General features: G+C 40.5%; 1 protein-coding gene across 1 annotated transcript; it reads left to right on the top strand.

Moving 5' to 3' along the window:
• Positions 1–108,340: 108,340 nt before the first annotated feature.
• On the top strand, positions 108,341–279,857 carry LOC149152139 (uncharacterized protein At3g49055-like). The gene is made up of 5 exons (XM_089437994.1): positions 108,341–109,581; positions 203,268–203,344; positions 203,633–203,744; positions 203,906–204,022; positions 279,233–279,857. The coding sequence occupies exons 1-5, from the start codon at positions 108,637–108,639 to the stop codon at positions 279,578–279,580; spliced, it is 1,599 nt and encodes a 532-aa protein (XP_089294120.1). The 5' UTR covers positions 108,341–108,636; the 3' UTR covers positions 279,581–279,857.
• Positions 279,858–288,358: the final 8,501 nt, after the last annotated feature.

Genomic DNA, 288,358 nt, shown 5'->3' with positions numbered 1-288,358 from the left:
TTTACGATCAAGCTAATGATAAATTAGGCGCTAGAAAATTCGTTCCTATGTGGCATGGTCCCTATGTTGTCAAGCGAAAGCTAGCAAAAGGGGCCTATGAATTGGTAGACTTTGACGGGGACTCTTTGGGTAAACCCAGAAATGGTCTTTACCTGAAGAGGTATTATGCTTAAAGAATGGGTATGGAGATTTTTAGTTAGGATAGTTTTTCTTTCTAGCTGGTATGTTTTAGTTTAAAAAGTTTGCTTAGCTTAGAGAGTGTTTTTCATCATTATTCCCGCTTATCTTGGTTTTACTCTTGATATTGCAGATGTCGATGCCTCTCCAAACATACATTGGTTTCGCTGATGGTGGTTGTTGTAATACACGGAACATTTCTTCCGCAGCTTGGGTTATCTATTCGCCCTCTGACGAGTTAGTATCCCTTTGTCTCTAGCCTGGCTGTTGTAGAACTCTAGCCGGAGGCTATCGACAGACTGGCCACCTAGCCTAGTCCCGAATAGAGTCAAGTCTTCGCCTCTCTTAGGCAAACCAGTCAAGAAATATATGTCTGCCGGCTCGATTTCGAGCTGGTGACCACCAATGAAGAAGCACTGGTCCTGTATGCTCCATCTGTCAACCAACCACTCTAAGAAATCCACCTCAGCCCTCATAACAGGTATGGCCCAGAATTTGTACAAGCCGCACGCCTTCAAAGCATCAATCGAAGGTTGGTGATTCCATGCGGCAGCATCCACGTCCTCATGCTCTCGTTCACGCCAATCTAGCATGATGTACTCTCTGCATCAAGTAAAAAGATAAATTAGAATGCTAGAAATTAATTTGTTTGGGCCAAATTTGAGAATTTTTGGGTTAAAAACCCTTGCGGCGGGGACCACACCCTCTGGGTTAGACACAGTGCGTGGGTCCGCACCTTGCCTACATGGAAGGTGCGGACCCCTGACTTTTTCCCCATTGAGAAAAAGTCGGGGTCCGCAGGTTGGTAGTGTTACGCCTGCGGGCCCCCGCGCACGGGTTTTAAGCCTAAAAACCCTCCAAAAAATGAAATAAAAGCCTAAAACAAAAAATGAAACGGTTAAAAATGAAGAGTGGGACGATGTGGATTACCTGGAGAAGACGGCGTTCGATTCCGACGGTTGGATTTTCCGCAATCTTCACGGGAAGTTTTCTAAACAAAAGCACTATTTTTTCTCACCCAAAACTCAAACGGTAAAAATGAATTTACGAAGGCCCTTTTTATAAGTTTTTTGAGTAAATAAATTGCAAATTTGTTTATGTTTCACTTTGGAAAGGTGTTTTTGCAACATTTTTATTCATTTCAAACAGGTATGAGTAATGTTTGCGTTTTTGTTCAGGATAACAGATTATTCAGGCGAAATCTATCATTTTCGACGAAAAAACATTTAGAGTCACCTTTAAGCTCTTTTCTAACTCCTAAAACATGAAAAGATCGCCGAGTTTTTCTTTTAAACTCGTTAAAATGAAACTAAAAGACAGTCCACTTACAGCTCTTTTCTGACCGTAAAAAACATGAAAAGATTACCGGATTTTTGTCGTTTCAAATTTGATATTGGTTCTAAAACGACGTGTCGTTGATCGCTTTTTTACTTTTTCGAATCAAGGGAACTAATTACGAAAAGTACTCCTTGGTCGTAAAGATCGATCGGTTCTCTCAAGTATTATTTTATACTTTTTCGTGCTTGGGAGACACAAATTTATGAAAAAGGTCAACCCTGGAGTTTTCTTAAGTTTTTTCAGACTCTTTAAAATTGAAAAACGTTGAGTTTCTCCTATACTGGACTCGTTAAAATTTCACAGTAAAGGACTTGTTCAATTACAAACAGGAACGAACCACTCCTTCTTAGGGTTCGAATTTAAACTAAGTTAGACTCATCCGAAGGATGAGCTTATAATCAAGCAAATGTTATCCTCCTCAAGCTTGTCAAAAATAAAGAGGTACTTACCAGAAATGGTGGGGGAAAGAGAGAAAAATGAGCTTGTTTGTCATACTTTGTAACCACTCTTGAACACGACACTTTTATTCACCTAGGTTGGGAAATCCTTTGCCTAACGGTTGATCAAACCACATTGAAAGTCTTCAGCCGGTTTCTGGGTATTAACTTTGGGTCAATTGTCACCAAGCCATCTGTCGTGTCGTTATGTGTTCAAGAGGTCACTTCCAATAAGCCATTCATCTGCAAAATATCTGTCATCCATCTTGACCATCCCTGAGTTAGTCCTTGCAACTAAATTTCTTCAACTTGATCTATGATTTCGTGTTGTGGGCTTGCCTGCGACGGATCGCTTTCTATCGACTTCAGCTCATTATCTAGAAAGATGATCTAGAAATCGTCAATACCTTGGGATCTGCATGCCTCAATGGCAGGTTTCTCGCCTTTGACGATAGGTTGCATCATTGACCTTCGATCAAAGGATTCCGTGACATGTTCGACATCAACTCATTTATTCACATCTCATGGATTGTACTGGGTACTTTGAGAGCCATTGACATCACTGGTGGTTTCTCTCACACTTGTTAATAGTTTACATCATTGACTGGTAATCAAGTGGTTTCTACCATGTTCGACTCCAACACATTCATTCGCATGGATAAAATCGTACTATTTCGAGAAGTAGAAATGAAGACCCTGGATCTAGTTTCCACAATCCAGGCTGCGAGGAATTTTGTATTCATTATATAATGGACTATTCATAAACAGATGGCTGCACCCATACTGTGTCCACGTGAGTCTATACTTGTGATGTATTACAAGATCATTCCTGGATCAGAGCAGTAGTTAGTTTTCTAAGTCAGTTTTGATCTGAGTATGGGAATGCCTACCTCAGCGATGATATGATCTCATATATATATCTTGCATTGAATGTTTTTACAGGTTCCAACCGGGCTCTCCACAAGATGATCCTCGAAATGATAAAGTACTTCACTCTTCCTAAATGATAAATGAAATCCTCATCTACTACAGACTTCGCACTTTAGGGGGCAATCTGTTACACAAAAATATCGTCGCCATGATTATTTGCAGTCAGTATGGATCTATCATCACTTGTATTGTCCTCCTAAGCAAGTCTCAGACTTCAGCTCTTCAAGTCAAGCTTTGAAATTGAGAGAAAGACATTGAAAATCAATAAAACTCTGGTTCCGCACTTTCTCTCACTGTTACCTGCGGTCCCGCACCTTCTGTTTACAAAAACAACGGAACTGCCCGCTCTGTCCCTAAAGGTGTGGGTGCGAACCCCTGTGAAAGTCAAAGAGGTGCAAGTTTATTCTTAAAAACTCACTTTGGGTTAATTCTAGATGATTCTAGAAGGAATTATGACGTGGATTGGCCGCTCTTAGGTGGTTCATGCATCCCAAAAGAGAAGGAGCTAATCCCTTGATGAGAGGAGCTATCCCTTTGAAGGTGGGCTTTATCCCTTTGAAGGAGGACCTAGTAACTTCCCTCCATTACACTATAAATTCAGGCATTGGGCTGGTTGCTAGGGAGGTTAGAAGCTGAACATTTTTTAGGGTAAATGTTGGTGAAATTAAGACTTCCTAGTTGAGCTTAAGATGAGAGATCACATACCTTTTTGGCTTCATTGGGAAGAGAGTAAAACTTGTCAAAGTAGAGGAGACTTCTTGCTGGACCCTGGGAGGAGCTTGTACAGCATCAAGGCATAGGTTGTAAAGTTCTTCTTGATTTGAATTAATACAATCAAACTCATTTTTCTCAATAAATTGTCTCATGTCATTTGTTTCATGAATTCCTTGACTTTCATGTTAAATATGTTTTATGATATTGGCTTTTCAGGTGCTATTTAATTTGTTTGCTTGTTTGTGTTTGCAGATTCGCGACAAGGGAGCTCATTTGGATCGAAGGAGCGAAGGCTTCCACAAACTTGCGTTGGACCTAAGGTAGGCCTACAACACTTGTTTTCCTTTGTTTATAAAAGCATATTTAGAGAAAGATAGTGTCTGATTGGTTTGCTTGTCATTAGGTCTTCTTTAGATTCTAGGAAGGTCTATCTTGTCCTCAAGATCGACTTATTCCGTGTGACACTTCTGTTTAAAATTTTGCTCGATCTTGAAAGCGTATTGGTACGTTGTGCCAGGTGAGGAGGTGTCCAGGAACTCCATCTCATCTCGGATGTATCTATGTAGGCAGTCGTGGTACTTGAGTACCAAATGTTTCTCAGAATCCTTAATACCAAACTTCGTGCAAAGGGTATGAAAACATTGATAAACTTCATCACATCTTGGTCCCTTCCCTACTGCAGCGTGGTCCACTTTATGTATTTGTCCAGCTCGTAGCTCCCGACAGGGTAGTACTTATCCTTGATGGCATCTCGGAATGAATTCCAAGTGGGAGCGGCTGCACACAGTGAATTCGTACTTTCATCCTTCTGTTCATAATAGGTTTCCCACCAGTCCTTGATGTGGGGGGCGACTTTGAGAAGAGAAAAACTAATCTTTTCTCGGCTGGAAAAATCATGAACAAAAAATTATCCTTCTAGCAGATTCAACCAGTTATCTATGGTGTCTGCATCTATTTGACCTCGAATATGGGGATTTCAAAGTTAACTTGTACCTTAAAGGGTGAGGCGTTTCCAGAGTAGCTGTTGGAAGCAAATGCATCGCCCCTAGGTAGCCGCTAAAGGATCTGGGAAAAGTTTTCCATCATCACGTTCCTTTGTCACTCGAGGGCTTCTTCGAGGAAGATTTTGATCGTATCTCTTGCCCCCTCGTCTTTATTTTCATCTGCCATGGGACGCCATTGGGTTTTGTGAGGTTGGTCTTGCAAATATTCGACCAATTCAAGCCCTAACTCCTTATATCCCAGCCTCGTTGGGGAAATGCAAACAAAAACAGAGAAAGAGAAAGCGCTCTGATACCACTGATCCAAATTTAAACAGGAAAGCAACAAATTAGAGATATAACCATAAATATAGAGATGCAGTAGAAATAACGCTTCCTTTGATTAATATCAAATAACGAAATGTGCTTACAAACAGTATGGAAATGACACTAGCTCATTGATGGTAGCTTATCTCTGAGAAGAGTTGTGGTGGCTACATGCCTCTTAACTACATCGCAATGAGGCTCAAGGGACTTTTTATTATTGAACAATAGGAGAAAACCCTAACCCGAGGAGATGTAACAAGAAGAGTTTATGGGCCCCGTTGGGGTTAGTTGGATAGCCAACTTCCTGGGGTCATGACTTGGTCATATTATCTATGTTTGACGCACATCATATCCCGGTGGAAAGATCTCTCCGAGGGCTACAACAAAAAATAGAAGAAAACAAAGGTTGTTGGCGGTAGATTGCCAAAAAAAATCGTTTAGGGCCTCAAAACGCCTTCGGAAGTTAGGACCCAAAAAATTGCTAAAAATAGTAGATTGTGCTACAATTAAGGAAACTGAAAAAATAGAAGAAACAATGGTGGGGGTCCAAGTGGAATTGGCGGGTGGACACCAACATCCACCTGGATCATTCTTACCCCCTTAGGAAGCAATGGTCCCCATTGCGTTGAGTGCCTCCATGAGATGGGGAAACTTCTGCTAAACTTAGTCCCTCGTGCGTTGTTCTGCAATCTCTGATGTGTCCAGTAATGGTGGCAAGCATGGTTGAGGGCGGTCCGCATTGAACACTCAGTGCAAGCCAAGGAGTGGGGGAATGTTGCACTCCAAAGAATTGTTGCCCACAACCTTGGTAATGGTGTAAGGACCATATCGGAGTGGTCTGAACTTCCGATGGGCTTTTGTAAGGCGTTCTTTCTGCAGATGCAACCAGACTTTGTCGTCCACCTGAAACTTGTGTGGCACCCGATGTTGATCATGTTGCTACTTGTACTTGGCATTTTCCAGAATGGAGCGATGACATATCGACCCATTGGGTAGAGGTGCTCCGGGAGTCAGATCCAATGAACGCTTGACGTGATAGTGCAACGGTACACCATTGGGTGAGGAGAAGATGTTCATGTATTCTTTCATGACTGTATCCACCTACTTCTACTGCTTGGAGGAACCCTTCCCGGGGGCCATGGTTGTGGCTAAGATATTCCCCTTACTTTGAGGGTGAACCAGAAAGAAAATGAATTTCCTAGTCTGTAAGATGATCTCACTGCATTTCTTAACAGAGATCAAAGAGGTGGTGGTAGGTGGGGCTACCTCCGGTATTGTTTATAATGAATTACCCAAAGAAATAATAACAACGTGAGGCCTTGACTCATACACAGCATGTCGCTTCCACAACTATGGTTTCCCTAATAATACATCACAAACATCAAGAGGTGCAACATAACACAATACTTCATCTGTGAAGGGCTTGATGCTGTAGGGAAGGTGCAGTACTAGAGCACTCAGAGATCTCGTCCTTGGTGAAGCCACCCGATGATGTACAGTTGCGGGTGTGGTATGTTCGGTAGTCCCAGCCACTTCACGACCTTTGCTGAAATGAGGTTCTTTTGTCTCCCACTGTCAACAATAAATTGCAGGGGTGAACCCTTCATTCACATTTGTGAGTGGAAAAGATGCTCGCCCTCCTCTGGATCTTCAGGCTCATTCTTCTAGATCTTGGCGATGGAAATAGTGGCGCTAGGCTCCGCATCAATGATCTACTTCTCTTTGTCATTCCTCTTGTTAGGTTCTAACTCAAGGTTAGAACATGCATCTCATTTTGAAGCCTTCAACTCTGCCACTAGCGACTGCTCGGCCTGACACTCACTTGTGTTGTGAGTGGGGCTCTTGTGGACTCACATCACTTTCCTGTGTCCTTATTTGACTTCGTGGTGGTGTTATTTTCTTGCATATTTGATGGGTTTTCTTGAGTCACACCATCTTGGCTTTGTCCTTGGTTCTGCGTTTGGGGAAGCCTTTCCCTTGCTTCCGATTCGTGGATCCAAAGTCTCGTTTCTTCTGTTTAAAAGTTTTCTCGATCTTGACAGCTATCGATACGCTGTGTTTGGTGAGGAGGTGTCCTGGAACTCCATATGGTCCTGGATATATCTATGTAGGCAACCGTGGTACTTGAGTACCAAAGGTTTCTCAGAATCCTTGATACCCAACTACGTGCAAAGGGTATGAAAAACATTTGTAAACTCCAACACATCTTGGTCCCTTTCCTGCCGTAGCGTGGTCCACTTTATGCATTTGTCCTCATATCTCTCGACAAGGTATTACTACTCCTTGATGGCATCCCGAAATGAATTCCAAGTGGGAGCGGCTGAAAACAGTGAGTTCATACTTTCATCCTTTTGTTCACAAAAGGTTTCCCACCAATCCATGACATGGGAGGTGGCTTTGAGAAGAGAAAAACTAATCTTTTCTCGGCTGGAAAAATCATGAATAGAAAAATATACTTCTAGCAGATTCAACCATTTATCTACGGTGTCTGCATTAATTTGACCCTTGAATATGGGGATTTCAAATTTAACTTGTACCTTAAAGGGTGAGGCGTTTCCAGAGTAGATGTTGGAAGCAGATGCGTCGCCCGTTGGTAGCTGCTGAAGGATATGGGAAAAGTTGTCCATCATCATGTTCCTTTGTCGCTTGATGGTTTTGCGAGGCTAGTGATGAGCCCTAGAAATGGGTAATTATATGGGCTCATTTGGCCTCCTAACTCATCTTAATCCACCATTCTCATTAGTTTATTGCATGTTTTTTATTATATTTATGCTAATAGAGTGAATTGGGTTAGTCATTATGCCATGAAGTCTAATGTGTGTTTTATGTTGATTTTTGGTCAATTTTGGGACAAAGTCAAAGGATTAATGAGCATTTGGTAGCCAATATTCGAGGAAAACAAGGGAGAGGATTTGTAGGAGGGTGTCCCCTTCATTTATGACTCCCTACCTCGAATCCTCAATCAGAAACTCGGAGCACAAACAGCCACATCGATGCATCCAAGGGATAGTCGAGCAAGTCAAGAAGAACTATTGTCTATCTCTAGTTCTAGGAAGCCGAGCCCCTTGATTTTAGGAGGGTTGTTGGGGGACTCCATTTGTATAAATAGGGGGGCTTAGAGCCTCAGTAGGTTAGCCAGTTATTAGTAGAATTTTCGCACTTTTGTGCAGCTCTTGTTCAGCTCATTTTCGAGCTTATTTTTGTGAACAGTTTATGTAATGTGACTTTTATTTTGATAATGGAGATGACATATTTTCTGAGCCAACACTGATTTCTTTTAGAGGGCTGAAGCTCTTGGGTTAGGGCCCAACCCAAGCTGCCCAACACCTCTTGCTTTGTACTTATATGTTTTTGCTTCAGTTCATGAGTTAATTTCTGTTACATAGATTCATTTTACCTTATTTAGAATAGGATGCTTTTGATGGTTTGCATAGATACTTTTTGTTTCAGTTGATGAAGTAGGTTAATACAGTGATAGGCTAAGATTCAAATAGGCCAACAATAGGCCCTAATCTCCTTTCTCCCTTCCTGGGACCATGATTTGAGGTCACGACACCATTGTTGCCACCAAAAACATAGTTTTGCTTCTTCCATGCAATTTCTAGTGTGATGATTTGATTTGAAAAGTTAAAGGGTTGCTTCAGATTCATTTTGCTAAGATTATTTCCTATTTCTATAATAAATCTCTTTGCAAGCTTTTCTATTCATAGGGTATTGTTCAGCACTTCATGTTTCTAGGTCAGAAATTAGGTTAACAAGAGATATGGTTCTATTTTCTTGGTGCAGCTAGTCCTTTTCTTGCTCAGTTTCGGTAGTTAGATGTGCAGATCTCTTACAACACACCTCAGCTCACAATACATCACTAAAGCAGCCAGCATCATCTCCTTTTTCACAGGTTTCACAAGTCATTCACAGTTCTTCATGAATCTGCCCTAATTTATGCACTTTTCCATAAGCTTTCCTCTCGTCATTTGAACAAGTCCAACCATAATTTTCTTTCCTGATCCTCCTTGTTAAGCCCCAGACACCTCAAAACATCCCTCTAGTCTTTAGCTACCCTTTCCCACCATTTTTCCACTCTAAAAACAGCTCTCGACATACTCCTGTAGATCCCCTGCAACCTCCTATACAATTTCCTGTGAGTGATTTTTCGAAGTCCGATTGCAGGGGAAGTCTCCAAACCTCCATCGCCACCCAACCTCTGCCACAATCACAAACAGACAAAATCACATGCATAACAATTTCACATAAAACACATAAAAATGCAAAAAGATGTTCTTTTCTCATTTTCTTCTAGGAATAGCTTGATTAGATGTAATTTCCCTTTTCAATAGACAATGGCACTCATTTCATCAGTTTTCATCTCTTTTTCTGCAAAAGTAGGTGTAGTTGGAGAAATTAGGGTTTGCTTTACACTCCAGTCTTCTTTCTCTTTCTGCAAGTAGAATAGTCTTTGTAGAGTTAGCTTTCTTTCATCACAATTAAAAGGTTATTCTGGAAACTCATAGAAGTTGGCTTGAGATCCTAGTGATCTTGCACCAGCTGACCAAGTGACAGCCTGCAGTAAGAGCTAGTACTTGTGCATACAGCACCGTCGCTTCCAAGTTTGTTACGAACTACCGGGTTGATAAAAGTAAATTAGGAAGCCCCAAGAGTTGCAGCATTATTGCTACAATACTGGTTTTCACCACTTTTTGGCACCATTATCGGGGAAGCATCAGAGTATTTTGTGATTACTGCTTTCTTCTATTTCCTACTGCAACATTCTTCTAAGTAGTTTATTTCAACAAAAGTAGAGTAGTTGTTTCTTTCAATTTCTACATTTCCTTGCTTTCATTTCAATTCTGCAATTTCCATTTCAGCAAAGGTGGAGTAGTTGTTTCTTTCAATTTCTGCATTTCCTTGATTTTATTTCAATTCTATAATTTCCTTTCAGCAAGTTCATTTCAGTAGTTGCAATTTGTTTGTTCAATCAATTTCAATTTTGCAGGTACAAGCAGTGAAAAAAAAAAAACAAAAATCACCCAAAAAGAGATTCCCTTTCATTCCTCGTAGGAACAGAGATAATTCAGGGAAATTCCTACCCAACACCCCCACCACATCACAAAGCCACCCTTCTCTCTTCTTCAGTGGCAATGATCTAGAAGATCCTTTAGGAGAACAACCTGAAATATTTGAAGAACCTATAGGAGAAGAAGAGGAAGAAACCATCCCTCCTGAGACAATGGCTGAAAATCGAAATGCTAGGGGAAATGGAGAAAGAGTAGAGGGTACCTTTCCCATCCAAGAGACCAATGGGGACACTAAAATGAAGAATACAAGCCCTTCAACCCTACCTCACTTCCATGGATTAACTATAGAAGATCCTGACACCTTCCTATTTAAGTTTGTTGTTATTTGTCAAACCTATGACTATGCAGAAGACGAGAAGAAGTTGAAATTGTTTCCTTCTACCCTCAAGGATGCAGCATTGCGTTGGTTCATGAGGTTACCTGGCAACAGCATCACAACTTGGGCTCAAATGCAGCAAGCCTTTAATAACAAGTATCGGGACTACTGTAGGTCAAAATATACCAAGGAATAAATCTTCCAAATGACCATGGGAAGTGATGAATACTTGGAGGACTATGAAGAGAGATTCCAGCTGAGTTATAAAAGGGCCAGGTGCACACTTGACCCCAAATCTCTGAAGTTGGTCCTGCTCAGAGGAATTTCGGAAGACCTTCTAGACACCCTCCATTTACTAGCTGGGGGAGACATCTACCAGCTACCTTATGAAGACATCAAGACTATCTTTAGAAACCATTCTAGGGCAGCCAGAAAGAGAGGTAGGGGGAGTCAACCCATGGTCAGTACCTCCTCCTCCAGTTCATCCCTCAAAGGTGAATTTGGAAACATGTTGGAAGATTTCAAGAGTGAGATGTTGCAGACTCTTGCCATGCAAATGGATACCTTACATATCAAAAGGAAACAAGAGGAAGCAGAGAGGGCTTTGGCCATTTTTTGTCCTGGGTGCACCAAAAGGCATCCTAGGAACGAATGTCCATTGAACTCTATAGAGGTGTGTTTAGTCTGCGAAGAAGATCATCCTACAAATAAGTGTCCTTCCTTACCCAAACTTAAAGCTATGTGCCAAGGGGCCGAAGGAGCCACTGAACCACTCTACTTCATAAACCAAAGGAGGCCGCATGGACCTCGACCTTACCAACAATGAATGCAAAGGACATTCCAGGCATACTACAACCCCAATCAAGCCACTACCATGTATTCTTGGGGGCCCCCTGCTCATCCTTCCTGGTCCACACCTCCTCCTTGGTCATATCCATCTCAATATCATGCTCAACCAGTTGCTCATTCATTTCACCCCTATGCTCAGCCACAACCTCAGTGGAATGCACCTCATCAGGGGTGGAGGCCCCAATACAACTCTCCTCCCATGCTTTTTCCTCCACCACCTGCTCAACCACAACCATTGCCTCCTGCTCCACCAAGGCAACCCCAAATGCCTGCCCAACCGAACCCGAACCCGAATAACAGACAGGCTCAACAAGTATATAGTTGGGAACCATCATGCCCAACCTATGTTGTGGAGATTTAGGATATTAACCTACAATCTAGGAAAATTCTCCCAGATAGCCAACCTCCCCGTAAGGAGGATGAGGAAAATAAAGAGGAAAGTGAACCGAAAGCAATTCCACCCTTTCTTGAGAGATTATCCGGAACAACACAGCCTACCCCAGAAGAAACTGAACTTCTGGGAGAATTGAAACAATTATGTGTAAAGATACCACTTCTCCAAGCCATAAAGGATGTGCCTATATACAAAAAGATGATCAAAGAGAAGTGCTTCAGGCATCCAGGCAGGCACAAGAGAGATGCCCCAACCATCAATGTCATAGGACAACTGTCCGACCTGATGTTGGGGTAGGTAATCTATCCGAAGTATCTAGAACCTGGAAACCCAGTAGTCAATGTCCACATCAATGGCACCATGATCCCCCATACCCTGATTGATCTGGGGGCTGCCATTAATGTGATGACCAAGGACACTATGCTCAAGCTCAACCTCTAGGGCTCCCTGAGAAAGACCACAACAGTACTGCAGTTAGCAGACCGCTCCACCATGACCCCTGAAGGGATTGTGGAAGATGTAATGGTCTCTGTTGATTCTTGGGAGTACCCTGTTGATTCTTGGGAGTACCCTGTTGATTTATGGTTCTCCAGCCAAAGGCAAAGCTCACTAGGTATCCTCTCATCTTAGGAAGACCCTAGTTGGCTACTCTAGATGCCTACATCAGTTGTCGAGTTGGGAACATGACAATCAAGAATGGGCATATGTCCAAGCAGCTAGTCCTATACCATCTTGCCCAACCTTTGTTAGAACATGATCTACCTCTCTGGTTGGAGGAGGAAGATGAGGATGAAGTCTATTCTGCACCACTATGTGCAGTAGAAGCTGTCATGGGGGGGAACCACAAAATGAGGATGATCTCATTGAAAACTTGATTCAGAATCCACCCCCTAATATGTTGTCATTAGAAGAGTTAGTGAGAGAAACCCAAGACAATCCTTTAGTTGATTTTTGTGTGGCCGACCTGACCTCTCTCCAAGTTAAGAATATATAGTACGGCCTAGAAAGAACCGTGAAAATCAACTCATCCCTATCCACCTCTCAGGAGAAGGAACTGTGTAGCTTATTGAGAAACCATTTTCATCCCTTCACTTGGAGCTATAAGGAGATGAAGGGAGTGCACCCTTCGGTCTGTACTCATCACATTTACATTAAGGAAGATTGCAAGCCAGTCAGGCAGCCTCAAAGGAGGATGAATCCAGCCCTTAAAGACATTGTCAAGGAAAAATTGCAAAAGTTACTGGATGCAGTATTCATCTACCCCATCTTTGACAATGAATGGGTCTCTCCTTTGGTGCTAGTGCCAAAGAAAAATGGCAAGTGGAGAATCTATGTCGATTATCGGGAACTAAACAAGGCCACCAAGAAGGACCATTTTCCTTTGCCTTTCATAGATCAAGTGTTAGATGGTCTGGAGGGGAAAAAGTTTTTCTCCTTCCTAGATGGGTTTAGCGGGTACAATCAGATCCAAATCAGCCCAGAAGACCAAGATAAGACCACTTTCACTTGTCCAGAGAGCAGTATTGAGTATATTCTCTGAACTGGTTCATAATGCAGTGGAAATATATATGGATGATTTTACTCCTTATGGTTCTAACTTCCAGGAAGCCTTGTCTAACCTGGGAAAAGTTTTGGACAAGTGTATTGAAATGAACCTGTCCCTCAGTCCGGAAAAGTGTGAATTCTTGATGACTGAAGGGACCGTGCTAGGTCACGCAATCTCTCAGCAAGGATTATAGGTGGACCCCAACAAAATTGCCATCATATAAAGGGTCCCACCTCCTCAAAAGGTGAGAGATGTCCGAAGTTTCCTAGGCTTAGCAGGATACTATAGAAGATTCATTAAAGATTTTAGTAAGCTAGCCTCTCCATTTTTGGCCTTTTGGGGAAAGATGTCGAGTTCATATGGACTGAAAATTGTCAAGAAGCCCTAGATACCTTGAAAAGTAAACTTATGGCTGCCCCAATTTTGAGAGGTCCAAATTGGGCCCTACCTTTCCACATTCACACAGATGCCTTGAACAAAGCAATAGGAGTGGCCTTAAGGAAAATTGATGAAAAGTTACCTTATGCCATATACTTTATAAGTAAAAATTTGTCAAAGGCAGAGTTGAACTACACAGTAACCGAGAAGGAACTCCTAGTTGTAGTACATTCCTTAAATAAATTCAGACATTACATCACAGGCTATCAAACCTTTGTACACACTGATCATGTTGCAATTAGGTATTTAATGAACAAACCGGATGTGAATGCTTGCATTATTAGGTGGTTGCTTTTATTGCAGCAGTTTGATCTAACCATTGTTGATAAGCCTGGTAAGGAAAATGTTGTTGCTGACTTTTTGTCTAGAATAAATCTGCCTGCAGGTGAAGAAGGAATGGTGGATGATCAAATGCCAGATGAACACCTATTCGCTATCTCAATAATCTCTCCATGGTTTGTTGATATAGCGAATTACTTGGTTTCAGCACACTTCCCGCCACACCTGTCCTCAAAAGAGAAGAGCAAGATCATGAGGAAAAGTTCCCCTTTGACTTGGATTAGGGGCAATCTCTTCAAACTTGGCCCAGATCAGGTTTTGAAAAGATGTTTCAGGGAGGAGGAATGTTTTGACATTCTCCTGACTTGTCATGATGGGCCTTGTGGAGGCCATTTTGCAGCAAAGAGGACTACCTTCAAAATTCTGCAAGCAGGTTACTATTGGGCCACTCTTCATCAAGATGTGAGGAGATATATTAGCCAATGTGATCAGCGTCAAAGGATGGGGAAACCTACTCCAAAGGATGAGATGCCCTTGCAGCCTCAGGTGACTTTAGAACCATTTGAGAAGTGGGGCATGGACTTTGTGGGTCCTATCAACACTCCTTCAAACCAGAAACAATACATCATTGTGTGCACCGATTATCTGACAAAATGGGCAGAGACAAAGGCAATCAAGGTGGCAACAGAAGAAAAAGTAGCTGAGTTTTTAAGAGAGAACATATTCTATAAGTTCGAGTATCCAAGAGAACTGTTTACAAATCAAGGCAGTCAGTTCACCTCCAATCTGATTGAAGACCTGCTCATCCACCATAAAATCAAGCACAGGACCTCAACCCCCTACCATCCACAAGCCAATGGACAAGTGGAAGTCACCAACAGAGCTTTGGAGGGAATTTTGACCAAGGTAGTGAGCAGCAGCAGGAAAGATTGGGCAGATCGATTGGTTGAGGCCACCTGGGCCTACAACACCACATGGAAGACCACCACAGGGTTCACACCTTGTGAGCTGGTCTATGGAAACAAGGTTTTGTTGTCAATAGAAATTGAATACATTACACTAAGGATGGCACCTCAGCTGGACCTAGATCTCAACCATGCACAAAGGGAAAGGTTACTCCAGCTTAATGGATTGGATGAAAAAAGATTGCAGGCCCTTCTCCACACAGAAATAATCCAGCTGCAGAGGAATATATGGCACGACAAAAGCATCAAGGAGAAACAATTCCAAGAAGTAGATTGGGCGCTGTTGTATGACTCAAGGTACAAAGATTTCAAGGGCAAGCTGCAGACAAGATGGTTGGAACCATACATTATAGAAAAATGTAATGACAATGGCTCAATTCTAATCAGGACTATTGACGAGGAAGCCATCCCCATGCTTGTCAATGGGCATAGGTTGAAAATCTACAAGAAGCCCCTCTCCAAGCAAGAATTCATTGAAGAGCTGAGTAAAACAGTGTTGGTAGTGGAGCAAACCTCTGCCTCCACTTCACCCACTCATTAAATATATATATATATATATATATATATATATATATATATAGATATATAATAAGGACTCTAGTGAAAACCTCCATGAGGTGCTCGAGTCCCATCCTGGGGCTAAAAACCTCTCTTGACGCAGCCCAGAGATGAAAAAAAAACACAAAAAATAAGGAGAATAAAGATCCCTGGGTAAAAACTCCCCTTGGAGGCACCCATGGCAGGCAGGTAGGGTGAGAACCTCCTAGAGGCACCCTAGTTGTCTCTTAAAAAAAAAACAGAACAAGAAAAATTAACTTCTTTTGAGTGCATTACAGGTTGCAGGAGGACCACAGAAGGAAAGGGGACATGCCACAAGCCTATTACATCTCTTCTAGACCCTGTTCCATCGTTTCTGTCTTTTTCCATCCCTTGGTATTGCTTTATCTGAAATCTGTGCATCCTATAGGAGGCATTGTGTATTCTACAGGAGGCTCCTATAGAAATCACAGAGAACTCGAAGTCAAGTCAAAGAAGCGATTGAAGAGCTGGAAACTTTCACAGAAGGCCTATGGTCCATCCTACAGCCATCCGCCATCATAACCCTCCATTCCATACCTACACCACCACATTTCTAATCATTCCTTTCCTCCCTGCAAGCAAAACACAGAAATCTTGTTTAAAAAAAAAAAAAGAGCACCCCTACCACTTACCTACAGCCCACCGACTGCTTCTCCATGACCATCAGAATCTTCAATAGACTCCTCCCAAGTCTTTTCATAAACCTCAGCTAAAAATTTTAGAGGGATAAGCAACTACAGGAACTCCTGTAGGATTCCTGTAGCAGCTGATCCCCTTAAAAAGAAAGCTCCAGAAGCAGAATCGATGCAACCACAGGTATGTAAAACACGTAAGAAGCCAGATCCTATTCGAAGATCACCTGTACAAGGAAATTGAGCTACCTATCCAGAAGCCACGAGCATATGGCAGCAGAAATACATGGATATAGCACCAAAGTTTAGGCATGCAGCAGCGTTGTAGCGCACACATTTCGACTAACGGGTAAGTGTCTAAACCCGTTCCTCTGTTACATCTGTATGATCCAAAACTACATGAACAAATGGGATGGCTGAGATTAAACTAGATTGGTGGCCAGCTAATTGGCCACCCTTGTCCAGTTCAACAACGCTCAACCGGAGTTCACATTGCACGTGTGTCTAGTCAACTCATGGAAAAATCTAAAAGTCAGGTTGTGGCGGCTGTTTTGAACTCAAGCACCAATGATGGAAATGATTGTAGGCAGGCGGCATAAAGTTTCATGATGACACTACAGTGGGTACCAACAGTCCGAAAAAGGGTAATGTACCCTTCCTACCACCTCATCTCATCACCGCAAACCTCTCCCGTAAGCTTAAGTACGCTCTCTCGACCGCACTCACCACCTTTGTTTTCATTTGTATCGTCATGCTCTCAACTACAACAAGCTACCTACCACCTCCAGAGCCTCGAAACAGTTGCTCTCTATCATTTTCAGAACCCTTCTGCCTATCGGATTCTACAGGAACATTATCGGGATCTACAAGAACAAAAATAGATCCTACAGGAGCCCTTTCTATAGGAGGGCCAATGAGCAGTCTCGCAGAGGAAAAATCGGGGTTTTATGGCAAATTCGAGCTCGAAGAGGTAGGCTCTGGTAAACCCACTCTGCATATTCGTATATACAAGGGGTGATGTGATTTCAAGCAAAGGATTGAGTGAAAAGGAAGGAGAATTGAAATCAAAAGTCTTCCTGTTTCTTTAAAAAAAAACACAGTCTTTTTATCTGCTCTTTGTGCTGAAGTGTTGTCTCTTTCTCCACCATGGTATTCTCATATACGAAGGAGTGATGCAATTTTAGAAAAAATTAAGCCTGTAAAGAAGGAAATTGCATTGAAAAGTCTATCTATTTCTTAAGAAAAAACACAGTTTTATCTACTCTCTGTTTCTAAGATATTGTCTCCTTCACCACCTTCATACTCACATATACAAAGGAGTAATGCAAGTTTAGAAAAAATGAGCCTGGAAGGAAGGAAAATTGCATTAAAATCTCTACCTATTTCTTGAAAGAAAACCTCAGTTTTTTCCTCTGTTTTCGGGTTTGAAATTTGTTGTCTCCCTCTTCACCTGAGATATTCCAGAAGACTCTGAACATCATGACAGGGGGATTTATGAGGAAGGAACCTCTGAACTCAACCAGGCTACATGAACACCCAGAGGTGGTAGCCCTTTTTACTAGAGCAAATTGGATTCCCTTCTTTGAAAAGCTTCATGCGTATGATGAAGAAGTAATAGAGGAATTTGCCTTGTCTTTGACACCTCACTCAAAAACTCATGCCACTGTCAGTTTCAAGGGTCTCACTATAGAAATCACCCCAGAATTCATCAACAGGGTTACCAGTATCCCACTTGGAATACCCTGGAGCAAGGAATAAAAACCACTGGGTCAAGTTGCCAAGAAAACCTTTTTCCAACCTAATGAGCATCCTGTGGAGGACAAAACTGGTATTAGGAGAACAAGCATACCTTACCCCTAGGATGAGGTCAGTTATCAGATTATCAAGTACATCTCTTGTGAAGGAAGGTACAACATAGTTTATGGGTACCATTTCAGACTTTTGCATGAATTAAGTTATGGCATGGACCTTCTTGCACCCAAAAAACTCAGTATTCCCTATTTTCTCCTCTAATCCTTAATAGAATCCAGCATAAAATTGAGGCAGGAGGTCCAGATCAGTTGGCTCACCATGGGCTAATTAAATTGCTGGTGGAAGATGCCCTCCACACTTTCACAATCCCCATAGCCCGGGATATTTTCTTAAATATGACCAAGGAGGATGATATAAAAGCCCTCACTTATGACCTCAGTCCATCTGAGAGTGAGGAGGAAGAACAAAAAGGGGAAGCTGAGAAAGAAACCCAAACATAGAAGGAGAGACATGACATCAAGGGAGATAAGTCTAAAACAGAAAAGAAGAAGGAACCAAAAACATAGAAGGATAAGACCACAGTAGAGAAAAAGAAGAACCCTAGAACAAAAAGGAAAAAGACTAAGATAGTCTAGAAAAAGGTTACCACAGAGAAGGCAGAACCAAGCAAAAAGAAGAGAAAACCAAATTAGAGATAGAAGAAACAAAACCAACAGAGACAGGAAAGACAACAGATGAAGAAACAGAGGAACAACAGGGAGAAGTGTCTCCTGAGACACTAGCAAGGGAGGCAGCAGCTGTTCTTGCTGCACTCAGCACTCCAGTCAAGCCCAAGGAAAAAAGGAAAAGGCAACCATCCATGTACTTCAAGGCTTGAAAAAGCACCAGGATAAAGATGGGAAAGCCTCAGCCACCCTCAAAAGAGCCTATCATCATTGAAGATTCCCCTACTACAAAAAGGAGGAATCTCCATCCAAAACCCCCATTACTTATGCCCTAGATCTTCCACTTGGAGGGAAAGGATAAAACTACAAGACTCCAAAACTATCCTACAGGAGGCACAGACCGCTCTACAGGAGACCTTGACAAAGCTACAGGAGACTGAGAAACTTGAGAAAAGGGCAGAAGAGCAGATCAAGGGGAAGGATGAAACAGCAGGGATACCAGAACCTGACCCACAACCTAGTTTAGGCTCTTATTACAACCTTCTGGAAGGAGGGAAAATCATCCCACAGAAGTTTGCAGTCCCTCTTTTCTTTGAGCTGGAAAAAGAAAGAGTAAGGAGCCATAGATGGATGCAAATTGCAAAGTCCAAAGGGGTGGAAGACATTGGCCACATGGAGAGAAAGCTTAGAGAGATGGGTAGAGAGTTGGCCACTATAAAACATGCAGAAGCAATCAAAATATTTTAGTTGGAAGCAGAGAATGAAATGTTAAGAAAACAGCTGCAAGAAAGGGGAACCCCGGTAGAAACTAAAGTGTTGAGAAAACAGCTGCAAGAAAGGGAACCCCAGGCAGAAAATGAAATATTAATATTAAGGAGACAGCTACAGGAAAGAGAAGCCCAATTAGCATGCATGGCCAGCTGGGCTATGGAGGCACTACAGTGCAGGCAGCCAGCCAAATCATATGCAGTATACCTCAAAGATCAGTGGCTCCAGTTCCAGATCAAGACTCTGGCCCAGAGAGGCACCACACCTTTTCAGGATTATGGACAATTCATGGATCTATGTGACCACAGTTCAGCAGAGGACAAGGCGAAGTTGGCAAAGTTTTATTTACATAACATGGCCCTTACTGATATGAACCTATGGGACCCCAATGCTGTGTTAGGAGACTTGCAGCTGATGGCCATGGCATCTTGGATGAGCCATGAGGAGAAAAGGGCAATAGAAATCAAGAAGTTGATGGCAAAAGAGCTAAATGAACCCTTAATGATCCGAGCTGAGCCAGCAGACCCCATGGCTCTCATCAGTGCCCACCAACACCTTGCAGATAATCCTCAAAGTGTCCCTAAGTATATCAATGAGTAGGCCCAGGCTATTGCACATTTTGAGGACATGGAGAGATTGTTTGGAGATGACTGCATTCATGCCTGCATGAGAAGGTGGAACACATTGCCACATAGCCTATAGATCAGGGAGTATCACTCCCAAATAGGATGAGAGAAGCCTTGAGGAGAATGCCACTGTATAAGCACTCTATGCAAAGTTTGAAGGCCAATTGGATTGGCCTCAAATTCAGTCCTCCACTACTGCTAGGACTACTGGAAGGTGTAAAAGAAGAAGAAGAACAAAGACAATGGGAAGAGGTGGATAGAAAGGCAGGATTCCAGGATAAAGAGGAGGATATCACATCATAAGCATGGGATGTCAGGGAATCCATCAGTGCCATCAAGGATGAGGAGATAGACTAGTTGCTCAGAGGATAAGCAACCCATTCAGTAGGGGGTTGATGATGAGCCCCAGAAATGGATAATTATATGGGCTCATTTTTCCTCCTAACTCAGCTTAATCCACCATTCTCATTAGTTCATTGCATGTTTTTTATTATATTTATGCTAATAGAGTGAATTGGGTTAGCCATTATTCCATGAAGTCTAATGTGTGCTTTATGCATATTTTTGGTCATTTTTGGGACAAAGTCAAAGGATTAATGAGCATTTGGCAGCCAATATTCGAGGAAAACAAGGGAGAGGATTTGTAGGAAGGTGTTCCCCTCATTTATGACTCCCTACCTCGAATCCTCCATCAGAAACTCGGAGCACAAATAGCCACTTCGATGCATCCAAGGGGTAGCCGAGCAAGTCAAGAAGAATTGTTGTCTATCTCTAGTTATGGGAAACCAAGCCCCTTGATTTTAGGAGGGCTATTGGGGGACTCCATTTGTATAAATAGGGGGGCTTAGAGCCTCCGTAGGTTAGCCAGTTATTAGTAGAATTTTCGCACTTTTGTGCAGCTCTTGTTCAACTCATTTTCAAGCTTATTTTTGTGAACAGTTTATGTAATGTGACTTTTATTTTGATAATGGAGATGACATATTTTCTGAGCCACCACTGATTTCTTTCATAGGGCTGAAGCTCTTGGGTTAGGGCCCAACCCAAGCTACCCAACACCTCTTGCTTTATACTTATATGTTTTTGCTTCAGTTCATGAGTTAATTTTTGTTACATAGATTCATTTTACCTTGTTTAAAATAGGATGTTTTTGATGGTTTGCATAGCTGCTTTTTGTTTCAGTTGCTGAAGTAGGTTAATACAGTGATAGGATAAGATTCAAAAAGGCCAACAACGGGCCCTGATCTCCTTTCTCCCTTCCTGGGACCATGATTTGAGGTCACAGCACCATTGCTGCCACCAAAAACACAGTTTTGTTTCTTCCATGCAATTTCTAGTGTGATGATTTGATTTGAACAGTTAAAGGGTTGCTTCATATTCATTTTGTCAAGATTATTTCATGTTTCTATAATAAATCTCTTTGCAAGCTTTTCTATTCATAGGGTATTGTTCAACACTTCATGTTTCTAGGTCAGAAATTAGGTTAACAAGAGATATGGTTTTGTTTTCTTGGTGCAGCTAGTCCTTTTCTTGCTCAGTTTCGGTAGTTAGATGTGCAGATCTCTTACAACACACCTCAGCTCACAATACATCAATAAAGCAGCCGGCATCATCTCCTTTCTCACATGTTTCACAAGTCATTCACAGTCCTTCACGAATCTGCCCTAATTTTTGCACTTTTTCCATAAGCTTTCTTCTCGTCATTTGAACAAGTCCAACCATCATTTTCTTTCCTAGTCCTCCTTCTTAAGCCCCAGACACCTCAACACATCCCTCTAGTCTTCAGCTACCCTTTCCCACCATTTTTCCACTCTTAAAACCTCTAAAAACAGCTCTCGGCATCCTCCTGTAGATCCCCTGCAGCCTCCTGTAGAATTTCCTGTGAGTGATTTTTCGAAATCCGATTGCAAGGGAAGTCTTCAGAAGGTTACCAGAGGCTTCTTAGGACCCCTCCACACCTTCTTACACCTCCGTTATCACTGAGAAGTGCAGTTTCATGTATATAAGCTATGTCCAAAATTTCATGGGTAAAAATGAATGTTATTTGGTTGTTCTCCTATGTTTACTATTTAGATGTCATGTTCTTCAATAATGTTGTTGAGAATCATTTTCAAAATCACGAGTCATCCTTCATCATGATTGAGTAAGATATGTCTTGTCTCGTATGTGTCATTTGTCCTTTTCCGCAATTTCGCAGCACTTTTCCGCAGTTTCGCAGCACTGTTTGATTGGCTGATTTTGCAACGTAGTAATGTTTTATCCTTTTCGTAGCGCCAGCCATTTCGCAGCACATGTCACTGAATTATAACCGTCTGCGCTACGAAATTGCGGATTCGGGATTTTGCAGCGCACATTCTCAAAATGTCATGTCCGGGGATGAGTCATTATGTCCGGTCAGATTGTTGTCAGTTTATGTACCTTCCAAACATTTAGAGGCATCATTTCCCCAATAGGTTCAGAGTCATGCACATTAAGTTCATTTTAATATCCTTGTTATGCATGCTTGTGTCATGATGTTCTATTATCATTATTTGAAGCGGCCAGCTTACATGTTAAGCTATTTGAATTGTAATGAGCCCGAATTTCTTCTTCAAAGGAGCTGCATTGCAAGCGAGCCCGTGTTCTAAAGTTCGAAGTTGCCTGTTGAGTTGAAGCTGCCGGTGTTACTGTGTGCAAAAATTTTCAAGGCGTGATGGAGAAGAAAGAGCATCGATCAGGAAGGTGCCAAAGAGCAGAACCCGAAGGATTAGACTTGACATTGAGGGAGGAAGGTGTTAAAAAGGCCTTCAAAGACGCTGGTTGCTGGAGTTTTTGTGAAAAGCTGAAGGGAGGACACACTCAGGTAACAAAAGAATTTGCATTGAATTTTACAGGCTTGAGTTCCAAAGTATCTATGTTAGAGTTCCCAGTGTCTCCAGAAGCTATTGCTAGGGTGACTGAGATTCCTAGAGGAGGCCAGGAGTGGTTCAAAAATTTCAAGTTTGATATGAGCCCCTGTAAAATATTCTTGAAGGAAGCCTATGTGAATGAAGATTTGACCAAGGCTGTACCAAGAAGTTATGTTAAGGAGAGTTATGCTATGCTGCTTACTTGTATTCAAAAATATTTAACTTGTGAGGGCAGGTATAACAAAGTTTATTCATATCATTTCAAGTTGTTGCTGCATTTCACGGGTAAAGCACCTATAGATCTCCCATTCTACTTATTTCGAAGCCTCAGTAAAATGTGTGATAAAATTCAATTGAGGAAAGACGATTGTGAGTCATCATTGTTTCATCATGGCCTAGTTAAACTATTAGTGATGGATGCCTTGCAAAAGATTGGTAAGGATTGGGATTCTTTCATTTATATGGCCGGGTTCCAGAGCAAGACAGGCCTCACCCCACAGCCACTCAGAGAAAGAGAAGAATTGATGAAGGAACCCACTATTGCTGAGCTTAGGAAGGAGGCTAGTGAGAAAAAGAAAGTTAAATCTCAGTTGAACAAACCAGTCAAACCCTTGATTATTAACGAGCCATCTCAGCCACCTCAGTCATCATCTAAGGGAAAAGTCAAGCAAAAGAAGGATGTTCATGGATCAGCTGAGTCTGAAAAAGCATCAAGAGTTAAAACTAGGGGGCAACTAAGCAAGGAGAAAGGTAAATCAGTGGCTGTGGAAGAAAGTCCAATTTCAAAGGCCAGTCTAAGTGACCTACTTGAGGCTATTGAATTTGAACAAGGAGAACCAGTGCATCTTGAACCTATGCATATTGACTTGACCCAATCTTCTCCTGAGAGCACTAAGAAGTCAAAAGCCTCGAAAAGATTAAGGTTTGATGAGCCTAGTGAGGCCTTTATGTTCAAGCCAAGAAGGCCAGTTACGAGGAAGCAAATTAAAGAAGCTGAGAAGGTGAATAAAGAAGAAGAAGCTGTAAAGGAGAAAGTGCATAAGGCAAAGAAGGCTGTAAAGTCACCCAGAACTGAGGTAATTGATGTATTGACAAAAACAGTGGAGGCAGTCAAACATAAAGACAAGGATAAGAAGGTCATCATCACCCAAGGGGGAAATGTGATTGCCATAAAGAGTCAAGTGAGGACAGCCATGAAAGATCAGGTGGGAGCAGCCAAAGAAGAAATTGTCAAAGCCAAAAATGTGACTAAGGAGCGTGCTGTTAGATATGCCAATTATAAAAGAGCTGTGTTGAAGGGCAGCAGAAACTTAATGGGTCAGACAGAATCTGTGGCTGATGTATATACTTGGACTGTCCCAGCTCTAAAACAAGCAAAACTCCTCAGACAAATGAACCTGACTCTGAGAGCTAAAAACAAAGCTTTAAAGAAAGAAGTTTCAAATTTGAAGATGCAGCTAGGTCAGCTAGCTCATTGATTTGAGGAAAAGGTGATATTTTCAGTTTTGGTCAATTTTGTTTGAGTTTCACTATTTTTGAAGTCATCTAAGTGTTTGGCACCTGTAGAGAAGGTTTGAAAAGTTAAAAGTTCAAGTAAAGGAAGCTTTAGTGCAAATGCATTCTGTTTTGGTAAAAACAGCAGTTTCGTAGCGCGCTACGAAACTGCTGTAGGTGTTGTTTTATAAGGAAAATGAGCAGTTAATGGTGAGGTCATCAGATTTTTGAAGGAAACGCCAAAGTAATGAAAGAGATATCACTCAAGGCTATCCTAGCTAGTTAGAGAATGACAGGTGGACCTTTTGGTAAAGGTAAAGTTTTTGTCTCAAGTTAAATCTTTGAAAAGCTACTTTATGACAAGTTAGGGTTTAACAGAATGGCATACGAGGAGTATCTTTTTGGTTCATACACCTGGCTATCCATGAAGCTTCCAACGCATTTGAAGTATGGTGAGGCTCGTAAGTTTTGGGATATTAAAGGAGCTGGGACATGTTGCTTGATTTTCGGAGGATGGTAGGAGACAGGGACCATAAAAACAGGGGTTTTGATCCTAATGATAAATGATCCATCAGCGCCTTCAGGTATCCAAAGTCAGCGTTCCTTGCACCTGTAGCTCAGTCATCTCAGCCTAACCAACAAGAAGACAGTTGTCAAAGATCAAGAAAAGAATCATGCTACGAGGAGATGAAATTAGAATTTTAGTTTGATTAAGACTCTTTGTAATTACAGCTCAACACTTTGTGTATTTAATGAGTCTGTTTAAAGTAGATAAGGATAGTTAATGATAAGTTATCGAGCTCCCCTCATGCTTGAGGAGGAGACTCAAAGTAGTTAAGTATGTTTTCCTATATATAGTGAAAACTCTGATGTAATTAGGGTTGGATGTTATTGAAAACAGAGTTTTACATTTGCTCTTGTAAAAAGACTTGTTGCAGTAATATAATAGATTACTTTTTCTTCTCAAGATTCATATTGTGTTCAAATGCTCAAGATGTATGTGGTTTTGGTCTTATCTTTCATATTTTACAGCTTCATAGATGTGCAATCACTCTGAATTCACCTAGTTGCTCAGATTTCCTGTGCATATTTATGAGTTGAGGTTCCTTTGAGAAATGTTTTGAGTGTTTAGACATTATATGCCTTGACTTCCATGAATGAGTAGTTGAATGGTTTACTGAAACGGTGTTTGACTCCATGAGCCCAATGGAAGAAATCTTATGTTGTCTGTCCAACCAGCATGTTTATTAAGTTCTCATTTCAAGAGTTAGTCCTCTTAGTGTTAATCACAATCAGTAGTTTATTTTGAGAGAGCCCTCTCAGGTTAGGGAGGCTAATCCTTAGCCAAGAGTCTGGTCTGAAGTAGTTACATAAAGTCTAACTGGTAGCAGCCAACAGTACATGATTTTGTGATAACAACCTCTACAAAAACCAAATCCGCCTTCCATCGCCACCAAACCTCTGCCACAGTCACAAATAGACAAAATCACATGCATAACAATTTCACATAAAACACATAAAAACACAAAAAGATGTTCTTTTCTCATTTACTTCTAGGAATAGCTTGATTAGATGTAATTTCCCTTTTCAATAGAAAATGGCACTCATTTCATCAGTTTTCATCTCTTTTTTTGCAAAAGTAGGGGTAGTTGGAGAAATTAGGGTTTGTTAGGGTTTGCTTTACACTCTAGTCTTCTTTCTCTTTCTGCAAGCAGAATAGTCTTTGTAGAGTTAGCTTTCTTTCATCATAGTTAAAAGATTTTTCTGGAAACTCATAGAAGTTGGCTTGAGCTCCTAGTGATCTTGCGACAACTGACCAAGTGACAACCTGCAATAAGAGCTAGTACTTGTGCATACAGCACTGTCACTTCCAAGTTTGTTACGAACTACCGAGTTGATAAAAGTAAAGTAGGAAGCCCCAGGAGTTGCAGCATTATTGCTACAATACTAGTGCTCACCAGTTGGTCTTGCAAAGGTTCGACCAGTTCAAGCCCTAACTCCTTATATCCCAACCTTGTTGGGGAAATGCAAAGAAAAACAGAGAAATAGCAGACCGCTTTAATACCACTAATCTGAATTTAAACAGGAATGCAACAAATTACAGATATAACCATAAATATAGAGATGCAGCAGAAATAACACTTCCTTTGATTAATATCAAATAATGAAATATGCTTACAAACGGTATGGAAATGAGACTAGCTTGGCGATGGTAACTTATCTATGAGAAGAGATGTGGTGGAAATGCCTCTGAACTGCATTACAATGAGGCTCAAGGGCCTTCTTGTTGTTCAACAATAACAGAAAATCTTATACAACCAAAACCCTAACCCAAGGAGATGTGACACCAAGAGTTTATGGGCCCCGTTGGAGTTAGTTCGGCAGCCAATTTCCCGGGGTCATGACTTGGTCACATTATCTCTATTTGATGTGCATGATATCTTGTTGGAATGATATCTGCAAGGACTATGACATAAAATAAGACTTATCAGAGGTCGCTAGTGGATATTGCCAAAAAACCGTCGTTTAGGGCCTCAAAACGGCTCCGGAAGTTTAGGACCCGAAAAAGTGCTAAAAATAGTAAATTGTGCTACAATTAATGAAACTAAAAAACTGAAAGAAACAATGGTGGGCCTCCAAGTGGAATTGGTAGGTCTCCACCAATATCCACCTGGATCATTCCTCCCCCCTTAGGAAGCAATGGTCCCCATTGCGTTGAGTGCCTCCATGAGATGGGGAAACTTCTGTTGAACTTGGTCCCCGGGTAGTTGTTCTGTAATCTCTGATGTGTCAAGCAATGGTGGGAAGCATGGTCGAGGGCAGTCCACACTGAACACTCGGTGCAAGCCAAACAATGGGGGAATGCTATGCTCCAAAGCATTTTTTCTCACAACCTTGGTAATGGTGTAAGGACCATATCAGAGTGGTCTGAACTTCCGATGGCCTTTTGTAAGGTGTTCTTTCTGCAGATGCAACTAGACTTTGTCGTCAACTTGAAACTTGTCTGGCACCCGAAGTTGATCATGTCAGTGCTTATACTTGGCATTTTCCATAATGGAGCTGTGATATATCAGCCTGTTGGGCAGAGGTGCTCCAGGAGTCAGATCGAACGAATGCTTGACCTGACATTGCAACGGTACCCCTGTGGGTGAGGAGAAGATGTTCCCGTATTCTTTCATGATCGTATCCACCTGCTTCTGTTTCTTGGAGGAACCCTTCCCGGGGACCATGGCTGTGACTACGATCTTCCCCTCACATTGAGAGCGAACCAGAAAGAAAATGAATTTCCTAGTTTGGGAGATGATCTTACCACATTTCTTAGCAGAGATCAAAGAGGTGGTCGTAGGTGGGGCTACCTCCAGTATCCTGTATAATGAATTACCCAAAGAAATAATAACAATAGTATGTCAATGAGACTAGCTCGACGATGGTAGATTATCTCTAAGAAGAGATGTGGTGGCTACATGCCTCTGAATTGTATTACAATGAGGCTCAAGGGCCTTTTTATGATTGAACAATAAGAGAAAATCCTAAACAACCAAAACCCTAACTCGAGGAGATGTAACACCAAGAGTTTATGGACCCCGTTGGGGTTAGTTGGGTAGCCAACTTCCTGGGGTCATGACTTGGTCATATTATCTCTGTTTGGTGCGCATGATATCCCATTGGAAAGATGTCTCCAAGGACTACGATTAAAATGTTGATTTATCAAAGATCGTTGGTGGTATATTGCCAAAAAAATGTCGTTTATGCCCTCAAAACGACTTCAGAAGTTTAGGACGCGAAAAACTGCTAGAAATAGTAAATTGTGCTACAATTAAGGAAACTGAAAAATTGAAAGAAACAATGGTGGGGGTCTAAGTGGAATTGGTGGATGGCTACCAATATCCACCTAGATCATTCCTCCCCCCTTAGAAAGTAATGGTCCCCATTGCGTATAGCGCCTCCATGAGATGGGGAAACTTCTGTTGGACTTGGTCCCTGGTGAGCTACTTTGGAATCTCTGATGTGTCCAGTAATGGTGGGAAGCATGGTTGAGGGTGGTCCACATTGAACACTTGGTGCAAGCCAAGGAATTGGGGAATGCTATTCTCCAAATCATTGTTTCCGACAGCGTTGGTAACGGTGTAAGGACCATATCAGAGTGGTTTGAACTTCCGATGGGCTTTTGTAAGGTGTTCTTTCTACAGATGCAAGCAGACTTTGTCATCCACTTGAAACTTGTGTGGCACCCGATGTTGATCATGTTGCTACTTGTACTTGGGATTTTCTAGAATGGAGCAATCATATATCAGCTCATTGGGTAGAGGTGCTCTAGGAGTCAGATTGAATGAATGCTTGACCTGACAGTGCAACGGTACCCCTGTGGGTGAGGAGAAGATGTTCTTGTATTCTTTCATGATTGTACCCACCTGCTTCTACTACTTGGAGGAACCCTTCCCAGGGGCCATGGTTGTGGCTACAATCTTCCACTTACTTTGAGAGTGAACCAGAAAGAAAATGAATTTCCTAATATGGGAGATGATCTTACTACATTTCTTAGCAGAGATCAAAGAGGTGGCGGTAGGTGGGGCTACCTCCGGTATCCTATATAATGAATCACCCAAAGAAATAATAACAGTGCGAAGCCTTGACTCATACACAACATGTCGCTTCCACAAGTATGGTTGGCCTAATAATACATCACAAACATTAAGAGGTACAACATCACACAATACCTCATCTCTGAGGGGCTTGTTGTTGTAGGGAAGGTGGCACTACTGTTGGAGTCAGAGATCTCGTCCTTGGTGAAGCCATCGATGTTGTACGGTTGCGGGTGTGGTATGGTCAATATTCCCAGCCACTTCACGACCTCTGCTAAAATGAGGTTCTTTTGGCTCCCACTGTCAACAATGAATTGCAGCGATGAATCCTTCACCCACATTTATGAGTAGAAAAGATGCTCCCCCTCCTCTAGATCTTCGGGCTCATTCTTCTCAATCTTAGCGGTGGCAACAGTGGCACTGGGCTCCGCATCAATGATATGATTCCCGTTTCCATTCCTCGGGTTCTGACTCAGGGTCAGAACATGCATTGGATTCTGAAGCCTTCAACTAATCCACCAGTGACTGCTTGACCCGACACTCACTTGTGTTCTGAGTGGGGTTCTTGTGGAATTCACACCACTTTCCTGTATCCTTCTTTGACTTTGTGGTGGTGTTCTTTTCTTGTAGCTTCGATGGGTTGTCTTGGGTCACACCATCTTGTCCTTATCCTTAGTTCTGCGGTTTGGGGAAGCCTTTCCCTTGCTTCGGATTCACGGATCCAAAGTCTCGCTTCTTTTGTTTAAACTTATGCTCGACCTTGACAACGTATCAGTACGTCGTGTCAAGCGAGGAGGTTTCCATGGACTCCATCTCGTCCTAGATATATCTATGTAGGCAGTCGCAGTACTTGAGTACCAAATGCTTGTCAAAATCCTTAATACCCAACTTCGTGCAAAGGGTATGAAAAAAATTGGTAAACTCTTACAGGTCTTGGTCCCTTCCCTTCCACAGTGTGGTCCAATTTATGTATTTGTCCTCGTAGCTCCCGACAGCATAGTAATGCTCCTTGATGGCATCCCAGAATGAATTTCAGCTGGGAGTGGATAAAAACAGTGAGTTTGTACTTTCATCCTTCTGTTCACAATAGGTTTCCCACGAGTCCTTGACATGGGGGGTGGCTTTAAGAAGAGAAAAAGTAATCTTTTCTCGGCTGGAAATATCATGAACACAAAAATATCCTTCTAGCAGATTCAACCATTTATCTACAGCGTTTGCATCTATTTTACCCTCGAATATGGGGATTTCAAAGTTAACTTGTACCTTAAAGGGTGAGGTGTTTCCAAAGTAGCTATTGGAAGCAGGTGCGTCACCCCTGGGTAGCCGCTGAAGGATCTGAGCAAAGTTGTCCATCATCGCGTTCCTTGTCGCTCGAGAGCTTCTTTGAGTGATATTTTGATAGGATCTCCTGCCCCCTCGTCTTTCTTTTCATTCGCCATGGGAGGTTGTTGGGTTTTGCGAGGCTGGTCTTGCAAAGGTTTGACCAGTTTAAGCCCTAACTCCTTATATCCCAACCTCGTTGGGGATATGAAAAGAAAAATAGAGAAAGAGCAGACCGCTCTAATACCACTGATCCAAATTTAAACAAGAACGCAAAAAATTATAGATATAACCATAAATACGGACATGCAGCAAAAATAACACTTCCTTTGATTAATATCAAATAATGAAATATGCTTACAAACAATATGGAAATGAGACAAGCTCGACGATGGTAGCTTATCTCTAAGAAGAGATGTGGCGACTACATGCCTCTGAACTGCATTACAATGAGGCTCAAGGGCCTTTTTATTATTGAACAGTAAGAGAAAACCCTAAACCGAGGAGATGTAACACCAAGAGTTTATGGGCCCCATTGGGGTTAGTTGGTCAGCCAACTTCCCTCGGTTGTGACTTTGTCATATTATCTTGGTTTGACACGCATGATATCCCATTGGAAAGATCTGTCTGATGAATACAACAAGATAAATCCCTTTTGAGAGGTCACTGGTGGTAGATTTCCAAAAAAACGTCATTTAGAGCCTCAAAACGACTTCGGAAGTTTAGGACCCGAAAAACTGCTAAAAATAGTAAACTGTGCTACAATTAAGGAAAATGAAAAACTGAAAGAAACAATGGTGGGGGTCCAAGTGGAATTGGTGGGTGTCCACCAATATCCACCTGGATCATTCCTCCCCCTGTAGGAAGCAATTGTCCCCATTGCTTTGAGTGCCTCCATGAGATGGGGAAACTTCTATTGAACTTGGTCCCTAGTGAGCTGTTCTGCAACCTCTGATGTGTCCAGTAATGTTGGGAAGCATGGTCGAGGGTGGTCCACCTTGAACACTGGGTGAAAGCCAAGGAATGGGGGAATTTTGTGATCCAAATCATTGTTTCCCACAACCTTGGTAATGGTGTAAGGACCATATCAGAGTGGTCTCAACTTCTGATGGGCTTTTTTAAGGCGTTCTTTCTGTAGATGCAACTAGACTTTGTCGTCCACCTGAAACTTGTGTGGCACCCGATGTTCATCATGTCGCTGCTTGTACTTGGAATTTTCTATAATGGAGAGGCAATATATCAGCCCGTTGGGTAGAGGAGCTCCGGGAGTCAGATCAAAGGAATGCTTGACCTGACAGTGCAACGGTACCCCTATGAGTGAGGAGAAGATGTTCTTGTATTCTTTCATGATCGTATCCACCTGCTTCTACTGCTTGGAGGAACCCTTCCCAGGGGCCATGCCTGTGGCTATGATCTTCCCCTTACTTTGAGAGTGAACCAGAAAGAAAATGAATTTCCTAGTCTGGGAGACGATCTTACTGCATTTATTAGTAGAGATCAAAGAGGTGGCGGTAGGTGAGGCTACCTCCGCTATCCTGTATAATGAATTACCCAAAGAAATAATAACAGCACAAGGCCTTGACTCATACACAGCATGTCTCTTTCATAAGTATGGTTGGCGTAATAATACATCACAAACATCAAAAGGTGTAACATCACACAATACCTCATCTGTGAAGGGCTTGATGTTGTAGGGAAGGCGACACTACTGGTGGACTCAGAGATCTTGTCCTTTGTGAAGCCACCCGATGTTGTACGATTGCGGGTGTGGTATGGTTGGTAGTCTCGGCTGCTTCACGACCTCTGCTGAAATGAGGTTATTTTGGCTCCCACTACCAATAATGAATTACAGCGGCGAACCCTACCCACATTTGTGAGTGGAAAAGAGGGCTCATTCTTTTGGATCTTGGTGGTGGCAACAGTGGCGTTGGGCTCCGCATCAATGACCTGCTTCCCTTTGCCATTCCTCTTATCAGGTTCTAACTCAAGGTCGTAACATGCATTTGATTCTGAAGCCTTCAACTCGGCCACCAGTGACTTCTTGGCTCGACACTCACTTCTGCTGTGAGTGGGGCTCTTGTGGAACTCACACCACCCTATCTCCTTCTTTGACTCCGTGGTGGTGTTCTTTTCTTACAGCTTCGACGAGTTATCTTGGGTCACACCGTCTTGGCTCTGCAGTTTGGGGAATCCTTTCCCTTGCTTCGGATTCGTGGATCCAAAGTCTTGCCTCTTCTGTTTAAACTTTTGCTCGATCTTGACAGTGTATCGGTACATCTTGCCGAGCGAGGAGGGGTAAATGTATCTATATAGGAAGTCGTGGTACTTGAGTACCAAATGTTTCTCAGAATTTTTGATACCCAACTTCGTGTGAAGGGTATGAAAAACATCGGTAAACTCCGACACATCTTGGTCCCTTCCCTGCCATAGCATGGTCCACTTTATGTATTTTTCCTCATAGCTCCCGACATGATAGTACAGCTCCATGATAGCATTCTGGAATGAATTCCAAGTGGGAGTGTCTAAAAACAGTGAATTTGTACTTTCATCCTTCTGTTCACAATAGGTTTCCCACAAATCCTTGATGTGGGGGGTGGCTTTGAGAAGAGCAAAAGTAATCTTTTCTCGGCTCGAAAAATCATTAACAGAAAATATCCTTTTAGCAGATTCAACCATTTATTTATGATGTCTACATCTATTTGACCCTTGAATATGGGGATTTCAAAGTTAACTTGTACCTTGAAGGGTGAGGCATTTCCAAAGTAGTTGTTGAAAGCAAATGCGTCGCCCCTAGGTAGCCATTGAAGGATCTAGGCAAAGTTGTCCATCATCATGTTCCTTTGTCGCTCGAGGACTTATTCACGCAATATTTTGATAGGATCTCCTACTCCCTCATCTTTCTTTTCATCCGCCATGGGAGGCCGTCGAGTTTTACAAAGCTGGTCTTGCAAAGTTTCGACCAGTTCAAGCCCTAACTCCTTATATCCCAACCTCGTTGGGGACATGAAAATAAAAACAGAGAAAGAGCATACCACTCTGATACCACTGATCCGAATTTAAAATGGAATGCAACAAATTACATATATAACCATAAATACAGAGATGCAGCAGAAATAACACTTCCTTTGATTAATATCAAATAGTGAAATATGCTTACAAACAATATGGAAATGAGACTAGTTCGACGATGGTAGCTTATCTCTAAGAAGATACGTGGTGGATACATTCCTCTAAACTGCGTTCCAATGAGCCTCAATGGACTTTTTATTATTGAACAATAAGAGAAAACCCTAAAAAACCAAAACCCTAACCCGTAGAGATGTAACACCAAGAGTTTATGGTCCCCATTGGGGTTAGTTGGGTAGCCAACTTCCCGGGGTCGTGACTTGGTCATATTATCTCTATTTGATGTGCATGATATCCCGTTGGATAGATCTCTTCGAGGAATACGACAAAAAAGATGACTTATGAAAAGTTGTTGCTATTAGATTGCCAAAAAAACGTCGTTTAGGGCCTCAAAATGGCTTCGAAAGTTTAGGACCCGAAAAACTACTAAAAATAGTAAATTCTGCTACAATTAAGGAAACTGAAAAACTAAAAGAAACAATGGTGGGGATCCAAGTGGAATTGGCAGGTGGCCACCAATATCCACCTAGATCATCCCCCCCCAGGAAGTAATGGTCCCCATTGCGTTGAGTGCCTCCATGAGATGGGGAAACTCCGTTGAACTTGGTCCCTTTTGAGCGGTTTTGCAATCTCTAATGTGTCCAGTAATGGTGGGAAGCATGTTCGAGGGTGTTCCACATTGAACACTCAATGCAAGCCAAGGAATGGGGGAATGTTGTGCTCCAAATCATTGTTTCCCATAGCTTTGGTAATGGTGTAAGGACCATATCAAGTGGTCTGAACTTTCGATGGGCTTTTGTAAGGTGTTCTTTCTACAGATGCAACCAGACTTTGTTGTCCACCTAAAACTTGTGTGGCACCTGAAGTTGATCATGTCGCTTCTTGCACTTGGAATTTTCCAGAATGGAGCGGTGATATATCAGCCTATTGGGTAGAGGTGCTCCGAGAGTCAGATCGGATGAATGCTTGACCTGACAGTGCAATGGTACCCCTGTGGATGAGGAGAAGATGTTCCTGTATTCTTTCATGACCGTATCCACCTGCTTCTGCTGCTTGGAGGAACCCTTCCCGGGGGCCATGCCTGTGGCTATGATCTTCCCCTTACTTTGATAAAGAACCAGAAAGAAAATGAATTTCCTAGTCTGGGAGATTATCTTATTGCATTTATTAGCAGAGATCAAAGAGGTGGCGGTAGGTGGGGCTACCTCCAGTATCCTGTATAATGAATTACCCAAAGAAATAATAACAGCGTGAGGCCTTGACTCATACCCAGCATGTCTCTTTCACAAGTATAGTCGACCTAATAATACATCACAAACATCAAAAGGTGCAACATCACACAATACCTCATCTGTGAAGGGCTTGATGCTGTAGGGAAGTCAACACTACTGGCAAACTCAAAGATCTCATCCTTGGTGAAGCCACTCGATGTTGTACAGTTGCGGGTGTGGTATGGTTGGTAGTCCTGGCTGCTTCATGACCTCTGCTGAAATGAGGTTATTTTGGCTCCCATTATCAATAATGAATTGCAAAGGCGAACCCTACCCACATTCGTGAGTGGAAAATACGTTTCCCTTCCTTTGGATTTCGGGCTCATTCTTCTGGATCTTGGCAGTGGCAATAGTGGCTATGGGCTCCGCATCAATGATCTTCTTCTCTTTGCCATTCCCCTTGTTGGGTTCTAACTCAGGGTCAGAACATGCATCTGATTCTGAAGCCTTCAACTCGGCCACCAGTGACTTCTTGGCCTGACACTCACTTGTGTTGTGAGTCGGGCTCTTGTGGAACTCACACCACTTTCCAGTCTCCTTCTTTGACTTTATGGTGGTGTTATTTTCTTACAGCTTCGACAGGATATCTTGGGTCACACCGTCTTGGCTTTTTCCTTGGTTTTGTGGTTTGGGGAATCCTTTCCCTTGCTTCGGATTCACTGATCCAAAGTATCTCTTCTTCTGTTTAAACTTTTGCTCGATCTTGATAGTATATCGGTACATCGTGCTGAGCAAGGAGGGGTGGATGTATCTATGTAGGAAATTGCGGTACTTGAGTACCAAATGTTTCTCAAAATACTTGATACCCAACTTCGTGTGAAGGGTATAAAAAACATCGATAAACTCCAACACATCTTGGTCCCTTCCCTGCCACAGCATCGTCCACTTTATGTATTTTTCCTCATAGCTCCCGACAGGATAGTCCTGCTCCATGATAGCATTCTGGAATGAATTCCAAGTGGGAGCATCTGAAAATAGTGAGTTTGTACTTTCATCCTTTTGTTCACAATAGGTTTCCCACCAATCCTTGACGTGGGGGGCGGCTTTGAGAAGAGCAAAAGTAATCTTTTCTCGGCTCAAAAAATCATGAACAGAAAAATATCCTTCTAGCAGATTCAACCATTTATTTACGACGTTTGCATCTATTTGACCCTTCAATATGGGGATTTCAAAGTTAACTTGTACCTTAAAGGGTGAGGTGTTTCTAGAGTAGTTGTTGAAAGCAAATGCGTTGCCCCTAACTAGCCATTAAAGGATCTAGGCAAAGTTGTCCATCATCATGTTCATTTGTCGCTCGAGGACTTATTAGAGCAATATTTTGATAGGATCTCCTGCTCCCTCATCTTTCTTTTCATCCGCCATGGGAGGCCGTCGAGTTTTGCAAAGGTTTGACCAGTTCAAGCCCTAACTCCTTATATCCCGACCTCGTTGGGGACATGAAAATAAAAACAGAGAAAGAGCAGACCGCTCTGATACCACTGATCTAAATTTAAACAAGAATGCAACAAATTACAGATATAACCATAAATACAGAGATGCAGCAGAAATAACACTTCCTTTGATTAATATCAAATAGTGAAATATGCTTACAAACAATATGGAAATGGGACAAGTTTGGAAATGGTAGCTTATCTCTAAGAAGAGATGTGGTGGCTACATGCCTCTGAACTACGTTACAATGAGCCTCAATGGCCTTTTTATTATTGAAAAATAAGAGAAAACCCTAAAAAACCAAAACCCTAACCCGTGGAGATGTAACACCAAGAGTTTATGGGCCCCGTTGGGGTTAGTTAGACAACCAATTTTCCGGGGTCGTGACTTGGTCATATTATATCTATTTGATGCGAATGATATCCCATTCGATAGATCTCTCCAAGGACTACGACAAAAAATATGACTTATGAAAAGTTGTTGCTATTAGATTGCCAAAAAAAACGTCGTTTAGGGCCTCAAAATGGCTCTGGAAGTTTAGGACCCGAAAAACTACTAAAAATAGTAAATTGTGCTACAATTAAGGAAACTGAAAAACTAAAAGAAACAATGGTGGGGCTCCAAGTGGAATTGGCAGGTGGCCACCAATATCCACCTGGATCATCCCCCCCCCCCAAGGAAGTAATGGTCCCCATTGCGTTGAGTGCCTCCATGAGATGGGGAAACTTCTGCTGAACATGGTCCCTTTTAAGTTGTTTTTCAATCTATGATGTGTCTAGTAACGGTGGGAAGCATGGTCGAGGGCAGTCCACATTAAACACTCAGTGCAAGCCAAGGAATGGGGGAATGTTGTGCTCCAAATCATTATTTCCCATAGCTTTGGTAATGGTGTAAGGACCATATCGAGTGGTCTGAACTTCAGATGGGATTTTGTAAGGTGTTCTTTCTACAGATGCAACTAGACTTTGTCGTCCACCTAAAACTTGCGTGGCACCCGATGTTGATCATATCACTTCTTGTACTTGGAATTTTCTAGAATGGAGCGGTGATATATCAGCTCGTTGGGTAAAGGTGCTCCGAGAGTCAGATCGAACGAATGTTTGACCTGAGAGTGCAACGGTACCTCTGTGGATGAGGAGAAGATGTTCATGTATTCTTTCATGACCTTATCCACCTACTTCTGCTGCTTGGAGGAACCCTTCCTGGGGGCCATGGCCATGGCTACGATCTTCCCCTTACTTTGAGAGCGAACCAGAAAGAAAATGAAATTCCTACTCTAGGAGATGATCTTACTGCATTTCTTAGTAGAGATCAAAGAGGTGGTGGTAGGTGGGGCTACCTCCGCTATCCTGTATAATGAATTACCCAAAGAAATAGTAACAGCACTATGCCTTAACTCATACACAGCATGTCCTTTCCACAAGTATGGTTAGCCTAATAATATATCACAAACAGCAAGATGTGCAACATCACACAATACCTCATCTATGAAGGGCTTGATGTTGTAGGGAAAGTGGCACTGCTAGCGGACTCGGAGATCTCATCCTTGGTGAAGCCACCCAATGTTGTACAGTTGAAGGTGTGGTATGGTTGGTAGTCTAGGCCACTTCACGACCTCTGCTGAAATGAGGTTCTTTTGGCTCCCACTATCAACAGTGAATTGCAGCGGCGAACCCTTCACCCACATTTGTGAGTGGAAAAGACGCTCTCCCTCCTCTGGATCTTCAGGCTCCTTCTTCTGGATCTTGGTGAAGGCAATAGTGGCGCTGGGCTCTACATCAATGATCTACTTCCCTTTTCCATTCCTCTTGTTGGGTTTTGACTCAGGGTCAAAACATGCATGTGATTCTGAAGCCTTCAACTCAGCCACCAACGACTACTTGGCACGACACTCTCTTGTGCTGTGAGTGGGGCTCTTGTGGAATTCACACCACTTTCCTGTCTCCTTCTTTGACTTCGTGGTTGTGTGCTCTTCTTGAAGCTTAGACGGGTTGTCTTAGTTCACACAGTCTTGGCTTTGTCCTTGGTTCTATGGTTTTGGGAAGTCTTTCCCTTGCTTCGGATTCGCGGATCCCAATTCTCGCTTCTTCGGTTTAAACTTCTGCTCGATCTCGACAGCGTATTGGTACGTCGTGCCGAGCGAGGAGGTGTCTAGGAACTCCATCTCATCCTAGATGTATCTATCTAGGTAGCCACGGTACTTGAGTACCAAATGTTTCTCAGAATCCTTGATGCCCAACTTCATGTGAAGGGTATGAAAAACATTGGTAAACTCTGACACATCTTGGTCCCTTCACTGCCGCAACGTGATCCACTTTATGTATTTGTCCTTGTAGCTCCTGACAGGGTAGTACTTCTCCTTGATGGGGTCCTAAAATGAATTCCAAGTGGGAGTGGCTGAAAACAGTGAGTTCGTACTTTCATCCTTTTGTTCACAATAGGTTTCCCACCAGTCCTTGATGTGGGAGGCGGCTTTGAGAAGAGCAAAAGTAATTTTTGCTCGGCTGGAAAAATCACGAATAGAAAAATATCCTTCTAGCATATTCAACCATTTATCTACGGCATTTGCATCTATTTGACCCTCGAATATGGGGATTTCAATGTTAACTTGTACCCTAAAGGATGAGGCGTTTCCAGAGTAGTTGTTGGAAGCAAATGCGTCGCCCTTGGGTAGCCGTTGAAGGATCTGGGGCAATTTTTGCATCATCACATTCCTTTGTCGCTTGAGGACTTCTTTAAGCAAGATTTTGATAGGATCTCATGCCCCCTTGTCTTTCTTTTCATCCGCCATGGGAGGTTCGACCTTGATGGGGACATGCAAAGAAAAACAGAAGAAGAGGAGACCGTTCTGATACCACTGATCTAAATTTAAACATGAACGCAACAAATTACTGATATAACCATAAATACAAAGATGCATCAGAAATAACACTTCCTTTAATTAATATCAAATTATGAAATATACTTACAAACAATATGGAAATGAGACTAGCTCCGCGATGGTATCTTATCTCTGAGAATTGATGTGGTGGCTACATGCCTCTGAACTGCGTTACAATGACACTCAAGGGCCCTTTTATTATTGAACAATAAGAGCAAACCCTAAAAAACCAAAACCCTAACCCAAGGAGATGTAACACCAAGATTTTATGGGCCCCATTGAGTTTAGTTGGGCATCCAACTTCCCAAGGTCGTGACTTGGTCATATTATCTTTGTTTGACACGCATGATATCCCATTGGAAAGATCTCTTCAAGGACTACGACAAAGAGAATGACCTATCAGTGGTTTCTGGTGGTAGATTTCCAAAAAACCAAGACACTGCCTCTCTTATGGGTATTCGAGCTCATTCTTCTAGACCTTGGCGGTGGAAACAGTGGTGTTGGGCTCTGCATCTATGATATGCTTCCCTTTTCCATTCCTCTTGTTAGGTTCTGACTCAAGGTCAGAACATGGATATGATTCTGAAGCCTTAACCTCATCCACCAGCGACTACTTGGACGAAAACTCACTTGTGTTGTGAGTGGGGCTCTTGTGGGACTCACACCACTTTATTGTGTCCTTCTTTGACTTCATGGTGGTGGGTTGTCTTGGGTCACATCGTCTTGGATTTGTCCTTGGTTCTACATTTTGGGGAATCCTTTCCCTTGCTTCGGATTCATGGATCCAAAGTCTCTCTTCTTTTGTTTAAACTTCTTCTCGATCTTGGCAGTGTATTGGTACGTCGTACCGAGCGAGGAGGTGTCCAGGAACTCCATCTCATCTTGGATGTATCTATGTAGGCATTAGCGGTACTTGAGTACCAAATGTTTCTTAGAATCCTTGATACCCAACTTCGTGCAAAGGTTATGAAAAACATTGTTAAACTCCGACACATCTTGGTCCCTTCCTTACTGCAGCTTGGTCCACTTTATGTATTTGTCCGCGTAGCTCCCAATGGGGTAGTACTGCTCCTTGATGGCATCCCGGAATGAATTCTGAGTGCTTGCGGCTGAAAATAGTGAGTTCATACTTTCATCCTCCTGTTCACAATAGGTTTCCCAACAGTCCTTGACATGGGGGGCAGTTTTGAGAAGAGCAAAAGTAATATTTTCTCGGCTGGAAAAATCATGAATAGAAAAATAACCTTTAGCAGATTCAACCATTTATCTTCGATGTTTTCATCTATTTGACCCTCGAATATTGGGATTGATAAGTTAACTTGTACCTTAAATAGTGAGGCATTTCCAAAGTAGTTGTTGGAAGTAGATGCGTCGCCCCTGGGTAGCCGCTGAAGGATCTGGGAAAAGTTGTCCATCATCGTGTTCCTTTGTCGCTCGAGGGCTTCTTTGAGCAAGATTTTGATAGGATCTCCTACCCCCACGTCTCTCTTTTCATCCACCGTGGGAAGCCGTCGGGTTTTGCGAGGATGGTCTTGCAAAGGTTCGACCAGTTCAAGCCCTAACTCCTTATATTTCGACCTTGTTGGGTACATGTAAAGAAAAACAAATATAGAGCAAACAGCTCTGATACCACTGATCTGAATTTAAACAATAACGCAACAAATTATAGATATAACCATAAATACAGAGATGCATCATAAATAACACTTCCTTTGATTAATATCAAATAATGAAATATGCTTACAAACAGTATGGAAATGAGACTAGCTCGGTGATGGTAGCTTATCTCTAAGGAGAGCTGTGGTGGCTACATGCCTCTGAACTGTGTTACAATGAGGCTGAAGGGCCTTTTTATTATTGAAAAATAAGAGCAAACCCTAAACAACCAAAACCCTAACCCGAGGAGATGTGACACCAAGAGTTTATGGGCCCTATTGGGTTTAGTTGGACAACCAACTTCCTAGGGTCATGACTTGGGCATATTATCTCCGTTTGACACGCATGATATCCCATTGGAAAGATCTCTTCGAGGACTATGACAAAGAGAATGACCTATCATTGGTTTCTGGTGGTAGATTTCCAAAAAAATGTCGTTTAGGGACTCAAAACGGCCACAAAAGTTTAGGACCCGGAAAACTACTAAAAATAGTCAATTGTGTTGCAATTAAGGAAACTGAAAAACTAAAAGAAACAATGATCGGGGTCCAAGTGGAATTCGCGGGTGGCCATTGTTGGCCCTCAGTTTTGGTCTATTTTTGCTTAAGGAAACTTACTTAATCCTTATATTTTCCATCCATTTTCCATCACATCCATCTCATTTTTATGTATTTTATGCATATTCAGGTATTTAAATTTAATTTTGCAATTTCTAGAATTTTTTATGAAAATTGAGTTTCAAGTGCAATTTTGGACAGAATCAGAAATTCCCATAATAGCTATGTGGATGACATATTTGCAAGATAGTTGGGCTCCAACTAGATGCATGAATGGAAAGCTTGGGAACTAGGACTGAACTAATTCCACTTGGTTCGGTCAAAACAAGCTTTATTAGGCCCGGTCAAGGCTGGTCAAACATGACTAGTCACCCAGAAAATCCCTAGGAAATAGGGCAGTTTTTGAGATTTTATGGGATTGACCATATTTCTTGGGATGGATTGGATGAGTTTGACTTAGATAGGTGGATATGAGTAGATATGATTGTTATAAATATTATAGATCAGTTTGTTTCACAAAACCTCTATTTAAAGCCAAGACTTTGATGGCTTATGTATGTAACTTTTGTATAACTTTATGCTGAGACACTTTGGAGTTGGAAGATAATTTGAAGAACCTGTTCCACTGTTATTTTGTTGTTCAATAATGTGGATGTGTGACTGAAGTTTCAGCTTTTGATATCAAGCTTCAAGTGTGCAAAGCAAGGGTGGAGGGCCCCCACTCCAAGCTAAGTACACTTCTTTGTTAGACTAGTTTAATTTTCCATAATTTGGTTATCTTAGAACTTGTTTATGTGCTTTGCTTCAGATTGATTAATGGTTGATGTGTGATGATTTATTTTATTTAATCTTCTTTTGTTCATCACTTTAGTAAGATGGAATAACAAGGTGTTCAAGTTGAAGACTCCTTCTGTTAAATTGGTGGATTGAAACTAGGTTTTTCCTTGATTACATGCAAACAGTTTTTCTTATGTATTTTCAGTCTTCAATTGATAGCATTATGGTGAATGAATTATGATGGGAAATACCAAAGGTCTCTTAAGTTAAGAGCCTCCCTTAATTGATGATTTGTCCATCTTAAGCTATTGAGAGTTCATGGTTTCTAATTTCTATTCATCAAGTAATAATTGAGGAAGAATTGGACCTCTTAATTTAAGATCCATTTCAGCTTTCCTTCATTGCAAGGTGAATTGGAATTGTTAGTATAGGCTATATTTGTAATATGCACTTCTTTAGTTTTTGAAAACTTGTCTTTCAAGTTTGATTATATCTGATGTCCATATACTGTGGATTTGCCTCCAAGTTTTACAACCCTGGATTGATAGTTAAATACTTGTGTTAATTTAGTCATAAATTAGCCCAACAGCCACCAATATCCACCTGGATCATTCCTCTCCCCTTAGGAAGCAACGATCCCCATTGCATTGAGTGCCTCCATGAGATGGGGAAACTTCTACTGAACTTGGTCCCCGGTGAGCTATTCTGCAATCTCTGATGTGTCCAGTAATGGTGGGAAGCATGGTCAAGGGTGGTCCACATTATTTACAGTCTCTGCATCTATTTGACCCCCAAATATGGGGAAAGTTAACTTGTACCTTAAAGGGTGAGGCATTTCCAGAGTAGCTATTGGAAGCATATGTGTCACCCCTCGGTAGCTGTTGAAGGATCTGGGAAAAGTTGTCCATCATCACGTTCCTTTGGCACCCTCGTCCTTCTTTTCCTCCACCATGGGAGGCCGACGGGTTTTGCGAGGCTAGTCTTGCAAAGGTTCGATGAGTTCAAGACCTAACTCGTTATATTCTGACCTCGTTTGGGACATGCAAAGAAAAAAACAGAAAGTGCAGACCACTCTGATGCCACTAATCTGAATTTCAGCAGGAACACAAAAAATTACAGATATAACCATAAATACAGAGATGCAGAAGAAATAACACTTCCTTTGATTAATATCAAATAATGAAATATGATTACAAACAGTTTGGAAATGAGACTAGCCCGGCGATGGTAGCTTATCTCTAAGAAGAGATGTGGTGGCTACATGCCTATGAACTATGTTACAATGAGGCTTAATTGCCTTTTTATTATTGAACAATAAGAGCAAACCCTAAACAACCAAAACCCTAACCCCAGGAGATGTAACACCAAGAGTTTATTGGCCTCGTTGGGGTTATTTAGGCAGCCAACTTCCCGGGGTCAGGTTGTCTTTGGCGGTAGCTTTCAAAAAAATGTCGTTTAGGGCCTCAAAACGGCTCCGGAAGTTCAGGACCCGAAAAATTGCCAAAAAAAAGTAAATTTTGCTACAATTAGGCAAAATGAAAAAATTGAAAGAAACAATTGTGGCGGTCCAAGTGGAATTGGTGGGTGGCCACCAATATCCACCTGGATCATTCCTCCCCCCTTAGGAAGCAATTTTCCCCATTGCATTGAGTGCCTCCATGAGATGGGGAAACTTTTTTTGAACTTGGTCCCTGGTGAGCTATTTTACAATCTCTGATGTGTCCAGTAATGGTGGGAAGAATGGTCGAGGGTGGTCCACATTGAACACTGGGTGAAAGCCAAGGAATGGGGGAATGTTGTGATCTAAAACATTGTTTCCCACAACCTTGGTAATGGTGTAAGGACCATATCAGAGTGGTCTCAACTTCCGATGGGATTTTTTAAGGCATTCTTTCTATAGATGCAACCAGACTTTGTCATCCACCTGAAACTTGTGTGGCACCTGATGTTCATCATGTCGCTGCTTGTACTTGGAGTTTTCCATAATGGATCGACGATATCTTGGTTTGTTGGATAGAGGTGCTCTAGGAGTCAGATCAAATGAGTGCTTGACCTGACAGTGCAACGGTACCCCTGTGGGTGAGGAGAAGATGTTGCCATATTCTTTCATGACCTTATCCATCTGCTTCTACTACTTGGGGGAACCCTTCCCAGGGGCCATGGCTATGGCTACGATCTCCCACTTACTTTGAGATTGAACAAGAAAGAAAATGAATTTCCTAGTCTAGGAGATGATCTTACGTCATTTCTTAGTAGAGATCAAAGAGGTGGTAGTAGGTGGTGCTACCTCCAGTATCTTGTATAATGAATTACACAAAGAAATAATAACAACACGAGGCCTTGACTCATACACAGTATGTCTCTTCCACAAGTATGGTTGGCCTAATAATACATCACAAACATCAAGAGGTGTAACATCACACAATACCTCATCTGTGAAGGGCTTGATGTTGTAGGGAAGGCGGCATTCCTGGCGGACTCGGAGATCTCGTCCTCGGTGAAGCCATATGATGCTCTACTGTTGCGGGTGTGGTAAGGTCGGTAGTCCTAGCCACTTCACGATCTCTTCTAAAATGAGGTTCTTTTGGCTCGCACTATCAACAATGAATTGCAGCGGTGAACCCTTCACCCACATTTGTGAGTGGAAAAGACGCTCCCCCTCCTCTGGATCTTCGGGCTCATTCTTTTGGATCTTGGTTGTGGCAACAGTGGTGTTGGGCTCCACATCAATGATCTGCTTCCCTTTGTCATTCCTCTTGTCGGGTTCTGAATCAAGGTCGGAACATGCATCTAATTTTGAAGCTTTCAACTCGTCCACCAACGACTGCTTGGCCTTACACTCACTTGTGTTGTGAGTGGGGCTCTTTCGGAACTCACACCACTTTCCTGTGTCCTTCTTTGACTTCGTGGTGGTGTTTTTTTCTTGCAGCTTCGACAGGTTGTCTTGGGTCACACGTCTTGGCTTTGTCCTTGGTTCTGCAATTTTAGGAAGCCTTTCCCTTGCTTCGGATCCTTGAATCCAAAGTGGCGCTTCTTCTGTTTAAACTTCTTCTTGATATTGACAGTGTATCAGTATGTTATGCCGAACGAGGAGGTATCCAGGAACTCCATCTCATCTTGGATGTATCTATATAGGTAGCCACGGTACTTGAGTACCAAATGTTTCTCAGAATCCTTGATACCAACTTCGTGCGAAGGGTATGAAAAACATTGGTAAACTTTGATACATCTTATTCCCTTCCCTACCGTGGCTTGGTCAACTTTATGTATCTGTCCTCGTAGCTCCCGACAAGGTAGTACTGCTCCTTGATGGCGTCCCAGAATAAATTCCAAGTGGGAACAGCTGAAAATAGTGAATTCGTACTTTCATCCTTCTGTTCACAATAGGTTTCCCACGAGTCCTTGATGTGGAGGGCGGCTTTGAGAAGAGCAAAAGTAATACTTTCTCAACTGGAAAAATCATGAACAGAAAAATATCCTTCTAGCAAATTTAACCATTTATCTATGGCGTTTGCATCTATTTGACCCTCGAATATGGGGATTTCAAAGTTAACTTGTACCTTAAAGGGTTAGGTGTTTCCATATTATTTGTTGGAAGCAGATGTGTCACCCCTGGGTAGCCGCTGAAGGATCTAGGAAAAGTTATCTATCATCGCATTCCTTTGTCGCTTGAGGGATTCTTCGAGCAATATTTTGATAGGATCTTGTGTCCCCTCATCTTTCTTTTCATCCACCATGGGAGGCCGTGGGGTTTTGTGAGGCTAGTCTTGCAAAGGTTCAACCAATTCAAGCCCTACTCCTTATATGCCTACCTCATTAGGGACATGCAAAGAAAAATATAGAAAGAGCAAACCACTCTGATACCACAGATCTGAATTTAGACAAGAACGCAAATACAGAGATAACCATAAATACAGAGATGCAACAAAAATAACACTTCCTTTCATTTATATCAAATAATGAAATATGCTTACAAACAGTATGGAAATGAGACTAGCTCGGCGATGGTAGGTTAGCTCTGAGAAGAAATGTGGTGGCTACATGCCTCTGAACTGCGTTACAATGAGGCTCAAGGGACTTTTTATTATTGAACAATAAGAGCAAACCCTAAACAACCAAAACCCTAACCCGAGGAGATGTAACACCAAGAGTTTGTGGGCCCCGTTGGGGTTATTTGGGAAACCAACTTCCCGGGGTCGTGACTTGTGTTATGGTCCTATAATTTATAGGATCTCAAGTTGATTGAGTATTTCACAGTTTGCAAATTTCAAATTGTTCATAGATTCCAATATTCGATTGATTTCACAAAAAGAAAAAGAGAAAAGAAATGAAATGAAAAGAGGGTATATAAAAAAGAAGAAAAAGAACAAAAGAGAAAAAAAGAAAAAGAAAACCCCAAATGTTGTTCAAATCATACAGTTTAAGCATGATTGAACAAATTTCAATTTCTGTTGATAGGGTAGAAAATAAAGATCTACCAAACAGTTTAATCTTGGCAAATCAGTAGCTAGGTAGAAATAAAATTGGTTCAACTATTTAATCTGGACCAATGGGAGAAATAAGTGATAGAGTAAGTTAGAAATGAAAGAAAAAGTGAACGGTTCTGCAAGTCCAAATGCACCCTGCAAATAAAAAAATAAAAAGAAAAAATGCTAGATTAGAAAATAAGGGTAGGTAGATTGAGAAAAAATTCAAAAGGAAAAAGGACATGATAAGCTCTTTAAGGTTTGATAATATACCTCAATGTCTTTTTCCTAATGTCAGGAAAAGAAATCAAAAAGGGGGAAAAGGTCTTATATCATTTTCCCTAACCTTATTCTATACCCTATATCCCTATAGTCCGCCCCCCATTTATTTCCCTACCCCACCACTCACTTACCCGTCACATCCAACCTTACCCGCCCCCATCTCTCACCTAATCTTCACTCACTCCATACGATCTGATGGTCAATATGCGTTTCCGGCCCTCCCCTCACCCTCCGAAAGTTAATCTTGGGGGGGTGGTTCTGAAATCAGTGGTTTCAAGCCACTGACATGTCACACTCTCAGTATTTCGCACTCCCCTCCCCCCTCTCATACCACTTACCACTCCCAGGCCACCCCCCCCCCCCCCCCCGAAAAATTGTTTATGACTTTAATTAAACCACTCTCCAGTTTTAACCATTTAACACTCCTACCACCTCACAATGCCATCCCGTCCCATCCACCTATCACCTCCATTCCCGTCGTTGTGCATTCAATTGGCTGGACCGTTAGCCAACGGACCTGCGCCAAGTCAATCCAAGCCAATGGCAAACACCTCAAAAATCTACAAATGCACCATCTCATATCCATTTACAAATTCTTATGTGATCTCGTTGTTTACAGGTACAATTCAATTCCATTCATGCATACGCAGAGAACATAGTAAACATACTGAAACATCATTACAGTCGTAGAAAGCTCCATTTTTATACAATTATAGAGCATTCCCCTTCTCGAATCCCACTTCTAATTCATCCCTTTTCTTTCTCCCTCACTGAATTCCCATTTCTTCTCATCCCCTTTCTATTGCAGGTCTACTTAAAATTCAACACAGTTCCATTTTCAAAGGTTTTTATAGAAGACAGCCATGGCACCTGTTATAGACAATTTTGTGCCTTACAGCAACAGGCATGAATTGTCAATAATCCAAGGGATCCAAAGTCCCTAAACATGATGTTCCTACCCCTAGAGGAACAAGGTCAGCAAACCAACAGCTCTCAGATCAGTTCTCCACCTAAAAACACTCAAAAACAAGCAATCCTGAAATCAAAGCAGGTGCTCCACTAAGCTTCTGCGCTGAAACTCAACTCCTCCATGGTGTACCTGCGTTGCAAAGCAAGTGGAACAAAGGCCACCTGTGCTGAGCGAGATGGGACAAGTGGCACACTGAGTCATTGCTCTGGAATCTTCCAAAAATGACACTTGGATCAGGGATTTCGCCTTGTAATGAGTCAGAGGCTCTGTTTCTCCAAGTGGAAGCAAGGTTCTCCAAGTGGACTCAAGAACTGAAGATCAACTGAAGAGAGAGAGGACACAAGGCAGCTACACATCAGTTGCAAGCTGACTCATCCTTTCTCAATTCATCTATATATTGAGCTCTCTCCTATGAGCTCAGGAGGCTGGAATTTTGTGCAAAGTAATGATATGCTGTTGGTTTCACTATAGAGCTATTGGGTGATTGCTTGAAGGAGGTGAAGAGGAGAAATTCTTTCTGCTGGGAGGTGTTGCTGGATTGGGGCCTTCAATGGTTGTAACCTTCTCAGAACTTTACTTCTTCATTAATAAAAGCTATTGAGGTTCTTCTATATGCACTTGTTTCAATAATGTATTGTGATAATTGTATATTTGATTTATGCTAATCCGTGAATCAGTTATGATTGCATGCTTCTTGTAGTTTCCTTCTTTGTTATTTTGCAGGATCTCATTGTAGCTGGGCCAACAAAAGAGCAAGGAGCTGGGAGCAAGCAGCGAAGAGAAGAATTTGGATTCGACATTAAGCGCAAGGCAACGGTTAGTGCATTTCCTCATTCTCTCTTGCTTTCGTAAAGAAGTAAACCTTAAGTAGTTTTCTTTACAGTTGTTGCTGAGGTACTATCACCCTTAGAGTGGGATAGGATCATTCGAGTCGGATACTTTTCCCTACAACAAACTGGCGACTCCGCTGGGGATCTTATCTGTTTGATTGTTTGTAGTATTTTGCTATTCATATCCTGAACAAAAGAGTACCAAATCGAAAAGCTTTTGACTATATCAAAAGCGAAGTAGAGGGCAGCTACTCTAGCTCATTTCTGAGCATGTTCATGATTTGAAGAGCTGATCTACAAGGATCCTTGTCAGCTCTTAGTGATAGCTTTTCATCTTTCTTGTCATCCCTTAGTGTGTGCTTGACTGATAGCCTCTGATTTGAGCAAAAACCGTGAATTTTTGAGAAAACTGTGACCCGGAAACTGTGAAAACGTAACTTTCGTTTTCCAAAGCAGGTAGTACACAGGCTACCTGCTTTGCAACGCAGGTCCCGAAGGGGCTACCTGCGCTGAGAGCCAGACTGGCTGTGCAGCACCTGCGTTGGCCCAATTTTGCCTTGAGCAGTTGGGGTTTCCTCCCTTTTTCTTGCCTGTTTTCACTATAGGTTTTGCAGCCAGTTACCAGTCTTGTACCTATTCTGAAACCAACCTTACTTGCCATCATTTCGCCTCTGTTATATAACGAAATTGTACTTGTTCTTTTGTATTTCTTACTTCATTTACAATTTCCCATAACGAAGAGTAAACTAGTCTTGCTTTGGCCTCTTAGATCTGAACCTGTGTTAGGCATTTTGCTGGTCTAAAGAGTTAGCTTGTTTGTTGTCCATAGCTGATTAGTCTTTTTACTTTCGTCATTATGGTTTGATTTCATGTATTTCCAGTGATTAAACAAGTAAATCTTAAGGTGTCTTTTGATTTTGGACAAACTTGTTTGTTTTCGCTTTAAATCGAAATCAAAGTCATATAACAACTTTCTTTTTGTAATACATCAACATTAAGAAAGGGAAAAGAAAATACATGCATTGTGCATTTTGCATTTGAAAAAGTTTGCATGATGATTTAGGAGAAAGTGCATTAGTTTGTGCTGCATGAACTGTGTGAAAAGATTTGCCTTTCTTCTCCCTCAGTAGTTAAGATTTTCATCAGTCAAAAAGATTTGAAAAAGCTTGCTTCTCATCTTAGGCTGCATTTAGGAATTTTTCATATACATCTCGTGGTGAACCTTGAAAGGCAAACTTTAAAAAGATCAACTTAAAATATACTGAATGAACCTAACAACGCATTGAAACATAACGCAAACACATAGAGGTCTAAGCTAGAGACGTGTTCCGGCGTCGTTAAACGTAGTGACTGTCGATCTCTACGAAGGTGGGTGATTCCTCCTGAGAGTCGGTGGCACTAATACGGACTTGTGCTCCCACGTACCGTCGCGTATATATTGGAGACCCCTATAGGAACAAAGCCTTTATCCATAGGAAGCCGCGTCGGCCGCCCTACTGATCGCGATGCAGTGAACACAGCATTCACGAAGATCGACCACCCGTACCGTAAAACATATTCTGTGGTTTCGCGAAAGGTTTGGCACACCCTCTGCCTAGATCTCCAGAGCAGTTTCTTTTGGCCCTTTTCAAACTCTATAACTGAAAAGGTCCAACCGAGCATTTGTCACTTCGGGCTCGTTAATACATCGAAGGAGACTAGAGTCATCTTTAGCTTTTTTCTCGACTCTTAAAACATGAAAAAGCAAAGTTATGTTTAAAAGCGTCTAATAAAATTCATTCAAATCGGAAACACAAATTTTCCCCTTTATATTTTAGTTGATCGAGTAATCCGCAATCGTGGAAGAAAGTCAATTGAATATCTGTCGTTCTCGGAGGCTGGCGAGTCAACCGTCTTTGTCTCCGGAATCGAAAACAGTCCGGACAAAGCGAGCTCGTCGAACCAGTTCAAAATCTCCTTTAAAAGTTAGAACAAGTGTTCCAACAACATCTGAGATTCTGGTTACTCCAAACATTTTCGGAAATCCTGCCTCTATAGAAGAAGTTCAACCGCCGCAGAAGGACAGTAATACTGATCCTAGTCTGGGGGCAAATACTTGTATAACTGAACCAGTTCCATCTGTAACTGGTCCAGAGAGTGTTGTTCCTCAAACATCTGCCGCTGTCGATACAACCCCTTCTTCAGCACCGGAAATCTTTTACGGACCTGACGGTCTTCCTCTTCCACCTGGTCTGATTGCGATAGAGGAAATTATAGAGGAACCGCAAGTATCCACTCCAACTCATTTTGGAGTAGGAGTTACTCTATTTCCTACTACAACAGAAGTTTGTCCATCACCAGTGGAAGTTCCTGTAGAATCACTAGGCAATCAATTGGATAGACTCAAAATGTCTGAACAACCGTCGACATCTAGGACTGTGTCAAATGACACGGCGACGGCAGAATTACCTGCTGCAAATCCAACAATGTTCGCCGGCATACCATCTGTCCCAACTAGCTCTCAATCGCTAGAAGGAGTCCACCAAGGGACTATCTCGGCAGTATGGTCTGTTCCTGTTTGTTCCGGAGTAATGTTTGGTAACTCTTATGGTGAGACTCATCAAATTGACCCTTTTGGGAATCAATTTAGGCCATCCAGTCCTCCAGGACAATCAATTGCCTTGAGTTCTGGATTACCACCGTATGGGGGGCAGTATGCCCTTTCATTACCCCCTCCGGGAGGGTACCCATACGGGAGTTCTCAACCTTATTCAAGTTATGGTGGAATTGCAATGAGTAGTTGGGTACCTATGCTATCCCAGCCACCAAGAGTTGTATATTCTATGCAACAGTGTGTACCTGTGACGAACATCCCAACTACACCGGCTATCGTAACCGTGTCGCAAGTTCAAACGATGCCTGTTGTATGTCAACCTCAGATTTCTCAGGTTCTCATGCAACAGCCCCTTGACCCTGCGACCCAACCACAATCGCCTACTGGTGGGGCGACACAAGTACAATCGGGTACAATTACCCCACATCTTGGTCCAATGGTTAGTGTAGCGCAACAACCCATGGTATCGCAACCGTGGATAGTGCAATACCAACAGCCACAATTCCAACAAGTGTACCAAGGTTCTGAACAGCAAATATTTGCGAATACTGGACAACCATATATCCAAAATGGCCAAAATCAACCACTTTATAGTGGTCAAGTCCATCAACCGTATCAATCATACCAACATCAACTCCATTATGCTGGTATGCAAAGACCAACTGTTCAGGCAATTCCATCGTACCCTGGTTACGCTTCCCCTAACTTGAATCAACAGTTACCATTCGTGGCGACTTTAGAGTTGCCTGATTTACATCGGTTAACCAATGACCCAATTGCTTACGCCCCATGGTGGCCAGTGATCCCGCACAAACTTCCGTCCGACATTCCTAAATTCAATGGAAATCCAGGTGAAGACCCGTCGAATCATGTGATGACATTTCATCTGTGGTGTTCGTCGAACACTTTAAATGATGATTCGATAAGGCTTCGCCTCTTTCAGAGGACATTGACAGGTCCAGCGGCGAAATGGTATATAGAATTGCCAAGAGCTTCGTTCGACAATTTTAGCTCCCTTGCCACGACATTCTTAACCCACTTTCAATTACCAATAAGGTATGAAACCGGAACAGAGATATTGACTAACTTCAAACAGACAACCGCAACTCATATATCAGATCATATACATGAGTGGCGACGTCGAAGAAGAATGGTTAAAACATACGTTCCTGATCAGCTTTTAGCTGAGTGGTTTATAAAGTCGTTACTTCCGGCCATAACGGAAGATGTGGCAAAGGGGGGAGTCGTAACAGAAGAGCAGGTTATCGCTCGTGCACAATATTTGGACTTAGTATATACTCAGTCCGGCACGCTCTATGACAAAATACCAGACGCCCCTAGACCAGAGTTTTCAATCCCTCCTCCTCCTAAATCAAATAGTGACTCTCATGCCGGCGATGGCGTGATTGGCACGGCAAACACGAATCCGAAAAGGACCAATCAAAAGAAGGCCCGTAAGGATTCAAATCAAAATGCGCATGAAGAAGTTCTTGCTTCGGAAGTAAATGCCGTATCGACAGATAAAGGCAAAGAAACCAATCAACCAGGAAGCAAGAAGAAGCAAAACAAAGGGAAGAAGAATAAACAAGGTGAGTCATCCCCTAAGAAAAATTCTTCGAACCCTCCTGGGAATAGGAAACCGAATCCATGTCAAATATGCGATGACAAAGATCATAACACTAAGAATTGCCCATTCAAAGCTGAGCTAAAGAGGTTCTTTAAGAGTCCTCATACCTCAACTGTGTCAAATGATCCATTTCCTAACCCAGGTCAAAATCTGGTTGATAGTGGAAACGCTTCCCCATCTCAAGTGCTTATGTTGTCGGTTTCAAAGCAGCAAAATGATGCTTTGATTTCGACAAGGAACAAAGATTACGGGAATCCACAGGTGTCGAACGATAAAGGTAAAGATCAACCTAGCAGTTCGACAACAACTTCGGCAGAAGTTGTACCCCCCATAACGCATGAATTAACGATAAAACCGCCAAAGGGAGTAGTACACAAGTCGACCTTTAATCCTCGTGCTAGAGCGGCACAGCATTATAACATAGTGGAAGATTTGGCGCAATCGCCATCTGCTATGTCGACTCTTTAGGTACTACAACATTGCCCATCCCAAAGGCAGGCATTGTTATCAGCAATTGGTGGGGTGGATCCTAAAGATTCCAATCTGGTATCCTTTGATCACAAAGGGTATGATCCTCAGTTACCAGCTCAACTAGCTTTCCTCGTCCAAGTGAAAGCCCTCAACAAAACAGTTCATAGAACGATTATTGATGACATCAAGAGCATTGTTCAACCATATCTCAACGATCTTCCGGCTCATTCGCGAAAGCGGACTGATCATCCGCAGCATTTAAGAGCGATATTTCTACGTTGCCGACACTACAAGATAAGACTCAACCCACACAAGTGTGTGTTTTGCGTCGGTTCTGGTCGTTTACTTGGCTTTGTAGTCTCTAAAGATGGGATTCGTCTCGACCCTTGTAAGGTTCAGGCAATCATCAATTTGCCTCCACCTTCGAATTTGCTTCAGATTCAGAAACTCCAAGGGAAAGCAAACTTTCTGAGGAGGTTCATTCCAAATTACGCAGAACTTGCTAAAGGTTATACACGTCTTTTGAAAAAAGATGTACCCTTCGATTGGGACCAGGTTGCGCAAGCTTCCTTTGACGCTTTGAAAGAATCTCTAGTAAAAGCATCATTAATGTACGCCCCAGATTATCTTAAGGATTTTAACCTGTATCTAGCTGCAGCAGATACAACCATTGCGATGGTTTTAGTTCAAGAAGTCAATGGAGTTGAACATCCTGTATATTATTTAAGTAAAAACTTAAATGATACAGAAAGTAAATATTCTTATGTTGAAAAGCTAGCGCTTGCTGCTGTTCAAGCGGTACAGAGATTTCGACATTATATCCTCTTTAGGAAAACTACCATTCTGTCAGATTGCAACCCCATGACTTATATACTGTCGCGACAGTTGCTGGGGGGAAAGTATTCCAAATGGATAGCGATTCTTCAAGAGTTTAATCTGGAATTTGTGAAATCGAAGTCAAAGAAAGCTCTGGTATTCGCAGAATTATTATGCGACCTCCCTTCGTCGTCCAACGATGAAACCTCCAAGGAATCAATCGTGGACGAGAATTTGTTTCTGATATCTGCAAGCGATGAATGGTATGGAGATATAATTATCTATCTCCAAACCCAAAAATTTCGGCCAGACACCTCACACTCCGAACAGAAACGTATACGATACCAAGCAAAAGACTACATGATCGTCGGTGATACTCTTTACCGTCGTGGTATCGATACCGTTTTGAGGAGGTGTCTCACCCATGAAGAAGCCGAAAAAGCCCTAAATGAGTGTCATTCAGGCGCGTGTGGGGGGCATCAATCAAGTTTCGCTACAGCCCAAAAGATATTAAGAGCAGGATATTTTTGGCCAACAATGTTCAAAGATTGCATAATCACAGTTCGAAGTTGCCATTCCTGCCAAATCTTTGATAGCAAAACCAAAAGACCGCCCGCACCCCTGCAACCAATAGTTGCAGTTGGGCCTTTCGCAAAATGGGGCATCGATTTCATGCAATGTAACCCCACCTCGACCGGGGGGCATGGGTATATTATAGTCGCAGTAGACTATTTTACCAAGTGGGCTGAGGCGATGCCTACATTGGACAATACCGGTGAAACAGCTGCCCTATTCTTTTTCAATCATGTAGTTGCCAGGTTCGGCGTACCCCAGGCTATAGTTACAGATCATGGATCACATTTCCGCAATCACATGATGGTCGAATTAGCTGCCAAACTAGGGCTATCTCACGACAGCTCTACTCCATATTATCCACAAGCCAACGGACAGGTTGAAGCAATCAACAAAGTCCTGAAGCGTATGTTGCAAAGGATGATCGGGGTTCATAAAAGAAGATGGCACCTAATCCTGTATGTAGCCTTGTGGGCCTACCGAACCTCGGTAAGAAACGCAACCGGATTCACACCTTTCCAATTGGTGTACGGTCTAGAAGCAGTCTTACCGATCCAGTGTGAAATTTCGTCGCTTAAACTCGCAATTGATCTCCTCCCCGGAACTTCGGAAGAAGAGGCTCGTTTCTTAGAATTAATCCACTTGGATGAAACCCGTCGTGATGCCGCTTTGTCTAACGAAGCCCATAAGAAACGAGTCAAGGCTCAGTTCGACAAAAATGTCAAACCCCGTGTCTTCTCAGAAGGTGATTTGGTCTTGCTTTATGACCAAGAATCCGATAAATTAGGAGCAGGTAAATTCAATTCCTTATGGATGGGCCCCTATATTGTTAAAAGAGTGTTAGCAAAAGGAGCCTACGAGTTAATAGATTACGACGGAATTTCACTGGCGCAGCCCCGGAACGGGCTGTACCTCAAGCGTTACTATGCTTAAATAGTAACCTGCATGCTTTTGTTGTATTTTGTTTTCGCCAAAGTTCTTGTTCTGGTGGAGTGATTCCCCTTTTTTTTCATTCGTTGCAGATGTCAAACCTTATGGAGACATGTGTTGGATATGCCGACGGAGCGAGTCATAGTTCGCAGAACCTATCCTCCGCAGCATGGGCCATTTTTTATCCAAGTGGCGAGTTAGTAAGTTTCAGAGGTGTATGTATTGGGCAATCAACGAATAACATCGCTGAGTATAGCGCGTTGATAGAACTACTCTCTGATGCCATCACACGAGACATATGCCGACTAATTGTCAGGCTAGACTCACAGCTCGTAGTACTACAACTCAATGGTATATATTCTGTTCGTAATCCAGCTATTTATCGCATGTTCCTAAGAGTAAAGATCTTGGAAAGACGATTTGATTCAATTCAATATCAACATATTTCGAGAAATCTAAACACATTAACGGACTCATTGGCAAACTATGTGTTAGATAGACATTTGCAACATTTATAAAAAGACACATCATAAAAAGTGTACATATGAATCATCCAAATCAACCAGAATAAGACTCGAAAATCAAAATATATATAAGCTGTTCATAAAGTTCATACATAATGTCCTGTAACCGAGACAAAAATTGGTCACGTGACCTAAAAACTCAAAAATGCTAGGGGGCACCCTAGCCTAGTGATGCTCCTGATAGTAAGCCACAGTCTGTGCTATCATGCGCAGAAGACGGGTCCATCGTCTAGGTACACCGATAGTATGCTGCTGCATCGGTAAAGGTAACTCGTCAATCTGTACATCCGAAAGACCACGGGTAAGGTTCTCAACCTGCCCCTGCACAGCTGTAAGGGTCTCAGTATCGCTAAGATCACGGATAATAACTCTCCGAGCAGGCTCCTCTGCCGAAGCAGCAACAGGTGGTCTCAGACGAACTGCCGGACGAACAGGACTGACATCTGCAAGCACACATGAGTTCAATTAAAGTCTTGATAGAATAAAGCACAAGAACATTATAAATGAAAACAATGAACAGTAATATGGTTGAAGTTCTTACCAGTAGCATCCCACTGAGCACCGTCTGGCAGTACCATATCCGGATCACCCCGGAAATCCATACCAACATATGGATACTCGGAAAAAGCCATCTCCTGGCGATCGAACCACCTGAAGAAAGCGGCATTGAAAGAAATCTGGGATTGACCTGCATGTCTGGAAATGTGATCGACCCATCGCTGCATACGTGGCTCGGTAGGAGAAGGCACTCCGAGATCAATGTACTGAGGTTGCATCAAAGGGATCTTCTCCAAGGCGAAGGCAGTCAGAATCGAACCAAAACCAAAGTTCTTCAGCTTCCCGTCCTTCACCTTGTTCAGTTGACTTTTCATTTAAGTAAGCACTGCATCACTCCGGTTGCAGATCTTCGGTTGGAGACACTCCAAGGCATGCTGCATATGAGACCTGTTGGCAACATGTAAAGATGCGCTCCCGGCCATCCTACCAAGAGTATACAGAATAGACCTGAGAGGCCTGCTAGTAACATCACGGATGACTACCTTGCCGTCTCTGCTCGGCTGGGACCCCTCCCTGCAATACTGGCGGACATAGTCTCTCACGGAATCATTCCCCCGAACTGTACCTGATAAAGAAATGAGGGCACCCCGCATTGACAAGCCAGTCAAGAAGTAAATGTCTGTCACGGTCAATGGAATAGGTTTGTTCATGATCTGGAATACTTGGTTAACAGGATCCCAAGCATCAAGCATATACTGCAGTAGTGAAATCTGTGCTCTCGTGCTTGAGATACGGAAAAACTTCAGCATAGCACAGTCTCGTAGCGCGCCCACCGTATCAGGATCATGAAGGGCAATCATATCTTCTTCTTCATGTTCTCATTCTCGCCATGTGAGGGCCATCTTGATCAAGAATCCCTGCAAAACAAACAAGAGAATGAGTCAGCTCCTGAAATTGATGAAAAACTGGCGAAAATTTCATCAAAATCTGTAAAAAATTGTTGCTTTTATGCCCCAAAGAAGGTGCCCAGTGTACTACCTGCGTTGGGGGACAAGATGCCTTCAAGCAGCTTGGATCCCAACGCAGTTTTCGAATGGGGAACCTGCGTTGATCAGAGGGCGCCCTGGCAAAACCCCAGAGGCTCAATAGAACAGCAAAACAGGCATAAAACAGGAAAATGAAACCATGAAAATGAAGAGCTAAGGTTTAGCTCCTACCTGGTCCAAACGGCGCCGAAAATCGTCCGCAGAATCTCCCGGAATCAGCTGATGAAAATCAGGGGGAAAGAGGCTCCTCCAAAGCTCCAAAAAGCAAATGCAAATGAAATGGTAAAATGAGAGGTAAAAACCCTTTTTATTTGCTTTATTATGTAATTCAAGGTAAATATTAATGTGTTAATCTCATTTTCAAGTAAATATTACTCATTTCTAACTAGTTTGTTGCAGAAATTTGAAAATGCAGTGCTATCAGTGAAAAAGAGAAGCTAGTTATGGTAAAAAATCAAAAGTAAACCATATATTCGAGCAGTTTTAGCACACAGTTCATGCTCGTTAAAAAATAAACGCAAGAACCGAGCAGTTTTAGCACATAGTTCATGCTCGTTAAAAAATAAACATAAGTTGTGAGCAATCTTCCCCTAGAGTTCAAGCTCACCCAGAAAAAATGAACCGGTAAATAACATTGATAAATGTAACCTTTGATAGCCATATTAAAGCCCTTGGTCGTGTTCTTGCAGTCTCACCTCCATCCGTTCATTTGGCCAATCGTTCATCTCCATATGTTTGTTTACCCATTTTGAGGAACAGCTGCGAAGAGTGATTTCACTAAGCCATCCTTGTGACTCTGCCGTGATTGGAATATTCCAACCTGTACCTGGAATCTGCTACTGCCCTGTTCATCACTCGTTCCTCAAAAGACGAGTCTTCTTTGAGCTCTTTTCACTGACTCGTAAAATATGAAAAGTTTGCCGAGTTTTGGCCTTCCAGCTCGTTAAAGCAACCGGAAGAGCTATCCCTCCTCTAGATTTTAATCTTTTTGGACCTGAGGGATTATTGCACAAAAAGATCGAGCGCTTGTTTTGTTCGGCTCGTTAAAGCAATCGAAAATTCATCCCTTCTGTATTGTTTTATACTTTTTCGGACTTAAGGGATTAGATGACGAAAAAGGAATTCTGGAGTTGACTTTATGTACCTTTTCAGACTCTCTAAAAATGAAAAGGACCGAGTTATCCTTGTCGTTAGACTCGTTAAATTCATTAAATAGCGACAAACTTGTCTTTAGACGAGAACGAGTTTCCCTATCGCTAGGCTCGTTAAAACATAGCGATGGGCTTGCCCGAAGGGCAGGTTATAGAACAAGCATATGTTATCCTCCTCAAGCTTGATAAAAATAAAGAGGTACTGGTCAGCAATGACTGGGGAAAAATTGGGAGAACCTCACAGCTTTAATGGTAGCAAGTCGCTCTTGAACATGACACTTTGTCCTCCGTATCACATCGGGTTGGGTTGTTTCATTCACCGGTCTCATCACCATGGTCCTCGCCACACCATCCACATTTGGGGTAATGCTACCAATCCATCACATCAGTGTCGTTATATGTTCAAGAGATGTTGTTCTGCAAAGAGTCAACCGTGTCCCATCCACTGCCATACATTGTCCTTCATCCATTTCATGACCGCCACCCTGAATCATACATCACAGTTTGTTTTCACCTCATCACAATCACTAGCTCCGTTCCGTGTCACTGATGTGGGATTCATTAAAGCCCTCCTTTGACGGATCGCTCCTTGTCGACATCAGCTCATTATCCAAGGAGTCGATCTAGGAACAACCCCTTCGGTACTTTGAAGCTTGCATGCCTCAATGGCAAGTTTCTCACTTCCGGCGACAGGTATACATCAATGACCTTCGACCAGAAGATTTTGCATGGTGGTCGACGCCAAGTCCTTTATTCCCACCATGTGAATTGTACTGCCGTACCTTGAGGGTCATCATCCTTATCGGTGATTCCTCTCGCGCTTGTTAACGGTTTACATCATTGACCGGTAATCAAGCGATGTCTTTCCATGTTCGACTTCAAGAAATTCTGATCCAGGTGGATGTTGGTGGCCACCCACCAACCCATTTGGACCCCCACAACTGTCTCTTTCAGTCTTTTCAGTTTCCTAAATTACAGCACAACTTACTATTTTTAGCAGTTTTTCGGGTCCTGAACTTCTGGAGCCGTTTTGAGGCCCTAAACGACGTTTTTTGGGAAATCTAGGGGCAACATGGGTCCATGGACCGATGTTGCCCTTCCCAAAGTGGTAGTGCTCGGATAGATCTTTCTAACGAGCTATTGTACGCGTCAAACGGAGATCGTATGCCAAAGTTACGACCCCGGGAAATTGATGTACCAATTTACCCAAACGGGGCCCACAATTTGGCGTTTCATCTTCTAGGGTTAGGTTTCGGTATGTGAAGGGTTTTCCATTGTTTCTCAACAATAAATAGGCCTTCGAGCCTCATTGTAATTGAGTTCGGAACAGTTCAGAGGCATGTAGTCGCACATCTCTTCTCAGAGATAAGCTACCATCACCCTAGCTGGTTTCTTTCCATTTCTGTTTGTAAACATATTTTAGTATTTTACAGTAATGAAATGAAGTATTATTTCCGCTGCATCTTTGTGTATATGGTTATCGCATCTCTGTATTTATGGTTATCTCTGTAATATATTGCATTCCTGTCTAAATCCGGATCAGTGGTATCAGAGCGGTCTGCTTTTTCTCTGTTTTTCTTTGCATGTCCCCAACGAGGTCGGGATATAAGGACTTAGGGCTTGAACTGGTCGAACCTTTGCAAGACCAGCCTCGCAAATCCCGACGGCCTCCCATGGCGGATGAGAAGAAAGACGAGGGGGCAGGAGATCCTATCAAAATCTTGCTCGAAGAAGCGCTCGAGCGACAAAGGAACGCGATGATGGATAGCTTTGCGCAGATCCTTCAGCGGCTACCCAGAGGCGACGCATCGGCTTCCAACAGCGACTCTGGAAACGCCACACCATTCAAGGTACAAGTTAATTTTGAAATCCCCATCTTCGAGGGTCAAATAGACGCAGATGCCGTAGATAAATGGTTAAATCTGCTAGATGGGTATTTTTCTGTTCACGAATTTTCAAATCGGGAAAAGATTGTTTTTTCCCTTCTCAAAGCAGCCCCCCACGTCAAGGACTGGTGGGAAACCTACTGCGAGCAGAAGGATGAAAATACAGGTTCACTATTTTCAGCCGCACCCACTTGGAATGACTTCCGGGATGCCATCAAAGAGCAGTACTACCCTGTCGGAAGCTATGAGGACAAATACATCAAATGGACCACACTGCGGCAGGGACGAGACCAAGATGTGCCGGAGTTCACAAATATTTTTCATACCCTTCGCACACAGTTGGGTATCAAAGATTCTGAGCTGCATCTGGTACTCAAATATCGTGGCTGCCTGCACGAGTACATCCAGGAAGAGATGGTGTTCTTGAACATCTCCTCACTTGGCACAGCATACCGATACGCTGTCAAAATTGAGCAAAAGTTCAAACAGAAGAAGCGAGACTTTGGATCTGCAAATCCGAAAACCAAAGGACAAAGCCAAGGCGGGGTGACCCAAGATAACCCGTCGAAGCCACAAGAAAAGAACAACACCATGAAGCCGAAGAAGGACACAGGGAAGTGGTGTGAGTTCCACAAGAGTCCCACTCATAACACAAGTGAGTGTCGGACCAAGCAGTCGCTGGTGGCTGAGTTGAAGGCTTCCGAATCAGATGCATGTTCCGACCCTGAGCCAGAACCCGACAAGGGTAATGGAAAAGGGAAGCAGATCATTGATGCAGATCCCAGCGCCACTGTTGCCACCGCCAAGATCCAGAAAGATGAGCCCGAAAATCCAGAAGAGGGGGAGCGTCTTTTCCACTCACAGATGTGGGTGAAGGGTTCGCCGCTACAATTCATTGTCGACAGTGGCAGCCAAAAGAACCTCATTTCAGCAGAGGTCGTGAAGCGGTTGGGCCTACCGACTACACCACACCCACAGCCGTACAGTATCGGGTGGCTTCACGAAGGACGAGATCTGAAAGTTCGCCAGCAGTGCCGCCTTTCCTATAGCATCAAACCGTTCACAGACGAGGTATTGTGTGATGTTACACCTCTGGATGTTTGTGATGTATTACTAGGCCAACCATACTTGTGGAGGCGACATGCTGTGTATGAGTCAAGACCTCGTGCTGTCATTATTTCTTTGAATAATTCATTATACAGGATACCAGAGGTAGCCCCACCTACTGCCACATCCTTGATCACTACCAAGAAAGGCAGCAAGCTCATATCACAGACCAGGAAATTCATCTGTATGGGGAAGATCGTTGCTACATCCATGACCCCTGCAAAGGGTTCCTCCATGCAACAGCAGCAGCAAAGGGATACGGTCATGACAAAACACAGGAACAACTTCTCCTCACCCACATGGGTACCACACAAGTTTCAGGTGGGCAACAAAGTCTGGTTGCATCGACAGAAAGAACGCCTTACCAGAACCCATCAGAAGCTCAGACCACTCCGACATGGTCCTCACAACAGTACCAAGGCTATGGGCAACAATGCTTTGAAGCACAGCATTCCTCCACTCCTTCGCTTGCACCGAGTATTCAATGTGGACCATCATCGACCATGCTTCCCACCATCACTGGACATATCAGAGATTGCAGGACAAGTTCAGCAGATGGAGGAACTCAACGCAATGGGGACCATTGCTTCCTAAGGGGGGAGGAATGATCCAGGTGGATGTTGGTGGCCACCCACCAACCCATTTGGACCCCCACAACTGTCTCTTTCAGTCTTTTCAGTTTCCTAAATTACAGCACAACTTACTATCTTTAGCAGTTTTTCGGGTCCTGAACTTCTGGAGCCGTTTTGAGGCCCTAAACGACGTTTTTTGGGAAATCTGGGGGCAACATGGGTCCATGGGCCGATGTTGCCCTTCCCAAAGTGGTAGTGCTCGGATAGATCTTTCTAACGAGCTATTGTACGCGTCAAACGGAGATCGTATGCCAAAGTTACGACCCCGGGAAATTGATGTACCAATTTACCCAAACGGGGCCCACAATTTGGCGTTTCATCTTCTAGGGTTAGGTTTCGGGATGTGAAGGGTTTTCCATTGTTTCTCAACAATAAATAGGCCTTCGAGCCTCATTGTAATTGAGTTCGGAACAGTTCAGAGGCATGTAGTCGCACATCTCTTCTCAGAGATAAGCTACCATCGCCCTAGCTGGTTTCTTTCCATTTCTGTTTGTAAACATATTTCAGTATTTTACAGTAATGAAATGAAGTATTATTTCCGCTGCATCTTTGTGTATATGGTTATCGCATCTCTGTATTTATGGTTATCTCTGTAATATATTGCATTCCTGTCTAAATCCGGATCAAATTCTCACATGGATCGACTTGTGCATCGAGTGAAGATCGGAAGAGATTGAAGACCCCGGATCTAGTTTCATCCATCCGGGCTGCGATATATATTCAGGATATAAAGACATTTGATATGTACATCATTGCAGCAGATGATCATCCTTCTCAAAGGATGATAATTTCAGCAGAGAATTATCAGTCTATCACCAGACGATCGTCTGTTCTATGTACCAAAATGTATTTATAAAGCTGAGCATGGGAATGCCCGCCTCAGCTAGATCATGAAAAAGTATGAAAAATAATGTATTGTATTGTATCTTATTACAGGACACTTCTCAGCAGATTGAATGAACTTCGGATCCTCCTAATAAAACATTTCACCCGATAAACGACCTCATACTTTAGGGGGCATCTGTTATAGACAATTTTGTGCCTTACAGCAACAGGCATGAATTGTCAATAATCCAAGGGATCCAAAGTCCCTAAACATGATGTTCCTACCCCTAGAGGAACAAGGTCAGCAAACCAACAACTCTCAGATCAGTTCTCCACCTGAAAACACTCAAAAACAAGCAATCCTGAAATCAAAGCAGGTGCTCCACTAAGCTTCTGCGCTGAAACTCAACTCCTCCATGGTGTACCTGCGTTGCAAAGCAAGTGGAACAAAGGCCACCTGCGCTGAGCGAGATGGGACAAGTGGCACACTGAGTCATTGCTCTGGAATCTTCCAAAAATGACACTTGGATCAGGGATTTCGCCTTGTAATGAGTCAGAGGCTCTGTTTCTCCAAGTGGAAGCAAGGTTCTCCAAGTGGACTCAAGAACTGAAGATCAACTGAAGAGAGAGAGGACACAAGGCAGCTACACATCAGTTGCAAGCTGACTCATCCTTTCTCAATTCATCTATATATTGAGCTCTCTCCTATGAGCTCAGGAGGCTGGAATTTTGTGCAAAGTAATGATATGCTGTTGGTTTCACTATAGAGCTATTGGGTGATTGCTTGAAGGAGGTGAAGAGGAGAAATTCTTTCTGCTGGGAGGTGTTGCTGGATTGGGGCCTTCAATGGTTGTAACCTTCTCAGAACTTTACTTCTTCATTAATAAAAGCTATTGAGGTTCTTCTATATGCACTTGTTTCAATAATGTATTGTGATAATTGTATATTTGATTTATGCTAATCCGTGAATCAGTTATGATTGCATGCTTCTTGTAGTTTCCTTCTTTGTTATTTTGCAGGATCTCATTGTAGCTGGGCCAGCAAAATAGCAAGGAGCTGGGAGCAAGCAGCGAAGAGAAGAATTTGGATTCGACATTAAGCGCAAGGCAACGGTTAGTGCATTTCCTCATTCTCTCTTGCTTTCGTAAAGAAGTAAACCTTAAGTAGTTTTCTTTACAGTTGTTGCTGAGGTACTATCACCCTTAGAGTGGGATAGGGTCATCCGAGTCGGATACTTTTCCCTACAACAGCACCCAAGAAGAAAGAACATGAGGTATTTAACCCAATGGTTCATCCACCATTGGAGTTGGATCACAAACCACTAGCAGACAGGGATTTTAAGATACATGAAACACTCTCAGATTTTGATTTATTTGACATATACAGCTAGTGGGAGGATAAATTTGTGGATGAAGTAGATGACATAGGCCTTTGGGACACTAATTTACCTTTCTATATCTTCCCTAAAACCCACAGTTGCCCAGAATTGATCAGGAAATGCCACTCATGCTACAATCCACAGCAAAGGGCAGTGATGGCCCCAACAGGACATATATTGTTTACCATTGATTCCAAGTCTATTATGCAAATGATGCAGGCTCATGTTATTGAAGGAACTACTCCCTTTTCTCATGAGATTCTCACTTAAATGTATCAGAAACTAGATTTTTCTACGCGAGCTAAAACCTTAGAACTCTTCATGACTAAGCAAACACCTCTACCAAAAAAAAATCCTCCTTATTCCTCCTCTATTTTCTTTGATAAAACCAAACACATTGTCACTATTCTTTCTTATTTACTTGGCTATTATTCAAATCAGTTGCTTGATGAAGCTATCATAGGTTTTCTATCTATTTTATCAATAGAATCTGAGCTCTCTATCCTTTTCAATTTCAGTCAATTTCTAGCCAATGCCATCCATGAGCAGTTTTTCAATTTCTTCACAAAGGAAGTCTTCCAATACTCCTCGGTTTTGGTATATATGTTTGTTTATTTTCAGGTAGACAGGTTCTAGTTTTCAATAAGCAAGTTGAATGAGGAAGGTGAACCTCAATTTGTTATTTTCTGGACAATATTAGTGATTAAGGACCCAAAGGACTTCAACGACAAAACATTTGTAGAAATGTTTCTTCACCCAACAATGAGCCTCCTCAGTGGGACTGCAGAACCCAGAACCAATGAAGAAATTAGAAGGAATATGCAGTTGACAGACCAAGCAAGAACATGTGATTGGTACTTGTACCAAAATTACACTAAATTAAGGGTATATGGCTACGAGTCGGCTCCTTATAAGCCGCTGAAGTTCCTCCCCATGAGGATAATTTCACTTGAGTACATCAGACAAATGATCAAAGAAAATGAAGTGAATTTTCTAGCCGCCAAGAAAAAGTCACAATTTAGGATCAAATCCCAGATTGGTCCTTTCATTTGTAATAGCAGCGCAACAGGGGAGGAGGCAGATAAGAGATTGAAGGAAATGAAATTCACCCATAGTTTTACATGGTCCTATGACCCATGGGGCATCATCTCCAAAAAAATGGTGGAGAACAACTCAATAACAGCCTATATTCACACTCAAAGGCCTGAAATTGAAAAATACATGAACCAGATTGAGTGGATGCCTAACACATTACAAGAGGTTGAGGAACAAGTGATTTCTTCTTCCAGTGCACAGACTCCAAGACAATAGGAAAGGCAGACTACTGAAGATAGAACAGAAAAGGGAAAAGAACAAGAACATGGAATAACAGGGAAAAGGCCCAGAGAATATCAGTCACCAGGGACTGGTACTTCTATGAAGGAATTCAAACTGAAATACAGGAAAAATCCCAAAAAGCACATGGACATAGGCAAGGAATCACCGCAACAAACAATCATCAATCTCATTGATATTCTAGACTCATCCCCAACTGGAGGGCAATCTTTTCCTGCCACTCCAATTTCAGAAAGGCAGCAGTCTCTTCAAGTTTCCTCATCTACAAATGTGACTAGAGAAAAGGAGGAGACAGTCTTTGATACCTTCAGGGAGATTAAAATCAGGAATGAGATATTGAAAAAGAACACTTATGCTCAATTTTGGAAACAGAGTGCAACTTCTCAAGGCATACTTCTCTCAGCCTTTGATTTAGAAAAGGGCAAGATGCACATGGAATTTTTGGAAGCACAGACAACAGAGCCCAAAACTCCAGCAGATTACAAGCAAAATTATTTTGAGTTTGATGCCAGAAGTGTTCATCCAATTGATCAGCTAGAAATGCACAAGAAAATAGGTGAAATGATTTCATCTACTCTAACCAGCACTTCTATGAACTTGTTTAAAATGCAGGTAGCTTTGTCAAATGCTCAATCATAGTTAAAGATGGAAAGGATTTCATCACAGTCAAAGGACAATAGAATTAAGTCTTTGGAAGACTTAGTAGTGAGGATTGGGTATGATCCTTCAGATGTAAAAGCAGCAGAAGAAGTAATCAAGAAAAAGGAGTTGGATATAGCAGCTTTGAAGAAGCAGCTCAAGATGCCTGCAACACATGATCCCTTGACCAAGGAGATAGAGGAAACAGAGAGCCAAAAGGCTGATATGATGAAGTTAATAATAGAACAATCCCTCCAAATTAAAAAAATGGAAGCAGAGATGGAGAAAATGATACAAGAAAAATATAAGGTAGCATAGATGGCCAACACTACTATGGAAGCTCTTCCTCTCTCAGCTCTTCCTATAGCCACACCAGCAACTGTTGCTACAGCGAAAGGAAGGAGTACAGAATAGCTAGTCAGACCTGTGGAGGGCATGAATCTTCAGACTGAGGAGATTAAAAGATTAGAAACCCAAATCAGTGTTCTGCAAGACCAAATCAAAAGAGTTGAAAGTGACCACTCAATAGAGATGCAGAGGGAAAGGACCTTAATTGAAAGGTTGCAAAAATCAGAGAAAGAATCATCTATTGGGAACACTCTAGGAAGAGTTAAGGATATTATTTGGGATAACATAATCAATGGTATGAATTAAATTTGACCCAGCATCCAAATTATCTTTGAACATAAAGAATTAGTTGAAAAGGCTAGAGAAGCTATTTCAACTACTAATGAAGAGCTGGGAGACATGCCAACAACAACTAACAGGATAATAAAATTTTTAAATTCAAGAAACAGGGATGAGCTGGAAGAGTTGGGAATAGCAGACAGGACAGAGACTATAGTTCAAGTGAAGAAGGTGCTGACTAGGACGAGCTTGAATGTGAAGCTAGAAGAAAAATGTCAAAATATGGAGCTAACAGTGAACAGGTTCTTTAACAAGATTGAGCCTTTAAACCAGAAAGGTCTCCCTTCTTTATTTGTTATCAACGACAAACTCATGGCCAGAGAGGACTATGTCAAGAAACTCTAGGGCATAGCCACGGATGCAGCAAATATTTCCAATATCAAAGGCATCATAACAGGAAAGGCATTGCTGGAAGCTATCAACAATCAAATCTACATTGAGCATGAGTTGAAACATGTTTTTGTGGTTAAACCCACTTTTGCAAAATACACTGAAGCTGATGAAATATACAGGAGGTTAATTAAGATCAAGGTTCTAGATGAAGAAGCATGGAGTGACCTGTGTGATTATCAAGAGGAACGAGACAAAGATGATTGAAGTGACAACGTAAATCTGAGTCAGCACCAGCCATGTCAGCAGAGCCACTACAGCAAAATTAATTTCTCAGCAACAACATCCCTGAAAAAGAGGACCAAGTGTCCCAGTTTTCTCAGCGTGGCCACTTCGTGGTTACACTAGTCAATTTTCTTTTGTTGTAATTAATAACATATTGCCAAGTGTATAAGGAAATCATTGTAGGTTTCGAGTTAAATACTTCATGCATTGGAAGTATTATGCATTGGACCCAAGTCATTTGAACTATCTTTTCTCATTGGAGCATTGTAATTTTGAGCTGGAGCGTCAATAAAAAAGGGCCGTTTGCAAGATACTTGATTTGTTTTGACCTGGTGATGTCTTCCCTTCTGTGTTGAATGTATCTTTGTTTTATTCATTTATGCATCATTAAGTCTTATTGTAAAGCAGAAATTATAGATTAAGATATGTTGTTGGAGCACCTTATTTCTATCTATGTTTGCAATCTAAATGTTTTCCTCTGATGTAGGATTGAGAAATAATTAACTGTTTTTTAATCATTACTAATATCACTTTTTTGTCATCTCATTTCTCATTCTGCTTTTAGATCCAGTATAAACAGTTAGCTTGCCGTGTAAATGCTCTCGAAAATTGATGTTACCACCTAGCCTTTGACTCCATAGCCCAATGGTAATGATTCAAATATGATCTACCCCAACCAAACAAGCAAACAACCAGCAATCAAGTAATATATCTCTTTCATTTTTATGTCTAGCCTAACACATTAGAACACTGAAAATAATATCAAATCCTAAAAATACAGAGAGAGCCCTCTTTGAGTCTAGGAGGGCTAGATCCTAGACTCCTAAGCGGTTTGATGTATCTTTTGTGACTTTTGTCTTGCCAATCTTCAAAATCACAGAACGATAACATAGTGGTGACCATACTGGGGACTATTGAAAATTTATCCTTTCATTCAAATTCAGAGTATCCAGTTTAAAGATTTGTATCATAAGTTTATTCCTAAGATTGGTTTCTTTTCTATTTTTGTATATTTAATCAGTCTGTGTTTTAGATCTGAACACTATCTACCAAAAGAATCTCTACTAGATCCCATCCAGATCCAAATCCTCCTACCATAGTGGACAATCCTGAAAAGATCTTAAGGAAAACTCCTAGAACTGAGAGTCAAACAAGCAGTAGATTTCTTCATAGAGCCAACTCACTTCCTGAAAACTTTGTTACCTTTCAAGATATCCAGTTTGATTTACACTTTGAACAAGGCTTATTCAAGACTAAATCAGAGAATTGGAAAGATCATATTATCTTTGATCCATCAATCTTACCAAAGAACCCATTGAGGAACTTTCTTCACAAACTGAATCAAATCTTCAACTTTTAGAACATTTTGATACTCTACAAGATCTAGTGACATATCTCACCTCCAAAATCGATGATTCTTATCTCCAACATTCAGTAGAATTTAATGCCTTAAACATAGCAGCTTCTTCCTTCACATCTCAACCTACACATATTAGGTCACCAATTCCTACTGCCTCCATAATTCCTACCCCTTCTTTCATCCTTCAACATAAGGTTGCTCAAATTCCTTTACTTTCATTTCCGCCTAGTACTAGTCCAACCTCATCCATTGTTCAACTTCCTTCAAGTGGTCATCCGCCACCACCACCAATCATGGCTCCTAGGTATGCTCCTTTGGTGTTACCAACGCCATTGGCTAATATGCCACAAGAATATCTGTCCAAGATCACACTATTTGATGGGACAGATCCTTTAACAGCCCAACAATATGTGGATAAAATGAATGATTGTTTTGACCTGCAAGAGGTAGATGATGAAAGTATTAAGCTTGGAATGTTTGCTCAAAGTTTAGGATGAGAAGTCAGAAAATGGTTTAAGTCTTTGCCTACAAATAGTATAAATGATCTCCTTGCATTCCACCAAACCTTTCTTAATAGATGGGAATTCAAGAAGAAACCTTTACAGATTCTATCAGAATATGAAAATATTAAAAGGGAGGTAGGTGAAAGTGTACAGGACTATTGTGCCAGATTCAACAATACCTATAATGCAATACTTGCAAATATTAAACCACCCTAGGATTTAGCCTTCATAAATTTCCCAGATGGTTTTGATACAGATATGTCTTACCATCTTAGGGAAAGGAATTCTCCGACATTAGAAGCGATATAAAGAGTTGTTGTGAGTGTAGAAGCAAATTTACAAGCAAAAAGAGCTAGGATGAAAATTGAAAGAAGGGTTACTATAAAGGAAGAAGCTTCAACTTCTGCAGCAGAAGCCAAAATTGATTCCTTAGTAAGGACTATGGAAAGAATGATGGAGAGGATAAGTTTGAATGAAAGAAATGTCCCTAGGGAGAACCCACATGTCCAACAAAACCGATCCAGACACAACTTCATTAATAAGATCAGAGCAGCGTGGGGCCCTACTATTATGAATTCCGTGGCTGGAGAGCGGGAAGAGGACCTAGTAGTAAGCCCCGGTCCTACCCACCCGCACCTAGTGGGACCTAGTGGGATATTCAACAACGGTCACTACTGTTGGTGGTGTAACTGGGTATGGAACTGCTCGTGCAGCTTACCAATTGAACAAAACCAATGGGAGCCATGGGAAGAACAATTGATTCACCAGTGGCGAGACCTTGGTCAGCACAAGCAATTGACCCTAAGAAGTTTCACCCGTTAAATCCAAACCCTAGGAGAAACACTCCACAAATCAGACAAAGAGATCAAAGAGGCCCAGATCAACAAATTAGGCCACCATTTCAAGAAAATTATGTTGATGAAGATGTAAATGTAGTTGAAGAAGTTGAGGAAAATCAAATTAATTGGAAGGGAACAAATGAAGATAGTTTTGTTTTTCTTACACAACAAGAACATGAATTGTTTTTATTAACTCAAACAGAACTAGAATCTGAAGAATCTGATGACTATAAACATGGATTTGAGAATTCTATCTTAGAATTCCATAGACAATATAATCTCAGGAGCGAGAAAAACAATGATAACTCAAATAAAAAGGATTCTAATAACTCTGCCAAGAAAACTTTAGAGCATGATCCCAAAAAGACTGTTGAAAGCTCTAAGAAAAATGAAAACAATCCAGAAAGGAGAAACACATAAAATGTTACTAAGAAAATGATTGATGTCTCTGTTAGCGCTTGAAATTTCACCTCAGGCTGAGAAAGGTAAACCTCAAGGCTACATCAAACCATTTAGCCTCATAGCTAGCCCTACGGGGCAGGAGAAGGCTCTCTCCGGTCAATCTCGGCAGATCTTCAATGGGATGAGATGACCAACAAGGTAACACTGATATTAGGCTAGTAAACTGATTAAAAAGGTTGATTTGGGGTTTTTTTTGGGTTTTTGGTGGCAAATTGAGGAATTGCAATTTTGGGTGCGGGGATTTGACACAATTTCTGCAGGGGGTTCTTTGGGGCGAGGTAGGAGACCGTATTGATGCCTTTGATTGAGGTGAGTGGATGGAAAAGACCGGTGAGGAGCTAAGGAGAGAAAATAATACTTTGAATTCTCCTTAAACAGTAGAAAACATAGAAATTAAACAAATTTAAAAGCAGAGCATGGCAAGCATGAATTCTTACTTTAACACTTCATTTGTTTAATGTGCAGCAGTAAAGGAAAGGAAATGATTCACATAAACACACTTACAAGAACATTGAGAAACACACCATCAACACATGAGTCCACAAGAATCCCAAAGAGGACTGCAAAACCCTGGTCTTCCTTAGCCAAAAATTGCAGAGATACAGTGAAATAATACAATGATAGCTTCTCCCTCAAGAGTCCAACCATGAAAATGAGCAAGAAAGTACATAATATAGATTATCTAACCTCTTTCCCTACCTCCATGGGTCGAGCTCACTATCCTAGGAGTTGTTTCAACCACTTCTAAACTAAGCACTACAAACTAGGCAGTCAAAACAACTTGCCTCTATAAACTTGGAAACCAATTCATACATTACATATTTACCCATTACATGAATGAATCTTCTAGAAGTGTTAAACAAGAGTAAAAGTGTCTTATAGTTACAAAAATTACATCAAAGATAATCATCTTCAACCCCGAAAAGTCAAACTGAGTCAAATCTGCGTTTTCTGGGCTGTACAGTGGAATCTGGCAAAAAACTGCCTAACGGGTCGCGCCCCTTTGGAGCTCTGTTTGGGGTACTTGCAGGTGGCCAAATTGAGCAAAAGTGGGCTTGTTGGAAAGGTATGTGAGTCTACTTTCCAACCCAACTGGAATTTTTGAATGTGGAGTTCATTTGCCCTATCAAAAACCAATTCTCCCAAGACAGCTTTCTGCAGTTCAAAAAAGTGACAGAAAGTCAAATTTTGCATGTATTTTGACCTTCTGGAGGCCCAAAACTCCATAAAAACTCAAGTCCATCCATGGGCATATGTAACTTTGCATAAAAAATCAGGAAATGCTGAGTTTTTGTGAAAAGGAGTTGCCATGACAAAGGGTCTCACGGGGGGTGAGACCCGTTAAAGAGCCAAAACCTGTAAATTACCAATAAATGCCAAAATTACCCAAAATTCTCAAAAAAATTTGGGATTTGAGCTGTGGCTAGGCTATTGAGTGCCATGATCTTTGAGGGAAGCCTCAGCCAAGATACGGAGTGGATTGGTCTTCTTCTTCCCTTTTAGGGCCTCGGACAACCGCCTTTGAAACATCTTCATTTTGGCCTTGCACACATGCATTCTTGCCCAGTAATGGTTTTTCATGTTCCTCAGCAACTTTTTATCTTGGTTGGCCTTAGCCAACAGCCTCTCCAAGTGTGCGTTCTCCTGGATAAGCATAGACTCTCGGTCAGCAGGCAATGGGTCACCGGGTCTTCTACGGTTTAAGGTTCGGTCACTACGAATCCTCCATAGCTCATCAAGTGCTTTCTCCTCCTCCAACTGTTTGTTGCGTTGCTCCAGGTAAGTGATGGTCCATTGGGCACCCTCAAATCTCCTCTGCAAAGCATCATTTTCAGCTCTGAGATGCTGAATGATCTCCTTTGCCCCCTGGCTAGGAGAACTGGTCTCAAGATCAACAAACTCAACATCGGGAACTCCTGATGGACCCTCATCAAGCATGGGCTCTTTGCCCCTCTCTGGTACCTGTGCTGGTGAAGAAAGTGAGGTCCCTTCCACCTGATGTGGAGATAACACTCGCTGAGCTGAAGATGAAGGCGAGACCCCTTCCACCTGCTGTGGAGATAATACTCGCCGAGCTGCTGCAAACAAGGCCCTCTGGCCTCTCTGATAAGTGAGCTGAGATGAGGAACTAACATGTCTAGTGACAGGGATGTGATGCCAGTGTGATGGTCCTCCCTCCTCATGAACAACCTCAGGATGTGGCTGTGATGGCGCTGTGAAAAACTCACGAGAGATGAACTCCTCCCATGAGATGCCCTGCTGAGTCAACTGATGCAATACTACTAGCTGAATCAAACCATAATGATGAAGGCTCCTGTACTGCTATGCCGGGGTCTTCCTCTGCAACATGGGCACCATCCTCTGAATGTTCCGAAAGAAGAAAACAGGGATGTTCATCATCCTCACTCGGGTGAAGTGCATCAAAAGGCGAATGTGATATGAGTACACCTGTGAAAATCTGCTCTCACAGGTAAAATAGTGCATAATAAGCCTCATGATGGGAGCATACTCGCTCCAGAGAAACCTGAATGGAAAAACACCCGCCAAATGTCTTATGAATGGTGGCCGGACATAAGGCTCAAAGTGAACAATATCTAGCATCTTGCGCTTATTCCACACCTCACCAACATTAGGTATCCCTGTAGCATGTGAGATCACCTCGGGTGTCAATGTAAAGTTCACCCCTGCAAGATTGACATGTCCATCATGGAGGTGTAAAACAAAAAGGCGGGCCAACTCTCTGTGGTGCTAAATCCAAGAAATCCTCTCACAGAACTCATAACAAGACATGTACTGAAAACAAGTGACTGCCATAGGACAGGCCTGTAACTCTGCTAAAGAAGTGGGCTCCTCTCGCTTATGATGTCCACCCTTACCACCCTTACGAGGCCTCCTCTGTACCTCAACCTCTGCAGATGATGAATGGTCATCACTTTGCTCGTAAGTTTCGGTTTCTGACATAGTTTAGGAGCAAAGTGGACAAACTGTACTGTTGTCTCTGCCTGTAAAAAGTGTTGAATTCTATGTTGTTTCAAGGGGAAAAAGACACGATGGAAATGTTAGGGGAGGGACCTTTTTACAAGGAATTGGGAATATATAAATATGACAGGGAATTTTTAAGGAAAATGTTGCAAACCATTATGCATATAGGAGTACATATTTAAAATCAGGGATATTAGGAAATCATTTGCAAAAATCACTGCATATGGGAAAAATATGTATGAAAGTGAACATATGGGGATATGAAAACATGCAACATTAATAGGGGAAGATAGGGAAACATATGCACAAAACTGTTGACATATACACCAACATTTTCCATTGTTTACACATGCATATGGTAGAGGGAGATTAGGGTTTTGAATGCTTTGGGAGAGGGGTAGGGTTTACACTTTTAGTTATTAGGGAGAAGGGAGGGTTTGCATTTAATTTATAAATAGCATGGGAGAAAAATAGGCATACATACAATGTGAGTGGAAAGGGGAAGGAGGGAAACAATTACAAAGGGAAAACACCTTGAAACAACACAAACCCTAGCACATTTTACCCATTAACATTGCAGTCATATGAAGAGGTTTCACTTGTACAATTTCAATCATTAAAACATGTTTTATGATATCCACCAATCATAACCACACCCATTTCAAGTTTAGAACACCTACCTCAAACAAATTTGTGGCTTGGAGAGCGTTTGAGCAAATTTAAAATCATTTTGCAGGGAGACAGCTCGACGGGTCGCGCACCACGCCCAATGGGTCGCGCACCTCTGACGGGTCGCGCCCGTTGTATTTTCACATTGTGGAAGACCCTCTGACGGGTCGCGCGCACCTGACGGGTCGCGCACCTAGCCTGACGGGTCGCGCACCAGTCCAATGCCCGAACTCGCTCTCTATTCGCTCCTTTCTCTCAATCACTCTCTCAAACCTCTCTTGCAAGCGTCTAGGATGCACAATGAGAGTGATAGGAGGGAACTTGGGGTTTTATAAGTTTCATTTGAAAAAATTTCATTTACAAACCCACTTTCTAATGTTTTCTCTTTGACACTTTATAACACTAACTTTTTGGTTTCTTTTGTCCTGAATTTGACTCATTAAGTGCTTTGACTTGAATCTTTTTGCAGGTAGATCATCTGAGGGATCTTGGCAAGGGGACCAGGGTTGCATTTTGTTCGCTGAAGACTTTTGAAATTTCATCACTTATTTACAAACTTGGAAAATGACCTTGGCTTTAAAAACAGACTTTTTAAATCCAAGGTGAAGATTAACTGTACCAGATAAGAAATCTTGAAGAAACACTTTTACAATCATCCCTCTGGCTTACTGAATACTCATTGACTTTTCAGACACATGACCCTGTAAACATATTTGACCAAAACCCTAGACCTAGGAAATTGACCTCAAGACAAGATAAGACAAGCTTGAAAGAGCTTAATGATTGAAATGACCTGAACCAGCAATGCCAAGAGGGGTACAACACACCAGCTCCTCCATCAGGGTTATGGCATGCCTAACGGGATGCACAAATTGACACTGATGAGACACCTACATATGCAAATGCAAAGAGTTTTGATCGCTGATGGAGGGCTTAAGACCGACTCTAACAGTCTCAACAAAAGCTATCCAATTTGGAATACCTACTACAATTCAGCAAACATAACTCATAACAAAGGTTGTGGCCGAAAGGACTGATTTCTCAAATTTGCTTAAAAATCAAGCACCCTTCAGTATTGAGAACAAAATTGCTAAACTCAAGATCTCTATTCCTCTTACTGAACTGGTAAACAAAAATATGTATAGGTCCCAGGTTCTAAAGGTACTCAACATAGGAGAAAACACTGATACAGTGAACTTGAATGATGACCAGCTTGAACTTTTTTTTGGACCAGAAGTTGATGGCAAGCCTCAAGAAGGGGGTGTTCCTCCATTTTATGTCAGCCTTAATATTCATGACAAGATCCTTCATAATGCCATGTTGGATTCAGGTGCATCACATAATCTCATGCCAAATATTGTTATGGAAAAACTTGGACTTGAAATCACTAGACCATACAAAGATCTATATTCATTTGATTCCAGCAAGGTTAGATGTCTAGGTCTCATTAAAGATCTTTGTGTCACGCTAGCCCAGATACCAGCAAAAAGTTTAGTGATGGATATAGTAGTAGCAGACATTCCTCCTAAGTATGGTATGCTATTATCAAGATCTTGGGGAGCTAAGTTACAAGGGACACTTCAAATGGATATGACATATGCCACAATACCAGTATTTGGCCAACCAAGGAGACTGTATAGAGAAACCTTAATGAAATATATGGTGAGTAGCCAAGAAAGGCCAAACAACTATCCCCTCTACTCTGTCCATACTGATCTTGATTCTTTCATACTGTACAATGATGGAAACATAGATACACAGGTCAATCAGGTAGAAAATGATCTTAGTGAAGGACTTGACACTCAAACACCCATTATCCAACAGGACCCTGAAACAGAACCTCTCTGGAATATGACTTTTGATGGCTCATGTGGTAAAACAGGGGCAGGAGTAGGAGTTTGGTTGTACAATTCAAAAACTAATCAGGCTGAAGGTCATTCTTACAAATTGAATTTTCTATGTACAAACAACATAGCAGAATATGAGGCATTACTCTTAGGCTTGAAATTGCTTAAAAGGGTAGGTGCTAAAATAATTTATGTCCAGGGAGACTCTGAACTCATCATCAAACAAATTAAAGGTCAATACTCTGCAAAACATCCTAGATTGAGAGAATACCGAAATGTTGTGATTGATTTTCTCAAAACATTTGAAGAGTATGACCTTGTTGTGATCCCTAGGCTCCAAAATGCCCTGGCAAATGGATTAGATTTTTCAGCCAACACTTGCAAATTACCTCATCCAAATAAACAATACACAGTTGAAGTGAAGCACCATCCTGCAGTGCCTGATAACATGAGATACTGACAAGTTTTTGGAAGTGATAAACAGATTGAGAGTTTTCTGCAATCAAAGGATGAATTTGAGGATAGCAGCATAGATCTGGAAGATGAACTAGATAGTCAAACTGATGTACATATTAGTATAAATCAACTTGTTGTTTTTTATGAAAAAAATTGTAAATAAGACTATACATAAAACTAAAATACATAAAGATCCAGAAAAATAATAATTCAAAGTACTACAACTCAAATATAATGTTTTACCTAGAGGGCTTTCCCCTTTGGAAGAGTTTTTGACTTTAATGATGTTGCTAGAAAGCCAAAAATGGAACCAACAGGAACAAACATTGAGGAATGCAACATAGGGATCATAAAATTGTCAAAATCACTACCTCTCATGGCTAAACAAAAGTATATAGCTATGTTCAAATAATTTGTAGATGTGTTTGCCTGGAGCTATGAGGATTTAAAAGCTTATGATACTAGCATTATACAACATAAAATTCCAATCAGAGAAGACCAAAAACCATTCAAACAGAAATTGCGTAGGATAAACCTTGTCCTAATGCCTTTGGTGGAAAAGGAAATCAAGAAAATGTATGAGGCTAAGATCATAGTCCCAATTAGATATTCTAAATGGGTATCCAATATTGTGCCTACAAGGAAGAAAATTGGTGAAATAAGATTGTGCATTGACTTTAGGAATTTAAACAAGGTTTCCCTTAAAGACAACTATCCCTTACCAAAGATGGATCACATACTGCAAAGGGTAGTGGGTTCTAGTAGGATTTCCTTGTTAGATGGTTTTTTCAGGGTATAATCAAGTTTTGGTACATCCTGATGATCAAGATAAAACTGCTTTTACTACTCCTTGGGGAACTTTCATGTATGTGAAAATGACTTTTGGATTAATGAATGCAGGTGCTACTTTTCACAGAGCAATGGACATTGCTTTTTCCGATGAAATTGGACATTTCATTGTGATTTATCTTGATGACATCACTATATTTTCAAAGACTGATGAAGAACACCTAGCACATCTAAGAAAAGTATTTGAAAAATGCAGAAATTTTGGTATCTCCCTTAATCCCAAGAAAACATTGTTTGGTCTTGAAGAAGGAAAACTTTTAGGCCATATCATCTCCAAAGATGGAATCAGAATTGACCCCAGTAGGATTGAAGGTATCCTTAAAATCAGTCATCCAAGAAACATGAAATAACTTCAATCTTTTATGGGAAAAATAATTTTTTTGGGAATATTTATATCAAATCTCACTGAAATACTCATAAATATAACAAACATGCTCAAGAAAGACACAGAAATTAAATGGAATGTTGAAGCCAAACAATCCTTTAATCTAGTCAAGCATGCATTAACAAAAGCTCCAGTTTTAATCAACCCAGATTTCACTAAAGATTTTATTATCTTTCTTTTGAATCTGAACATACTATTGTTGCTATGCTATTACAGAAAAACAACAAAGGACATGAACAACCAATAGAATTATTTAGCAAAGCTCTGAGAGATGCTTCTTTAAAATACAATATCATGGAAAAACAAGAATTTTCTCTAGTCAAAGCAATAAAAGATTTCAGGGTTTACATTTTACATTCTCATATCATTGCTTATGTGCCTAATGTAATTGTCAAAGACATTCTCACACAAAATGGACCTGATGGGAAGAGAGGCAAATGGATAGCTATGGTTTTGGAATATGATATAGAAATTAAGCCCACCAAGTTGATCAAAGGATAGGGATTAGTCAAATTGATGGTTAAATCAAATTTCAATGCATTAGATATCAACATGGTGTTTTCTCTGGATGATCTTGAGGAACTGGCGACTCCACCAATAGACAAGGCATATCTAAATTCCCCCTGGTATGCAGACCTTTTATATGTTCTGTTCAATTTAAATGCTCCTCCTGGATTATCCAAAAAAAAGTTTAGATTTCTTAAATTAAAAGCAGTCAAATTTTTCATTGTTGATAATACATTGTATTGGAAAGATGCTTAAGGTGTCTTACTCAGATTTTTGTTAAAAGATGATGCTGACAAAGTTATGCAGGAATTTCATGAAGGTGACTGTGGAGGCCATCTTTATTGGAAGACAACTACTAATAAAATCCTTAGAGCAGGTTACTACTGGCCTATGCTTTTCTCATACATCCATAAGATGGTGATTGCTTGCCATAAATGCCAAATTTTTGAAGAGAAGAGAAAATTACTACCTTTTCCCCTAAAACCCATCTCTGTTGAAAGCCCTTTCCAACAATGGGGATTGGATTTCATTGGTGAAATTCATCCTCCATCCTCTTCCCAACACAAATGGATCCTAACAGCCATAGACTACTTCACCAAATGGATAGAAGCCATCCCTTCCAAAGCTGCTACTGATTTTGTTATTATAAAATTCCTTGAAACCAATATCCTTTCTAGATTTGGTTGTCCTAGGAAACTGATCACTGATAATGCTGCAACTTTCAAATAAAAAAAGATGGTGGATTTCTATCATAAGTACCATATTTCTTTGGGTCATTCAACAGCTTATTACCCTCAAGGTAATGGGTTGTTGAATCTTCCAACAAGAGTTTGGTAAACATCATTAAGAAGATTCTAGAGGACAATAAAAAGTCATGGCACAAAAAATTGATCTATGCATTATGGGCCGATAGATTGACTACAAAGAAATCCATTGGCATGTCCCCATTTCAACTAGTTTATGGAATAGATGCAGTTTTCCCTTCTTCCATGGGAGTGCCAGTCATGAAGATCATTCAGGAGGTACAAAGTGAACCAAATGATATACAAAGAAGGATATATCAGAAAATTCAATTGCAGCAGTCCAGAGAAGAGGTATACAATAGAACTCAAGTTGTCCAGGAAAATATAAAGAAGATTTTTGATAAAAGAACCAAAGCTGATGATTTCAACCTGGGAGACAAAGTGCTAAAATGGGACTCAAGAAGAGAAGACAAAGGGAAACATGGTAAATTTGAAAATCTTTGGAAAGGCCCATATATTATTTCTGCTTTCAGAGGGAATAATGCATTTTTCCTCAAGGAGTTAGATGGAACAGAATTGTCAGGAGGTCCTGTCAATGGCAGGATGTTGAAGCATTACTTTTCTTGAGCACACAGATTTCCTCACTCCATTGTAAATATCATAGTATTTTAGGTTTTTAGTTGGATTATTCATTTGAAAAAAAGAAATCAGATTGAAGATAATACAGATTTGAAGGATTCAAGGCTACTGGTCATGTGTTCTTGACACTTCAAGATGAGAAGTGCCATCCCCAACTGGAGCCATTGTTAGGGTCCTATAATTTATAGGATCTCAAGGTGATTGAGTATTTCACAGTTTGCATATTTCAAACTATTCATAGATTCCAATATTCAATTGATTTCACAAAAGAAAAGGAGAAAAGAAAGGAAATGAAAAGACGGTATATAAAAAAGAAGAAAAAGATCAAAAGAGAAAAATAAGAAGAAAAATAAAACCCCAAATGTTGTTCAAATCATATTGTTTAAGCATGATTGAACAAATTTCAATTTCTGCTGATAGGGTAGAAAATAAAGATTTGCCAAACAATTTAATCTTGGCAAATCAATAGCTAGGTAGAAATAAAATTGGTTCAACTGTTTAATCGGGACCAATGGGAGAAATAAGTGATAGAGTAAGTTAGAAATGAAAGAAAAAGTGAACAGGTCTACAAGTCCAAGTCCAAATGCACCCTGCAAATAAAAAAAAAAAAGAAATAATGCTAGATTCGAAAATAAGGGTAGGTAGATTGAGAAAAATTTCAAAAGGAAAAGGGACATGATAAGATCTTTAAGGTTTGATAATATACCTCAATGTCTTTTTCCTAATGTCAAGAAAAAAGGGGGGGGGGGGGGGGGGGGGGGGGGGGGGGGGGGGGGGGTGGTGGTGGGGTTGGGGAGGGGAAGGTCTTATATCATTTTCCCTAACCTTATTCGATACCCTATATCCCTATAATCTGCCCCCCAATTATTTGCCTACCCCACCACTCATTTACCCGTCACATCCAACCTTACATGCCCCCGTCTCTCACCTAATCTCTTCTCACTCCATACGATCTGACGGTCAATATGCGTTTCCGGCCCCCCCTCACCCTTCGAAAGTTAATCCTGGGGGGGTCCGAAATCAGTGGTTTCAAGCCACTGACGTATTGTGCTCTCAGGATTTTGCACCGCCCCCCTCTTATATCACTTACCACTCCCAGGACCCCCCCGAAAAATGGTTTATGCCTTTAACTAAACCACTCTCCTGTTTTAACAATTTAACACTCCTGCCACCTCATGACGACATCCCGTCCCATCCGCCTATCACCTCCATTCCCGCCGTTGTTAGATAACTTGGTGATTATGTTATATGATATGTTGTTGATGAGTATGTTATAGGTTAACTTGTTGTTGCTATATGATAGTTAGCTTGACGATTAGGTTTTATGTTGTTGATGAGCATGATATATAGCTTATTGTTGTTATATGTTATTAACTTGATGATTAGGGTTATTTCAATGAGATCTTGATGTTGTAATTTGGATTGGTCATATGCGTGATGATTATGTTCATTGCATTGAAGATCTTGATGTTATATGTATTGTGTTAACTTGGTTTGACCTATGCAGATGGTTATGGTTATGACATTCAGGTATGCGTCGACTTATTGTGTTGCATTGTGTGTTACTAATCTAGATTGATCGTACATGTGTGATTGCTATGCATAAATGATAAATACTTATGAGTTTGTGATGTGAACATGTTAGTTAGTTAGTGTTATGGATATCATGATCTTATTTAGGTTTGAGTTGATATGTTGTGAAGTTGTATCATGCTAACCTAGATTGATTGTGTATACAAGATAGCCTCCCCTGAAATACACTAAGGTATGAGTTTTCTTATGTCGTATATTTGGTGCTTGATTGTTTGATTATGTCATCTATTTGGTGTTCGAATGTTTGGTGTCTATTATGTCATCTGGTTGATTCATTTAACATGGTATGTTTGCAAGTTGGTTGAATGTTTGATGAATTGCATAATATGAGTATGTGTTCCAATGATCTTGTTTTAAGATGATTGTACTAATACATATGTGTTGAGATAGTTGATAGGTACTTGAGTGTAGTAGGTGATAGTTGTAGCATTATGTCTAATGACTATGAGTTGACTATGGATTATGACATGTTTGTTAGTCTTGGTAAAGGTTGATTTCAATTGATAGATATGATTGTCTTGATATTTGGAACATGTGGTTGACATGTGTGAGCAGTTGCAGGAAGCATGTTGGTATTAGCCTGACAAGGTAATAGTTGATGTGTTTATATCACTAACAGTTGGGTGACATGACAATATATAGTAAGATTCATTTGTAGCAGGATAAAGGTAAAAGAAAGGAATCGGGTAAGAAATCCTTTGGCTATGTTTGGAAACCCTAATTCCAAATGAACGAGTGCTTTGCATACAGGGAGTCTTCTTAACCTTGATTTTGTTTGACATTATGTGGATATGTGCTAGATTCATGAAAATGTACTTGATAGGTATATTAGCTAGTCTTTAGTTACAGGTGGATCTGTCAAAGGATTAGAGTCCCTTGAGAGATGGCGTGGATGTGTTCAGTTGCAAGCAACGTGCTTGGCACAACAAGATAAGGTAACTGATGTATTGTTATGTTTATTTATACATTGACAGTTATGTGTTTATGGCAGTATGATGCAAGGGATTACATAGCAAAGAGAGGTTGCCATGAAATCTTGAAGAAGGCTCTGGTTGAGTTTCCTTGGGAACCATGGGGATTGAGTCACAGTGTTTGTTGCTAGTCTTGTGCTTTTGGTATCTTATGATTTGTTGAGATTTATTTGTTGCTTTGTTTATTTTTGGTTCAAGGCCTTCCCACTTTGGTTGTGGTGTTGTATCATTTTCATGGTTTTCATGATCTTCTTCTTGTTTGTTTCTTGACTTGCCTTTTGTGTTTTGAGTCTTGGGGATTTGTTGGGAAAAAGGAAAGTTGATGGAGCTCGGGGAGAGTTGTGTGTCACCCAACAGGTAGTGTAAGATTCAAATGAAGCTCTATACATGAGTAAGCGCAGTAGAAGGTAAGACTATGATAGTCGGTTGGATTGGTTGGGTCCATTGTGGTAAATAGATGATGACAAAATAGTCATGGGAAAGGTAATCAAGAAAAGTTAAAGTAAATGGATCTGAGGTGTCGAATGCCTTGGCTACGTTGGGGCTGTTGTTCTCAATATTGTACATGCGTTGCATGAATAAAGGAAGTTCTCTTAACCTTGATATTATAATATTTGGTAATTTTGTTGTGATCATGATTATGTTGATGTTTATACATGTAGGTGTGTATGTATGTCGTTGTCTGATAGGATGATGATTATTTTATTCTAATGATTATATATCTATGTATCTATGTATCTATGTCACTGTTTGACAGGGTCATCAGGAATCATTCTTGCGGAAGAATGATTTCTTACGCAGGAAAATGACATGAAGAGGTTCTTGGTCTATGAGGAATCAAGTGGGAAGAGAAATCATGACAAACATATGAGGTCAATATCCTGTGAATATGAATTTATATTGTATGCTTGTATTATGCATATGCTTATGTTTTGGACATGTTATACCGAGGTATACATCAGCGAAGTGAACGCAGTGTGGTCTATGGCATGCTGGAACAAGCATGGATAAGACACTAGAAGCAAGGTTGCTTGGTAAAGAGTCAGTTTTGTTTTGGATGTGTGGTACGACTGTTGTGAATATGCCGTATATGTTGTACTTGTTGCACCTATGATGTTGTGTGCATGTGGTGTGGTGTACATTTAGTGTGTGTACATGTTGATTATGTAATATTATGTACATGGTGTAGTATAGATAGTGTTGTATGAATGTTGCATATTCAGTGTTGGGTATAGATGGTGCTATGTACATGTTGGATATGCAGTATTGTGTACATATTGTACTATGTGCATGATGGATATGTGGTGATGTGTGCATATGTTGTTGTGCACATGTTGGATATGTAGTGTTGTGTACAAATGGTGTTATGTACATGTTGGAAATGTAGTGCTATGTACAAGTGGTGTTGCATGCATGTTGTACATGTGGTGCTATGTACATATGGTGTGTTGTGCATGATTATACGAGTGGTGTTATGTGCATGTGGTGCTATGTACATATGGTTTGGTGTGCATGATTGTACAAGTGGTGTTGTGTGCGTGTGGTGTTGTGTACATGTTGCACAAGTGGCTTTGTGTGTAGGTGGTGCCGTGTACATGTCTTGCATGTGGCGTTGTGTACATGTGGTGTCGCGTACATGTCGTGCGTGCGGTACGGATTACATGTGGTATCGTGTACACATTGTAGAGTGGTGCAATGTACATATGGTGTTGTGTACATGTTGTGCAGGTGGTGTCATGTACATGTGATGTTGTGCACACGTTGTGCAGGTGGTTCTTGGTACATGTGATATTGGTGTACATGTGGGATTGAGTGCATGTCGTACATGTTGCGTTGTGGGCATGTGGCACTATGTATGTGCATTGTGTAGTCATGGCATTCATTGTGTTGCACTCTAGACACGTATTTGTGTTATGTTGTACATCAGGTGTAGGTTTATGTATTGCATTATAGGTGTATGTATTGTATTGTATACACTGGGTGTAGGTGTATGTGTTGTATGTCAGGTGTAGGTGCATGTATTGCATGGATTTGTATGTCGTGTGTGGTTTTATATGTGTGATGCACACTATGTATATGAGCACCTGGTTGAGGAGAAGGCACTAGGTGTTTGTTGGGTGTGGCAATCGATCTGGTATGCGTATGAAATAAGAATAAAAGTAGAAGTAAGATCGATTAAAGGATAAGTATCAGTATATTATTTCAGTTTTATTATGCATGTGATTTATGATTCTGGTTTATGATCTATGGTTCTGGTTTATGATGGTTACATGTGATTTATGATTTTGATCCATGATGATTATGTTTTGAGCTAACATGATGAGATATTTTATACATGTTGGTATGGTCAATTATGCTAGGTTGACTTGTTGTGGCAGGAAGTGAACATGATTACAAATGTCCCTTATTGATGAGCTACCAATGAGGTATGATGTGAATTTGTTTCAATTTATTTTGAAACTAATGGAAGTTATGTGCTTGGTATAGGAAGCACATAAATGCCTGGTTGGGTAGTTAAAATCAACTGCAAGAATTAGCAGCAACAATGAAAAGAATTGGAATATGCAGCAATATGCTAGTAAAGCATTTCAGGAGCAGGGCCATTATGGGACACTGGTACTCAATAGTGTCCATTGATTTCCATGAGCATGTTATGACCGGTATGATGGTTTTGAGGCAGGGATATGCCTTGGTTTTTGTATATTCCAATGCGAGGAAAACTTGCCAAGGGATGGATTGCCCGAGATGGGGGTACCAGCGGGACTTGGAAGGTGAGTGACTGCACGAAAGGGGTGACCGATTTACCGAGGGACTGCGTAGCAGAGAAGGGAAGGTCATAGATGGATTTGTTTCGGTCATTAGCATTGCCATATGGAATCAGATGCACATTGGGAGTGTGCCCTGGAACAATGGGCCGGTAACTATTTACTGAGAGGACGAGTGGCACGCAATTGCAATGCTAGACATTGGATGCAACTTTGACTATGGCAGTAGTTTCTGGACTTCTTAGGAAGGAGGTGAATCCTGGTACTACTTTGAGGGTGGAGGTGTGAGCCTCTAGATTCCCTTGTTGATTGATACAGGAATCGTATCATTTATTTGTTTGTTTAGCAGATGTGTATATGTGATTATTGTAAATACCGTAATGAGTTGTGTTATAAAGCTCCACTATGCGATATGTTTTCATGTTGTCATGATGTTTTTTTTGTTAGCAGATGGTCATTGTAAATATTGCAACAAGTTATGTTATAAAGCTTCATGGGTAGTATGTTTTGTTTTCAGCAGTCTTTTTGGTTATAGGTGTCATTGAACAACGAGGACAGTGTTCCCCCAAGGGGGAGGGTTCTCCAATAGCCCTGGTGAAAATTCCATGTAAAAATATATAAATACCACAGTCGATGGGACACATATTCCAAGCTAAATGGTGGGAAGGACATCCTAGTGGGTGTTCATTTGGTTGTTTATGGCTAAGGAAATTGGCAAAGGCAATGGCTAAGGCATTAACGAGGCAAAAAGGTATTTTGGCACATTTATTTATGAAAATAATGGAAATTAGGAGAAAAGGAAAGTGAAAGGTCATAGGTTGCAAGTGAGGAGGAAAATGAAGGAAAATAATGGAAAATGAAGAAAATAGAGGCCTCATTAATAAAAAGGCTTTTGAGAATCATTGGGCAAGACTTGGTTAGTTAAGTTTTGGAGCTCTCTCATTATTCTCTCTCTCTCTCATATTCTTGGAGACTTAAAGTTTTCTTGGAGCACTCTTGGAGGGTGTGGCATACTTGGATTTTTGGAGCAAGAAGGCAGAGGAAGAGCAGGAAAGCGCAAGAGAGCATCGAGATCAACAACTACAATAATGTTGCTTGCAAGTATCGGGTTGTATGTATGTTTTCCTCACTAATTTTGGCATGAATGGCAGATGCATGTGGTTTCTTGGTTGTGATCTATCATTAGTATGGAGGATTGCCTGGATTGATAGTGGATTTCCTAGCCTTGCCATTTCCTGGATAGCCATGGTGTTGTGGGTTTATTTCCTTTGTTTTCTGGTTGGTTCTCATGTTTCCTTAGCTTGGGTTGAGTTATTAGTCCTGGAGCCTTGGTTGGAAAAATGCTCTGGAGCCCTGTAACAACTTGGGTTGAGTTACTAGTCCTGTAGCCTTGGTTGGACAAATGCTCTAGAGCCCTTGGTGGGTTGACTTACTAGTCTTGGAGCATTGGTTGGACAAGCGTTCTAGAGCCTAGCAGCAGTTGTGGGTTGAGTTACTAGTCCTGGAAGCCGGGTTGGAACAAACACTCTGGAGCCCTGGAAGGCTGGGATAAAGACCAATCTGATGTTGGTTTTGTGATGTCCAACCGTGAGGTGGAATCACTGTTTGATGCATTGAGGTGGATGATCTATGGAAGCCTTGGATGAGTTTTGATTCATGTGTTCTATGATATTCCACATTCATGCTTGGAATATGGCACGAGGGTGAATGGTTGGAGAGCGATTTGGCTCAACCATTCTATGGTCGGGTGGAACGTGGAAGTCCCATTTCGAGTTTGGATTTTGCGTCACTGATGAAAGGTCATTTCTCCTTATATCTCTATGAGCATTATGCTGGATTATATGTGGTTTATGCGGTTGTGATTTCATTGGTATTTTTGTCCCAGTTATGCTGGTTATTTACATGTTTTATGACAACAGGCATGAGTGGCTCTCATCGTGTTTTTAATTATAATTGAATGATCAATGCATCTATGACCTAATGGATGAAATGACAGTTAATGTGATAAGGATACAATGCTTCATAGCGAATCTCAGATAAGTATGAGATCCCTACACTTAACTCTATTATTTACACCTGTATATTACATGTCGATGATATGTTTGACGAAATGTTTGTCATGGCTAGTAGGGGTCCAGTTAAGTTCTTGAACAAGTATTTTCTTTAGTACTATCATTTCCATGTTACTTTACTGATTTAAAGAGATGGATCAGTTCTGGGCAGTGACCTGGGCTTTGGTTCTGAAAAAGTGGCTCAAATCCCAGAGTCGTTGGCACAACACTGACAATTTTGTTCCACAATCGTTGGTAGGCAGGCTTGTGAGAGCGACTTTAGGTTTTTGGTCGTTCCTTTCCCATAGCATGAGGGCGACTATGGCCTAAGATACCTAAAACAATAGTAGGACCCAGGGAAAGACTGTTTGAGTGGATGACTTGTCTTCTAAGGGTTCTGTTGGTGATGTTGGATGACTGTGTGTGATGTTCCATCAATTCCATTTCCTTAAGGTTACTTAGGAGGTTGAATCATATCATATTGGCCTCTTGTCGCATGTTTAACCCAGTTGGCTGGTTGCTTGAGTAGATGTGGGAGGAGGGTGTCACAATTTGCCGCTCCTTGGAAGGATAATTCCACATCTGTTCGAAGGGGAGTTTCAACCACTTCCAATGGACGTGTCTATTTTTCTTGGAGACCATTAAACCCATAACCCTTCTTTTCCACCAAAGGGTTTTTATTCCCATCACCGCTTCAGAAAATTTCGTTGTTTAATGGTTGTACCTGCGAGTTATTCAACCTTTCGCCCACAACATTTTGTAGGGAGTTCCATGGAAACCCTTTCTCTCGATTCCTAATAGGGATTTATCTCAGCCCTCTAGAATAATCTTTCGTTGTTGATGGTGTTGGACCCAACAACATGTAAGGGGATCTCCTTGATAAGAATTCCCAATTAGGACTCAGACCGTTTGGTGTAGGAGTCCCAACAGTGGGTCGTACGGTAATGCCTTGACCGTGATTTCACAAAGAGGCAAGTAAGATAACTCTATTGCTAGCAAGCGTGTGACAGTTGCAGCGAGCCAAGGAATGTGCATGAGAGGTTCTAACACACGAGGGTTGAGATGAGTGCGCCCCTTGGAAACCTGTGATAACATGCGGTTAAGAAGGGAACACATGAGAAAAGATGCATCACAACATGGTAGGCAAGTTAGCTAGCAATCCAAACTGATGGTTAAGTCAACAACATGTTTCAGAAAGATTCATACATACATACACAGAAAATTCCATACATGCATGTGTAAGCAAACAAGTACATATATCATTTAGAGTAAACCCGATAGCATAGAATATAATACAACATATGCATGAAACGTGTTGGCTCTGTTATATTAAGAAGTGTAACTTCCAGTCATACAATACATTCATGTCTAACCGCTAGTTTCGACAACGGAACATTACAGCCACAACCGCCTCCTCCTCTAAAGAGATATACTAGCTCTGCGCAGTGGAGAAGCCAAGGCTCGTTACAATATTGTCCAAGCTCTCTCCAAGATAGTCTTATCGAAAGATTGGCTGACCAAAAGCCTTTACAATGAGTTATGAGGTTCTATTTATACCAAAGGGTGGTGTTGGGTTGTGTTATATTCTTTCCACAACTAGCCTACGTAGTTAACCGGGGGGTTAGAGGGGGGCGGGGCCCCCCCTTCATTGTGTCGATTGCCCAGTGGGGGGGTCATAGGGGGGCGACAGCCCCCCTCTACGGGGTCCAGGGCAACGGCCCGGGGAAATTTTTTTGGGACCCTATATTAGGTGGGACAAACCTACCTATGGTTTTGTGCATGGTTTTAGCACATGGTTTTAGACGCGATGGTTTTTCGGTCCATGGTTTTGGGCGCAATGGTTTTCGGTCCATGGTATTGGATGCTTCGGCATGTATATATATGTATTGTAACATTGAAAGGAACATAATGAAAAATCAATCTAGTAGTCCCGTTTTGGGATCCAGGGGAAAATCTTTGTGTATATGTGTTTTATGTGTTATGCTGTTTATTTTCTGTGTTTTAGAATTCGTATGCAGGTAATTTCTGTACAGGGTTAAAACCGACAGGTGGGGTGACCCTTGACATTCCCCTTTGTGATAGTTCATCTACACTCATGACTCTTCATCTACTCTATGAATGTTACATCCAACTATCGACACTTGAACTCCCACTTGACACGATGTTACATTACAATGCACATGTGCTCATATGAGACAAAATGGCTTGAGCAAGCCATGCAAGACATCACTGAAACTTGGTTCGTTGTGGTGAGACCAACTCTTTGACATGTTTGTGATGGTGAAGGTGGTGAGTTGATGCCAATCTTGGTCGTCCGTGATGGTGTGCATGCTCTCCATGGTGACATCTTGTTGAAGCGAACTCTTGCCTCCATTGCATCCAGGTGTAATGGTATGGCTCCTCCATCCAACTCATCTACTAACACGTGCATGGTCTTCTTGGGTGCGGCAGAACCGACAACACACTTATGCATAGTGTCCGTTCTGATCTTCCATTGTGTGGTGGTGGTCATGTGCATCAACTGTCAACTACATGTTTAGCTCCAGTCAGACTTGCTTCTTGTCTTTGCCTCAATGAGTGTGTTGAATGGGTTGATCGCATGCGTGCACACAATGACATGCATGTTGCTAAATTCCCTTGCATGCGATCAACAACACTTCTCACCATGTTTTTTCAATGCCAGCTGCTGGGATGGATCTTTAAATTGTACAGGGCGTAGTTTCATCCGTGAGTGCATGTTGTGCCCACTGTTGTACCTATTACTGCTATAACTCATTCTCTTGTCTATGCAACTCATGTTCTTCCTTGAGTTGTTGCTTCAGCACATGTAACTCCTTCTTTGTTCCATTTTATGTCTTCGCGCAATTTCATGTCACGTCGTCGCCTCATAGCCTGAGTCTCCAAAGTTGCTTTCATCTTAAGTGGATCTGCTTGAGCTCACAACTTTGTTCCGCCTTTGTGTTGTCAACAACCTTCCTCTTGCGTTCGTTGCATCTGGTATGTTGCCTTCAGTTGTTGTTCATGGTGATGCTATTGTCGTCATATATTGATGTCCTTGTCTACGAACAACTTGATGTCTTCGTGGGTATGCAAGTCCATAGACACTTGATCAACTACATCCCCAAGTGTGCTTCGAACAATGTCTTCGACTCTACTCTCCTGGAAACCATTGTACCTGTACTGCTGAGAGGCAAATGAACACCTGTTATACCTGGAGACATGGCAAAACTCATGGCAAGAAATCTGTCATTCGAAAACCAAAATGAACTTGAGAACTGACTTGCAACATACCTGTGTGACTAATCATGAAGGTTGCGTAATTTCTGTTGGGAGGTCGGGAGATTAACTGCCAAGATTGCGTGAGGCATAGTTCGGGCTGTGAGGAGGTTGACTAACTGTTGAAACTGAGCAATGCATAGTCCAGCCTGGCTGTTGACTGCTGGAATTACGCAATGCGTAATCTCAGCTGGAAATGGTTGCAGGCTTAGTGACTGTATTCACAATTTTCCGAGCCAGTAGTCACCGTCCCTTAGAATTGCACAATGAAAGACTAGAGGATAGTCACTGGGTAGAAATGCGCATTTCCTAAGAGGAAGGCAGAGCCTTCCCTCTCAGGATTGCGTACTGTTGCCTTGGTGAGATAGAGTCCGGGCCAAGGCTGCCCAGACCTGACGACAAACAACTGAAAGCAAATGTGAATGTGAATGCATGGCGATACTGAGTGTAAGCATAAATGAATGAGTGTGCATGCAAACAGCGAATGAAAGATTCAGAGAATGGAACAACATGCATGTGGGTGAGGCAAGTCGTCGAATCGACGATCATTCGTGAAAAATAGTTTCATGCATGCTATAGCAGTGAGATGTTAATGAAAACTAAAATGGTGCTAGTACAAGATAGTGTGTATCAAAATGGCAACAAGCGCTCACTGAAATCAAGCAGACAACATTCATATGAAGCGAAACACAAAAAGTGCCAGTAATGCAACACAAGACATGAGAAGCGGGCTTACCCAATAACAATTGAGTTGAATGTGCCGACAACTCTTAGATGCAATGTGGAATGTTAGAGCTGCAAGGTCGATGTGAGGAATGAGCTCTGCAGCTTCCAGTCCATGAGATTTGATAAAATTGAAGATGTGACGCGCATGCCACAAATCTAGGAAGAGTGACACTTGGTGGGAGGATTCTTAAATGATCCTTGCATGCAACCTCTAGCTATTACAAGTAGATCCCTGAATCAAGGGTTGCCTTTGCATGCTACCTTGGGAGAAGCAACCCATGCATGCAAATCAGTTTTGCTTGGTTCCGAAGGGAATCAATCAACTCAACTGCACATGCAATAGTCTACTCAGTTGGGAGGAAAAAATGCACATTTATGGGAGGGAGATGGGCTAGCTGCCCAGAGGGATTGCGCAATTTCTTGGCAGAGCAGCCGACTGTTGCCCATAATTGCGCAATTTCTGGGCTAAGCAACCCTGCTTGGAGGAATTGCGCAATTTTCTCAGTGAACAGTGATAGGAAGAATTGCACAATTCTGGAGCCCAGCAAGTTGCCAAACATAATTACGCAATTTATGGAGGGAAGGCTGGTTTCCCTCAAGAATTGCGCAATTTCTTGAGTGAGCTCCTCAGCCTGCAGCTGGACCAAGTCTGGAGGAACAGCCTGTGAGGGAAATGCAACAAGCTCTGATGGACAAGCTGCCATTCTGCAAGAACATCACTGATGCTTGAGTACTTGACGAAGCAAGACATGCTGCTGTGAAAGGTTGGTAGGGAGGCCCCAAAATGAAGCTACTGAAAAATTTTGGAGGGTGGTTGTAGCCTCTACAACACTTGGCAACACACTGGTAGAACTCCAACTCTCTGAATGGACCTTGTTTGTGAAAAACAATTCTAACACCTCTGAAAGTATTGTTCAGTTCTTAGTTTGTCTTGGTTTCCACACTCGCTTGATTGTAAGATGTAGCATCTACCAAGATCTTGGTCGATTGACACACATTCCAAGCCAAGTCAACACAGTTGTTTCGATTGGGGTTGAGGGGTATATTGGTGCACAAGTAGTATAGTCGTCATAGTCTTAGTTTCATCTCTGGTGTTGCTCCACTGCCAATAGGCCTGGACAGTACCCCAATGGAGTCACATAGGAACACAATCATGGCTTTGTTGCTAACAAGCCTAGTCAGTGCCTCGACGAACTTACTTGCATCACCTCTCTGCAGAAGAAGCCTTTCTCTTCTTTCGACTTAGTCATTTTCATTTATTTATTTTTTCAAACCTTTTTCACTTTTTCATCTTTTCATTTTTTATCTTCGTAACTGTGCATAACACTTATTCATTTCAGAGGTGGAAGAGGAATCCCAACTTATTGAGAGCAAAAGAGGTTGTTCCTGCAGAGAAGTAGTTTATTATACCTCTGACGTGCTTGTTAGGGTTTTCCCCCTCACCTTACTCTACTTGACTGAGATGACAAGGATTAACCCAAAAACAACCGACTAGAGTAGGTGATACTAGTTAGCGCGCAAGCGTTCTGTTTTCACCAAGGTTCACTTCGAATAGTACGTATTTTCCATTGATGTATCATGGATTGAAGACAACAAGTTCTTACATAGGAGAGCAGACAACAGATGACCAAATGTTGATAGTTGTACAAGTCCTCTTATACTTTACCCGACTTGTTTCAAGAGTCACACGCAGTCCAGGCAAAAATAACCTACGAACAAAAACAAGCAAACTAACCAAAAAGAAAAGCAAGAAGCAGAAGCAAATGCCGAAGCCAAGCAAATAAGCAAACAAACACACAAAGAAAGAAGCAAACATGCATGCAAGCAAACAACTCAAAAGCAAACAGTACTCCTACTCCTAAGCTAACAATGCATGGGCCTGATAACGTGAAGTGATACTTCCAATGTAGCCACCAGCGCATTGGTTGACCCATGTTGGTGAAGGCATAGTTTTCGAGCAACATGGTCGTGCGGACTAGTAGCTATGAAAGATATAACAATGAAGACAGACAGACTCTGAGCTTACAAGCGTCCACAGAACAAAAATGAGTGAAAGCACATGACATGTATTCTATGGACATACCATGATGCTGTGTGACACTACATGTAGATTTTAAGTGTACGTGCACTCTTAACTGTAATTATGCAAGCATATGTGAGGAAAGTAGACCACTTATGTTGCGCAAGTGTGCTTGCTGAGTAAGATTCCTCTAATGCATGAGCAATGGGATTGTGTAGTTCGATTGGAGGGAGTAAAATCTGAGTGTTAGATTGATCTTCAATGCATACAAATGAGTGATGAGGAGCCTTGCATGTTTGAATAATTTCCTGAACAGAAGTGAAACCAACCTCAAGACAGCAAGGGCCTGACATAACCATCAGCTCGGGCTAAAGTGCCTCGACAGTCTACGGGGTTTCGACTTTGTTGATAGATAGATCATCGTAGACCAGTGTCTTAGATAGATTAACAACGATTGAATCAACATCGTGATCAGATGAAGAAGTAGAGAGATCATGACAACCAACATCATAAAATTCAGGATGTTGGTTGACATCCACATGATCCGATGAATCACACAGATGGGTAGATGAGAAGCAAGAATGTTCATCCTCTGCGTTTCCAGAAAAGATAGATGAAAAATCAAGTGGATGTTCAAAGAATGATCGGTCCTCTCCATTGTCAAATGATGGACTGACATCCAATGTATCCTGCGAATGATCAACGATGGGTGCTTCCATGGACAAAGATACACATGAAAAATCAGGGATGTCAGGATCACCAAGGAGGTCAGGAAAAAATGGAGGAGGTACGAACATACAGGGATGGTCCTCTGTTGTCGGTGGATGTTCAAGCTCCTAGTCATGCTCTTCATGAATGTCAGTGCATGTTGGTTGTGAAACACCAACTCCATCGATAGATCGATCCTCGTTCAAAACAAGTGTAGCGTCCGAAACGTAAGAACGCAAGATAGTGTCATCCGAAGGATTATCCCAGTTTGAAGACAAAGGTTGAGGTACAAAATAAACGTGATGGGGTATGGGACTCACAACCAAGTCTGCGCAAAAATCGGAAGGAGTGATGTCGAGAGGATGTGATGGTTGAACATATGTGTGTGCATGCTCTTCCACATCACTCTGCGATGGTGGAGCTGTTTGATGAGAGGATGATGGACAGTCACTTGTGACAGTGACCGTGTCCGTCTGTGATTGTGCAGCTCCATCACCGAAGTATGCTGAGTGGGGTTTAAGCTTGAACTTCTTCTTGGGATTGACAGATTGGACAAGGTAGTATTTGAATCTGTCCATGAGATACTAAAATTTCATCTGACTTTTCGGGGCTTCAAACATGAATAGACAGAAGCACTCCGAAAACTCCATAGGTGATTCGTGTGGGGCCTTTCATTTTTTTAACAATTTTTTATCAAACACTTCAGGATCAAAGTGGTGGAAAACAGATTCGAATAGATCGCTGAACTGCTTGAATGAGTGCACGGATTTATGAGGTAGTGTGTCACACCATTGTGATGGGTGGTCACGAAGTGTGTGTGCAAGCAGCGAACAGACCTATATTTCATTAAAATCTTCCATGCCGTGCATGATCGCATGGAATTCATCTAAGTGCTCAGGCCAGGCCACTTCGCCTTCACCATCTTAGGCGAGTTGTGACAAGTGATCCTATAATTCCCTCTCAACGTGAAATATATGTCCGTTGGACAGACATTTTGGAGGTCGAATTATAACAAAGTCCATGTTAGATGTGCGAAGATTCAAAATAGATGATGAGGGCTCAACTTGTCATCTAGCCCTCCTTCTAGCGCCAAAATGTTGACGATGTTGGACCTGCCAACATGTAAGGGGATCTCCCCAATAAGAAGTCCCAATTAGACCTTAGATCGTTTGGTGTAGGAGTCCCAACAGTGGGTCGTATGGTTATGCCTTGATCGTGATTTTGTAGAGAGGAAAGTAAGATAACTCTGTTGGTAGTAAGGGTGTGACAGTTGCAGCGATCCAAGGAAGGTGCATGAGAGGTTCTAACACACTAGGGTTGAGATGAGTGTGCCCCTTGGAAACCTATGATAGCACGCAGTTAAGAAGGGAACACACGAGCAAAGATGCATCACAACATGGAAGACAAGTTGACTAGCAATCCAAAATGATGGTTAAGCCAACAACATGTTTCAAAAATATTCAGACATACATACACAGAAAATTCCATACATGCATGCGTAAGCAAACAAGTACATATATCATGTAGAGTAAACCAGATAGCATAGAATACAATACAACATATGCATGAAACATGTTGGCTCTGTTATATTAAGAAGTGTATGTTCCGGTCATACAATACATCCATGTCTAACCTTTAGTTCCGACAGCGGAACGTTACATCCACAACCACCTACTACTCCAAAGAGATATACTAGCTTTGTGCAGTGGAGAAGCCAAGGCTTGTTACAATACTGTCCAATCTCTCTCCAAGATAGTCTTATCAGAAGCTTGGCTGATCAAAAGCCTTTACAATGAGTTATTAGGTTCTATTTATAGCAAAGGGTGGGGTGACCCTTGACATTCCCCTTTGTGACAGTTCATCTACCCTCATGACTCTTCATCTACTCTATGATTGTTACATCCAACTATCGACACTTGAACTTCCACTTGAAACGACGTTACATTACAATGCACATGTGCTCATGTGAGACAAAATAGCTTGAGCAAGCCATGCAAGACATCATTGACACTCAGTCCGTTGTGGTGAGACCAACTCTTTGACATGCTTGTTATGGTGAAGGTGGTGAGGTGATGCCAAGCTTGGTCATCCCTGATGGAGTGCATGCTCTCCATGGTGAAATCTTGCTTAAGCGAACTCTTGCCTCTGTTGCATCCGGGTGCATTGGTATGGCTCCTCCATACAACTCATCTGCTAACATTCGCATGGTCTTCTTGGGTGCGGCCGAACCGGCAACACACTTATGCATAGTGTCTGTGTTGATCTTCCAGTGTGTGTTGTTGGTCATGCGCATCAATTGTCAACTGCATGTTTAGCTCCAGTTGGACTTGCTTCTTGTCTTTGCCTCGGTGAGTGTGTTGAATGGGTTGATCACATGCATGCACACAATGACATGCATGTTGTTGAATTCCCTTGCATGCGATCAACAACACTGCTCACCATGTATGCTCTGTGCTAATTGCTGGGATGGATCTTTAACTTGTACGAGCGCAGTTTCATCCATGAGCGAATGTTGCACCCGGTGTTGTACCCGTTCCTATTGCAACTCATTATCTCGTCTATGCAGCTCCTATTCTTCCTTGAGTTGTTGCTTCAACACATGCAACTCCTTCTTTGTTCCATTCTCTGCCTTCACGCAATATTCATGTCGCGTCGTCACCTCATAGTCCGAGTCTCTAAAGTTGCTTTCATCTCAAGTGGATATGCTTGAGCTTACAATTTTGTTCTGCCTTTGTGTTGTCAACAACCTTCCTCTTGTGTTTGTTGCATCCGGTATGCTACCTTCCCCTGCTATTCATGGTGATGCTCGCTGTGATGATGCTGCTGTCATATCTTGATGTCCTTGTTTACGAACAACTTTATGTGTTCGTGGGTAGGTAAGTCCATAGATATTTGATCAACTGCATCCCCAAGTATGCTCTGAACGGTGTCTTCGACTCTGCTCTTCTAGAAACCATTGTACCTGTATTACTGAGAGGTAGATGAAACCCTGCTATACCTGGAGACATGGAAACACTCATGACAAGCAATCTGTCAGTCGAAAACCAAAATGAACTTGAGAACTGACTTGCAACATACCTGTGTGACTGATCATGAAGGTTGCGCAATTTTTGCCGGGAGGTCGGGAGACTGACTGCCAAGACTGCGCGAGGCACAGTCCAAGCTGTGAGGAGACTGACTGACTGCTGGAACTGAGCAATGCACAGCCCAGCCTGGCTGTTGACTGCTGGAATTGCGCAATGCATAATCTCAGCTGGCAATGGTTGTAGGCTGAGTGACTACATTGCACAATTTTCTGGGCCAACAATCACTGTCCCTCAGAATTGCACAATACAAGACTAGAGGAAAATCACTGGGCATAAATGTGCATTTCCTGATAGGAAGACAGAGCCTTCCCTCTCAAGTTTGCGTAATGCTGTGTTGGTGAGGTAGAGTCCGGGCCAAGGCTGCCGAGATCCTCCGACGCACAACTGAAAGTGAATGTGAATGCAGGGAGATACTGAGTGTAAGCATAAATGAATGATTGGGCATGCAAATAGTGAATGAAAGATTTAGAGAATGGAACAACATGCATGTGGGTGAGGCGAGTCATCGAATCAACGACTGTTCGTGAAAAACAATTTCATGCATGCGACAACTGTGAGATGTTAACGAAAAATGAAACGGTTCTAGTACAAGCTAGTATGTATCAAAATGGCAGCAAGTGCCCACTGAAATCAAGCAGACAACATTCATATGAAGCGAAACACAAAAAACGCTAGTAATGTAACATAATACATGAGAAGCGGGCTTACCCCAAAACAACTGAGCTGAATGTGTCGACGACTCCTATAAGAAATGTGGGATGTCAGAGCTGTAATGTCGATGTGAGGAATGAGCTCTGCAGCGTCCGGTTCATGAGGTTTGATAAAATTGAAGATGTGGCACACATGCCACAAATCTAGGAAGAGCGACACTTGGTGGGAGGTTTTTGAAATTATCCTTGCATGCAACCTCCAACTGCTATAAGTAGATCCCTGAATCAAGGGATGCCTTTGCATGCTTCCTTGGGAGAAGCAACCCGTGCATGTAAATCAGTTTTGCTCGGGTCCCAGAGGGAACCAGTCAACTCAATTGCACATGCAACAGTCTGCTCAGCTAGGAGGAAAAAGTGCACATTTCTGCGAGGGAGCTGGGATGGCTGCCCAGAGGAATTGCGCAATTTCTGGGCAGAGCAACTGATTGCTGCCCATAATTGTGTAATTTATGGGCTGAGCAGCCCTGCTGGGAGGAATTACACAATTTTCTCAATGAACGGTGGCAGGAAAAATTGCGCAATTCTGGAGCCCAGTATGCTACTAGACATAATTGCGCAATTTCTAGAGGGAAGGCTGGCTACCCTCTAGAATTGTGCAATTTCTTGAGGGAGCTTCTTAGCCTGCAGCTAGACCAAGTATGGAGGAACAACTTGTGAGGGGAATGCAACAAGCTCTGATGGACAGGTTTTCATTCTACAAGAAAATCACTTAAGCTTGAGTACTTGACGAAGCAAGACATGCTTCTATGAAAGGTTGGTAGGGAGGCTCCAAAATGAAGCTACGAAAAAATTTTGGAGGGTGGTTGTAGCCGCTACAACACTCACATTAACGACTTCTACTATAGAACTCAAATCCAACCATTTCCCTAGGGTTCGTGACAGACCCTGAGAGACAACAACCTTTCTCTATGAATTAGGATCTTTATTAAGAATCCTTACATCCCTTCCTTCCTCAAACCCCTTATTGTGTGGCTTCATAGTGCCACTACTTGTCCACAATCCACAACCCTTTACAATATCCTCCAAGTCCCCAGTGAAAACAACATCAAGATTTTGAGAAAGAATAGAGGTTGTGGAGAGGGGTTTGCTTACCAGATCTGTTGCCAAGTATTTTTGTTGGAGAGTTTCTAAGTTTGGATGAAAACTGCCTATTCCAGTAGCCCTGCCTTCTTGAAATTGTGTTGGTCTTTCATTTGAGCCTTTTCCAGTTGCATTACCAACAATAACCCTTCCCGAATTTAAGGAACCATTATTTTCCTCCATGTGAACAATATTAGGCTTACTTGAAGGAGAAAACTTAGCTAGATTCCTTTGATTGGGCTCCATATCCCAAACTACTAAGATGTCCAACGGATCTGGCTCCAACTCAACTTCCCCTTCTTCTTTTACCATCCTTCACCATAGTAAAAATCTCCATTTTTTTTTACCTGAGCAAACCCTGTTGAAACCACATCATTTTCCACTCCGCCGCCTGAAAGCCCAAGAGCGTCATTCTAAGCTTATAGTGAGAGGGTTAGCGACGATAAAGTGAGGGAAGGGGCTCAACCACCAAAGCCCTTCATGCCCATCAACACGTTAAATTGACATCCTAACACAGACTCTGACATTCACCCCTGCTCGACCAACCCTAGTTTTAGAGAAATCTCCATTCGCCTCCCCCAGTATTATATGACCCTTTGATATATAATATAAGTGTAACCTCCATTGTTCTATGTTGTTACAATCACTTTAGCCCAATTTTTTTCTTTAATTAACAATCTCAACACAATTTAATCTTCCAATGATCAATAATGATTGTATATAGAAAAGTAAATGCAATAGACAATAGAAGACAATTACGAGCAATAAGAGACAGGCCTGGAATTTCAAATTTTTTTTTGCCCGTCAAATGAAAATTTGATGACGGTTTTGCAATTTTCATGCCTTTCATTTTACGTTTTATCTAAATTTGTGAGTGTAAATTTTTCTTTATAGAAATTCTCTTTGTAACTACTCTTATATCTCAACTTTCATTAATCTCTTTCTAAAAAAATTCATTTTGGCATTTTTTAATAAAAAATTATTTAATATACACTTGTTAATAAAATACATTTTTTATAATCATTAATCTTTAAAAAGTTAAATGAATTTCCAAATGAAATGACCAGCACTTCAACTTTGAAAGTTGCTCACCACACTTTCTAAGGAATCTTAAGACACTCAATATTTTTAAAATTTTTACAACTGAAAATTACAATTTCAAGAAATCCCTACCCAATTTAAAACAAAATTAATAAAAATAAATAAATATGACCAGGAAAAAAAAGCTCTTACTACTCATTTAAACTGCTAAATTAACCTACTTAAAAAATCATGAATAAATAAAAAATCAACATCAAACTTTTTATATTAAATCTCATCGCATCACAGTAAAATAAATATATTTTGTGTATATAATCATTTGATAACGATCTTGGAACGGGGCATGGAAAAAAAGCTTTTGTCGAGTTTATTTTATTTGCCCTATTTTATGAGAAATATAAAGGCATGTTCACAACAAAATTAACTTAACTTTTGAAATTTAAATGACCATTTATTTTTAGATTTTATTTTATTGGCCCCTATTTTATACCATTTATTTTTAGATTTTATTTTATTGGCCCTCATTTTATAATTTATTTTTAGATTTTATTTTATTCGCCCCCATTTTATAATAAATATAAACCCATGTACATAATAAATTTAAGTTAACATTCAAAATTGAAATGACCATTTATCTAAACATTTATTCAGTCAACCGTGTCTCTTTTATATTTGTATTATACAAGTTCCGCATCGTACATTTATTTAGGGAACCATTTATTTCCGCAAACGATGATAAATATAAAAAGTTTTCTTCTTCTTAGATTCAAGATCCAAGATTAAGAAGAAGAAAGTGTGGTTCAAATTAGTTAGATAATTTATACTATGAATGGTGCAGAATTCAGATAATGTTGGAACAAAACACACATCCTAATAAAGACATCAGAGAAACTCATGAAATTATAACAAAAAATAACCAATGACAATTGCTCTGAGATTGGAAGCATTGATTCCTTGAGTAATTTCTTCAATAGTGGAGGCCGATCCAAACCAACCTTTCCCCTTACAAGAGAAAGAAGTCCCATCATTGAATTAAACCCTACATTGAACAACAACCAATCCTTTGTGAAAATATGATTTTATTAAGAAATTGCAGCTATAATACGATCTTTGTATATATCAATCTCAAATTCGCATCAAAGCCCTCCCAACGAACGAAACAAAATATGGTCATGAAATATATGGTCTGGCAAAACCGAGATGAAGGATACACCAAATGAATGAATATGCTACACGCCCAACATGGATGAAATTCACAAAACAACAATCTTTACTTTCCCAACAAAGTCTCCTCTTCTTCAATATTCAAAGTTTACTGAAATGGATGGTCCACACTCTTTAAACTTCCTCTGCAAACACTTACGGATTTCTATATATAAAAAATCCAGACCACAACCACCAACACCTTTTCTTTGCCAGCCCGCTGGCCTTGTATCCATTTAGGCTTTTGTAGAATTTAATGTAAAAACACTAATTTACTTTGGGAGCTAAATACCCTGCTAATATCTCCGTTAAGGGCATATAAATTCATTCAATGTGCAGCGTGCTATAACTGCACTTTTATTACCAAGGTCTAATCTCACCATTTTCAAAGACTTTCCTATCATATTATGAAACTGCGGATTCAAAATTTAGAAATGAGAACTTAGCACCATCACGCTTGGAGGGTAGGCGAGAAAATAAATTATTAGCATAATGATATTCTATGGTGTTATTTAATTAATTAGTACCTACTACACGCTTAAACAGGTACCATAAATTATGACCAGTTGAATTTGAATTTGAACGTCAGATTGATAGGTTATTCATCTATAAGCCCCGTCAAACTTGACGTTGAAAAATATTTATCACCGATCAAATACGTTTTGAAACATGAAATACGTCCTGTAGGACGTCAAATTCCAGGCCCGATAAGAGACACAAATATTTGGTCAAAGACCAGGAAAAACCCACAACGGGGAAAACCCTTTCAAATTCTTCTTCTTATTAGATTGTCATAACACGTTCAACAAATAGAGTACAATGTTCCAATTCATCAATCAAGAGTCAAAGTCAATCCCATAGCCAACGAAACAATCCAATAGATGAGCCCCGTAGACAAATCTGATCAAAGTCAAAATCTCTGAAGTTTGCAGTCAATGTTCAACAAAATTTAGGTCAAGATCACAGTCGCACATGCTCAATGATTGTGAGTGCGACTAAAGCTCACCATCCATAGGGAATACCCTATCATGTAAGCAGTTGTAGTTGATATTTCCACATACCAACCCTGCGGCTCCAAAATAATATCTTCTTTTCGCACATGTGAGCTTAGACCCTGCAATTTTGGACCTATATGAACCAATTTCATGAACCAATCTCAAACCTGTACAAACCAATCCAAAGAAGAGAGAGAAGAAGATGTTTGATAATGATGCCCAAATGATGTTCACTTGACTTGTATTTATATGCTTCCAAGGCTGCTCAATTTATCGTTAAAGTCGACCTATGCTTTTATGCACATGTGGCTTTCTTCTTCAAAAATACATTTTTCCTTAACTAAATTAAATTCTTCCAAGGGCTAGGAGGGGTCTTTCTTGATGAGGAAGACTGCCCAAAGGATGGAATTTTTCCAGGAGAAAGTATTGGTTGATTTGCAAAAAGTTTCCTATCAACAATATTGTGCAAACAAATAAACTATTATTGATTTATCGTCCAGTATGGAGAGCCATGGCATATTTACAATAAACCATCAAGACATGGAAAAGTAAATCTTGGAACATTCATTTTCCTATTTACTAGTGTTTAATTATTCAGGCTTCTTGGATACATAAAACAATGCTCATAGAGATGTGAAATGTGGAAATGCAAATACAGCTTCAGTGAAAGGGAGGCTTTCATTGTGTAGAGTTTGAATCTATAGAGGAAGCTTTCATTGCGCCAATACAGAAAAAACGTTTGTTGTGCATAATGCAAATATGTAGATGAAACTTTCATTGTGCATAAGAAGACCAATAAATCCAAGAAACTGATATATAATATTGCACTTCAATATAACCACATATCCAAAATTTGGCTTCATTAAGTTGACAATAGAGATGCAAAGGTAACTATTATTGTAGGTATGAAGTTTTCATCATGTGTAATGCAGACACGTGCTTTCATTATATGGAGAAGAATGTCATTGCGGGTACAAAATTTTCATTGTGCGGAATGTGGATATACGGGAGAAACTGATATATAATATTGCTTAGTATTTGTTTGATATGAATCTTGACACTTCACACAAGGAAAATTGTGTAGAGGAAGATTTCATTGTCAGCACGAAATTTCTTGGGCTCAATATAAGCTCAATATGAATTTCTAGTCTTCGCACATTGAACGAACCCGCACCTCCACACACATTCCCCTCTACACAAATAAACTGATATGTAATATTGCTTAGTATGAATTTCCAGCCTCATACAATCTATCAATCCACACCTCTGCACTTTGCACAATGTATCAAAAAATCTTAATATTATGTTATAATTATAAGACATATTTTTAGGCAGCCATATATGTGGAATGCAAAGATGCATAGAAAACTGTGCGGAGTTGCCTTTCAATGTGCGCAATGCGGAGGTGCGAAAACGACAATAACAACAGATAGTCGAAATGAAGAATACTAGAATAATGACAAAACATGTACCTCACATTGCCTTAATCAATTAATTAGTGGTAGAGGCAGGGACTATGTTGTGTTGCAACTATTAGTCTTGTTTATAATTCTAACATGATGATGAACATTATTGAATATGCACAACCAAACTTTGTGAGAGTCTTTATGGATCTATCAATTTGGTTGTATGGCAAAACTTTTACCACCATGCATGAAGAAATGGACAATCCATAGGTGTCTTACTAACGATATACATAGTAAATACATATGATAATGAAAGGTTGACTTTAGAGCATAAGACAATAATTTTTGAGATTTATTGAATAGTAAAAACATGAAAATATAATAATTACAATTTAAGGGGTTATTGTTTTGATAGATAAATAGACAAATTTGTTTATTTTATTATTTATATGAGATATTTTTTTAATACATACGTACATAAATTTGTGTATATATATAATTCATGATAAAAAGGCAAAATCAAATGAGTATATATATATTTAACTAACTATGTTATAAGGGAAGCATTATTTCTATGAGTTTTCCATGTAATTTTTATCAACATGAGAATCACAACATGTTTGAGATTTATGTGTTGCCAAATGCGACATATAAAATGGTTGATTATTCACACTCACACATGTATATAATATTCTATATAGAGGAGGAGGGAGAAGTTGAGAAGGCACACATATTCATCTCACACCCAAACAACCATTATGTTAAGAGGGGGAGACACTACCTTTGTGGACATCTCCATTAATAATCATGGCATGAAGTTAAGACTTGTATGCTACTATAAGCTAAATCTCACAACTAACATGGGGCAATACACAAAAGGAGAGGAGAATTGAAAATTCAAAAAACTACTCCAAGGTGCTAAGCATGTCATATATGATTGTTTATTACCATATTTATTAATCATTGTTTATCATTCACATGGACTCACACACCCACACAAAACATCATGTATATGAGGAGGGAGAGAGTGAGCAAGCACACATATTCATTTTACAACTAATTAACCATTACATTAGTATGAGGGACAATTTCTCTTTAGACATATTATTGACATAAATCTCATGTTAGATTGAGGCATCTTATTAACATAAAGATCATGTAGACTTATCACTTCTTTAAAATTTCCAAAAGTTCACTTATATATCGAGATAATAGTTATTAATATTATGAATTTAGAAAATCATATGATAAAGGGACATTGCAAATCCAACAATAACACATTTAACGACTGTACATAGTTACATTTAACTATATTTCATATTGTTCAATATATATATATTTTTGTAAGTTTAGTAGGACCTTCTCATTTTTGAGTTTTTACATGTCCGTTATTCACCCCATTTCCGGGGAGGGTAGCACAAGAATCGAACCCAAGATCTCCAGTTCGGTGAGACTTTATTCCACGACCATCGCCACTTGAGCTACCCCATGCGGACCATATTGTTCAATATATTATTGAAAGAGAAAAATTTGAATTTTTACTAATGTAACATATTATACAAACTATTTTTAATATATGACTATGCCATTAATATTTTTCATATTTAAAATCTTTTAAATAATAAAATTAATTATTGTTTTAGTAATTCATATTTAAATTTTTTTTTTTTGTTTTTGTTTTTGTTTTTGTTTTTTTTTTTTTTTTTCGTTAAAACTATTCTATTATATACATAAACAGATAACAGTTACATCATTTCAAGACAGAAAGAACCAGTTGCTTGTAATGGCAGCTTGGAACAACTGAGACTGCAATGTCCGAGGACTTAACCAGACCAAAAATAAACCAGCCCTCGCAGGGGCGCTAGCAGAGCAACAGATTAATCCCGTGCAGGAGAAACAAACACTTCCCAACCACAGAAAAAGATTCCAGAACCCAAGACCCAAACATAGACAATTTGCCATCAGAACATAAACATAAAAACCAAAACATAATCAAAACATCGAGAGAGGCTGAAAGTCCTAACAGATGTGCCGCAGAGACCTGGAATGAAGATGCCGCTATTCTTCAGGTTCCTCCTCAACCACCCGGCACCACCCGTATTCCTCCACCTCCGCTGTAGTTGGAGCGGTTTCCATGTTGACATCTTCTCTTTGGCTGATCATCGCCTCCTGAGCCAGAGGGCGTTTTGAGACATTCCCTGGATCTGCAGTGGGCGTCTTCATGACTTTCTCTGAGCCATCAGCTGGCTGCTTCCCCTGACTGTCTTGAGTATCGCTGCCATCCGGGGATTCTTCGATGAAGAGAACCGACACATGGGCGCTGATCCGGGGGCAGTTCAAAGAACTGTTGAAATTGAAAATGGCAGAGCCGAAGGCGGGCGAGGAAGCAGAATCAGGAGCGCTTGAATCCAGGAATTGACTGGACTGAAGGGGGTTGGCTTCAAGGGTACGATGGCAATGGCAATGGCAGCAATGGGGAGAAGTATCATCTACAGGAGGGCGCGAAGACCCTCCACGGGAGGTGCCTCGACGGCTGAGCATTCGCTGTCGAGGCCTAACCATGATTGCAGGGCCCGAATGTATAGAGCGCAGAGCGAAATTGAGAATCAAACCAGTCCCGGGGAGACCACAAACAAGCGGAGGGTTGGCCCAGACGGAAAGGCAGCCGCTTGGAGCTGCTCGCAGCTCCAGAGGTTGCATAAACATACCCTGAGGTTGAACAATGAACAGACCATAAACAGGCGCAGTGAAGCCCAACCCACCACTGCATTTATCATACCTGCCTGCTCCTCGAAACCCGTCCGCCATTACTGCAACCTTCATGCGAGCCGAGGAGCCGGACCCTGGCTTGCGTACAAGGGTGGACGGAGCATTTAAGCTCCTCTGGTAAATATCAAACAGACCACTCCCGCGCGGCTGAAAACAGGCCTGCGCCCATGTGTGTTCCTTGCGACTGCGCATGGCTGGCATGTGGCCGCATTTAAACGCGCGTCCCATCCGTTCTATCACCCGCATCCGGGGAATTCATATTTAAAATCTTTCAAATAATAAAAATAATTATTGTTAATAATTATTTTTAAATATTGTTAATAATTATTGTTTTAGTAATTCATATGATTGAATTAATAAAAATTTAAATATATTTTTACTTAATTTAATTTTAATTAGTACAAAAATAAATAAATAAATAATTATTTTAATTAGTATATATATAATTTAATTTTAATTAGTATAAAAAAACTATATATGAGGAGAAATTAGTAAATATAGAATGATAATAATTAATTTAATATAATTGGATCCTAATAATTAATGCTATAAATTAAATAATATTATTCATAGATTAGCCATTTATTATAGTTGCTATATAAACTAATGGTCTTTACATGGATCTCTATTTAAGCTCGTGCCATGATTTGCTTATTCATCTTGTCCTGATGATGAACCACACTGAATGGTTTTGCTTATTCATCTTATCTTGTCATGACAATGAACCACAGTGGATGGTTTCAAACGAGTTATTGAAAATTCTCCAATGTGATTTCTAGGTAAATCTTTTTCTTAAATATAGAATGATAATTTTTTTTTAGTTTGTTAATACTTATAATTTGTGGGATTAATTTAAGTTGTTAAATGTACTGGTAAGATCACATTTGACATGGATCACAGTAATCTTTAACATGTTTTGGTTTTTTTTTATGTCTTTTTTTAATATTACAAATTTCAAATTTTGATTAAATTTTTTCGTTTTATTTTTATTTTTTATCTTTTCATAGGAAAAAATCTATAACTTTCATTATATTACATAATAAAAGATACAACATTCTTTTGATGGAGCAACAACCCTCGTAAATAAAAATATTTTCTTATGTGAATTCTTTTTATGGAGCCAACAACCCCTCATAAATAAAAATATTTTCTTATATGAATTACTATATTCATCAACATGTTGACATAAAAACAACTCTTAGGGTTGATATGTTTAAACAAAAAAACAACAAATTTAAACTATTATACCTCCTACAAATCCACAATATTGTTGTCCCTATACTGCCATCACTCTTAAATGTCAATTACACTAGTAAAAATAGTAAATAATAAACAAGTATCATCTCCATAAATTACAAAAAAGTATGTTGTGAAACCATTTAAAACTAGTGAGATTTAAAACTAGTCAGACTTAAAACTAGGGTAAAAAGGAAAACACTCTTTATTTTCAAAAACTTTGCATATTCTTTGGTCTAAATCCAATCCAAATCTTGATTAAGTTATAAAGCCAAATCTTTAATATCTAATTCCCTTATCAAATTTTACATCAACAATAATAATTAACTCAAATACATAAAATAATATTAAAATTTTAAAAAATTTAAAAATATTAATTTTTAAATAATTTAAGAGTTTAAAAAAACTATATCAAAATTATTTTTCATAAAATTATTATTATTATTATTTATCAATCAAATATAAAAATAAAAGGTAACACAGAAGGATATGAAAATAAAAGGTAACATAAAAGGGAGAGCAGCTAGCTTATCAGAGAGATTAAAAATGAGATACAAAATTGCTTCAAAAAAAGTATATAGAACGAGGAGAAAGGTTGAAGGCATAGATTCGGATTAAGGAAGCTTATGAAAATTCATGCGTTCATCGCGGTTGCTAAGGAGATAAACCACGACTTTAATTAAAATGTGATGAAAAGTTTTAAACGAAATGACAATTTAATTTTTTGTACAATATTCTCCAGTGAGCAACAGAGGTTCGTTGGCAGTTTGTCAAATCACACATATATAAATATGTGCACCCTCTCTGGATGGCAGCTTTTAAAAGCGGGAGTTTACTTGCCATGAATGTTGGGCTGAATGATCATTCAATTGCTTTAACCGGCATGATATTCTTTTGACTTGTGCTGCATTTGACTGGTAGATGGCAATTAGAAAGACCCTTATAATAGTTATGGCGATAAATCACAAATGTAAATGTTTCCCTGCCGGAAATCAAATCAACCCTCGTTATAATTCCACGCAATTCACAGAACATGACCTTCCCGGGCACTCATTTGGATGGATGATGGATAAATTATATTGCAGGTGGTGTCTGGTGAAATGAATTGATATAATGGAAAGTGATGCAATCCAGCAAAGGGATGAAGCTCTCAAAGAAAAGGAAGAGCTTGCCCACAGGTTAGATCAAATTTCAAAGCAGAAGGACGAGCAAAGGGATGAAGCTTTAAAAGAAAAGGAAGAGCTTGCCCACAGGTTAGATCAAATTTCAAAGCAGAAGGACGAGCAAAGGGATGAAGCTCTTAAAGAAAAGGAAGAGCTTGCCCACAGGTTAGATCAAATTTCAAAGCAGAAGGACGAGCTTGAGAGAGAAATTGAATATTTAAGGGAATTTGCACGAGAAACTTCAGGCAAGTTAAACGGTTTGGAACTAAGATTATCCGATGAATTTGAGAAACGCAAATTTTCTCAGCAAGAGATTTACATTTCTAAAGCTCATGAATCGCTTGAGAGATTAATGAAGATGCTTAATGATCAAAACCCACAGAATCCTCAAACAACAGAATCTGTTTCAGAAGAACCTAAATCATCTTGTGAAGATCGAAATGATTTTTCCGACAATCCACATGAAGATTTGGAGATTAATGGACATCTGCAGGTCTCCTTAGCTGGGGCAAGGGTCGTGTCAGAGCTTGCTGAGTCAGCAGAGGCGATTTTTAGGCATTACGATCAAAAGAACAAGAAGGAAAAGAAAGAGTTAGAGAATAGTGTCGTAAGTTTAACAGAAGAGAATAGGGATATTAGTAAATTACTTAGGAGCGCTTTAGCAGAGAAGGAGGCAGCTGAGAAGGCCTTCTCTAAATCAAAAGGAGGCAGTGACCAGAGGAAAGCTGCAATTTTCCAGATAGCGGAAAGAGGGTTGCAGAAAGTTGGATTTGGATTTAGGGTTGGACCCTTTTTCCAAGGGGATCCTGAAAGTGTGGCATTCAATGGAGGAGGGACACCAGAGAGTGGAGGAGGGACACCAGAGAATGAAGGAGAAGAGGAGGTTTTCAGCCTGGTATGAAGAATTCTTCACGTAACTACTTAGTTATCGGGTTTGTGGAACTTTTGTACAAATTTGGGATTTGCTATCCAACATTGCATGTTTTTGCATTTCTTGTTGGTTCTTGCAAACCAAACTTTTGCCAGAATGAAATAAGCATTGCATGTTTCTGCATTTCTTGTTGGCTCCTGCAAACCAAATTTTTGCCAGAATGAAATAAACATTGCATGTTTCTGCATTTCTTGTTGGCTCTTGCAAACCAAACTTTTGCCTGAATGAAATAAACATGCAATTTTTTGTGCAGTACTGTATGAGCTCTCAGTGGGTCTAATTTATGATTGATCATTCTCTTTTCAAGTTATGCTGCCTTGAACTCAGCCTTGGTTCAGTCTATGCTTGGTGACAATTGGCTAATAGCGTGTTTCTGCATCATGCTATAGTTTATCGATTTATGTAGGGTTTTCGGCATGCCAATTGACATTGTGTGGCATTAAAATGTGTTTGCCTCATGCACTCAACATATTGTTCTTGATCACAGTGTAGCAGTCCCATTGACCATTTTGTTCTTTTCTGGATAGTTACTTTTTATTTTGAGCTACTGGTAAAGAAGAAACTTTGTATTATATACAGAGATTACAATGGTATACAATACTTTTGACGGGAGGGATACCCTCCCCACCGATCACAAAAATTGGCCTTTGAAGTAAAACCTGGCTCTCCTGGTCTATCTTCCGTAGATTTATGTAATTTTTAAAATGCAAAATCTTGTATTGATGTGAAATATGGCACAACATTTACAACAATGTTCCACCAAGTTTTGGGGATGGGGGTGACGCGGGAACAGGGAGATGCAGAGGGGGGACATGTGGGAGCACCCCTAAATTTTAGGGAAATTCAGGGGGATCAGGGGACGTCAGGTGTGTGTGTATTAAACATGATTTATATTCAATAATGAAATACATTGATTCATACACGATAAATGATTCAATGAAATAGAAATAGTAAAATATTATATACATTGATTTAATTTTATCATTTATTATTCTAGAATTTGATTAGTACTAAGCAAAATAGTAGATTTTAAAGTTGAAGACCGGAATAGTAAATCAAAATCGCTCAAACTCAAAAATAGTAAAAAGTGACAAGTCAAAGACTTGGTCTAAGGTCATCAATATGTGGAGTCAAGACTCAAAAGTTAAAACGAAAAAACGAACAATGGACAATGAACCAATATTGTCAGAACCACCCTGGTGATCGAATTGGTTGACCCCAAAACTGAGAGTTGGGAAAAAGATTGGACCAAAAAACTGATCAACCAAAAAATACATAAGTATTCAAATTTTGAAAGAAGAAATAGGTAAATATTTGGGAGGGGTTACCTATGGCCTTGGTGAAAAAAAAGTCTTAGTACTCGTGGGGTTTGGGTAAGATGACGAATAATCAGGCAGAAGCCTATGGCTTGCTACAAGGCATCCTCTAAGCCAAAGAAAATTAGGTTTCCTCTCTCATTGTGTTGGGGGAATTTTTTATTGTCATTCAACACATGGTTAAAGATTCATCTCCAAGAGATAAGTTTTTGGATAATCTCTTAAAACTTTTCAAGAACGCAACGAAAGATATCCCAATTATGAGTTATAAGCACATACTATGGGATAATAATAAGGAAGCGGATGGATGTGCCAATTTGGGATGCAATCTAAAATTTGGTGAATTGATGGTTAATGGCCAATTAAGACCATCTTTCATTCCTTAGTAATAGTTCCAATAATAAGTCATACAACATCAAGTTACATCAGAAGCTAGGAGTGTATTTACTGTAAATTTTGTTGAAATTTCACCTACAATGTGGTTATCTCATGTTGGAATTTCGTCAAACACTTGGTCAACACTCAGATTTCGGACTCTATTAAAACCTTCAGCAATAATGTATTTTAACCCAAACACATGCAATCTGATTTTTATGAGCAGAAACACTGAAGACTAAATCTGAACTTTAAATGCTAAAGATAACAGTAAAAACCCACAAAAATTGACACATGAGATTTTTGGGCAAAGCCCCTGGAAAAACCCCAAAGGGAAAACCGGTAGAGAAGAGGCAATTTTATTAAATGCTCACAGAGAAATTTCTGAGTTTACAACAATTAATTTCCAGCAAAATCCAATTGTACTTATCCAAAAATTGTGCCCAATACTCTCTCGAAAAAGGTGCCACATGCTGTCTAGAATTCTGTGCCTCTGCTGTACTGACTGTACAGACTGTGTGGACAACACTAAATGCACCAGAAAACAGTCTAGAAAACAACATCCTTGCTGTCTCAAATTTTGTGCCAATTTTTCCTGTACAAAACAACAATATTTCTCCTTGAAATTCATGCCCTCTCAGCTGAAATTTCGTGCCAAGATTTGTTGCTGTACAACTTGCATTAATAGCTGAAAATCTCCTAGAAAAGCGTGCCCTTTCCCTACTGCAAGCTTCTTTGAGAAATGTGTCCTTCTCTTGCAACTATGTGTCCTTCTCTTGCAACTAGCTGCGTTGGAATTTATCCTTTCCTTGTTGCTCCTTCTCTTTTTCTCCTTAACCCTCTTTTCCTCTCTTTCTCTCTTGAAAAGTGTGCCTCTTCACTTCCCCAATTGCCTTTTATAAACTCATCACACTTACTAAAACCATTAAATCTTGCCATCTCAAGATCAACAGTTATGACTTAATCTCTCATTGAGACGACTTAAGTCATTTTTAGAAAAAACACTTTCTAAAATCACTTAAGTCACTTTTAGTAATTAAATATAAAAAGCCACTTTATAAATAAAGTGTCTAGGAAGTGACACGTGCTCAGTCACTTCTACAGGCTAGGTACTGCCATTGCAGAAGTACCCCTGAACTACAATTTCTAACACTCCCTCTTAGAGAGAGAGGTACTTCTGGCACCTCTACCACCTCCGGGATTTGACTTCGAGTCCATCACACTGTTTACTGTGGCAACTCCCTTTGAACTAGAAGCTCCCTTTGACTCATAAGCTCCCTTTGACTCAACAACCTCTCTTGCTACCTGTCCTTGAACTGAAGACCTATGCCAGTAACTCATGCTCCTAGGAGACTCCTCTCTCCCACCCTGAGCATCCTTCTCCGTCATCTCGAACCATGATGGTCTCTTGACCGAGCTAGAAGAATCCTCTCCTCCAGCTACCTCTGGGACTACCATTGAACATGAGATCCATCTGGACTCACCATCCACAAGATGACCTGCCAGTGTGTACATCTTGCCCACATGTATGACAATAACTCGTGCTGCATCCACATTCTCTCCCATCAGATAAATCACCACCTATCCATTACAAAATAGAGCAACATATCCGTCATCCTCCAAAGCTGCAACAGAGAGGAGATTTGCTCGCAATGCTGGTACCCAAAGCACATGGTCACCCTCCAGATATCTTCTTGACTCCAACTAGAATCCCACATATCTAGTCCCCCACACTTCATGTGTGGTGTGCACCCAATTGTCAACACACATGTCTGAGTCGATACTTGTCATACTCAAGAACATAGCTCTAGTCCCTGTCATGTGGCGCGATGCCCCACTGTCGACAAACCAAACTCCAGTGTTCTCGCACTCAGTGACATTACTCCTCGAAAGATGAGATACCAAGGAGAACTCCTTGAACTTCTCTGCAAACTTAGCAACCTCAGCTGAACCAACTACATGTTTTTCATTTTCCTTACCTTTCTTCTTGTTTGGACATTGGCCTGCATAGTGACCAAACTTGTGACATGCAAAACAGTTGACTTTGCTCATGTCCTTCTCGGAAGTAGATCCCCCACTGCCCTTTACATTTCCCTTGCCTTTACCCTTTACTGCAAGGGCCACATTCTCTTTGTCACCACCATTTGTCTTCACCTGATCTCTACTCATAGATCACTCTCGAATCTCTTCTTGACTAAAGTCATCCCACAACCTTTCCAATCTGGAAGATGCTCTCTACCCACCACACACTTCATGAAAACATCCCACTCGTTGGTGAAGCCCTTCAAAGCTATATGAACCAACTTTGAGTCTAAATTGACCTCTCCAACTGCTGCCAACTCATCTTTCACCTGAGCAACTCTAGTGAGATAGGAGGCCACACTCTCTCCTTTGACCATCCTAGTATTAAGGAGGAGCTTGTCCTTAAGGGCCATTTTCCTATTCCTGTTCTTTGCCTCGTGCAAATTTTTAAGTGCATCCCACATTTCCTTGGCTGTTTGTTTCTCAACCAAATGTGGAATGAGGTGGTCTCTCAATCAATCCAAGATCATCCTCTATGCCCTTTCTTCCTTCACTTCATGAACATCTAGAGCAACAGGATTTGATGTGGGTATCGGCACAACAATGCTAATAAAGTTCCACAACTTGTTCTCCTTGAGAACAACAACCATTCTCACTTTCCATTGCAAGTAGACTCGTAGTTAAAGACCCCTTCCAACCTGTCCTCATATCTGATACCGGAAGAACTAACTAACCGTCACTTTTCCCTTCACAATCCCCTTTTGCAATCCCTACAATAAACCTGTGTCAACACTTGTCCACTGTACTTTAACAACCTTGCTTTGATACCATGTTGAAATTTCACCTATAATGTGATTATCTCATGTAGGAATTTTGTCAAACACTTAACACTCAGATTTCCGACTCCAATAAAAATTCGAGCAATAATATATTTTAACCCAAACACATGCAATCTAATTTTTATGAGCAGAAACACTGAAGACAGTGCCCTTGCTATCTTGATTTTTGTGCCAATTTTTCTTGTACAAAACAACAATATTTCTCCTTGAAATTCGTGCCCTCTCAGCCGAAATTTCGTGCCAAGATTTACTACTGTACGACATGCATTAATGGCTAAAAATCTCCTAGAAAAACATGCCCTTTCCCTGATGCAAGCTTTCTTGAGAAATGTGCCCTTCTCTTGCAGCTAGCCGCTGCACGCCGCTGTGCCACGGGCAGGCGCCCCTGTCCACAGGCTGCCTTGGAATTTGTGCCCTTCCTTGCTGCTCCTCTTCTTCTCCTCAACCCTCTTTTCCGCTCTCTCTCTTGAAACTTGTGCCTCTTCATTTCCCCCATCTCCTTTATAAACTCATTAATTACTAAAACCATTAAATCTTGCCATCTCAAGATCAACAGTTGTGACTTACTCTCTCATTGAGATGATTCAAGTCACTTTTAGAAAAAAATACTTTTTAAAATCACTTAAGTCACTCAAACTTTATAAAATCACTTTAAAAAAAAGCTACTTTCTAAAATCACTTAAGTCACTTTCAGTAATTAAATATAAAAAGCCACTTTATAAATAAAGTGCCTAGGAAGTGACACTTGTTTAGTCACTTCTGCAGGTTAGGCACTGCCACTGCATAAGTACCCCCGAGCTACAATTTCTAACAGACTCTGGTTTATTTTGGGGCTCTATGGGAAGGTATTCACCTCCAAAAAACCCCCCTTTGTTTGTGTGAGTAATGTGCCTCTCGGGAGGACACTTTTGATTTTGAATAGGGAAAATTAGTTTGAAAGACTTAGACTTATGATGATTTATTTTCTGTAAACCAGGCGTCCATTTTGATCTAATAAAAAATTCTCATTATTGTGGGGAAAAAACACATTAATATTTATGCACATCCATATGAATCCAAACCATTATACGCAAATATGCAAAGCTTCTCATATATATAGCAAGGGTGCATATAACCATAATAGCACCAAGTGCAATGCATATTTGAACCGAAAATACATCAACAAAGAGACTCTAAATGGCCTCTATAGTAAAAAAAATTCATGCTACAACAAATACGTACATATCATTAAAATCATTGCGTATATTGGGATCCTCATCATCAATATCATCCTCTAAGCATTAAATAAGATAGAAGAAACTTAACATGTCAAGTCAAGATTTTGTTTGAGTGATATGTACAATTTTACTAGGGTCATGACATAGGAGTTTAATAATCAATGCCACCAACATCGAGGTACATAGAGGGCTTGGTACTCTTGATTAATGCTAGTTCTATACCCCCATACATGATAGAATCCAATGAAAACATTGCAATCCCCCAAATCCTGAAATCTTGAAAATTGTTAAGTCAGCTGGATTTTGAGTGGGATCTAAAATTCTACTTTCTCCATATAAAATCCAGTGAGGTTAGAACCAATCTCAAACATCTAGAGTAAATTAATGGTAATGTTAAAAAAATTAATTACATCATTTTACTTTAAGTATTTAACATTACCATTAATTACATAGCATTAGTAGGGCCCTAGGGTTGAATATTAGGCTTACCCACTTATACATTATTGTTTTCAAGCAAAATTTAGGGGGGCCTCCCACAAGCACCCTTTTTGGAGAAATGCATCCCCCACATTGGGAAATGTTCACCTTGTGTTTCCTTGAGTTTCCCCAAAAGGGGGATGTGGGGAAACATTTCCCGAGGCATCCTCCTGTCCTTGGTGCGCGTGAAACATGAGGAGGGTGCACTGCACCTTGGGGGACGCGTTGTCGTGGAACACTGATTTACAAAGCATTTTATTACGAAAAAATGGGCTGCTAAAGCGGGTTACTACTATTGCTAGTATGAGGATGTAAGAGCCTCATTAACCGCCTATCTGATGTTCAAAGTTCTCAAATAAAAGCGTCACTTGGTGCATTACAGGACTAAACATGTCCAAAATTTTAATGTGATATCCTAGTGGACATAGTTAAAAAAAAGAAAGAAAATAAAACATGATCAAAATCATGAAGATGAGAAATCATGTAGCTGCGCCTGTGGGGATTAGTCTGGTGGCAGGAGGATCATCCCTGTCATTGTTTAGCAACCCTCCCCAATGCTGGATTGATGGCACTCAGCTGTATGGGCTTCATTATGCTCCCTCACTGTCTGGCTTGCTCTATGGTGAGCTAGCCTACACTTCTCTTAGATTGCTAGGATGGGACAGAGGGAGTTGGAGACTCTGTTGGAGGCTCGTGGTTCATTGTGCAAGTGGCTCTTCTTGATTAGTCTAGAAGTTGGTAGGGATAAGCAACATCCAACTTAACCTTCTGGACTTGAACAATGATTTGTAGAGAGAAATCAACACATATTGTGACTATCAACAGTTAGAACATATAAATTGCTTATTCAAAAGAACTTGAATCTGATGTATTCGAACGGTACCAAGAACCGCCAAAAGCTAGCTGTTCCAAATCAAGCAATCGAAGTAAGTAATGTAATTCATTTTCGCAGAAGAAATTGACCTCTGGACAACATCATTGTGGGAAAGGTCGTAATGGAAGAGGAATTATTACCGCAAGACACAGGGGAGGGAAAGGGGAAATCCTCCTATTTTCGTGAGGGAGGGAGGTCACCTAGCTTAGAGGGTTGTTAGCAAGTGAGGCGACAAGACAAGGTGCTTATATTCGTTCCCAGGCCATCCACTCACTTTATTGGATTTCCATTTAGCTCTAGTCGAGTTGAATCGATGGAAATGGGACACAAAAGCTAAGAGGTCTAAGAATAAGGTTGTTTCATGCCATCAAAGCCATCCATGCTATTCCGCCCCATAGAGCAAAGGCGATTATGTGTCTGTCCTCCCAAAGAACAAATAAGAACTCTATATAGTTTCCTCTCCAAAATCAAATACCCTACTCTAGTTAGTCTCTCCCCTTCTCGGGTTCAAAATCTAATCCAGGCTCCCCTACCCCAACTACTATGGTGGGTTTTTCGCGCCCAGTGCAGCACGAGGGGGGCTAGGTGTCCATGTTTTCCAAATAAGATAGAGTCATTATCTTTAGAAGTTGCTATATAGATTGGAACTCAATAGACCATTGGTGTTTGTCCTACAGAAGGGTAGTTTTCTAGGAGATAGAACTAGAGGAGAGATGACTATAGAAGGTCATGTTACCACAAAATATAGCAGGCCTTGAGGGGAACCTCACAAGACAAAGAGCTAGACTAAGTGCTAACAATGGGACAATGGCCCTGTCACCACAACCAAGGTCCCCTGCTCTTTATGTACTTTCATTGATGGGAGGAGGCCCGGTAAGATAATAATGACCTTTAATAGATGTTCTAGGGTTTGAGGTGCAAGGTGATGGATTAGGACCTCTCAAGAAATGCTCAAGGTTATGATATAATGCTTTAAAAGGTGCTTCGCTACCTGTGAGAGGCCTAGAAATGGATTGCACAAGACCTAGGATTTTGTGAATTATCGTGGATGAGGCTACTCCCAAGATTAAGGCAATGAGGAGAAAGGCTTCTTATGATATACTTCACCAAGTACCCAGCTCATACAACTCTCAAGGAAATCGCCAAGTTGAGGAGAGCTAGCTAGGGTTCCCCTCTTAGGGAAATGCCTAGAGCAAGAGATTTTATGGACGAAATCTAAGTGGATGCCCACCAAACTTTGAGGTCTAGTAGTCAAGACCCTAGGCTTGATGTTTAGGCTCTTGGAATCCTACGAAACCTCCTCCTATGCAATTCGCTCTAAGCCCTAGCCTAGCTGTGCTATCTTACGAGGACCAAAATTGAGAGAGGGAAATTTATGGAGAAGAATTGAATTTGACCACCTAGGACTTGGATTAGTGTCTTGTCCTTTGGGCATATGGAATCTTAGGAAGTTCAAGATGAGCTAAATCGTCTCTAAGGAAGCTTAGAATTGATGCCCTAGGTACCAATTCCAAACATTTACCCACTTCAAGAGATAATGGAGTTTTATGGAGAGTTTAAGGCTTTCTCCACTAGGAACATTCATTACATGTCATACAATGAATAATATATCCAATACTCAACTAGAGAACCTTTTCAAAAATTATTTTTCAACGATTAGGGCACAATTAACACATTCTAGAAGTAGCAATTCCATGTGTTAAACAATTTCAAGAGAAAAATTCTATCAACATAAAGCACTTACAAGATGACATGCACTATATCCATCCAATATCCAAGAAATAGCTCCGAAGACAAAATTGAATTAGCTCCCATACATTGAAATGCATCCAGAGATCTCCAATAGCCCAAAAGAAACACGTGTGAGTTTTTCTTTAGAAGTCGAATTCCAAGTGTGATGATGATGAGAGACTAAATGAGGTCTCTCATATTTATACATGTCCAATCAAGTCCTATTTTAACCTAAAGCCCCTTTTAGTTGTCAAATGGAGGGCAAAACTAATTGTGGTTACAAGCCAACCACATAGCCAATGTGACGTTGTAAAAATTAACCCACAAGAGGGCCAAAATGTTGATGTCATCACTGTGTGGGCCTCTTGGAGCTATGTGTTGAGCTCCCTTGGTGTCAAACTGAGTCAAGAGGGCTCCAAAAATCATCCTCTAGGGGTTGGCTCCTAGATATCCATGCAAATCCTCATGTGGACCTCGGTTTTGTGTTTGAGGCACAAAATGGGTCTCATGGGTCTTGTGGTGATCAAATAGCCTAGATTTGCTCCATCGATAAGGGCTTGGAGAATGGTGCTAGCCCTACCATGTCTCAAAGGGTGAGACAAACCTCATTTGGGCCTCAAATCAGCTGCCAAACCATGTGTACACTGCTAAGCTGACTGGGTCATGCTGGTCCAAGTGCATCATCTCTTGAATAATACGGGGCAAAGCACAGACTGCTGTGGTGCTGTAGGTGCCCATGGAGTACAATGATGATGCTGAACAAGTAACAAGAGTCCCATGGCTCTCAACACTTCACCTGAAGGGTGTCATATGTTGCTCTAGTGGACTTAGGACCTAGTTAAGTTGCCCAACCCATGATGAAACCACTTGCCAATCACACATAATGTCCAGTGTTGCATCTTCACCATCAGGTACAATAATTCATTAGTGCATCTAAGTGAACCAAGCTTGTTAGTCAAAGGCACATTGAGACTTCATATGGGGCTTCTCTTTCAAATTTGGGGCTTTGATCTCACAATAATGGTACCTCCCTAGGTAGGAGTGGCTAATAGACGATCCTATTAGGTGTTCCCAGCCCCTAAGGGGAAAGACATGTCCTTGGTACATCCTTCAATTAATATGTGGCATGTGAATAATGATGAAATGGATGGGGACATAGGGGTCTCAAGGCCAAAAGCCACGAGTACAAGGATAACAATGATGAGGGGTGTCCACATATTGGGCATATGGATGTGAGGAGGGAGCAATCATGGTTACATGAGTCACTGTTAAATTTTGGTATGCCCTATGCTTAAGAGCAATTTACTTCAATTTTCTTGTTAGCCCAATATCAATGTCCAGTGTAGCAATCACATTAGCATGATAGTAAAATGCATATAGAACATAAACATAAATAGTAGAAGACAAGCCAAGACGAGAGGACACAAGATGTGGCACCAGCCAGGGACAAACCTCAATGTGGGGAAACCCTTGATCAATTCTTCTTATATTCTTCAATAGTTCAACAGAGAGAGAGATAGTACAAATATACAAGACTGATATTTATGACAGCAGTAGAAAAGACTTGACCAGAGTAGACAGTGCTGGTCACACAGGACAAAATCTTCCTCTGAAGATCATACATCTGGTATCAACAGGATGTTCGGCAAACTGAGCCAATCATGGTCAAACCTTGACCCAAAACATCTCCCAGAACTTTGATGTCTTCTTGCTACACTAGCTGTCACTGCTTCACGAAATGGGACACAATCAATAATAGATTTGCTGCTGTCATCATGATGACTGGTTAGGGCACCAAGCACTATTGTAACAGTCCTCCAACAGTCATCGAAACAGCCTAGGACATCTCCTTGAATATGCTGTTGATCTGGGCATATAAATAAGCACTCAAACACTCATAAACAAACCTTGACTGTGCTGTTATGGCCTGCGGCCTATAACACAGTCTTCCTATAGCTTTTAGGCAGCAAAAACATTATCCTTGTTCCTTCAGTGATACCCCAACAGATCTGATCTAGAGCTCCTCTAACTCGACCCTTCTACAAGAAGAAAATGCAGTCACAAAACGATGCCTAAACAGTCCCGTAACCCATGCCTAGCGACAACCCTCTTTCATGCTGTCAATAGAATTATTCTTGCTGCGTTAGGGCTCCTTTCGCTGCTGCTTAGGGTTAGTCAATGGTTGCGTATTATGGCTCCTCAAATCTGTTGCTGAGTCTTCTTCCTTAGCTGTGTATTAGGCCTCTTTATCACTGTGGATTTAGGGCTCTCTTGATAGCGAATGAGGGCTCCTTTATGACTGTGGATTAGGGCTTCTTTAGGCTGCATATAGGAGCTTCTTCAGGCAGCGTATTAGGGCCTTCATTGACAGCGTATTAAGGCTCCTCCTTGACTATGTATAAGGGCCTCTTGGACAACGGATTAGGGCCTCCCTTTAAGTGTAGATTAGAGCTCTTCTTGACAGCATATAGAGCCTACCTTAACTACATATGGAGCCTTCCCTTTGATGCGCATTAGAGCCTCTTCCGCTGCGTATAAGAGCTCCTTTGATCTGCGGCCAGATCTCCTTCAAGACTGCGGCTAGGGCTTCTCCCTTAGTCTCCTCTTCCCCTGTGGCTAGGGCTTCTTCATGAGGACTGCGGCTAGGGCTACTCCCTCTTGACCTCTCTTGCCACCAAACCCAAACGAGTGGAGAGAGATCATGAGAGAAGTGTGTGTAACAAATGACTTGAGGCCTCCTCTATTTATAATGCCACATTGAGGTTGAGCTGGGGGTAATTTGGTTGCGGGACGACCTTGACAAATTGTCAATAGTATAAATAAATTCATATCTTTAAAATTACATGTCGGAATCGGATGATCTTTAGATCAATCCGACACCTCTCGTAGAGAGGAATCCAAGAAAAATATCTGCTGCCATAAATAAGATGACCCACATGGAATTTGGCCCTAGTTTCCAATTTTAACACTTCCTCTCAACTAGGGAGAACTTCATCTGCTAATCCATCTCTGCCAGTCTGTACTATCTCTGCCATCAATGCATTGCCCTGCACTGCTCTGTTGGACTATGAAGAAGAAGAAGTGATCGAGAATGTATCATACCATTCTCTACTGACCCGAAGTCAGTCCCATATAAAGAGAGTGTCTCATACCACTCTTACTGATCCGAAATCAGTTCCAAGTAAAGAGAGTGTCTCATACCACTCTTACTGAACCGAAATATGTTCCAAATAAAGAGAGTGTCTCATACCACTCTTATTGACCCGAAGTCAGTTCCAATTGATCCCAGATCAATATCATCCTAGCATAGGGAGTATGGTAGTACACGATGCGGCCATTGGTAGTACTATGGTCCCTATCCTCATTTCCCTACTCATTAGCTAGATGAGAGGTACTTCTCATGAGTCCCAGACTGCAGGGGTAGGATGTCTCAGCAGGAGAAGGATGAACCACTCATCTTGCCTACATGTCGCCATGGGGTATCCCAGGGGAGGGCTGAACCACTCACCCTGTACACAACAAATCACTAGGGGAAGGATGAACCACTCACCCTATGATTGTGTCTCAGCAGGAGAAGGATGAACCACTCATTCTGACTACATAGCAGACCACTAGGGGAAGGCTGAACCACTCACCCTATGGTTGCTCATCGCTCCAAGAAGTACCCCAAGCCTCTTGGAGCTCCCAGAGCTCAATATCCATATCATACAGGACCCTTAGGAGAGGGTCTCTCCACGACTCCTAGACGTTCTCGAAAATTCAAGAATTTGACCTTTCCATGGGGCTTCGTCAGAATATCGATGACCTGCTCATCAGTCCCAATGTGATGGAGCTTTATTGCTCCTCATTGTACCATATCCTGGATAAAGTGGTACCTGATGTCTATGTGCTGGGAGCGATCATGAAATACAAGATTCTCCGATAAACGGATCCCACTTTGGTTGTCACAGAGGATCACGGTGGTATCCAACACGTGTCCAAACAACTCACTGAAGAGCTTCCCCAACTAGACAACTTCACACGAGGCCATACTTGCAGCTATGTATCTGGCCTCAGAGGTGCTCAAAGCAATCGACTTCTGCTTCCTGCTCATCCAAGATATCAAAGCAAAACCTAAAGAGAAACAACACTCAGAGATGCTTTTACGATCCACCATACTGCCTGACCAATTAGTATCAGAATAACTATGCAGCCTCACAACTCCGACAATGTATCTCAGTCCATGAGAGATTGTGCCCCGAAGATATCTCAAAAGATTCTTGGCACCAATCCAATGTGAGTGATGAGGCTTAGACATATGTTGGCTCAACATGCTAACTGCAAAACATATATCCGGATGGGAGTTCACCAAGAACATCAATGTTACTATGAGTTGACGAAACTCAGAGGCATTTCCCAATTCAGGTCCGACAACACTACCGCATAACTTCTTGAAGTTAAGCTCCATCGGGGTAGTCACAGGCTTGCAGTTTACCATTCCAAATTCGGAATCCAACTCCCTCTTTGGTTTGTAAATGAGAGGGTCTGCACCTGTTAGAGAGAGGTCATCCATATAAAGCATTAGTATGAGAGATCTATCATCTTCAACCTTAAAGTAAAGGTTCGGATCGACTTCACTTTTAGTGAAATCCAATTTCATCAGATAGTCATCGATCCTCTCATGCCAAGCCTGGGGTGCTTGCTTCAAACCATTGAGAGCTTTCTTTAACCTGGATATATGAGATTCCTGGTCATGAACCTCAAGCCCCTCGGGTTGTTCCACATCTATGATCTTGCTATTACTTGTAATATTTCCCTTGGTACATCCCGAACATATACCTTCATGCTCTTCTTTGAACTTAGGCATCCCTGTCACCATTTGTCTCACATCGGTTAGGGCCTTACAATGAAGATGGGCAGACCTCCGGTGCCATTGAAGAGATGTGTCACACGACATAGTCTCCAATGGACTTCTTGCAACTTGATACAAAGTGCCAACCCTGAACCCAAGAGCAACAACATCTTTAAAATTCCTTTTCCAAGCACGTACCTTTCCATTGATGAATTCCACCTTGTAACCTTTGTCTTCCATTGCCGAAATGGACACCAAGTTCTTCTTGAGATCAGGTAATTAAAGAACTTCTTGTAAATGAATCATGTTACCCTGATTCAATTGAAGGGTAACATTCCCTACACCCTTTATGGGATAGGTGTCATCGTCTCCAAGAATAATCTCCAAGTTTGTTTCCTTCTCTATCAAATTAGAGAGAGCTTCCTTGTATCCGGTGAAGTGCCTTGAAGCACCACTATCAATAAGTCAATTTCCCAAAGTGTTTGGAGGAGAGGTAGTGGAGAGGGCTGATATAAGATAATACTCCTTTTCTTATCAGAAACAACAGTTGGTTCTTCATACCTGGAGTTCCTTGCTTTCTTGGAGGGTCGACCACTTCCTTGATGTCCTGCATTCTTTTTTCCTTTTCCATTGTAACTGTCATTCCTTCGATCATTGTTGTTGAAGTAGCCCCTGGAATGATTGTGATAATCATCATGTGATGTGTCCCTTCTATTTGGACACTCCCTTGTATAGTGGCCAAACTTATTGCAAGCAAAGCATCTGCCTTTCCTTCCACCCTTAGATCTGGGCTTTCCATTGAAGTGACATTTAGACGCTGCATTGTTTCTCCTTTTGGCATGAGCGGAGAAAGCAATGGGGTTGCCTCTATTAGAAGGCATCTTTTGCTCCACCATCCTGGTTTCTTCTTGAATGCATCTCGACATCAATTCTTCAAACCCCCGAATTTGATCATTATTGAGAATAGTGGTTCTAAATATATACCACTTGGGTGGGAGTCCTCCAAGGGTAGTGATAGTAAATTCCATGTCAGGAATGACTTCTCCAATCGATAGAAGATCATTCTTGATCCTAGTGATCTTTAAGAAGTAGGATTGAATGTCCTCGTCCTTGCGCTTTTTAATATCCTTCAATTTATTTTTGAGGAACAAAATTTGATTTGCATCACTAACCTTGAACATGGTTACCAATCTGTCGTAGATTTCCTTCGAGGTGTTCAAATTGATGATGTAGGCCACCAGACGCTTGTCAATGGAATATTTGATAATCTTCTTTGCCTTGACATCCCCCTTGGTGTACTTGTTCTTTGTAGTAGCTGGTGCATTTGATGGAGGCTCAAGTCTTTTACCCTTCACATAATCCAACACTTCTTGTTCTTCCAATGTCAGATCAAGAGACATCTTCCATCCGTGATAGTCAGACTTTTCACGGAGCTTATCTTCAGCGGGAAGTGGGATGAGGAACCCATTGAGCCTTTGACCTTGTCCAACTGTCTTCAGTGATTGCTCTTTCACTCTTGCTTGGGCTTTGTCTTCACCTCACCTCTGATACCATGTTAAATTTTGGTATGTTCTATGCTTAAGAGCAATTTACTTCAATTTTCTTGTTAGCCCAATATCAATGTCCAATTTAGCAATCACATTAGTATGATAGTAAAATGCAGATAGAACATAAACATAAACAGTAGAAGACAAGCCAAGACAAGAGGACACAAGATGTGGCACTAGCCATGGACAAACCCTAATGTGGGGAAACCCTTGATCAATTCTTCTTATATTCTTCAATAGTTCAGCAGAGAGAGAGATAGTACAAATATACAAGACTGATATTTATGACAACAGTAGAAAAGACTTGACCAGAGAAGACAATGCTGGTCACACAAGACAGAATCTTCCTCTGAAGATCATACATTTGGTATCAACAGGATGTTTAGCAAACTGAGCCAGTCATGGTCAAACCTTGACCCAAAACATCTCCCAGAACTCTAATGTCTTCTTGTTGCACTAGCTGTCATTGCTTCATGAAATGGGACACAATCAATAATAGATTTGCTGCTATCGTCATGATGACTGGTTAGGGCACCAAGCACTATTGTAACAGTCCTCCAACAGTCATCAAAATAGCCTAGGATATATCCTTGTATATGCTGTTGATCTCGGTATATAAATAAGCCCTCAAACACTCATAAACAAACCTTGATTGTGGTGTTATGGCCTGTGGCCTAACACACAATCTTCTTGTAGCTTCTAGGCAACAAAAACATTATCCTTGTTCCTTCAACGATACCCCAACAGAGATGATCTAGAGCTCCTCTAACTCGACCCTTCTACAAGAAGAAAACACAGTCACAAAACGATGCCTAAACAGTCCCTTAACCCATGCCTAGGGACAACCCTCTTTCATGCTGTCAACATAATTATTCTTGCTGCGTTAGGCTCCTTTCGTTGCTACTTAGGGTCAGTCGATGGTTGCGTATTATGGCTCCGCAGATTTGTTGCCAAGTCTTCTTCCTTAGCTGCGTATTAGGCCTCCATAGACTGCGGCTTTAGGCCTCTTTATCACTGCGGATTTAGGGCTCTCTTGACAGCGAATGAGGGCTCCTTTATGACTGCGGATTAGGGCTTCTTTAGGCTGCATATAGGAGCTTCTTCAGGCAACATATTAGGGCCTTCGTTGACAGCATATTAAGGCTCCTCCTTGATTGTGTATAAGGGCCTCTTCGACAACGGATTAGGGCCTCCCTTCAAGTGTAGATTAGAGCTCTTCATGATAGCATATAGAGCCTACCTTAACTGCCTATGGAGCCTTCCCTTTGATGATGATTAGAGCCTCCTCTGTTGCGTATAAGAGCTCCTTTGATCTGCGGCCAGATCTCCTTCAAGACTGCGGCTAGGGCTTTTCCCTTAGTCTCCTCTTCACCTGCGACTAGGGCTTCTTCACGAGGACTGCAGCTAGGGCTACTCCCTCTTGACCTCTCTTGCCACCAAACCCAAACGAGTGGAGAGAGATCATGAGAGAAGTGTGTGTAACAAATGACTTGAGGCCTCCTCTATTTATAATGCCACGTTGAGGTTGAGCTGGGGGTAATTTGGTTGCTGGCCGACCTTGACAAATTGTCAATAATACAAATAAATTCATATCTTTAAAAATACATGTCGGAATCGGATGATCTTTAGATCAATCCTACATTTCTCGAAGAGAGGAATCCAAGAAAAATATCATCTGCTATAAATAAGATGACCCACATGGAGTTTGGCCCTAGTTGCCAATTTTAACAGTTACCCCAACCTTTGTTTTTCCACCCCTCTTTATTTGCCTTTTTCCTTTTCTTTGTATTACTACTCGAAGCTCCAGGAAATGAGGGCATGCTATGTTGGGAATCACGATTGTCGTTAGACCAAAACTTGCAGGTGTTAGTCAATGATCACATCGCTAGAGATAAGGATCCATGAGAGGCGGTTAGTCCATGTCGCGAAATACACGGGGAGCATTGGTTTATCCAATGCCCAACAATCTCCCCCCCAACGCGAGCCGGGTGTGTATCGAACCTGTGACCTACGCTTTGATACCACTTGTCAGGAATCATGGTTGTCGTTAGACCGAAACCCGCAGGTGTTAGTCAACGATCACATCGCTAGAGATAAGGATCCATGAGAGGCGTTAGTTCATGTCACGAAACACACAGGGAGCATTGGTTTATCCAATGCCCAACATGTTATGAATGATCTAAAACAATTATTACCCCCTTAAGGTGGGGCAGTTCATCGCTCACCCGGGGTTGGGATGTGCATGGATTCCTTAATGATGCGAGGGGGCACTCCTGGGCCCTAGGAACTAGGGTGATGGCCATAATGATAAGGGGTAGAGCTCATGCTTGGATTTTGCCCACATGCTATAATAATGTCCTAGCCATCTTTTGCGTTTTGTGATTTTCTTTTTCTTTAGTTTCTTGCTTTTGACCATGATATGATTTTAAGTTTATTTTCACTACATCAACCTTCAGGTCAATGTTTCTAGGCCCAACCCAAATATGTGGACAAGTGGAGGGGGAGTGCCTTGTGGATCCAGAGCAAAAAAATAATGAAATAGGGCTTGTAATATGCGGAGGGGAGTGAAAAATGTGGAATGGGAAAACAAGACCATGCTCCCAAAATCGGGGTTTCCCAAGTAGTGCCCTTCCAAAAGCCATAGGCCAATAGGGGAGATCCCACAGGACTAGGATTGAGGATTAACCTCCCATTTAAGGTGACGGAACAAAAACCATGGTCAAAGCCCTTTATTCTTCCAAGTCACCCAATAATCCATGCCCAAAATACCCAAATGAAAAACAAGTATAAGCATTGGATTGCGCAATGAAAAACATACCTTTTGGGTCGGATTGCCCACCTTCTAACATATGCTCTCGATAGATTTGCAAGGAAACATAAAACTGATGCAGGGAGCAAAGATAAAGTGGCACATCACATTGGCTACAAGGTGGCTGTCTGGGGCTGCTGGCTGGAAGATGATGAATAAAAGAAAAACTCTCCTAAGGGTACCCACTTTTGGTGGGCAACGGGTCAAAACCCAGTCCCACATTAATTTGGCAAAGGGCAAAATAAAAAAAGGTGTTTGAGAGATTCAACCCTGTTACAGAAAGGGCATACGAGGTTAGGGATACTTCGGTAAATAAGGCATCGACTGTCAGCCAAGTCACCTAACATGAGAGGCCAAGCAAAAAAGGGTTTTTCAGTCTTAATAAATTTTTTTCAGACAATCCTCAGAAGTTTATTACCTACTGATGGATATCATGGCTTGTTGGTGTTGTTTTTCTAGGGCACAGCTAGAACAAAAATTTTCTCCAACAGGTAACTACTTCTAATGTTTAAATTTACAATATTTGTTCATTATACATAGCATCGTCAAGTAGTTACATAGAAGAAAATTACAATTATCAAACATGAAATAAGCTGTAAAATCCACAGTGAAACAATGAACACGAGACACAAAGAATTAGGCCCGAGGCCAGGGCAAAACCCACAAAGGGGAAAACCCAAAAATTGCTTTCCTTATGAGAGAGAATCCAATGTCCATCAAAATATCCAGAAACAAAATAATAATCATGATAATTGACCAGAACAATATCAAGAACCAAGTCTCCACATCAGGGTTGTGGGGAGCAGCCCCCCCTTCGAATTGCTCTCAGAGCGTGCTCTCGCAAAAAAAATCACTTCTTGGTTTTTTTCACAAAATTTTTGTCACAAAGATGTTCCAAACGCAATTTTTTTCAAAGAAACAAGATTTTTTGAGTAGAGTAGCCTAATATTCAAGCTTATGGTCCTAGTGTTGATATGCAATTCGTGGTACTTTTACTTAAATTTTTAACATTACCATGAAATGACTCAGTATGTTTGAGAGTGGTTCCAGCCTCATTGGATTTCATATGGAGAAAGTAGATTTTTTGTTAAAATTGTCAACTAGCGCCAAACTCCATGTGGGTCATCTTATTTATGGTAGCTGATATTTTTCTTGGACTCCTCTCATCGAGAGGTGTAGGTTTGATCTAAAGATCATCTAATTCCGATAAGCATTCATGGAGATATGAATTTATTTGTGTTATGGGACGATTCGTCAAGGTTGGCCAGCAACTAAACTGCCCCCACTTGTGCTTCATGTTTTGGTATAAATACAAGTGCCTTGCAAGTCATTTGTACACACAACTCTCTCGAGATTTCTTCTTCTCCACTTGTTTTGGGTTTTAGTGGAAAGAAGAATCTCTAAGGGATAAACACTGTCCTAGAGGATGCTCTAAACGCAGTCCTAGATGAAGCCCTAGCAGCTCTACGCATGACCTAAATCAAGGAAGACGTGGTCAACCCTAATTCTATACGCTGTCAAGGAGGACGTTGTCATATTGTGAAGAAGACAACCCTAATCCTATAGTGCAATGCAAGAGCTCCTTGGAGGATTATAGAAACTCGGTCTAGGGAGCAAGGGCATTTTGTTTTGGGTTGCAGGACTAGGGCAACTTCATCTTGGAAGAGGAGGCAGTGTGGAGCCTTCTAGCCATTAGTTGAAGGGAAAAATACTCTTGCATGGAGGCCGAGTGAGAGAGGGCTAGGCACATGTTTGTTTGGCAGCAATAAGAGGAAAGGAAACTTTGTTTTGGTTGGATGTAGGTGACAACAAGTCACTGTGGTAAGCCGCAGGCCTTAACACCCCAAATTAGGGCATCGTAGGAATGTTTGAGGGTATTAAAGTGCTGAAATCAGCAGCGTGGAGGCAGAGGATACTTGTGGAGGAAGCCGTAGTTGTTTAAGGGACTGTGTGGGTATGTTTTAGGACTGACATGGGCCACAGTGATGCGCTAACCAGAACACAGTCATAATAACAGTTGTACTCTTACAGTGCAACATAGTGCACATTGGAGCAACAATGACTACATGTTGTACAGTGCAACATAGTGCACATAGGAGCAGCGATGCATAGCATGATGTACAATGCAGCGTAGTGCACACAATAGTAGTGATAGTGCAGCATGGTGTAGATTAGTGTTGTTGGACATTGGTGCAACAATGGGACAACATGGTAATGATGGACATACAGCAGTAGCAAGAATGTATTGCATCACCAGGATGATGAGGTATTGCAACATGCATTTGGGTGCAACATAGTGCAATGAAGAGCTCAACATAGTGCAGCATGAGGAGATGCAGTACAGTGATGGGTACAATCATGATTAGTGAAGCATGATGAAATGCAACATAGTGATGATGGGTGCAGCATGGTGCAACACCATGAGGTGCAACATGATGATGAGGTGCAACACAATGATAGGTGCAATATGGTGATGGAGTCACCTTGGAGAATCAATTGAAGCAACATGTCTTCAACTGAGTTCAGCTACCTCGTGTATCATCTTCTTAGAGATGATCTATGCTCCTATTTAGATAAGTCAAAGTGTTGACTTCTGTTGTATATGTATTATCTCTCTCTGTCTCGGTTGAACTATTGAAGAACATATAAGAAGAATTGATCAAGGGTTTCCCCACATTGGGGTTTGTCCCTGGCTAGCGCCACATCTTGTGTCGTCTTGTCTTGGCTTGTCTTTTGTGATTTATGTTTATGTTCTATCTGCAATGTACTATTATGCTAACGTGATTGGTAATCTGGAAAAGATATTGAGCTAACTGTGAAAATTGAAATAAATTGCTCTAAGCATAGAACATACCTAAACTTAACATGGTATTAGAGCTAAGGTGAAGACAAAGCCCAAGCAAGAGTGAAAGAGCAATCACCGAAGACAGTTGGGAAAGGAAAAAAGGCTCAATGGGTTCCTCATCCCTCTTCAAATTCACCAAGGGTGAAGTCGAAGCAGAGAATATTATCAGAATGGCGCAGCGGAAGCTTCTGATGGCCTACCTAAAGATCACTTCAATGGGAAGTCCGGATCTAAGGGTGGAAGGAAAGGCAAATGCCTTGTTTGTAATAAGTTTGGCCATTATGCGAAGGAGTGTCCGAATGGTAGGGACACATCACTTGATGATGATAACAATCATTCCAAGGACATCTTCAATGATCGGAGGAATGACAGGTAATGCAGGTCATCAAGGAAATAGCCGACTCTTCAAAGAAACCCCAGGTATGAAGAATCAAATGTTGTTTCTAATAAGATAAAGAAGCATTATCTTATATTGGCCCTCTCCTCCAGACTCTTTGGGAATCTGGCTTATTGATTTTGGTGCTTCAAGGCACTTCATTAGATAGAAGGGAGCTCTCTCTAAATTGGTAGAGATGGAAAAAATCGTGGAATTATACTAGGAGTCAATGCCACCTATCCCGGAAAGGGTGTAGGGAATGTTACCCCTCAATTGAATAAGGGTAACTCGATTCATTTACAAGAATCTCTTTTATGTACCTGATCGCAAGAAGAACCTGGTGTCCATTTCGGCAATGGAAATCAAAGGTTTCAGGGTGGCATTCATCGATGGAAAGGTACGTGTTTGAAAATAGAATTTTCAAGGATGCTTTTACTCATGGGTTCAGGGTTGGCAATTTGTATCAAGTTGCAGACAATCCATTGGGGACCATGTCAGTTGACACATCTCGTCTATAGCATTGGAGGTCTGCTTATTATGGGGCCCCACCCGATGTGAGTCAGATGATGACAGGATGCCTGAATTCAAGAAGAGCATGAAGGTACATGTCCGAGATGTACCGAAGGAAAATCTTACAAGGGGACCATTCCCCTCATGTAATAGGTCCATAGGTTTGGAACAACTCGAGGGGTTTGAGATTCATGATCAGGAATCTCATCTATGCAGGTGGAAGAAAGCCTTCTATGGCTTGAAGCAAAACACCCTGGGCTTGATATGAGAGGATTGCTAGTTGTCTAATAAAGCTAAGATTCACTAGGAGTGAAGCTGATCCAAAACCATTGCTTGAACGTTGTGGATGATAGACCTCTCATACTGGAACCTTCTGAGGACGACCTCTTTCTGACAGGTGCAGACCCTCTCATTTGCAAAAGTAAGAGGGAGTTGGATTCTGGATTTGGAATGGTGAGCTGCAAGCCCGTAACTACCTTGATGGAGCTTAACTTTCAGAAGTTATGTGTTAGGGATGCCAGACCTGATTTGGGAAATGCCTCTAAGTTTCATAAACTCATTCTAGCATTGATGTTCTTGGTGAACTTCCATCCGGATATATGTTTTGTAGTTAGCATGTTGAACTCATATGTGGTTGAGCCTCACTGGATTGGTGCCAAGAATCTTCTGAGATATCTTCGGGGCACAATGGATTGAGATACACTGCCGGAAATGTGAAGCTGCATGATCATTCAAATGTTGACTGGGCACGCAGTGTGGAGGATCGTAAGAACACTTCTAAGTGCTGGTTCTCTTTAGGTTCTGCTTCGATATCCTGGATGAGCAGGAAGCAGAAGTCGATTGCTTTAAGCACCACTGAGACCAAATACATAGCTACGAGTATGACCTCGTGTGAAGTTGCCTGGTTGAGGAAGCTCTTCAGTGAGCTGTTTGACACATGATGGATACCATCGTGATCTTCTGTGACAACCAGAGGGGGATTTGACTGTTGAGGAATCCCATGTGTTATGATCGCTCCAAGCATATAGACATCAGGTACCACTTTATCTGGGATATGGTACATCGATGAGCAAGAAGGCTTCATTGCATTGGGATTGATGTGCAAGTCGCAAACATTCTGTTGAAGCCACGAGGAAAGGTCAAATTTGTGACTTTCCAGAACGACTTGGAGTCGTTGAGAGACCCTCTTATGAGGGTCCTGTATGATGCATGCATTGAGCTCTAGGAGCTCCGGGGGGCTTGGGGTACTTCTTGGAGCAACAAGCGACCATAGGGCGACTCACCCTCCCCTAGTGGTGCGTTGTGTACAGGGTGAATGGTTCAGCCTTCCCCTGTGATACCCCGTGGTTCTCTTGCTTAGGCATCCTACCCATGCAGTCTAGGACTCATGGGAAGTACCTCTCATTTGGCCAATGAGCAGGGAAATGAGGATATGGACCATAATAGTATCAATGGATGCATCATGTATCTACCGTACTCCCTATGCTAGGATGACTGACATTGATCTGGGATTAAATGGAACTGACTTCGGGTCAGTAAGAGTGATATAGCTCACTCTCTCTTGGAACTGATCTGGGATCAGTATGAGTGGTTTGAGACACTCTCTCTCGATATTGATCCGGGATCAATGAAACTGACTTTGGGTCAGTATGAGTGGTTTGAGATACTCTCTCTTGATATTGATCTGGGATCAATGAAACTGACTTCGTGTTAGTATGAGTGGTTTGAAACACTCTCTTTTGATATTGATCTGGGATCAATGAAACTGACTTCGGGTCACTAATAGTGATATAACTCACTCTCTTTTGGAATTGATCTAGGATCAATAAGAGTGATATGACACACTCTCTTCATATGGGGCTGACTTCGGGTCAGTAGAGAATGGTATGAGACATTCTCGATCAATTCTTCTTCTTCATAGTTCAGCAGAGCAGAGTAGTGCAGGGCACTGATGGCAGAGATAGTACGATCTGGCAGAGGGATCAGCGGATGGAGTTCTCCCTAGTTGAGAGGGAGTGTTAAAATTGGAAACTAGGGCCAAACTCCATGTGGGTCATCTTATTTATGGTAGCCGATATTTTTCTTGGACTCCTCTCATCGAGAGGTGTAGGTTTGATCTAAAGATCATCTGATTTTGATAAGTATTCATGGAGATATGAATTTATTTGTGTTATGGAACAATTCGTCAAGGTTGGCCAGCAACTAAACTGCCCCCATTTGTGCTCCACGTTTTGGTATAAATACAAGTGCCTTGCAAGTCATTTGTACACACAACTCTCTTGAGATTTCTTCTTCTCCACTTGTTTTGGGTTTAGTGGAAAGAAGAATCTCTAAGGGATAAATGCTATCCTAGAGGATGCTCTAAACACAGTCCTAAATGAAGCCCTAGTATCTCTACGCATGACCTAAATCAAGGAAGACACAGTCAGCCCTAATTCTATACGCTGTCAAGGAGGACATTGTCACATTGTGAAGAAGACAGCCCTAATCCTATAGTGCAACACAAGAGCTCCTTGGAGGATTATAGAAACTCGGTCTAGGGAGCAAGGGCATTCTGTTTTGGGTCGCAGGACTAGGGCAACTTCAGCTTGGAAGAGGAGGCAGCGTGGAGCCTTCTAGGCATTGGTTGAAGGGCAAAATACTCTTGCATGGAGGCCGAGTGAGAGAGGGCTAGACACATGTCTGTTGGGCAGCAATAGGAGGCAAGGAAACTTTGTTTTGGTTGGCTGTAGGTGACAGCAAGTCACTGTGGTAAGCCGCAGGCCTTAACACCCCAAATCAGGGCATGCGTAGGACTGTTTGAGGGTATTAAAGTGCTCAGATCAGCAGCGTGGAGGTAGAGGATACTTGTGGAGGAAGCCGCAGTTGTTTAAGGGACTGTGTGGGTATGTTTTAGGACTGACGTGGGCCACAGTGATGCCCTAACCAGAACACAGTCATAACAACAGTTGTACTCTTACAGTGCAGCATAGTGCACATAGGAGCAACAATGAGTACATGTTGTACAATGCAACATAGTGCACATAGGAGCAGCAATGCATAGCATGATGTACAGTGCAACATAGTGCACACAATAGTAGTGATAGTGCAACATGGTGTAGATCAGTGTTGCTGGACATTGGTGCAACAATGGGACAACATGGTAATGATGGACATATAGCAGCAGCAAGAATGTATTGCATCACCAGGATGATGAGGTATTGCAACGTGCATTTGGGTGCAACATAGTGCAATGAAGAACTCAACATAGTGCAACATGAGGAGATGCAGTATATTGATGGGTACAGTCATGATTAGTGAAGCATGATGAAATGCAACATAGTGATGATAGGTGCAGCATGGTGCAACACAGTGAGGTGCAACATGATGATGAGGTGCAGCACAATGATAGGTGCAGCATGGTGATGGAGTCACCTTGGAGAATCGGTTGAAGCAGCATGTCTTCAACTGAGTTCAGCTACCTTATTTATCATCTTCTTAGAGATGATCTATGCTCCTATTTAGATAAGTCAAAGTGTTGACTTCTGTTGTATATGTATTATCTCTCTCTCTCTGCTGAACTATTGAAGAACATATAAGAAGAATTGATCAAGGGTTTCCCCACATTGGGGTTTGTTCCTGGCTAGCGCCACATCTTGTGTCCTCTTGTCTTGGCTTGTCTTCTGTGATTTATGTTTATGTTCTATCTGCAATTTACTATTATGCTAATGTGATTGCTAATCTAGAAAAGATATTGAGCTAACTGTGAAAATTGAAATAAATCGCTCTAAGCATAGAACATACCTAAACTTAACAATTTTAGATCTTACTCAAAATCCAATAGACTTATCAGCTTTTCAGGATTTCAGGATGAGGGGATTGCAATGTTTCCATTGGATTTTTTCATGTATTGGGGTATGGGATTCGTGTATAATCAAGAGCACCAAGCCCTCTATGTACCTTCATGTTAGTGACATTGGTTTTTGAATTCCTCTATCATGACCCTACTAAAAATGTACCCATCACTCAAACAAAATCTTGACTTGACATGCTACATTTTTTCTATCTTATGTTAATTGCTTAGAGGGTGATATTAATGACAAAGATCCCAAGATAGGCAATGATTTTGATGATATGTAGCTATTTGTTGTAGCATAATTTTTTTGGATGCTAGAGGCCATCTAGAGCCTATTTGTTGATGTATTTTCAGTTCAGAGATGGATTACATTCGATGCTATTTTTGTTATATGTACCCTTATATGCTATATAAATGAGAACTTGTAACTCGTGGATATGGTTGATGAAGATTATAACTTCTAGATGATTGATGTTATATGGTGTAATCCATGTTTTTATGCTTTTTATATCGAATTCATCATTCTACATGCTTTTGTTGACATATATGCATCAAAATATATAAACATATATATATTATATAAAAGTTCGCTCCCAAACCGGGAGCTTTTGAAAATGTCGCTCCCCGCTTCCGCTTCCAAGTAACCTTGCTCCACATTTTCCACAAAATTCGTCCTCTTTTATCTTCCAGGTCACTGAAAAATAGAGATAATTATCCAAAAATGAATTGCCAAAATGAGGAGCAATTGTCACACACACACACACACACACATATATAGTCATCATAGGGGGTCGAATAGGTGCCTCAAAGGGGCGCAACCGACCTGACATTTAGTGGAGCTGACTTGTCATATTTAAGGAGGCATAAATATATTTTAAATTTCCATTTTTTTCATAATGAAAATATCGACCATGGCTACCATATTTTTCAACACTTCCTCTTAGCCAGGGAGGTACTTTTTATTCTCTCTCTCTCAAGATCAATCTCCTCGACCAATCCATAGGTCTCGTGGCCCACAACCTAAGGGAGAGATCAATAATTTCAACATAAAGAAAACCTATAGCATCAAACCAAACAACATTGCTCATGAGGCTATGACACAATCCAATCTCTCACAGAGATGACTCATCCTTCCCGACCAAATCATAGGTCTCACGGAACATCCAAGGAAGGGATCACACCATCAATCTCCTAATCATACCATAGGTATCACAACGGGAGAGATGAAAATACCATCAATCTCCTCACCAAGGGAGCGATGAAAGCAATACACCATCAATCTCCTCTCAGGAGAGATGAAAACAATATACCATCAATCTCCTCTTAGGAGAGATGAAAATAATACACCATCAATCTCCTCTCAGGAGAGTAGAAAATAGTACACCATCAATCTCCTCTCAGGAGAGATGAAAAAAATATACCATCAATCTCCTCTCAAGAGAGATGAAATCCAAGCCTTAGAACCAAACTTTCCGACCACATAGGTCTTGATGATACTATCAAACCAATGCTCCCTCTCAAAGGGATCCTCAACCGTTCTAGGCTTCTTACATAATCATAAATCTACTCAAAAGCAGGAGAGTAGCCATGGTGGATATCTACACTTGTTTCAGTAATAACATCTAGCTATATATCCAACTTTAACCAAAGCTTTTTACAGATGCAAACATCAACAACTTATCATTGCTTTTTCTTTGTTTTAACGGGCCAAATCAACACATCAACAACGAAGTCTTGCAACTTCTTCTTCATTAAGAAAGTATCCATGGGCCCATAGTCCATCATGGCACATTCTCAACAAGTATTTCATCATTCTCATGCAACACTTTCAATCAACTCCCTCTTACACTGAAGAGGTTCACAACCTTTGTTAGAAACATATCGTCAACACCAATGTGGAAAAAGTCGAAGTCGGGATTAATTCGGCAAGGGTCCAAAAGTTGAAAAACTCGTCAAAGTCGGGAGTTTTTTGAAAAAGTCGGCAAAAAGTCGGCAAAATTAAAAAAAACACAAAATTATTCATTTTTATTTTATTTTTTTTAACATCTAGAGTATCCACAACATCAAATAAATGCATTTCCACATAAACATGTAAAGAAAGCTAATATATAATATGTATATGAAGTCTAATGCTACATCACATATCAAAATAGTGAATCAACTCCTGAATTTTGGGTCCTGTCTTAGTCTCAACTCTCAAGAGTCAAAATCTCAACAAAAAATATAACAAATGTATATCATGAGTCATCTAAAAGTCATCAAGTAATCTGTCACTGAGATCCTCTTCCCCTTTTAATTTTTGTTTCCGCTAATTGTATTAAGAAAAAAGTCATGCATTTATTCAGTAGATTGTAATCTGCTTGGGTAATAAGGTGTCAGGTGGTAGGTCCAATGAAAATTAACAGTGAGTGTCACAGTAGATGTGAAAATTAACGCTTGTTGACTCCAAGCTGCTTATTTTCTGAGAAAACAGTAGATGTCAGATTACTAACCTAGCCTTAGCATCTATTATTCAAAAACTCTTGGAGGTAAAATCCACTTCTAATACATAACCTTTGCCCACATTTACAGGGAGTTCACCACTAAAGAAGATTCCCTTTCAAAACATGCTCTCATTGCAGGAAGGATCTTTGTTGTCACAAGATTTCACAGGTACTTTGTTCCTGTCTGAAAAATGGGTTCTTTTTTGAGGCACTGGTTTTGTTTTTTTTGGACAGGCTGTTGCTATTTGATCTTCATGACCTCCTCTTTGTTGTTTCTTCTGGAAGCATTCAACAACTGTAACAATGTTTTTGATGGTGTGGGGTTCTTTCTACGGAAGACTGTTCTATGCCTGTCCTTTTGGTACTTTTGTAATCTTTTGAAGGGGCAGTGGCTGTTAGAGTCTGGATCACTGAAAGCCTGGAGGCTTAGCCAATGTATACTTTGCTTTCTAACTAGAAATATGAAGTATAAAGATTTGTTTTTCCTTGGAAAACAAAAACATATCTTAACCTCAAAACTAACAGATTACAAATGAGACTGCTATGCTCGCAAGAAGTATGACAAACAATACAACGCAATAACTTGAAAATGCATAGATGGAAGCTTCAATTTACAGTTTTTTCACCTTTGCGGCCTCTTTATCCGCGACCTGGGAAGGGAGGAAGACTTTTTGGGTCGACTCCCGATTAAATCGGGAGTATAAGGAAAATATCGGGATTTTTTCCTTTGTGAAAAAGTCGCCAAAAAGTCGGGGGATTAAATCATTTAGTTCAAAAAATCGCGTTTTTAGGATTAAATCGGGATTTTTTCCAGACTTTTTCCACACTGGTCAACACATGGCATAAGGGTTCATCAACTCATCTTCAATAGATCAACATCTTCCTTTAGGACTTCAAACCATCCTCATGGGTCATGTTACTGCTCAAACTAGCAGGGGTCCTAGGAGGGGATCCTATAGAGCAACTACTAGGTCAAAGGGCAACAATGGAGCGATAGCCCAATGTCACCTCAGCTAAGGCTCCCTGCTCTTTACGGACTTTCATCGATGGGAGGAGACCCGGTATAAGAGGAATCACAATGATGAATGGATCAATGATCGAATGAGTGATTTTGAAAGCCTATTCATGAGAGAGACTCAATTAAATAGCTTACTTGCTTGAGAAGCAAGGTGATGGGCTCTCTAAGAAGGGCTATGAGGATACCTTGGCCTAGGGATGGAGGATATGCCTTGACAAGGGGCTTACTAGACTTAAGGATCCTTATAGAGAAATGGATTCTATGTAGTCCTTGTAGAATTTGAGTTATAAAGTTGCGGGACCATAGAGAACCTAGGTGGACCCAAACTAGGTCAAGGATATGGAGTTGATCGATCAAAGAGGGGCTTGACATAAATAGGAAAGAGAATAGGATCAAAGAACTAATTTTCCTTTGAAATTTGAATGCAATGATCCAATTGAGTGTCGAAAAGTGTAACTAGGTTCGGTCTTCATAATGACATGTAATTATGATTTTATGTAATGTGATGTAAAGAAGAAAAATAAATCTATTGTATTGCTTGCTTCATGGGTTTCATGAGCAAGAGATTTTATTTTGAGTCAAGACACCCATTGAGAGTCTTTAGGATTTATTTGTCATCTAGTCATAAAATGATAGTCATTGTCATGTAATGAAGTCATGTTACACTTTGTATAGAGTCAAACTTATCTATGTAAAGTAACCTCCAAGACCTTGTCACTTATCCTCTTCAAGTGCCTACAATGATGGAAGAACATGCTAGAAGAAGTCGGCCTAACTCTTGAAATAATGTTGGCCTAAAGGACATGAGAGGAAGTGTATATATAGCAACACTCGGCCTCACCTAGAGGCAAGCAACTCGTCAAGCATTCGGTGAAGAAGTGCGAAGAAGAAGGCTACGAAGAGAAGTGCGAAGAAGTGAGAAAGAGTATTCTTCTGGGCAAGGAAGAAGGTTTCTTCTGGGGTAGTGAAGGAGGATTCTTCTGGGGCAACGAAGAAGGCTTCTTCTGGGGCAGCGAAGGAGGTTTCCTCTGGGTAAGCGAGATAGATATCTAGAGATCGAGATTCTCTAGAGGAAGCCAGTGAGATCATAGAGACCGAGTATCTCTAAAGGAAGTCGAGAAGAAGCAGCGTGAAGGATAGAGACTGAGTTTCTCTAGAAGACGCCGAGGAGAGCAGTTCGAGATCAAGAAGAAAGTCGACAAAGGGAAGAGGCAAAGCATCAAGGTTAGTGACAAGGTTCTTCGGAGGATACTAGAGTCAAGGGTCTTCATGGTCTTGGTACTCATCAATTGAAGATCTAGAAGAAGACTTTTGATTGGGTTTTTCTCTCAAGAGGTGACAGGTTTTGGCCCTGGCTGACAAGCCTACATACTGTGTCACTTGTCTTTTATTGTGCATATTGGTAATTGTCTTGATGAAAAGAACACAATAATAACATAATGAAAAAATGACTATAAGCTAAGAAGTAAAAGTCTATCACAAGCAATTATCAAGCAGAGAAATTTTTTAACTATTCATGCCCTAGATTTCTCAACATGGTATCAGAGCATAGGTGCTGAAGTCAAGAAGGGGCATTCAAAGCAAGTAGACACACGGGAATCGAGCTTCAAATAAGGATCAAAGAAAGTGAAAGAACACCAAGCAAGAAATCAAGAGCTACCAAAACCATAGATCGAAGAAATCTACACTAGCAAGAGTCTTAAAATCATCTTCAAGAAATAAGACTAAATTATTCAAGAAGGATCGTGAATCAAGCTCTCTCTTATCAATCTCTTAAGAAGCAAATCCGATAACAATGTCAAGATTAAGGAGGAAGCAAATATCAATCTCTCAAGTAAGTCTATGACTATATCTGATAATAACAAAATGTCTTTTTGCAAGAAAAGCAATAAATTAGTTGGGGCTGCAAATTTCCTTGCATGGAAGAAAAGAACAGACCTAAATCTTATTGAGAATGAGGTCATGAATCACATCAAGGGATCGATGACCTAGCCTCCAAAAGGAAGATATTCAAGCACATGCTAGATTCATGAAGGGAGAAGCGAGAGCCCAAAGGATTCTTATAGAATCTATAAAAGACTCTCTAATCCCATATGTATCAAAGTTGGAGACTGCAAAAGCTATATATGACAAATTGGTAGAATTGTTTTCCGTAAGTACTGCAGGAGAAGTAATCTCATTAAGGCAAGAACTCTACAAACTAAAGATATCTAAGGAAGATTCAATAGCCTCATACTTTATGAGGATATTAGAAATTCAAGATCAACTACAAGAGTTGGGAGAAGTCATGTCTGATAGAGAGATGACCACAGTGGTACTGAATGCACTACTAGAAGAATGGGGTAACTTCACTTCAAGTTTATATGGGAAGAAAGAGACTACTCCATTTCAAGATCTATGGTCACTCTGTAAGATCAAAGAAACCAGACTGAAGGCAAAGGTTGATGTTGGACCAAATGAGCAGAATCAAGCATATGCTGCTATGGCAAGAAGAAAAGGGAAATTTGGAAAGTTTGGTCCTCAAAAGAAAAGGAAGAACATGGCTAAGGTAAGATGCTATGGATGTCAAGGACTTGGGCACTATAGAAGAGATTGTCCTAAACGTAATAAGGATAAGAGGGATAGGGAAGAAGCCCACATTACTGAAGAAGTGAAAGAGCTCGAGACAAAGAAGCTTAAGAATGAAGAAGTAAAAGATCTCTACTATGACTGAGATGATCTTCTTCACTAGAAGGTACTTTTCACTTGTAATTTATAGATAGGAAGCAATGTAAATAAGATAGGATGCATCAGATTAGAAAATAACATCGTGATAGAAGTATTAGAAGTAAGAGCTCTTGACATAAAGGATGTTTGGAATAAATTCTATTGATTACAAAGAATAAGGGCTCTTGGAAACCTTATTGAAATCTCAAGTGAAAGAAGTAGAGGTCATCGTCGACTGGGATCGTCATACAATAGTCAAGGAAACATATGTTGGGTGAGGATATGAAAGGTCTTCTAGTTTCTTTGATGGAATCCTTAGCAGAGGATTCACCGATCTACAAAGAAAGCAAGTATTTCATCAACTCAGGGGATTCAAGCGTGATGGTATGATGACATAACAGGAAAGCGGGTCTAAAGAATAAAATTCTTTCGTTCAAATGAAGCTGCTTCAAGAAGTCTGGATGACCAAAAGGAAAGATGAGGTATGTATGCTTACATAGGATATTATGAAATTCATGTCATATGGTTGCAGATAATATGGATCACTATTCCATCTTAGGAAATATGATCAAAAGAAGAAAGGATCTCCTCCTCTGAAAGATTGCAGAAAAGCATAAGTCACACTAGATGAAATCAACATAATATGTTCTCATATGAATCATGAGGAAGCTAACTACAATTAAGGAACTTTGATTAGAAGCTCCTAGGAATGAAGTGTGTGAAAAGAAAGGAAGAGATCGTAAAATATCTTTGAAGGAATTCAACATCCGAAGTCCAAGAAGATTTGACTAGAATATCTCCCAGAAAGATATGAAGACTCTAATGAAAGTCGGAAAAAGATGAAGACCCTTAACAATGAATATCTTTGGGAGATGTGTCAACCTGTATGCAGGATGCTGATACCTACAAGAAGATGTCATGATGAAAGACCATCACAAAGGTAATGTTTGATTTAAGTGTTCATTTATTATTTTTGAACTAATATCTGGATGGGCTTATGTAGGATTTCCAAAGGGAAGATCTGTGGATGACTTCCAAGAAAACCATATTGAAGGATGTAAGATCCTTCCAGAAAATATGGCATGAAAGAAAGCAGAATGACATGAAGCAAAGCCAGATGGAAAACTGATGGATCACTTTCTGATGAAATGAGGACATGACTAACTCATGGATGAAAGTGATGGATGGTCTGTGCCCTATGAAGAAGTCCCCGAAAGATGAAGACTCCATGACAAAAGAAATTTATGACATCGAAGAAGAGAGGAGTTCTTCAAGCAGTTGGTTGTTCCATGATCTCCACATGAGGAGTTGCTATAGGCCCCTAGTTGAGAGGGAGCCTGAAAAGATGCTTCTTACTTGGAAGAAACTTGGAAATTCCTAAGCCAAGAGGGAGCTTAGGTACATTCCTTTTGTAGGAATGATTACATTCCGTTATTGGAATATGTCCTCCCTATTTGAGAGGGAGAGATAGACATGCCATTTTGGTATTCACCTGGGAAGACAAAATGGAGGATTGGGTAATCATTTGGCATCTGATACTCTTTGAGGATGAGATAGGGCATCCAATAGAAGAGTAGTCGTGGAGGACTGATATTCTTTGAGGGCTGGGGAGTCCAAGATAAGAATAGTCCTCATGGAACACACCCTGAGTACCTGGGTAGGGGATGTTCCGAGAGAGACAATGATGAGAGTGTCTATAAATCATTGGTCTCGCCAGCATTGAGCTCAAATCTTGTGGAGATATGGAGCTGTTAGTCAAGGCCTTGCTATGTAACAATGCTGGTTGATATGATGCTATACAAATGAGTTACCAATCCGAATTCTTCTTATGAGAAATTCTTCAAATTGAGAAAGTCCAAGTACTATTATGAATACCTCTCTAGTTAAGAGGAAGTGTTGAAAAGTGTAACTAGGTTCGGTCTTCATAATGACACGTAATTTATGATTTTATGTAATGTGATGTAAAGAAGAAAAATAAATTTATTATATTGCTTGCTTCATGGGTTTCATGAGCAAGAGATTTTATTTTGAGTCAAGACTCCCATTGAGAGTCTTTAGGAATTATTCGTCATCTAGTCATAAAATGATAGTGTCATTGTCATGTAATGAAGTCATGTTACACTTTGTATAGAGTCAAACTTGTATATGTAAAGTATCATCTAAGACCTTGTCACTTATCCTCTTCAAGTCGGCCTACAACGATGGAAGAACATGCTAGAAGAAGTCGGCCTAACTCTTGAGATCATGTTGGCTTAAAGGACATGAGAGGAAGTGTATATATAGCCACACTCGACATCACTTGGAGGCAAGCAACTTGTCAAGCATTCGGTGAAGGAGTGCAAAGAAGAAGGCTACAAAGAGAAGTGCGAAGAAGTGAGAAGGAGGGTTGTTTTGGGCAGCGAAGAAGGTTTCTTCTGGGCAACGAAGGAGGGTTCTTCTGGGAAACGAAGAAGGTTTCTTCTGGGGCAGCAAAGGAGCTTTCTTCTAGGGCAGCGAAGGAGGTTTCTTTTGGGTAACCGAGATAGAGATCTAGAGATCGAGATTCTCTAGAAAAAGCTAGCGAGATCATAGAGACCGAGTTTCTCTAAAGGAAGTCAAGAAGAAACAGTGTGAAGGATAGAGACCGAGTTTCTCTAGAAGGAGTCGAGGAAAGCAGTTTGAGCTCAAGAAAAAAGTCGAGAAAGGGAAGAGGCAGAGCATCAAGGTTAGTGACAAGGTTTTTGGGAGGATACTAGAGTCAAGGGTCTTTGTCATGGTCTTGGTTCTCATCAATTGAAGATCTAGAAGAAGAATTTTGATCGGGTTTTCCTCTAAAGAGGTGAGAGGTTTTGGCCGTGGCTGACAAGCCTACATACTGTGTCACTTGTCTTTTATTGTGCATATTGGTAATTGTCTTGATGAAAAGAACACAATAATAACATGACGAAGAAAGGACTATAAGCTAAGAAGTAAAAGTATATCACAAGCAATTATCAAGCAAAGAAATCTTTTAACTATTCATGCCCTAGATTTCTCAACAATGAGGACACTAACCCAAAATTAGCCTAGGGAGAGAAATGATCCTCGAGCTAGGGCTTGCGATATCTCGTGATTCCACCATCGGATTGTGCTCAAATTTGGAGGACCCCTTGAGAAGACCCCAACGCAGTTGTGGACCAATTTTCAAGGTGTTTGGATGGCTACAAAAGGTTTTGTGTGTTTCCCTAGGAGACCTTCTGGGGTGAGGCCTAGAATTGGGAGAAGTGAAGAAAAGAGGGAAATTTGACCACCAAAGGGATACGAGGATCAATGCCTTATTGCTTGGGCTTAATGGAGTCAAGATACACGCAGATCGAGATTTTTCATCTGCTAAGGAGTCCTAATTGATCTTTGCTAGCCTCTCCAAGGGCAACAACTGGCCAAATAGATGAAGTTTACAAGTCTTTCGACCTAAGAGGGCCTCTAGGAACATTCACCCACTCTCTTCAAGCACAACACATACATTAAATCACTTATTCAAGGTTCCTAGAAGAATTTCACATTTACTTTAACCCATACAAGAATAATGATAATCATAACATGCAGTAAACCAGTAAAATAACAAGAATAACATTAAAATTCGACTTACAAGAGAGAGAGAGAGAGTATATCCATTCATCAACTTCACATTAGAAAGAAGCTCCAAAGACAATAATGAAAATCCAAACATCATACTGCATCAAGAAAGCTCCAAAAAGCCTACCCAACAAAAAGTGCGAAAATCTCTCAAGAGATATTAATCCAATCCAAATGACGATGAGAGAAATGAATCATCCTCTCATCTATTTATACAATCCAATAGGGGTTTCAAATAGCCTAATTTTCCTTATTTAGCCCCAAATAATAAAATAATGTGCAATAATAACATCCCTTGGTGACAAGCCCACCAAGATAGCTCAATAACATAATAATAAGCCTCTCAAGAGGGTAGAATGATCAATAAAGTGAGTCGTTGGGCCTTTGAGGAGGCCTAATGAAGTCTAGAGTGTGCCATGATGTGAGAATGGACCTCAAACATAGTGGACAAGGGGTTGGCCCCTTGTTTCCAAGCAAATCCCTGTGGTGCCCCCAAGTGGGTGTGAGGGGCACAAGGACATCCTCATGGGTCTCCAAGTGGATCGAAAATGCCTGTAAACCATCTGTAAGGGCTAGGATGATGTCATAAGCCCTCATCTGGACCCCAGATCATCTACCAAGTGTATGGTGCAAGTGTGGAGCCGACTGGGCATGGTGAACCAGGTGCATCATCCTCATCCAAAAGGTGGAACACAAGTAATCAATGAGTGGTGTTGGGGATCCATGAAGTACTCTCTGCTATGGTGGAGGCCCATGGCTCTCAACGCTCACCCTACAAGTGCCAATGTGGCCCTCTGGAGGGCTAGGACCCCGTATAGGGAGACCAAGCCCCAAATGGAGACCCACCTGCAATCCTGCATAAGATCCAATGCATTCCCTTTCCCTCCAATACAATAAATCATTAGAACAATCAAGTAAAGGAGCTTACAAGTCATTGAATCAATGCGACATTTCATGGTGGCATGCCCTTCCATAGTGGGCTTTGGCATGTACAAGTGTCTCCAAGCTCAACAAGGAGGATAATCAAGGACCCTATTAGGTGGTTTCAACCTTTAAAGGGGGTGGCATGTCCCTGGATGATGGTACATCCTTCAAGTAGTAGGTGGCTAATGATATAGTAATGGAACAAAGTGGGGATCGGGGGAATCATCCAGACCACATGTCATGGTACCAAGGTAGCTACAATAAGGGAAGCCCACGTCTGGGTATATGAGTGCAGGAGGGAGCAAATCGTGGTACATGAGTTACCTCGACTTTGTTTTTCCACCCTTCTTCATATGCCTTTTGCCTTTGCTTCATAATTGCTCGGGGTTCCGGGGAATGAGAACATGTTGTGTAATACATAGCAGTGGATACCCCTTTAAGGTAGGGTAGTTCATCGCCCACCAGGGGTTGGAACAATCATGGGTTCCTTAATGATGGAGGGGGCTCATCTAGGGCCCAGAAGAACTAGGGTGATGGCCATGGATAAGGGGTAGAGCTCTGTTTGGCTTTTACCCACGTGCTAAATGTGTATGTCCTCACCATCTTTTGCATTTTGTGGTACATTTCTTGTTGAGGGTGGCCAAATTATGCTTTTTCTTTTCTTTTTAGCTGCATCAACCTCCAGACATCATTCCAAGCTCGACCCAAGGTGTGGATGAGGGGAGGGGGAGGCTAACCCAGTGGACAGACGTGGACTCGGATGGGAAAAGAGATGAATAGAGCTAAGATGAGTGGAAGGGAGTGATGTTTATGGGGTCAGGAAGTGGGACCACACAACCAAAATTGGGATTTCCCATGTAGTGCCAACCCTAAAGCCAATGGCTAGTAAAGGAGATCCCATGAGACTCGGATACAAGGCTAACCACGAAAACGAGCAGTGGAGACGAGTACAAACTTAGCCCACTCTTTCCGCCGAATCCCCCACCAATCCATGCCCAAAAATGCCCATGACAAGTAAGGAAAATTACTCAACTATACCATTGAAAAGCCACACCTTCGGGGTTGGGAGGCCCACCTTCAAACATATAATCATAACAAGTGGGCGAGGGACCACATCGCTGGCTTAGGTGGCGAAGTGGTGGTTGCCGGTTGAGGACCATCTAGGAGAAAATTTTTCTCTTATATACACTACCCACAGGTGGTGGGTAACAGGTCACATCACAAAAGAGTTCACGAACTCATCATCAGTAGATCAACATCTTCCTTCAGGACTTCAAACCATCTTCACTAGTCAAAACATGCTTTAATTAGACTGATCTTGCGTGCTCCCTCTGAATCCAGAGCTCATCTATCATGAGTCCTCTTGTCACTTCGTTCTTCCATTCATTTTCAACAGTTGCCACACCTTGGGAATCTTCAATATGTACTTGCAATCCTCACTAGGAGGCACTGGAAGAATAAGTACGACCAAACAAGATATACAAAGACGAGACTTATAATGAAACAATAAAGGACTTGGTCGCCAAAAGGGCTTGGCTAGGTCATAAAGGACTTTGACCAAAAATTGAATGACCCAAGGCATTTATCGAGGCAATTATATGATACATTGACCTTTGAAGCTAGAAGGACTTGGCTAGGTCGACTAAGGCGAATGTCCGAGGGAAATTATAGGATTGGACAAATCTTCTCCTTAGAAACCAAAAGGACTTTGCTGCTAGAAGGAATTGGCTATGTCGACCAAAGGAGATAGATGTAATTCACCTTTAAAGCTAGAAGGACTTGGCTAGGTCATAAAGGACTTTGACTAGAAAGGTGAATGGTCCAAAGGCAAATTCTCTTCCAAGAATCTAGAAAAAATTGGATACCTAGCCTAGGTCATGACCGAAAGAGATTAATACATTTGCCTAAGGAGCCATAAAGGACTTTGGCCAACCTTGGATATATGAGGAGTTACATTGCCCACTCCAGGATGGAGTTATTTTATAGACATGCATCAACATGACAAGCTCATGAACTTTTCTTAAGGAAGGAGAAATTTCAGCAAGGGAAATTTGTTGCAGAGAATACCTCCCTCGCTAAGAGGGAGTGTTGATTTTTGTGTAGCATCAGGAGGTATTCCCGCATGCCAAGAGGCCTCATAAGTCGGGCAAAGAAAAATATACAAAATGAAAAATTTATTTTATTTTTGGGCTTTATGTAGGCCCTAAGTGTCAAGTCGGCCCCACAAGTGAAGGGGTGCGACCTTGAGTCAAAATTCACCCCAATCCAACTAATATAAATAGAAGATGACCTCCTCCACTTTGAGCAATTCGTGCAATGTCATCTTGTGAAGAATTTGTAACCCAAGTGAACCACAAATCTCCAAGAGAGGCCAAGTTGAAGCTAATTTATCTCTGAAAGAAGGATGAGTAAATCTCTAGAGGAGGGTCGAGTATTTTGTCTGTTGCTTGAATGGCTGCAGAGTTTATGTCTTAGTGCAGGAAGAGGGTTGGCCATTGAACTTTGAAGTCCTAGTTGTAGGCCGAAAGGCCTTAGATTGTGGGAGGACTAAAAGGCCTCAGTCAAATTGCAGAAGGGGCAAAAGGCCTCAGTTAGATTGCAAGAGGGCTAAGAGGCCTGAGGTGGTGGGCAATAGAGGTCGACAAGCCTCAAATTCGTGGGCAGAAGGGGCTGAGGTTCCTCAGGGTTGCAGGAAGGTCAGTGAATTAGTTTGGAGCTTGCTAATTTGGTGTAGATGAATTATTGAGCATATATTGTGAAGTTTGTTTAGTAAAGGAGGTTTGAACAAAGTGTTTTTATGCTGATAAGTATAGTTGACTGAAGGGAGGTGTCCATTGTGAGCAACTAAGTGTGTAGGGTAATTAAAGGAGCTATTCCCTGTATGTTAAGGAGGCTAATATTTGACTGGTATCTTTGACCTGATTTTGGCACAAATTCCTAGAATAGTTTGAATTGTAAATATTTTTTGAAGAACAAATTTCTCCTAAGAAGGAAAGTTTGCTAGGTTTTTCCCAAGTTTAAGTTTTCTTAGGGTAAATTTGTTGTCTTTTTTGCTTGGTTGTCTCTTTATGATCCTACTATTATCATTGTATTGCTGTTGAAATTTTCTGTGTATAATTGCTTAATGATACATGTGACATAAGTTAACTTGATCAAACAATCATTGGAAAGTAATTATTAGATTAGAAGATCAATGTTTGTATAGAATTTCAACACTAAGGACCCCAAGCAAATCAATGGATGAGATCTCGATGGTTTCAAAGGATCCAAGGGGTGGGCATGCTACTTTACAGCTCACGTGAATCACGACAGGTCACATCCCCTCCCCTCCTCTTCTTCTTTGGTTTGTAATGTTAAGTGGTAGGCTGCAGGCAAGTCTAGTGTAGATTAAACCTGTACACTTGATCTCCCCAACTCCTTGGAAGAATAAAAGGACAGGATTATCGTGGGGGGTAAAAGTACCGAAGGATATGTGGGCTATTTTAAAAATTGCATAAATCAGAAGGAGACAATTGCCCCCACCATGAGTAGGTCTAAAGGGTTAGGTGGCGTGCAGTTAGAGGGTGGGTGCAATGTATGGTATAGATCTGTGGAGGACCCTAATCAATTCAACAACCATGATTACCCCTAGTTTCATTTGGGCAAGGATGGTGGGGTGTTATAACCCATCCTAATTGGGTTGCACCATGTTGTGGCACTGTGCAACAAGGATACATGTTAAAGGACCATTGGTTTTGTGGTGGGTGTAATGCACATTGTTGATCCTAAAGTTGATCAATGGTTAGGATCATTGTGGGTGCAAAGGAGGTACATGCTTGGGTTTGCAAGTTTATAATCCACACCAGTTGGGTGAGGACATTTGGAAAGGAGTAGAACTATATTTATGCCGAAGTTTCAATTGGGCATCATTGATCATGTTTCAAATCAAGAGTTGGGTCTATGCGGAGTCTAAAGGCTCACCTGGTACGTTGGTTGATTCACCTATGCCAATTCAAGGTTGTCTCTTGGCCTCGTTCAAAGACTCAAAAGGGGGCCTCCACTAAAGGTTATGACACTTACAATAGAGTGAGGGGCTTGTCATGGCATAGTTTCAATTGTCAAATGGTTGAGGTTGTGGAATTAAGGTTGGATCCACTGTTGGTTTCAAAGGGTCACCAATAACTTTTCATATCACCAACCATTTTGCCCCCTTCATCATTTCATTGTCATTTTCACTATTTGTTCTATGTAAATTGGTTGGGCTAAAGGGAAGAAGTTTAGGCGGCCTGCTAGCGTGGAAATACATTGCCACTCTGCCATTAAATTGGGAAGCTGACTAAAAGAGCCAATTGGTATTCAAATCTATAGCCTTAGAGCCCTAATTCTTTATGGATCTTTTGATTGTGCTATGTGGTTTCCATTGCAAGATGGCCAACGAAGAAAATCCATGGCCCCATTCCATCATGGTCAACCAATTGCCAGTCTCAATAGACATTAGGATGATGAGGACCACTAGCTTAATTCTCAAGGGAGTGATCTTAAAACCTAAAAGCAGAGAAGTGGATAGACAACCTTTTTTCGGCTAACTCCTAGTATGGATTCTTTGACTTTAACAACATGAAATAAAGGATTTGCCTAATAATCCAACCACCTTGTTGAAAATTTGGGATTTAGCTTTTGTGCCATTCTGGGGAGGCAGAGTTTATAAGAGAAGAATTCGATAGCATAACCAAGTGGGAATCCTTGGGAGTTTTGCACCTTTACATTGTTGAGATCTTGAGCAGTTAGTTTCTCATAGGGATCTGCAACATTTGTGCCACCCTTCTTTTACTCTCTCATTCTCCTTTCTTTGTGTAAACATTGTCTAAGTAATAGATTATGTAAAGGAAGTCAATCACATCTAGGAGTGTAATTTTCTAGTCCCCACCTTGGGACCTTTTGTTGTAATTAATTATTAAATGAAAATTTGAGTTTCTTATTGAAAATGAGGATTGAGGAAATTCTGCAATTGATTTATGAATAAAGCTTAGGTATATTATGAGGTTTTCTTTTCCATTTTTTGTCTCTCATGATGTTGAATTCAAAGTTGTTAGAATCGATCTTGACAAAGACTTGGCTGGTTTGGGACTTGTCAATACTTGGTGACTTGACAAAACTCGATTCAAGATCTGACAAGACTCAAGATATAGAAAATCACTCAAAATATGGTAATTTTTTGTTCAATTGAGTTTGGCCAGTGTAAGTCGAGTTCGAGTTAAGACCAAATTGAGTCTAGCCAAGTTTGATGCTTTTGGTAGACTCCATAGTCTTAGGTCAAGTATGAGTTGAGTAGTCAACTATGACTCTAGAGGATTTGTGGGGACTCGTGAGTCTCCCATGAGTCAAACTTCACTGATTGAATGAATTAATGTATCTATTCTAACATTGCCCATTTGGTATTTGTCTAATGAATGTGTGTGTTAGGAAAGTAGTGTTTGACCTCTTACTAAGCTCATATTTGTTCCTTTGTCATTTATCTTCTAAGGTTGTAGCTATGATTAGGAAACCCTTCTAAGGTGGGCCAGTTGAAGTTGCGCTTGAGAGAGTTTGATCACTCTCACAAACAAATGAAGCAACTACTTTGTAAATAAAATCTCTAGCTCATCCTCTTACAATAAAATAATATTAGTGGATTCTAGATCCACTTTTATCTTCAAAAGGAAATAAAAAATATGTAACACTTACTAGATACATATTTTTCTCCTAGGAATAATGACAAAAATACTATATTCCCCAAACTCAACAAATTTTCCATAAACTAATAATTAATGGATTTAGATCCACTTTTTCCTTTGGTTTCCCTTCAAAGATAACCTCAAGACAATGTTATAAACATAATAATAAGTTCATTAATTAATGAAAGTCAAGGGGCTCATACCTCTTCATCTCGTGACCAGTCAATGCTATAAGTAAATTGCCATGAGGGTTATTTTATCATCATCTTCTTATCAATCATTTTATCAATATATATCTTATATTACAGCAATTTGAGTACAACAAGAACTGTCATAGCATTGGTATTAGAGCCATTGATTTGGTCAACTCTGGGTTAGTTCCACATAATCATTTTTAATTGTTGGCTCATACAGTTTCAATTGTTGTCGTACAACCTACAATCATTGCCTCGACAGCCAATTTTGTGAAATCCATATGACTATACCACTAACAAACACCATCAAGTTGTTGTACTTTGCTGACATTATCAATTTGCTGTACAATCGTGCATTACTGTACCTTGTTGTTGCCACCAATTTGCCGTACATCCATGTCGCTGTTATACCCTTACTGCCACTGTACATCATATCCCCCAATCTCTGTGCCATACGATCCACCACATGCTGCAATAATATCCGTCACCGTACATCATATCGCACTGCTGTCACACCAATTCACAGGCTTTCCACTGCACTAGTATTTGCCATCCTTATTCACTGCCTGTCATACTCATTTGCCATCTTAGCCACTATACAAATTTGAACCGCTTTTTACCGCATTTTCTGCCCAAATCAATTTGTACAACATTTCATTGTGACTATCTATACTTTTGCATGTGTAAGAGTCATATAGTTTTAGTTTTTGTTATAAATTAAGATATTAGAAAAAAAACCTTTTTATATATTTAAAAAAATTACTTTTTCAAAAATTAGTTTCATAACTTTTTATATTTATATACAAAAAATCAAATAAATTAAAAAAAGAAGTGGACTATACGAAGAAAAAAGCCAAACCCAAGATGGTTAGCAATGATGAATTACATGTGGAGATCAATCAATATAAAGACGAGGTTTAATAGCATAAGACATCGTCTCGATAATGTTTAGAAGGTACAAGGTGTAGAAAGGATTCAGAGAAGGAAAAAAAGAGTTAATAGATAAAATTAATAAACTAATAGAAAAAGAAGACAAGATTGATAATTTGATAGTGGAATTCGAGAATCATTGGCAAACTACATTAAGAATGAGAAATAATGACAAGGATGAATGACAAGGAATTTAACTACCAAGGTGAAAGACTTGGCCAACTAATCAAGAGGGTGGATGTATTAATTTCTACCAGGAACCAACATCAAGTCAAGAATCACAAAATACAAGTGAACAGGGACATCAAAAAGCACCTGTAGTAATTTTTCAAGCTGTAAATATCACACAAAATTTCCAGATAGAGATTATCAAAGCATTAAAAGGGAATTTTTGAAATATGTGGTAAGGACCATAGAGGAGCAGTCATCTAGATCAACAAAACAAAAGGAATTTTTTGAATTAAACCCCCCATTGGTTGAAGGAGAGAAAATAATGACGACCTCCAATAACTTAGACTGGGAAGCTTACGATTGGTTTTTATGGTGGAGTAGAAAATGTGATGCTCGTCTTTTCATTGGCAAAGTTTCACAACTGCCCTTATTAAAAAGGTTCCATGACAAGGAAGACGATGACTTGTACAAAAAATTCGTTCATCTTAAACAGAAGGGAAACATGAATGATTACAGGCATGAATGGGAAGTTTTGGCCACAAGGCAAAACAGATTCACAGGGGAAAAAGTGCTAAAAATGTACATCTGTGGGTTGAAGAATTATATCCATGGTGAATGACCCTAAAAGTATTGAGGATGCTAGATATGCAGCAAAACTAATTGAACAAGAAAACAAAGTCAATAGGTCATCATTCACTAGAGAAGATGAAAATTGGCATTAGGGCTCATATAAGAAAGGGGTAAATAAATGTAGATATTGTGGTGACAAATGGTCACCAATCCAATGTGCAATAATATTTAAATTATAAAACTGCGGTCAAATTCCACTTTGGATAGCTCACCTAATGGAGACAATGATTGCATTGAATTCCTCTTTTCGAGAGGACCAAAATTGACCTAAAGATCACTCAAAATGGAAAAGGAAAAGTGTACTTATGAAGAAAAGCCCACATGTGCACATTTGACAAGGTCGGCCCTAAAGCAAAGTGGACACCCTTGGAAGGCTATAAATACAAGTGACTTCTACCTCATTTGTACACCATCATGAGACACTCTTTTATCTTGGTTTTTGGCTCGCATAGATTTGAGGCTTGTCCGCGAAGGAACAGGTTCGCTCTGAGGTGAAATTGCAAGGTCTGAAGCCCACATCTTAGTTTTAGGGTCGCACAGAAGCACATCCATGCGACTGGAGCCTTCCAGTCGCACGGACAACTCTCCATCCATGCGACTGGGAGTTAGGGTTTTAGAATCATAGTCGCTCGCTTCTCTTAGACCAGATCTGACCCCAGTCGCTTGCATGCCAGGCTTAAGGGTGCGACTGGGATGCTATAATCGCTCGCATGCCAGGCTTAAGGGTGCAAATGGGCTGCTATAGTCGCTCGCATGACTTCTCCTTCGCGCGATTGGGACCTAAATGATGGAATCTTAGTTGTTTGAAGATTTCGCTCAGTGACCGTAGGGTTCGACAGTTGACTACAGATAGTGACAGTTCATTACAAACTTCAGAATCAGATTTTTGAGTATAAGCTTTGTTGGGTTCATTTATGGATGTTGTATTTGTTTTTGCTGGTTAGTTACATAGATGAATATATGGATCATTGTACTCTCTTTTGTTGAATCATTTGATGACAATCTAAGAAGAAGAAGAATTTGAAAGGGTTTTCCCCATGGTTTTGCCCTGGTCTTCGACCAATCCTGGTGTCTCTATGTGTGAATACTTTTCTTCTATTGTTCCTTTATGTTCCGTTGCATTGATGATGATGATATTGTTCTTTCTATATAGTTGCATATGTTGCTGTATAATGATGTAAATCTGAATAATATTATGATGATACGGGGTGAACTTAATGTGTTAATGAAGAAATGCAATTATCAAAGTAAAGAACAATATAGCCCTATGAAAAATTAACATGGTATTAGAGCTGGGTTGAAGAAAAGTCATGGAGATCACCCCTATGATGACACCATTGATGGAAGCAAGAAGAGGATGGTGGAGACCTAAAAGAATTCTAGGGTTTGAAGAAAACTTAGGCAATTTGTGTATTAGGGTTTGATGGATATTATGAGGTTAGGGTTTGAGAGAAACCCTGGTTTATGGCAAAGATTTGAGATATGAAACCTAGCATGGTCAATGTGAAGATGCTCAAGCACTTGTGACAAATTTGATGAAGCCCTAGATGGGATAGTCTCTAGTAGGCCTGGTTGTTGATAAAGTTGATTGAAATAGTGAAGGCAACATTGTCATATAGACAATAGACAATGATGGCTCTTGAAGGTTGGTTCAAGAGGGAGAGGATCACCTCTCATTGAAGATAAGTTCTTTTTTATTTATGATGCTTCTCTATATCCTTACTTTTGTTTAGACTTATTGATCTGATTATTGTTTTGATCATTACTTATACTTCCTGCATGTATATTTGAGTATTTGGATGTTTCTAACCTCCTTGATGAGATGTAATAAGAGGATCCTTCTTGAGGATCATTTGAGATGCAGGAAAGAAAAGTTAGAGCTGGAAAAGGTAAAGAGGCACCTGATGAAAAGATGACAAAGTGCTACAAGCTGCCTATGTCAAATGAAAAGATGCACAAGTGTTTGAATATTACAATGTATGCATGGTATATTGTTTCAATGTTATGTTTCAACTGTAATATTGGATGGCAAGGTAAGCCCTAAGGTATGATGAGAATGTCTCCTTCTCAAATGGTTCATGCATGCATATGAAAGTGATTTGGATTCATGATTCTTATGATGAAATGGTGCACTTGATATTGAACAAGTATCTTACATAATGAATTTCTTGATTCTATGAAGCTACTTGGAAATATTGATTTTTGATATATTGGTATACTTTATGTTTGGTTAACATCTATCATTTTTGATATCTTGATCCCATGAAGAAGGCTAACAACTTAATTCTAAAAGATGGTAACTTGATACTATTGATATTGAGCATGGTAGCCATGATGATAGAAGTGTAACAATGAGATTGATATTCAGGATCTTTTGTTGACCATGGTTATGCTTTGATGTGCTTAGTAATTATGGCATATGGTAAAATTGAATGCCCTGACTTGATGGATTGAGTTACGTGACAAAGAAGTAATGTTGTGATCATGATTCTTGAAGTATGCTCCTATTAGCTATTTGACACTAACCCTTGATGAAAGATTGATGTCATCATTTCATGGTGAAGTAGCTGATGCTAACATATATGACCATGATGAATATATGGATATAGTCTGACTTTATGATCTAACAGATCTACTAATGCATGACAATATTATAGTCAGGTTGATGACTTGAATGAAGATGACTGAAGTGGCTTCCCATTCAGAGGGAGAATCTCTCCATAAGATCCTTACTCCTATTACCATTGGCATTATATGTATATTCTTTACTGTTGAAGTATGATTTATGGGCATGAATAGACAAATATTTGACATTGTTGATCTGCAACAAAGTTCTGATCTGAGAAGAGAGAGTTTTCCCTTACTCTAAGCCTCAGTCGCACGGAAGCAGGGTTACAGGTGCGACTGTAGCCTTTCAGCCGCACGGAAGTAAGGTCAAGGGTGCGACTGTAGCGTCCCAACTACTTGCAGGGAAGGCCTATGGGTGCGACTATGCTTGCTGGACACAAGAATGAAGTTATGTGTATAAAATTAGAAGTACACCTGCTGAAAGATGTCAGTCCTACAGACATGAGGCAGACAACATAAAATTCTACGAGCAGGGAAGTTTGAATGTTTACTATAATATGAATATGTAGACTGAACTTGTGTTTGCAGGTGACCGAGATATGATGTGTCATTATGATTGAAGCTTTTGCTACAAGAGTTTGAATTGATTTCGCTGATTGATATAGATAAGCAATGTTTGGAGTTTTGACATGATGCTTGATAATGACTTATATCTTTGACTTGATGTTGAGATATGTTATGGACTATAAATATCACTATGATAGCGAATTTGGGATTTTGACCTGATGACTAATGATTTGATTTGACGACTGATGATTCCCCTTGATGAGAATATGATATATGATCTTAGTAACTTCGAATGACCAATATTGGTATTCAATAATGGTTTTGTATTGGCCTCCTCGTTCTTAGCACATTGGTTGAAGTATTGACATTTGTGATTCAGTATGAAGCTATCTCTCAATGAATGGATGGAACCTGCATGACTTATCCTTGGTGTATGCATTTACATCTAGTGACAAAAATGACTTATATTATGATCATGAGAATGACTTGATGAAGTTTGGATTGATATTGCGAGGTAGATGACAACCTGTTGGCATGATAATAGATGAAGTCATGACTTGATGAGAATTCTATCTGTCACCTGGTCTAAAGAATTTGATACAAATGATATTGATGAGTTTGATATTAGTTTTGATCTGACAACAATGATTTGTGTAAGGCTAAGCATATTGTTTTGGTAAAGTGTTATGTTTACAGAAAGCTTTGTGTAAAGCAAGCTCGCCGATTCCAGATATGTTCGCATTGATAGTTATTTGGTGAAGCCAAGAAGATGTGTTTATCCAAACCTCTACTTCAAAAGTGTTCCAAGGTATGACTTTGATTTTGAATTTGGTTTTATACGCTGTTGGTCTACTCTTGATAGGAAATGAGCCCCTGATAATCAAAGTAAGAGGGAGATGGTCTCTGAAGTGAAAAATGAAGAATCATGGCCCAATGAATCGATTTCTGGAGTTTGGAAAAGAAAAATCTATATTGCGAAGCTATTGAAGAGATATTGTTGAACTTGACTTAAGCATTGATGTTCTGTTTTGAACATCTGTCCGTATATATATATATATATATATATATATATATATATATGATGTGCATAGAACCTGGATGAATTCATGATTGAACCACTTCATATACATTGAGTTGCTACCTAGCATCCTTCAAAATACTTGCATGGGACGATCAATTTTTGATCTGAGATATTCATTTTACGATATGTGACTACTTGGATGTATTGATGATGATTAGGATCATTATTGATGAGATGAGCACATTTGGATGCTGCCTTAGTATGAGATCTGCCATGATATCTTGGATGAGAGGTCCGTAGCACGACCGAGGTTGAGTACGATGTTGCTAGCATGGCTAGCTGTGAGGCAGGATGAAGAAGCTCCTTAGAGATACGTTTGAACATGATCTAGATATGACATGGATACATTATGATGACAAAGAGTGGGAACCGATTGGCAGAGAATCCCGCATATAGCTAGGACTGAGTTACCTTCATATATTGAGACAATGTTGTTGTACGAGATAAGCTCAGGATTGTGGTTGGCACCTCCTTGAGAGGGAGGATGAATATGGTATCCTTTTTGTGATATATATGATTGTTTATGTTCTAATATGATATTTGATTTGATGTCCTGTATGAACATGAGGCAACTACTATTGAGACATGATGATTACCATATATGAGTACGATGATATGTTGTTGATCTATAGAAAGCATTGTTGATCGAGGACACTGAGCCAGCTCTTCCTCCCCTGTTTGAGCTCCGAGGGTGTGGAATTGAGATGGAGGGCTCCTGGCGTTGAGGGAACTCTGGACAATAGGGTATCATCCCTATCTATTACCCACAGGGTTGAAGATGCTGCTCCCCTATCTTTGGTCGTTGCAGAGTATACCCTAGTTGGCATCATACCCACAAGCTGTGCTTGTTAGAAATACCGCTCCCCGTCTGGCCAACGGGTTGAGAGTGTACTTGGGGTGTACAACACAAGTCGATTATGATGCAGGCGTTCTACCACATGACTAGTTAGAGTCATCGATGGGAAGATTGACAAGCAATAGGATTGGGTTGAGATTTGCTCCCCTACGCGATTCCGAGTTGAGAATGAGCTCCCCGATGTGATTCTAGGGTTGAGATGTGCTCCCCTGTGTGTTTGGATGTCCTATTGATTTATGGGTTCGTAGTAGTAGCTCCCCCATGAGATTCTGGGTTGAGATATGTTCCTTGATGTGGTTCTAGGTAGTGTTTTAAAAATTGGTCGGTTTGAATCGGTAACTGGTGAAATCGGCGGGTTCATTAGCTGACCGGGTCAAACTGGCAGAAAAATTGAGTTTAACCCACCTCTTGGCCAAAAAATCACATAAACCGATGTTAACTGGCCAATTTAGGACATAACCGACCAGTTTATCGTCAAACCGACCGGTTCACTACCAAGGCCGCAGAGGACCCACACAACGCAGTATAGGAAGGTTCCATGGTGTTTTGGAGGGAAAATAAGGGTTGTTTACCTCCAAAAACACCCTCCAAGCCTTTAAAAGGGGCTCACCCCCCTCATTTGCCTCACACATCTCATTTGGGATTTTTGAGAGTTTTGATTGGGAGCTTGGAGAGTGTTGAGTTTTTGATGGAGTAGTGGAACAACAGAGAGTTTGAGCTAAGTAGTAGTCATCATGCCTCCAAAAGCCAAGGATACTGCATGGGTTCATTGTGATATGATTGATGGCAATATGATCTGCAAATATTGCCAAAAATCTATTGGAGGAGGTATTAACAAGTTCAAGCAACACTTGGCTGGGATAGGAGGCCATGTAAAGGCATGTGAAGCACCAAATGAAATAATAGGGCATATTAGGGCAAAATACCTTCAGAAGTTTGACACTCAAGTCACTGAACCAATAGAGAAGTTTGTGACTCAAGCAGTTGCAAAGTTTGGGAGTCGAGATTCAACCCACTGAGTTTGATCATGATGACTCATGAGAAGTTTCAAGTGATAATGTTGATCACTATTATCATATATGTAGACTTGTAGTAGGCCAGTGGCCCCATAGTTTGTAGGCTTTGCTTTTGCACTCTAGAGGCCATTTAGAGCTTCATTGATTATATATTTTGTTGCTGATATGTATTGCAGTCGGTGCCATTTTGCTATATTCACCTTTACATGGTATATATATGAGCAAACTTTGCATATTTTGTGTCTATTGGTTTGGAATCATGGTTTTAAATCTTAAAAATAGTTTTTTTCATTAAAAATTAATTATTTAATGTATTTTTTTAAACATTGGTTCATTTAGACTTGACCAGTGTTTTGAAACCCGATTTATTAGGTGGACCGATCTGGTCACCGATTCCAGTTTTTAAAACTGTGGTTCTAGGTTGAGATGTGCTCCCTGATGATATGCTTTCCGATGATGATGCGGGTTGTAGATTTAGCTCCCCGCCGATATCCCCAGGTAGTAGCTCGCTGACAGAGATTCGAGTAGTAACTCGATGGATAAAGGGTGGTAGATTGAGATCCCTTCTGATCAAAATTCTTCTTCTTTTAGATTCAAGAATATTCAGCATATGAGTAGGGACAATCAATAGATAAGTAGGAATGAGCAAGAGATGAATTAAGATGATCAGTGATGATACAAAATGATGAAATACTTGAGATTGGATATGATTTGATGATAGGATACTCACGACATGATGCAGGTGGAATTCTCCCTAGTTGACAGGGAGTGTTAAAATATGCAACTGCAGTCAAATTCCACTTTGGACAACTTGCTTGATAGAGATAATGATTGCATTGAATTCCTTTTTTCGAGAGGACCAAAATTGACCTAAAGATCACTCAAAACGGATAAGGGAAAGTGTAATTATGAAGAAAGGCCCACATGTGCACATTTGACAAGGTCGATCCTAAAGCAAAGTGGACACCCTTGGAAGGGTATAAATACAAGTGACCTCTACCTCATTTGTACACCATCATGAGACACTCTTCTATCTTGGTTTTTGGCTCGCACAAGTTTGAGGCTTGTCCGCGGAGGAACATGTTCGCTTTGAGGTGAAATTGCAGGGTCTGAAGCTCGCATCTCAGTTTTAGGGTTTTTGGCCATAGTCGCAGGCACAACACAAGAAGAAATCGACCACAGTCGCTCGCACAGAAGCTCATCCGTGCGACTGGAGCCTTCCACCGCACGAACAACTCTCTATCTATGCGACTGGAAGTTAGGGTTTCAGAATTGCAGTCGCTCGCTTCTCTTAGACTAGATCTGATCCCAGTTGCTCACATGCCAGGCTTAAGGGTGCGACTGTGTTAATTTTAGGCAACAATGGTATGTTCTATGCTTTAGAGCAATTTTACTTCAATTTCTTTATTAGCCGAGTATCAATATTCAGATTCGCAATCACATCAACATGATAGTAAACTGCAGACAGAACATAAACATAAACAGTGGAAGACAAGCCAAGACAAAAGGACACAAGATGTGGCACCAGCCAGTGACAAACCCCAATGTGGTGAAACCCTTGATCAGATCTTCTTTTAGTGTTCAATAGTTTAGCAGAGAGAGATAGTACAATTTACAAATCTAATAATTTATAACAGCAGCAAATGAGCCCTAACCAGAAAAGTCAACGCTGGTCAACAATCAACGTTTAGCCTTGATTTCTGTGCCCAGAAATGCAGCCTGCCCAAACAGAGATAGCCCTCACAAAAACACAGTCAAAGGAGGTCAACACATGCTGGTCAACGCTTGGTCAAACTGTCCAGAAATTCGGTCTCTTGAAATTACGGCCTCTTGAAATTTCGTCCTCATGAAATTTTGTTCTCCTAAAATTTCGTATGTGTGGAGAGAGAGAGAAGCCCAGAAATCTGTACCTAATCAATGAGGAGAGAGAGAGAAGTGTGAAGATGAGTGTGTCCAAATGAGGCTAAGGTATCATGTATTTATAGCAAACGTTGACGATGAATAGACGTGATTGTTAGGCTTCTGAGCCTACATAAGTTTGCTGGCCGACCTTGACAATTTGTCCATAATCAAAATAAATTCATAACTTCATTTGTACATGTCGGAATCAGATGATCTTTAGATCACTCTTACACCTCTCGGAGAGAGGAATCCAAGAAAAATATCAGTTGTCATAAATAAGATGACCCATGTGGAGTTTGGCCCTAGTTGCCAATTTTAACACTCCCTCTCAACTAGGGAGAACTCCATCTGCTAATCCATCTGCCAATCTGTACTATCTCTGCGATCAATGCACTGTTCTGCACTCCTCTGCTCTGCTGAACTATGAAAAAGAAGAATTGATCCAGAATGTATCATACCATTCTCTACTAACCTGAAGTCAGTCCCAATCAAAGGAGAGTGTGCCATACCACTCTTACTGACCCAAAGTCAGTTCTAATCAAAAGAGAGTGTCTCATACCACTCTTACTTACCCAAACTCAGTTCCCATTGATCCTAGATCAATATCGGTCATCCTAGCATAGGGAGTGCGGTAGTACACGATGCGTCCATCGATAGTACTATGGTCCCTATCCTCATTCCCCTACTCATTGGCCAAATGAGAGGTACTTCCCATGAGTCCCAGACTGCATGGGTATGATGTCTCAGTAGGAGAAGGATGAACCACTCATCCTGCCAATATGTCGCCAAGGGGTATCACAGGGGAAGGCTGAAGTTCCGATGTTGCACGAAGCGGGGATGTTTTTTGGAAGAAGGGACGCGGAAGCGTCATTTTCCAAAAATCTAGGAAGCGAAGCGTCTGCTATATATATATATATATATTTATATTTTTTTGCATTTATACTCAAAACAAACATCCCAAATACCAAATTAGTTGTAGAAGACATGAAAACATGCATATTTTTGCATAAATCAAGATAGATATGGCATCCATGATTCCATTGTAGTTACTAGTATGTACATCAACCATCTATATTCTAGTGATTACAAACATACATCAAATTTTTAAGCATATTATAAAACATAAAACATTTAAGCATATTATAAAACATAAAACATAGAGCATATTATGATTTATCTAGCAAGTGAGCAACTGTCAACGTTTGTCATGTCCAAAATTCAAATAATAATGTTTACAAAATATGTCACTTGGTCACCGCCAAGACAAAAAAGGTTCAAAATTCAAATTCACAGCCTACAAGTCTAATGAGTAATCTATGACAAAAATAGTAAATTGTGAATATATCTACTAATCTCTCCTCCTTCCACCACAAAGAGAACATGGCGGCGGGCCTCCACGTCACGTGGCGGCGGGCCTCCACGTGGTGGCAATGAAGAAGATGGTACCTGTGGAAGTTGTGGCAGTGGCACTGAAACTGATAAAGAACCCCCTGCTGTTGGTGTTGAACCATTAACAAGGGTGTTAATGCAGCTTTCCCCTCTAGTGTTTCAGTTTCCCCTTCAGGTTCATCCCCTTCCTCTTCAAACCCTTCCTCCTCATCATACATTGGGTCACTCATATTGGGACCACTGTCCTCTTGTGCTTCTTCCCTTTTATTCCTACTCCCTCTTGCCATCATTAAAACCAAGAGTGGAATGATACATAGAAGCCAAAAGAACACCATCTTGGAATATGGATATAGGTGGTGGACAACCTGCAAGTAAAGGTGCAAGTAGAAACAATGGGAAAGAGTAGGAGAGGGAGGGGAAAAATACAAAAAAAATGTCAAAAAAATAAGGGAGTTTGGGGTTTGAACTTACCTCTTTAGTTCTTGTAGATGAAGTCCTCCAAGCTCTTGCTCCAAGCTCCTCCTCCTTCACTCCTCCAAGCTTTCCTCTCTTCTCCTCTATTCCTCCCCCTTGCCATCATTAAAACCAAGAGTGGAATGATACATAGAAGCCAAAAGAACACCATCTTGGAATATGGATATAGGTGGTGGAAAGCCTACAAGTAAAGGAGCAAGTAGAAACAATGGGAAAGAGTAGGAGAGGGAGGAGAAAAATAAAAAAATAATTTCAAAAAATAAGGGAGTTTGGGGTTTGAACTTACCTCTTTAGCTCTTGTAGATGGAGTCCTCCAATCTCTTGTTCCAAGCTCCTCCTCTTTCACTCCTCCAAGCTCTCCTCTCTTCTCCTCTCCTTTCCTCTCTTCTCTTCTCCTCTCCTCTCTTCTCTTCTCCAACTCTCATAAACTCAAAGTGAACAAATGAGGAACGAATGGGGGCTTTATTCCCTTCATTCCTCACCCTAACCTCACCCTAACCCCAGGTGGACCCACCCCCTTTATGCCAAGTCAGCGAAAATGAAAAAAATTGCATTTCTTCCCTTCGCGTGGCGCTTTTCCAGAATCGTACGGAACCGTGCGCTTCGCCCTTCGAAGCGCCACGCTTCGTACAGCCGAAGCGCCGTACAAAGCGCGCTTCGGAAATTTCTAGGAAGTGTCCAAAATAGGCAGAACCGCGCTTCCGAATTTTGGAGTCGCGCTTCCGGGGACGCTTCCTGTACGAATCCGTACGGGATGCGCTTCGGGCCTTGGAACCGTGGGGGGGGGGGACGCTTCCTGCAACATTGGGCTGAACCACTCACCTTGTACACAACAAATCTCTAGGGGAAGGCTGAATCACTCACCCTATGGTTGCTTATCGCTCCAAGAAGTACCCCAAGCCCTCCGGAACTCCTAGAGCTCAATGTCCATCTCATACAGGACTCTCATAAGAGGGTCTCTCCACAACTCCAAGTCGTTCTCGAAAGGCTAAGAACTTGACCTTCCTGAGGGGCTTTGTCAGAATATCGACGACTTGCTCATTAGTCCCAATGTGATGGAGCGTTATTGCTCCTCGTTGTACGATGTCCCGGATAAAGTGGTACCTGATATCTATATGCTTGGAGCGATCATGAAACATGAGATTCTCTGATAATCAGATCCCACTCTGGTTGTCGCAGAGGATCACCGTGGTATCCAGCACATGTCCAAACAACTCACTGAAGAGTTTCCTCAACTAGACAACGTCACAGGAGGCCATACTAGCAGCTATGTATTCGGCCTCGACGGTGCTCAAGGCAACCGATTTCTGCTTCCTGTTCATCCAGGATTTCGAAGCAGAACCCAAAGAAAAACAACATCCAGAAGTGCTCTTGCGATCCACCACACTGCCAACCCAATCAACATTAGAATAACCATGCAGCCTCACATTTTCGACAGTGTATCTCAGTCCATGAGTGATTGTGCCTCGAAGATATCTCAGAAGATTCTTGGCAACAATCCAATGTATATGATGAGGCTCAACCATGCATTGGCTCAATGTGTTAATTGCAAAACATATGTTCAGATAGGAGTTCACCAAGAACATCAGTGCTCCTATGAGTTGACGATACTCAGAAGCATTTCCCATTTCAGGTCCAGCAACACAACCACATAACTTCTTAAAGTTAAGTTCCATTGGAGTAGTCACAGGCTTGCAGTGCACCATCTTAAATCTTTCCAATATCTTCACAACATATTTTCCTTGAGGGAGGAAAATTTCACCTGGTTTTTGCTAGACCTCCAACCCTAGGAAATAGTGCATCGGTCCTAGGTCCGTCATCTCAAATTCAGTCGCCAACTCCCTCCTACATTTGTGAATGAGAGGGTTTGCACCTGTCAGAAAGAGGTCGTCCACATAAAGTACCAAAATGATAGGTTTATCATTTTCAACCTTAAAGTAAAGGTTCGGATTGGCTTCACTTCTAGTGAATCCCATCTTCATCAGATAGCTATCAATCCTCTCATACCAAGCCAGGGGTGCTTACTTCAACCTAGAGAGAGCTTTCTTCAACCTAAGATTCCCGGTCATGAACCTTAAACCCCTCGGGTTGTTCCACATAGACTTCCTCTTTGATCGAACCATGCAAGAAAGCAGTGTTGACATCCATCTAATGTAGGTTCCATCCTTCCGAGGCAGCAAGGGCTATGATCGAGCGAATGGTGGTGCATCGGGCACCAGGTGCAAATATCTCATCGTAATATACACCTTCCTTTTGAGAGAAGCCTCGAGCAATAAAGCGAGCCTTGAACTTTTTTGTACTACCATTAGCTCCATGCTTGATTTTTAAGAGCCACTTGGCGATGACAACCGATTTGTCCTGGGGTCTAGGGATCACATCCTAGACATCATTCCTCATAATTGACTCGTACTCTTCATTCATAGCATCCTTCCATACTTGTTGCTTCACGTCTTCTTCGAATGATGAAGACTCATTTTGAATGATAGTGCTCATGATGGTCAAGTATCCTTGATACCTGTTTGGCTTCTTGCTTTCACGGAAAGTCCCCCTTGGTGCAATGTGTCTCTTGGCATCTTCGAGACTCTCCCTAAGCCATGAGGGTCTCCTTTTGGAGGAGGGGGGCTCATGAGGAGGAGGATCTATAGGATCCATAGGTTCATCAACATCAGGGATCGTTTCGTCCTCTTTTTCACCCTGATTTCTGGTGTCAGCTTCTTTGTCCTTCCTTAGGATAAGAAGTTTGTTGATCTTCCTGAGGGCCATGTCTTCGTCGAAGGTGACATCATGACTTATCTCAACTTCCTTTTGACCAGCCACATAAATTCTATATCCCTTAGAATTTTCACTATAGCCCACAAAAATTCCTTTTTTCCAAGATGCACCCAATTTTTTTCTTTTCTCTTTCGGCGCATGAAAATATACAAGACTTCCAAAAATTCTAAAATGAGAGACTTACTTGAGGAAAATGGTCCCCTTGTAAGTTTTCCTTCTGCACATCTTGGACATACACCTCCATGCTCTACTTTGAACTCGGGCATACTTGTCACCATATGTCTCACATTGGGTAGGACCTTATAATGAAGATGGGCAAACCTTCGGTGCCATAGTTTAGATTGTAGAGATGTGTCGCAAGACATGGCTCCCAATGGACTTCCTCCAACTTGATACAAAGTGTCAACCCTGAACCCAAGAGTCAAGGCATCTTTAAAATTTCTTTTCCAAATACGTACCTTTCCATCGATGAATGCCACCTTGAATCCTTTGTCCTCCATGGCTAAAATGGACACCAGGTTCTTCTTGAGATCAGGTACATGTAGTACTTCTTGCAAATGAATAGTGTTACCTTGATTCAATTGAAGGGTAACATTCCCTACTCCCTTCACGGGATAGGTGGCATCATCTCCAAAGATGATCTCCAAGTTTGTCTCCTTTTCTATCAGATTAGAGAGGGCTTCCTTGTATCGGTGAAGTGCTTTGAGGCACCACTGTCAATCAACCAATTTCCCAAATTGTTCGGATGAGAGGCAGTGGAGAGGGCTGATATAAGATAGTACTCTTTTTGCTTATTGTTAACAACATTTGATTCTTCATACCTGGAGTTCCTTGATTTCTTGGAGGGTCGACTATTTCCTTGATGTCCCACATTCCTTTTTCCTTTGCCATTGGATGTGCCATTCTTTTGATCATTGTTGTTGAAGTTGCCCCTAGAATGATTGTGATCATCATCATGCGATGTGTCCCTTCTATTTGGAAACTCCCTTGCATAGTGGCCAAACTTATTGCAAACAAAGCACTTGCCCTTCCTCCCTCCCTTAGATCCAGACTTTCCATGGAAATGACCTTTAGACCCTGCATTATTTCTCCTTTTGGCATGAGCGGATAATGCAGTGGGGTTGCTTCTATTAGAAGGCATTTCTTGCTCCACCATTCTTGTTTCTTCTTGAATGCACTTGACACCAATACTTCAAATCCTGGAATTTGATCATTGTTGAGGACGATGGTTCTAAATATATACCACTCAAGTGGGAGTCCTCCAAGGGTGGTGAGAGTAAGTTCCTTGTCAGGAATGACTTCTCCAATCGAGAGTAGATCATTCTTGATCTCAGTAATCCTCAAGAAATAGGATTGAATATCCTCGTCCTTGCCCTTCTTAATATCCTTCAACTTATTCTTGAGAAATAGAATTTGATTAGCATTACTAACCTTGAACATGCCGACCAACCTGTCGTAGATCTCCTTGGAGGTCTTCAATTCGGAGATGTAGGCCACCAGATGCTTGTCAATGGAATCCCTGATAATCTTCTTTGCTTTGACTTCAACCCTATTGTACTTGGTCTTCGTAGCAGCCGGTGCATTTGAAGGAGGTTCAGGGATTTTACCCTGCACATAGTCCATCACTTCTTTTTCTTCCAAGGTCAAATCAAGAGACATCTTCCATCCATGATAGTCAGATTTATCATGGAGCTTGTCTTCAACTAGGAAGTAGGATGAGGAACCCATTGAAACTTTTGTCCTTATCCAACTATCTTTGGTGATTGCTCTTTCACTCTTGCTTGGGCTTTGTCTTCACCTCAACTTTGATACCATGTTAATTTTAGGCAACAATGGTATGTTCTATGCTTTAGAGCAATTTTAATTCAATTTCTTTATTAGCGTAGTATTAATATTCAGATTACCAATCACATCAACATGATAGTAAAATGCAGATAGAACATAAACATAAACAGTAGAAGACAAGCCAAGACAAGAGGACACAAGATGTGGCACCAGCCAGGGACAAACCCCAATGTGGGGAAACCCTTGATCAAATCTTCTTTTAGTCTTCAATAGTTCAGCAGAGAGAGATAGTACAATTTACAAATCTGATAATTTATAACAGCAACAAAAGAGCCCTAACCAGAAAAGTCAATGCTGGTAAACAATCAACGTCTAGCCTCGATTTCTGTGCCCAAAAATGCGGCCTTCCCAAACAGAGATAGCCCTCACAAAAACACAGTCAAAGGAGGTCAACACATGCTGGTCAACGCTTGGTCAAACTGTCCAGAAATTCAGTCTCTTGACATTTCGGCCTCTTGAAATTTCGCTCTCTTGAAATTTCAACCTCTTGAAATACCACTCTCCTGAAATTTTGGACGTGTGGAGAGAGAGAGAGAGAGGCCCAGAAATCCGTACCCAATCAATGAGGAGAGAGAGAGAGAAGTGTGAAGATGATTGTGTCCAAATGAGGCTAAGGTATCATGTATTTATAGCAAACGTTGATGATGAATAGATGTGACTGTTGGGCTTCTGAGCCTACATAAGTTTGTTTGCCGACCTTGACAATTTGTCCATAATCAAAATAAATTCATAACTTCATTTGTACAAGTCAGAATCAGATGATCTCTAGATCAATCCTACACCTCTTTCAGAGAGGAATCCAAGTAAAATATCAACTGTCATAAATAAGATAACCCATGTGGAGTTTGGCTCTAGTTGCGAATTTTAACAGATTGGGTTGCTATAGTCGCTCACTTGACTTCTCCTCCGTGTGACCGGGACCTAAATGATGAATCTTAGTTGTCTGAAGATTTCGCTCAGTGACTACAGGGTTCGGCAGTTGACTGCAGACGGTGATAGTTCATTACAGACTTAAGAATAAGATTTTTGAGTATAAGCTTTGTTGGGTTCATTTATGGATGTTGTAGTTGTTTTTGCTGGTTAGTTACATAGATGAACATATGGATCATTGTACTCCCTTTTGCTGAATCATTTGATGACAATCTAAGAAGAAGAAGAATTTGAAATGGTTTTCCCATAGTGGGCTTTTCCTCGGTCTCCGACCAATCCCGGTGTCTCTATGTGTGAATGCTTTTCTTCTGTTGTTCCTTTATGTTCCATTGCATTGATGTTGATGATATTGTTCTTTCTATATAGTTGCATATGCTGCTAAATAATGATGTAAATCTGAATAATGCTATGATGTTATGGGGTGAACTTAATGTGCTAATGAAGAAACGCAATTATCAAAGAAAAGAACAATATATCCCTATAAAAAATTAACAATAATAAGAAATTATATACTTGCAAAGCAAAAACAACCTCATACACATCTAGTAGTGAATTAGAGAGAAGGAAAAAAAAGAAAAACAATTGTCGTAAGTGTGAAAAAAATTGAACACCATCACATAGATGTGAAGACATGTCATTACGCTACTATAAAATTGTGGATGGAAAGCAAGTAGAAGTATAGAAGCCAGATGATAAAATTGTTGTACCATACAATGTAGATTCAAACCATGACACCACGTTGTAAAAAGCATAACTAGCTTCAATCTCATGTGCCTAGTTAAATGGAAACGGAGACAACAAACTTCATAAAAAGATAATTACTCCAAAATACCAATTACAACCATCGATTGCAAAATACGTTCCACAACATCTTAGAAAGGAGAGGATCCAACCTTTAAGAAACAAAGAAAGCAACCCTACAGTTTCATCAACAATCATGATAAGGAAACTGTAACATAAGACCCTGAATCTTAAAGGAGTCACAATTCTCATAGATTTTGGTAGTATTCACATTTGTATAGACATTGTTGTTGTTAAACAACTAAACCTTTTTGAGTACCCCACCAAGGAACTCATCATGATGGTCACTAATGGACAAAAGGTCAAAGATGTAGCAAAATGTTAGAAAGTTTTTTTAATTCTTGAAAACCCAGCTACAAATTTGATGTTCAACAAATATTCATATAACATAAATGAAATGCTTTCTAAACTGATTTGTAACAACAAATACTATGGGTCCTTAACTAGCATAAATAGTAGAAGCAAAACTCACAAAGCCAAACACACATAAAAGAATGACATAGATATACCCTGCAAACGCTAGTGTGGGGAAAACTAGCAAACGATGGGATTCGATTCAGTGTCCAAAATTTAGTTTACAACAAATCCTTACAACATAAAATTGCTACAGCAGTTTGTCCCAACAAATCTAAGGGAAATCAACCTTTGCGTAGCACTGTACGACCTAACAAATTAGCCTCTGTGCGAAACAAATTTCGATCTGTACGACCCCCTTTGCTTGACCTGCTCACTAATCTGATCTTGTTCGGTACGTTGCCCTAGTGTCTCGACTTGCTCTTTGCTGCTTTGAATGTCAAAACATTCTTTCCAGCGAAATGCCCAAGTGTGCCAATTGAATGATCTCCTCAACAGCTCTAACTCCCCTCATAAAGTGTTTAACCCTAATCTCCAAAGAGATCGTTGGCTAGTATTTCATCTCATCTCCCAAGATCAAGGGCTACGACTTAATTTGTCGTTGACCCTTTTACCTTTTCCAAAAAGGTGGCCAACAAGTCAAATAATTAAATTAAACTATTGTCTAAAGTCCTGACTTAGGGAATTAATTAAATAATCATTGTAGGAGTTATTTGAGGTGGTTGGTTGCATGTCATGGCACATGACCTATGCAGAACCACCTTCCAAGCTACAAATTCAACACTCCTTAGTGAGGAAGGTGTTTTGCACAACACCCAACTTATCCTTGAAGAATACAAATTTTCCCTTCATCAAGGCCTTGGTCAAGATGTTTGCTATTGCTCGTTTGTAGGGATGTATTGCAACTTCATTGCCCCCTTCTGCACAATCTCTAATGAAGTGGTACTTGTTCTAAATGTGCTTCAACTTGTCATGAAACATTGTATTCTCTGAGAGCTTGATGCAACTTTGATTGTCACAGTGAATGATAGTTGGCTCCAATTCCCAATCGAAAAGCCCAACAAGAAGTTTCTGAAGCCAAATGGCCTCCCAGGTTTCCAAACTAGCAACCATGTACTCAACTTAAACAAAACTTAGCGCAACTTACTTCTATTTCTTGTTGAACCAAGAGAATGCTCTTGATCCTAGACTTAAACTGCACCGAAAGTGCTCTTTCTGCCCGCTGTATTGCCTACCCAATTTGCATTGGCATACTCTTCTAGCTTCACTCCATTCTGTTGAATGTACCTCAACCCATACTCAACTGTGCCTCAGAGATATCTCATCATATGTTTCACGACTACGTAGTGAGTTCGCTTAGGCTCCACCATAAATTGATTGAGTTTGTTCATTGCAAAACAAATATCAGACCTAGTGTTGACCGGATACATGAGAGAGCCAATCAACTGTTTGTACAAAGTAGGGTCCACTGCCTCTGATCTGGAAGTATCAATCTTCTTCTAGTTGGTCACTAGTGGCATGGACGTGGGCTTGCAGTGCTGCATCATTGTTAAATTGGCAACTAGGGCCAAACTTCATGTGGGTCATATTATTCATGGCTAATAATATTTTTATTAGATTCCTCTCGTCGAGAGGTGTAGGATTGATCTAAAGATCATCCGATTCTGATAAGTATTTATGGAGATATGAATTTATTTTGATTATGGAATTATTATCAAGCCGACCTACAACTCATGTAGGCTCAGAAGCCCAACAGTTGCATCTATTCAAACATCTTCAGTTGTGTATAAATACAAGAGGATTTTTCCTCATTTGCACTCACTCATCTCATCACATCTCTCTCTCTCTCTCCTGCGCAGAAAAGAAGGTCTTCTCTATTGCGCAGAAAAAAGTCTCTCTCTCACACATGTGGAAGGAAGTTGCTGAAACTGAAGCTGCAACTGCAGATCCAAAGTTTGACCAGTGTGGACCATCAAACCTCCTCTTCTGATTTGCGCTGTAGGTTCATCTAAACCTCCTCTGAGGGCTGCAACTTTTGGTGGTGGAATCAAGTCGATTCGACGGTCGGTTTGCGAGATATCGATTGCCCTAGTTTAAAGGAAGCTGCGGAAATTGAAGCTGCAACTGCAGATCCAAAGTTTGACCAGCGTGGACCATCAAACCTCCTCTTTTGAATTGCACTATAGGTTCATCTGAACCTCCTCTGAAGGTTGCAACTTTTGGTGGTGGAATCAAGTCGATCCGACGGTCGGTTTGCGAGATATCGATTGCCCTAGTTTGAAGGAAGCTGCCGAAATTGAAACTGCAACTGCAGATCCAAAGTTTGACCAATGTGGACCATCAAACCTCATCTTTTGAACTGCGCTGTAGGTTCATCTGAACCTCCTCTGAAGGCTGCAACTTTTGGTGGTGGAATCAAGCCGATCCGACGGTCGGTTTGTGAGATATACACTGCCCTAGTTTTGATGATGAAGCCGCTAATGTTGATGTTGCTGATCTAGGGTTTGCTACTGTTGATATAAATCAGATTTATTGTACTATTTCTCTCTGCTGAATTATTGAAGATAAAAGAAGATTTGATCAAAGGGTTTCCCCACACATTGTGGGGTTTGTCCCTGGCTAGCCTCCACATTTTGTGTCTCTTGTCTTGGCTTGTTTTTTGTCGATCGTTTAATGTTCTATCTGCACTTTACTTTATGTACATGTGATTGCTAATTTGTGGAATATAATAAGAAAAAGAAGTAAACTGTTATAAGCATAGAACATACCATAACTTAACATGGTATCAGAGGTGAGGTGAAGACAAAGCCCGAGCAAGAGCAAGAGCAATCACCGAAGAGAAGATAGGCAAGGCTATCCTAGAAGAACAAGGAGTGTTGGACCATGTGAGAGGCAATATTGTTGAGCCTCCATCAAATGCATCTGCTGCTGCCAGGTACAAATGGAAAACTGAAGAAGTCAAAACAAAGAAGATCATCCGGGACTCTATCGACAAGCACTTGGTGGCCTACATCTCTGACTTGAACACCTCCAAGGAAATCTACGATAGACTGGTGAGTTTATTTAAAGTTAATGATGCAAATCAAGTTTTGTTTCTTAGAAATAAGCTGAGGGAAATCAAGAAGGGTAAAGATGAGAGTATGCAAGCATACTTCTTAAGAATCACCGAGATCAAGAACGATCTCCTATCTATTGGGGAGACTATTACTGATAGGGAAATGGCACTCACGACTCTTGGAGGATTACCATTCGAATGGTACGTGTTCATGACTACTCTTCTGAACAATAATGTAATTCCTGGTTTCGAGGAGTTAATGGCTAGACGCATTCAAGAAGAAACAAGGGTAGAAGAGCAAGAAATGACCTTGCCTAAAGGTCCTCCTGCTGCCTTTTCTTCTCATGCTAAGAAAAGAAATAATTCCGAGTCTAAATCGAAAAGAAAGGCTGGACCTAAGAGTGGAAGAAAAGGACGATGTTACATTTACAATAAAGCAGGTCACTATGCAAGGGAATGCCCTGATAGAAAGGACTCTCATCGTAACGATGATCAAAATCCCTCTCATGGTAATCGAAGGGATGGAAAATTCAATAGCAAAGGTAAAAGGAATGCTGGAAATCAAGGAAGAGGACAACCATTCAAGAAGACTAGAAATTCCCGGATGTATAAAATGCACTTGACCTTCGAAAGAACCTGGTGTCCATCTCGGCAATGGAAGACAAAGGCTACAAGGTAACCTTCAACGATGGCAAGGTACGTGTATCGAAAATAATGTTAAATATGCCTTTACTCTTGGGTTTTGTGTTGATTCATTATGTCAGGTCGATGAAAGTCAGGTAGGTGTCATGTCTTATGACACATCTCTTCAGTCCAAACTTTGGCATTGGAGGTTTGCCCACCTTCATTACAAAGATCTACTCGATGTAAGACGTATGGTAACAGGGATGCTCGAATTCCGAGTAGAAAAAGAAGGTGTATGTTCGGGATGTGTCGAAGGAAAGCTCAAAAGGGGACCGTTCCCCTCAAGCCTAAGCAAGACCTCCGATATATTACAGTTGGTTCACTCAGGCATACTTGAGGTTGGCATTAAGAGGGAGACTATTACACCACATACTCCAGAGCAGAATGGTGTGGCATCGTACGGTTGTGGAAGTTGTCTCTATGGGTAGTGTTGTCGCACAAAGTGTCTAAGAACCGCGACAATGCTAAGACCGGGGGCTGTCACCCTGATCCCCGATCTCTCCTTTTAAGCCGTCTCCCTAGGCTAAGGGGGGTAGACCCTATGGGATAAAGGAATACCAACTGAAAGTAGCTGGCTGGGGAGACACAACAAGGTAGATTAGCACCTGATTGATTTTAGAAATTGATGTACCAGTGCCTTATGGTGTTAATGATTAAATAATTGTTTATCAAATGCTGCAGAAATGTGAACTTTGTAATTCCACCATTAACAATCATTTATCATCAAATAACCCGAGCAATGCAAGATATTCAATAAACGTACAACGCTTTAACAATGCTCCAACAATTAAACTTAAAAAAAATCAAATGCTTTAAATGACCATAAAATTTAAACGCTGACCAGTTCACAAAAAGATTCACCACTTTTAGATAGCTAATATTCAGATGTAAAAAATTTAAGCACATTTAGCTATGTCAAATACCACGAAAAAAAAAAATCTTTCAAGATTTTCTAATTTTTTTTTTTTTTTAAACATTTTTTTTAATGATTTTCATGAAATAAAAAAACTAAATTCTAAACTAACACAAGATTAACTAAAGAACTAATAATTAAGAAAAATTATTATTATTTTTTAATTTTTAATTTTTCCTTTTTATTTTTTTGTGATTTTTTGATTTATTTTAATAATCAAAACAAAACCAAACTAAAAATTTCTAATTGTTAAAACTAAAGCCTAACTTAAGAAAAACAAAACAAATAAATCTAATCGAACAAAAATTAATCCAAACTAGGACAAAACTTTAATTCTAAAATCTAAATATATTAATCCTAAGCTAAACTATGAAACCTAACTCAAAAAAAATAAATAAATCGGAATGATCAATTTCAAAATGAAACTTTAAACAATACTCTACCCTAACTATGAAATGAGAAGACCTGTGCGTATTTTGTTTGTTGTTTGTAATGTAGATGTGCAGGTACGCGGATAAGCAAGGAGGGTGACTAGGCAGCTCGCGTGGGAGAGGGATCCGTAGGTGCAGGGATGCGTAGGTAGGTATGGACGGAGGGTTGGACGATGGGTGCAACAGATGCGATGGAGGCTTTGAGTTGTGGGAAAACGAGTGGCAGCATGAGGAAGGAGCGTGGAGTTGGAGAAGGGAAGTTTAGATGTATAGGTGAATGGAAACCACAGAGGTGACTGCCCGCAAATGTGATGAGTGAGGAAACATGGACGCCGTGTGAGGGTTTGAGAGAGAAGGGAACGCAGGTGGCTGAGGGATATGCGTGGAGCAGAGGTTTGATGCAGATTGGAGGGCGTTCGACGGCGGAAAACACAGGAGCAGAAGTGGCTGATAGATGAGAAGCGTAGGGAAAAAGAAAATCAAATGGCAGCTGCGGATGGCTGAAGGTAGAGGTGGACGTGGGCAGGACGACGGCAAATCGAGGAAGGAGACGCAGAGGAAGGAGGTATGTGAGGGCAATGAGCTGCGTGTGAGGAATAGGCAACGATGGAAGAAGGGTTGGAGTTAGGCTGCGTAGGGTACGCGGAAGGAAAAAACACGCTGAGAGAGAGTTGCGTGGAATGAGGACTCAAGAGTAGCCAGCGAGTGGGCAGCTGCAGGAAAGGTTTGCGGATGATAACATGCAAGCAGAAGCCTGTGCGTGGATGGGCTTGACAGAAATAAGGGAGAGAGCTAAAAGATGGCAGCAATCCAGGAGCTTCACATAGCCTCCCTAAAAAATTTCGAAAATTTTCCTGGAAATGAAACCCAGCAAACAGATAGCTTGGACAGACCCTCGACCTTCTTTAGAAAAATTGAAAACCCTTTGAAGATTATCCCTGCAAAAATGATGCTGAGGCCAGATCTTACCCTCTAGGGCCTAGATCTGGCTTCAGAACAAGATTATATCTTTAGATCTGAAACCTGTAACAACAAAAGCAAAACACCCAGAAATAATATATGCAAGGATTAAAACTAAAACCCTACAAACCAGTCAAACAATTACAATATTCACAGATTAACGACTCTAAGCAACCAGATTTGTCAATAATCCACAGAAATATTTTCAGAATTTTAGATTTACTATGAGATGCTTCAAAAAACCCTCATGCATTCAGAAGAAGAACTCGAATGATAAGCTCGGGATCAAAACTGGCTGGGCTCTTCAAAAAAATGCTTCTCGGGAGTTGGCTGGTTCAGCCGAGAACTTCCCCAAACGCCCGTTGATCTTCACAATCTAGATTTTCCTGCACAACTTACTTCAACCATCAACAAAGAGGGAGAAAACAATACTAAAATCCAAATCTAATGGAGATACCTGCCATCATTTTCAGAAATTCTATTACCATTCAAACCCTAGTGACTAAACAAGATCCCTGTGTTCAACATCACTCTTCATCAAGCTATCATCAATGGATGAAATTCAATTTATGCAGAAAAATGAAACATCTTACAGCATTTCAGAAGAGTAACACCAACGAGATTTCAACCCCAAAGTTTTTCTTTATTGCATATGAAAAATGACTACAAGAGAGCTTTCTTTAGCACAAGACTCAGATCGAATGATCTCAAATGACCTCTGACACCCTATTTAAAGGAAAATTTCCCAACGGCTAGTTCGAGTGATCCATGTCAAAATGATCTTGACTGTCGATGAGGATCAAAATCTCTTTAATTTCATCTGTAAAAAATTTAAATGCATTTTAATATATTAAAAAATTAAAATCTTGCATTTATTTCCTCAAAACTTTGACTTATTATTATTTTATTTTATTTTTCAAATTTTTATTTATTTTTTAATATTATTTATATTTTTTATTATTTATAATTATTTATTTATTCATTTTTTATTTATTTTTGTTGGACCCTCGAACTTAACCTTTGGAAAAAATCACCTAGGACCTATGAGGGGACAAAACATTTTCTAACCCTCAAGACACTTTACATCATGACCTTTACAATTTTACATCTCAAGGGGGAAAACCCATTTGACATATACCCTCATAGACTATCCAGTTCTGCAACACAAACATAATCTAGCAGATCAAGCAATTTGTAATAACCTAACCAAATAATTAAGATTATTTCCAAATTACTTTTACATAGACTCGAAGCACACTAGGATTCCCCTAAGATTCTAATGACAAAATCCATTCCGGCTTTGGGATTAGGTTGAAGGAGAACTTTGCCGATCATGGATCGGTGAGACAAAAAACCTTCTGGAATGTAGATCATCACTAGAAAATTAGGTTTACCTAGGCAAATACATACATGACACAGATCTGCTAAGATTATTTACAATTTACACATGCAGACTGGGTTTACAACATAACATGATCGGGCTGATGATGATAGTCGAATGGCACGGACATATCGATCAAGCGCTATCCCTTTTGCGAAAATGGGGGTGTACTGTTATGGGTAGTTGGCACGTAGTGGTCAACAGGTAGATGATGTAACAATGCCCGATGTGGAAGAACCGATGGATCCTATTTATCCACTTGAGCCTTCCTCTTCCAGTAAGAGGCCTTCATGGCTTAGGGGGATACTTGATAATGCTGAAAGATACCCTGCACCCCGAGGAACCTTCCGTGAAAGTAAGAAACCCAACAGGTATCAGGGATACCTGACTAGTATGAGCACAATCATACAAAATGAGCCTTCATCATTCTCAGATGCTGTCAAGCATCAAGTATGGAAGGATGCTATGACCATTAAGGAGAATGATGTCTGGGAAGTAGTTCCCAGACCCCATGACAAGACAATTGTTACTTCAAAATGGCTTTACAAGATAAAGCTGCAGCAGATGGAAGTACGGAATAGTATAAGGCTCGTTTTGTTGCTCGTGGTTTCTCCTAGAAGGAAGGTATAGACTATGATGTGATATTTGCACCTGTTGCCAAATATACGACCATCCGCTTGATCATAGCCCTTGTGGCTTCACAAGGATGGAACCTACATCAGATGGATGTCAAGACTGCGTTCTTGCACAGTTCGATCAAAGAAGAGGTCTATGTGGAGCAACCCGAAGGATTTGAGATTTATGATTGAAAATCTCATGTATGTAGGTTGAAGAAGGCTCTCTATGGGCTGAAGCAAGCACCCCGAGCATGGTATGAGAGGATCGATAGCTACTTGATGAAGCTGGTATTCACTAGGAGTGAAGCCGATCCTAACCTTTACTTTAAGGTTGAAGATGACAAGCCTCTCATACTGGTGTTTTATGTGGATGACCTCTTTCTAACAGGTGCATACCCTCTCATTCACAAATGTAAGAGGGAGTTGGCTTCTGAATTTGAGATGAAGAACCAAGGACTTGAATTGTGGCAGAAGCCAAGGGAAATTTTCCTATCTCAAGGAAAATATGTGGTGAAGATTCTGAAAAGATTTGGTATGGTGGACTGCAAGCTTGTGACTACCTAGAGGATCTTAACTTTCAGAAATTATATGGTAGTGATGTTGGACCAGATTTGGGAAATGCTTCTGAGTTTCAAAAACTCATTCGCGTTGATGTTCTTGGTGAACCTTCGTCCGAACATATGTTTTGCTTAGCATTGTGAGCTCATATTTGGTTGAGCCTCACTAGATTGGTGCAAGAATCTTCTGAGATGTCTTCAGGTCACAATCTCTCATGGATTGAGATACACTGCCGGAAATATGAAACTGCATGATTATTCAAATGTTGATTAGGCAGGTAGTGTGGAGAATCACTGGAGCGCTTTTTAGTGTTGTTTCTCTTTGGATTCTGCTTCGATATAATGGATGAGCAGGAAGCAAAAGTCGGTTGCCATAAGCACCGCCGAGACCAGATGCATATCTACGAGTATGATCTCGTATGAAGCTGCCTGGTTGGGGAAGCTCTTTAGTGAGCTGTTTGAACACATACCATTGTGATTCTCTGTAACAACAAGAGGTGGGATTCGATTATTGAGGAATCCCATATTCGTCGATTGCTCCAGCAGATAGACATCATTTGGGATATGTTAAGTCGATGAGCAAGGAGGCTCCATCGCATTAAGATGATGTACAGGTCGATACACCTTGTCAAAGCCCCGAGGAAAGATCTAATCTGTGATTTTCCCAAACGACTTGGAGTCGTCAAGAAACCCTTGTACAAGGGTCCTGCATGTTGCATACATTAAGCTCTGGGAGCTCTAAGGGCTTGCAGTTCTTACTGGAGCAACATACGACCACAGGGTGACTCACCCTCCCCTGGTGGTGCGCATTGGAACAAGATGATTCGCTCTCTTGTGGGACAAGATGATTCGCTCTCTTGTGGAACAGGATGATTCGCTCTCCTGTGTAACAGGATGATTAGTTCTCCTGTGAGCCCTGGATTGATGTGTTCTCCATGGCGATTGTAGCAGGATTGATGTGCTCTCTTGTCAGGCCTGGATTGATGTGTTCTCCACGGCGATTGTAGCAGGATTGATGTGTTCTCCTATGAGGATGGGATTGATTAAGTTCTCCTGTCGAGGCATCCTACCCATGCAGTGTGGGACTCATGGGAAGTACCTCTCATCTGATCAATGAGCAGGGAAATGAAGTTAGGGACCATAGTAGTACCGATGGACGCATCGCTGTATCTACCGTACTCCCTATGCTAGGATGACCTCCATTGATCTGGGATCAATGATACTGGTCTGGGACCAGTGGTAGTTGTACCATACTATGACGCTGACTTTGGGTCGGTTGAGACTGGTCTGGGACCAGTGGTATGCACTCTGACACTGATTTTGAGTCAGTGGAGGATGATACTGGTTTAGGACCAGTGGAGTTGTACTCACTATGACACTAACTTCGGGTTGGTTGAGACTGGTCTGGGACCAGTGGTACATACTCTGAGACTGACTTTGAGTCAGTATGATACATCCTCGATCATTTCTTCTTCTTCATAATTCAGACAAAAGCAGAACAATACAGATCAGTATAGCGCAGAACAAGACAAAGTAGAACAAGCAGAATAGAGCAGAGCAGGGCAAGGGTCAGGCTCTACAGGGCAGTGCATTTGATGGATGAATAGTAGCGACCGACAGACAGATTACAGATGAAGTTCTCCCTAGTTGAGAGGGAGTGTTAAATTGGCAACTAGGGCCAAACTTCATGTGGGTCATCTTATTCATGGCTAATAATATTTTTATTAGATTCCTCTCGTCGAGAGGTGTAGGATTGATCTAAAGATCATTCGATTCCTATAAGCATTTATGGAGATATGAATTTATTTTGATTATGGAATTATTATCAAGCCGACCTACAACTCATGTAGGCTCAGAAGCCCAACAGTCGCATCTATTCAAACATCATCAGTTGTGTATAAATACAAGAGGACTTTTCCTCATTTGCACTCACTCATCTCATCACATCTCTCTCTCTCTTGTCCTGCGCAGAAAAGAGGGTTGTCTTTACTGCATAGAAAAGAGTCTCTCTCTCACACGTGGAAGGAAGCTGTTGAAACTGAAGCTGCAACTGCAGATCCAAAGTTTGACCAATGTGGACAATCAAACCTCCTCTTTTGAACTGCGCTATAGGTTCATCTGAACCTCCTCTGAAGGCTGCAACTTTTGGTGGTGGAATCAAGTCGATCCGACGGTCGGTTTGCGAGATATCGACTGCCCTAGTTTGAAGGAAGCTGCTGAAACTGAAGCTGCAACTGTAGATCCAAAGTTTGACCAGCGTGGACCATCAAACCTCTTCTTTTGAACTGCACTATAGGTTCATCTGAACCTCCTTTGAAGGCTACAACTTTTGGTGGTGGAATCAAGTTGATCTGACGGTCGGTTTGCGAGATATCGACTGCCCTAGTTTGAAGGAAGCTGCTGAAACTGAAGATCCAAAGTTTGACCAGCGTGGACCATCAAACCTCCTCTTCTGAACTGCGCTGTAGGTTCATATGAACCTCCTTTGAAGGCTGCAATTTTTGGTGGTGGAATCAAGCCGATCCAACGGTCGGTTTGTGAGATATACACTGCCCTAGTTTTGATGATGAAGCCGCTAATGTTGATGCTGCTGATCTAGGGTTTGCTACTGTTGATATAAATCAGATTTATTGTACTATTTCTCTCTGCTGAATTATTGAAGATAAAAGAAGATTTGATCAAAGGGTTTCCCCACACATTGTGGGGTTTGTCCCTGGCTAGCCTCCACATTTTGTGTCTCTTGTCTTGGCTTGTTTTCTGTCGATCGTTTAATGTTCTATCTGCACTTTATGTACATGTGATTGCTAATTTGTGGAATATAATAAGAAAAAGAAATAAACTGTTATAAGCATAGAACATACCATAACTTAACAATCATGAATTCTTTAAGATCTCAATTGTGTACTTCCCTTGCCCAAGGAAGATCTCTCCCTCTTTCTGCCACACCTCCAAACCTAGAAAGTAGTGCATCAAACCCAAATCCTTCATCTTGAACTCTGTTGCTAGGTCCCTTTTGCAGTCTGCTATGAGCTTCTCAAATCTTGTGAAAAACAGGTCATCAACATATAACACCAATATGAGAGGTTCCCTTTTTACCTGAATGTAATACAAGTTTGGGTTTGCCTCGCTCTTGGTGAAGCCCACGCTCTGCTAGTAGCTTTCAATCCTAGCATACCATGCCCTAAGAGTTTGCTTGAGCCCATATAATGCTCTCCTCAATATGCACATGTGGGAATCCCTCCCATGCACCACAAAACTCTTCGGCTACTCAATCTAGATTTCTTCCTCAATAACACCATTGGGGAAGGCTGTCTTCATGTCCATCTAGTGAATTCTCCAAACCATCTGCACTACTATAGAGGCAATAGCCTTGATGGATGAGTGCCTGGCTATAGCCACAAAACGAGCTTTGAATTTCTCCGCGCTGCAACTTGCAACATGCTTGATCTTGTACACCCATCTCGAGCCAACCACCAACTTGCCTTTTGGTCATGGCACTACGTCCTAAACACTGTTCTTCTTGATGGAAGCGTTGATGTTTTTGCAGCATCGGGCAGACATTCTCCCACGGGTCATGCTGATTTGACTAGTTGGGGAATGATACATTCACCCATATGGCCATGTTGATTTGGCTAGGGGTGAATGACCCAGGTGTAGACTTTCCCCCATGGGGTCATGTTGATTTGACTATGGGAGATTGATACATTTACCCATGGGGCCATGCTGATTTGGCTAAGGGGAAATGGCCCACGATGTTCACATTGTGCCATGGGATGGAGTGATCTGTTTTTTATAGAGCAAGTTTGAATTGTTTATTGATTGAGATTTCACCCAACAGAGGGGTAAACAATTATAGTCTCCATTATTGAAGGGGTTTCTTATGACGAGAAGCCACCTTGATGGGTCTCTACTCCACATTAGAGATCTATATAAATAGACAACATGTGAGAGACAAATTATCAACATAGGAAGCTCATTGAATCTTTTCTAGTGGAGGAGAAATTCGTCCAATGAGAAATTTGTTGCTGGAGATCATCTTTACCATTTCTATCTCTCTTGTTTTGGTCACACGTGTGAGAGAAGGATGAGTTTGACCAACAACTTGACTAGCTGCACGTGTGAGAGAAGGACGGGTTTTGACTAGCCATATGTGTGAAAAAGAAGGCAAGTTTGATCGAGCTACTGACTGAACTGTTTTAATGGTTTTTGGAGGCCGCATGTGTGGATTTGACCACAGACCACACATGTGGATTTGACCACACTCTGCATTTTGACCGGTGTTGACTTTTGACTGGTTTGACCACTGTTGACTTACAACTGTTTGACTAGGTTTCGCTGGCATTTGATTTGGATTATTGGAACATATTTCTAGACAATTTTTGATTTGTAACCTTGCTGAAAAGATAATTTTTCCTCAAGAAAAATTTGTTTCGTTTTCTCCCAAGATTGAGTTTCCTCGGTGAATTTTTTTTGTCTATTGTGCATGACTATCTTTCTATGATATTAACTATTTCCACCGCATTTATTGTTGAGATTTTCTAAGTATAATTATTCAATGATAACAGTGGCATAAAAACATTGTTTGAAAATCATTAAGAAGTAATTATTAGACAAAAAATTGTATTCTACTGCACTTGCCATAGAATTTCAACATGGTATCAGAGCTTTGTTGAAAGATCAACCATTGACCATCCTTAGATTTCAGTGCTTAAGCAACTTGATCAGACTTCATATCTCTTGAGAAGATGGTGCCCAGTCTTAGAGTAGAGTACATGTTGGATGGTACTACAAATTTGAGGTCTTGGAAGACCATGATACTCCTTGTCATGGAAGAAAATGACATTCAAAATTATGTGAAGGAAATTGTCTCAAAACTAACAAATGTTGAGGAGAAAGCCAAGGATAAGAAGAATGATCAAAGACTAAGAGGATCTTGATATATTCCATCAAGGACCACTTGATTCCCCATGTTGTTGAGTTGAAACTACTAAAGAGATGTATGATGCCTTAGTGGGATTGTTCAAGGATAAGAACACTAGCAAAAAATTAGCCTTAAGACATCAACTTCGTTGTATCATGATGTATAGATCAGATTCAGTTGCCACATATCTCGTGAGAGTCTCCCAGTTGAGAGATCAACATAAGGCCTTTGGAATATCATTGATGATGCAGAGCTTGTTACAATGACTCTTGATGGATTTCCTTCTTCATGGGATCCATTTGTACAAGGTGTTTGTGCATGGGCTGAGCTGCCCAAGTTTGATTAGCTTTGGGCTGATTGTGTCCAATAAGAGGCCATATTATTGTCCAAGAACAAAGCTTTCAAAGACCTCAGGATGAAGAAACTCAAGCCCTTGCAGCTCATGCAAGGAAAGGAAGAGGGAGAAGAAACTCTGAAAAGAACAATACAAGTGGAAGATCAACTTTAGTTCTAGATCAGAAGAAGAAGGATTTTTCAAAGATCAAGTGCTTCAAATGTCATACATTTGGTCACTATGCTTCACAGTGTCCTCAAAAGAAAAGGAAGGGGAAGTGGCATGCATCAACAATTGATGTTGATGATGATGATGGGTATCAACCATAGAAGAAGATAAAGGAATTTAAGCTTTGATGAGATTGCAGATGAACTTCGAAAGGAATATTTCTGTCTCCGCTCTCACAAGCACTATTACCAACAATAGTGATATTTGGTTTGTGGACAATGGTGCTTCTAGGCACATGATACGTTCATGAGATTCTCTCATGGATTTGACAGAGAGGGATTCATCATTGCATGTGGAACTTGGAGATAATGCCAAGTATGCAGTGAGAAGAGTTAGGATAACATTGCCTCAATTGGAATCCAGAGATTATTTACACATGAGAGATGTATAGCTTGTACCAGGATTGAAGAAGAACTTGCTCTCTATTTCAATGTTGGAGGATAGAGGTTACAGAGTTGCATTTGTGGATGGTCAGGTTCTTGTATGGCCTAACGGCTCGTGCATAGACTCATTAAGAGTGGTTGGTGTTCGAGAGGGAGGACTGTATAGATTGCTAGGACGTCTAGCCTAGGCATTAGTACATGACAATATTAGTTAATGTGAGTTATGGCATCAAATATTTGTTCACCTGCATTATAGGGCTTTGCCAACATCGAGGAGGATGGTTACAACTTACAAGTCTTCCAAAGCTCCGGGTAGAGTGAGAGGGTGTTTGCAGGGGTTTTGCACTTGGCAAGAATGCCATGGGATATTTTTCGATCAGTGATAGTAGATCTAAGGGGATCTTGGATTTAGTGCACTGAGATGCTTGCGAACCGATGACTGTACCATCTTTGGGTGACTTCTTGTACAATGTGACATTCATTGATGATTTCCCCTGGAAGACATGGATCTACTTCATGAAGACCAAGGATGAGGTCTGTTGCACCCATTTTTTCAACATTCCAAGGAAGCAGGATCCGAAGGCTTGAAGGAATTTTTTCGAAGTCAAAATCATCAGCCAACAACTTATTGATTCATTGTAAACCCATTCTGCAAGTTTGTAATGTAAATGATGCTAGTAATACTACGTATTTATGTAACAATCTAGTTAAGCTTATTATTTTAGTGATGAATTTCATCCTAGGATGTTTTTCGTCTCATTGATCATCTCTGTTTCTAAACATAGATGATCGACAAAGTTTCTCTCTCTAGTCGCACCCCAAAGCTGAAGTGGAATTTATCGTCGAAGTTTTAGGTGAGTCCTAGTGTTTTGGTCAAGTCTATTGTAAAAGTGATTTGGTAATAATTTAAATTAATTGGCTAAATTATTTTATTACAAATCACTTGGTCTACTAGATCATATTGTGTCGCAGAATTGGGTAAGTTTTGTGAGGGCCTTCAACGAATAGGTATTCTCCCTTCGAGGGTTGAATTTGTAAAATCTTATGTAAAAAAATAATTTAGTGCATGGTCCCTCATACTTAGACACCATGGCTAAAATATTTGAGGGTGGAAAAATAATTAATCCCCTCATGAGTCAATTAATTAATTTTTCTGGAAAAAATAAAATAAAATACTAAGCCAATATTAATGAATTTAGAGTCAAAATTAAAATGTTAAAGAAATTAATTTCTCCACGTGGAAAAATTCGTGGATATAAAGGAAGTTACTTTTTGGAGGTCCTCCACCAAGGGAATATTGGAAATTTCAAGAAAATTTGGACCCTTGGACCTTGGTGGTTAAGTCAAAGTCAAATTTTTGAGGAAATTAGTTCAAAATAAATATTTTTGAACTAATATAAAATGGTTTTAATGAGAAATTCGCAAAATTCCCCAAAACTAAGTATTTTCGATGATCGAGATTAAAAGTTGATCAAGGATTTATCAATGATCGAGATTATTTTGACGGGGATCAAGTCAACTAGCCGTTATTTTCCACGTGGAGGATTTTCTCTATAAATAGAAGGCATTTTGCTTTTATTTGGCCTTTGGAGACATCATTGATGATGCAAAGCTTGTTACAATGACTCTGAATGGATTTCCTTCTTCATGGGATCCATTTATACAAGGTGTTTGTGCATGGGCTGGGCTGCCCAAGTTTGATCAGCTTTGGACTGATTGTGTCCAATAAGAGGCCATATTATTGTCCAAGAACAAAGCTTGCAAAGACCTTAGGATGAAGAAACTTAAGCCCTTGTAGCTCATGCAAGGAAAGGAAAAGGGATAAGAAACTCTGAAAAGAACAATACAAGTGGAAGATTAGCTTTAGTTCTAGATCAAAAGAAGAAGGATTTTTCAAAGATCAAGTGCTTCAAATATCATACATTTGGTCACTATGCTTCACAGTGTCCTTAGAAGAAAAGGATGGGGAAGTGGCATGCATCAACAATTGATGTTGATGATGATGATGGGCATCGACCATAGAAGAAGACAAAGGAATTTAAGCTTTGATGAGATTGCAGATGAACTTCAAAAGGAATATTTCTTTGTCTCTTCGAAAGGAATATTTCTTTGTCTCCGCTCTTACAAGAACTATTGCCAACAATAGTGATATTTGATTTGTGGACAATGGTGCTTCTAGGCACATGATAGGTTCATGAGATTCTCTCATGGATTTGACAGAGAGGGATTCATCATTGCAGGTAGAACTTGGAGATAATGTCAAGTATGCAGTGAGAGGAGTTAGGATAGCATTGCTTCAATTGGAATCCAAAGATTCTTTACACATGAGAGATGTATAGTTTGTACCAGGATTGAAGAAGAACTTGCTCTCTATTTCAATGTTGGAGGATAGAGGTTACAGAGTTGCATTTGTGGATGGTCAGGTTCTTGTATGGCCTAAGGGCTCGTGCATAGACTCATTAAGAGTGGTTGGTGTTCGAGAGGGAGGACTGTATAGATTGCTAGGACGTCTAGCCTAGGCATTAGTACATGACAATATTAGTTAAGTGAGTTATGGCATCGAATATTTGTTCACCTGTATTACAGGGCTTTGCCAACATCGAGGAGGATGGTTACAGGTCTTCCAAAGCTCCGGGTAGAGCGAGAGGATGTTTGCAGGGCTTTCGCACTTGGCAAGAATGCCATGGGATATTTTCCAATCAGTGACAGTAGATCTAAGGGGATCTTGGATTTAGTGCATTGAAATGTTTGAGAACCGATGACTGTAGCATCTTTGGGTGGCTTCTTGTACAATGTGACATTCATTGATGATTTCTCCCGTAAGACATGGATCTACTTCATGAAGACCAAGGATGAGGTCTGTTGCACCCATTTTTTCAACATTTCAAGGAAGCAGGATCCAAAGACTTGAAGGATTTTTTTCAAAGTCAAAATCATCAGCCAACAACTTATTGAGTCATTGTAAATCCATTCTACAAGTTTGTAATGTAAATGATGCTACTAAGACTGCGTATTTATGTAACAACCTACTTAAGCTTATTCTTTTGGCGATGAATTTCATCCTAGGATGTTTTTCGTCTCATTGATTATCTGTGTTTCTAAACATAGATGATCGACAAAGTTTTTCTCTCTAGCCTCACCCCAAAGCTAGGGTGGAATTTATCGTCGAAGTTTTAGGTGAGTCCTAGTGTTTTAGTCAAGTCTATTGTAAAAGTGATTTGGTAATAATTTAAGCTAATTGGCTAAATTATTTTAGTACAAATCACTTGGTCTACTAGATCATATTGTGTCGCAGAATTGGGTAAGTTTTGTGAGCTTCTACAACGAACAGGTATTCCCCCTTCGAGGGTTGAATTTGTAAAATCTTATGTTAAATTTTTTTTTCAGTGCATGGTCTCTCATACTTAGACACCATAGCTAAAATATTTGAGGCTAGAAAAATAATTAATCCCCTCATGAGTCAATTAATTAATTTTTCTGGCAAAATATAAAATAAATTACTAAGCCAATATTAATTAATTTAGAGTCAAAATTAAAATGTTAGAGATATTAATTTCTCCACATGGAAAATTTCGTGGGTATAAAAGAAGTTACTTTTTGGAGGTCCCACACCAAGGGTATACTGGAAATTTCAAGAGAATTTGGACCCTTGGACCTTGGTGGTTAAGTCAAAGTCAAATTTTTGAGGAAATTAGTTCAAAATAATTATTTTTGAACTAATATAAAATATTTCTAATGAGAAATTCGCAAAATTCCTCAAAAATAAGTATTTTTGATGACCTAGATTAAAAGTTGATCAAGGATTTATCAATGATCGTGATTATTTTGATGGGGATCAAGTCAACTAGCTGTTATCTTCCACGTGGAGGATTTTCTCTATAAATAGAAGGCATTTTGCTTTTATTTGGATCACGATAATAGTGACTCTGGTTGAAATGTAATTTTGTAATGTTGGTGTGAAGCCACTGTTCCGCTGGGAATGTTTGAAATTCATTAATAAAAGACTTTGGGGTACAGTTCATGGTGTCTTTGTCTCATTGATCTGTGGTACGTGCTAGGTATGTGCTGTCCTATCTTGTGCTTCAATACTATATGTATTGTTATTTCATTTGTAGATGATAGGAACATTCTATTGGTAAGTTTTGGGCTTTATCTTAGGTGATCCGATTCATTGTATGATTTAACAACCTTTTCTTAAGAAATATATAGAGTTTGCAGGTTCCCCGAACCTTGGGGTTCAAGTTCACAGACTGTGGGCACAAACTGACCTTGTTTGGACTTCAGATATTTTATGTGATTTTCCTACTTCACTAAGGCTGTCGTTAACATCTATATTTTGAAATAAATCAAGCTCTTGTCATTATCGTAAAAATTTATTCTCCAAAAAATATTTCAAGCATTGTATATATATATATATATATATTTGTAAATTAATTGTGTAAATAACTTTTTGTAGAATAATTTTTTCTAACCCTTGTTTTGCAGTTGGGGTTTTGAATTTTTTGTTGTTGTATATATTAGGGTTTTGGGCACTTGTATTTTCATTTGTGCAGGTCAGATCCAAGTGATTCAAAGAGATTTGTTAGGGTTTTGAGCTAGATCTAGGCCCTTGAGGGTAAGATCTAGTCTCTAAATTTTTTGCAAGGCCAACAACTAAAGAATTTTGCAGTGAAATATAAGATCTGAAGCAAATTCAAATTTTGGCGAGGGTTTGAGATTTTTTAGGGCCTCTAGGCCCAACGTTTCCTTCTACCCTTGCCGTCTACCCTTCCTATCCTCTGCGTTAGCCTTTTCTAGCCTCCCAAGGCTAGCCGCGAGCCTCTAAAGGTCTCGACTTGCCCTTGTGATCCCTGCCGTGGCATTTTTTGGCCTTTTTAGGCCTGGACATAAGGCCTAAGGCCCTCGACTCTCCTCTTCTCCTCTATGGTAGGTTTGAAAAGGCCTTTCCTCCCCTCCGCTCAACCCTTCTCCCCCTGCGTCCTCCTCCGTATCCCTCCGTTTGCCCTTGACTCCCTCTTCCTTCTCCTCCCGCTCCCCTTTTCTCCCTAGCCGCAACCCTTAAGGGCTTGCGGCAGCCTCTAAGACCTTTTTCCTTAGGCTGTAGCCCTTGTTGGGCCTACAAAACATCTTCTGGGCCTTCCCTTGCCTAATGACAGGCCTATTAGGCCTGTTGCGTTTGGCCGTGACCCCTCTTGGCCTTGGAAGCCCTAGCGTCTAGCCTTTTAGGGCTTATCTTCCTTCCATCTTCCCTATTTTCCCCTCATTTCATCTTTTTGTGGTAAAATTTTGATTTCTGGATTGAATATTGGTGTGTTTTGCAGAAGTATTTGGCATAAATTTGGGTGCTTGCAGATGTTCCTGTCATCGACAAAATTTGGGCAAGTTGGCAAGTGAACTTCAAGGCCTAAGGCCTAAGGGTTTGATCTCCTAACCCTTGTTTCCTCACTGTTTTTCTTCAGCAAGTAAACTAATTCATAATAGTGGTAAGATCTCATTTGAATTAGCCTAAAATCAATACATAAGTTGTTTGACACATTAAGGAATTAATTACATAAGTTGGGCATCCATCATTGGGCTTGTTTTATGTCTTATTGCTGACTGTCATAAGAGTAATCAGATCTGATATAACACTGAAAATTGCATCATAAGAGAGCTAAGGTACTTAAGATATTGTGTTGATAAATTTAATTTGGCATTTGGGTTCCTATTACTTGCATTGGACATCTCACTTTGCACCTAATAGTGCTCTAATACTAATTAACTCAATGCTGTCATAGATCTATCTTAACATTGGAATACAAGTTACATAAGTGCTTTCATTGTTTTACACTCTAATTGTTAATTGTTTCATGGTTTTAAGTGCTATTGTGAAGAAGGTTGCTAGCATTGGTTATTTGGAATCTAACATTTGCTTGTCTCTTGTAAGATCGTTCATAATCTCCAGAGATCACTAACTTTGCACCAATTCACTCACACAAGTACTAAATAAAAAATTGAATAACATTGAATGTCTCTCTAGAATTTGGCTAATCGAAGATCTAATAATCATTGTATGTCTTAGCTTGAAGGCTTCTAATCTAATTGAGCATCTCTTGATAATTGGCATTAAGCAATATTAGTATAAGATCATTGCTAATCTCAAAAGGAATCATTGGATAATAGCTCTTGTTCTCTTTTGCCATAATTGGTTTGTGGTTGTTTTGAATCCTTGGCATATTGGCATTTACCTTGTCTAAATATCTTGAAAGGTTTCTATTTGTTTCAAGGAATCATCATTGGAACATCTTAAGTAATTGTCACTGGCATCTTGTATTGAAAATCATTTGTTAATATCTTGTGGAGGATAATTTTGTCTTGAGTACTTGAAAGTATCTCTTGTTCATGCTTGATACTTCATAACTTGGCACATTTTCTTGTGGTCGAATTTGTATTTTATTAATAAGTACTTGTTGATATAACTTAAGATCAAATCATAACCAAGTACTTAAAGAACATTAAACAATCTTAATACAAGTGGCACTCCTAATCCTTGCACATCATCCTAAGCTAGTCTTGCACCTAACAATTTACCTCCAAGTATAAGTTTGGTTGATAGACTTTTAAGGCCACCCTTTCTCAAATTTAGCTTGAGGGATTTAGCACCTCTTTAGCGGTTAACACGGTGACTTTGTAGTCGTCAGAGCCATAGTCTCTACAGCGCTGAAGGCATCGGGTTGTTGGAACACAAGGGGATGTATCGTTAATCATGCCTTTTCTTGCTTCCTGTTGGCTTCCATCCCACAACCTACTCTAGAGACTAGTTCCAAAATAGTTAAGAGGAAGGTTACATCTAGAAGGTGAGATCTTCCTTGGACAAGGGGAGCACATATTTCAGATATTGAGGAGATTTGGTATGATGGATTGCAAGTCCACGGCTACACCTATGGTGACTAATCTGAAGAAGCTGAATGATTCTGCTTTAGATTCAGATTTGGTGGATCCCACGATGTACATAGTATAGGCAATCAATTGGATCCTTGATGTACCTGGTTAACACCAAGCTAGATATTTGTTTTGCAGTGAGCACCCTGAGCTAGTTCATGGTTGAGCTGAGGCATGTACATTGGGTTGCAACGAAGCATGTGTTGAGGTACCCGCGTGGTACTGTTGGAGATGGTTTGAGATATGCCTCAGGTGGTGAGGTGAGGCTGCAAGTGCAGTGGACAAAAAGAGTAGCTCGGGGTGCTACTTCAACTTAGGGTCGACTATGATTTCCTGGTTTAGTAGGAAACAAACTTCTGTCACACTCGGTACAATAGAGTGTTAATTTTTCATAGGGCTATATTGTTCTTTGCTGTAGATAATTGCATTTTAAACTTTTCATTATTTACATTCAGCCCATAGCATGTTAACATCATTAGCAATTATGAAGAACAACAATAACAACATTGCAACGGAACATAAAGGAACAACAGGAGAAAAACATGCACAACTGGGATACCGAGATTTTTGGTCAGAGACCAGAGCAAAACCCCACAAGGGGGAAAACCCATCCAAAATTCTTCTTCTATTAGATATTCATCAATTGTTCAGCTGAGATACAAAGTGCAATAATCACGAGACATTATAATCAAACACATCAGGCCTTGTAGGGCCAACTAGAGTCAGTTCACCACTTCGTTTGTGAATTGAATGAAGCTAATCCAAGAGAGCTGCTATTATATTTGCCATATCTGTCATAGAGGCACTGCCATCATCGTTAGAGCAACACTATCATCGCTGAATCATAAACAAGGTAATTGTCATCATGGAGCTAGGGCACTGTAGCATATGAATATAAGAACAAGATTATTGTCACATTAGGCCACTGTTAAGTCATAATGTCATAATATCCAGATCATGTATATAGATCATTGTCCTATATCAAAGTCCCTATTATAAGATCATTGTTATAATAAATGTCCCTGTCTTGCCACATCGAAGGTTGTCACTATCATTAAAAGTAAGTTATCATCAAGATCACGGATGCACATCATTCATGGTCATTGTCATATAAAGGTTCCTGTCATGTCATACATGTATACATAAATGTATGTCCAGGTCAAGATCAAGTCTCCTCACGGACATATGGATTAAGATCAAGTCACAATTCACGTCTATGTCAATGTCATATGTATATTTTAGTCACAGTTCAAGTATATTTTGATCATTATACAAGATAAAACATCTTCTAGGGCATTGTAATACTGTGAATCGCTGTCTTATGATGAACATAGATTACTGTATTAAAGTCGCTGTCCAAACAACACTTGCAAGCAATAGAGTATATAATGCATGCTAGTTGGTTCTCAGATTTGATGCAAATAATATAAACAACAAAGCGGACCATAAGCCACAAAGATACCATAGATAATGTCAACAATATAGGAAAGCATAAAAAGTTTAGCACAATATAGGAAAGCACATAACTAGCACGTACCACAGATCAATGGAAGAAAAACACCATGAATTGAACCCCAAAGTCTTTCTATTATGATATAGAAATGTTCCCAGCAGAGCAATAGCTCAATACTAGCTTTACAAAATTTTACATCATCCAAAGATATCACATAGAAGCAAAATGACTTCTATTTATAGAGAAATCCCTCCAAGTGGAAAATAACGGCTAGTTGGCTTGATCCTCGTCAAAATAATCTCGACCGTTGAAAATAACTTGATCATTTTTTAATCTCCATCGTCGAATTTTTAATTTTGAGGAAAAATTCGATTTTTTCTTAAAACCCACTTTTAATTACCCCAAAAATAAATATTTTGGATTGATTTCCTCAAAAATTTGACTTTGAATTAACCACCAAGGTCCAAGGGCTTAAATTTTCTTAAAATATCCATTTTTCCTTTGGTGGGGGACCTCCAAAATTTGACTTTCCTTTGACCCACGAATTTTTGATTATTTTCCACTTGGAGAGAAATTAATTTCTCTATAATTATTTTTGACTCAAAATTAATTAATTGTACGACTTAGGATTTTTATTTAATTTAGCTAGAAAAATTAATTAATTGACACTAGAGGGGATTAATAATTTTTCCACCCTCAAATATTTTAGCCATGGTGTCTAAGTATGAGGGACCATGCACTAAAATATGTATCTTTTTCACATCAAATGTTTTTATTAATTCAACCCTCAAAGGGGGAATACATATTTACATATAGACCTTCTTGAAATTACCCAATTTTGCGACTCAATATGATCCAGTATAGACCATGTGTATTTGTAACTAAGTTGCACAAAACGGGGAAACGGGTATGAGTTTCTGAAACGGCACGGGTACGAAATGCGACCTCCCCAAATTTTGGAAACAGGGAAATGCGAATATCTTTATATATATATATATATATTAGAATTTAGGACATTTAAGAAATGTTATGTCCAATCATAAAGCATACATGATACATTATAGTTTATTACATTTAAACATTATGATTAAATTTAGAAGCCACTTTAGTTGCCCAATAAAAAAATAGAAAACAAAATAATAAAAAAAAACATAAGAAAAAGTCAATTTGCATGAGGAAACTCTACCATACGGCTCGGAAATTCGTTTCCGGCCGTACTAGCCACGTTTCCTTCTCGAGAAATGGGCCAGTATGGTCGGAAACGAGTTTCCGGGCCATATGGTTCGGGTTTCCCCGTTTCCGTTTTGTTTCCGTACGGAAACAGACCCTAGACCCATGTTTCCTGCAACTTAAATTTGTAATAAAATAATTTAGCCAAATATGCTTAAATTATTCGCAAACACACTTTTACAAAGACTCGATATAATACTAGGACTCACCTAAGACTTTGTCAAGAGATTCCACCCTAGCTTTGGGCTTTAAGCTGGAAGGAAAAGTTTGCCGATTATCCGTGTTTAAAAACACACATAATTCGGGGAGGTTAAGAAACTTCCTAGGATGAAATCTGTTGCCAAAATCAGAGGCTTACCTAGCTGTTGTTACATAAATAAATGGTCATACTAGCATCATTTACAGTATAACCTGTAGAAATTGGGTTTACAATGATAAAATTGTGCTGGTCGATGACTTTGAATTCTGAAAAAATATCTTCATGTCTTTGCACTCTGCTTCCTCGGATTGTTGACAAAGTGTGGTCAACGGGCTCTAGAGTCTAGATTAAGCAGAGCATGACTTGAGCCAATGTTAGTACAAGTGTTGAAAACAAAAATGAGTTTTTGCCTTTAGCTCTTGCATATGGACTTTAGATTGAAGTGAGATTTGAAATGATTTGCAGTGCTGTTATCTACAAATTGTTCTAGTGTATAATTTTGTAGTTCAACTTCAATTTTGAATTAATTATTTGATACTGTTGGAATTCATTTAGAGCAAACTTACATTTGTTAGAAATTTCTTTCAGAATGGAACAAGTTTGAATATTCAGTTTTCTGGAAACCATGTCTGGTTTTTCAAAATTTTTGGCCAAACATAGCCTCCAAGATGGGTAAACAATTTTGTCAAAGGCTATTGTTAAGCAATTTTATTTACCATGAGCTTCTATTCCTTGGGTTGATGCTGTTGGAAAATAAGAAAGACAGTAAAGATTTTCTCGATCTTGATAATTACTTGTGATGTTACTTGTTGTTACGATTCTTTATATCTTCTTTCTTTAGTTCATCAAGCAATTTCACAAAGCAGCAACACATAAAAAATGAACACAAGATGTAGGCACATGCCAAGGCAAAACCCTCCTCGAGTGGAAAACCCAGTCAAAGTAATTCTTCCTTTCAATAGTATTCTTTGAGACTCTTCACCCTAGACCTTGACCAAACCTTCCCTCCACACCAATTCATCCTCCAGAAGATTGATCTCTTTCCAGCAATTTCGACTATGCAACAACTTGCGACAGCTCACGTCTTTCGCCAACATTCCAACTTGGGAGACTTCCTTCTCCCAATCTAGAGCATGAAACAGAGAGAGACCACCACCAAAATTTCGATTTTCCTTGATTGCTTATAGTGCCTCAAACTCGCATTCACTTCGGCTTCCCGGTAGTAGACTTTCCTAGCCTCCTACTTCGCACTTCTGCTCGAAAAACAGATTTTCGCACTTTTGCCCAGAAGAGAGAGAATGAGAAGTGATGCACCAAATGAATTCATTGTCCTTCCTTTAATAGGCTTCTTGTGGGGTCGAATGGGTCCTTAGGCTGACTTGATTTTCTTTAGGCCAGCATGGTGTGGAGGTTACATAATTTATATTTGACTCAATACTTAACCGATTTACATGATTCAGAAGCCCAAGAAGGGTCTCTTTAAATGTACAATAATTCTATAGACTCAGAATAAAGCCTAGAAGTTCTCAATGGGGACTTTGACCTAAAACATAGTGACCCAAATGTGAAACCCATGCTTTAATAAGTCACAATAATAATAATAAAATTTCTTTTCTTTATTCTTTTGACAAGTATATTACATAATGACTCAAGTATATTGTTGAAGACTGAACATAGTTACTTTTTCCAACACTCCGTCTTAACTAAGGAGGTATTCATAATGTACATATACAATGGAAGATCTCAAACTATATGAACCATGAAGAACTTTAGGCACCGCAATGCCATGGACTAGATTGCTGACTAGAGAAATCTATCCAACCAGTTCCTCAACAATTTAGGCACCGCAATGCCATGGACTAGATTCCTGACCAGGGAAATCTATCCAACTAGTCACTCAAAAATTTAGGCATCGCAATGCCATGGACTAGATTCCTGACTAGGGCAATCTATCCAAGTGGGACTAAGATCGACTCAAGCTTTCAACCCCTCTAGGTACCATCAGGCTTACTTGCTAACCACCAACCCAAAATCTAGGTGCGTGTCAGAGCTCAATGACCAACACCACCTTTCCAACTTCGAGGACTCAGACATCAACACAAAGTGTTAGCCAGATGTCTCCCCAGGCAATGCTTCACTCACAAAGCCTCAACACCCCTTGATCCAGCAGATCAAGAATAACCAATCTCTCCCAATCAAACTGATTGGTAACCAACATGCTTTCCTTCGAGAGATTCATCTGTACAAACACAACCCCAATCAATAACATACTTTCACATGTACATAATCAAATACAAACCTCCGGGGTCTTACAGACAACAGATGTTGCTTCTCATCTTTTCATAGTAGGACTATCAACCGAATCTTTGATAGAAGATTCCTTGATCATATGTTTTCCTTCCTACTTCAAATGCAACAACATATTCTTCAATCGGATCCTGCTTTCCTTCTTTCAGCAACACTACAAAATGCATTCTCCAATTTCCTTTTCCTGTTCATGGCCTTCACTCAGACTTACATTTGTTAGTCCTGGTCTAGTGCATGACATATGAAGCAGAGAACCATATCTATCACTCCCTTTCAACCATGAAGCACCTCTTTATCTGGACTCCCTCTTAATCTTAGGGAGATCAACTTCTTCTTTTCGACATCGGAGAATCTTTCGTGGCTTCCAACTATTTCATCAGAGTTATCATAAACCCATCACGCTCATCACATCTTCACCAAGTTGAAGATTGTGTACCAACACAACTTGCTTGTTACATCGAGCATCTTCACCAAGTTGAAGATTGTGTACTTGCACAACTTGCTTGTCACATCGAGCATCTTCACCAAGTTGAAGATTGTGTACCTGCACAACTTAAATAGCAAGTACAACCAAAACTATAGAAGCATGATGTTAGCCATATTAGAATCACAGAAGCATTTCAACTTTATTCATATCAAATACCTAGACTTAATTATAAACAAGAGACATATGCTCTTCAACATCTTGCTAGGGACTTTATACACCCTAGAATCCTTCATAAGATAATTCATTCCATCTAGGGTTTCAATGTGTCTTCAAAGGTATAACATACCTTACTACAACATATAGCAAACCTAGACACAAGTCAAAACAAATATAGATCTTCAAAGCATCTAACAACCTTTCAAAATACATATGTTAGATTTCTCACTAGGGATTCATACAAAATCCTAGATTTCATACAAACAAATCAATAAAAGTCAATCACAGCTTAGTGATCAACTTGACCAACTTCAACTAGGGTTGGTTCCAAGCCCCTAGATTTTCAATCAACCAACAACCAGTCATTAACATGACCAACTACTACTAAGATTATTTGCAAACCCTAGATTTCTGAGCAACTGTCATACTCAACCAAAAATTCAAATTTCAACAATTTCTTCACAAATATAAAATTATCATATAGTCAACATTCATCAGAGATTTCTACTTTGACTAAGGTTTAATTCCAAAACCTTAGATTTCCAATCTCAATAATCATTACATGCATAAATCTCAGATTGTTATATTTCACACCAGACAATGTCACTACTAGTGTTTAACTGCCAAACCCTAGATTTTCATTTTCCAACAATCATCTAAAGATTTCAGATTGTTACATACTAAACAACTTTTAACTTCACTAGGGTTTAGCTATAACACCCTAGATTTCCAAGCATCAACATCCTAGAATTTCAGACAAGGACTTCATTAAATCCTAAGACTCATGACCATCATTGACTAGGTCACCACACATATCTAGGAATTCATAACCATACATAAGCATATCATATGTGCAATAACATTAATACATTTGACCTAGACCAAGCTAGGGATTCAACCAAAAGGACATATCTCTATATGCCTAGATTTCATCATCATGAAACATACATTTCATATCATGTGTTAGTCAAACCCAACTTCACAACAATATCAAATAAGAGTTAGACACATAATCATTTTGATTACACTAGGTTTTGATTAGACAACACACACATACCAAATAAATCAATTCTAAGACAATATAAGGGTTTGCTCACACATTCCACCAAACCCTAATGAGCTAGGGTTCCAATGTAGAACACACATTCCACCAAACCCCAATGAGCTAGGGTTCCAATGTGGAAACATAACAAACCCTATATTACCAAAACTTCAAAGTTCCAGGATTTTAGATCATATCATTCCATCCTACTAAGTTAGGATTTCCTGATCATCCCAAAATCCCAAACACGAAATCATCAATAAATACTCCAACTAGCATTTCACAATATCCCTAATTAGTTTAGGGTTTCAGACATTCACAACAGCATACCCTTCGGTTAGGGTTTTCCAGAACCTATCCAGGATTCTATAAAATCAGATAAGTGTGGGGTGGGTAGATTTATCAAGAGATGAATCACCCAAACAAGAATCACTAGGATTCAATACTTCTAGTCATAACAAGGTTAGTCATAGATCATTAAAAGAATAATCTTTTCAATCAATGAATTCCATGCATACCTTTGTTTCTTGACTAACCTTGTCTTGAGAGATCCTCTTTCTTACGGATGTTTTCCCTAATTAAGACAACATAGGGAGAAAGGTGATTAGTATTTAATATAATCAAAACTAAATGAGTACATGAACCCAAAACTCAGAAGACATGAGATACTTATCTTTTCTGGAACAATCTCATTAATGGCCAAGAGATCATCCCCGAGTCTAGCTATCTTCACAAAAAAGGTTTCCATCGTATCTTCTTTAGTCATCTTCGTAGTCCTCAGCTCATTCTTCAAACTTGCTATTTGACCAATGTTCTTAATAGTGAACAACTTTGACAAGGATTGATACATCTCCTAAGCATGATCTATGTTAGCTATGAATGGGACAATATTGTCTTTTATCCCTTCTACCATTAGAGTCATAGCCACCAATTCTAGATCCCTGAATTTCACTTTGTCGGCATCACTGGCTTCTTCTGTAGGCTTCTTTACATTTCCTTTTACCAAATCCAATACCTTGTTCTTCTCGAGGATTAGGTCAATCCTCTTCTTCTAGGATCTGAAGTTAGATGCTCCTTCAAGCTTGTTCTCACCCTTGATAGAGTTGGACATCCTCCTTAAATATGATAGATTCCTTTCCTGAGATAGTGCCTCTGAATAGATTTGCCTTTTTCTTCTTTCTTCACCAAAGCTCTGAAACCATGTTGGAAAATCAGAAAGACAGTAGAGATTTCCTCGATCTTGATAATTACTTGTCATGTTACTTGTTATTACGATTCTTTATATCTTCTTTTTTTATTTAATCAAGCAATTGCACAAAGCAGCAACAAATAAAATAATGAACACAAGATGTAGGCACATGCCAGGGCAAAACCCCCCTCGAGGGGAAAACCCAGTCAAAGTAATTTTTCCTTTCAATAGTATTCTTTGAGACTCTTCACCCTAGACCTTGACCAGGCCTTCCCTCCACGCCAAGTCAGCCTCCAGAAGATTGATCTTTTTCCAGCGATTTCGACTATGCAGCAACTTGCGGCAGCTCACGGTTTCCGGCAGCAGTCCAACTTGGGAGACTTAGTTCTCCCAATCTAGAGCACAAAACAGAGAGATACCACCACCAAAATTTCGATTTTCCTTCACTGTTTTGACTCCCCTAAACTCGCATTCACTTTGGCTTCCCTGTAGCAGACTTTCCCAGCCTCCTACTTCGCACTTCTGCCCAGCAAACAGATTTTCGCACTTCTGCCTAGAAGAGAGAGAATGAGAAGTGATGCACCAAATGAATTCGTTGTCCTTCCTTTTATAGGCTTCTTGTGGGGTCGAATGGGTCCTTAGGCCGACTTGATCTTCTCTTAGGCTGACATGGTGTGGAGGTTACATAATTCATATTTGACGCCCAAGAAGGGTCTCTTTAAATGTACAATAATTCTAGACTCAAAAAAAATCTTGGAAGTCCTCAATGGGGACTTTGTCTTAAAACATAGTGACCCAAGCATGAAACCCATGCTTTAATAAGTCACGATAATAATAATAAAATTTCTTTTCTTTATTCTTTTGACAAGTACATTACATAATGACTCAAGTACATTATTGAAGACTGAACATAGTTACTTTTTCCAACAGCTGCAATGTTAGTTTCTTCTCTGTTAGGGCTCCCTTCCTCATTTTTTCTTGGGGTTTGGGTACTGTCTCAGTTTGGTTTTTTCTTTTGCTGTCCTTCCTACAATTGTAACTCTGAAGCCCTCGAGGTTTGTCCTGATTCCAAGTGGGGTTATCCTTGTTCACTTCTTTTGTTTCCATATCTATTGCTTCTTTTTGCTGGTTTAGGATTTCAAATTTGTTTTGTATTTGTTAAAATTTTTTGTTTATTCTTTTTCCATTCTCTTTATATGTTGGCTTGGCTGCTTTTTTTGAATTTTGGAATTCTTCATCTTTCTTGACCTTTTTTTCTTAGAGGGAAATTCATCGTCTCCAAAGGGATTCGGGATGATCTTTGTTGACATTTTTCAGATACTCTGATCAGTGTTGCCTTGCCTTCTATTAGGGAAGCCTTTTCTCTAAGACAGCATCTACTTCAAAGCTCTTCTGTGACAACTGCCCATATTAACTCCCTCTTTCGTCTAGTCTTGTGCACTGGGGGTGCGCACTGTCCTGCAGCCACTTAGCTTAGCTGGGTGACATTAGGAGCACTCAACACTATCCCTTGCCTTGCACCTCCCAGGCTGAAGGTAGTACTACTTCGAGGGCGTATAGGATGATTAGAGCTACTTTGGTAGGACATCTACTCAGAGATGCAATACCAGTTTCTTTCCTTCTGCAGTATGTTGTTCAACTTTGGATATTGGGAGTGGTCCTATCACTTCTTAAGCCCTGCCCACCACCAGGAGTAGGCTGATGCTGCCCAGGATCATCCCCCAAGGCCCCATTAATCCAGGCCACTCTCTAGAGGACATTGTCAAGCAGGCACTTGATGTTAACATTCATAATGTTGATTTGGATGATGAATAAGGCTAACCTCCTCCTTGTGGCAACTGCATCTCTGTCCAGACAATGTTTCTTTACTGGCTTTCCTTCACTATATAGGGTTTTCCAATAACCCGCTTGTATGCATATGCTTATGCCATATTATTTCTTCTTGCTTTTGTACTTGTTTTCTTTTCATTTTTAATCTTCTCATTTTAATGGGGTCTTTTGCACCCGTCTGTTTTTGTTTGGCTATTCTTGCTGGTAGAAATCACTTTATTTTGAATACAAATTTTCAATTTCAATTTCAATTTCAATTTCAATTTCTATAGCCTATAGACATGGAACAGTTTTGTTTAAGATGCCCATAGTTGTGGTAGTGTTTCCATTTAAAGGAACATTCACATAATCTATAGGCTGTTCCCGTTTGTAGTTCCCTGCAAATTAATTGATTCAGGAAGAGTGCCTTTGCAAGGTCCAACGTTTTCACAGAAACGTGCATAAGAGGTTACTTGTCTCTGACTGGTTGCTCTGAAGATTTGATTTGTCACCCAAGTTAATTTCGTTTCTCCTTTAGAGTTCATCCAAAAATTCTAATGGAAGTGAGTACAGTCTTACCCAAATGGGGGCTTTAGAGAAGTCATCTAGCTATGGCTCGAGGGTGATGTTTCAGTACCTCATGTAGAGTCCAGCAGTGTACATGAAATACTGGCCTCCTTGGAATTTTTTGGTCTTTCTTTACAAGTAAGAACCCTAGGAGGAAGCCTTTGGCACATAGAATCAGTTCCAATTCTACCTTAGCCAGCCATGTTTAAATTATTCAGTTTTTAAGTTGTGCTTTTGAAAGCCAAAGCCTTAGAAATCTACATATTAGGGCATGTTTGCTTAAATAACTGACTTTGTCAATGAATCTCTCTGCACTAATGTTTCGGTTTGGGCAGGCAACCATGCTGTTCTCTTGGCAGGATTGGGTATGGCCTTTTATAGTTTGATTTCTGTCCTTTTTGAGCAGTTTCCTAAGTTTATGCAACAGCTGTGGCCCAGAGCATTGTGTGACAGCCTGGCTGAAAGTCAGGGGCAGTCTCCCCGGGTGGGTTCATGTTCAAAGGGGATCAGGCAATGCTGGAGGGCTCAGAATTGCACAAAGCTCTGCCAACTTGTTATCAAGAACCAACTAATCTAACCAGCCATCATAAGTCTTTCTGGGAATTGATTGGCTATTGATGTAATTTCTTTAATTCCTTAATTTAATAATCCGTTTAGACTGTCTAATTTGCTTTACTTCATCTCTTTTGTAAACGAAACCAAACATATTGTGAAATGAATGTAGTTTATAACACCGCTGTCACCAATTCTGCTATCTTTTTTACTAAAAAGCAAATTATCTGTGAAATGCGTGCATTGTGTAATGCTGCTGCCTTCATTATTTCACTTTTTCCAAACAAAAGCCAGAAAATTGTTGAAATATATGCATTTCGTAGCAATGATTTAACCACTTATGTGGAAAAGCTTGTTTCCTTTTCTTCCAAACTTGATTAGCTGTGTTATAAAATGATAAAGGGAAAACAAGTCCAGAAAATGAGCATGTTGAGTACGACTTCAAGCTCCAAACTTCAAATATTTGATATACATCTTTTTTATGCTGTTCCAGAATCTTTGTAGCTTATAAAGTTCGAGAGTATGATTTTTTTTACTTGAAAACAATTTTTTTCCTTGGGAATGGCTATTTTACTAAGTTTGAGTTGCAGAATATAAATTTGCTAAGGTCAGACATGTTGACAACTTTTGTTATCTGATACTTTTTCCTTCCATACAAATATTCACACAAGTAAAATCCATATACCAAGCATTCTGAAGCTCATTGGTAGAGAGTTATGCCCCTAGTACTTTACTATTTTGTGTTGACAATTGTGTTGTATTGTTAACACAGGCCTTTGCTATGGAAAGTATAATAAAATCAACACGGCTTGAAATAACAGAATTGCGGCACTCCTTGGAAGCATCACGGTATGTGCTTTAGCTTTTGTAACACATGAAGACACCTCCTAAAGGTGTTCACCTTTAACAAAATTCAGAATATCTATTTTAATGACATGTTTTTATGGCTTGAATTCTATGGTTTACATTAGTTGATCTTATTAATCTCCACATCTTGATCAGTTCCAAAGATAGTCTATGCAACATCATTGTATGTCCTTGGTTGGGTTCAAGCAGCCAGTCATATACTTTTATTTATATACTATTCTCAGGTTCCCAAACATGTCACTCCAGCTTCATTTTTCTGTCATGTTTCAGAGCAGAAGCTAACCACCTCAGAGAACTTTCAGAGAGTCAAAACCAGGATATTGCTAAAAATAAGTTACGCATCAAAGAGCTTGAAGAAAGGGAGATCGAACTAATTGAAAATGTAATACGCCTCTTTAGATTTGTTTTAAAATCAGTCATAAAACATTATAGTGCTGTTCCGAGTTTTAAAATCAAGTACTTGCTAGATGTTTATTCATGTAATTGTTCGATGGTTTTTATCAAGAATATATAATTTGGTTGACATTGCCTGTGTCTTGGAAGGTTGAAGCTCTCATGAAAGATATTGCAGTGTCAGAAGAAGACATAGCCAGATGGAGGGAGGCTTGTGAGCTGGAAGCAGAAGCTGGAAAAGCTATTATGAAAGAATGCCAAAAAGAGGTATGAAGGTTTTGTTTCTTAGTATGCTTGTTTGAATCTAAGGTACACATCTATAATCCTGGCTGATTTTTGACCTACATATCTAGACCATTGTTTATAGTGCAGGTTTCCTGTCTTAATATGGATGTGTGCATAAACAAAACATTTTTATTTATGCAAGTAAATCTAGGTTTAAGAGCTATTTTATATGCAAGCTCGTAGTTTTGTAATAATGTTTTAATTTTTCCATATTTTGTGTAAATCTATTTATCTTAAATAAGTCTTTAAATAGATGAGTAGCATGTTTAGGATTAACTAGATAAATAAAAGCCTAATTACCCCATAAAGATATCTTGTGCAACAAGTTAGGGCTTTAGTCCCTCTTTTGTATAAATAGTGGTTTCTCTCCTCTCTTGCAATAAAATTATAAATCCTATCCATCTGTGAATCAAATGATATCACTCTTTGGCTTGCATTTCTGGAGAAGTCTTTCTCCTTTATTTGGATTTTTAGGTGCAATCCATCCTTGAGTGTGCAAGTGCCCTCACTCGCTTGTTTGTTGTCTCTTTGTTTTGTAATTTGAGGTTCACTCCTATCATAATTGCTTTTGTTATTGCAGTAGCATGTTGATTTGCATCTAGGCACATTGCGTGGGGTATCGAGGTTTGTTTGATTTATAGGGCAGGAAAAATCTATGTGTTGCACGGTGCATACCTTCCGATTGGAGAGTTGGTAATGAGAATCTCTACCATTCTTACCATTTCCTTGAGATTTCTCTAGTGTTTGTTAGACTTGGGCATTATACATTTGTATGTGATTATACTTATTAAAGAATAGAGTAATGTGATGAATAGATAATTGGGTTTAAGTAGTCATATCAGTTGACCAAATCAATCGGTTGATTGATGGCTGCATTGGCAGTTAAGAAGTTGTAACTTGTTAATGTTTGTAGCTCGGATAGGAACTTTGGTATAGGTTTTGTGTCAAACATGCGGGAAGTCATTTGAGTCCTTTCTATTTTGTAATTCACTTTATTAAAGTGAATAGCCTTTTAGTTTTAATTTTTAAGTTATGAAAAGTCTAAAGTGTAATTTAATTACACTAGTGGTTTAGATAAATCTCCATCATTGATCTCTAGTTAGATTGGGATTAAATCTCAGCTGTTGTTCTCAATGAGAGATTAGGTTTGTGGAAACTTAGTCACTGTTACTGCAAAATCTAGCTGTGGGAAATATTGAGAGGGGGGTGAATCTATATTTCATTCAATTGTTATTTTGTGCCAGTTCAGATTTTTATTGCAAAATAAACCAGAACACAAGAGATAGAACAAAAATAATTTTATTGATGAAAATAGTGAGGATCCAAATTCTCTTTTACAACAAATCAGGCTCTACCCTGTACAACACAATCTCTGACCTTTTCAAGGCTCCAACCTTGAACAAATCCTCTCAACAATTCCAAGCTCCAACTTGGTAAGAAATGAGAACTCCAATCCTCTCAACAACTCCAAGCTCCAACTTGGTTAAACCAAAAGTTTACAAGAAATACTTCAAAAATGCTCCAAAATGTCTTCAATAATGCTCCAAGTATAGACAAGGATGTCTGCTCCAACAAGAGACCTATATCAGCTCAACAATTCTTCAATATAGCTGCTTCAACAAGGGTCAACAAGTCTGCTCCAACTTTGTCTTCAAGTCTGCACAAAAAGCTCTTCAACATCTACTCTAATTATGGCTCCAAGGTCTTCAACATTGTTCCAAAAAATAAAAGAGGGGCTGCTCCAAAAATATGAGTGTAAGTCTGGCTTCAAGATCTCCACAATAGGTCCTCTACAATCTGCTCCAACAAGACTTCAAAAGTGTCTTCAACAGTGGTCTTCAACTCAACTTCAAGGATGGTTTTCAAAGAAGTGTTACCAAGTCTGCAAAATGAGATCTGCTCCTAGAGGTTGGAATTCTGAAGCTTTCCACAGGTCTGTATGCCAAGTCTGTCACAGGTTCAAAGCTTCTTTCTAGGCCCAAAGTTCGTGTTGACAGATTTGAAGCACTTTTAAAGTTTTATAATTTATTAAAATATTTATGACCAATAGTAGATTCGTATGGTCGTGTTCGTATAGCGAAATTGACTGTGGTTGCAGTTGAGATGCCTCAGCGCCCAATTCAAAATCGTCATAGAAAATTGGACGAGTGGAAGTAATGCTGTTATTGTTATTCACATGTTTCTCCGAAATCGATATGGTGCGTGACCGCTGGACAATGGCTCTGTCTGCTGCCGGAACTGGTGTGTATTCCAATCCTCTGTCCATCTCGATCTTTTGTTGATAAACATTAGGAGGTGAACTACATTGCTTTGTATCCACATCATTTCTCTGTTGATAGACATCATATTGTGGATTACTGGAACTGTATTGTAAATTACCTATCAAATCATTTCTTGGTAGCGACTATTCCATTGGTGCTAATGATTGCCTCCGATGGACTGTCCCATAGGATTTGATTGGTTGATTAACAAGTCGGTCACTAGATAAAAGAGGAACACGATTTCTTTCAACACCATACTGTAGCGTTTCTCTCCCAGACATTGCTGCTGGGACTAGTAGGTCATAAAAGGAGGGTGGGGGATCACGAATGTGCCCTTCACATGGTGGAGGAGCTCGAGAAAGATGCCGTTCAACACCGTAATTTGGCATTTCTCTTTCAAACACAAGTGGACGAGGGTTATGTGTCTGCAAGGAGAGGAACTATGGTTTATATGGAATATGCCCAAAATCAACATTACCTACATATTCACTTCGCAATCTTTCTTACCTATTTCTAATAGCTTCTTCCCTTAATAAGTTGAAGCCTTCCTCTCTATTTCTTGCAGTATAAGCTGTACAGACCGTTGTTTGTTTGGGGTTACACTTGCTGGGATCTCCTCTGAATGGAGAAAAATACCAATTGTTTATGAATGCTATGGCTATGTTGCAAATGCGGTTGATATCCCTTTTGTCATTGTTCTTTATTCTAGCCTGAAGAAAAAAGTTCTGATTGAGAGCCGAATCCAAATGCTCTCCCGCGTGCGCGGGATTGTCTCTGCTCTAAAATATCAATTGTAATACTTTGCCAATAAAATGGACACGATGATTCAACGAGCTTCAATATAGACTCTTTTGTGCCTTCTTCCAAACATCTGCGAATTAGTGATGGCACATTATTGGAGGACATGATCACCACAGGAATGTCCTTGAGCTTTGAGGATTCCTTTATTCTCTTGAGCAAATTATAGCTAGACATTCTTGGCATATTGTAGTTCGTGATTATCATACTCACTTGAATATCTTCATTTACTGCGTCAGAATTCTCTCCTAATCCCAGAAATTCCAACACTCTTCTCCCACTATCCACAAATGTTACCTTGTGACAAGAGCTCTTCAACAATTGTTCGATAATTTTTCGATCTGTACTTACTACTACTGTCATCCACGGCCAACACATGAATTTGGGAAGTACTCGATTCCATTTGGGTCAATTGATGAGAAGTAGAACACAGTCTTTCCCTGTTTTGTACAAATTTGAATCTCCTAACACTTTCCTCTTTATATGTTTTGAAGTAGATTTTGCAGCAGAATATTTGTCCAATGTCTTTGTGATAGTATTTTCTCAATCTCATGTTGTTCAAAGTCGGACCGAATTCGTAAATATCGTGGATGCCATTGACAGACAATTTGTTTCCAAGGGTAAATACATAAGTTCCCATGTATTTCACGAGTTTCTTAGGTTATTTTTCTAACCAATTCTTTCCTTTGGATGAACCATATTTTTTTGAGGGACTTACAAATGGCTGTCTAACATTTGCAGTGGCTAGAGTTTGAGCATTTGTCTGTGCATCTATGTCGAGAATTTCTGCCAGAGAAGATTGGATTTGTGGGGATTCAATACTTGACATCGTATACAACTCACCAACTTCGAAATAGTTATCATAATCACTATTATTATAATCCGATCATTTTCATCTTTAAGATCATCTTCATTCTCATTATAATCTGTAATTGACATAAACTCTTCATGATTTTCTACGGAATGTAGTTATTCTTTATCAATAATTTTTGTAGATTCATTTCTTCCTCTCTGATTTCATCCTCAGTGTAATATCCCTTATCAGAGATATCCCTCAAACACAAGCAAACTCCAACTAGAGGAATAACAGTAATGCAACATACAATAATGTATACATGGAATATAAGCAGAAACTCGAGAAATGCAGAGAGAAATGCTAAGCCATTTTATTATACTGAGTAATGGAAAGAGTACAAGAGGTGATCAGAAAGATAGCACCTCGACTTGCACAAGGCAAGTGAAGAAACACACTCAGAATGGTAAGGAAATGGCCTCTCTCTGAACTGCGTCCAAACTGCTGGAGAACTGCTATGTTGCTGCTACTGCTGGAATCAAATGAGGATTTGGGGTTGTTCCCCTCAGAAAATGCTGGAACTTTGGAATCAGCCTCTACTCAATAAACCCAGAAAAGCCCAGAAAGCTTTTCTAAAATAGCTGACCCCTGAAAATCACCCCCTTGAGGATCTACGCTATCCCTCAAGGCTCTGCGCTGCCCCTGAAGAGAATCCTCCAAAACTCTACCCGAGACTCTGCCAAAATCCTCCAATATGCAAGGGCTGATCCCTTGCTCAATCTCCAAGCTCAAATCCTCCACATAAACCCGATCCAGAGTTCCTACCAAAAGAGACCGTGTCCTCCCCTCTCAAGGCTGCGCAGTCATCAAAATGCTCAGCTCCTCTTCAACTCCAGAAATCGCTCCTCCTGCAAAATACTGATGAAACTACCTTGCCCGAGCAGGCACTCGAAGCCCCCTAGGGCTAAGGGTGAGATCTCCGAACGAAGACACTCGATGCACTAAACAGTGCTGCAGACAGGCTAAACAGCCAGCTTGCTCTAAGTCGAAGTGACTAGCTCAAATGCAACATAATCGAATGATCAAAATGAGGAGGCTCCACTCTCCTTTATAGCATTGGCTTCTCTCAAAACCCTAAGGCCCACCTCCTCCAACGTAGCCTCTCTCTTGCCACGTGTTCCTTCTCCATCTGCGTAGTCCCTCCAAGTGTCTACGTGGGCCCCTTCTCTATGTGGTCCTTGGGCCCCTTTGGCTCCCCTTTTAAGTTACAACGTTGTGCTACTAAGGAGTGACTTTATTCATAAAGTGAGTTATGTCCCCCTTTCTTCACCTTTTTATTTATAAATAACTATAGAAGGCAAAATTGAGCAAAATCGAATATTCCAATTAGTCATGGCTAATTAGGAATATTACAGTCTCCCCCGGCAAAATTTTGCTTGTCCTCAAGCAACTGAAGTGATGGATGCTGCAAAATTTTCTCACTCTCCTAAGTGGCATCCTCATCTTGTAAATTCTTCCACCTCACCAAGAATTCCCGGACTGTCCTGCTCCGTAGCTGCCTCTCCTTGGTATCAATAATAGCCTCTGGCTGCAACACCAAATGCCCCTCATCATCCGTGGGTGGTAGCTCATCTGTCACTGTCACCTGCTGCCCTAATGCTTTCTTCAGGCATGATACATGAAAAACGTTATGAATCTTGTTGCCTTTGGGCAGCTCTAATTCATACGCAACTTGTCAAACCCTGCGTATCACCCTGTATGGCCCATAAAAGCGGGGATTGAGCTTATCAGTTCCCTTCTGTTTCAGTGACGACTGTCGGTATGGCTGTAATCGTAGGTAGACCAAGTCCCCTACCTCAAACTATCTCTCCACCCAACCCTTGTCAGCATACAGCTTCTGCTGGTTCTGCACTATAGCCATATTATCCTTGAGAGCTCGGAGGATATCCTGACTCTCTTGGATCCAAATCTTGGCTCTCGGAGCCTTGCTAGCACCAAACATCACGTCAGCAAAAAAAATAAAGGATGATATCCATACAAAGCATAGAATGGTGACATACCAATGGGCATGTGATGTGTAGTGTTGTAGTAGTACTCCCCCAGATGCAGCCACTTTAGCCATGCTCGCTGTTGCCCACTGACATAGTTACGCAAGTCGCCCTCCAGCCACTTGTTAACTATCTTCGTTTGCCCGTCTGTCTGTGGGTGATAACTGGTACTCGGTGTCAACACCGTCCCCGCCAACCGGAAAAGCTCCTGCCAAAACCCGCCCATGAAACGACTGTCCTTGTCACTGATGATGGTCTTAGGAAGACCATGCAGCCTGAAGACCTCTCTGAAGAACAGCTCGGCCACCTGCGCTGCTGTGTAGTGTGCGGATATGGCGAAAAAATGTGCGTACTTTGTCAATCGATCAACGACGACAAAGATACAATCCTTGCCCTGCACCATGGGCAACCCTGTGATGAAGTCCATTGAAATACTCTCCCATTTCCCCTCCGGAATGGGAAGAGGATGCAATAATCCTATGGGATGGCTCATCTCCCCCTTGTTCCTCTAGCAAATATCACACTCCCGGATATGCTGGAGTACGTCCTCCTTGAGGCCCTTCCTTGAGAACTTCTCTCTAATGGCCCTGTAGGTTTTGGTAAACCCTTGATGGCTGGCCAATGGTGAATCATGTGATGCATGAAGTATTTTCTTCTTGAGCTGAGATCCCTCAGTCAAGAAGATTCGGTCCCTATAGTAGATCATCTCATCGATTACCCTGTACCTGTCATCCGCCACCTGCCCATCCAGAACCTCACATGCAAATCTGTCCTTGGAGTACTCTACTAAGAGTCGAGCCCTCTAGTCTGTGTCCAAGCTCATAAGAGACAATGTGGCTGGTCTACGTGAAAGGGCATCTGCTACCACATTGTTCTTCCCCTTGACATACTCAATGTCAAAGTCATATGCTTGGATCTTATTGATCCACTTCTGCTGCCTCTGCTGTAGCTGTTTCTGCTCCAAAAAGAACCTGAGGCTGTTGTGATCAGTCCTCACCCTGAACCTGTTACCCACTAAATACTGCCGAAATTTGGCCAATGCATGCATAATGGCTAGCATCTCCTTGTCATATATAGAGTACAACCTCTCATGCGGAAGGAGCTTCTAGCTCTCAAAGGCTATAGGGTGACCTCCCTGCATCAACACTGCGTCGATCCTCTCCCCTGACGCATCACACTCCAAAACTAATGGCTGCGAAAAATCTGGCAATGCAAGCACTGGGCAGCTTCTCATAACCTCCTTGAGCCTGTTAAAGGCTCGTTGCACTGTATCCGACCAACTGAATGCCCCCTTCCTCGTCAGATCTGTTAGGGGTGCAGCAAGCTGTGAGAAACTCTTGACGAACTTCCAGTAGTAAGTACAAATGCCAATGAATCCCCGAAGTTTTGTCACGTTCCTTGGCTCTGGCCAATCTCTGATGGCCCTGATCTTCTCCTCGTGGACTCTCACTCCATCCACTCCTATGATGTGTCCCAAGTACAACATCTCCGTCAACCCAAACTCACACTTGGAGAGCTTGGCATAGAACTGCTGCTCCTCCAGAATGCGCAACACTGTTTCATTGTGTTGGAGAAGCTCCTCCCAAGTCCTGCTGTAAATGAGAATATCATCAAAGAACACCAACACAAACTTCCTTAAGTGACTGTGGAAGATGTGATTCATGCAGGACTGGAATGTAGCTGGGGTATTGGTTAGCCTGAAGGGCATCACCAAAAACTCAAAGTGCCCATAGTGACACCTGAAGGCGGTCTTGGGAATGTCTCGCTCCCTCACGCGAATCTGATGGTACCCAGATCTCAAATCAATCTTTGAGAAGAACCGTGCTCCTCTCAACTCATCCATCAACTCATTGATCCTGGGTATGGGGTACCTGTTCTTCAGGGTCTTCTTGTTCAGGGCCCTGTAGTCAATGCACATCCTCAATGTGCTGTCCTTCTTCTTCACCAACACCACGGAAGAAGAAAAAGGACTCGTGCTCGGCCAAATGTGCCCAAGAGCTAGCAACTCCTGAAGGGCCCGCTCAATCTCATCCCGATAGGCCTTGGGATGCCTATAGGGGGTAGTAATCACTGCCTGTATGCCCTGCTCAAGCTCAATGGTGTGCTCAAACCCTCGGTCAGGTGGCTGTCCTGGCAGAATCTCCCCAAACACTGGCATACTGGTCAAGGATGGACTGTATCTCTGGGTGCACCGTCTGCGCTGTGGTCCCTGCCTCTGATGCACACAGCTCCACTGCCCACTCTACGTCTCCCTTCCGGAAGACTGCCTCCATCCGATGAGCTGAAACAGTCTAAGGCGGATATGTGTGTTGTCCTCGTATCTTCTCATGCCTCCCTGTCTTCTCATCATCCCATTCCATCTCTAGGGCCTTCCAATGTGTCGTGACCTTCCCTAGAGTGATAAGCCATTGAACACCCAGTATCAGGTTGGTGTCCGGAATATCTACCACGAAAAAGTGGTCAGTCAGTGTGTAGGTGCCCATTGTCACTGATAACTCTAGAACATAACGAGCACACACCATGGTCTGATCTCCTGGGACCAAAACTGAAAAGCCATTGAAGCTCTCTGTCTGTATACCTCTTCGCTCAACCATCTGTGCATCGATGAAATTGTGGGTTGCCCCACTGTTAACCAAAATTGATACTTGCTGGCCACGTACTGTCCCCCGTACGTGCAACGTCAAATACTTGGGAACTCCTCGCAATGCTGCAAGGGCCCCTCCGGTAGGTGCAAAAGCTGCACCACCTGCTGTTAGTGGTGGAGGTGGCAAACGATCTTGTGCGGCATGACTGTCTCCTGCCTCCATAACATCCTCCTTATCCTCTTCCCCACTACTCTCGGAGAAGACCTCAATAAAATGTGCTTTGCCAGCAGCACATCTATGTCCTGGTGCCCACAGCCCCTGACAGGTAAAGCACAACTGCTTCTTCTTTAGCTCCCTCCTGGCATCATCATCAATCTGTGCTCATCCTGGATTTCCCTTTGGAGGCGGAATCCTCACATCCTTCCCCTTATGCTGGAAAGCCTGTCTCTGGGGATAAGGTGTCCGAGTCCTGGGTAAGGCATCCTGTAAGTCTCGAGTCCTGCTACTAGCATCCTGGAGTGTGGCTGGTCTAGTGGATCTGACTAGACCCTGAAGTGGCTCTGCTAACCCCTTAACAACCATGTCGATCCTTCGTGTCGCGGATAGATCTGGTCATCATTGAAATCCTCAAGAAGTCTGCAATGTAGGTCTCTGGGTTCCCGGGCTGTTTGAGCCTCGTCAGCTCAACAAAGCATTGTTTTGGATCCCTCCGGTCAAACCTCTCTATCAGTCTCCTGGTGAACTCGGCATATGTCGTCACTGTGGAGTGTTCGAGTGTAACCAACCCATGGAACCACCAGTCCTGGGCCTCACCATCCAAATGTAATGTCGCCACCTTGATGGCCTCTGTCTCCGACATCTGGTTAAGCTGGAAATAGATGTCCAGCTTCTCCACCCAAGACTTTGCCAAACTGTTTGATGAGCCATCAAACGTAGGCAAGTGGAATCTACTAGCTGTGCGGTGGGTGTCTCCATCATGATAATGCCGGTACCCTCTGTGATGGTCGCGGGGTCTACTATCCCGCTGGAGCTGAACAAAGTCTCTGAATGAGAGAGCATCCCTAAACTCCTGCCCATAGGCCTGGTACTCTGCAAAATAATCGCCCATATGATCGGGCTCTGCCTCCTGCTGGGCTCCGGCCCCCGTGTCTGCTCCTAGGAAAGTGGGCATGGTAGAGCGTGTAGGGGCATGTGAGGCCATCTGCTGAGTAGTATCATGCTGAGTGGCACCCTACTCTGGCAAATGGTGGGATGTACCCGATCCCTCACCAACCTGGAAAACCCATGGGTTCTCAAGCTGTCTAGCCTCCACCGCTGTGAATCTCTTCCCCATCACCTCGATCTGCCTCGACAGATCCTGCACTGATTTGAGGAGCATGTCCGCAAATCTCTTCCCGTCCTCATTTGCCATCAGATCCTCCTGCTTTGTGTCCACCACAGGCTCCTCCTATTCTGTGTCCACCACCCGAACACAGTCTCCCTCTCCACAGGTGTTCTCCAACCTACGCTCAATATCTCTGTATTTCCTACCTCTGTAACAGATGTAGGGTTTCTCCCTTGGTGTCATAGACTGCTAGCTCCACAGGTTGAGCCAGATCTATGCTCTGATACCACTGTAATATCCCTTATCAGAGATATCCCTCAAACACAAGCAAACTCCAACCAGAGAAATAACAGTAATGCAACATACAATAATGTATACATGGAATATAAGCAGAAACTCGAGAAATGCAGAGAGAAATGCTAAGCCATTTTATTATACTGAGTAATGGAAAGAGTACAAGAGGTGATTAGAAAGATAGCACCTCGACTTGCACAAGGCAAGTGAAGAAACACACTCAGAATGGTAAGGAAATGGCCTCTCTCTGAACTGCGTCCAAACTGCTGGAGAACTGCTATGTTGCTGCTACTGCTGGAATCAAATGAGGATTTGGGGTTGTTCCCCTCCTCAGAAAATGCTGAAACTCTGGAATCAACCTCTGCTCAATAAACCCATAAAGGCCCATAAAGATTTTCTAAAATAGCTGACCCCCGAAAATGACCCCCTTGAGGATCTACGCTATCCCTCAAGGCTCTGCGCTGCCCCTGAAGAGAATCCTCCAAAACTCTACCCGAGACTCTGCCAAAATCCTCCAATATGCAAGGGCTGATCCCTTGCTCAATCTCCGAGCTCAAATCGTCCACATAAACCCGATCCGGAGTTCCTACCAAAAGAGACTGTGTCCTCCCCTCTCAAGACTGCGCAGTCATCAAAATGCTCAGCTCCTCTTCAACTCCAGAAATCGCTCCTCCCGCAAAATACTGATGAAACTACCTTGCCTGAGCAGGCACTCGAAGTCCCCCAGGGCTAAGGGTGAGATCTCCGAACAGAGACACTCGATGCACTAAACAGCGCTGCAGACAGGCTAAACAGCTAGCGTGCTCTAAGTCGAAGTAACTAGCTCAAATGCAACATAATCAGATGATCAAAATGAGGAGGCTCCTCTCTCCTTTATAGCGTTGGCCTCTCTCAAAACCCTAAGGCCCACCTCCTCCAACGTAGCCTCTCTCTTGCCACGTGTTCCTTCTCCATCTGCGCAGTGCCTCCAAGTGTCTACGTGGGCCCCTTCTCTACGTGTTCCTTGGGCTCCCTTGGCTCCCCTTTTAAGTTACAACGTTGTGCTACTAGGGAGTGACTTTATTCATAAAGTGAGTTATGTCCCCCTTTCTTCACCTTTTTATTTATAAATAACTATAGAAGGCAAAATGGAGCAAAATCGAATATTCCAATTAGCCATGGCTAATTACGAATATTACACTTAGCCTTCATATACCCACTTTCATTAGCAGTCTTATTTTCCATTGCAGTGAGCTTGTGCTGTTCCTCAAAATCTTCCTGCTTAACTTCATTATCATAATCTTATGCTAAAAGCAGTAATTCTTCTCTAGTATTTTGCATAAATCCATTCCTTTCTTCCATGATTTCATCCTCTTTGACATTAAGGTCAATTTCTATTGTTGGTGTTGAATCCAGTGTTCTAATATTCTCCATTGATTTTACAATTGTTTTTCTAATTCCTTGTAGCGATTCTAGAATCTCACTTAATTCTTTGAAATATGTGTCCATGATTCAGGACATAAGAATATAGTGGGACAGACTGTGTAGTGGTTGAACGACCAAAAGGCTGAATATCTCTGATACCATTGTAGTAAATAAACATTGGTATGTTTGTACTTTAAATGTGTTATATATATATGATAGTAATGATTGAAATTGTAGAATGTTACAATGAGGGCCCTGCTTATATACTAGGCAAGGTTCCCCTTCAGAAATAGTCATGTCCTTTTGGGGCATCTCTTCAATAACTAATTGAATATATATTTATGTTTGTTACATCGTAGTAAACAAACACTCGCCTGTTTGTTCTTTAAACGTGTCATACACAAATGTATTGTAAATATATATATATACATATTGATAGAATGATAGAATTGATTGAAATTGTAGAATGTTACAATGAGGGCTCTGCTTATATACTAGGCAAGGTGCCACTTCACAAATACTCTTGTCCTTTGGGACATTTCTCTTCAATAAGTAATTATTATTTAATATGTATTTATGTTTGTTACATTGTCGCCCTCTTAAGGAATGTTTTGTCCTCAAAGCATCATAAGTGAAATTTTCTTTGGCTATGTACATCACTTGTCTATTTTTATAGGTATGACTTTGGCATGTTGATGTTGATATCATTCTTTGTGAATCCATCTCTTCATTTTTTTTAAATAAATAAATAAATAAATAAATATCTATATATATATATATTAATTTCTACTTTATTCTAATTCTTATTTTTATTCTAATAAATTTTATTTTTATTTTTATAATATAGTATTTTAATCTCTTTATTAACCTAAGTTTTCTTATACCTAAGTATTATATTTTTAACTTGTATTCTTTTTAACTTTATAACCACTCGTTGCGTCCATTTGTATACCGGGGGTTATGGGTGGTTCACATGGCTCGTGCTCTGCAAGACTCAATAAATTTACTGCAATCAGATGCTCATCCACCTCGTGCCATCCACAATCTTCGTCGTGAGCAACTGCCATGGACAGTCGTCATCGTTGTTGTGCCTCTGTGTCCACCAGAGAAGATGTATCATCTCCCAGTAGTCCTTGAAGTTCCATCTTCATCTCTGTTAATTTCATTTTATCAGCAGGACCTTTGGGCACCACCGAATCTATAACAAAAATTCCTGTCTTGGTGGGAAAGGTGTGTCTCACAAGCTGTTCAGTTTTACGTTGAAGCCCTTATCGACACGCTTCATCAAATTCTTTATGTACAAGGGTCATCCGAAGTGTGGCTCAAGGAATATGTACTGCATTGTTGCATTCGTCTTGACACTTCTGTATAATTCTCAGTGCCCTTACCACTCTATCCAATGGACAAGAGCTCTCTTGTTTGCCGCCAGCTTCAAAGCCATAGCCTGCAGATTTATTGAAGTATTTTGACATATAAACACTGCCCCTCGAGGTAGACTGTTCCTTAGAATGGAATACCAGTTCTCTGCATTGCTTCCATGAAATGAGAATCTGGAATATTATGGCTTGCTTCTCAAGGATTTATGCCTCTTGAGAATATTGGAATACCAGGGTTCATGCCTCTTAAGAATATTGGGATACCATGAACAACTTCCATGAGTACCTGCAGGCAGTTTAGTTGTCCTCAAGGATTCAAGGTGTGCCTCCCTTTTAGAAGAATCTTGCACCACTGCGAATTGATAACACTTCCAATGCAAACCGGTATCAAGTTCAACATCTTTTAAAAGTTTATCATTGTCATTGGATATGAATACCAGTGATAGTCTGTTGGTGCACAAGATGAGTTGGAGAACGTTACAGGGAAGATGCCAGAGTTCCTTCCCAAAATATTTATCGGCCCATTCCTGAACGGATTTTGCCTCGGCACTTGACAACAATGAGATGGCCAACTTTGCCTTAAGCCCAACTTCGTCTGCACACAATCTCATCTCTGAAACTGGAGGAAACGAGTTTATTATACTCCTCGAAACTTCCATGTTCTTGTTCTGTTTGTTGATGCTGAGTATTTCAATGGTTTCTCCCCATCCCATTCATTCATTGTATACTGTTTTGCTACCTCATCATATGCAAAAACAATTTCGCTGATCCCGATCTCCTTTGGATTTCCATAAATTTTTTCATAACGAGGTTTTGGTTTTCTAATATATTTGCATGAATACTGTAGAAATCTCTGTTTTCCCACCCCGGTTTTCAGTTTCTCCTTATTTCTCCCATGTAGTTAAATGCCCATTACCATAACCATACATTTAACAGACTGAAAAAAATAAATATTGCTGAAAACACAAATTCTGGAAATTTTTCAGAATGCTGGAAATTAAATAATTAAAAATCAGCAATCAAAAACAGCCATTAAAACACATTAAAACACTGTTATTTTTGGTCAACTTGACCCTGGAAAAACCCCCTACTACTCTTGGGGAAAACCAGTTTGAGAGCTCTTCTTTATTTCTGAAAATTGCCTTTTTACAGTGAGAATTATTCAGCAAAAAATCAGCAAGCAAATTTACAACTTATCTCCTTTCCCGTGCCTCACAACAATCTGGAAATTACAGTAAATAGGACAGCAATAAATGCTGTACGGCCTCCGTTTTGTGTGCATAAAAATCAGCAAACTGCTCCTCGATTTTTGTGCAAAAATCTGCCTTTCACTATGTGCTGAATCAGCTGTACAAATCTGCTCAACTGCTGCCTTGGAATGTGTGCCAAGCTGCTGTCTCCTTCTCCTCCCTGCTCAGAAATCTCTCTTGCTCTCTTGCTCTCCTTCTCCCAATCTGCTCATGAAAGAATGAATGACCTTTTCCTCCTTTAATATAACTCCAAGTGACTTTTGGGTGATCCAAGTGACTTTTGGGTGATCTCTAAATTCAATGGCTGAAATAGATTTAGATCAATGGCTGAGATTAAATGCTCATTTAAATCTCACTTTCTATTTTTTAATTCACCCCACTTTAATAAAGACCCACTTAGTCATTTATTTCCAAAGTCACTTTTCCTTTCTAATTTTTCATTTACTTTATAAAAGTTACTTTAAAATTAGACTTAGTAACTTTATCACTTAAAGTCACTTTTAAATTAGATTTAACTTTATAAAATTATAAAGTCACTTTAGGAGAAAAATTAAATTCTTTTGGACACTTTTCCCTAGGCAAAAGATCAAAGTCTAAGGGAACCACCTGTCCTCCGGTACCAAATTTCAACACTCCCTCTTACCGAGGAAGGTGTTCCTCACCACACCCATCTTGTCTCTGAAGTAGACATGCTTGCCCCGTGGTAAGGCTTTGGTAAGAATATCTGCAACCTGCTCATCAGTGGAAATATACTCAAGTTTCACAACTCCCTTCTGAACATAGTCTCTGATGAAATGATATCTGATCCCGATATGCTTTGACCTGTCATGAAATACTGGATTCTCCGTGAGTTTAATGCAACTCTGATTATCACAGTAAATCACTGAAGGTCTCAACGGCTGACCAAATAAGCCAAACAACATCTTGCGAAGCCAGATAGCCTCACAACTAGCTAGACTGGCTGCCATATACTCTGCTTCTGCTGAACTCAGTGCTACTGACTGCTGCTTCCGGCTGAACCATGACACTACTGCTGAACCCAACCCAAAACAGCACCTTGAAGTGCTCTTCATATCAGAAGCACAACCTGCCCAATCAGAATCAGTGTATCCTGCCAATCTCACTCCATCTCCCTGCCTGTAGTCCAGACCATAATCCACTGTCCCCTGCAAGTACCGCAAAATGTGTTTTGCAGCCACCCAGTGAACCTTCCTAGGCTCACACATAAACTGACTCATCGTGTTGACTGCAAAACAGATATCTGGTCTAGTGTTGACCAAATACATCAAGGAACCAATCAGCTGCCTGTACAATGTGGGATCCACCAACTCGGAATCCGAAGCATGAAGCTTCTTCCAGTTGGTGATCATCGGTGTCGACATGGGTCTACAATCCTTCATGTGGAATTTGCTAAGGATGTCCACAATATACTTCCCCTGCCCCAGAAAGAAATGCCCCTCCTCCTGCCACACCTCCAAACCCAAAAAGTAATGCATCAAGCCGATGTCCTTCATCTCAAACTCCGCCGCAAGATCTCTCTTGCAGTGCTCTATGAGTCTCTCTGCACCTGTAATGATCAAGTCATCCACATACAACACCAGAATGAGAGGCTCCTCACCAATCACAATAAAGTAAAGGTTCGGATTTGCCTCACTCTTTGTGAAACCCATCCCCTGCAAGTATGTATCTATCCTGGAGTACCAAGCTCTTGGAGCTTGCTTCAGGCCATAAAGGGCCTTCTTCAGTCTGCACACATGGGACTCCTTCCCATGCACCTCAAAGCCCTGTGGCTGCTCAATGTACACCTCCTCCTGTATGAAGCCATTGAGAAATGCGGTCTTCACATCCATCTGGTGGATCTTCCAACCCATCTCTGCTGCTATCGATATAATGGAGCGGATCGAAGTATATCGAGCCACGGGAGCGAAGGTCTCCTCATAATCAACTCCCTCTACCTGGGAGAACCCTCTAGCCACAAACCTCGCTTTGAATTTCTCAATGCTGCCATCTGCAGCATGCTTTACCTTGTAAAGCCATCTGGAAGTAACCACGGATTTGCCCTCAGGCCTCGGCACCACCTCCCAAACATCATTCTTCATGATAGAAGAATACTCCTCCTGCATGGCCTCTCTCCAGACCTGCTGGCTAGCTGCCTCATAGCTAGAAGGCTTAGAGTCAAGGATGCTGGTAACCATCGCCATATAGCTACAAAACCTCTTAGGTGGTCTACTCTCTCTGACCGGCCTCTTCGGCTCAGCAACAGATGTGGCATCTCTCAAGGTGTCCTGAAGCCACTTGGGCTTCCTCTTCCCTGAGCGCACTTCTCCCACTGGAGAATGAAACTCCTCCTCCTCATCATCATCAGTAGCCTGAACTCCTGATTGTCTGTCTGCTATCCTCCTGCCTGCACCTGAACCTGTAGAAGCTGAGGTACCGTGTGAACTGTCCATCAGTGGACTCCCTAGTGAACTGCTCTGCATGCTGCCCGGAGCACCACCCCTTTGGCTCGGCGAGCCACTGCTCACTGATGGACCTGACATCCTCATAGATGTACCTCCGGATCCTCCTGATCCCTGCCCACTGGATCCCTGCGACTGACTCAACTGCTGCTGAGGGTCTGGCTGATCCAGATACTCTAACTCCCGTGACCTCCTAAAGGCCCTGTCCTCCTCGAACTTCACATCCCGTCTGACAACAACTCTCATCTGTGCAGGAATGTAAATCCGAAAGGCCTTTGAGGTCTCACTGTAGCCCACAAAGATACCCTTCTCTGCGGTGGGCTCTAGTTTGGTCCTCTTCTCCTTGGGTATATAGGAGTATGCAATGCATCCAAAGATATGAAGATGACCAAGATCAGGATTCTTCCCAGAGAAAGCCTCCTCTGGAGTCATGTGCCCCAAGGCACGATGCAGACTCCTGTTCTGCAAGTAAACAGCTGTGTTGCAGGCCTCTGCCCACAAGAACAATGGCAACCCCAGATCATGTAACATGGCTTTGGCAGCCCCTATGATGGATCTGTTCTTCCTCTCTGCAACCCCGTTCTGCTGGGGGTTGTAAGGAACAGTGAACTCCCTCCTAATGCCTGCCTCTGCACAATAGTCAACAAACTCTCCAAGGGTGTACTCTCCTCCATTGTCCGACCTCAAGGACTTGATCTTTCGACCTGTCTGAGTCTCCACAAGAGCTCTGAACTCCTGAAACCGCTTGAAGACCTCACTCTTGGTCTTCAAAAAATAAATCCAGGTCCTCCTGAAGTGATCATCAATGAATAACACATAGTACTCATATCCACTCAAGGAAACATGAGACATCCGACCGCTCACATCGGAATGAATCAAATCAAGTATCCCCGTCGCTCTGCTGTCACTGCTGGGAAAAGGGGATTTGGCAAACTTGCCCATTGCACAACCTCTGCAAGTATCAAAGTGATCAGTACTGAAATCTGGCACACTTGTAGTGATCTCCCGCAATGTCCTCAAGGCTCCATGATACATATGTCCCATCCTGCGGTGCCAAATCTCACACAGCTCAGAACTGCTAGCTCTGCTGTCGGTACTACTGCTCAATGCCAAAAGGGGTTGGAATGCAAACTTGTACACCTTTGCATGGCGTACACCTATCACTCTAGCTGAATCAGCTGGAGTGCCCCTGGGATACATCAACACCTGTCCTCCCCTGAACAGTACCTCATATCCTCTGTCCTCCAAAGCTGAGACGGATATGAGGTTCTTCCTCATCCCTGGCACATAAAGAACCTCTGACACCCTCAAGGGAGGTTTGGACTCCCTCTGAAATGTCACTGTCCCCACCCCGACTGCTCTAACAACTCTGTCATCACCGAGTACTACCTCAATATCAGTGCCACTCTCTGAAAGCTCTGAGAAGTACTCACGGACTCCTGTCATGTGACGTGAAGCCCCATTGTCCACATACCAGATACCTGTAGATGCTCCGCTAATCGAGCGAAAAGCATGCTCCCTCTGAACCTGTGTGGCAGGTGATCCTGCACTAGAGGACTCACACGTAGTGAACGCAAACTCCCGGTCAAAACGACCTGCAAAGTCCTCAATCTCTGCTGAAGTTGCCACGTCCTGGTTCTTCCCCTTCGTCTTCTTCTTCTTCTCCGGACACACAACTGCATAGTGTCCCATCTTTTGACAATTCCAACACTTCACCTTGGAATAGTCCTTCTGTGTGTTCCCCTGTTTACCTTTACCTTTGCCTTTGCCCCCACCACTGCTTGTGGAAGCCTGCTTCTTCCCTTTGCCTTTCTTGCCTCCTGCCACCAGTGCTACATCCTCGTCCTGCTCAATGCAATCATCCCAAAACCTCTCCCATGTGGGAAGGGTCTCACGTGCACAAACCCCATCAGTGAAGTTCAACCATGAACGGGGGAGGCCATTCACTGCAATCCGCACCAACTCAGTGGGTGGAATGGCCTCTCCAATCGCTGCCAACTCATCTCTCACATTGGTAATCTTTGTGAGATATCCAACTGCACTATCATTCCCCATCTTAATGTTCTTCAGCTTCTCCTTCAGGACCATCTTCCGGTTCTCATTGGTACTCTGGTAGAGATTGGACAATGCTGTCCACATCTCATGGGCATTGCTCTTTCCTCTCACATGAGGAATGCAATGGTCTTTGATTCCGTCTAGAATCAGCTTCTTACCCTTATTGTTCTTCTTTTTATACTCAGCCAACTAAGTAACATCAGTGGGCACAACAACAGGGTTTTGTGCGGTATGTACCATGATATCCCAGACTTCTGCCTCCTCAAAGATACTCTGCATTCTCTCCTTCCAAACGCTGTAATTTATATGCCCATCCAGCCTATCCTCCACCCTCAATCCCAATGACATCCTGCTGTCCTAAAACTGAAAAAATAGCACTGCTGTAGTAAAGATAAAACTGCTGTTTATGAAAAAATCAGCTTGCTGGAATTTTCTGAGTGAAAAATCAGCAACTGTAATTTTTCCTTTTGCTGTCCCAAACTGCCCTTCAGCACTCAAGCTCTGATACCATGTAAAAATTTCTGTTTTCCCACCCCGGTTTTCAGTTTCTCCTTATTTCTCCCATGTAGTTAAATGCCCATTCCCATAACCATACATTTAACAGACTGAAAAAAATAAATATTGCTGAAAACACAAATTCTGGAAATTTTTCAGAATGCTGGAAATTGCAGAATTAAAAATCAGCAATCAAAAACAGCCATTAAAACACATTAAAACACTGATATTTTTGGTCAACTTGACCCTGGAAAAACCCCCTACTACTCTTGGGGAAAAGCAGTTTGAGAGCTCTTCTTTATTTCTTAAAATTGCCTTTTTACAGTGAGAATTATTCAGCAAAAAGTCAGCAAGCAAATTTACAACTTATCTCCTTTCCCGTGCCTCACAGCAATCTGGAAATTACAGCAAACATAACAACAATAAATGCTGTACGGCCTCCGTTTTGTGTGCAGAAAAATCAGCAAACTGCTCCTCGATTTTTGTGCAAAAATCTGCCTTTCACTATGTGCTGAATCAGCGGTACAAATCTGCTCAACTGCTGCCTTGGAATGTGTGCCAAGTTGCTGTCTCCTTCTCCTCCCTGCTCAGAAATCTCTCTTGCTCTCTTGCTCTCCTTCTCCCAATCTGCTCATGAAAGAATGAATGACCTTTTCCTCCTTTTCCTCCTTTAATATAACTCCAAGTGACTTTTGGGTGATCCAAGTGACTTTTGGGTGATCTCTAAATCCAATGGCTGAAATAGATTTAGATCAATGGCTGAGATTAAATGCTCATTTAAATCTCTCACTTTCTATTTTTTAATTCACCCCACTTTAATAAAGACCCACTTAGTCATTTATTTCCAAAGTCACTTTTCCTTTCTAATTTTTCATTTACTTTATAAAAGTTACTTTAAAATTAGACTTAGTAACTTTATCACTTAAAGTCACTTTTAAATTAGATTTAACTTTATAAAATTATAAAGTCACTTTAGGAGAAAAATTAAATTCTTTTGGACACTTTTCCCTAGGCCAAAGATCAAAGCCTAAGGGAACCACCTGTCCTCCGGTACCAAATTTCAACAAATACCTTTCATTGTCACCAGAGGACCATTCAACATGCCCGTTATCAGAGCCTTTGTGCATGGATATTCCATCTTTGCAACTGCTTTGCGGACTGCTTGTTTTATTATCTTTAATGGGGATTGGTATTTCAAGTTTACAAGCCTTGTGGCTGCCTTGATATTCTCTGTGTTTCGGTTTTTCATCTCTCAATTGTTTATGACTAAATTTAGAGTATCTGCTTGTGGGTGTTCCATTACTGTTGAATTCTTCTCTGCAGTCTGTATAAATTGTTTGGTTGTTGTTCATTTGATTAGTCTCAGGAGTCTCATCTATATCACCCTAAAGAGTTCCTAAATCAACATGTTCAACATCATTTTCTAGGTTAGAACATTCTGCACTGTTAGTCTGTTTCATGTCAGTGTCAACTTCTATTGTAGGTGCTGAATTCAGTGTTTCCATATTCTCCAATGATTTTATAATTGTTTTTCTAATTTCTTGCAACGATTCTAGAATCTTACTTAATTCTTTGAAATATGTGTCCATGATTTCAAGATCTAAAGCATGTAATAGTAGCCTACGTGGCTCTGGTGCAGAGGTTGAACGGCCAGAGGGTCGAATGCTCTGATACCACTGTAGTAAACAAACAATGATCTGTTTGTACTTAAAATGTATTTGTATACAATATATATATATATATATATATATAGAGAGAGAGAGAGAGAGAGAGAGCTGAACTTTCATATTTTCGATTAAGCAACTTTTATACAACAATACAAAAATTGCTTTATGTATAAAGCATGGCAAAATTTATTCATCTGCTTTATTTCATGGTTACAAAGATTTTGTAATTTCTTGCTGACTTTGGCAAAGTTGGGTTGAATTAACTTGGATATCTTTAAAATTTTTGATGTGCACTACTTGTGGAAACAAGTTTTCCTTATTGTTGACTGCAGGGCCATTTAGTTCTTTTTTATCTATCATTCATTGGAACTTGGTTCTATGGTTATCACTTATCAGTGATCAGGCATATAGTCATGGTTCAAATGTTTTTCAATGTTAAAAATTGGCAATTAGGGCCAAACTCCATGTGTTTCTACTTATTCATGGCCGCTGATATTTTTCTTGGATTCCTCTCGTCGAGAGTTGTAGGATTGATCTAAAGATCATCCAATTACGACATGTATTCATGGAGATATGAATTTATTTGTGTTATGGGACAATTCGTCAAGGTCGGCCAGCAACCAAATTGCCCCCACTTGTGCTCAACGTTTTAGTATAAAAAGAGGTGGCTTGCAAGTCATTTGAGACATACATTCATCTCTCTTGTGATCTCTTCCTCTCCACTCGTTTGGGTTTTAGTGGAAGGAAGAGTCCCTAAGAGAATACACTGCCCTAAGTAGTAAGAAGAGATGCCCTAGATGCAGTCATGGGAGACAAGGCTCTATGCTGCCCTAATGTGGTAGAAGCGTAACACTGTCATCAAGAAGCTTAACGCTGTCTTGGAGGACAGCCCTTATCTCAGCCACAAAGAAGCCCTAACGCTGCCCTATGAAGAAGCCCTAACGTAGCCTATGAAGAAGTCTAATACGCAGTCATGAAGGGTAACCTGAATGCTGTCATGAAGGACAACTCTTAGCCCTAAATGCAGGATTAGCAAGTGACACTAATCCGCTGTTCTAAGCCGCAGTTCTAAAGGGAATTTTAGACTCAGTCAAGGCACTTTGAGAAGCCTATATACGTTGCCCTAGCTGTAGCTCACACAGTTAGACGCAGTCCAAAAGAAAGGATATACCCTAGCCGCAGATAAGAATGAGGGCTCTTTGCTGTCAAGGAAGGAGCCCTATAAACGCTGTCCTAATGAAGGATGATCATCACATTGACAAGGAGACCTTCCTACGCAGTCATAGGAGAAGCCTTATCACATGTATGGAGATGCACTAAGAACAGATCGATGACTAGGTGCAGTCATAAAAGGAAGCCTAGCAGCAGTAGTAAAGACTGCTGTTCTAAGGCATGATTTAGGCATGTTTGGGAGCAGCTGTCTCTATATTAGAGGACTGAGGGCAAAGCTGTTTGCATGGACCTGTTGAAGGAGTTTGCAACTATAGCCTAGCTGCTCTGCTAGGCTGTAAGCCATAGCAAGCAGCTAAGGCTGGTTTGCATTGAGTGTAAATAGTTGCAGTATATTGGGTGCAGCATAATATATTGAAGTGCAGCACAGTGACAGTGGTGCAGCATAATGATGATGAATGGTGCAGCATAGTGCACAGTGACAGTGGTGCAACATAATATATTGAAGTGCAGCACAGTGACAGTGGTGCAACATAATGATGATGAATGGTGCAGCATAGTGCACAGTGACAGTGGTGCAACATAATGATGATGAATGGTGCAGCATAGTGCAACAGAGTGATTATGGGTGCAGCATGGTGCAACACAGTGATGATTAGTGCAACATGTTGAGATGCAACATAGTGATGATAAAGTGCAGCATGATGGATGCAACACAGTAATGATTAGTGCAGCATAGCAGTGATAGGTGCAGCTCAGTGATGGGAGCAACACAGTGATGAGAACAACTCTGTGATGGGTGCAGCATGGTGATGGAATCACCTTGGAGAATCAGTTGAAGTAGTATGCCTTCACCTGAGTTCAGATCAACGACCTCATGTGTTATCTTCTTAGTGAAGATTTATGCTCTTATTTTGTCAAGTCAAAATGTTGACTTCTGATGTTTATGTATTATCTCTCTCTCTGCTGAACTATTGAAGAACATAAGAAGAATTGATCAAGGGTTTCCCCACATTGGGGTTTGTCCCTGGCTGACGCGACCAATGTTTTAAAACTCCGACTCTGACTCGGAAATGGCCGAGGGTCGACTCTGACTCCGACTCGGATTCGGTATCGACTCGGCCGGTTTGATTTCAATGACTCGGTCGTTGTAAAAATATACATTAAATATTTATTTTTTATAAAAAAACATAATTTTAAACATTTTCATTCATGTTTCCAAACACAAATCTTTAGAATATAGAGAGAAGACAACATATGATCAAAGTAGGCTCATGAATATATCCATTATATCCAAATGGCACCTAGTGCACTGTCCAATACAAAGTTTGTACTTAGCCACCAATGCCAGGATTCTTTTCTACCTTAGGCTAAGGATAATCGCTAGACTACAACAACAATAATACCAATTCTCTGCCCCTAATGAAGTCTCAAAACCCTTGATTTAATTCTGGTCAAGCTCCAAAACAATCAGAGGTAAATATGTATTTATTAGTCCATTGCTAGAACGTTTGCCTTTTTCAAAACATTGTATGGCTCAATGCATTGTTTCAGTTTTCTAATTCATGCCACTAGGATAACCATGCTTCGGCCTTGTAATTTTCAAAACTTTCTCACAGTGATAGATTACTTTATGTTGAAGTTTCTAAGTTCACTTAGTTAGAAACCCTCCATGCACTTTATCTGATTTATTCCTACCTACTTGTTATTTTACTTAACAAGTTATTTACAATGTAAATACTAAAAATAAACACTAATGCATGCTCAACATATTACAGATCAACAACTAAAAGAAACAGAAACAAACACACCATATGACACCATTGTTTTTGGACTAATGTTCCCGGGAAAACCTAATGTGGGAAAACCGATGCATCTATTTGAGGGTTTTCTTATTAAGCAATATCAGAGTACAATTTGGGTGCCGAAACTGGCCTACCCAACAGAGAAATTTCTTGGCAGTAATATCTCTTAGTTTCTGACAAATTTTTTGGCTGAAACCTCGGATAATCCTTTCGGCAGCTACTTAGCACAAATCTGCCCCAGAAACCCCAGCATCAACCTCTCTCTGGACTGCGTCAGCCCCTCTCTGCCTCACGCTAGCCCTGCGTCACCCCGGATGGGTCTGCGTCAGCCTTGGGAAGCCCTGCGTCAGTCCTTTGGCCCTCTGTGGCAGCAACGCTGGCCTCTCTGAGGCTCTGCGCAGCTCCCGACTGCCTCTGCGTGGCCCTGAGTGAGCCCTGGCTAGCTCTGTGTCACCCTCCTTGGCTATTGCGCTGCTCTCCTGGCACTATCTCTGCCTCTTTGTCTTTCTGTACTCAAATGCCCCTTAGCTGCATCTTCCGATCACTAATTCTATCTCTCTTAGCAAACCCCGCTCTAGAGAATAGAATCACTGATCACTCTAGTGTATTTTCCAGGTGACCCTCAAGCCTCCTCTTATACTTTTCCTGTTGACATATCAATGATCGAGATTAAGTCCCTAATCAACGACTAAGATTAGATCTAGCTTGATCCATGTTTTTTGGACCATTCTAACACAATTTCATATTAATTCCCATTAATATTTTATTTTCCCCAAGTTTAGACTTAGGGACTCCATTAAAAATATTAATTATTTTAATATCTCCTGAACTATTTAGAATCTTCCCAAACCCTTTCTGGGTATTGGAGATCTTATGTGCCCCAATCTCTCCACCAAATTTCGTGGCTAGAGCACATCCGATGCTACCCCAAATCAACACTCCCTCTTAGCAAGGACTGTGCTCTAGCAATACTCCTCACTAAGTATTACTTTGATCATTCAGCATCAATACCTGTGCTGATGCTAGGCCTTCTTACCCAACATCCTCTGCACTGCTACATCTGTACGACAACTCCTCTGCATCTGTGCTGCTGTTGGTGCTTTCTCCTAACACTGCATCTGCACTGCACCTCCTCTCATCATGCTGCATCGTGCTGCCCACTGTTGCACTGCAACCAGTGACTGAGAAGTAAGTAATTGATCTCCCAATCTGACCTCCATGTTGGGCTAGAGACACCCATTGATGCTGAAGCTCCCTTTTTGACCTCTACGCTGCTACAACAACTCCCTGCATCTCACACCGTTGCACACCTCTTTGTGCCATCTTGCACTGGTGCAACACTCCTGTGCCTCTTGCATTGCTGCAACCTGCTAGCGTCGCGCTGTCCTAGGACTCCTGCACTGTAGCTCTCTTTGCCGCTCCATCCGCATCCGTCTCTACTCGACTCAACTAGTCTTGCTACTCCGCTTCGGGGCTTCCGTACCAAGGTCTAATCCAAGAGGTTGGGTACCTCGAGGATCCTGCCCCTCATCACTTGTAGTCCACCTGACTACAGCTCGATGTCTCCCCACTTCTGCTCAAGTGGTGCGTGTGCACTCATGGCACAATCATCGTCTGTCAAAACTTCCTTCTCTGCCCGTGCTGGCGCTGCCTTAGTCTCGGAAGACTCTCCCTTACTCTTCTTCCTTGGACACTGGGTCGCATAATGACCCAGCTCCCCACAGTGGAAGCACTTGATCTTGGAGAGATCTTTCTTCTTCCACTTTTCCTGCTTTCCCTCAGATGCTAGGGCCACATCTTCCTCCTCCTGCTTGACTTTGATCCCCTTGCTATTGCTACCCGTCTTCGACTGTCGTCTGATCTCTTCCTGGCGAAGAGCTGCCCACATCTTGTCCCAAGGTGGGAGAGTCCCTTTGCCCAGGATACTCTGGATAAATACTTCCCAGCCTTCTGAGACAACATTCAGGGCTGTCCTCACCATGAGCTCCTGATCCGGTGTCTCTTCTATAGCACTCAACTGATCTCGGATCTCATTCAGTCCTCCGAGGAAGGTGTCAATCGGTTCTCCATTCTTCATCTGATACGACCTCAACTGATTCTCAAGCAGCATTCTTCTCTGCACAAAAGTATGCTGGTACATCTTCTCGAGAGCCTCCCACATCTCAAATGCCATTTCCTTCTCGGCTTTATGTGGTACTACATGATCCTTGACCCCGTCAAGGATAATGCTCTTGGCCCTAGCGATCGCCTCCTCGTACTTGTCATTATCGGTGGTGTCGACTGTAATAGCTATTACCTTCAAGGCGAAGTTCTTGACACGATTCTTGTCAAGTACGGATAAGATCCTGGCCTTCCAGACTGCGAAGTTCGATGCTTTGTTCAGTCTATCCTGGTCTCTTACTCCGTGTAGTGCCATGATGCTCCTCTACTTCCCTCCTGGAATTTTTCTGTTCGACTCCTCTGAGTCTCTACTTCTCGTCTGGAAGTTCTCTTCTACACTCCCTCTGAGTCCTGATTTCTCTCCTGGAAGTCCTTCTGCCTTTGTCGAGATGCCCCCTACTCTGATCGACTTGTGCAACCCCAACACTGATCTGGGTTCCTCGGCTAGAAACCCTCGGTAGCAACTCCTTTGGCCTTGCTCTATCAGGTACTGTTCTGACTACAGTGCCTCACCAGCTCCACTCTGCAATATTCCCGCAGCCTTCTAAACCTCAACAATCTGAAGGTGAGAGCTCCTAGGCTCTGCACAATCTCGACACCAGCAACCTGACCTCCTCAGCCAACTGCGTTAGCCCTCCCAGCTACTGCGTGGCTCTGCGTGAAGCTTCTTTTGCCTTCCCTAGCCTCTGCGCTGCCTCTTGCCGGCTCACCCTTGATGACGCAGGCACTGTGTCACCCTTCCTTGTTGCTGCTCTGCTAGAAACAACTTCTATCACCTCGGGACAACTGTTTTCTGCTGCTATTGCTCCGCTCAGCTCAGCTGATGTCCTTTAGTCTTCCTGTGATCTGCAATCATGCTCTGATACCATGTTGAAGTTTCTAACTTCACTTAGTTAGAAACCCTCCATGCACTTTGTCTGATTTATTCCTACCTACTTGTTATTTTACTTAACAAGTTATTTACAATGTAAATACTGAAAATAAACACTAGTGCATGCTCAACGTATTACAGATCAACAACTAAAAGAAACAGAACCAAACACACCATATGACACCATTATTTTTGGACTAATGTTCCCGGAAAAACCCAATGTGGGAAAACCAGTGCAGCTATCCAAGGGTTTTCTTATTAAGCAATATCAGAGTACAATTTGGGTGCCGAAACTGGCCTACCCAACAGAGAATTTCCTTGGCAGTAATACCCTTCAGTGTCTAACAAATCTTCTGGCTGAAACCAAAATAATCCTTCCGACAGCTACTCAGCACAAATTTGCCCAGAAACCTCAGCTTCAGCCTCTCTTTGGATTGTGTCAGCCCCTCTCTGCCTCACGCTGGCCTTGCGTCACCTCGGGTGGGTCTGCGTCAGCCCTCTGGCCCTTTGCGTCAACAACGCTGGCCTCTCTGAGGCTCTGCGCAACTCCCGGCTACCTCTACGTGGCCCTGAGTGAGCCTTGGCTGGCTTTGCGTCACCCTCCTTGGCTACTGCGTTGCTCTCCCAACACTATTTCTGCTTCTCTGTCTTTCTGTACTAAAATGCCCCTCAGCTGCATCTCCCGATCACTAATTCTATTTCTCTTAGCAAACCTCGCTCTAGAGAATAGAATCACTGATCACTCTGGTGTATTCTCCAAGTGACCCTCAAGCCTCCTCTTATACTTTCCCTGTTGACATATCAACGGCCGAGATTAAGTCCCTAATCAACGGCTGAGATTGGATCTGGCTTGATCCATGTCTTTTGGACCATTCTAACATAGTTTCATATTAATTCCCATTAATATTTTATTTTCCCTAAGTTTAGACTTAGGGACTCCTTTAAAAATATTAATTATTTTAATATCTCTTGAACTGTTTAGAATCTGCCCAAACCCTTTCTGGGTATTGGAGATCTTATGTGCCCCAACCTCTCCACCAAATTTCATGGCTATAGCACATCCGATGCTACCCCAAATCAACACTTTAGGCTATAAATATGCAATAAACAACAATCCAACCATTGATGTATAGGAGGAGGAACAACTTTTGACAAATGTGCTTCAGGATTTTTGTCAAAGAGCCCAGCTGACCAAGTCATTACCGAGCCGATCGAGTTGTTATTGAGTTGATCGAGTTAATGACTGGCTCAGTAACAACTTAGCCAACCGTTCTGTTTTTGCCACTGAGCCGACCCGGCTAGTTATTGGCTCGGTCTGATTTTTTCGAGTTAGAGTCAACTCGACCGCTTTTTAAAACAATGCCGAAGCCACATCTTGTGTCCTCTTGTTTTGGCTTGTCTTTTGTGATTTATTTTTATGTTCTATCTGCCTTTTACTAGCATGCTAATTGTGATTGCTAATCTGGAATTGATATTAAGCTAATATGGAAAATTGAAGTAAATTTGTTATCAGCATAGAACATACCTAAAATTAACATGGTAGCAGAGCTGAGGCGAAGACAAAGCACAAGCAAGAGTGAAAGAGCAATCACTGAAGACAATTGGACAAGGTCAAAAGACTCAATGGGTTCCTCATCCCACTTCAAATTCACCAAGAGTGAAGTCGAAGCAAAGAAGATTATTAGAGTGGCACAACGGAAGCATCTAGTGGCCTACCTAAAGGTGACTTCAATGGGAAGTACAGATCTAAGGATGGAAGGAAAGGCAAAGGAGTGTCCAAATAGAAGGGACACATCACTTGATGATGATAACAATCATTCTAGGGGCATCTTCAATGATCAAAGGAATGACAGGTACAATGGCAAAGGAAAAAGGAATGCAGGTCATCAAGGAAATGGCCGACTCTTCAAAGAAAGCAAGGAACTCCAGGTATGAAGAATCAAATGTTGTTTCTGATAAGCTAAAGGAGTATTATCTTATATTGGCCCTCTCCACTACTTCTCCTCCAGACTCTTTGGGAATCTGGCTTATTGATAGTAGTGCTTCAAGGCACTTCATCGAATAGAAGGAAGCTCTCTCTAATTTGATAAAGAAGGAAACAATCGTGTGGATTATTCTGGGAGACGATGCCACCTATCCCGGAAAGGGTGTAGGGAATGCTATCCTTCAATTGAATGAGGGTAGCACGATTCATTTACAAGAAGTTCTTTATGTTCCTGATCTAAAAAAGTACTTGATGTCCATTTCGGCAATGGAAGTCAAAGGTTCCAAGGTGGCATTCATTGATGGAAAGGTACATGTTTGAAAAAGGAATTTTCCAAGATGCTTTTACTCTTGGGTTCAGGGTTGGCAATTTGTATCAAGTTGCAGGAAGTCCATTGGGGACCATGTCGGTTGACACATCTCTTCTATAGCATCGGAGGTCTACTCATTGTGGGGCCCTACCCGATGTAAGACAGATGGTGACAGGGATGCCTAAATTCAAGAAGAGCATGAAGGTACATGCCCGAGATGTACCAAAGGAAAACTTATAAGGGGACCATTCCCCTCATGTAGCAAGTCCACAGATTTGGAACAACCCGAGGGGTTTGAGATTCATGATCGAGAATATCATGTATGCAGGTGGAAGAAAAGCTCTCTATGGCTTGAAGCAAGCACCCCGAGCTTGGTGTGAGAGGATTGACAGTGGTCTGATGAAGCTGAGATTCACTAGAAGTGAAGCCAATCCAAACCATTGCTTTAAAGTTGTGGATGATAGACCTCTCATACTGGTACCTTATGTGGACGATTTCTTTCTAGCAGGTATAGACCCTCTCATTTACAAAAGTAAGAGGGAGTTGGATTTCGGATTTGGAATGATGAACTGCAAGCCCGTGACTACCTCGATGAAGCCTAACTTTAAGAAGTTATGCGATAGTGATGCCGGACCTGATTTGGGAAATGCCTCTGAGTTTCATAAACTCATTCTAGCATTGATGTTCTTGGTGAACTCCCGTCCGGAAATATGTTTTGCAGTTAGCATGTTGAGCTCATATATGGTTGAGCCTCACTGGATTAGTGCCAAGAATATTTTGAGATATCTTCAGGGCACAATCTCTCATGGATTGAGATACACTGCCGAAAATGTGAAGCTGCATGATTATTCTGATGCTGATTAGGCAGGCAGTGTGGAGGATCGTAAGAGCACTTTTTGGTGCTGGTTCTCTTTGGGTTCTACTTGGATATCCTGGATGAGTAGGAAGCAGAAGTTGGTTACTTTGAGCACCGTTGAGGCCGAATACATAGCTATGAGTATGACCTCGTGGGACGCTACCTGGTTGAGAAAGCTCTTCAGTAAGCTGTTTGGACATGTTATGGATACCACTGTGATCTTCTGTGACAACCAATGTGGGATTCGATTGTTGAGGAAATTTGTGTTCTATGATCGCTCCAAGCATATAGACATCAGGGACTACTTTATCTGGGATATGGTACAACGGGGAGCAAGAAGGCTCCAACACTCTGGGACTGATGTGGAGGTCGCCGATATTCTGTCAAAGCCCCTGGGAAAGGTCAAATTCTTGACTTTTCGAGAACGATTAGGAGTCGTGGAGAGACTCTCTCCTAAGGGTCCTGTATGGTATGGACATTGAGCTCTAGGAGCTCCGGGGGGCTTGGAGGTACATCTTGGAGCGATGAGCAACCATAGGGTGAGTGGTTCATCCTTCTCTTGCTGAGACACAATCATAGGGTGAGTGGTTCAGCCTTCCCCTAGTGATTTGTTGTGTACAGGGTGAGTGGTTCAGCCTTCCCCTGGGATACCCCTGGCGACATGTAGGCAGGATGAGTGATTCATCCTTCTCCTGCTGAGACGCAGTCATAGGGTGAGTGGTTCAACCTTCCCTTAGTGATTTGTTGTGTACAGGGTGAGTGGTTCAGCCTTCCCCGAGGATACCCTTGGCGACATGTAGGTAGGATGAGTGGTTCATCCTTCTCTTACTGAGACATCCTACCCATGCAATCTGGGACTCATGGGAAGTATCTCTCATCTGGCCAATGAGTAGGGAAATGAGGATAGGGACCATAGTAGTGCTGATGGACGCATCGTGTTACCACTATATTCCCTATGCTAGGATGATATTGATCTGGGATCAATTGGAACTGACTTTGGGTCAGTAAGAATGATATAACTCACTCTCTTTTGGAACTGATTTCAGATCAGTAAGAGTGGTATGATACACTCTCTTTATTTGGAACTGATTTCGGATTAGTAAGAGTGGTATGATACACTGTCTTTATTTGGAAATGATTTCGGGTCGATAAGAGTGGTATGAGACACTCCCTTTTATATGGGATTGACTTCGGGTCAGTAGAGGATGGTATGATACATTCTTGATCACTTCTTCTTCTTCATAGTTTTGTAGAGCAGAGCAGTGCAGGGCACTGATGGTAGAGATAGTACGGATTGGCAGATGGATTAGCATATGGATTTCTCCCTAATTGAGAGGGAGTGTTAAAATTGGCAACTAGGGCCAAACTCTATGTGGGTCTACTTATTCATGGCAGTTGATATCTTTCTTGGATTCCTCTCGTCGAGAAGTGTAGGATTGATCTAAAGATCATCCGATTCCGACATGTATTCATGGAGATATAAATTTATTTGTGTTATGGGACAATTCGTCAAGGTCGGCAAGCAACCAAATTGCCCCCACTTGTGCTCAACGTTTTAGTATAAAAAGAGGTGGCTTGCAAGTCATTTGAGACATACATTCATCTCTCTTGTGATCTCTTCCTCTCCACTTGTTTGGGTTTTACTGGAAGGAAGAGTCCCTAAGAGAATACACTGCCCTAAGAAGAGATGCCCTAGATGCAGTCACGGGAGAGAAGGCTCTACGTTGCCCTAATGTGGTAGAAGCCTAACACTGTGATCAAGAAGCTTAACGCTGTCATGGAGGACAACCCTTATCTCAACCACAAAGAAGCCCTAACGTTGCCCTCTGAAGAAGCCCTAATGTAGCCGATGAAGAAGTCTAATACGCAGTCATGAAGGGTAACCTGAATGCTGTCATGAAGGACAACTCTTAGCCCTAAACGCAGGATTAGCAAGTGACAGTAATCTGCAGTTCTAAAGGGAATTTTAGACTCAGTCAAGGCACTTTGAGAAGCCTATATACGTTGCCCTAGTTGTAGCTCACATAGTTAGATGCAGTCCAAAAGAAAGGATATACCCTAGCAGCAGATAAGAATGAGGGCTCTTCGCTGTCAAGGAAGGACCATAAACACTGTCCTAATGAAGGATGATCATCACATTGACAAGGAGACCTTCCTACGCAGTCATAGGAGAAGCCTTATCACATGTATGGAGATGCACTATGAACAGATCGGTGACTGGGTGCAATCATAAAAGGAAGCCTAGCAGCAGTAGTAAAGACTGTTGTTCTAAGGTATGATTTAGGCATGTTTGGGAGCAACTGTCTCTATATTAGAGGACCGAGGGCAAAGCTATTTACATGGACCTGTTGAAGGAGTCTGCAACTATAGCCTAGTTGCTCTGCTAGGCTGTAAGCCATAACAAGCATCTAACGCTGGTTTGCATTGAGTGTAAATAGTTGCAGCATATTAGATGCAGTATATTAGGTGCATCATAATATAATGAAGTGCAACACAGTGACAGTGGTGCAACATAATGATGATGAATGGTGCAGCATAGTGCACAATCATAGTGGTGCAACATGACAGTGGTGCAACATAGTGATAATGGGTGCAACATGGTGCAACACAATGATGATTTGTGCAGCATGTTGAGATGCAACGTAGTGATGATGAAGTGCAACATGATGGGTGTAGCACAGTGATGATTAGTGCAACATGTTGAGATGCAACATAGTGATGATGAAGTGCAGCATGATGGGTGCAACACAATGATGATTAGTGCAACATGATGAGATGCAAGATAACAGTGATGGGTGCAGCTCAGTGATGGGAGCAACACAGTGATGAGAACAACTTTGTGATGGGTGCAACATGGTGATGGAATCACCTTGGAGAATCAGTTGAAGAAGTATGCCTTCACTTGAGTTAAGATCAACTACCTCATGTGTTACCTTCTTAGTGAAGATTTCTGCTCTTATTTTGTCAGGTCAAAATGTTGACTTCTAATGTTTATGTACTATCTCTCTCTCTGCTGAACTATTGAAGAACATAAGCAGAATTAATCAAGGGTTTCCCCACATTGGGGTTTGTCCTTGGCTGGCGCCACATCTTGTGTCCTCTTTTCTTGGCTTGTCTTCTGCGACTTATGTTTATGTTCTATCTGCATTTTACTATCATGCTAAATGTGATTGCTAATCTGGAATTGATATTAAGCTAATATGGAAAATTGAAGTAAATTTGCTCTCAGCGTAGAACATATCTAAAATTAAAATTCAACCATATTTGTTAGCATATTTACATCCTGCTTTGCGTCATGGATGTTTCTTCACCATGCCTTGGTGGATTTGCTACAGGTGTTTTATCCATTTGGGCTTTCCTGTTTATTTGTGAGAGGTATATTTGATTGTTAGTTCAAATATAACATATTTATAATGAACTTTATTTAAGAGATAATTTGGGGAGATTACTATAATGCAAGAAATATGTTTTCTTTTTGAAACCAATACGTCTTATATCTAAAGAAAAATATTTAAAAAATCACAACAAAAGTGTAAGGGTATATATGATAGATCTTGTATCCTCTTCCATATAACTACTAATGCTGGAATAAAGTCTGAATAAGCTACATAATTTAAGATTTGAGCGTCCTTAATCTGCAAAGCATGCTTGGACAACCACTGGTGATGTAACTCATCACACGGTACACCACATGGCACAAAAAGCAGATAGAGAGCTAACCTCAGCCTCAAAAACAAATATACACCAAATCTTCCAAGGGGTGAAAAACACACAAACTCTTGACCATTGCCAAATCCCAATGAGAGAGGTGTGAAGTAGATAGCTGGAGTCACCAAACAATGCTGCTTGCCAGTGAGTCCGAACTTGAAAGAGAATTGAGTAGTAGCTCTGAATGAATGCCCAACAACTCCTAGCAAACTAGCACCCCTAAAAAATATGCTTCACCATCTTAGAGTGGTGACAAACAGGCAAAGTCCATCTGAAGACCCACTCCTTGCCAATTTGGCCTTAGAAGGGATCCTCTTTTAAATAACAAGCCAAACAAAAACTCGTAGTGCATAAGACAACTGAATGGTCCTTACATTGTGAAGCCACTGCACTCAACTTCTCTTTGGATCAATGGACACCCATCTCGTATTGAGGACTGGGGATAAGGAATGCCTCTTATGCAACAAGTTGATGAAGGTCATACTACTGCAAGGGCTTACCAAAACTTCAACTCTAATCCTTCCAAAGAGGCCCTAGCATCCCAATGTTTATTTTAAGCATATCTTTTTAGGAATTGAGCCCTACAACTCCATAAATGAACGCTGATTGGGGGTGAGGAGGCCATAGTTGTTAAAATTGGCAACCAGGGCAAAACTTCATGTGGGTCATCTTATTCATGGCTGATAATATTTTTATTAGATTCCTCTCGTCGAGAGGTGTAGGATTGATATCAAGATCATCCGATTCCGATAAGTATTCATGGAGATATGAATTATTTTGATTATGGAATTATTATCAAGCCGACCTACAACTCATGTAGGCTCAGAAGCCCAACAGTCGCATCTATTCACCCACCAACGTTGTGTATAAATATAAGAGGACTTGTCCTCATTTGGACTCACTCATCTCATCACATCTCTCTCTCTCTCTACTGCGCAGAAATGAGTCTCTTCTCTACTGCGCTGAAATGGGTGTCTCTCTCACACATGTGAAGCCGGAAGCTGTTGAATTTGAAGCTGCAACTGCAGAAGTAAAGATTGACTTGCGTGGCCTAGAAGATCTCCTCTTTGGAACTGCGCTGTAGGTTCATCTGAACCTCCTCTGAAAGCCACAACTTTTGGTGGTGGAATGAAGTCAATCCGATGAACGGTTTGCAAGATATCGATTGCCCTAGTTTGAAGCCGGAAACTGCTGAAACTCAAGCTGCAACTGCAGAAGTAAAGATTGACCTGCGCGGCCTAGAAGATCTCCTCTTTGGAACTACACTATAGGTTCATCTGAACCTCCTCTGAAAGCCGCAACTTTTGGTGGTGGAATGAAGTCAATCCGACGAACGGTTTGCAAGATATCGTCTGCCCTAGTTTGATAATGAAGCCGCTAATGCTGATGCTATTGATCTAGGGCTTGCTATTGCTGATATGAATCAGATTTATTGTACTATTTCTCTCTGCTGAATTATTGAAGATAAAAGAAGATTTGATCAAAGGGTTTCCCCACACATTGTGGGGTTTGTCCCTGGCTAGCCGCCACATCTTGTGTCTCTTGTCTTGGCTTGTTTTCTGTCGATCGTTTAATGTTCTATCTGTACTTTACTTTATGTACATGTGATTGCTAATCTTTGGAATATAATAAGGAAAAGAAGTAAACTGTTATAAGCATAGAACATACCATAACTTAACAATATTCCTGAGTTGAAGATTGCTAGTTATTTCGGGATAGATTAATGGCATCCCATAAGTCTCTTCATAAGAAAATGCCTTTTCTTCTCAACAGATGAGTCTGAAGGTGAGGTACATTAGCAAGAAAAGTGCCTTGAGATTTCCAACTTCAAATAGGGCAATCTGCCAAATTTCAACTTGCCCTACTGCCTGCCATGTTCCACTGAACCAATCTTGCTACTGCTTTTCATGCTAACCAAATACTACTAAAATTAAGTGAGCTTGAAATATGGAAGAAATGGGGGGAAGAAATTATATGACACAAAGAAAAGTACTCCACACCTTCCCACATGTCGTGCTAACAACAATCTATGCCAAAATAGGACCTGCCACAAAGCATCACCCTCTGAACACCTCACCACCCACTTGGCAGTAAAGATGGAGAATTGAGTGGCAATTTCAATCAACCCGAGCTCCCCAATATCCTTAGGCATAGTGCATGTTACACACCAATAGTGGGTAACCCATAGGAGAACATTTTTCTCCTCATTTGGTAACTAGCCAGCCAACAACTCTATGATGGTCAATAGATAGCATTATGCTGGAGTTCACCTATTGCTCTAGTCAAATCTCTCTCCTATTTGACACTCTTCTTGAAGGAAGGCGGGTCATCTATTTGCTGGTATTCTAAGCATTCTAGCAATTATGTGCTTCCATTTAATGTTAATATGGATCACGGGACGAATTGGATGATTGATTGATCTCAATTGTATCCTTGTTCTCACACTTCACTTGGGAGGTTAGTCTTTAACTCTAGTCCAATGGGATCTCTTCTGAGGCCTTGGGGTTTAGGAAGGGCACTATTGGGGAGACACTTATTGATATAGCGTGTCCAAGGTAATCCATACCTGGCAAAAAATCCAAATGCACAAAAGTTAGGGAGCGAGGGCGCCTGTTGGTCTTTGGGGAAGGAATTAAAATGGCACAAGTTTTGGATACCGCAAGCACTGTTTGGTTGGTAGGGTGCGGGGGCGAAACTACACCACATCGCGGCTCAAACGATGGGTTGTGGAGATATGGGGACAATTCCTCAAACAACTACCTTCTGTTATAACCATGACAAGGGGATGGTTTGCTCTGAATTTTGCCCATCCTGAACATGCCAATTGGGTTAAGTCAAATTTCTGGCACATAGAGATGGCACCAGTATTACTGAAGTGGTGGACGCCACTTTTCGATCCGGATAAGGAGAAGATTGGTGCTGGGCCTATAGGGGTGCAGATTGTTGAAGAAAGTGTAACTAGGTTCGGTCTTCATAAATGTAATTTTGATCTTTGTACTTGTAAAAGAAAAGAATTATTTCTATCATTATCAAGAATGGGTTTCTTGCCCATTTGGTAGGTCAAGCACATGTTTAAGTGCTTCTATGAAAGTAAAAGAGTCAATGTAATTGGTGAAGACCCATGTGGGCATGTTACACTATGTAAATCTATGTATTAGAGTCAAAGAAATATGTCAAAAGAGATCCTCCAAAGCAAAGACAAGTCTTCTCTTCAAGTTGGCTAAAGAAATGAATTTTTGGTGCACTTAAGGACATGTCAACCTCACTAGCTCAAGTTGGCCCAAATAGGAGGGGCAGTCTCCTATATATAGGTCTGTTCGACCTCACCAATAGACGATCAAACTATCTCTGAAATTAGCGAGGAAGAAAGTCAAGAAGGAGGTGCGAAGAAGAGCAAAAGGTTGCTTCTAGGCTAGCGAAAGAAGAGAAGAAAGAAATCCTAATTGTTGGGATTGTTTTTAGGGCTCTTTTCTGTCACATGTGCAAAGGAGAAAGGGCTCATTTTGCTGCCACACCAGATATGCAATTGCAGTCATAAGAAGTAGCTCTGTTGGGCTATAAGAGATCACTAATCAAAGTCTCTTCATCAAGTGAAGAAGGGGACACCTAAAGCGAAGGAAAGAAGCAAGTAAAAAGGTCAATTCCAAGTCCTAGATCAGCCACACGTGTGAAGAAATCAGATCTGCAGTAGGGTTAAGAAGGCCAACCTGTAACTCAAAAATATACTGGAAGAAGAGCCTCTCTCTCCAATCTAAGTATCAAGGAGAAGGAAGATTGCCAAGTGAGGTAGAGAAGGAAAGGAAGGCACCAAAGAAGAGGTCTCTAAGGAGACCTAGGGTTTCTGCAGTTGTCGGAAAAAGAGCGAAGGAAAGTGCCATCAATTGCTGGAAGAAGTGCAAAGGAAGAGATCAAGGTGCAGTGCAGAAGAAGGCTTTGATTGAAGAACATAAGGGAAGGTACAAAAGAGAGATTGTGTCTTGTGCTTGGAGGATCTACTGGTCAAGGGTCTAGGGTTTGGCATTTGTCAATTGAAGCTTCAATAAGAGAAATTTGTAGAAGGGTTTTCCTCTCTAGGAGAGAGAGGTTTTTCCCTAGCTGAGAGCCAACATCTTGTGTTCTTGTCTCTTTTGTTTTGGTAACTGTTTGATGAAGTAAGAGAACACACTCATAATAATAAGAGAAGACAATGCTAACAAGAATCTAATCCTAATCTAGATGCCCCAGATTCTTCAACATGAATTCGGGGTCTACCACTTCATTTCTGGTCTAAGGACGTATTTCGTTGCATTGGAGATGTTTGGGCGTTTATCTGGACCATGGCAAATCATTTATAAAGACGGAGAATATGGTTATCGCCCGAATTCTTATACATTTGGACACCAGGGATGGACTAGTGGAAAGCTTGAGATTACAGTATCGTGGTCTCACTAGGCTGCAGATCTTGGACTATGAAGGGGTCCCATTTAGATGTAGAAGGTGCCATGAGGTTGTTCATCTCTTTAAAGATTGTTTGCTGATTTCTAATGAAAGCAAAGATGTGAGCCTGTTGGAGGAGTCGACAGGGGCACACACACAAATAGGAGGATCGGAGGAGCCCGCCCAAAATGCACAAAACAGATCTCAGGCACTTCAAAAGGACACTGTCAAAAGCCCTCAGCAACCGGCATCTCGACCACCTTCAGCAAGGGTTACTTGCTCACACTCTTCTGGATCTGGTCCGCTTCTGGGTACTGTTCTCTCTCCCTCATCCTTGGATATATCTTGTCAATTACCTTCTGATCATGTCTCTGCATATCTTCCTTTGTCTGGGGTTGCTTTTTCTTCTTGTAATTTGAATGCCATCTCCTGTCCCCTGGTAACGACCCCTCGTTGTTGTCCGCCCCCGTCCTCGTTCACTCTTGTAGGGATTTTTGTCCCAGTCCAGTTGATGGTGAGGCCTCATCGGATAACAACACTTGCCATAGGTACAACTTATGATCCCTAGTACATGCCAATCCCTCCCAGTCAGCCGGTTATGGCATCGGTGGTGCCTCCCCACCAAAGGGACCCAAGCCATCGAGAGGCAAACACTCCAACATATCTAAGGCCATTCACAAAGCTAGGATTGAGGTGGCATCTAGTAAATAAATTTCTATTGATCGAGTTCTTAGAGCAAAAGGCAACCCAAAATCGGTGCCCAGATGAAGTGGTTATCCTTCAACTGCAGGGATTTGGCCAACCCTAACAAAAAAATGGCCCTTAGGAGGTTGTTTGAACTTGAGAAGCTGGATGTAATTTTCCTACAGGAAACCCTGGGTGATGGTGATATCATTATTAACATATTAAAAACCCTTCTCGGATGGACCTTTCACGCTCTAGATGCGCAAGGCAGGTCTGGTGGTTGTGCCATGGGCATCAACAACAAAACTATGAAGATAGATAATGTCTGGGGATGGGAAGGGGTATTGGCAGCAGATGTGCTCTCAGAAGAATTAGGAAGTACCTTGAGATTGGTTAATATATATGGACCTTGTCACAATAGAGAAGAATTCTGGGAGGATTTAATGCGGGCGCCTTTCATGGTGAGAGATAATATCATTATAGGTGGAGACTTAAACTTCTCATTAGGCCATGCAGAGTCATGGGGAAACCATGCTCAGATTGACTCTCTCTCTGATTTTTTTGAGTAGATCTTGGATCATTACAGTTTTCTCAACATTGACGTGGCTCGGATCCAACCCACCTGGCGAAATCATAGGATAGGTGATGCTATGCTTGCTAGAAGGCTAGATCGATTCCTCACATCATTAATGTACAAGTTCGACAGGATCAGGCAATGGGTTGGCTGTCGAACTTGTACATTGAATGGGCCAAGGAGAAGAAGAAAAGGGATGAAGCAAAACTTCAGGAAATTGAAGCTGAACTAGCCAGATTGGAGGGCTGTGGCAACAATGGATTCATAACCATGGAAAACAAACTTCATCTAACGCAACTAGAAGGAGAAAAACTCAAAATCTTACGACAGAAGGAAGAATCCTGGAGACTTAAGAGCAGAGCCATATGGCTCCAAGTGGGTGACGATAACACAAAATTCTTTCAGCAATGTGCCAAAGGTAGGAAGACCACAAATACCATTTGGTCGCTAAAAGATGAGGGTAGAGGGGCACAATCCTTTAACCAACTGGCTGATATGGGCATCAGACACTTTGGTCGTCTCTTTAGAGGCCCTTGCGAAGCAACAATATCAGAGATATTCAGGGTGGTCGAACAATTTCCTTGGTTTGTGGACGAAGATGAGATCGAAAATCTGAATAAGCCTGTCACATTGGGAGAGATAAAAGCAATATTGAAATGGTTCAAGAAGGACAAGAGTCCGGGTCTGGATGGATGGCCTGTTGAATTTTACCTGACCTTTTTTGAATTAATTGGACATCATCTCCTATTGGCTATTGAAGAATGCAGAGTGAATGGCAGAATGTACGAAGCTTTCAACACAACATTCATTGCTCTAATCCCCAAATCTGATAAGCCCCTCTCATTTGATGATTTCAGGCCCGTCTCCTTGTGCAATTGTATCTACAAGATTATCTCCAAAATCATTGTCAACCGCGTTAAACCCATTTTATACCAGCACATCTCAAAGGAGCAATTTGCATTCCTGAATCATCGACAGATTCATGAAGCCATTGGTACGGCTGAGGAAGGACTACACTCCATTCAAGTCAGGAATCTGAAAAGTATTATTCTCAAGATCGACCTCTCCAAAGATTTCGATAGAGCCAACTGGATTTATATCCGCCTCATTCTAACTCAGATAGGTTTCCCTCATACCTCTATCAATTGGGTCATGTGCTGTATCTCTTCGGTTTCTTATACCATTCTAATTAATGGTGCAACATCCAATTTCTTTCATGTTGAGAGAGGCCTTAGACAGGGATGCCCTCTTTCGCCTCTACTTTTCCTCCTAATTATGGAAGGTTTAAGTAGACTAATATTGGAAGCCAGATCTTCTGGGGACCTCCTTGGGGTTAAATTGACCGATGTCACTATTCTCACTCATCTTTTGTTTGTTGACGATGTGCTCATATTTCTTGATGGTTCCATAAGAGACTCCTCAAGGTTTTTGCAGATCTTATCCACTTTTTGCAGAGCTACAGGCATGGAGTCCAATCATATCAAATCCACTATTTCGACAGTGAACTGCTCTTAGTGTGAACGGATATATGCACAACAACGATTTCCTTACAGACATCTGGCCCTTGAAGATGGTCTTAAATACTTGGGTTACAGACCCAAACCATTGAAACCGGATTCGTTCTAACAGGCCGTTGTGTCCCGAATTTGGCGAATCGAACACGATTCGTGCCAATTCGTGTCCGGAAATCAGGACACGTCGTGTGCAATTGGGACACGATCGAATCGGATCATGTCCCGATCGGACACATCGTGTCCCGATTTCCGGACACAAATCCGGAAAAAAGGGACCCACGCGGCCATAAAAAGGCGAAAATCCCTCTTCTTTGCATCATTTTCACTCATCTCTTTTGCAATAGGTGGGTTGTGGGTTTGTTGTGAGGAGTTTGGAGCAAGGAGCAAAGGGTGTGGAGTGTTTTCAAGGATATTCAAGCAACAGGTAAGTGCATTTCCTCTCTATTTTTTTTCATTTGTATTACTACAGTGTGCATATGCATTTCTTTTACAAATTTGTGCATGTTTTGTTTATTTTTGCAGTATTCATGGCTCAATCAAGGGCAACAGGTAGGGGCAAAGGAAGGGGAAGAATGTCCCCATTGGAGATGCCCTTCCTCCCCCAATTTCATCAGAGTCTGGTACAAGTATTCCCTCTATTGCAAGTAATGTTGAGGGAAGACTTCCTCCTAAAGCTAACATTGAGAAATATCCCTTATGGAAATATGTCACAAGAGAGGATGGGCCAAGCATCAAGGTGAAGGGAGGAGGCAATGTGAATTGGAGATGCAACTTTTTCCACAGTACTTTCACAAGCACATATTTCCGTGTGAAAGGCCATTTGTTGGCTTTACTAGGTTGTGGAGTTGGAGCTTGTACAAAAGTTCCTTTACACAAGAGGAAAGAAATGGAAAGAGAGTTCAATGTTGGTATGGCAAATGTGGTTAAAATTAAAAAAAACCAAGAATGATGACCCCCTTCCATTTTTGAGAAAAGGCAACAACAAGTTCCCATTTGAGAGTTCTAGTGGGGGACGAGCAACAAAAATAAAGGCAATTTCACTTGGTCCAATTGACAAGATTTTTCAAAAGGAGAAATGGGAAGAGCTTGATCTCACCATTGCCTTTTTTTTCCTATCAAAACTTCATATCCTTTAATGTTTCACGCTCACCTCTATTTATTGAGATGTGCCGAGCTCTAACTCAAGGGGCTCCATCATTGTATGTGCTTCCTGGTTCAGAGAAGCTTAGAACCACATTGTTGACGAAGGAAAAAAAAAGAGGTGCAAAAAATGCTTGATCCTGTTAAAGAATCATGGCCAACATCTGGGGTTAGCATTGTTTCTGATGGATGAATAGATCCAGCATGACACCCACTCATCAACTTCATGGTGTCTTCCTTGAATGGTATAGTTTTCTTGAAAGCAGTGGATACACTTGGAGAATACAAGGATGCACAATATATGGGTGAGTTGTTTATTAAAGTTATTGAAGATGTAGGTGTTGATTGTTGTGTGCAAAATCAAAACAGATAATGCACTTGTTTGCAAGGATGCTGGCATGATTGTGGAAGCTAAATATCCACAAGTGTTTTGGACACCTTGCATTGTCCATTCATTGAACTTAGCACTGAAATCCATTGCATTTGATGTGATTTGGATTGGTAACATTATTGAGGATGCACGACATATCTGTAACTTTGTACAGAACCATACAAATTCCATCGCTATCTACAAGGAGTACAACAATCTATCATTGTTGAAGATTGCGGATACACGGTTTGCCTCTTCATTCATCATGTTGAAGAGGTTGGGGGAGGTCAAGACCACTCTTGGGACCATGGTTATTTCAAAGTTTTGGTCTTTTTGGAGAAAGACAGATAAAGTTGCCTCAAAAAGAGTCAAGGACATAGTTTTAGATGATGCTTGGTGGGAGAGGATAGATCTCACTATCAGGATTATGGACCCTATCATTGCTTTCTTCAGCCCATAGAGAGCCTTCTTCAACCTGCCTACATGAGATTTTCAATCATAAATCTCAAATCCTTCAGGTTGCTCCACATAGACCTCTTCTTTGATCGAACCATACAAGAACGCGGTCTTGACATCAATCTGATGTAGGTTCCACCCTTGTGAAGCCGCAAGGGCTATGATCAAGCAGATGGCAACAAGTGCAAATATCACATCATAGTCTATACCTTCCTTCTGGGAGAAACCACGAGCGACAAAACGAGCCTTATACTTTTCCATACTTCCATCAGTTGCATGCTTTATCTTGTAAAGCCATTTGGAAGTAACAATTGTTTTGTCTTGGGGTCTAGGAACTACTTCCCAGACATCATTCTTCATAATAGACTGATATTCTTTGGTCATAGCATCCTTCCATACTTGATGCTTGACGGCATCTGAGAATGATGAAGGCTCATTTTGTATGATCGTGCTCATGATGGTCAAGTATCCCTGATACTTGTTAGGTTTCTTACTTTCATGGAAGGTTCCTCGGGGTGCAGTGTGTCCTTCAGCATCATCGAGTAGCCCCCTAAGCCAGAGGGCCTCTTCCTAGAAGAGGAAGGCTTAGCTGGATCAATAGGATCCATGGGTTCATCCACATCGGGCATTGTTTCATCATCCTTTTCTTTTCAGTTCCCTGGTGTCGGTTTCTTGAGAGCTCCTCAAGGTCGAAAGATTGTCCACCTTGCTAAGGGCCATATCTTCGTCAAAGGTGACATCATGACTAATCACGACTTCCCTTTGACCGACGGTGAACATTTCTTCAGGAGTCTTGGAACCCAATTCTTGATGAGGGCATCGATTTTGTACATATACGGCGATGTTTGCAGCTTCGGCCCATAGAAACATCGGAAGTCTTTGATCATGGAGCATGACACAGACAGCTTCCACAATCGTACGGTTCTTCCTTTTCGCCACATCATTCTACTCTGGAGTATGTGGTGTAGTAGTCTCCCTCTTAATGCCAACCTCAAATATGCCTGAGTGAACCAACTGTAATATATCAGAGGTTTTGCTATGGCTTGAGGGGAATGGTCCCCTTTTGAGCTTTCCTTCAGCACATCCTGGACATACACCTTCTTTCTCTACTCGGAATTCGGGCATCCCTGTCACCATTTTTCTTACATCAGGTAGAGATTTATAATGAAGGTGGGCAAACCTTTGATGCCAAAGTTCGGACTGAAGAGATGTGTCATAAGACATGACACCTAGCGGACTTCCATCGACCTGATATAATTAATCAACACGAAACTCAAGAGTAGAGGCATCTTTAACATTATTTTTCCATATACGTACCTTGCCATCGCTGAAGGTTACCTTGTAGCCTTTGTCTTCCATTGCCGAGATGGACACCAGGTTCTTTTTGAGGTCAGGTGCATTTAATACTTCCTGGAATTTCTAGCCTTCTAGAATGGTTATCCTCTTCCTTGATTTCCAGCATTCCTTTTACCTTTTCTATTGAATCCATCTCTTCGATTACCATGAGGGGATTTTGATCATCGTCCTGGTGTGAGTCCTTTCTATCAGGGCACTCCCTTGCATAGTGACCTGCTTTATCGCAGATGTAACATCATCCTTTTCTTCCACCCTTAGGTCCAGCCTTTCCATTTGATTTAGTCCCGGAATTATTTCTTTTCTTAGCATGAGAAGAAAAAGTAGCAGGAGGGCCTTTAGGCATGGGCATTTCTTGCTCTTCTACCCTTGTTTCTTCTTGAATGCATCTAGCCATTAATTCCTCGAAACCAGGAATTATATAATTGTTCAGAAGAGTAGTCCTGAACACGTACCATTTAGATAGTAATCCTCCAAGATTCGTGAGTGCCATTTCTCTGTCAGTAATAGTCTCCCCAATAGATAGGAGATTGTTCTTGATTTCGGTGATTCTTAAGAAGTATGCTTGCATATTCTCATCTTTACCCTTTTTGATTTCCCTCAGTTTATTTCTAAGAAACAAAACTTGATTTGCATCATTAACTTTAAATATACTCACCAGTCTATCGTAGATTTCCTTGGAGGTGTTTAGATCGAAGATGTAGGCCACCAAGCGCTTGTCGATAGAGTCCCGCATGATCTTCTTTGTTTGACTTCTCTGGTTTTCCAGTTGTTCCTGGCAGCAGCGGATGCATTTGATGGAGGCTCAACAATATTGCCTCTCACATGGTCCAATTCTCCTTGATCTTCTAGGGTTAGATCGATAGACATCTTCCATCCGTGATAGTCAGCTTTCTCATGGAGGTTGTCTTCGGCAAGAAAGAGTGTTGAGAAACCCATAGTTCTTTTAGGATAGCCTTGCCAATCTTCTATTCGGTGATTGCTCTTGCTCTTGCTCGGGCTTTGTCATCACCTCAGCTTTGATACCATGTTAAGTTATGGTATGTTCTATGCTTATAACAGTTTACTTCTTTTTCTTATTATATTCCACAGATTAGCAATCACATGTACATAAAGTAAAGTGCAGATAGAACATTAAACGATCGACAGAAAACAAGCCAAGACAAGAGACACAAGATGTGGCGGCTAGCCCAATGTTGCACGAAGCGGGAGCGAAGCGGAAGCGGGAGCGCGGAAGCGTCATTTTCCAAAAATCTAGGAAGCGAAGCGTCCGCGGAAGCGTCTGCTATATATATATATATTTTTTTTTATATTTTTTTGCATTTATACTCAAAACAAACATCCCAAATACCAAATTAATTGTAGAAGACATGAAAACATGCATATTTTTGCATAAATCAAGATAGATATGGCATCCATGATTCCATTGTAGTTACTAGTATGTACAACAATCATCTATATTCTAGCTATTACAAACATACATAAATTTTTTAAGCATATTATAAAACATAAAACATTTAAGCATATTATAAAACATAAAACATAGAGCATATTATGATTTATCTAGCAAGTGAGCAACTGTCAACATTTGTCATGTCCAAAATTCAAATAATAATGTTTACAAAATATGTCACTTGGTCACCGCCAAGCCAAAAAGGCTCAAAATTCAAATTCACAAGTCTACAAGTCTAATGAGTAATCTATGACAAAAAGTAGTAGATTGTGAATATATCTACTAATCTCTCCTCCTTCCACCACGAATAGAACGTGGTGGCGGGCCTCCACGTGGTGGCAATGAAGAAGATGGTGCCTGTGGAAGTCGTGGCACTGAAACTGATGAAGAAGAACCCCCTGCTGTTGGTGTTGAACCATAGAACCTAGGAACCAAGGGACCAGATGGGGGTGGGGATGGGGGTGGTGGCATATCAACACGGTCATCATCATCCTAGAATCGCTCAAAAAATTCATGCAAAAAAAAAACACTAGTTAACAAAAAAATTAAAAACATGAATAATTGAATTAGAGAAATGCTTTATAAGGGAAAATTGGAAAATTCATACCACAATGGACATACCTGGAAAAGAGCATCCTCTAATTGCTCTAGTCGCAACACTCCATCCTCCAAATTGGGCTCCTCTGGATTCTTGTCCCAAATCAACAAGTCTTTATTAGACTTTGCATCTTCACAGTAATGGGACAACAATCGCAAGTTGTAATGAACATAAACCAAGCTCTCTGCCCGGTCTAAACTCAACCTGTTCCTTTTAACACTGTGGATGAAAGAATAAGAGCTCCAACACCTCTCTGCAGAAGAAGTGTTTACCACCTGTGATAGCACCCGCAATGCCAAACTCTGTAGAAGTGGAGTACCCCCTCCATGCATGTTCCACCACTCAAGAGCAGAAAAAGTCTCTCGATCTTTAATTGCATGCATGCTCCCAAATGGACCAGTGTTGAGCGTATAGTTGCTCACCTGTCTCCGTACCAATGCAGCCTCCTCCTCATCAGGGATTAATTTACTCAATGCAGCCATATATTTTTGGTGAACCTCTTGATCTTGGTGTGGTTTTCTCCTGCTTCCCCCCCCAGGTGCTGGTGTTGAAAGCCATGATGGATGATAGTATTTAGGTGTCAAAACATATGCTAATGCATGCAATGGAATATTTAGCATTTCCCATCGGTTTTGCACCTCTACACGAATATAATTGTACAAGGTGGTATCTCTAGGCTCAACAATGTCTTTAATCTGCCCCAACATGCTATCCATTTGCTCATACACCTCCCCAATTACTGGTCGATCTGAATCTGCAAACTTGATCATGTAATAAATTGGTTTGGTGAATTGCAAAATATATTTAACCTGTGACCAAAAGTAACTGTCAAGAACAGTGTCCTTGACTGCATTAGCACCATCTGTGTCAGTGTTAATTTCATCCCATGTTTCAACACACACCAGATTAGTTAAAGCTTGTCTCACCTTCACTAGCCGCCTAAAGGTGAGGTAATAACTAGCAAATCTTGTCTTTGCAATTTTAAGCAATTGCAACTTGGAGTAAGTGCCATAGAAGTAGTTTACCCTTGTATGCCCTGTGATGAATTTAATGAGCTGCTTCCCTTTCCTGTAAACCTCAGCAATCCACCCACAATCTTTGTGTTTCACAATATCATGCATCAAAAGGTTCAATGTGTGAACCAGGCACCCAGACCAAAAGATGTTTGGATGAGTACGCTCAATAATTTTTCCTGCTGCCTTACAATTTGCTGCGTTATCTGTGATCACTTGAACCACATTATTCGGACCAACATCTTTGATTGATTTCAATAGGAGATCTGCAATGTTTTGTGCAGTTGCACTGATGGAGGAGGAGTCATGACATGCAATAAATACTGCACCACTAGAAGAAACACCAAGAACATTTATCAAATGTTGGTTTCTAATATTTGTCCACCCATCTGATACAATGGATACCCCAGAATCCACCCACTCATTTGTAAAACGTGTCAAAGCTCTTTGAACCTTAGCTTTTTCTCTTTCTAATAACACTGTTCTAGCTTTCTCATAGTTGGGGGCCTTGTATCCTTTTGGGGCTTCATTGATGGCCTTTACCATGTCATGCCAATAGGGAGAGCGAAGCACATTGAATGGTACACCGCAAGCACAAAGAAAACGGACTATCTTTCCATCCACATCATCCCTCCCAGCAACATTAAGGAAATCCCCTATTGTTCTTCTACCTCCAGAGGTTGCAGAAGTACCATGAGGAGATGAGCAACTACCAAATTTAGAGGTTGCACTTGATTCAGAATGAGTTTTTGGTTTCTTGTTTTTTTGTTGTGCAACCATCTCTATTTGGATGTATTTTCTTCTTTCTTCAGTTGAAATGTTTGGGCAAATTTGTACCCCCACAGAACCCTTTTTTTCATCACTGTCCAGCACCCCACAAAGATGCCTCCTCAGACGGGTATATGAACCACAATATGGTTTTCCTCCATGACAACCATGAGGGCACACAAATTTGTAAGATCCACCACCCTTTCCCCCATCAAGTTTGGTCACATAGTTCCACAAGGGTGTTGATGTAGCTTTCCCATCTTGTGTTTCAGTGTCCCCTTCAAGTTCATCCCCTTCCTCTTCAAACCCTTCCTCCTCATCATACATTGGGTCACTACTATTAGGACCATCACCAATGTCCTCTTCTGTTTCTTCCCTTCTATTCTTCACCCTTGCCATCATTAAAACCAAGAGTGGAATGATACATAGAAGCCAAAAGAACACCATCTTGGAATATGGATATAGGTGGTGGACAACCTGTAAATAAAGGAGCAAGTAGAAACAATGGGAAAGAGTAGGAGAGGGAGGAGAAAAATACAATTTTTTTTTCAAAAAAACAAGGGAGTTTGGGGTTTGAATTTACCTCTTTAGCTCTTGTAGATGAAGTCCTCCAAGCTCTTGCTCCAAGCTCCTCCTCCTTCTCCTAGCTCCTCCTTCTTCACTCCTCCAAGCTCTCCTCTCTTCTCCTCTCCTTTCCTCTCTTCTCTTCTCTTCTCCAACTCTCATAAACTCAAAGTGAGAAAATGAGGAATGAATGGGGGCTTTATTCTTTTCATTCCTCACCCTAAACTCACCCTAACCCACCCCCTCAATGCTAACTTAAGTTAACTTTAAAAAAAATTTAAAAAAAATGATGTATTTTTCCCTTGGCCGCGCGGTTTTGGAGGAAGCGCTGCGTGAAGCGCACGCTTCCAGGCCCGAAGCGTGGCGCTTCGGGCCTCCGAAGCGCCATCCGAAGCGTGTTTCAGGGCCCACGCTTCCTAAAATCCAGGAAGCGCTTTAAAAATTCCGAATCACGCTTCTCAGTTTTTGGAATCGCGCTTCCGGGGGCGCTTCCTGAACGCTTCCGTACGGAGCGTGATTCCGGCCTAGGATCCGGGGGGGGGGGCGCTTCCTGCAACACTGGGCTAGCCAGTGACAAACCCCACAATGTGTGGGGAAACCCTTTGATCAAATCTTCTTTTATCTTCAATAATTCAGCAGAGAAATAGTACAATAAATTTGATTTATATCAGCAGTAGCAAACCCCAGATCAGTAGCATCAGCATTAGCGGCTTCATCATCAAAACTAGGGCAAAGGATATCTCGCAAACCGACTGTCGGATCGGCTTGATTCCACCCCCAAAAGTTGCAACCTTCAGAGGAGGTTCAGATGAACCTACAACGCAGTTCAGATGAGGAGATCTTCTGGTCCACGCAGGTCAAACTTCACTTCTGCAGTTGCAGCTTCAGTTTTAGCGACTTCCTTCAAACTAGGGCAGTCGATATTTCGCAAACAGTCTGTCGGATCGACTTGATTCCACCACCAAAAGTTGCAGCGTTCAGAGGAGGTTCAAATGAACCTACAACGTAGTTCAGATGAGGAGATCTTCTGGTCCACACAGGTCAAACTTCACTTCTGCAGTTGCAGCTTCAGTTTCAACAGCTTCCTTCAAACTAGGGCAGTTGATATCTCACAAACCGTCCATCGGATCAACTTGATTCCACCACTAAAAGTTGCATCCTTCAGAGGAGGTTTAGATGAACTTACAACACAGATCAGAAGAGGAGGTTTGATGGTCCACGCTGGTCAAAGTTTGAATATGCACTTGCAGCTTCAGTTTCAGCAACTTCCTTCAAACTAGGGCAGTCGATATCTCGCAAACCGATCGTCGGATTGACTTGATTCCACCACCAAAAGTTGCGGCCTTCAGAGGAGGTTCAAATGAACCTATAGCGCAGTTCAGAAGAGGAGGTTTGATGGTCCACGCTGGTCAAAGTTTGGATCTGCAGTTGCAGCGTCAGGTTCAGCAGCTTCCACATGTGTGTGAGAGAGACCCCTTTTCTGCGCAGTAGAGAGAGAGAGATGTGATGAGATGAGTGAGTGGAAATGAGGAAAAGTCCTCCTGTATTTATACACAATGTTGATGTTTGAATAGATGCGACTGTTGGGCTTTTGAGCCTACATGAGTTGTAGGTCGGCTTGATAATAATTCCATAATCAAAATAAATTGATATCTCCATAAATACTTATCGGAATCGGATGATCTTTAGATCAATTCTATACCTCTCGACGAGAGGAGTCTAATAAAAATATTATCAACCATGAATAAGATGACCCACATGAAGTTTGGCCCTAGTTGCCAATTTTAACACTACTCTTAGTCAATTGGTTCATGGCATCCCCAATATGAAGTTAGATCATGAAGGTGTGTGCAAGGGATTCTCTTTGGGAAAACATACAAGAAAGCCATTTCCGAATAGTGAAACTAGGCCTAAGGAGATGTTAGACTTCATTCATTCTGATGTGTGTGGGTCCATGTCTGACAAATCACTTGGAGGTCATCTCTACTATGTACCATTCATAGATGACCATTCTAGAAAGACATGGCTTTACCTTCTCAAAACAAAAGATGAAGTATTTGAAAAGTTCAAGGAGTTTAGATCCAAAGTGGAAACCCTAAACGAAAGAAAGATAAAAACTCTAAGATCCGATCATGGTGGGGAATACACTTCTAAGGAATTGATTGCATATTGTACGGAAGCAAGAATTAAGAGGGAGCTCATTATTCCCTATTATCCTGAAAAAAATGGAGTAGCCGAAAGGAAGAATAGGTCAATTGAAGAAGGCATTCGAACAATGCTCGTTGATCAAGGCCTACCAAAATTCTTATGGGGAAAAGCAACAATGAAAACCATGTACATTCAAAATAGAAGTCCTCATAGAATTCTTAATAATATAACACCCGAAGAAGTATTCATAGGAAAGAAGCCAAGTGTGGATCACCTCTGAATCTTTGGAAGTCCAACATACATCCATGTTCCAAAGGACAAGCGAAAGAAGTTGGATTCTACGAGTATCAAGGGAATATTCGTTGGATATAGTCTCTCCTCAAAAGCATATAGAATGTACATTAAGGAAGGAAGACATATCGAAGTAAGCAGGGATGTCATATTCGATGAAAATCAAGCCTACAAGAAATCAAAGGATATTCCTATTAATTCCGATGACAAAGAAGTTCCAATATTTGAAGAATAATATCATCATGAAAACCCTACTACAAATCAAGAAGAAGAAGAAGGACCAAGTGAGCGTATTCAATCTGTTGTCATCCCAACCACAAGGAAAAGGCCAAATTGGTTAAAAACTACATTAGAAGATGCTGAAGGACATGAAGTTGCGAAAAGAACCTTCAAGGAAAGTAAAAGACTGAAGATATATTTTGGTTATGTTGCATATATGATGAAGTTAATTGAAGCTGAGCCATCTACATTCAAGGAAGCTGCTCATCAAGAGGCTTGGAAGAAATCGATGTAGGAAGAATATCAATCCATCATGAAGAATGGGGTTTGGGAAATCGTTCCTAGACCTAGTGACAAATCGATTGTCACCTCCAAATGGATCTATCGGATCAAACATGTTGTTGATAAAAGTATAGACAAGTACAAATCTAGATTCGTTGCAAGGGGTTTCTCTCGAAAGGAAGGCATTGGTTATGAAGAAACCTTTGCACCCACAACAAGGTACACTACCATTATATATCTGGTTTCATTGGCTGTTGCAATTGGTTGGAATATCCATCAAATGGATGTGAAGACCACATTTCTGAATGGGACCATTGATGAGGAAGTGTATATCGAACAACTTGAAGGCTTTGAAGTTAATAGCAGGGACTCTCATGTTTGCAGACTTAAGAAGGCCCTATATGGTTTGAAGCAAGCACCTAGGGCATGGTATGCAAGGATGGATGCATATCTACTTAGAATTGGGTTCGTAAAGAGTTCTGCTGATCCAAATCTCTACATCAAGGTCGTGAATAATGAGCCTGTCATTATTCTACTATATGTGGATGATCTATTCATCACAGGTGTGGAGCGAAGAATTCAAGAATGCAAGAAGATGTTGGCAGCTAAATTTGAAATGAAGGATCTAGGACTGATGCACTATTACTTTGGTCTAGAAGTATGGCAGAGACCTAGGGAGATATATTTGGGGCGAGGAAAGTACATTATCAAGTTGTTGCGGAAATTCACAGTGATGGATTCCAAGCTGATGTGTACTCCTATGATCACCAATCTCAAGAATTTGAGGGGCTCTGACTCTAGTCTCGTGGATCCTACCTCTTATCGATAATTGGCGGGTTTCCTAATGTATTTGGTAAATACTAGGCCAGAGATATGTTTTGCAGCGAACATTCTTAGTCAGTGTCAATTGGAGGCTTGTCATGATCAATGGATAGCAGCCAAACACATATTGAGGTATCTTCATGGAACTATACATCACTACCTAAAGTATGATAGTAAGCAAGTCAAGCTAATTGGCTTCTTAGATTTTGATTAGGGTGGAGGTGAGATCAATGGAAGGAGCACTGCTAGAGGATGTTTTAGTTTGGGAGTTGCTATGGTCTCATGGATGAGTAGGAAGCAAGATCCCGTTGCTTTAAGTAGTGTTGAGGCAGAATATGTGGCTGCATGTGAAGTAGGAAAGGAGGCTGTTTGGTTAAGGAAGCTTCTGACAGATTTGTTCGAGAAGTATTTGGGTCCTACTGTGACTAATTGTGACAATCAAAGTTGTATCAAGATGTCTGGAGATCCAGTGTTTCATGCTAGAACAAAGCATATCAACAATAAGTTCCACTTTATTAGGAACCTGGTACAGGATGGGATCGTGAAGTTGGAGTATGTCTCGACAGATGAACAGGTAACAGACATACTAACAAAGGCTCTTCCTAATAAGAAGTTTGAATATCTAAGCAATATGCTTGGTTTAGTAGATATCACTGATTATATTGATGATAAGAGACTCGAAGAGATTTGTTGAGGCTTTGCGAGTGAAGCATTTCCTGGGAGGACATCTGGCCAACACTTTGTGTTGATTTCTAGGTCCCAAAGTAGGGAGGGTGGCGTGGGTCGTAGAGCTTTGACCATGGATACACACCTAGGTCCCTGGTTTGGTGGTTAGCAAGTAGGCTTGATGGTATTTAGAGAGGCTGAAAGATTGAGTCCACCTTATTCCCGATAGATTGCCCTGGTCAAGAATCTAGTCTGTGGCATTGCGGTGTCTAAATTGATGAGAGACCAATGGATAGATTGCCTTGGTCAAGAATCTAGTCCACGACATTGCGGTGCCTAAACTCTTCATTGTTCACATAGTTTGAGATCTTCCATTGTAAGTGTGTATTATGAATACCTCCCTAGTTAAGAGCGAGTGTTGGAAAATGTAACTAGGTTTGGTATTCATTAATGTATTTGAAATTATCATGAAATGTACTTGTCAAAAGAACAAAGAAAAGAATTTTTATTATTGTATCAATGACTTATTAAAGCATGGGTTTCATGCTTGGGTCATCATTATATTAGTCAAAGTCCCCAGTGTGGACTCCTGGGATTCATATTGAGTCCATATAGTCATTGTACATTTAAAGAGACCCTTCTTGGGCTTTTGAATCATATAAAAACGTTTACCATTGAGTCAAGTATAATTTGTGTAACCTCCACACCAAGTCGGCCTAAGGAGATCGAGTTGGCCTAAGGACACCAATTCGACCTCACTTGGATCCTATAAATAGAAGGAAGTCAAATTCATTTGGAGCATCTCATCTCAAGCTAGTTCGATATCTCTAAGGAAGCTGGAGAAGTGTGAAGTGGGTAAAAGAAGTCTAAAGGAAGTGCAAGTTGGGTCAAGTCTAAGGAGAAAAAGAAAATCGAAGTTTTGGAGCTACTCTCTCTTTGTGTCGTGCCCTAGTTTGGGAGATCAAAGTCTTCCAAGTGTTGCTGTTGCCAATGGCTACATAGTTGAAGTTGTTGGGATGGAAGTGCTGCTGCAAAGGGGTCGAGGATCTGGAGGGCTGACTTGGTGTGGAGGGAAGGTTTGGTCTTTGTCTAGGTTGAAGAATCTCAAAGAATACTATTGAATGAAGAGAATCTTTTATTGGGTTTTCCCCTCGAGGGGGTTTTTTCTTGGCATAGTGCCTACATCTTGTGTCTTTTGTTTTGTGATCTTCATACACACATAATATGGTAATTGCTTGATGAAAGATAAGATAATAAAGAAGTAAAAGAAGCCAACATAACTCACAAGTAATTATCAAGAAAGAGGAATCAAACCCTAATCTACTTGTATTGATTTCTCAACAATACTTCCACAAGGGATATTTGTTTTCTTGAGCATGCTGTCTTTCTAAATTCATTCTGCCCTCAACATTTGAAGTTGCTGTTGCAACCCCACTTCCAATAGAGGGAACACTTGCAAACCCTGATGAAATTGGAATAGGAGGGGCATCACCAATGGGGACATTCTTCCCCTTCTTTTGTCCCTTCTCTAAGGCCCTAAATGTGTCAATCAACAAAATTTTGTTTAAAACTTATACACAGATTCATATTTAACCAGACAGTGAATTTTAGTCGGAATTTAACAATACATTTGCAGGTCCTTACCTTGAACTCTTGTTTGAATGTGTTTCTGTCTGTTGTTGTTCCCGCTTCATTACCAAATCGACCCTTTTCCTCCTAGCCTTTCCGGGATAAACCTATCTGGTTCCTAGATCCAGAAGGCTTAAAAATGAAGGTCTTCTGGCCCTCGTGCCGAAAGCTCCAAGAATAATCAAGGCTCAGTCTTTCTCTTTGTTTATGACTTTGCTGGAAAATCCTCCTTTGTCTATTTAATACTCCAAAGATTCTCCTCATGTTCTCCTCCCATCCATCCAACTTCTCCCTCGAGAAAAGCCTCCTTCGCTTCCCTATATGTTCCCCCTTTCGTCCTTCCACTGCCTCTTCATTAAACAAATCTATTAATTTTTTTTGTCGGTTCAACATGGTGATTGGTTTGTCAATTATGGGCGGTCGTTCGCCCCTTGGCTGATTGAAACAGTGATTGCCATTACCCCATTGCTCTTTGGACGGTTGAATAGCTATATCATCAATTTGATTGTCCTTTGGATATAATAATAGTTGAACCATTATTTGATTGAGTCAGTTCCATAATAGTTTATTATTGGGTGAATTTTAATGATTTATTTAATTAACTATAATTCCACGAGATTTGTTTATCATGCTCCCATTTGATTGTATAATAGATATATATAGTGTAGACCCCTTTTTCTTATATATATATATATATGTATAAAATTCCCTTTTTAATTTGATATAATAATTTATATTATTATTCCTTCTATTGTATATTATACCTCACTTATTATTTTGTATGATACATTTCCTTTATCCTTTATTTTGTACAATCAATATATATATATATATATATATATATATGATGGGTGTACACACATTAAGTACCCCACTCAATTTATTCATTATATATATTTTGTGTTAGATATTTGCTTGGTACTTTCCATAATTAATCCATTTACTCGTTACTTAAACATTTTCATAACCGGTTAGGGTATACTAGTGCAGTGCATGCGATACATGCGTATGTAGCTATCATAGGTAGGCCTTGTATGCGTGCTAATATTCTTGTGCTCTCAATATTAGATATGGATCATTACACCTTCTCTGATGCCCTTGATTGAGCCATGAATGCTATAAAAAAATAAAGAAAAAATGCACAAACTTAAAAAAAATGCACATGCAAACTACTGTAATAAAAATGCAAAAAAATAGAAGCAAAATGCACTTGTTGCTTGAATCACCTCCAAAATGCTGCCAAACCCTTTGCTACAAGCTCCCACACACTCTCAACCATAGTTTTAAAAACCGGAACCAGTGACCAGACCAGTCCACCTATCAAACCGGGTTTCAAACCAGAATCGATCAAACCGGGAGTGGTTAGATCTCAATGAACTGGTCTTTAAAAAAATACATGAAATAATTAGTTTTTAATGAAAAAAACTATTTTTAAGATTTAAAACCATGATTCCAAACTAATAGAGATAAAATATGCAAAGTTTTCTCATCTATATACCAAGTAAAGGTGAATATATCAAATTGGCACAAAGTGCAATACATATCAGCGACATAATACATAATCAATGAGGCTCTAAATGGCCTCTAGAGTCCAAAAACAATGTTATAAGCTATGGGGTCATTGGCCTACTACAAGTCTACATATCAGTGATCAGCATGATCACTCCTCATCATGATCAAACTCATCACCACTACTAGACAAGGGATCATCAACATGAGCTACATAAATACTCTGGCCGAGTGTTTGAGGACTCCTAAAACTCCTATGCAACCTTAGCAGTAGTGGTAGTAGTAGCAACAAAAATAGACATCAAAACTACAAATCATTGATCAACATGATCACTCATGAAACTCATCATTGATTTAGCGCTACTAAAAATGGGATCATCAACAAGAGATACATAAACGTCATCTTGCTCAAAGTCTTCAAACTTGGATTGCTCAACCTTATAATATGATAGAAATTGGAGTTTAACATGCCTAACTAGTGATTTTGGTTTGAGTGAAGGGTTCATTTTCTCAGTCTTACAATGTGGTAGAAATAGCTTAGCATCTGTAACCAATTATTTACCTTTGAGTGAAGGGTACATTCTTGTTAAGGCCATGGTAGAGGAGTTCAACAATCAATACCACCAACATCAACAAAGTTCAAAAATCAATGCCACCAACATCAAGGTTCTTAAAGGCTTCATGATCTTGATCAAACGTCAATCTCATACCCTCATGCACGATAGAATCAAATGGAAACATTGGAAACACCCAAACCGTGAAATCTTGAAAACCATTAAGTTTGCTGAATTTTGAGTGAACTCTAAAATTATAGTTTCTTCATATGAAATCCAATGAGGTCGAAACCACTCTCAAACATCCCGAGTCATTTCATGGTAATGTTAAAAATTTACCATTGATTGCTAGTGTTGCTAGGGTTGATATGTGCGAGGCAAATGAGAGGGGAGGCATGCTTTTCTTAGATGGGTTGTTTTTGGAGGGAAACAACCCTGACATCAAAACTCACAAAAACGACACTCTGTGGGGTTTGTAGATGGCTTGGCAATAAACCAACCGGTTTATGAAGGAACCAACCCGTTTATGAAGGAACCGACTGGTTTTCCCATAAACTTGTCAGTTCCTTCATAAATTGACTGGTTTGGTCCGATTTTTGTGATTTTTTGGCGAAGTCAGCGCTTAAACTGGGTTTTTTGCTCGATTCAACCCGATTGCCTAATGAATCGGCCGGTTTGATCGATTTCCGGTTGATTTTTAAAACTATGCTCACAACAAAAGACATACTCAAGAATGAGTGCCAAATGGGCCCAAATCAGGGTTTATGGGCGACGTGACACACTTTTCTAGGGGAAACATGTCCCGAAATCGGGACACGTCAGGATTCGTGTGTCCCTTGAATCCCACCCTCCAGGACACGTCAGACATGCTGAAGGGACATGTGTCCCAGCAAAGTGTGTCTGATTTGTGGGATTCGGGACACGCCAGGGTTTTGGATGAATGCAGTTTCTTAGATTAGAGCACTTATGTGAGATCATGCAAGAGTGAAAATAGATGCCAATAGTGCAAAGGAGAAATATAGATCAACCAATAAACATAAGATTGCAGCAGTAGAAAAGTCACCCAATCACACTCTCAAATGGTTATCCAAGTTTCAAAAAGTACAAGGAACAATAACCAAGTGAAATTAGATGAACTTCAACACTTTCAACACTAGTGCAATTTTTTATATCAGATCTTAAATTAATATTGCAGCCTCTAAAATGTTGAATTATGCCAAGAAATATAAATCCAACCAATGCAAGTGACAGTTTACTGATGAAATATGATTGCCAATGAGTTATTATGTCACTATTATGAACTTAATTACTGCTATAGGCTAAATGTGAATGACTGTAGCAAATAAATCAGATCTGCAAACTAATTAAACAATTCACTAAATCCACTTGCACGTAGTCAATATGACCCCAAGGTTTGACCTTTAGTGACTTAAGGTTATTTTTCAATGGCTTGGGTGATTGATAAGTGGATTTAGGCTTAGATTTAGAGTGTCTTAGCACTGAATATACTGCTGTAGTAAAATGATTCAGAACTGAAGAAAAAAGCAAGAAGGAAAATGTGGGAAAAGAGAGCAAACCCTTAGGCCAAATGGCCTAGGTTGGTAACTAGTCACCCTTCAATTGACTTGGAACTTGGGACAATGATCTGCAACACAGTTTGTCAGCGAAAAATAAATAGATCAGCCCTCTATTGTCTGCAATTAAGGCACCAATGGCTGGTTGAGCCCTCGCTTGTCAACTTTGGCCCTTGAAACCCTAGCCCAAAAGGCTAGTTAAGCTGCGAAACCAAGTGTTAACCAAACAAACTCAAATTTTTCGATTCAAATGAGCATAAACCAATGTGAAATAATTTTCAATGATGTTCCAAGCCTGTAACCACAAAAATTTAGCTGAAGAATTGCTGCAAAACCTCACAACTTGGCTAAAAAGGTTGCAAAACCCCACAAAAACCCCAACGATGGAAGGGAAAGGCCCAATAAGGCTATTGGCTAGGGTTGCAAGGCCTCTAAGGCTTGCGACTAGGGCAAAAAAGCCCACCAGGGTCTGTGGCTAGGGCAGAAAAGCCCAAGAAGAGTAGCCGCAAGCCCTCCAACGGTCGTAACCCAAGGGAAATGCCCCTTAGGGGTTGCGGCCTAGCCCTAAAGGGCTGCCGCTAGGGGGTCGAGGCCTTGAAGGGGTTGGACGACTCCCCTAAAGGGAGGCGATGCCACTTCAAGGCTACGACTAGGGTGAGGAAGGGGATGGCTAGACCTAGGAGGCCTCAATTTTGTTTTTGAACCCTACAAATGACAAAAATCACCACAAACTATTGCAAAATTTTGGATACTAGGCCTGGAGAATGAATGGAGGCTAGATCTTGCCTTCCTAGGCCTAGATCTGCCTCAAAACCCCAACAAAAATATTTCTTGATCATTTGAAGTTCACCTGCACACATAAATAAAAAATCCCACAACCCCAAATATATAAAAAATATAAAAACCTAAAAAAATAATAAAGCCCCAATTGCTGCAAAACAAATAAGTTACAAATATACAATATTTGCAAATTTCATTTTTTTTTTTGAGTAATAGCAGTGGATGAATGTATTTTTTGAAAAATTTGAATATTGGCCAAAAACCCTTCTGCAAAATTAAAATACCATATATAAATCTTAGAGCCCAAACACAGTCGACTCTTCCCCACAGTCTGTGAACTTGGAGCCCAAGGACTAGTGTACCTGCAAATCTCTATAATTTTTCTCAAATAGAACTTTTAGATCATATGGTAAATCACATCACCTAAGATAAAAATTATTTTACCAATAGAATGCTCTTATCACTGACAAATGAAATAACAAGCTCATAATAATTTTAGCACAATATAGGAAAGCACATAACTAGCACGTACCACAAATCAATGGAAGAAAAATACCATGAACTGAACCCCAAAGTCTTTTTATTATGATATAGAAATGTTTCCAGTAGAGCAATAGCTCAATACCAATTTTACAAAATTTACATCATGATATCTCAAGAGAAGCAAAATGACTTCTATTTATAGAGAAATCTTTCCAAGTGGAAAATAATGGCTAGTTGGCTTGATCCTCGTCAAAATAATCTCGACCATTGAAAATAGCTTGATCATCTTTTAATCTCCACTGTCGAATTTTTCTTAAAACCCACTTTTATTTAATCCAAAAATTAATATTTTGGATTAATTTCCTCAAAAAATTGACGTTGACTTAACCACCAAGGTGCAAGGGCTCTATTTTTCTTAAAATATCCATTTTCTCCCTTATGGGGGACCTCCAAAAATTGACTTTCCTTCGACCCACGGATTTTTGATTATTTTCCACTTAGAGAAATTAATCTCTATAATTATTTTTGGCTCAAAATTAATTAATTTTTTGGAATAAGATTTAATTTAATTTAGCCAGAAAAATTAAATAATTGACACAAAAGGGAATTAATGATTTTTTTCCACCCTCAAATATTTTAGCTATGGTGTTTAAGTATGAGGGACCATGCACTAAAATATTTTTTACATGGGATATTACAATTAATTCAACCCTCAAAGGGGGAATATACCTTTACATATAGACCCTCATTAAATTACCCAATTCTGTGACACAATATGATCTAGTATTGACCAAGTGGTTTATAATAAATAATTTCGCCAAATGTGCTTAAATTATTACCAAAGCACTTTTACAAAGACTCGATGTAACACTAGGACTCATCTAAGACCTTGTCAATGAATTCCACCCTAGTTTTGGGGTTTAAGTTGGAGGAAAAACTTTGCTGATTATCTGTGTTTAGAAACACACATAATTCGGTGAGGTTAAAAAACCTCCTAGGATTAAATTCGTCCCCAAACTCAGAGGCTTACCTAGGTGTTGTTACATAATTAAATGGTCATAGTAGCATCATTTACAATATAACTTGCAAAATTTGAGTTTACAATGATAAAACTGTGTTGGCTGATGAATTTGAACTTAAAAAAAATATCTTCATGTCTTCGCATTTTGCTTCCTTGGACTTGTTGACAAAGTGTGGTCAACATCTAGCTCCACATGGGGACACATTGCTTCGTTGAAGGAATGTGAGAATCCAGAATCCTGTATCCAAGAAAACAGAAGTCCATCAAATAGATATCCATTCAAAATCCAAATCATCATGTATATATAGAACATCTATTGGAATAGAAAAATCTACTCTAACATATTAAACTGAAAACACATAAAATTACATGCGGGAAAGAAAACTAACTAATGACATAAATGAAATCCTAACTAAGAGTGTAGGGTTAGAAATACAATATAGATGATGCCCTATGGCATCAGATGTCTTCAACATAGTGCGTACTAAACATCCGTCGAGTTTTAGGCAGGTTCGTGGGTTGCTCTTCTGATGTGCCATGTCAAATTTTGAAGATCCTAGGACTTTGACTTGTCTGAATATCGAGCCGCTCCTAACCATCAGATGCATCAAACCTATTTCTTCTTCTTTTATGCTTTTTACTTTTGCTTTCGGCATGCTGTGATGCTGACGATGCGACCAATATGGATTTTCTGTTGTGATGCTTGGATGAAAAATTTGAAGTGTCTGAGGCACGCCCAATTTTATTCTGAATATATTCTATCGAAGGTGACACATAAGCCTGATATTTCTCAAATTCTTTTCCAATCATGGCACTTCTAGCTAACCTATCTCCAATAGGACAAGTGACCTCCTCGCGATGAGATGAGAATTTGCTCTGGTGGACTTGGAGGCTTGTGATCATCTGGTCTATGCTGAAATTCCTGCACCTATGACCTTTCCATCATTTGCAGTTTACTCTGAAGAGTGATCTGTTTGGTCTTCATGGTAGTCATTTCTTCGATGTGCTTTGATTCCATAATTTTCATTTGTTGTATGCGATCAACCTCCATGGTTTTTACCATGTTTTGTAACCTACCCTCCATGGCACTCATTTCCTTAGCACGATCTAATTCCATGGTCTTTATTAATTTGTCATGACTTTCTTGAATAAAACTCATCTCTTTCTCATGATTGGCTTCCATGGTTTCCAACTCCTTAACATGATTTTCTTCTATAGCTATCAACTTGGTGTGCGTGGATCTCATTTCCTTAGAGTGATTCTCTTGGTTGAGTTTCATGGTTTTCATCAACTGAGCTTGATTGAATTGCATGTCTCTAAGCATTTGAATTAATTCCTCGATGAGATGCTTATCATCAACACCCCTTTGATCATTTGTTCCTACCTTTCCACTATCGAGGATTCTTCTTGTAACAACACAAGTGGATTCATCATGAAAATGGTCACAAGGTTTGCAATATGGTATAAGTTGATGTGGCATATTCTCTTGAACCCTTTCTATGCTGGTTAGGTCCCTTACATGGTCATCTTTCTTTATATTTTAATTAACATGAGGTGAATATTTTTGATCTCCATATCTATCTTTAAAATCATTGATGATGGCTTGTAAAGAGTCAAAAGAATAGTCAGGAAAATCACAAAACCAATCTTTAGCATCACCTTCCAAAGAAGGGACAAAAGTTCGCATCTTGACATCTTCATGTTTATCATATGTAGAGCCACCGAACTTTAGCATACAATGAGTAAAATTTATGAGATGATTTGTGGCAATGATTGCATTATTACTCGTGAAAGAAGGTAGTTTATTAATGACAATTTCCAAAATATCATGAGGAATGTTAGTAAAATGACAAGGGGCAAACAAGTCATTCCTGATGACTTGCTTAAAGGGAAAAGGGGCTAATGGAAGTCAGAGAGAGATCTTGTTCAAGAAAAAAAAGAGGTCTACAAGAAGCGGGCTTTTAGCAGAAATTCTTGTAAGAAATGAAAGAAGTGGAGTTGCCACTTGAACATGAATTTAGCTCCAAAATTCAAAAGGCAAAAATCGAAAAGTTAGTGAGGGAGAAGCAGATGAATATCATGGAGGGATTTTGGTCCGAGAAAGTTTAAATGCTTACTAGAATGTAATTTGTTTAACTGATCTCTTAGAGTCTTTTCAGGATCAGGAGCGGGGTTAACCAAGCTACCAGGGTTTCTTCTAGTATAAGCTCTTGTAAATGGATGAATAAGTGGAGTCGCCACCCAAACAAAAAATTAACCCAAATGTCCAGGTGCTAAGGTGAAAAAAGGTGAATAAGGTGATAAGAAGATTAATGAGATGTCAGAGCACTAGAAAATGTAGTGCTTGACGGATTAAGAAGATGAAAATGATTAGAAGATTAGGAAGAATGTTGTTAAAGTGTTGAGAATAAGATAAGCCTATCCTCGACAATGACGCTAAAAAATGTGTCGCTTGATGGGTGAAGAAGATGATAAGATTCAAAGAGGATGAAAAGGTGATAAAAGAAAAGATGTCGTGAGAACCAAGGACAAAAATCCTCTTTTCCCAATAACAACTCCAGAAAATGTGGCGTTGCTAGATTAATGAAAAAGATGAGAAAGAAAGATGGAGAAGATGAAGACCAAAAACCAAAGATGGTCCTGGAAAATGTTGAAATATCGGGAACAATAAACTTATCCCCGACAACGACACCAGAAAATGTTGTCGCCCAAACTGTACAGCCAAGATGCGACAATGCTCAGGACAAGGGCTATCACTCTTATCCCCGCCCTTTCTGTTCTAGTTGTCTCCCTACAACAAGATATGGGGGTAGCACTTATGAAATGTGAAGATGAAAGGCTTGTTGGCAACCAACAAGTCCAGGAGACAACTGAATGGCCTAGCAACCTGGTTGAATTAGCAAGTTAAATGATTGGATTAGATTATTGTGAAAAACTAGTGCCTTAAATGGAGTCAATTACTTGCTTAGATTATTTACCAAGTTACTGGATGAACAATTGTTGCTTAAGGAATGTTTCACTATCCTAAATGAAATGCAAATCCTACAATCTAGGTGAAATATAAACTCTTGGTTAATTTTAGATTATATGCCTATTCTAAGTGCGTCCTTTCTCTTAACTGTTTCGAAGCTAGCCTTTAGAGTAGGTTGTGAGAGAGAAACCAGGGGGAAGCTGTTAGAAAATGTAACTATGTTCGGTCTTCATTAATGTACTTGAGTCATTATGTAATGTACTTGTCAAAAGAATAAAGAAAATAATTTTTCTTATTGTAACAATGACTTATTAAAGCATGGTTTCCATGCTTGGGTCATCATTATATTAGTCAAATTCCCCATTATGGACTCCTAAGATTAATATTGAGTTTATAGAGTCACTGTATATTGAAAGAGACTCTTCTTGGGCTTTTGAATCATGTAAAAATGTTTTGTATTGAGTTAAATATGAATTATGTACCATCCACATCAAGTCGGCCTAAGAGAGATCAAGTTGGCCTAAGGACCCTAATTCGACCCACAAGAAGCCTATATATACAAGGAGGTCGAAGTCATTTGGAGCATCAACTCTCAAGCAAGTTCGATATCTAAAGAAGAGCTGGAGAAGTGCGAAGTCTGTTATCGGGAGGTCGAAAGAAGTGCGAGTTTGGGGAAGTCTATAGAGAGGAAGAAAATTGAACTTTTGGTGCCTCTCTCTCTCTATGTTTCGTGGTCTGGATTGGGAGATCGAAGTCTCCTAAGATTTCGCTGTTGCCGGAAGCTGCTGCCTAGTCGAAGTTGCTAGAAGGGGTCGAACATCTGGGAGGCTGACTTGGTGTGGAGGGAAAGTTTGGTCTTGGTCTAAGGTGTGTTAGAGAATCTAGGGCAAAGTAGTGATGTGATGATTCTTCGAGACTTGATAACAATTTGTGAAGTCTTTTTACTTTTCTTAGTTAGCTTATACTTCTTCTTCTTCTTATTAGTGCATATGTGTGTGCTTCATCAAACTGCTACCAAAAACAAAATAACAAGAACACAAATTTGGCTCTCTGCCAGGGACAAACCCTCTCCACTCTTGAGAGGGAAACCCTTTGTAAGTTTTCTCTTATTGAAGATTCTTATTTGAACAACTGCCAAACCCTAGACCCTTGACTAGGATGTCCTCCAAGCATGAGTCAAATCCTTCCTCTTTCTGCACTGTCACTTCCGGCACATCTTTCGGCACTTCTTTTGGCACTTTGTCTTCCAACACTTTATCTTCTAGGTTAGGAAACCCTAGAATATTAGGGCTTCTCTTCTTCGCTATAAAGAGATCTTTCTTCACCTTTCTTTGGATACCTTGTGGACCTTAATACACAACTGAAGGAGGCTGCTTATGTTGCTGCCCTAAATAACAGTCAAACCCTTCCAACACCTCGCACGTGTGACTGTTTCTAACCCTAGAAACAATCATTTTCTTCTTCAGATTTGTCCCTCCTTCCTTCGCTTGTGAGCCCACCTTCAACGCTGGAGTAGGAGACTTTTGTTGACAGATTTGTTAGCCCAAATCATAAAGAAAATACCACTGCAACCTTGCTGCTGTTCTGGCCACAGATCTGTCCTTGAATTCTTCGCACGTGTGGCTATAGCAGCCCCAAATTTCACCTTTTTCCCTTCTTTGTTTTGTTTCCTTTCTACGCTGTCCTTATAGCCCTCTTTCTCACCTTTTTCTTCGTCTTACTTTGTCCTCGCTTGCGGATTTCAGAGACATGATTGTGTTTCCAAATGAGGAGTGGACAACCTCTATTTATAGAGGTCTGTCACTGTTCCTTGAAGTCGACATCACTGTCCCTAAAGCCAACTTGTAGTGGCATTATATTTCAACATTTATTCATCGTTTTTGCTGCTTGTAGACTTCGTTGGTGGTAGGAGAGGATTTGACCATGCTTGGAGTTATTTCCTTGACCTTGTATGATGACTTACATGATGTAACATGCCCTCAAAGGGATTTTCATAATTACATTTTGACTTTGACTCTCTAGAAGCACTTCAAAATGTGCTTAACCTATTTTCAATGAGCAAGAAACTCATTGACAAATAATACAAAAAAAAATTCTCTTTTCTTGAATAAGTACAATTATCAAAATTACATTTATGAAGACCAAACCTAGTTACATTTTCTCCAAACCTTTAGGTACTCGACCATAAGGGAGAGGAGAGGGAGAGGATGCGTAAGCAGGCTCGACTAGCCGCCATCACCTTTAGGTGCTCGACCAAAAGGACCGGAGGGGAATCTTGAAAAACCTCCGCCAACACTCCCTCTTAACTAGGGAGGTATTCATACAACATTACAAGGTGTTTGGCAATTTTCAATCTTTGAAGAATTCACATAAGAGAAACCAGATTAGCAATCCATTTGTTATAACATCATATTCATCAGTGTTGTCATAGTGCAAGGCCTTGACTAACAACTCCATCTCTTTATGAGACCATGAGCCACAATGCTAGCGAGACCAATGATTTATAGACACCTTCATCATTGTCTCTCAAGGTACATACCCACTCGGGTGTTCTCGAGTATGACGTTCTAGGACTATTCTTATCTTAGTTTCCTAAGTTCCAACCCTCAAAGAATATCGGTCCTCTTGCCTACTCTTGTCTTGGATGCCCTACACATCCTCAAAGAGTATCAGATGCCAGATGATTACCTAATCCTCCCATTCTTTCTTCCCAAATGAAGACAAGAATGTTGTGTCTATCTTGTGTTTACATTTCCATTCATGGCCTTCATCTAGACTTACAGCTGTTAGTCCTGCATGACCCATGACATGGAAAACACAATAGTCACTCCTTTGTAATCAGGGGTGATTCAAAACTCCCTCTTGATCAGGGACTTGTCAGAGCTCCCTCTTAACTGGGGACTCTTTCCTTCATCAACAGCTTCTTCTTCGTGGGTCCTTCAGCTGCATGATCTCCTTCCTTTCTTGATGTCATGAAGTCTTCGATCAAACTTCTTCTCGGTAGGGCACCATCCATCCATCACTTTCCTTCTTGGTTAGTCATGTCATTGCTTCGTGGAAAGTGACTATCAGGTTCTTCTAGTCATCTTGGCTACTCCTTTGTCATCTTGTCCACGCTTCAGAATGCTCTCCTCATGAATGCTCCATCATACTTGCTAGGTTATATGCTTTGTCTTGGTAGCCCATCATGACTTCATCTTGATATTGCTTCAACATTGTTTTTCGTTTTGTTGGATGGCTTCTTCATTACAACATCTTCATAGAGTAGAATAAGTTATCTGCACCTTTAATATCTCCAAGGCCTTCATAGGTGTAAAGGGTCCTTTCTTCCTTCATCAGAGTTATCTTGCCTTCTTTCGGAAGATATCTTTAAAGGCATTTTGTCAGATAGTGATTCTCGGTGATCATGATGTTCTTCGCATGCTTGATCTCTTTCTTCATTTGCTTCTTCTCAGATAGATCAGTCCACCACCTAATGCTTCTTGTGGAAGCATTCCTTCATCCCTTGCTTTCTGGACTTGTTAGCATTTCTTCTTTCTTCTTAGCAACAATTTTATGCTCCTTATGTGAGCATGTTCTTTTGTTGACCTTCATTGCATCGTGGTACATGCCTTCAAGCTTGTTCTTGGTGAAATAGATCCTTTCATGTTTGATCATGTTATAGAACTATACCCATGACTCAATAATATACAAATGATGACATGACTTAAACTTTGATGCATACATACCCTGTCTTGATCCTCCTTGATCATTCTTTGGTGTAGCCCTTCTTGCTTCATCTTAGCCTGCCTGCATATCATCCCTTTTCTTGAATCCCATGAGTGGGATTCCCATAGAGACATCTGCCTTGATTCATGAACCTTCTCTTGAATAGGATCTTAAAGATCCTCGCCTTGCAAATGTTTCCTACCTTTGATGATTTTGGTCTTCTAAGTTTCTTATCATGATCAAGTTTTCTTCCATCATATATGAGGTCCTATCCTAGGTATGCTCCTTCTACATGAATATCTTTGAGCTATATTTACCATGCTCCCATATTCTAGAAGATATTCCTACTTATGTATTTTTGTTCTTATAAATGCTACATCTACAGGAGTGTCTAGAACTCCATGTACATCATGCTGCTAGATCCTAGAGGGTGATTCTAGCCATGCAATTTAGATTATTCCTACATGCTCCTATTCTACTCAAAAATTTGAAAGAAGTCTAGAAGAAAAGAGTTTGACCTAGTCATAGTAGAGATCCGAAGGATCTTCCTCCTTTCGCTTCTTTCCTTCCTCCTCCACCTCTTGAATAATATGAGCTTCTTCTCTCTTTCTCTTGTTGTTGTTGTCCTTCTTAAGATTGGGACAATTCCTTTTGTAGTGTCCATATTCTTGGCATCCAAAACATTGGATCTTGGACATGTCTTTGTTGTTTGTCCTTCGTGGACCAAACTTGCCAAATTTAGCCTTTCTTTTGGCCGTGGTTGCAAATGCTTGTTCCTTTATCCCATGTCTTCTTTCGCCTTAAGTCTAGTCTCCTTTGTTCTGCATAAAGACCACATATCCCTGAGAGTGGTTGCTTCCTTCTCGGCATAAATGCTTGATGTGAAGTTTCCCCACTCCTCAGGTACAACATTGAGTACAACAGTTGTCATCTCTCTGTCAGACATGACTTCCCCAAGCTCTTGAAGTTGATCTCTCATCTTAGAGTTTTTCATGAAGTAGGGAGCTATTCCTTCCTTTGTTATCTTCATCTTGTATAATTCATTCCTCAGAGATAATACCTCTTCGGTGGTGGATACCATGAATAGCTCTACTAGCTTATCATAAATTTCTTTTGATGTCTCAAACTTGGAGACATAGGCAATGAGAGAGTCCTTGATTGATTTTATCAGAATCCTTTGAGCTCTCGTCTCATCCTTATTGTACTTGGCTAAGGCTTGAGTCTGTTCCTTAGCAGGGACAGTGATGTTCCCCTTGACATATTCTAGGAGCTCATTCTCCTTGAGAAGTAGATCAATCCTCTTCTTCCATGCAAGAAAGTTATTGGTGCCTACCAATTTATTGCTTTCCTTGCAAAAATACATTGATGTATATTCAGAAGGGGACATATACTTACTTGATAGATTTTGAGATTTGATGGATTTTCTTCCTCCTTGAAAGCTTGATGGCTTGTCTTCCTTGGATCTTGATGTCCTTCAAGTTGCCTTCTTCAAGTGGACTTGCTTGGTGATGAGGTGTGCTTGAAGACTTGTAGCTTGATGTGGATCTGCTCTTCTTTGGTAGGTGCCTTTATATAAGGCTCTTCTTCTAGCTTTGTAGCCTTCCTTGATGAATGATGAGTTGTAGACCCTTCTTGTTCTTGAGGTGGTTGAGCCTTCTAAGCTTGATGCTTCAACTTTGTAGATGCTTGAGTGTTCTTGAGTTGCCCTTTCCTTGATGTGTCACCTTCGCTCTGATACCATGTTAGAGAATCTAGGGCAAAGTAGTGATGTGATGATTCTTCGAGACTTGATAACAATTTGTGAATTCTTTTTACTTTTCTTAGTTAGCTTATACTTCTTCTTCTTCTTATTAGTGCATATGTGTGTGCTTCATCAAACTACTACCAAAAACAAAATAACAAGAACACAAATTTGGCTCTCTGCCAGGGACAAACCCTCTCCACTCTTGAGAGGGAAACCCTGTGTAAGTTTTGTCTTATTGAAGCCTCTTATTTGAACAAGTTCCAAACCCTAGACCCTTGACTAGGATGTCCACCAAGCATGAGTCAAATCCTTCCTCTTTCTGCACTGTCACTTCCGGCACATCTTCCGACACTTCTTTCGGCACTTTGTCTTCCAACAATTTATCTTCTAGGTTAGGAAACCCTAGAATATTAGGGCTTCTCTGCTTCGCTATAAAGAGATCTTTCTTCATCTTTCTTTGGATACTTTGTGAACCTTAATACACAATTGAAGGAGGCTGCTTATGCTGTTGCCCTAAATAGTAGTCAAACCCTTCCAGCACCTCGCACGTGTGACTATTTCTAACCCTAGAAACAATCCTTTTCTTCTTCATATTTGTCCCTCCTTCCTTCGCTTGTGAGCCCACCTTCAACGCTGGAGTAGGAGACTTTTGTTGACCTATTTGTTAGCCCAAACCATAAAGAAAATACCACTACAACCTTGCTGTTGTTCTAGCCACAGATCTGTCCTTGAATTCTTTGCACGTGTGGCTGTAGCAGCTTCAGATTTCACCTTTTTCCCTTCTCTATTTTGTTTCCTTCCTACGCTGTCCTTGTAGCCCTCTTTCTCACCTTTTTCTTCGTCTTACTTTGTCCTCCTTGCTTGCGGATTTCAGAGACATGATTGTGTGTCCAAATGAGGAGTGGACAACCTCTATTTATAGAGGTTTGTCCCTCCTTGTTGAAGTCGACATGACTGTCCCTAAAGCCGACTTGTAGTTGCGTTATATTTCAACATTTATTCATGGTTTTTGCTGCTTATAGACTTCGTTGGTGGTAGGAGAGGATTTGACCATGCTTGGAGTTATTTTCTTGACCTTGTATGATGACTTACATGATGTAACATGCCCTCAAAGGGTCTTTTCATAAGTACATTTTGACTTTGACTCTCTAGAAGCACATTAAAATGTCCTTAACCTATTTTCAATGAGCAAAAAACTCATTGACAAATAATACAAAAATAATTTCTCTTTTCTTGAATATACAAATATCAAAACCACAATTATGAAGACTGAACCTAGTTACATTTTCTCCAATAGGGTGAAGAGTCTCAAAGAATACTATTGAAAGGGAGAACTATCTTGACTGGGCTTTCCCCTTGAGGGGGTTTTGCCCTGGCATAGTGCCTATATCTTGTGTCTCTTGTTTTGTGATCTTCATACACACATAATATGGTAATTGCTTGATGAAGGATAAGATAATGAAGAAGTAAAAGAAGCCAACACACTCACAAGTAATTATCAAGAAAGGAGAATAAAAACCTAATATAATTACAGTATTACTTTGATTTTCCAACAGAAGCAAGTTGAGGCTTGGTTAATGATACTTCCCTTGGGGTTCTAACCACTCGATGCCTCCAATGCTGCAGAGACTGTGGCTCTGATGACTGCAAGGTCACCATGTTAACTACTAAAGAGGCGCTAGACTCCTAAAGATAAAATGAGAAAGGTAGGCGGAAGTAAATTAATTAATGCAAGATACTAATCTTAGTATGCAAGTGCAAGAGATGGATGAGTGCTCTTAAAGTGAGATCACTTAATTACTTAAGTATTCAATTACAATGATCTTTCAATTATGAACAATGAAATACTTGAACAATAGACAATCTCAACCACAAGAGAAAGTGCTTAAGCTTAACAGTGCTAGAAAATGTGATAAGTAATATCAATTGCTTAAAAGACAAGATTAGCTTCAATGAATAGCCAATATGCCAAGAGACATAAATAAATTCTCTTATCACACTTATGATTAAACTTGGTTATGAGATCCACAAGAGTTCTCCAATTCACCAATGAGCATTGTATCTACTTATCCAACAATGATAATAGCAATTAATTCACAATATCACTTAAGCAATTTAACCAATTAGATCAAACACTTATTTACTTGATTAGAGAACTTATGTGAGATAATGCAAGAGTGGAAATAGATGGCAATAGTGCAAAGGAGAATTATAGATTAGCCAATAAACATAAGATTGCAGTAGTAGAAAAATCACCCAATCACACTCTCAAATACTTATCCGAGTTTCACAAAGTACAAGGAACAATAACCAAGTGAAATTAGATGAGTTTCAACACTCTCAACACTACTGCAATTTTTAAATAAATATTACAACCTCTAAAATGATGAAGTATGCCAAGAAATATAAGTCCAACGAATGCAAGTGACAATATATTGATGAAATATGATTGCTAATGAGTTATTATTCACTATTATGAACTTAATTACTGCTGTAGGCTAAATGTAGAAAGTTGTAGCATATAAATCAGATCTGAAAACTAATTAAACAATTCACTAAATCCACTTGCATTTTGTCAATATGATCCCAAGATTTGATCTTTAGTGATTTAAGGTTATTTTTCAATGCCTTGGGTGATTGATAAGTGGATTTAGGCTTAGATTTAGAGTGTTTTAGCTTTGAATACACTGCTGTAGTAAAATGATTCAGAATTGAAGAACAAAACAAGAAGGAAAATGTGGGGAAAGAAGGCAAACCCTTAGGCCAAATGGCCTAGGTTGGTGACTAGTTGCTCTTCAATTGACTTGGAACTTGGGACAATGATCTTCAACACAATTTGTCAGCGGAAAATAAATGGATCAACCCTCTTATGTCTGCAATTAGGGCACCAATGGCTGGTTGAGGCCTTGCTTGTCAACTTTGGCCCTTGAAATCCTAGCCCAAAAGGCTGGTTAAGCTGCAAAACCAAGTGTTAGCCAAAAAAAACTCTGATTTTTTGATTCAAATGACCATAAACCAATGCCAAATATTTTTTAATGATGTTCCAATCTTGTAACCACAAAAATTTAGCTGAAGAATTTCTGCAAAACCCCACAACCTGGCTGAAAACGCTGCAAAACCCCCAACAATGGAAGGGAAACTCCCAATAGGGCTAACAGCTAGGGATGCAAGGTCTCTAAGGCTTGTGGCTAGGGTGGAAAAGGCCATCAGGGCTTGCGGATAGGGGAGAAAAGCCCTAGAAGGCAGCCACAAACCCTCCAAGGGTCGCAGATCAAGGCCTTAGGGGCTACGGCCTAGCCCTAAAGGGATGCTGCTAGGGGCCCGAGGCCCTTGAGGGGTTGGAGGACTCCCCTAAAGGGAGGCCGAGGCCTCGTCAAGGCTACGACTAGGGTGAGGAAGGTGACGGCTAGGCCTTGGAGGCCTTAATTTTTTTTGAACCCTGCAAATGACAAAAATCACCACAAACTACTGCAAAATGCTGGGCTCTGGGCTTGGAGGATGAATGAAGGCTAGATCTGCCTCAAAACCCCAACAAAAGTATTTCTTGATCAATTGAAGTTCACGTGCACAAATGAATCGAAAATCGCACAACCTCAAATATATACAAAATATAAAACCCCCCAAAAATAATAAAACCCCAATTGTTGCAAAACAAATAAGTTACAAATACTTCACAAATACTTTACAAATATACAATGTTTGCAAATTTTAAATTTTTTTTTTGAGTAATAGCAGTGGATGAATGTATTTTTCGAAAAATTTGAATATTGGCCAAAAACCCTTCTGCAAAATTTAAATACCATATAGAAATCTTAGAGCCCAAACATAGTCGGCTTTTCCTCACAGTTTGTAACTTGGAGCCGAAGGACTAGTGTACCTGCAAATCTCTATAATTTTTCTCAAGTAGAACTATTAGATCATATGGTGAATCAGATCACTTAAGATAAAAATTATTTTACCAATAGAATGCTCTTATCACCGACAAATGAAATAACAAGTTCATAATAATTTTAGCACAATATAGGAAAGCACATAACTAGCACGTACCATAGATCAATGGAAGAAAAACACTATGATCTGAACCCCAAAGTCTTTCTCTTATGATATAGAAATGTTCCCAGCAGAGCAATAGCTCAATACCACCTTTACCAAATTTACGTCATCCGAAGATATCTCAATAGAAGCAAAATGACTTATATTTATAGAGAAAACTTTTCAAGTGGAAAATAATGGCTAGTTGGCTTGCTCCTCGTTAAACTAATTTCGACTGTGGAAAATAGCTTGACCATCTTTTAATCTCCACCGTCGAATTTTTAATATTGAGGAAAAATTCGAATTTTTCTTCAAACCCACTTTTATTCAATCCAAAAATAAATATTTTCGATTAATTTCCTAAAAAATTTCACTGACTTAACCACCAAAGTCCAAGGGCTCGATTTTTCTTAAAATATCCATTTTTGCCTTGGTGGGAACCTCTAAAAATTGACTTTTCTTTGACCCACGAATTTTTGATTATTTTCCACTTAGAGAAAAATTAATTTCTTTATAATTATTTTGGACTCAAAATTAATTAATTTTTTGGCTTAGGATTTAATTTAATTTTGCTAGAAAAATTAATTAATTGACACAAGAGGGGATCGATATTTTTTTCCACCTTCAAATATTTTAGCCATGCTGTCTAAGCATGAAGGCCATGCACAAAAATATTTTTTACATCAGATATTACAATTTATTCAACTGTCAAAAGGGGAATACACCTTTACATATAGATCCTCTTGAAATTACCCAATTCTATGACACAATATGATCTAGTATAGATTAAGTGATTTGTAATAAGATAATTTAGTCAATTGTTCTTAAATTATTCCCAAACCAATTTTACAAAGACTATATAACACTAGGTCTCACCTAAGACCTTGTCAATGAATTCCACCCTAGTTTTGGGGTTGAAACGGGAGGAAAAACTCTACCGATTATGTGTGTTTAAAAATACACATAATTCAGTGAGGTTAAAAAACCTCCTAGGATGAAATTCGTCACCAAAATCAGAGGCTTACTTAAGTGTTGTTACATAATTAAATGGTCATACTAACATCATTTACAATATAACTTGCAGAAATTGGGTTTACAATGATAAATTAGTGCTGGCCTATGACTTTGAACTTAGAAAAAATACCTTCATGTCTTTGCATTCTGCTTCCTTGGACTTGTTGACAAAGTGTGGTCAACAGGTCCAGACTCCAAACCTTTGAACTAGAGCTCAGAACTCTGTTGACTCCAAACCTTTGAACTAGAGCTCAGAACTCTGTTGACTCCAAGGGAGACACAATCAACTTAAATCAAGTTGAAGATGTCTAATCCACTGAAATTTCCACTGTATTAAGACTCTGAATAGGAAGATGATTAGACCCTGTGACATCCACCGATCCATCGACTAGATGAAGCATACCAGAAAATGAGATGTCCTCCCTGGGGCGATATATCTGGTCAAGTCTCACCTGCTCCTTGTCTTATCCCTTTTGAAAATTGGTTCAAGTGAACCACGTTAGTCCAAGTGAACCACTCATCATAGTCAGCCCCCTTCTGTTTATAGTTGAAGTCAAACACTTGTATGGTAGGATTACACCTCAACCAAGCCTGACGCTCAGCATCACTAATAACAGCACCTGCGGCACCACCATGATCACCATCCCACTCAACCATGTTAAAATCTCCTCCGACAATCTTGTCAGCAGCTGGCAATAAAGATGTTAATTTGCAACCATCAAGTTTATTGTTTATTTCTTACTGTTACTATGTTTGATCTATCTCAAATATAGAGATAATTTCTGCTGATATGACTTTATTTTCAGTTATGTAGAGAATAGTGGTGTTTCCTTGGCTTGTAGTTGTGGGCGAGAGAATCCTTGAAGATATAATTTTCCGTGATGCAATAGACAATCAGAAAATTAAATTTTATCTTTGCAGTCTGTTTAGTGTTTTAGGTATGCTGGAGCTATTTGTTGAATATCAAAATAGATCCCTGTGATAGCTAGTCTCTTGAGTTATGATCTATGGTACAATTTTGTAGTTCATCTTTAAGAACACGAGAGTTGAAAGTGGCAGAAGAGCTGTATCTTTGTTGATTGCTGCCATTAGCACATCATTTAATGATACTTGTTTATGATTATATTTTGCTTTGATTATTTAGTTTCCCCTCTTCTTTCTATACACAGATAGCAATTCTCAAACAAGAGCTGGAAGATATGGAACAATCTTTGGCTGTGGCAAACAACAGGTTGAAGTTAAAAGAAGAATTGGTAGCTGCTGCCATGGCTGCTCGTGAAGCTGCAGAGAGATCACTTCGTTTAACAGATAGCAGGGCTGCTGCATTTAGAGAAAGGGTTGAGGAATTATCGCGGCAGTTTGAGGAGCTAGATGGCCGGGGTGAACGAAATAGTCTTACAAGAATGCGTTATGTATGTTGGCCTTGGCATTGGTTGAAGATAGCTCCAATTACAAAATACAGAGATTTACGTCACACTTCAGCTGACTGGGAGCAGCTTTTAGAGCCTCCCCCCTAAGCAGGAGGATGAAGCCTATATCATTTCAGGAATTCAAGTGTGTTATCCACTTAAACTTGTATAAAGTTGGTAGTTGCTTTCAATTATTTCTTTGTGAATTAATAATTGAAGGGCACATTGTCCTTTCTACGTTGTAATATTGACTCATCGAAGGAATGCAGTTGTAAGTGCTAATATGGAGCCCTTATTGCGTACATTTATGTACTTTTTTTCTTTGCTTAATTGCCTTATTGATCATCTATATTGAAATTGTCAAGAGAGGATAATTTCTAGCCTCTTTCTTCCTGGAACTTCAATTGAGGATGCAATTTATTTTTTTACTATAATTGATGTAGTTCATTATAACGTGGAATCATATGTTTGATCTTTTAACAATGATTCAGTGTTAATAAAAAGGGGAAGCAGATCCTATCCAAGTTCCCATAGTGGGTATCTGTAGTCAACACATTTACATAAGCTTGTATCACTATCAACGCTCCTAGATTTTTTAAAATTAGGTTTCCACTTATCATGATGAGGCTAATGCACCCAGATATATTTGTGGGGGAGCCCATATATATTCCCTATGTTTATGTTCCTTGTTGGCCAAATAAACTTCTAGATATAATCATTTTGTGACGAAAGCATATCATTGTTATCATCTTTTTTTGGTTGGTTACGTCCTTTTTGAGAGGACAGTGTGGAACTTACAATATCAACTTTACAACCCCATATATATTCCCTATGTTCGTTGTTGGCCAAATAAACTTCTAGATGTAGTCATTTTGTGACGAAAGCATATCATTGTTATCATCTTTTTTTGGTTGGTTACGTCCTTTTTGAGTGGACAGTGTGGAACTTACAATATTCAACTTTACAACATGATTTTTGGATGCGATGCTCTGATTGAGGGCCTTTCTATCCTGTTGAAGTCACCAAAGACTTGCATATGACCTCATCTGCAAATAGCACGGGAACCACCATTAACAAAAGTCCCCATTAACATGGGAACCACCATTAATAACGGTGCTGCATTTGTACCGGAACTGTGTTTATTGCATTAACATGACCTCACACCTTTGTAAGCGTTGGTCAACTGCATTATCACAGGGAACAGACCTGTTAGGTTTTGAATCTACGTCATCACATGGGAAGCATTTCAAATCAGAATTATCATCGAAACCTACCATGTGTCAAGTAAATGAAGAGCCTATATTCTATTTGCATCTAACAATTGTTTTCAGCGATAAGAATAGCGCTTCAAAATATGTGTATTGCATATTGCCTTTTGGTGGCTACTTTTAGCACCTCTAGTGTGGTACATTTAGGGGGAGAAAGCACCATTCATTGTTTTGAGGTAAAGACAATATAGTTCTAATTCTTTTGATGTTGTTACTCTGGTTGAGTACCATTTTGAAATTTGATTTCAATTACAGACGTATCTGTATAAAATATAACCTCCTTATTCTTATTATATAAGAGAATATCCTTCCTATTTGTACCAATGTTATTTCTCTGATGTTTCTTGTATCTTATTATATTAAACATAAGATCCTTACTATTGGCAAATGTCAACATATGTTTGAGTCAAGTTATTATAATACTAGTTTATGGGTAGTGCCCATTTAGAATTTGATGTGAGCCTATAACCTCTATCTAGGATGGTACCCAATTTATTCGGATGTGCATAAGTACACATTCAAGTATTTTTTGTACATATGATTATGAGCTAATGCTCTCTTAAAAGTGTGTTAAGTTTTTTAAGTTTACGGGCACCAAATATTATTGCAACCTTTTGTTGTTTGATGTAATCTTTATGCTCGTTCATCTCAAATCTTATTGCACCCTTTTGTTGTTTGATGTAATCTTTATGCTCGTTCATCTCTTTATAATGCTCTATGGTATGTTATTTTAGCATGCTTAAGGTTTACTAAGGATTTTGTCCAATTTGATTTTAAGGTTCACTAAGGATTTTAAGGTTTGTGGGTTCCATTTGATTTTTTATCTCATTTCTGATTTCAATAAAAATTACAACTTATTTTCAAATATTCATAATAAAAAGGCCAAGCATTCATAATAATAATGCTCTATGGTATGTTATTTTAGCATGCTTAAGGTTCACTAAGGATTTGGTTCAATTTGATTTTAAGGTTCACTAAGGATTTTAAGGTTTGTGGGTTCCATTTGATTTTTTTTATCTCATTTTTGATTTCAATAAAAATTACAACTTACTTTCAAATATTCATAATAAAAAGGCCAAACTGTACGTAATTAAAATAAATCTTTATAATTACAAAAATAAAGTTAATCTCTACAAACAAAATTAATGATTTAATCCTTATAAACAAAGTTTATACTTTGAGCATTCTCTTTGATACAAATTCAATGGGGATTAATAATTCCACATCATTTATTTAATTGCCTTTATATTTTACTCACCTTTATATATATATATATATATATATATATATATATATATATATAATTGAGATGTTTTATCATTAATTTTTTACGCGTAGTCTAACTAATAGATGAAATGACTTTTTTATAAGCATTTTTTGTCATCAATTTTCCCAAAATCTAGTTAATATTATAATAATCACAAGTTTAAGTTGTTTAATTTGCAAAGTTTAGGTGCCTTTGGAATTTTAAAGGGTGCTGAATCCATTGATGTACTCAAAAAGTGCATTTTAAATAACAAGAAATCACAATCTTACTTGAAATTGTATTCCCAGATTCTAGCCAAGAAAACCATTCCGTTCTTTGTTTATTAGTTAGACCATTTTTTTTTGTATACTAATAACATAAAATATAATATCACCATATTAATACACACTTAAAGTATATATGTGTAAGGTGTTATTGGAATCTACAACTCCAATCTTTTATTGTATTGAACTATTTCTTCAGCACAAATTTTTTAATTATATTGATATATTTATTTTTAGAGTATATATATCTTCATTCAATATCTAATATTGGAATTCATGATTTTTTTGAAAATATAGTTATGCTTCATGATCCATATTTTATATGGATATATTTTCTTTTAGAGTATATATGTTTATTCAATATGGAATTTCACTTGGGGTTAATTATTTTTTGGAAAATATAGTTAGTCATTAACCTTTATATTAAGTTTTTCAAATGAATGCTATTTTATTTGTTTTGTTTTCTTTGATTTTTTTTCCTTTTATGAATGATGATAATCACCGGTGTAAATATCAACTAGAAACTATAAAAGGCTCGATTGAATTTGATCCCAAAACCCTTGTGAATTTTAATTTAAAGAAGAAGAAGAAGAACTACTAATATAATTAACGCTTGGGTTTCATGTGAAGTTAACTATATCTCTAAGATGATATTAGACCTTGTGTTGATTCCATTGCAATTAAAATTTGTGTGCATAATGGTGGATCGACAAATATAAAAATTATGGACTTGCAATAAAATTCAATGTGTTGTTTGATGTCACTACTTCACTTAGTTGAGTAATCAATAGAGCATGTGTGTTGGAATATTCAACAACACTGAGAGTGGGAAGTAAGGGGGGCGGAGGTAGAATGAATCAATATTAACAACTTTTAACTTAAAACACTTGTGAATGCATCCACACATATAAAACAAAGCACATAAATATACATAGTACATAGATTTTTACGTGGAAAACACCAAAGGAAGCACCAACTCCCTGGTTTATCAACACCAACTCCTTGATTTATCAACACCAACTCCTTGATTTATCATCACCAAAGTTTGTACAAGAGTCAATATTAGTAAAATAAAGTCTACTCTCTTGGCAGCTGCTCCTCTGTCCTTCATGCAAGTTTTCAGTTTCTCGAACATGACCTACTTATCAATGCAACTTCCCTCAACAAATGATCCTTAAACTTGGCCTCCTTATTAGTAGAACTTGGCCATAAACCAATACTGAAACTTGGACTTTAATGCACCTAAACTTAGCCCTCAAGTAATTAGAACTCGACTTCTAGAACTCTACCTCCTCCACAGGGTTCAACCTACTCAACAGAGAACAATGTTAGATATTCAAAATCAGACCTAAAACTTGCCTTCAAACACATTGGGATTTGGTCCTCACACGACCGAGTTCATCCTTCTTTGTACCAGAACTTCGGTCCTAAAATTGGCCTCAACAGGGATAGGTCACTATTTTCAAGACAGGCCTGAAACTCGGCCTTCCACATTGAAATTCATCCCACTACACAGATATGAAATTCGACCTTCAAAGGGGAAAAATTTGGCCCTCAATAATAGGTCTACAATCAACCTTCTAACCATGACTAGAAACCTTCAAAAAATGTGCCAAAAATCCTTCCAAATAAAGCCAAAAAACTTTCCAAAATAAGCCAAAAACCCTTCAAAATGTGCCAAAAATGCTTCCCCATAAAGTCTCTCCAAATTATCTCCTCTTCACTTCTAGTTCATGAGGTATGATCCTTAGAAATCCTTTTCTTTGCTTGTTTGAACAGATTTGAACTTGCTTAAGCGAGTGGCTTGAAATTCTTTCTCACACCTATTTATAGTGCATTCAGGGTTTAGACTAGGTCGACTTGTCCATTGGTTGGGCTGCTTGTCCACTGGCTGGACTAGATTGTGCGACCGGAAAAATGTATAGTGAATATTCAAAAAATCAGTTCTCCTCATTCATGGGGAGTTAGAGGGAGTGCTATATACTGTTGGGAAGGTCTCAAAATAAGCTTTCCAACCATATATGTTATGCTTCCATTTGAGCTAGGTAAATGGAGTAAAAATGCATTAAAATATAGGGTATCCAAATGGGGCATCAAAATTCCAAAAACAATATTTTGAAATATGTTATTTGAATATGTAGCTTTCTCTTTCATTTGGACATCCTTTGACATCAATGCCAACTTCTTTTAAGAATCTCCCCCTCTGTCGTTGATGGCAACCATCATACACCCCCTGTAATCGTGCTCCCCTATCTTTGTGCTTCTTGATCTTTTTCTCTCCCTTTGACATCAATGACAAAGGGCGTTTCTCCCCTTTTCTTTCTTTGTTGAAGATTGTGCAAATCAATTTGGAGCAAAAATTACTCCCAATGTCCATCTGAGATACTCAAATGTCTCTCTGGGAAGTGGTTTGGTGAATATATCTACAATTTGTTCCTTCGTCCCAATATACTCTAGCTTGATATTCCTTTTTGTGACTTGCTCCCTTAGAAAGTGAAACTTGATAGGAATATACTTGGTCTTGGAATGCATCACTGGATTCCTAGAGATGTTTATTACACTAGCGTTGTCACAAATTATTGAAATAGGATCATCATACTTTACTTGTATGTCTTGTAAGGTTTGCTTCATCTAGAGGACCTGAGTACAACATGCTGCTACTGTAACATATTCTGATTTTACTATAGACAAGGATATTGAATGCTTTCTTCTTGCTCAACCACAATACTAAGCAGTCTCCCAAGTAGAAGGTTGCTCCACTTTTACTTCTTTGTTCATCTATACTTTTTGCCCAATCTATATTTGCATAGGCTACTACTGTCAATTCCTTTCCATTTTGGTTCCACAACCCAAATTCTATTGTGCCTTTGAGATATTTGAATATCCTCTTCATTGTTAGAACATGAGTTTTCTTGAGTGCTATTTGAAATATTGAAACCTATCCATTTGCTTGCATTAGATCTGGTCTTGAAGCTGTCATATAGAGTAGGCTACCAATCATTGATCTATAAAGCATTTGATCCACTTCCTTAGATTCATCTTCTTTGCTCAACTTGCATTCGATGACCATAAGTGTGCTCATAGGTTTGTAATCTTCCATTTTGAACTTCAACATTTCTTTGATGTGCTTGGTTTGAGAAATGAAAATTCCTCCATCTAGTTGATATATCTGGATTCCTAAAACATATATTCAACTCCCAAAGAAAAGACATTTCAAAATAATTCTACATATCTTTTGCAAAGTTATGACTTAATCTATCATCATCACTTCCAAAGATGATGCCATCAATGCATACTTCAATGATGATCATATTGCCTTGATCTTCCTTTATGTAGAGATTACTATCTGAATTTCCCTTTTTGAATCGTTGTTGCTGCAAATACTTGTCCAATCTTGAGTACCAAGCTCTAGGGGCTTGCTTAAGTCCACAAATGGCTTTCTTCATTCTACAAACATAGTCTTCATATTTGATAATGGGAACCATTTTAGTTGTTCTATGTAGACTTCTTCTAGTTCCCCATTAAAAGGGTGATTTTACATCCATATGATACAATATGATTCTTTTGGAGCATGCATAGGCCAAGAGAATTATGCTTGCTTTCATTCTGGGTTTTTGTAGAGCCTAATTCTATTGTTCCATCAGAGAAGCAAAAATTTACATAAAATCTATCAAATTAAATACATGTACGTCCCTGGTTTTCCTGTTTGATGTCGATTCCCAGATGAAATTGCTCTGTGGAAAATCCGAGTCCTCTGCTTTCGTTATCAAACTGATTAATTCCTCCCTGCATATATGGGATCAACCTCTCTGGTTTCCAAACACCGAAGACTTCGAGATCGAAGTCCTTTAGCGCCCTTGCCCAAACCTCCAAGAACAATACTCAATTTTCCAAGTTTTCAGTTGAGTCCAGAGCCCTAGGCTTGTCCCTCATACTAGTTCCATCAAAATCTCTCGTAATTCTCCATTTTCTTCTACCTCCCCTTCACGAACCAAAAAAAACTTTCCACTTCAGTCTGTTCACCCTCTTTATATGTAGAGAGGTTTCTTCCTCCATATAAAACCTCCCCATTTCCTCTGCATAAATTAAATCTATTAACTCCTGTTGGCTGCTTGTCATTTGAAATTGCAATGAATGGCCTTCAAGGTCTTTTGAGGCGGTTTCTAGTCCTCTGCCTCTAATAATAAATGGACTTCAATTTACCTTGCTTTAGTAGAGGCTGTAGGGTACGCATCCAAGACAAAGTCATTTACAAAGTATTCCATGTACTTTCTTGACAAACCAGTTTGAAAACCAATTATTATATTCCTTTGTTTATTCAATCACTTTGATTTCAGGCAGTTGCCCTCCTTTAAGGTTTAAAAATATATTTATATTCATAAAATGGGATTTGGTTCTTTTGAGTCGGTTTTGAAAATGTGCTTATTAATAATGAGATTTTTTAATAGGTTTATTAATTAATGAGATTTTAAATAGGTTTATTAATTAATGAGTTTATTAATTGTAATATTAGTTTAGTATATCCATTAGATTTTATTATAGAATTCTAAACTTAATACATTTATTACATTTTTGATAGTTAGGTATTTAATTTAGTATTAACTCATTTACCTATGTTTATACATTCTTCTAACAAATTAGTTTGTATACTAGTGTAATGCATGCAATGCATGCATATGTAGCTATGATATACATGTCTCGTATGTGTGCTAATAATTGAATTCTGATCGTAATTATTACAATATTGGAGAAAAAGTTTCTTCAAAGTCTAACCATTAAGCTTGGGCATATCCTTTGCACACTAACCTTGCTTTGTTTTTGATCACTTTTCCATCTTCATTTAGTTTGTTTCTTAAGACCCATTTTGTACCAATCAAATTTTTTTTCTTGGGTCTTGGAATAAGTTCCCATATCTCATTCTTCACAATTTGATTTAGTTCTTCTTCCATGGCCTTGATCCAATGTTCATCATTTCTAGCTTCCTCAAAGTTAATTTGTTCAATCAAGGACAATACTGATAAATTCCCTTGCTCTCTTCTTTGTGCTTGTTTTCTTCTTTTAGTTTCTACCCTTGCACTCTTCTCCCCAATCATTTGTTCTGGTGGACGATTCTTCTGATACCAAATTTTAGGTGTCCTGGAAGGATTATGAAAATCTTGCTGAATATTTGCTAGTTCTTGTTCTGCCTCTGGCTGCTTCTTTTCTTGGTGTTTCTCTTCTTCCTCCTCATGCTTTGGTTCTTCCTCTTCCTATTCTTCAATGATGTGTGGATTTTTTCTTACCTTCTTGGTCTTCAACAAGTTTGTTTCATCAATTTTTACATTGATGCTTTCTACTATGTTGTTGAGTCTAAGGCTGTAGCACTTGTATGCCTTGATTTTACTTGAGTACCCAACAAGTATGAATTCATCTGTCTGAGAGTCAAAATTTCATAACTTTTGCTCATCCATCTTTGTGTAAAATTTGCTTCCAAATATTTTGAAATGCTTGACACTAGTTGGTCTTCCCTTCCATAGTTCATAGGGAGTTTTGTCATTATTGCTTCTGAGCAATCCTCTGTTCAAAATGTGAACAACTGTATGTACTGCTTGTACCCAAAATATATTACTTAGCTTAGATTTGTGCAAAAACGTTATAGCCATATCTTCCACAATTGTGTTCTTTCTTTCAATCATTCCATTTTGTTGAGGACTTGTCGTAGCAGTTACAACCACCCTCCAAAATTTTGCCTTGGTCTGTTTTGGAGCCTCCCTACCAACCTTACACAACACTTTGTCTTACTTCATCAAGTACTCAAGCTTTAGTGTTTTCCTCGCAGAAAGGCAGCCTGTTAATCACAGTTGATCCATTCCCCTCACAGGTTGTTCACCCAGACTTGGTCCAATTGTAGCCTGAGCAACTTCCCCTTGAAAATTGCGCATTTCTAGAGGGCAACCAGCCTTCCCTCCAGGAATTGTGCAATCCTCTCTGACAGCCTGCTGGGCTTTAGGATTGTGCAATCATCTCTGACAACCTGTTGGGCTCTAGGATTGCGCAATCCTGCCAGCCAACCCTCCAAGCAGGATTTGCACAAATTTTCCCAGCAGCA

This window comes from Pinus tabuliformis, chromosome 9 (assembly GCF_031772625.1).
Source record: "Pinus tabuliformis cultivar Carrire ecotype Pingquan chromosome 9, CPIR1, whole genome shotgun sequence".
NCBI classification, from domain to species: domain Eukaryota; kingdom Viridiplantae; phylum Streptophyta; class Pinopsida; order Pinales; family Pinaceae; genus Pinus; species Pinus tabuliformis.
The sequence above is the reverse complement of the archived record's forward strand: the minus strand, read 5'-3'. Positions and strand labels throughout refer to the sequence as shown.

Bases quoted from the DNA above. Each gene is read 5' to 3' on its own strand.
- LOC149152139 (XM_089437994.1), top strand. From the start codon at position 108,637: ATGGAAAGTGATGCAATCCAGCAAAGGGATGAAGCTCTCAAAGAAAAG. The intron at 109,582-203,267 runs GTATGAAGAATT...TTGTTAACACAG, and splicing joins AAGAGGAGGTTTTCAGCCTG to GCCTTTGCTATGGAAAGTAT. The intron at 203,745-203,905 runs GTAATACGCCTC...GTGTCTTGGAAG, and splicing joins AGATCGAACTAATTGAAAAT to GTTGAAGCTCTCATGAAAGA.